Consider the following 235,174-nt stretch of genomic DNA (forward strand, 5'->3'; position numbering starts at 1 on the left):
CCCAGGGCTTCCCCTACCCGGGGGAACAAGGGTCTGAAACATTAAATGTTTTCGGAGCTCTCGCCCCGCTCGGCCAGCAAAAGCGGCCCTTGCCGCCCTCCTGCCGCGGCCCGTCCCGCTGCGTTGCCCCCCGAAAGGCCAGAGCGAACAGAGCCTGCCGCAGCGGCGTTCCCCGGCGGGGAGCCCGGGCGGCAGCGCCCAGGGAGCCCGCTGCCTCTGGTCTCTCCGCTGCGGGGCCAGGGGACTCCTGCGGGACCACCATCCCCCTCGGACAGACCACTGGTCAAAAAGGCTTTTGCTAGATTTTATTTAGTGGGGGAGTATCCAGCGGGTCTGGAATAAATACGTAACGTGTGACAGGTCTGAACAAAATCCTTTCTTGTGTGTGAGTGGTTAATGTCAGTCCATAACTATTTCGACAGGATGTTACAATTCCGTAACTATTTCTGCGAGAGATTGGAAGAGATAGGGGCTGCAGAAATAAGAAAGGCTATTTCCTGTCGGTAGGTCACTTTATTGCTATTATATATATTTTTAGATTATTATTATTAGAGGTGCACCTGTGTATTTGTTAAACAAATGTTTACTGACACGTTAAAATGTTTGCGTTCACCTAAGATCGTACCTGCTGGTTTTGACCCGGTGTATGTAAACGATAATGTACTTGGGGTGTGCTCAGTTTAGCTGGAGCAGAACGCCGTGTATGAATTTGTTAGACCAGCTATTAATTGCATGAATTTTGCTTGAAGTATAATTTGTATTATTATTCTAGGTATGCTTTTAATTTAACTATTGTGTAAAATAAGCTATTCAATTGCCTTTTTTATTTGCTTTATTTGATATAACACAAAATCAAGCTCTGAAAGAGGCGATCCATAGAGAGTAATTCAAAGTTCTTATTGGTAATACTTTCTACAATGTTTTACATTAATACTATATCAAATGTAATACAGTGATTTACACTCTGCAGATTTTGCACAAGTACACTATGCATATTTGATGACACATTGCATATTTTAACAAGGTTTTTAATGACTGATTGAAATGTTTGCTAAGATATTTTTTAAGAGCTGGAGGAGAAATGGTTGTGGGAAATGTGTGTAATAGAATAGTGATAAGGATGGGAGGGTTTTGATTGACAGTATGAGGAAGCAGATGGATGACTAGGTAGGTCAGAGGTAAAGATGCCTTTGACAGCTTTTTAAGTTCCTTTGGCCATTTTGGTCCAATGAATCATGCAAAACATGTGTACATTACCAAACTGATGTCTCTGCATCGTTTACTGTTGGAATCCTCATCTTTTCAAACCCACCCTAACCTTCTTTCATCACCACTTGACGTGCTATGTCTAAACTAGATTGCAAGATCCTAAGAAGGCAAGAATCTGTCTCGTATTACTTGTCAGGGAAAAAAAAAAAAAGAAAAAAGAAAAAAGAAAAAAAAACACATAAACCTATGGAGCTAGAAGAACAACCACGACAGATTGGCAGAATAGGCGTAAGGTGGGACACGTTCTTCTTAATTTTCACTGTCTGGTCATCACTCCCCTCTCCCAGGTAGTGTTCAAGGGAGATGTGTTGAACAATGATTTTTTTTTTTCTCCAAACTGCCATAAATCTGAATTTTTCTAAGTCTGATAAGAGACCTAATTGCATAATTTTCCTTATAACATTATGCAGCGAGTGCTGTTGCTATAGTTAAAACGATTTTCGCAGTTTGTGTTTTTAGGTGCTTTGTATGTCCTTCAGAAATTACTTTGTCAACTGGAAATGCTCTGATTTATCCCTGTAAAAGGTTACTGGCTTTGGAAATTGTATTTAAATTACATAGGACAATTTAAAAATTGCTGTGAAACAAACAAACAAAAAAAGTGTGTGTATTGGGAAAAGCAGAAGAAAGGATTTTGCATGAAAGTATGCTTTTCAGGTACTGTTTCTGTGCTGAATGGACACAAGTTTTTATTTCAAGCATTAAAACATGTCATGAATGTGGTCTCCAGCGGAGAATGTGTCACTTGCTGATATATGGGGGCCAAGTCAAAGAAAACAAATAGAAATAGTGGAGTGATAAGTAGATGGAAGGCAGCAGACTGCGTTCAGTACTCCTGTCTTTCCAGCTAAATAGATGTAATGTATTTGTGGTAGGTCTAGAGAGCCACGCAGCTTAGTGATAACATTGCACGTATTTCTCAGAATGCATATTAATCTGGGAATGCACAAATGAAAGCACCATTTATTTCACACCATAATCACTGCCCGTTTGTTCAAATACGTGTATGTGAAAAAAAATCCGTATTGGTTGAAATGTATACATGTATAACTCTCTTGAATTTTTGAGCATATGTAATATTTTTCTCCTTGCAGATATGGAATAATTATTAATTCATAAAGATCCAGGGCTGCTATTGCTGATTAGATGTAACTTTTCGGCTTATAAAATATACTACATAGTAAAATCTGTGATGTTTTATTCATGCTATCACTGCAGTTTTTCATAGCTACAGTATTTCTAACACTAAGAGGCTGATACAAGTATGAACGATCTTGTTGGTCTTAAGCTGATGTTTTAGGTCTCTCTGTTTGTTTGTTTGTTTTTTTTTTTTTTTTTTAATCTGAAGGCAGAATGGATGAAAAGTTCAGGTACATTTCTTCTGTGTAAAACTATCTATACCATGACATTGGTACTAACGAGCATTTATTTCTTAAGCTTTAAATAAGAAACAGCTGGTAATGACTTTGAATCTGTTTTAAGAGACATTTTAGGTAAAATGTTGATAGCTTGTAAATGTGTATTCCTGCCTTAGTCTCTGATCATGCATGCAAGTTCATATGTGTGAACAACGTAAAGTAAGAGGTCAGTCCTACAAAGACTATTCACTTGTCTAAATATTCACAGACATAAATGTTTTCAGGATCAAGGCCTTTTTCAATAATTGTGATAGTCATGTACCTTGAAGTGACTGACTGATTTAGAATACACTTAATAATTTGAATTTTTTAATAGAGTAGAAACACTGCATTGATGATTTACCAAAGCACATCATACAAGCTCCCATTTCAATAATTTGTAATTTTTTTTCCTCTTATCTTATTTGGGTAATATATATGTGTATATATGTGTATATATATCTGTGTATATGTATTAGTGACAGCACTGACACACTATTTAAACTTTCTAAAAGTCACATCTTAGTTTCTAAGTGCCATGCTATGGAAGTGATTTTTGTAAGTAGGCTTCTTCCTTTCATTCTATTTAGTTATACATTGACTGCTTTTATCTGAGAAATAGATAATATTGGTTGGAGACTGAAAGGTGAGAGAGCAACACTAATATTTTGAAGTGATAGAAATTTTAGATTGCTGAAAGGTGTCCTAGTTTAGATGGAAACACCCACCCACAGAGAATTAAGCTGAAATGGTAAACATAAGCTAACACACTGGTTACAGGTTATTTACCTTTGTGGAAATGTTTCCTGAAGGGGAGGTGTTATTTATTGGGAGTCGACTACAACTAGACTGTCACATCTCTGTCTTCTGTAAACCCACTGCTGGAGACACTGAGCAAATACGGTGGTTGCTCTCTGGCCCTGCAGAAAGTTGGGGCTTGCCCTGTACCTTCTGGGAATCCCACCCGAGGGCCTGGCAGCAGTAACTCTTACCTCACCTGTTCCTCTAGGACTGGTGCCTACACGTCCCTAAATTACATCTGTGGTGCAATAACGTGGAGAAGTAATTGTTCCCCACGCTACATCCACTTTCAGCAAACCCTTAAAACATCCCTCCTTCCCCATGTTGCCTCCACCTTACCACTATACTTCTAAAGCACGATGGTTTTGTACATCAGTATTACTTTAAGCTTGGTGTAAACTCTCTTCTGATAGCTCAGTTTGCTCTTCCACTAAGAGAAGGGAGCATTTCACTTGAATTATGTGCAAGGTAAGATGTAAAAGGTTTTGGTTTCTGTTGACAGTTCCTGTATTTCCTATGGATACCGACATGCATAAATAATGAGTGGTAGAGGCATTTTTCAAAAGTCTCTTTTAGTAGCCCATGTTTAGAAATGATGACAATCTCACTGAAAAATCTCCAGTGCTCACAGTTCTAAATTATTTCCACACTTTTAACAATTTTATTATTGGGAACATTATTAAGCAGTTATGTCAGACAGCTGATGTTTTTGCAGAGTTGGGGTCAGAATAGTGTAGATTAAACCCCCAACTGGTGTACAATTATGTAATTTCATGTGCTTCAGTGGTTCAGTACTGATTTGTGTCATGTGACTGTTTCCTTTTGTGGTTTAGATACTATCCAAAAGCAGATGCTGTTCAATGGAATGAATAGGGCTAGGTATTAATTGGATATATGTATTTGTTTGTCCTGTGTTAGAATAATTACAAAAATGTTAACCAATAGCTTATTGTGCTTAAATTTTTATTCCTTTCTGTTTAGATTACAAGAATAATTGGATCTTCATTTCTGCTTATTGTCAAGGTTGATTTTGATGCTTTAATTGTCTTCACAATTTAATCAAAATTAGTTTGGTTGGTGTGTGTTATACAAGAATTTATCCTTTTCTAGGGGCAATATTTAGACCAACTGTATTCATTTAATATAAAATAAATATTCAGAAGTTGAATAGAAGGAAATTGATCAGATATTTTCAGTCCTTCTTATACATGTCTGAAATTTTGTAATGCCCAAATATTTTTCCACATTCTTTGCAGTCTTATCTAGTGTAGCTCTTTTTCCTGTGTGTTAAATACAATAAAACTCCTGTGATGTCAACATTCAGCATTATATTTTTAAATATTTCAGTGTTTCAGTTGTTGTGTTTCAGTATATTGTTCACTTATAACTTCTCTCTGATCATTGATACAAAAGAAATTTTTTTTTTTTTAATTGTAAACTGATTTATTAGTATAAGTAGATGTAAACTAAAGTAATGTAAAGTGTAAGGACAGAAATGGAAAATATGCCTTTAAAAATCAACATAAAAATTTACTGTAGCAACACGGGGATTGTAAGACCACATCTGGAATATATTTTCTTGTGCACCAGTTAGACAGATGTAACCTAGAATGCCATTAGCAGTATATGCTTATTTTCCAAACATGTTATAACTGGAGAAATGACACAAATAATTGTCCTGTGATGGTGTAAAGTTTAGCATATATGTGCACATAAATCTTTGTAGGATCAGGGCCCAAGTCTGTTTTGATTTAGCAGTGTTATCTGTTGTGAGGTTTGGGGTTTTTTTTTCCCTTGGTAATTAAAATGCAGTTCTGTCACTGTGGTCACATTTCCCATCTACAAAGGGGCAAGGGCAATGCTTGTGCTAAATACACACTGCACTAAACAGTAATTATATTTCATTTTCACTTTATTTTTGTGCCTACAGCTGCCTCAAGATAAGTATCTTGGAGATTTTAAGTGCAGTTTTGTGTACCCAACCCTTTTCACGAGGGTTGGTTTACTGTCAGTTCAGCTCTCTGAAGTCGCTTGGATGGCGATGGTGCTGTTGCACAGGAAAGGCTGCCAGGCTGGTGGGTGTGGAGGCAGGACAGCAGAAGGCTGGTGACCCCTGTCATAGGCAGGTAGGTATGAGATCTGCTCATCTATAACCTGAAACCTGCCCTCAAAAAGTCATGTAGGGTAATGCAAACATTGCTGTATTCCTGAGTGACAAAGCAGCAGAGCTCCAAGTTGATGCAAATGCACCAGTAGTCCCCAGGTAGATCTCCCCTGCTAGATCTCCAAAGCCTCCCATGAGCTCCAGCCTCTGCCTTGCTCTCCTCCAGCCTTCTCTGGACTGGAGGGCACTTCACTGGCTCCTCCACAGCTTGTGTTGTTCAGAGCCTGAGCATGCAGATGAGTGCTCCCTCCTTAACTCCTTCTGTGGAGGATGCTTAAACAAGGAAAACCTTGCTCAGGATCACTGAAGAGGATGAGATCCACGGAAGGCTGCTCTCTTTTGTACCATACTTTTAAATTGGCATTTACATACAGTTTCTTGTGATGGTAAAAGCTTTAACTCACATAAAATATTCAGCATCACACATTTTGTAAGAATTGACAATGTAAATATTTTTAGCATTCGTAGTTGCATAACCAGGGTATCTGTTTCTGAGTTTTTTCTTATGTAGCATGTAACAGGTGAAGTCCTAGTTTTATGGGTGTTGCATTATATAATTTATGGCCTTTTTATTTTTTGTGTGTGTCTTTTACAATTTTAACACCATTTTTAAAGAAGTTTATGAAAGAGCACTGCCCAGAGAATATCTTAATATAACTTGATTAAAATCTATCATTTTATAAAAATATTTAAATTTATAACAAATTCTAATCTATTCTGTAATTGCAAGAATAAGTATTTCATGTCTAGCCAATATAGATTTAATCTATAGGATTAAATGTTGTCTCAAATAATGTTATGTCTGAATAATAGGAGAACATTCTAGAACTAATATGCTTTTTTTGTGGCTTACACACACACCTTGTTTTGCCTGAAAAATACTGAGGTTTATGCTTTTTTTTGGTTGTTGTTTTTTTTGTTGTTTGTTTGTGTGTTTTCACAGAAAAGTAGCCAGTGTAATGCAGCTTTAGTGCATTGTCTGTATTCTCCCACATCTTGGTGTCCTATTTTTCACTAAGATTTAGGAGCAATTCAGCTGGTGCTTTTATTCTACCCCATCACATTTTTCTTCTTTTTTTTTTTTTTTTTTTTTTTGTGGAAGTTTGGATTATTTTTATATTTGCAGTATCCTTTGCAAAGTTTCATCTTGTATTACGGTGTCTGCAATGACAAACCACAGCTCATCTGAGACTGGGAAGATTTTTCTTGAGCATCTCCACCATCAGACTATGGTGTGTGTATGTCAGTTTTACCGAAAGCTTGGATAGGGTATCAGCTGTCGTTGAATCTTGGCTAGATTTATATTCTAGCTGTAAACCACACAACTGTGTGAAGACTAGCCTCTGCAATCTAGGAGATGCATCTTCTAAATTCTTCCTCACGGCTGTTACTGGTGGCTTTGTTTCTGACAGTTTCTAATCTTCTGTACATAATAAAATCAATTATTTTGCACATATATGCTAAAGCTAGAGGCTGTTTTTTGACTGTGCATGCTACAATTAGTTATGTAAATAGCAGCATATGCTACGAGTTTCCAGTGCTCACCCTGTCTTTATAGAAGTGTTGGCTCAGGCTCTGTGTCAAAGTTAGTTGGCAGAGGTGTTTGGTGCTCTGTGCTCAGGCTCTGAAGACAATGCTTTCTTCATCAGTTCCCTCTTGTGTTTAGTGTTTCCGTCTATATAGTACATGTTTGTACACCAAAGCCAAGACGTGACGTGAGTGCACAGTCAGGCTATTAAGCTTCCCCACATTTTTCTTGATTAATATATAGAGGTATGCTGTTAATTGAAGGTGTGCTCTTGGACACCTCCTGTCTGCATATCTTAGTCAATCTTCCCCACGCCTCACTTAGGTTATTTCTTTAAGTCTGAATTTGTGTTTCTGCCTAATGATTTTTAAACCATCCCTTTACAGAGGTTTTTGGGTGTATATAGTTACTTTTTATTCACATATGAAAACTTTATTATTGCAATCTCTTCAATATAATAAAATATTTTGTTGTCTTTTCACAAAATACTTCATCTGCGGAGTGTAATCCAAAAGGCAGTTGGTAGAGCAGCAAATTCCAGTAGTGTTTTAAAACTACTCACATGTGAACTGGTTTGTTTTTCATCTTTTCCTAGAAGATCTCATTGGAGCCCCGATCAAGCACCCAGTGTGGAACAGCTTTTGGCGCTTTAGCGCTTTGTTTTTCAGCAAGACTTCTGAATCTTAAATCACAAGCTTCCATGAGTCAGAGAAACCAGACAGGTTTGTTAAAGCTTATTATCTGTTACTTTTGTGCTTGCTCCCTTTATAGGAGAGATAATAATGATGGTTTTGGTTACAAGTGTTTTATATTGCGCCACCTACTAATACAGGATACTTGTTGGATATGCAAGCTCCTCCAGAATTTACCAATAAAGTTAACTTATCTTTTAAGTTAACTTTGTGCTATTATTTTTGAGAATCATGTATTATTTGTAACTATGTGATAACACCTTACTGCTGAGGGCATGTGATAGTAAAGTCACAATGCGGTACTGAACAGGAGCTTAATGGCTGGCATGATACCAAATTTAGATACTGTGAAAACCCTTTGAAAAAAGAATTAATACAAAAGCTGCAAGAGAATCCAAGACCCTATTGTGGATTGACCAAAAAAGGCCTTGGATATTTTGAAGACTAGCTGATACACTCATTTCTAAGGAGTAATTAGTTCAGAGTCTGCTGGATGCATAAGGCTAAACATAAAATGTGCTGAGCGACTGTATGTCCTCATAGATGAGGAAAGTTCCTAAATATAAGACAGCAAAATAATGATTTTTTTTTTTTTTTTAAAAAAAAAGCTGGCATAGTCTGGAAGATGGGGAAGGAAAATCCTGTAGCACAGTGTACTTGATGTGCTGGGTTGGTGGAAACAGAACTGCAAAAGGAAAGACCAATCATAGGTAGTACAATCAACAGTCTTCCATCAAAATCCATCACCTGTTGTCTTCTACCAGGATCAGTAAAAAATGATTACAGTTATGGGACCTTTTATTTTAGAGAAAGAAAAGGGTTACTTTTTGGGCTGGAAGATTTTGATTCCTGCATGTTGCATTAGGCTTTTCTTTGGATAATGGGGTTTGTTAGCATGCACCTATTTCATCATAAAGTATTAATGTCTTTATACTTCTGAATATGTATGGTGGCTCAAGAAAGAGTAAATTCCAGTGGCAAAGTGACCTGTTGTTATAATAGCAGCTACTTTAGTTAAGATGCCAGTGACTATACTTCTTAAAATCAGGTTTTTAGTGCTTTGTTCAACTTCAAATTCATGTTTTAAAACCCATTCCATTAAAAACGTGTAACATATATGCCTATGCAAAGACTTGGAAACCAACCATAATCATGCTAATAATATTATTGATATGGTAAATGATAAGTGTAGAAGCAAGTAGGTTCATTTGGCTTGATCAATGGTTCAAAATGATGCTTTCATAAGTGTTTTTTTTTTAATTTTAAAGTAAACCTCTTCTCCGAATGTATTTAAAATGTTAATAAACTATTAAATGAACAAGTAACACTATATTCAACATTTTTACACCATTTCTACAGTGGGTAAAATTGTAGTATAAAGTTGGTGTATACTCGATAACAATTTACATGTTTATTTTACCATCTGGTAAATGTGTAAACGATATTTTGAGAAGCACATTTCAAATTCACTTTAACAACTTATCCCCGACAATATGTATCCTATCTCATGTACTGACTGGAAGGATTTTGAAAACCTCTCAGAGAGAAATGCCGTAACAAAACATATTATTTTTTTTTTGTGATGTTTGAGATCAAGCTTAGTTGGAGGTCTTTAATTATTCAGGAAAGATTTTGTTATGTTAGTGGTGTCAAAGAGAGATTTCAGACTATTTTACACACCACAATATAAAGATATCATAACATCTTCCCTAAAGAAACCATAGGGTGCATAGGTAGTAATAACAAAACAGATACAGTGTGCTATGTTGTTGTATGACTGCATTGTATCATTTCCAGGAGGGCTGAGTTTGCTATCTCTTGTGTCTAAATATGGGAAGCTCATTATTAGAAGTGTTACAATGAACCCCAAGTGGATTGCTTTTCTCATGTACTTTAACAGCACTTTGACACTGCAGCCTTCTGCCTTTTTATTTTAGTTTTATGTTTATTGGTCTCTCTGGATTAAATTGCAAGCACTTTCTTAAATATATCTGGAGAATATTCTGTCGTAGCTCAGTTTTTATTCCCCCTTTCCTAGCTGTTACTAATCTTAACTGGAAAAAAAAAAAAGACTTCCGTTTCTCCTCCCCCAACCCCAATAAAATGAAAAAAACCTCTGCCCTGAAAGCAAGTCTGCCTGGAGAACACCTCCACACTAATTACCATCTGGCCAATCTGCAAATGAGGTTTGAGAGCAGATTTCAAATGCAAGCTCCAGCTAGTTTGTGCCTTATATTAGCCCATTAGTATTTACAAGGCTATTTGAAGTCATTTAGGCAACTAGAAAGCAGACAAGTACCTTAACTTTTGGAAATCCAATCACGAATCTATTTGTTCTTTCCAGGGTCTAAACGCCTTTGACCTGGCACTTGCTCAGTTATGTGGCCTTTAGAGTTTGTGGCAGCCAGCTTTGCTTGAGTATATGTTTTGTAATGGGCAACGGTCTTAAAACACCTTTTAAAATGCATCCGTGAAAAAATTGTGTATTTGTACAAATTCTAGTTCACTCCTGTATCAAAGTTAATGAATTACAACATTCATTTATATTTATTTATGTGCTATTATTTCAGCATGTAGGGAGAAAAACTTGCTTCGTACAGAGTCAAATCCAGATCTTGAGTAAATGGAGAAACCTGTGAGCTGCTCTGATTTTATGTGTGCATCTAAAACCAGGTTTTAGCCCAGTAATAATAATATAAAAAAAAAACAGGTTGTCATTAAACAGCAACTTTAAGCTTAAAAAAAATTTTATTTTTGCAAGTTAATTAAGCACAACACATTCAACATTACTCTTTTGTTTCATTTAGATATTAAATGCATTTCACCAATGAATTTCAGGTTTAGAAGCTGTTTTCTCCTCCTCTTCCCCTACAGAGATTAGAAAGAACCTTTCTTGTTTGTAAATCAGTACAATCAAAGATGATAAAATTCTTAGTGGACAGTTAAAGAAATGATTCTGCTTTTCAACTGTCTTCCCTCTGCTGGCTTCTTGATTTGTCTGAGCTCTGTGAGAAGTGCTGTCAACCTTATGTAAACAACAACTTATTATTTTGTTTTTAATGATTAAAAAAACAACCCAGAAACCCTTTCAGCAAAAGAGCAGTAGTTGTTTAGGACACCTGCTGCTGTAAATGATCTTCCTACAGGAGTTAATTAGTTCATAGGTAAAGTCCCAATTGGGAGCACCTGGGAACATGCAAAACTGAATCTGAGTCCTGTAGCGCAAATAACACTTTTAAATATATACTGAAAATGGCTTTCTCTTTAGATTGGCTGCTGATATCTATATTGCAGAAGCAGATTTTCAAGAAATTACTCAGAGGCTTAAAATGGTGTTTAATTGGGATCATCTGGAAAAGTGGGCAACACTTGGAAAATCTACTTGATCGGAATCTGGGGAGGCTTCCTGAAATAAGAGAGATTTGAAGGTAGGTAGTTAATAGATTAAGCCTTGAATACTGGGTAGCATTGCTTTTATTGTTTTGTATTAGAATTTTAACATACCAATTTTTTGATGGAAAATAATTTTGTTCTATAGCTATTTACTGTCAAACATGGTGTTCACAATCAGGAGTGCCAGCACCAGGAAGGAATCTGACCCTTAGCCATGATCACACTTCTCATATCGTGGTGGATTCCAAGAGGAGGTATCTTGGTTTGCAAAATGTAAGCTGTTTTTCTTTAAGGGAAGAGTAGCCCATTTAAGACAGATTAATAAATAATGACCTTTCAAAAAAGTAAGTTCAAATGATATATTTAGTTCTCATATTGTTAATAACTGCTGCTTGCTGGCCTCAGAAGCTTTCTCCCTCCTCATGCTTTTCTGTGTGTCTGCTCATTTCCAAAAACTGTAAATATCAAACTATGTATTCAGTGTTCCAACTTTTAAAATAAAATTTTAAAATTAAATGTGATATTTTAATAGATATTGATATTGACTAAAATGGACCTTTTAAAGTGACATAAATACATAAATGGAGATTGATAAGTTTATTTCAGACTACCATATGGGAAGGCTGAGTACAAGGGCATGTGGAGCACAAAGCAAATTAAAGATATTCTTACTTCTAACTGTGGACCATTGCTGCCTTGCCCATATTCCATGGAAGCTAAACTGACTAGCATTTACAAAAATATTAAGCTAAGGGTATCATAATAAATTCTCTCTTTCTGTAGTCCTGCTCTCTGTTGACAGTCAGATTTGCATCATAGAACATGATACCAGTGACTTGCTGGCAGCTTAAGTAATTGGGGAAAAAGCGGTTATTCATATGGAAACAGGAGTTGGCTCGTTACAGCAAATCACCTGAACAGCAAACAATATGGTTGCCAATAGATGGAGAAAAAGGCAAGTCTAGTGGAAAATAGGAGCATTTAAAGGCCAAGAAAAGACATATGGCCTGTCAATGCTTGTCTTATATGCCTGGAAATTATAAATTAAGGTACAATATAGCCCACCACCTTAATGTGAAAATTCTCCATTTTTTCCCATCTTAAGCTTGAGAAATTTAACAGATTTGGGTAGTAATACTGACTTTGACTTTTGTGTCAGCATTTAAGTTCTATATAAGAATAATGACTGAATTGATTCTTGTCTAATATTTGATTCTGTTGTGGCAATAAAGGATGTACTTTTGAAATAAACTCTTTCATAGTGATTGTAGATGTGGATCTGTTCTGTCCTTTACAGATGTCTGTATTTTCATGAGGGCAGGCAAGAGAAGAAAACAAATTGTTCTTGGCAGCTACTTTTTATAAGGTAGTCCTGTGATGATGGTATGAAATGACTTGTGTCTTCGACAGCAGCAAATACTTCCATGGATATCTCTGTCATTTACTGTTATTTGTACTCATCATTTCAATTTATTGTGCTAATGCTCTCTTTTACTCTTTAAGGTATATTGTATTACTTCTGTAATGAAACAGCGGTCCAAATCCAAATTGGTCTGCAAGTTTCAAAAGCATGTGGCTTATTGAGGAGCTTACCTGACCACTTTTCTGGTAGAGCATTAGTAAAAGTTGATAATACCTTTAAAAAAAAAAAAGTACTTGTATAGACACATTTCACTTGAGAGAACAAGTTCTTGAACATCCAAGGGCAGTCTGAATTTTGAAAAGATTTTAGGTGGCTTCAAGACTATGAAGGCTTATAGCCTTTTTCTTCATGAGCTTTTTCTTTTTTTTTTTTTTTTTTTTTTTAAATAGATTCCTTATTCTAAACCATCCCATGATACGCAGTCATGTGGAGAACAGATGCTGAATTCTGCCCTTTTTAATGTCATGCTCTGAAAGTCAGATGGTTTCTCCTTTTCAGTCAGAAATGCTGATAAAATAACCAACATAGGACCCTGACATAAGCTTCCTGGCCCTTCTCCCTTTTATGTACCTGGAAGAGTTACTAAAGCTATTATTTCTGATTTGCAATCATGTGCTCTGAAAATACGGCATATTTTAGATATTCCAAAATTTATCTGATTTTAGCTGAAAAAAATGAGTCTCTTTTTAGTCTGTAAATGATTTCCAATTTCATTGCAGTGCTATAGGAACAATGAAGCTTAAAACTTTGTTTAGAAGCGAACTTTGGATTTAACGGAGGAACAGCGGATAGCAAAATGGTATATTATAACTAACATGCATTTAAAATTTGACATCTGATAATGTGAAAGCCATGGAATTTTGAACTGCATAAAAATGTATATATGCTTCTCTGAAATAATTACATCTATAGAGTTTCTAATTTGGTGCAGTTCTAACCAATGTTAGGTCCTTTCACAAGTACTTCTGTTCTCTTCTTTCCTACTGTTTCTTTGCGGGTGAGCGACCTGCTGACTTTGTTTCCCTGACTCATTTCATTTTCAGCACAGGCACAACCAAATCATTCCAACTGGTGACCTTTCTGACAAGGAACTGCAGAAATGAAATTACTTTATCCACTTTGAGTCTGATGTGTGTCCCACAGGGTTATTTTGGGATTTCTGAGGTGCAGGGCAGAGAGAAGTAAATGTTTGCACAATTCTGAAAAAAATGCTGCTGAGAAAAGTTCTTATGAAAATATTACTTTATTTTGGGGTCATCCTGTATTTAAAGTAGTACAAACTTCATTTCAAGAAGTTTCATCATAGTGATCTTTTTCATTCAGATCCAAAAATTACCCCATAAGTCTTCAATAAACCCTTGCCAGGTAAGACCAGTTTAGGTAAGAAAAACCTTTCCCCACCAGTTACATGAGCACCACTCATCCACTGTAGCTCCAGTTAATGGCAGTAGAAGTTACTCTTGTATATTCCTCCATGCGTTAATGAGTGAACAGACCCCCTCCATGTAGTTAACCATCTTCCAGTTACCTGTCTCTTTCCCTATCCCTTGTGAAATTTCAAATATTTAATTAAAGCCTTTTAAGATTTTTTTTTCTTTTTTTTTTTTTTTTTTTTTTTCTTTTTTCCACTCCCCCCGCTCTCTTTCATTCAGTTTGTTGAGTTGTAATTCTTGTTGGCCTGATGCCTTGGCAACGTTCAGCACTTCTAATTGCCTGTATAGTCTGGCCTAGTCATGGAGCCTTTTAACTTTCATTCAGGCTTCCAGCAATATCAGCCTCACTGGTCACAAGCTTCCCACTCAGGTTCCGTTCACAGCCCTTTTGCTGATTACTTGTTATGTATTTAAAGAGCGCCATACTGTTTATTTCATTTCCTATTTGAGATAGCCTGTTTGCTTAATTTTTTTTCTATGCTAATTTAATTTTAAACATATAGGGCTGTCTTCCTGGTCAAACAAGCCAGAATTTTGCATCCATATGTTACATTAAATAATAATAATGCAACAAATAATAGTTAATGCTTTCTACTTCTATAATGTCTAACATTCAATGATCTCAAAGCATTCTTATTTTACAAGTGGTAAAATGGTGTCAAGAGACACGAACTACTTGCTAAACATTATGTATGACATCTGTTACAGAGCCAGACATGGGATTGAGTAGCTTGTTTTTCTCTAATAGCAGTTAGTTAAATAGCAGTTAGTTTAATAATTGCAATCTGCTCTAGGAATTATTAGGTTAAAATATACTTTGACTGAATGGGCTGTACCCTTGTAGAAATAGGTATCGTAGAGATTTTTGCTTTCAGAATATCACCTTTATTGGTACAGAATGGACAGTGAAATCCAATGGAAATTCATGTGGACTCTGTAAAGGTTACCAGCCCCTGTAATTATAATTTGTGTTGGCTCTGGAGTCACTATTATTCATTACAAATAGCCTGGTGCATTTTTGTCTCATTTTCTGTGTGAAGACCTGGTATTCCCACTTCCCTAGATTTCAGTGAACCTCTGGCTGGTTAAGGCTATGATAACTCTTTTATGTCTCTGCAGTGATAGCATACTAATGTTCTGACCTATTCTAATACAATCTGAATAGACCCTCTTTCCCTGTCAGACACCATACAGAGACTGATCAAAAATAGTCACCACAGTTTTTGGGTTTTAAGGTTGTCCATACCCAGCAGCTAATTGTGGCTCTATGCTGTGAGGGCTACCAGGACTTCATCCATGGCCAAGGTCACATTCCTTTGTATGACCACTCTGCAGGAGTCAATAGCTGATCTTTAATGCTCACACTTGGCTTTCAGGATGTGAATGCTTATATTTGTTTTTATTACATGTTTCAAGGAAAATATTACATATGTGTGTTCTTCTTCCCAAGGTCAGTCAGCAGAATGCAAGGGCAATGAAAAACCTATGCAATTGTATTGGTAACGTATGTGAGAGGAAGCCAAGCAACTAAAGAGGAGACTTCACTGATGGCTGGGGAAGGTTCCCTAACATGGTGGTAAGCGTTGTGAAATGATCTTTCATTGTTTTCAGCAGTGAAATTAGCTTAATCCCTGTGGTGTTACAAAGATTACTAGGGACTGCATAAGAATAACAAGGTGGACTGGAATGCTAACAGCTTTTGTGGAAGTGCAAGGTTATACAATATCCTTGAAGAAAAATTCTTAAAATGGAATCTGGTTGTTTTCATAAGAACAACTCAAAGTGTGATTGTATCTAAAAAGCAACAATATAAACCCCAGTTAGCTACAGATGGAATTATTTTAATATTTTTCCTTGTTTGACTGGGGTGTATTCTGAGCTCAGTGACATGCATAACTTGGTGCCCATAGATGCATTTGGGCTTCTCTTGGATAAGGATTGTGTGGGCTTTTGAACAATAGTCTGCCAAGCAGTGCAGCATGAATCCTAATTGTTTTAGAAAACAGTTGTTCTTTTTTTCAGCAAATACTGTTATATCCACATTATTAACATAGATATGTATAGGCATTTTGAAAATCATTCTTGGTTTTGAAGAATTCTAATGCTTCAAACAGCAATTATGCAAAAGTCTCATGTATAAGCAATACCGATGTTACTGGAAGCGCCTCATACAGAGTCCAAATATAGCAGATCAAATCAAAACTGTGCTACATCTTAAGCAACTGTTGACCCATTTCCATATCAAATTGGTTTCTGTCATAGGAGATTTTGCATTTTCTTTTAGATATATTTACTTGTGCTGTGCTAGCGCAAGTACAGTAACAGCACATTTTATTCTAAGGTCATTTAATGATCAGTCAATTGTTTTTCAACTTTGTTTATTAATAACTTTCTATTTAAGAGACTGTCATAATGAAAGGTTTATTCCTGCTCTGTAACATGTGAATGTACCACTGGCCCCTATAAAATCAGTCGCCATGATTCAGCACACGCAGAGAGCCAGTGCTGAGTGCCATGCCATGTGCCTACCAGTTGGCTTGACAAGCTCAGTCTTAAATAATCTAACTTAAACCGTGGGGAAGAAAATGCTATTTTAAAGATTTCACTTTGTCCATTGTTTACCCTACCTTTTTTTTTTTTTTTGGGCGGTGGGGGGAACAGCAGAATTAAGAGACTGTGGTATATCAGTAAAATTTCAGAGTTCGCTATAAATACCTAGAGTAGGAAGAAGGTGAGTTGTTAGCAGTGTAACTTGTTGTGTCACTTTGTTAGAACATTAACAGTGTCTTAATATAGATTTTTTTTTTTTGGCTTCTAATGATACATTTGCCAGGGAGGGAATGCTGTGTTTCTGGCAGCAATTGCTGGAGCCTTCCCGGGTGGTGGCCAGAGCACCCTCAGATGGCTGTGGGCACTCTGGTGGGACCCAACCTTGCTCCAGCTGCTGCCAGCTTTGGTAGGGGTGTGCCACTGTGTGCAAACATCGGCATAGGTGACGTAGCTGAATAGTAAATCTCAGACCCATCTAGTATTTTGAAGCAGGATTTATTTATTGCCCAAAAAGTGTATAGCCCAGGCTGTAGGCAGCAGCCCAGCTGGGGCTGCAGTGGGTCTGCCAGTGCTTGTGCTCCAAATAATCCATTGTGTTGCATACTATCAAGCCACACCTACAAAATTAATTACATCATATCAACAATATTTGAACATTTTGATTTCGCAATTTCAAATACTTTTTTTTTCCCAATGGTTGGTATTTGTTTTGCCTTTTGTTGTCTAAAATGTAAGCGTCATTCACAGTATAAATGTTATAGAAAATTATCCTATTTGAAGAATACATATAATAGATTGTTTCGATTATTTAAATACCTTAACAGCAGTTCTGTGCTGAAGTCATACATTTTTTTTTTTGTCATCAGTGACTATACTGATGATTCAAATGTACAGGAATACAGTTTGTAAACTTCGTATATTTGTACTTTCGCAGTCTTTCCTTTGAAAAGTCGGTTCTAGTCACTTGGGAGAGCAGTGCTGTTAACATCAGAGTTCTCACTGAAAGCCAAACCTCTTTTCTGAGGACATGGTTTCACTTGCCACCTCCCAAAAGATTTCTCATCTCTGTTAGCAGAAGCTACTGTTTCCTCCCCAAATTCATGATCGGTATGTCACATATGGAAACAAAAACACGTGGTTTTACGTCTCATGTCAAAGATGATGCCTTGAGAAAGCACAGCCATTTCCATTACGATGTCAAGGCAGGGTTCAATATTAGCTGACAGGCATGGGATCTTACACTCTGCAGGGTGTGTCCTGACAGCAGAACTGGCCTAATTCATTCCCTGCGAGCTGGCAGGTTGCAGCCTGTTCTAGCCACCCTGGAGCTCCTGGTCCTTGGTGGTATTGAGATCTGTGTCCTCCATCTTTGTGTGTAGCAGATGTCCAGGAGCATGGAGCTGTTCAGGGACTGGTGACCCATGAGGCAAGATGCCTGTCCTGACAATAATCTGTAATGGAACATTTTCACATCAGAGAATGCAGATTTTTTGAAAATGGCATTTTTAATGGAGATAGTTTATTTGAAGAAGCAAGAAAAGTCAAGAAACTTCACTGATTCCCAGAGGGTCCCTTGCCAGCCTGGCATTCCAACTTCCACCTTATTGGTAACCTGTGTATCAGGTTGGTCTCACAACTGCCTCCCTGTCTTACTGATAAGCCTCTTAAGGCTGAAGGACACAAGTTTATTGTTGCCTTGCTGCTGTTAGAAGCCCAAGAAGCCTGATGGGAACACAAAAACTGTGAGGCTTTGAAATTACTGTACCAGCCTGGACTTACAATCTCCTAGTTTTTCAGAGTAAGTGACCTATTATAATTCCCTGCGCCATTGATTATCAGGCCTGTTTTAACTATGAACGGCTGTGATTAATTAAATTATTGAAACTGTAGTTCTACGATGCCAGAGAAGAAATACCTGCCTTTGTAGTAGTGTTTGAGGTTGTGTCTGGCTGCAGACTGTGAATGTGCTAGATGTATTTAAGAATTTCATGGCAAATACTGGCTAAGAGAAGCCTGACTCCAGGCTTCACTATCAAGTCTTTCATGTCTGTGAATTAAAAATCTATTGTATTTGAAAGCAGAGAAAGCAAAACAATCCCTTTCTTAAGTCTAAGTGGTATTCTCCAACTGGAATCCTATTACACATCATCAAATACAAATATTGTTTTTAGTGAACTCCTCAAATTAATGTTTTATTTTGCCAAGTGCAGTAGAACATTTCAAAAAGAGAAAAAAACCCACAACATGTAACTGAAATTTCTTTGGAATAAATAAAGCATAGCTGCTATTCGCATTTAGCTTTGGATATGACAAAAATTACTTGTGTTCAGGTTTGGTAGTGATGCAACTTTGAGTTATTCTTAAATCAGAGATATAGATCTGAATCGTAATTAAATAAGTCACTTCTTTTTTTTCCTTCGGGGATCTTCAGCCTGGCTTTGTTCAATGAAACTGAATATGCCACATTAGAGCACAAGCAGATGATTACCAACAATGTTTATTGATGCTACCACTAAGAGAAAATGGCAGACTGATATAAAATAAAGAGACTTAGCAGATGGGATATTGGCATTTGAATTGGTTAAAATAGATTACTGATTTTACCCCAAACCCACCCTTTTATGAACACTACATTATTGTTGCTTGTTGAAGAACTGTAAATTGTATTTGTCCTTACAAAATTATTTATTATTACATATGCAAAGTATATGCTATTGTAAGGGAAGTCTAAAGTAGTGGTGCCTTGTTAGAGCTCCTGTCAGCACTGGCTTTAGACATAAGCTGCTAGCATAGAAAGTTAGAATAAAAGAAACATTTACTGTTTCTAGTCATCCCCTCTTAATATAAAACCAGCAAAACCAGATCTGCAAATATAATTAGGCAATGGGAATTAGGAACAATGTCAAGCAGCCTGCCTTTCACTAAACTCCTGTGCCTGAGCAGTGCTGAGAACTACACGAGCCTAATCAGGGATTCAGAAAGTGCAGCTACGGGATGGAGCTGTCACCTGCCTCAAGTCTGCTGAAAACTAAATACGGGTGTAGAATGGGCCTTAGATATGTGTAAGAACTTAGTGGAGCTTAGGCTGTCTGAATCTGGCTTTAGACCTAAATCATGCTGTAAGGTCTTGGTCGTGGTAACTCCCATAGACTCCAGGCAAGCATGAGGAGGTATGTGATGATTAATCAGTTCTTTGATTTTAATATCTAGTGCTTCATGCTACAATTACCCAGCATGCTCTGCAGGGGCTGTCTTTATTGTTGGTCACCCTTTTTTGTGGGTCAAGGCATGTTCTTCACATGCAGGTCATCAAAACTGCCCTGGCTCACCAATATTTGCTCTTGTGGCTTTTTGCACTGGGTACAGTTCTTGATGCATTTGAATTAACAGTGACCCTTAATATCCAGGATGATTCATCACAATTGCCAATGCATATTTATAGCAGCAAAAATTCATTCAGTGCTAGTCAAGGAAATCATGTGTGAATTTAAGTCCAGTTGGCAAGGTAGTACAGTATCTGAAATGTTGGCTGTGCAGCAGCTGTCATTCTATGCCAATCTATTCTATCATACAGTAAGCAGGTGGCTCACACATATTGTTTTTACTACATATCATTTTAATTTTGCAATGTCTCACTGAAATAGGAAATGTGTGCTACTGCTTTCAATAAGATTTTCTTTATTGAAGCCAGGAGAGCATGTTAATAGCATGCAGCAATTTACAGTGTAGTTGGAGTAATACAGCAGCTGGTGAACCTGTTTATTCCCTATGGCTGTAGTTGCATATCAGTCTTAAGTGTAGCTAATTAACTTCTATTCATTAGAGATCTTACATACAATAAATTCAAGAAGAAAAGAAAATACAAGCCCCAAACAGTTTGTGTTTCTTCAGCACCCTTTTGTGATGCTATAATACAGCAACCCGTCTTCTCTGGAGACATGCGTTGCCCTCAGACCAGCCGAGGAGGACTCTGTGCTCTTCTGTATTTCTGTGATTGGTAATTTTTTGAGGACTTATCTGCTGAAGGACATGTCTTTCTTGCAATGTTGCATGCTGGTTGTTTTGTGCGGTAATGATATCTTGATGGATTATTAATAACAGTTTTCACAATATACCACTTTAGTGTTTTCTGCTCATCAGTTAGTGTTTGTGTAGGTTGGGTGAGCCTGGCAGGATCAGGAGTCACAGCGTCCAGCTATGGACAGTCTTAGCATCCCTGCGCAAATTGTGATCTGCTTCTGGTATTTGATTATCTTGTTGGCTTGCTTGATTCTCTGTATATGTCTTAGCTTTATCTTTTTCTGTCTGGGCAAATAATATTTTCTTTCAGAATAAGCAGTATCTCCTACTCGATTTTTGTTTCCATTTACATTTTTACATTTTCTGACATTCATTGGCATGGGAGGATATTGTTTGGTTTAATTGTAACTTCTACTCATATTATGGAAAGTTCTCCAAAGGTATTTCTGTTTGTGGGAATTATTGTCAATAGAATTGATAACATATTATAGGGTTTTTTGTGTGTGTGCGTGTGGCTTTTTTTTTTCCTCTGCAAGTTGAGATAGCAGAGCCCTTATTTTGGCAAGGTACTTCAAAAGTGTATTCTCTGAGAGAGTTTTTATGTTAAAAAAATATTAACAAAAATAATTAATTGGAATTAGGAAGGAGAAAAAGGGAGAATAAAGGAGTATAGTGTATGGGATTGCCTCTTGTCCTTTAGGCTGTAATGTGTCTGAATTCAACATCTTGCATCTAGGTGATGATGAGTTTTTCTTCAGATGAGCCAAAAGGCCATGACAACCTACATGGCTTAGTTCCTAATTGCTTGTTTCATTGCCCTGTTCTCTTTGGGTTCACTTTGTCCTTCTCCCACTTGCACATATTTGCTGGATGTCTCTTCTTGCTCCGTCTGACTTTGTCTCGTCTTCTGTGTCCTGCAAACTTCTTCCACTGTCCCTCTCAGTTGTTGATTTATTCTTAGAGCTGTGAGAGTTTACCAGTTCATGTATCATTTTATGCTGAACGTCCAGTTCCTCTGAAAATCCCACTGTGGCTCTTATGTTTTACCCGAACCAGAATTATTAAGGCTGAAGATAAGATCAAATGAAAGATCAAAATCATCCTCTCCTCTAAAATTCAGCCATTTTCTACGCTGCCATGCTACTGGATGCTCTGGTACAGCAGCTCCCTGCAGTTGTGTCATTTGAACACTGAGTGGCACTAAAGCCCATGTCACCGACAACACAAGGTATTCCAAAATACGGTCTGTAACTCAGGAGGATGCAGAGTAGTACATAACATGTGAGAGGGTTTTTCCATGGCTGGGAAGAGAGGTGTTATATATGCAAGCTTATAGGAGGCATTACATAGCTTGACATGTTGCCTCTCCAGTTATTTTGAGAAGGAATTTATCTGAAGGACTAGTGGCACAGTTTTGCTTGAGGTCATACTGAAACCACTGAAGAAGTCTGAACATGACATTGACTTTTTTTTTCTTTTTTTTTAAAATTTAATTACTTGACTGTAAGTCTTAGCTTCAAGCAGGTTCAATATATTAAAAGCAAACCATTCTTCCAGAAGTCCTACATCAATATGAAGTTCAAAGAAATTTCTGTTTGTTGCTTCAGAGAAGGTATGGAGAAATGCCCAGTGCTCTAAGTGCTATTGAACAACCTTGATATCATTTCTAAAAATTATTTGCGGGCAGTAATTAATATTTTGCAATACCCTATTGTTCTGGTGAAATTTTGTACAGTTTAAAGTTAGCTGATGCCTACCTCATACTTATTCAAAAGACACAGTTAATCTCCCTCAAAAAAAAAACCCAAAAACCAACCCTCCTGATTTTATTGTAGGAGCACTGTTTTTGTGACTAGTTCTTGACATGAATGTTGCATTCAGTTTTATTTAAGAGTTCAAGATCATCCATACTTTTCTCAAAGAAAACACCTGGGATTTGACCTCAGACAGCTGCACTTTCTTTTACCATTTTTACAGGAGTTCAAGTCTGGGCCAGATATGGCACATTGGCTTCATTCATCGTGCTGAGGACAGGACTATACACCTGGCTCTGACCTGAAATGCTGGAGGAGTAGCTGTACTATGTGCTTAAAAGTGAACCTCTGTGGAAAACCACCGATTTCAGGCATAGCATAGTGGTCCTGTTTCGAAGTGCGACTGACATGCGGCAGACAAGTAGGACAAATGAAGCTAACTGTAAAAATACCTTCCAGTCCTCTCCTTACTTATTTTACATCTTTCCCTATGACAATACAGCCATTGGAAATTCTTTCATCTCAGTGCACTGAATCAATTTCTGAGTTTCCCATAGAACCTGCTTCAGCTTTTAATCCTTTTCAGAGAGTGATAGGACAGAGCATCTTACTGTTTTTCTCACTTGGTCAAAGTTACTTTAGTCACTGAATTGTGAATACAAGTGTCATGCCCGATTTATTTAGTCACTAATCAGGCTGTGCATACTATACTGTATTTCTGTTCACAGCTGGCAGATGGTTGCTAGGTACAGAAGGATTTTAAGTGGGCAGGGGGGACTTTAGTGGCACTTTTTGCCACTTTTCATCTGCACTCTGTGGCACTGCATCACTTATTCACACCACTGTGAGGCAGGTAAGAATTTCTTCCAGTTAGGTGAAACTGAGCTAGATGGACAAGGTGTGGCATCACCTAGAAAAGTTAACAACCTATGCTTAGAGCAGAAAAACCTTAACTTCATGTCTGAGCACAACTTAAGTTGGAATTGTAATGATGAAAGTCTACTGTGTCCTGAACTGATTTTTATCAGAGAAAGGTAAATGATCTTTAATCTACCACAGGGTCGTTCAACTCTGTGGTTTGCATTAAATTTCTCACTGGCTCTGTATTTGAGATATGGGAAGGTGAGACTGCCAGCATTATCATAGTTTAGTAATTCAGGCATGGCTCAGATACGAACCTATGTACTGCAATGATAGAAATATAGTTATATTCTCTGAAATAACACCAAGAAATACAGGATGTTTCAAAAAGATGAACCAAATTTCAAAGCAGTAGTGATTTCAAATTAGGTCTGTCTTTTGAAACACCCTGTATAATAAGTATAAATTATCTCCAATGTTAGGATCATTGACATGCAAAAAAGTGCTCTTTCCCCAAACAGGTTAAACTCTTGACAACCCTGAATACAATTCAAGTGATTTAATGTATTCCAGTTGTGTAGTTGCAGCTTGGCCTGAGGACGTGAGAAAAACCAAAGTCTGTGTGGAAAGGAAATATCTCTCTTAATGTGGTGGGAAAAAATGGATTTACTTCTGACCTTTTTCACTAGATCTAGCAAGAGGCAGCACAATTCAAGCAAAATGTAGGTTTTACAAAGTGATTCAGGTATCATGCCAGATATTTGAGATGTGAATTTTTTGTAGCTGAGACCTGTAGCATTATCCTGTCTTGGGGTAGGGCAGAGCAACTTGTTCTTACGAGAAGGCTCTAGACTCTATGCCTTTTTCAGTCCCTTTGTTTTGAGTGCTTCACAGGGTACCTGGGACAAACCCTGCACTCCTGGTGTCCCCGTTGTCTCGGCTGCAGCCCACTGCAGCTTCCCCATGTCATAGTTTCCTCTTTGTGGGAACCAGAGCACTGGGGAAGAAACAGTGAAATGGTAATGTTTTGATATGGGTATATCAGAGTGGGAACCGCAGCAGATGAGAATCAGTCTTTGATCCTTTCAACAGTTTAGACATTAGTATCACACACTCTAAGTAGTTTGATAACTTGAGCACAGTTTGACATCATTTTGGTCAAGATTTTAATCAGTCTATCATTGTTTTCAAGACATAAAACCTGACATCAATGTCAAATTATGCAGCAGCGCCCCAAGGTACGTTTCCAGCGGTGCAGTTCAGTCAGAGTGATATTTATCTTTGATGTTTCACATGATCCTGATAAGCTCACACTTTCACTCTAGCGTGTTTTCATGTGTGCATTGAGAGTACTAGAGGAATTGTGGAAACTTTGGCAGCTTCTGGTCCTGCCTGCAGATGGTAACATATTTTACCTGTATCAACATGTTGCTTGTGTTTTTTTAGGAACAAGCGACAATTCCTCGGACTAGAGCACTAGTATAGGCATTGCTGGGCATAATGCAATGGCTAGGGAGTGGATTTACATCCCTGGTCTTAGACACACAAATCTACAAATAACGTGGTATTTGCAGAAATGGCGACATTGTACTAAATGGCTTGTGTGTCTTTTTAAAATCTCTTAATGGGCTTAAAGACCCTATAAATAGATGAGATAGAGAAACCCCACACTCACTGTCTTAGAGATTCACAGACACGCAGATAAAATTTTTCGAGAACTCTGGTAAGAGTATGTACAAATAATTTTATCTGTGTGCCTAATGTTACAAAAATAATCCCTGTAATATTGCTGTATTAGTACCTCTCAGTTTTATCTTTATATCTAGAATTTTAATCTTCTGTTTTTTTTTTTTCATCTCAAGGAGGAAAGTACAATTGTGTTTGAGCTTATTTTCTTCTGTTTTTCCCAAGCAAAAATTTCCAGCTCAGTTCTGTGGTTGCTGTGTTTAATTTTGGTCAAAATCAGATAAAAAGTGGATTTCAGACTTTTTGCTGACATTTACTCTGTAAGTGATCTCTCTTCTTTCAAGTGAAATGCAAGACACCTTGGGGTCTAACACTCTGAAAGTGTTAGATGGGTCAAATGTGGCTATTGGTATCTGAGCAATTTGTGTGAAATCCTTTCGAAGTCATTGGAGAGGAGCAGGTACTCTAGATCACAAATCACCTTAGCTGGTTACCTTAAGGTGAGATTAATTATAGCTGAGAAATGCTTTTTTTTCTCTCTATAAACTATAAAATTAGCCTGGATTGCTCATGGAGATTCAGGCTGTCAATGTTGTAAGTATGTAATTTGAACAGACTCCAGTTTGCTGATCTTCCTCTGCGTACAGGGGCCCCACATTGTTTTAGATGTGCCTTTGTGAGCGCCAAGCAGAGGGGAGTAATCACATCTCTGTACATGCTGGCTGTGATCTTGCTAATCCAGTACATAGAGCTGACCCGTCCCACGTAGAGGACTCTGCACTTCTTGTTAAACTTCACGAGCTTTCTGTCAGCCCACTCCTTCAGTTTGCTGAGATCTTATTGAATGGCTGCCAGGTCCTCCAGTGTATCAACCACTTCCCTTATCTGAGTGCCTCTACATGGGCTTTGGGAGGACTTGTTCTGTCCCATTATCTGGGTCATTGATATCAAACACTTAAGGCACTAGACAGGATGAGCCCTAAAATTGACTGCCTGGAGCTACGTTACTGCACTACTGCAGTTACATTTTGAATCATTGACCACTAGCCTTTAGGACAAAAGGCCCATCCAGCTTCTCACTGATTTTATGGTCCACCCATCCAGTGCATATCTCCTCAGTTTCTCTGCGAGGATGCTATGGGGGACTGCACTGAAAGCCTTGCTAATGTCATGGGAGATGATAGTGCTTGCCTTCCACTTGCCCACAAATACAGCCATTTCATTATGGAAGACAAACAGGTTGGTTAGGCCAAACATGCTTGGTTTAGTTTTGAGCTTTAGGAGAAATGCTTTGAAGTATGCTTGCAGCTTATGGAATATAGGACACTAACAGTCCTGTATTGGAATGCCCAATCTATTTTTATACCATTGTTATTACTATCAAATATAATGAAACAGGGCTCTACCACATATTGTGTAGCCTTCCTAAGGGAAATCTGATGTGGTGAAATTATTACAAAACTAAGGAATCCTTATTGACTTCAGTGAGGCCAGAAATTCAGTAAAGGTTTAATTTTCTCTGTCCTATTTACCTTCTTATTGGGAAACATGGATGAATTTGTTCTTTTTGCAGATCTTAAAAGCACAATGTTTCTCTTTAAAGATGCTTTACTTTGCAGTAACTATTGCAGTATATATGAAAGAAAGCAATTACAATTCAGTGGAAAATCTTTCCAAATCCATGTTTTTGACTGGAGTTGGCTATGTCAGTAAGGAACACGCTTTCACCTGACATAGCCCATTTGACTGTACTGGAGCTGTGCCAGTTTATATGATGCTGCTGGTCTTGTGAACATGCAAGCCAGTCAGGATCTTGGATTCTGGATCTCAGGTAAGATATTTTTTGGGGAAATGTAGCAAAGGACATGTATTCCTGTTTCACTAGTAGGTCAGTATTATTATTTTACAGGCAAGAAAACTGAAGCACAACAAATGTTTTTCTTGTAGGTAGTGGATAGAGCAGCAAAACTGACAAAGGTGATATTTTGAAACACAGGAAGCACTTTAATAGCAACACTGTAATCTTTGTCAATAGGGGGTTATAGGTTTTGTGAGAAGCGAGCAGAGAGCTAGAAATTAGGAAGCTAGTAAAACAAGCTTACAATGAACACTACTCATGTTATATTTTTTTAAAGTATTTGTCAGAATAATTTCCTGTATGGCAAGAAGGTTGCTCAGGCTGGAAGGAATGTGTGATTAGCAAATACAGTGAGAGTTCGTGTTTATTCGTTTTTATTTGATCACTCGGAGTATGGTCTCAGAGGAGGAAAAAGTAATTGCATCTGTTAAAAGAACTCCATGATACGAGGGCCAGGTTCCTACCAAAGGTAGGGAGCTAGATTGCCAGCTCCATAAATAATCTGTACCACTGGTTTGATCATCAAGGAACTTCAGTGTTATGAACAATCTAGAGTGGGATTTTTACGGAAATATTTGGAACTTTAGTAGCTTTGTTTTTAGAATTTTAATTAAGAAATGACAATCTCTATGTGTGGGTATTTTTTTTCTCTTTAGATTTGACCTATGTTGAATGAACTTTGTATTCAGAAAACTTGAGGAGGAGGTGGGTGTGCTTTTTCTGCCAAGAGTAATTGATCTAGCCAAAGTGGTGTTGCAAACAAACCCCTGGGTTGCCTGCAAATCAAGACACAGTTGAGAACCCCAGCAGTTGGGATAAGGCTTCTTACCCAAGCTGTAATGAGAAAAATGGATTTTTCATTTGTCCAATAATATTTCCTCCCCTCTTGTAGGGACTGTTCAGTATCTGATAAGGGGAATATGTTGGAAAATTACTTAATGATTTGGGGAAATACCATATTAGTATATGAAGTTCTAAGCTTATCAGTGGCATAATCAGAAAAAAACTCACAAGCTTCCTGAGTTTCAGTTTGATCTTCTCTAGCTGGGTCAAAAGGTACCTTCATTAATATATGACCAGGCTACAAAAGCTGCATGTCTGCAGCCCTTTGATTAAATGTGAGTTTAGCTGGTTCATCAACATTGCAAGGAAAGAAAGAAAAAATTGGACTTTACTTGATTTCTGTACCAAAGCACATATCATACTGTATTTTACAAAATGTAACAGGAAAAACATAACCAGTGCAAACTTCAAAAGATAGAAGGTTTGAGGTGATAAGGTGATATCTTACTGCCACAGAAGCTGATAGTAGAATTTCCATTGACACCATGGAGTCCGGACTTCATCTTTTGTTTGTTATTGTTAGGCTTGTCTGGGTTTACATCAACGTAAGTACATATTACAGAAATATTTTCTTTTATTATTTTCTTGTTTCTGAAAAATTTGCAGTTTTACTTGAAATACAAATACCAGTAAAAGGTTGCAAATAAACCACCTTTTAAAGGTTTCATTTATGAAAGGATTATTTTTCTGATAAATTTGCGCTAAGCCTAGTCCTCTCATTGTCTGGTTTTGAATATTGTGTGAAATTGTTCATTCTGCTGCTAAAATCTGTTGGCAACCTTTTGAGTGCTTTTTTTTTTTTTTTTTTAATTATGAAGGTGGAGAGAGCATCAGAGAGACAAAAATGACTCAATTAGGTAGATCTAAAACATTTCTACTGCGGGGACACTTCAAAATGCATCAGCACTTCTTTTGTTCAGTTTTGTAACTAAGAAAGCTTAGCTCTGAATATCAGACAAATTTTTGAGAATTGGATCTCAACTGGAAGAATTCATTTGGTTACCTTTTTTGCTGAAACTGTGTGGAAATCTAGAGGTTACTCTTGTGCACAGAAGCTACTAACTGTGCCTTTGGTGTGAATCTCATTGTTAATTCCATGCTAAACTGATTTTGGAGCAAAGACTGGAGACTCTGGCCTGGGACCATGCTAAGGTAAAGGATAGGGTAGGAAGGGTGAGAAGAGCCAATGCTTGAGACTCCCTGAAAGGGACTGTGACACCACATTAACTAAATACCATTCTAGTATTCCTTTCCTATGCAGTCTTAACTCTCTAGGTGGCTGCAACAAAGCCAAATATCTCTGTAAATTCTCAGTTCAAATCTAACGGCTCAGATGTGACATCATGCACACTGCACTGCTTCAAGGAGCCATGTGGCTTGGGTGCAGATGAGTCCAGTTCTCATGGCTTTGTCCTTCTGTTTCTGGGTTTAACACAGAGAGCCTTTGGTGCTCTAGACATATGTGCAAAAAAGTACTGTTCATAAACTGTACACATCTCAAGGCATAGTTCTTCTGATAGTGGGATGAGTACCTACGGAGAAGCTTCTGGCTGAAGTTTTGTGTCTTTTGCTCCATCACAGTAAAGGCCATGTGATGAGTGTGCTCTGTTACAGACCCCCTGATGAAGTGCTTAGAGTTGAAGGCAAGTGACAGACGAAGGACGTGATTAGGATTTAAAAGGTGAAAGTAGATACATGCACTTCATGATACTTTCTTTAGTATATATTTACAACTTTTAAATATTGCAAACAAATAAAACCACAGACAGCCTCGTCCATTGTTCCCTGTAGGTGGCCCTATTAGGAACTCTCCTTGAGGTGCAATGCTTACAGGAATGATCATGTTCCATGTTCTGTAAAACAGGGGATGATCCAGAGGTCAAAGGTGTATAGTCTGGCTTCCCAACAATACATTGTTAAGCCAAGTTTCGGAATACTGTAGATTTCTTGTGCAAATTGGAATAGGTCAGAGGAGCTATGACAATAATGCAAAGTCTGATCTTGCAGTAAGGAATGAGAAGCACTATAAAGGAAGAGAAATATTAACACAATACCTGCCTGTATAAAGAAAATGTTCCCGATGTTAGAGGACTTCTTGACCTAGAAATAGGAGATGTAGCAAGATCCAATGACTTGAAGCTCAATGTAGACCAAAGGTTGTCTTACATCTGTAAGACAGATGTTTAGTTACAGTTTGCTGTTAGAGTAACTGAGCAAGAAACAGTGTATTATCCCACCCTAGCAGGTTTTAAATTACGCTAGCCTAATCTTTCTGAAGGAATGTTTAGGTCAGTGACTAATCAGGGCTTGATTCAACATATTTTATGTGAAAAGTCAGATTAAATGGATGACATGTCTGAGGAATGTCTTTCACTTGAAAAATAACCCTAGAAGGGTAGCTATCTTAGTAATTAGCAAGCTGATGTATTGATTCATTTTATGTATTATTTTATTAGTTAGAGAGTCTTTAAAGCCTCTTGATTTTATTTTAGATTTTAAAATATTTTTCTCTAATATTAACTTAGCAAATAGCAAAAATCAAAGGTCCAGGTTAGAATCAGAATACCACAAAAATCATAACCTTTGGTAGATGATCCATTTTGGGCAAAATTAAGAAAGTAACAAATATTTGGTGCTCTTTACCAACACAGATTGTCTCACTGTGTTACAGGAGTTGCAGGATTGGGCTTGTGGACACAGACATATTTCATTGGCATTACATTTTGGCTGAAGAATGTGAGAAGTATTAGTGAGACAATTATTAGAATACTTTTTTTTTTTTTTTTTTCTGTTTCTGATGCTAATAGAAAAAAAGAGATTATGTCGCAATTGAAGAATACATCCCAGTCAGCTCTGAACCTTTTTGGATCATATTTCAAATAAATTAACTTAGAGTCAAATAATTTCAGACAGGGTATATTAGTAAAAGAAAGAACTATTACTGTTTTCCAACGAAATGAGAAACACAACTGAGTACAACCTGTCACAAAGACAGTACAATGATCCAGATGGTTATTTATTTTCAGATAGGGAGGGAGAATGGAGAGAGGACAAACTGATGCCAGAATTATTATTATTTTTTTTCTCTTCTCCTCCCCTCCCATTTGTTACCTTCTTGTCAGAATCGTTTCTCTAATTGCAGGGGAAAGATTTCTTAGGAATAGGTTATATTGATGGGATGTTCCTTTTGCTATCTAAAGGTAGTTCACTTTTTTTTTTATCAGCATGAAATGCAGTTTGAGAGGTCCACCCATTACTATTTCATCTTGTGCAATCTCTAAGACCAAAATAGAAGAAAAAGGATTTTGGCTGCTTGGTAGAGATTTCTTCTCCCCCTGAAGCTTAGAAATTATTTTGCAATTTTACTTGAAATAAAAACACCTGCAGCAAGTTCATTTTGGTTCAATTTCATTAAAGAAATATTTTTATGGTAAATATGCACAGTATGAGAGTTTGAACTAATGAGTATCGTGTGTGTATTTTACTTACCAGTGTATTTGAGGCTTGAGCTTAGGAAGGAATCAAGAGAGGGCAAACTGATCTAACTCTAGTCTTTTCTGATTTTGAATATTGTGTGAAATTGTTCACTGTGCTGCTAAAATCTACTGGCAACCTTGTTAGGTCTGACAGAGTGCAGGTTCTTTTTGGAATGAAGAACATGGTGAGAGTATTGGACATAGATGTAAATGAGTGAATCAGGATTTAAGCATTTCTACCATGGAGACATTTTAGAGCAAGCAGTTCTCATGTTGAGTTTTGTAACTATCAACTATGCGGAAATCAAGAGTTTGCTCTTGCTTAGTAGCAATTCCCACCCTTCCTCCATCCTGGTAGAGTAACATATTTTATGACTAAACTGGGAGAAGATTCAGATAAATGGTTTAAATAAAGCATTTATTTTAAATTATAGCTATATTTTGAATCACAAAATGAAAACTGACAGAAAGGTATGACAGTAAAGATGTGAGTGGTACTGGGCCAATAAGTGATAGCAGGCTTCTGTGACAGCTTTTATGCATATATAAAAATATACATATACAAATAGCATTGCTTATTACATGAGAATACCTTTTTGGGACTTAGGTGGAGGAAGTACCTGTCACTTGATAATTAAGGAGTATTCTTTAGGTAGAAAACCAGAACTTTTATTATGAAGACTTAGTAGGAGAATTCTTGCAAGCCCTCTCATGAGCTTGAATTCTGTGATTTTTAGGTCTTCATTTTGGAGCTGCATCTTATCACACATCTATGTTTGCATATACAGAGCTATGTCACCGATGTACAAGTCAGTGGGAATTATTTACATCCTTGACCACTTCTATGTCAAGCCCAGATAAGTAGGCATATGCCCCCAAAATCTATGCTATATACCTCCAAAGTACTTTGAGAAGGGGCTGAGCCTCCTGAGTGTATTTGCCCTTCTATATACAATACAGCCCTTGTGAACAGTTTTTAAAGAACGAAACCTCTGAGTTACTGGCTGGCTAAAGACCAAAGGGGTGAGAAGCAGTTTTAGGAAAGAGAAGAATAAAAGTCAAATTTCACTGTCTTTATTTCCTTCTGAAAGATGACAGCAGGCAAGGATCAGGTCAGTTTCTGACCTAAATTCAGAATGTTATTGAACAAGAAAAATGTTTCCCCTTTTCCAATTGAAGTCAGCTTTAGGAGCTTTATCATTGTAAAACTATATGTAGAAGCCCTTGCTGTTTCATTTATGTAATGCATTAGAAATGCATATAAAGACAAAATTAGAGTCTGACATAAATATGTCACAAAAGTAGTTATTTCAATAGCATATCTTAGGTATTCTTAAAATCTTAAAACTGAAGTGTATCTGCATCTCGTGATTTCACAACATCTGCTCTTCTTGTGTTCAAGTTTCTCAGATTATTGAAGACTTAGGAACATCCTCTGACATTTTATTCCTTTGCCTTTCTGTACAAAAGCTTGAAAATACCACCCAGTTGTGTTCTAGAAGTTCAAACTTGATATCGAAGCCTGCTCTATCTCATGATTTTAAAGCTAATTTTTTTGGGATGAGAAGTGACATCACTGCTGTCATAAAGTAATACTGCAAAAGAGAAAATTGATGGACCTGCCTGCGAGTATGGCTCATATCACACGCAATAGTGAAAGAAGCCAATTTTGAGAAAGGGAAAACAGAATTCAAATTCTATTATAAAGCAATTAGAGAATAAATATTATTTTCTCTCTTTGGTGTGATGTGCTGCTAGGTTGTTACTAAAAACAAATAGTATCTTAGTTATGTTTGTTTAAAAATAGAACTTTCAGCTTAGTCCTCTATGTTCTACCATTTGTTTGTGGAAAGCCTTTGGCTTCGGAGCTTTTGCATTCAACATTTTGGATCTTCCTATTGAAGCATGTTTGTCACAGCTGTTGAAGGAATGACTTGCACTTTGGCTATTAATTTGTGGCTTTTTAGCTATAGAGGTCTGTCATATTTTCCTGTGAGTGGAGCAGGACGATACAGAATGATTTGGGGAGGTTTGTTATTTAATGGAGTTTTTCCATATTCCATGTATTGTTCATAAAGGTGAACGGTCTGCAAAGTGCTCTGATGAGATCTTAACTCATGATCTTTGCAAAATCTGATTTTCTCTTGCGCTTCGCACTTGCATGTGTGTATTTTGGGGAGTGAAAAGTGTAAATGCCATTGAACTTGATATATTGCAGCACCTTATTAAAAATTCCCTTTACAAGCTTGAGATATTTAGGCAGAGAAGACTAAGAATATTTATACTGATCATTGAAATAGCTACCTGTAGACTGAAAGTTTTTGGTCATCCCAGTTTCACAAGTGGTATATTCACTTCAAATCCTTTTTCTTTAAAGAAGGAAAATCTCTTTTAAACACATTCCTTTCCCAGCTTCATCATGACTTTTATAGCTTAATTATAAGCTCCTACAAATAGGGTTTTACTGCACAACTGCTGACACGGCCTTACCTCCAGTGACCTGAATGGCCTCCTATGTTAATTACTGCAGATCAGTCATTATGTTATAAAAATACGCATCTGGATTCTTTTCTAGAATCTGGACCACAGTGTTGCCTATCTCTACAGTGTTACACGTGTATATCACTTTGTACAAAGACCAAATTTCTCAGTTGTGGCTCAGAAAAATAGCCCCTTTCTTTATATGAACCAGCTTTGACCCTCCCTGTCCTTTATAGTACCCCCTCAGCTCTGTGTCTTGCTTTTGCTGATGTACAAATAAATCAACCTGGAAGATCTTTAGGAGACTTGAAGAACATATCTCATGGCAGCTGAAATTAAATCAGATTTAGTGAAACTCTTTATTGATCTACTTTTAGACTGCAAAGGGTATCCAAAACACAGAGAATGGCCTGCTGCTTTGGCAAGGAAATCAACGTTAACGTTAGCAATAACGTTAACAGCAACAGGGAGACAGAGGTTTACTTGTTAGCTTCTTTTTCCGAGTCTCGTCTCTGTTAATTTTGATTCTTATGCACACAGGTTTAGATGGGCATACTTTTGGGGAGATGTGCTGGGAAGTGATGAATATGAGAACTTCTCCAGCTCAGCTGTTTTAGCAGGCAGCATCACACTCGTGTACTTAATAATACAGGTGTTGTGGGGGCTCAACTATACTTATGCTTACTTGGATATCCAAATTTAGACCTTGACAATTGTTTGTGTAGCTTCCTGGAGTTTTGGTATGGCCAAATGTAACTGTTGAGTTGTAGAGTTACCTAGACTAGAAGCTACATGTGTAGCAGGCTCAAATGCTAAAACTGAGTAAAAAAGGGGTAAGGCTCCTATTAACTGTATTCAGAAGGATATGGTAATCGGATATGTGTTTATAACTTGCGAGTAAAAGGGGATGGTGTGGTTATTTTAGTGGAGAATTGGACAGACCTCAATTTTGAAGATGCTGTGTGGGTCTAAAGGTGAAAGCCTGGTGGGACCGAGCAGAGGATCTCTGTTTTTCAGTGCTCTTCTGATGCTGATGAAATCAAAACGAATCTTGGCCCAAAACTGCACTGAAGCCACAGTCTCGGGGGGCCTGTGTCTCAAGCCTGGTGTAAAGTTGTAACTCGCGGGCCGTGTCTTGATGTTTGCAATAGTGTCACTCGCAGGTCTGTGTTTGCGGTCCGGTCCCTCCCGCCGCTCTTTCCTCTCGGGACACGGAGCGCGCTCCGCTGTTGGCGGCGCGGACTGGACAGCGCCCGCCGAAGGAAAGGGCCGGCGTGAGGAACCGATGCCACCGACATGCTCGGGCGCTGGTTTGCAGGCGCAGCCGTGCAGCGGCGAGGTCCGCCCGCCTTCACCGGCCCGCCGGGGGCTGGCGGCGGCGGTTGGATCCGGCCGCATCCCGCAGGTGGATCCGGCTCCTGTCTCCCCCCGCACTGGGGCTGGCGGTGCGCGGGGCCATGTGACTGGTGCGCGCTTCCTGCCTCCGCGCCACCTGATCCGCGGAGGGAGCGCGGCGGCGCGCGGAGCCCGGCGCAGCCCAGCGGCTCCCGGGGAGCGCGGGCGGGCGGCGGGGAGGGCGCCGCCGCGGCCCCGCCGCCGCATGGAGACCCAGGACCAAGGGGCGCAGATGGAGCCGCTGCTGCCCACGGTACGGCTGCCGCAGCGCGGCCGCGGCGGGTGCGACGCGCCCCGCGGGGAGGCAGCCGGGGAGGGGGGCGTGGGGGACCGTCTTCCTGCCCGCCTGCGCTGGGGTTCGGAGCCGGTTTCTCGGTGCGTGGGGGAATAGGTTGGCTCGCCCTGGTGCCGGGCGATGCAGCAGGGGTGTCTGGGCGCCAGGGCGCTCGGGGATGGAGCAGTGTGTGTTTGTGCGTGTGTGTACGTGTGTTCTGTCGGGACAAGCACCCTGTCCTCCGGCTCCTCCCGCTCCAGGCATCCCTTTTTCTTCGGTACTCCCTCTCTCCGCAGCCCCCTGCCTCCGACATCTGCTTCCTCAGCCTCCGCTTGCCCCTCTGCTTCCCGGCGGTGGAGCAGTGGGGAAGCGAGCACCTGTAAGGTCCTCCGTGGGGATCCCGCTGGGCGCCGGGGCTGGCTCTGCCGGTCCCTGCCCCCGACTCTTTGCAGACCGCCGGGAGATCAGCTGAGGCACTTGCATGGCAGCGTCTGTCTCCCTCCACATCCCGGTCTCTGCTTCGTGCCGCGGTGTCGCAGTTTCTTGTGCTCAGACGCGGAGCTGCTAATCCCTGGAGTTGTTGTCATCTGGGGGAGTATGCGGTGCGCCCTTGCCTCCAAGCACAGGGTGATTACACGGCTATGGCTGGGCAGTGTTTCTTCAGCAAATATGAAAGGAGTCGGTGGGGGACTTTTTACACTGTTAGATCAGTGGGAACCCTCTTTCCTGTCTGGCATTCCCCGAACACAGGGTTTGCAGACACACAAAAGGTGTAAGTGTGGGTGTCAGTCTTGATCTTATACTGAAATGCTGTTTGTGAATGGTGGTTACTGCCTTGTGCTGGAAATCAGACGGTCTGGGGCAGGGAGAAGTCTCTCGTGTGCATACACAAGCATTTGACTGTATGCACACATCCCTGTGAACACACCGCATAAGTCTGCAGAGGCTTCGCTGGCTCCTGAAATGGCTCTGTGTTAGCACAACGTTGACAAAGCTTGAAAGAGACAAGTCTCAGCTGCTGCAGGTTGATGAGATGCACTCGTGGCAGTTCTGTTTTTTGTAGGATCTGTTTTTCCATCATCTGTTGATGTTGCCCATTTTTCAATCAGGTCGCAGGTTGCTACACAGTGTGAGGTTATCTCTGGCATCTCGTTTCTCCTTGTGGCATGGGCAGATTTCCCTGTTGCTCTCTGGATACCTTTTATGAATCCTAATTCGTATTACTTGCTGCTCTTGCAGTTTCTGACACTGGAGCAGAAGAAGGTCCTGTCTTTTACACTGACAGACTGGCTGTCCAGTTCCTTTCCTTAGAGAGACAATTCAGAGTAAATCTGGTTTCCATCTGTAGTTCATGATCACCGATTCTGTGGAAGTCTTAGTCATCAGTGTTTCACACCAGTGCAGTAGTCTGCAGTTGGTAGCAGTCTCACTTTTGCTTGTACCTTGTGAGTCTACATGCTGGTCTTGCTTTGGCAGTTTGTGTTGTCTCTGCTTGTGCAATGGCCGCTGTGCAGGGAGTCTGAGGAGTCAGCTTTCAGAGGGTGCAACGCACAGGATTGCCTTGTGCTGTCTGGTTTTAACTTTGTTCCGCTAGGGCTGTGCACATTAAAAAAAGGCTGTTGCTGTGGTTGAGAGGACCAAAGATTGTATTTCTTGTCTGTGGATGAGAGGAGAATTGTCCCCGCTTCCCTCTGCAGCCCTGCTCTGTTGCAGTACCTGTCTGCAGAGCTGCAGGTCCCCATCAGTGCTGTTGCTTATTAGGCTTGTGGCCTGGTTCCCACCTCCATTTACTACAGCTGACTAGTTCAGCAGCTGTTATGTTTGCTTCAGGTAGGGAAGGGACACTTCTGTATTCCATGTAACATTTATTGTCGCTCATCCTCCTCCTCAATCCTCTCTTGCTGTTTCTGGTAGAGCCTCTGCAGGTCAACAAGGCAATGTTGCTTTCCTGCCACAATGATGGCAAAGGCACAGCTCCTTCAGTCTTCAAGATTTCTCTGTCCTGGTGGCATTTTCTCTGTGCTTCAAGCAATAAAGTGTGTGTGTGCGCGCTCTGGCACTCGGACGCTGGCCAGTGTCTAGAGCCCTACATGCGGTAAGGCAGAAGTGGCTTTTGCATGGTGGGAGTCTTGTTCCTGGAGTCATAGCAGAGTTAAGGAGCAGGAATCGGTGCTAACTCCCGTGCTGTTGGCTTGGGAGGTAACACCATGATATAGAAGTACCTTTGGAGTACTTCTCTTTTCAGGATCAGTCTTCATCTTGACTGGAAACAAACGGAACAGGAATGCAAGCTGTAAAATGGATATAGTTCTCTTCCCAAACATTAACCCAGTTTGATGGACTCTGGGTATGAAGAAAAAGGTTCCTAGCTGAAGGAACTTGTTTCCTTCAAGAGCTTAGTCTAATGGCTGTAGTATATGCAGCAGACTTTTTTTTTTAAATGAAACTGTAACATGTACGTTTTAATTGTTATTTATAGTAAAAAGAGAGCGATTGTAGTCCTTGATTAATTGAATCTTCTAATGGTGCTCAGAAATTGTGAAGCCTCAACGTAATGTCCCACCCAAATCCCACAGTCTGTATGAAGTGGAGTCTATTTTTATTGTAGTATTAGTCGTATATTGTTATTGATTTATTATACAAGCTTTTAATCAAAACTCCCAATCCCTAGCAATTTGCAAAATGATAAAATACATTATTGCTTGTGGTTTTGAGGAGTTAAATACTTCCTTATCAGTCTCTTTTCACAAACACCTTTTGGAAGCAGTTCTTCCACAGCAACAGCACCTTCATTAGCGGTTAGGCTACTGCTTGATATTTTTGCAGTGTGGGCAAATTTCTGTGAAAATTGTTAGAAATCTATTGCAAATTGTCTGTAAGTGCAATATTGGAGAAATAAATGAAAAAGGAAATTGTTTAATTGGAAACAATTTGTTCAAACTGGTCTTTTTATTGTTCAATACATATACTAATATGGTAAAAAAATGCAGACTTGTATGCTTTCTGTATCATCTGATGTTTTATTTAGCAGTCATCAAGTGTATTTTTTTCAGTATGATGGTTCAGTGTGCTTTCAATTACTCACAACTATTTTAAAGATTGCCAAGGAGTCATCATTTGTTTACAGCATGGGACAAACAATCTGCAGATCACGTGTACAAAGATATTTATTGATTTCTAATGAAAGGACCAGATATTGTTAATTTGCCTGTATACATGTATACCTCATTGAATGTAAATTATTTTGCAAATTGTCACTTAAGGCAGTGTATTCATAGCTAAAGTATTTATTCCTGTCTGTTCTGGATCTCTATTGTATTCAAGCAGAAATTGACTTTCAGCGTTGTTATCTGACAGAGGGTTGATGCTGCAGATATACAGAGCATTTATAGACAAAGTGCAGATATTTTTGTTAACTGTATTTATGCTTAGCATGTTGTTTTCCTGTGTTTTCTGAAGGTAACAGTAAAAGTCATGTATGTAAAGCCAAATTGACTCTTCCTTTCTAATTTTATATTCTCTCACCTTCCTCATTTGTCTTACAATTCAAAAGCTGTTTCGTTTTATTTATTTGTTGATTTATTTTAAAAATCTGGTAGATACAAGACCTTGAAGCATGATGTTGCTGATATATGCACTATGGTGTGATATGGTACATATGCACTAGGTAGATACCGTTTTTTATCGAGTACTGTTGTCGCTGCTGCAAATGGCACGCGGTTATTACTACTTAGGCCTGTGTATGTGGGAGAACGGTATAGCGAGATCTTGGATAGTAACTATTTTTAATGTGGCAGGTGAGTGTGGGAAGCTGCTCACAGTAACAGGCCAAATTCTTTTGCTTTTGTTAATGCTGAGTGGGACCTCCGGCAAGGCGTGCAGACGAGATGTATTGCTCATTGTGAGAATGGAGGGCAGAGCCTGACCCCACAGTTTGTATAACAGCACTAATTCCCAGTTCACGTCACCAGAATTTAGTATTAAAGCAACAGTTAAGGCAAGTTTATAGACACTACAGGAATGTTGTGATTCTTTCAGAAAAATACAGAGGCAGTATTACATTTTCAAGATGAGTACTGAGATAATGGCACCACTGAAAATAAACCCCCAAACTTAATTATAAGTATAAATTTAACATTGAATTGCTGCTTTGGGTATTTTCTTTTTCACTGCCTGATTGCAAGTTCTGACTGAAAAGAACAAAACCCCTTCTTCCCCAGGAAAATGCTGGAATGAAATTAAGTAACAACAGAGGTACATATTTCTTTAAAAAAACCCAGCTCCCTCCCTCTTGGATTTGCCAGTGTCATTATTAAAAAAGATTTTCCTGGATCATATTGTATGCTGTGGTGTTACTATTTAAGAATAATTGACAGCCTGATATATATTTGTGCAAAAATAAGAAAAAGTATTAACGCTGTGTAGAAATCATCCCACTTTAATTCATCTATGTCTGGTTTGAGTTCATCCCACTAATTTTAGTTGTTAAATATATGCTTTCAATTTCCTCTGCTAATAATTGCCTCTTCCCTTTCTACTTTTTCCTTTGGCAAAAAATAATAGAGTCAATTCTAAACCAAAATACTTCCACTGACATCTTTTAATGCTTCTTAAATAAGTAATGTTTACAGTCTCAGTGGATGAAAGGATTTAAGCAGGTAAAGAAACACTTAATCCACTGTAAATCGTCTTGAACAATTAGTTGTGTGTCTGATATGAGAAGAGAAAGCCATAGGAACAGCATGTTCCTTTCATTTCTGTAATATGCTGTAACGTATGTGTTCAGGTCTGCCTTTTGAAATACCTGAACTTTTGAAGAACCGTGCCATTGCGACTCCCTTCTCAATAATAATGACATATTCATGTTGTCCAAATTAATGGAGGACTGAATGTGTTCAACACAATTTTCAGCATTGTTGAAGTTGAAAAGTTATTCTCATGAAATGAAAAATAATCTTTGCATATTTAAGTATGATTAAAATCCACTTGACTCCTACACGGTTGTTGACTAGGATAGGCAAGGTAAAAGCTGGAATAGATGATAAAGGAAATTTTTAAAAATAGAAGGAAGGAGGTATCTTGGGGAACGGAAAACAGAAGTTGCAGGGTGAAATGGGGGTAAAATTGAGAGTGTGGAGGGATTGGTGCTAAGTTGGAGAATTGGGGATATGATGGCTGACTGTGGTATACAAGGAAAGAGGGAGCTGATTAAGGTGTGGGGTGAAGAACTGATTTGGTTACAGCACAGGAAAGGAAATGGAGGAACCAAAGCAGAAAATACAGCTCATGCCCTTGTACAGCTTGGGCAAAACAGGATCTTGAATGCTGATTCTTCCATATCTTTGCTGAATTCCCTGCCCAGCTCCTGGAGCCTTTTCACTCTGTTTCATTAGCTGTTTACGAGACATCGAGAAGCTGATGATACATAGGTTTTGGAATTCAGTGGAGATGTGAAAGATATGCCAAGTTTTGCAAGTTCTCCATTTTAATCAAGCAGAGCAGGAACTTGGTGCAAGGAAACAGACACATTAGCGTATTTAGGAGAGATGAGGTCTTCAAGGTACATGAGGTAATATTTGGCATTTGTAAGGTATTAGCTGATTAGTACAGTACTAAGTGCTGGGTTTCAATAAAAGAACAGCAACTGTAGAGCAATTCAGGAAGAAAAACAAAAATCAGCATGGGCCTAAAAAATATGGAAGATTTGAAGAAACGGAGATTCTTTAACCTGACCATGGAGACACACACCTTTAGTGTGTAAAAGGCTGCTGCTGCAAAATAGACCAGTTTCTTACTTATATCCCATCTGAATAGGAAAAGAAGAAAGGGTTATGAGACAAAAGGATGTTAAAAAACCCCATCTAATGCTAAAGACAATACAGCAGTGGAACAAACTATCTAGTGTATTTGTGGAATCTCCATTATCCATCTGCAAGATGAATATGTGACAGGAAAGACACATATACAGTTAGTGCTGCTTTAGGGCGGAGTGATGGACTAGAAGACCTCATGAGATCTGTTGCAATCCTATCATTCTGTGACAAGGGCTCACTCATGTTTTTGCAAAGACTATTTTATAGATGGATGATATATTGTGTGCAAAATGAGGAGAAAGGAGCAGTTTATCTAGATTATAAATGTTGATACCTTCAGATAACTTAAGTCCACCTGAATCTTGAATTTACTGTAAACACATTTACTATAAACACATTACACATTAAAAAGATAGATGCTGACCATTCATCTAACGTTGTGATTGCAAGCAGGTTTTAAAACCACACAAAAATATAAAATGTAATGTTTATGAATTTGTGTCCATGATATGCTAATCCTAAATGTAGAGTTTTAAGCCTTCCTGAAGTCCTGTTGATTTTTACAAGAGTGTGAGAGTCTGTCTGCATCAGTGAGGCTGCAAGACCTTCTAGGATAATTTCACTGGGAGCAATCACTTTGTAGCTGTCACACTCCCAAATGCCAGGAAGTATTGTGACTTGTGTTGCTTTTTGCAGAGATAGTGAGATGTTTTTGCACTTTTTTTTTTTTTTCCTGGAAACTTGTATTAAAAGTTTGAAATGTATTAAAAAGCTTAAATGGTATTAAAATGCTATAAATTGAAAAAAACTGATCTGAAACCACTATTCTGAGGAATTGTTCCAGATATCAGGCACTAACAATTGCACTAGATTCTCTCTAGAGGTATTCATAGTCACTGAAACTATGGAAGGATGGAAAAAAACCCAAACCCTGCTATTAGATTCTGGCAAAAATAGAAAATAGATACTTAAACTGTAATTAGTCTAGCAAACTATGTCATTAAATAGCAAAATGCCATGTCATTTCTGGAGAGGAAGGTCATGTATGCATGTCAACTTCCTTTTCAACATACGAACATGTACAAGGGTTTTATCTTAGAAGTAAGCAGCCATCAGGAAGATTGTGATTTCATGTCAAATGTTGCCCAACAAAACACTGAAAATTCTGTGGTGATTGTGTGGCATTAAAGGTGTTTATGATGTTATAAGCATAAATAGGAAATAAATGTGCAATCAGGGAGATTGTGTATCAAATCATAAGGGCTTTGGATATTTTTATGGGTACTGAGTAGTAGGTTTCATATTTTTTTGTTATAGAATCAAATAATAGAATACACAGGGGAATAAAAATAACTTCAAGGTTGCAGGAGTTTTCTTCTCAAGCATTTTGTTTTTGGGGTTCAGGAACATGCTACTGGTAAATTGGAATAACTGGATTTATGATTGTAGAATACAAATCAGAAATAAAAATGCCTGCATTATATTGATGTGCTCAGTATTTGTAAGATTTAGTAAAATTTTCAACATTGTGTTTTGTTAGTGGACTGAAACATCAAGTTTCTGAACACTAAGATGGAACTATTTCCTTCTGCAAAGCTAAATGTCTGTTGTAAAATGAAGCACAAAAAAAAGAGAATAATTCCAGGATAAGATCCTGTAGTCTCTCCTAGATCTGGCTGGACCAAAGATCTAATCATTAAATCTGTCCTGAGTGTATTTCTAGGAAGAGGATTTTGCTTCTAACATCCATCCATCCATCCATCCATCCATATTTTTGACAGTTTTCCAATAACCAAACAGGAGCCCTATCAGTCATATTGTTAAAATTCAACTGTGAAAAATATTGGTGTCTTTCCTCACAAATTAATATATTGATTTTTTTTTTTTTTTTTTTTTTTTTTTTACTATATACTGAAAACGTACAGAAAAAATATGTAAGCTTTCTATTTGGAATTAAGCCGTGTAATGATGTCTAAAATCAGCTTGAGGAAGTTGCCAAAATTCCCATGTGACAATGAGTAAAGTCTAACTGCAGCTCTAGAAGTGTTCATCTTTTTTTCAACTCCGTAGAGTTGAAGATGTCGTTCTCATTCTTTTTTAATTATTTCATTTACTTGCAAGACAAAGCCTGTTACAACAGCTGTAAAACAAAAGCGAATCTTGAGCTTTTAGCTAAACCCATAATTATATGCTCTGCTAAATGCAGGGAGTTGATATTTTTCATTTGAACTGCAGCTAAGTGAGGATAATGATGAGAATGTGAATGGCAAGTATTAGCCACTCATTTGCTCTGGAGGTTTGTTCAAGGTTGAGCTTATAGATACACTGTTCCCAAGGGCTGCTAAATAGCCAGGCAGCAGTGGCTGAAACACTATTGCTCCCATTCACAAAAAAATTCTCACCCTGTTCTGCCCAAGCGGGAAATAGATGGAGTTTGATGTAGTCTCCTGAGAATGTAGAGCTGTGTGTTGTGAGATTGCACTACCAGCATCTTAAGTATATTGATGCAAAATTGAAAAGATTGGAAGTTTATGATCTGAAAATTCATAAGGAAAAGGATATATTCTGCTAATATGCTCTGTAGTATGAAGAATGTAACAAAATTATAATTTCATGTTGCCTGTGAAGGAGTGGTGGATATTCTTCTATGTCTGATTTATTAAAAATGTGGATAACTTGTACCCTTTCTCAGAAAAAAGAGTATTGCTTTAAGAATTTATTTTAATAATTTTGGTGACCTATTATATTTAGGCAAGTACTGAAATAGAACCAGAGTGTCCCAGAACAGTACATTATTGTGCCGACAGAAGAGATATTATATGTATTGGTGTATTAAATGAACTTACAGAATAAAAATAGTGTTCCCTTCACCCCCAGCAGTTGCTGACAGCCATCTGAATGTTGTCCTCAGAAACAACCTACAGTTCCCAGTTCTTTTGAGGCTACTGCTACCTTGTTTGAGACATGTAAATTCTATAAGGCTGGTTTGTTCTGAGACTCTAAGATACTTTTTCTTAGAAAATTTTATAACTTAGATTGTAATCCATATTATCAATGTCCTTAAATCACTGTAATCCTTTCCCTTTTATTTGAAGAGAAGGTAGAAATGCTCAAACATTAGACTTGACTGACTATATAATTATCTTTTAGAAATCTTCTACTTTATTCTGGTTTTCCTCTTAATTATTTTGTTATACTGAAATACTTAACTATGTCCACTTGTTTTTGTTGCAACTTTATAATAGCTTTTGAAATTAAATATTGCAATGCAATGAGCTGTAAAAGCGGTCATAAAGCTGTGTTTCAAGCTGTGTTTCGTACTCCTCCATGAGTCTTCTCATGTGAAAATCCACCCCCCCTTTTTTTTTTAATTGAGAGAAGTATCTGGATGAATCCAGAATTGGTGAACATGCTCTTAAAATAATATTAAGCTGTAGAAAAGCCTCCATGCTTATCTTCACTAGTTTAATAGAAAGGAGTTTTTTTTATAGCCATCCAGCTGGCTTCATTGAAATCAAATGTGCCTCTTGCTTGTGGAATAACCCTCAACAGTCCTCATCTTCTGGGGCATGGATTGAGAAAACCCCTGCTATGGAGTACCCTCTGAAATCTCATGTAGCTCACAGGACTTTGTTCTAAAATGATGTTAGAAGAAACAGTTAAAGACACTTAAAGTAACTTTTAAAGAAAAAGCCATAATCAGTTTTAGAGAGGATGAAATGTTTTTTAGTGGTTCATAGTTTTGTGTAGTTTGATTGTTTCACTTCATCTTGCTTGAAGGTTTAGTGTTCTGTCCACTGGATCTGAATTTATTTACTTTGTTCAGCCAGCATATACGTGAAAATTTTTTCTATTCAGCCAGCCATAGCTAAGCGTAGATGAGAGGTTTCTAAATGCAAGCCAGTATTGCCCAGAGTGACAGAAAACTGCAGTTACCTTTCGAGTGGAGAAGACCCATTGAAGAGGAACTTGAGAAACAAATGTGCAAAAACCTACTAACTTTCTACTGAATATTTGTGAACTATCATTTTTTCCACTTCTCTGTCCAGTGCTTCTACATTGGCCGCATTTGGGCAAAAATAACGAGCAGCAAAACCTTTTTTGCCTTCCAAAGTACTAAGTCACTAAAGGCTGTGCATGCATTAACAAGGCCTGCAGCTGACAGAGGCAGATTTGTGGAGGAAAAACAGTTGGTTCTGAGAACTGGATACCTCTGCTGCGCCCATGATGGGGGATTTGCTGTGGTCTTGCTTCTGCCGCAGAACCTATGTTCCCATTAACAGTTACAATGAGATGTACATGGTAACAGGATTAGAGCTCGCAAGCCCCAATACATTACAGCCAAAAAACCTAAACCCTAAAGCTACCTTACCCTGCCTCTTTCCCTGAAATTTCTCCATAAACATGAAACTTGTTAGTGTATGTATGTCTAAGAGAAGAATTATGCTAGAGAGAACAGATAGAATGTAAAGGAATCTTTGAAAGAAAGATATAGAAAAAACATTAAAGTGAAGACATCTAGTGAAAGGTACTACCAAAACATGTAAACATATACATGTGTAAAACTTGACTAAATGTGGGGGGTTTTGTGTTTGACTTTTGTTTATTCGTGTGGTAATGACTCAGACCTGTATGATCCAGTCTTGTGCACATTCACACCACTTATGTGTCTTGGGTAGTAGTGGTGGGAAAGTAGTGTTCTTGTCCTGATTTTTTTTTTTTCTTAAATCCTAGATATTGTGATTCCAGAAGTGGTCTGGTATTTAGAGCAACTTGTCACATAAAAATTCTGAGTAGTGTTTCACTAACAATATTAGAAAAAGGTAATCTCTACAAAAGCAGTTCTTGGTGATGGTTAGGCTATTAAAATTGCCAGCTGTGGCACTCATCAGAAGTTATTAGTGATTTCATGTTTGTTTGTTGTGTTTATCTGTTCTCCCTTGACTTGCATACACAGAAAATCTGCTGCGAGGTAGGTAGCATCCAGTCCTTCTCTTCTAATTCCTTAGTTGCATGTGCTGACCTTACATAAATGCAAGGCAGGTTTACCCTTGATAAAATTGGGGTAATCCGCTTTGTGCTTGGCATCACATAAGAATGAACACAGTAGTTTATTACAGTGTGGATAAGGTGCTGTAAATGAGCCAAGTTTAGGTGGTTGTATTTTTTGTTTATGTGTTTAAGCAAAAACTTGTGTGAACTTTTTGGGATGAGGATTGTATATTTGTTCTGGGTGGATACATGGTCCATCACAAAGGCGTCCTGGTTCATGACTTGCCAAATCAGGAGCTAGGACAGTACACATATGAATAATGAACTTATTTATTGTCTTGATTACAAACAAATAGATTTCTGGCAATGCAAAAATAATAGAATCTACTTATTTTCTCTAATTTGTTATTCTCCTCATTGCTCACAGAAATTACTGAGCTATTGCACCATGACCATTATGGCTGTAATCACATAAAGAGCTTGCTGTAAGAGTGCAAATAAGAATAGTTTTAAATTGTGAACGGACAGAATTAAAAATATATATCTTAGTTTGTGCTTTAATTTCTCAATTTTTTTAAGACTAATAAAACTTGATTTTCTTCACACAACAAACAGAAAACTTTAAGGATTAGGGAAGCGCTGTTTTATAGATATGAAGTTAAAAATTCTAGGGGATTTTATTAATCTCGTTCAAATACTGTAATCCAGAGACTGTTATTCTGCTGTCTGCTACACTTCAATCTGAGTCTCAAGATTTTCATTTCACAGTGGTTGCAGAATAACTGCTTGTATAGTACTTCCATTATGAATACTCATTAAAAAGTAAAAAATGTCATTAAAATAAGTCTGGCAAGATTGTCTTGAGGAAAAGCAAGATAATTGATGAACAGTCTGTGTAAACTGGAATATAGTGTTGTTAATGCTTTACAGTTATAGTACAGGTTTTAATAACTCATTACCAAGAGTGGGTTTATGTCTGCTTACTGATATATTTTATACAGGAAAGTAATTTATAATTACCAAGTATCAAATAATTATTGTTAATTTTTGTGGTTTTGCTATAATCTTGCAATCCTGTAGCTTCAACCCTAAGAAAACACCTACATTCTAGAATTTTTTTTTTTTAAGGGTAAAAATAAAATAGTCAGGATTTTAGCTCTATGGTGGAGATGGAAAATGTGAAAACAGTCTTGTTGATAATCCAGAAGGGAAAAAGCGTCCTAGATGCCCTTCTTTTTAAATCTCGTCTTTTGACCCAGACTCTTTATTTTTAGGTGCTACTGCTGGCTTTGAGTGTCCTTTTTCTGTAAAAAATTCCATCTCTCTCTAGGATGGTTTTCCCTCTGCTGTCCAGGATACTCGTCCAGGTTGTGCTCCTTTTCCATGCTATGCTCCACTGGTGCATTTCATCCTGCCCTTGTTGCTTCTGCTTCACACAAGGTTGAAGGGGTGGTAAGAGTTAAATGGCTGCTGCTGTGGACACAGTATAAAAAAACCTTGCATTTTTTTTATTTCTTCAAGAAAAAATGTGGAACACTAAATGTTATCAGACCCATACATAGCTTTCAAGTGGTAGTGACTGTTACTGTCTGGAATGGTCCAAGGTAATGTCATTGTTGATAGCCCTGAGTGCTGGCAACTGGAGACTGGGCTTTTCCTGAGCTTTCATTTTCAGGACTTTAAAGTCCGGATCATATTTTGAGGTTGTGTCATTCCGCATTTCTTGACTAGTGAGGAAATAGTTTCTGTTCAAATCGAAGCCATGTAGATCGGAGCTGTTCTGAAAATGAGGCAACCCAGGACACAAAGGATGTGATACTGGGAAAAATTGAAAATGAATACAGAATAAATCCAAACTATTTCATTAGAACAGAAATAGTGAATTTCAAGAAAATTCTCAATGACTAAGTTAAAAACAAGAGACACTTTTTCCATAAAGTATCAAGTTCAATTGCAAAACTTGGTGTAATGTGGGATATTGTGGAGGCTGTAAGTGTAAATAGATTAAAAAGGAGTTAGGCAATTAAGCACAATGATCCTAATTCAACAGGTGCAATCACCAATTTAGGAAAACTTTAAACTGCTGATTACCAGAGCCTGGGACTGAATACCAGAGGAAAGACTATTTGTTAGTTCCCTTTTTTTCTTGTACTGTAAGAACCAGGTAGTGGGGCAGTTGAGATGAGGGACTGGATTTCAAAGTTTTCTGTAGTTCTGCTTTTGCTTTCCTTCCTGGGGTATATAAAATAGGGCTTGTCATTGTTAGCTTGGCAGTGATGGGTTATGCCTTGGATGTATTTTGTGGAAAGAGAAATAATTCTCTTTGGTCTTACCAATGATTTGTTCATCTGTAGATGAGATGATTTAAAAATAGGAGCTGATCCAAAATGAGTTGGGCTTTCCTGTGCAGTGTCTTTACTTTCTTGTGCCAGAGAGTTCTTTTTCATCGGTTATGTTTTTTGGAGGGGTTGGATGTTTCAGGAGAAAGATTTTCCTGATTGAGGGGTCCCAAATGTAGGAAAATGTAGCACTTGCCAAATGTTTGCTTTTAGCAGTGGGCAACGGTGACCTGAGGGAGAGATCTGTCAGACTATGTTCTTACTGAATTCAGTAGAAAAGAAAAAGAAACCTTGTTCTAATCTGCTCATGCCTTTTCATTTTCTTGCAAGCAAACAAGCTGTCTAACTGTGGACATCTTCACAGGCTTGTGAACTGCTGTCCTTCTTCCCCAAAGCAACTCTCCTGGCTAAATTTTTTGAATTTTTTTTAATGTCATTGCTCTGGCTGTCATCACAGATCTGATTTTTTTAATCCAGATTGCTTTAAAGCAGTTTCAACAATTACTGCAAGTGTGTTACCCAGCAATTTATAAGCTACAACTTGGCAGGACATGCCAAATACTTGCTTTTTACAATGGGCAAATAGTTGTGTGTTCTTTCATAGATTCAATTACGAACTTAAAAGGAGGGCACAAAGCTGCTACTGAGCCAGGGAGAGTCACTAAAGGAGCTGATGACGGATGGCAAGTGCTTTCACTTTAATTGTATTAATGACAGACTATTATGTTGGATTTTGCTTGGTTGATTCGTTTGGTTTCCAGCTGTGTGTAATCCAACTGATGGGCCCTAGATGGCATCTAGTCTGTCTCTTTGTTGCTGCTCTGCACATTCTCTTTGTGTCTTCATTGCATGCTTTACTTAGGCAGGCAAAGAAAGCTTATTGCGTGGATGACGACAACACATCACTGTTGTGACGGGAAAACAACATTGTAGTGTTTCTGGCAGGTACAAAATTTGTTGGTTTCAAAGGTTCCCACTAGTTTTGCTGCTTCAGTCTTTGGATACTGAAATTGAGATAAGTTTTTGGTCTCCATTTACTCTGTAGTTTCACATGAGAGGATCCTGGTCTCTAGAATCAAGCAACATAGGCATGCACACTCTTAGTAAGATCTGTTCTTCAGATGCATAAATGCTCAATATGTTGGAAAATCAGCATTTTTTCTGATTCTTTTGGCAGTACAACTGCATGCAAAAATCATCTTCATTGTTTCACGTGTATCTTCAGATGGATCAGGAGAGACACAAAATCAGGTTTCTAATTTACACCGCTGCAAATATTTAGAAATAACATTTAAAACACTGTGCAGGGGTGCTAGAATAAAAACTGAATGTAAAGATCTGTAGAAAAGCGATGTTTGTGAAACATTTTCCTTGCAGGACTGGGTAAGACTAGAAACATTGTTGTAACATTTGTAAGAAGGAAATCTAAGAAAATATTCTCTGTGTCAGGATTAAGGAATTATGTTCTCAGTTTTGGATTGTATTTTGTTGAGAAACTAAGCTCAGGTTAATGCTCAGGTTTAGAAGTTTGGGCTTAAAAAACTCTCAAGAATTTTTACCTATATTCCAATCTCAATCTTTAGGTTTGGATCTGATCTATAATGAAGAAATATCCAGATACAAAAGCTTTTCCATGCATGGTTTTTGTTTATTTGGATGGTAAGACGTGGCCAAATTTTGTTCAGGAGTTGTCCAAGATTAATATTAGAAGTTGAAAATGGGATTTCCCTCTCAAGATATTTCTATAGTAGTTTTACAGTTTTTCACAAACATGTAATAGCACCCTGTTTTCATATGCTGACATCTTTGTCCTTTTCATTTTGTTTTCTGTTTTTCTCATCTTCTTTGGTTCTGTCTTTGTCCATTGTGCCCCACCATCAGGAGCAGGTTATCACTTGGTGTGATTGTGCATATGGTTCTGTGCAACTTTGGTTTTCTGATCCTGACAGCTGAAAGCTACAACAGCAGTCTGAAATTAACTTAGAAACTCAGCATCCTAATCACTGGGTTTTGTGCTGCTTCAGCTGTCTGCACTTTCAGCCAGCTAAACCAAGACTGTATTATTTGCAGATGTGTAAGTGTGATAGAGCTGATTGATGGGTCAATTCAGGATTTATTCAAAGTTGAAAATCCAGCTGGGAGTTGAAAAAGCAAGAAAGCCTTTGTTCCGCACATATATGTGGAATATATAGGAGAAGATGAGATCTAACTTTTGGAATTTATAGGATGTGTACACAAATTTTCAAAGCTATTTAGGCATAAAAAATACATGAACATTCCTACTGAGGTTTCAAAAAAAACCAAAACAAAACATGTAACTAGATCTGGCCTAGTTTTTTCACTGAATTAGACTCTTGGGCAAATTACCTGATTAAAATAAAACCAACAACAGAAAAACAACTAGCGATGAAATGCTTTAATTTTCTGACAAAATAATGCAAAATTAACACTGGACAAATAACATGTTAATAAATATACAGTGACCTAAGGAATTATGTAAACATACATTGGATCCTCCTGGGCTTTAGAAAATGACCAGATCTAATATATTGTGGTTTCCACTTCAGTATGTTTGCAGTCTTATACTAAGGAATGAGAATAGATTTCTTTTTTGGAATGTATCTAAAGAACATACTGCAAAACAAGATTAAAATAGATTATAAAGTGTCCTACCAGCTCATTTAAATAGTGCTTTTATCGGTTTTCTTTTAAATTGATCTGCTTTGCCCAAGACATACAGTGCTAAGGGGCAGAACCTGGAGAGAGCTACACAGGCAAGATGCCTGTGGCGAAGTCTGCTGTACATTTGGTTAGTCAAATGCTTAAAGATGCTTGTTTCTCTAGGTACCTTTTAGCTTTCAGCCCCTTCAGCAGTGATGAGTCTGTTCTCAGACTGTGCTTTCTTTGTGATCCCTCTAATGGGATACTTTCTGCTGACTGGTTTTTATCTGGGGGAAAAAAAAATACTGTTCTCTCATTTACTTCTTTGTATGTTAAGAAGTATAAGTCAGAGGTAGCAAGATGAGCACAGACTAAAATAGGAGCACATTCTTGAGTGTTCATTTGTTGCTTAAGAACATCTACTGGATCACTATATCCAGAATAGATCCATATGACAGACTTGAAATTCTATATAATTAGTATCTGTATTTCATAATTCTTATTCTTTACAGAGTGTAGGGAAATTTCAGGTCATATTGCTGAAATATAGTATCTGAATTTCTGCTATAATTTGTACTGGTGTTTCTAAAATGTCTTATTTTTGGGACTTCTAAAACAAACAGCAAGAAAGTAGACGGACTCTTTTTTACCTTGCACATGGGTGATCTGGTCGCAGTTTCTTTCCAGCAGCTGTGAGAGCTCTTGAACATGTATCTCTCACTTCCAAGGTGAATAATGGATCCACCTCAGTGAATGGCATCTGGACCCGCTAGTGGACCTTTATGGTACCATGCAGAAGGTGGGGGATTACTGGTGCATTGCAGAGGTTTCATGTTGTTGCATAATGCATTGAAAAAGTTGCATAATGGATTACATGAGAGTTGAGTTTTTTCTGTGTTAATTTGCCTATTTATAATTCACAGAGCTTCATCTAGTTACTATAGTAATTGATCGAATCTTCCCTCACTGAAGCCTTACAGCATAATTGAGTGCTTTCTGTAGGTATCAACCTGTAAGGTTGGTTTGTTGTGTGTGAGGTGTGGTGTTTTTTTTTTTTTTTTAATAATGTTTTAGTATGTTCCTTAGTTGGGTTTTATTACATAAGGGAGGATCATTTTTAGAGAAGAGAGGCTTTAGTTAAACAAGTCCACTTTGCAGAATTTCCTAATGGTGCATGATTTGGCTGATCTACTGTGGGAGTTTATTCTAGTGGTGGATTCTCTCCAGCCACAATTATTTTTCCACCCCTTCCTCAAATACTTTTTGATCAGCATTAGGAGAGCACAGTGAAACCTTTGCACTGTATGCAGACTGCTGTTTAGTCCTTAATCTACACATACTTGATTTGATAAGGAACCCAGTCTTCAGGTAGAGTTGACTGCAAATATTTTGAAGAACTTGATAATGGGCCAGGGATGCACAGGTATCTAAATGAGGATAATCAGAGACAGCTGGCAAAAAAATGGGATCACACCTGTGCATCATCAGTTATGTTAAATTACAGTACAGTCTATAGTACATCTGCGATCTAGATGGAGAAAATTTAATGCTTTGATTGTAGTCAGATTTTGAAATGGAAGGAAGTGGTAGCTTTTCCAGGTTTCTAGTACATAACTCTTTACACGCTTATCGTGTTCATTTTTTTTTTTAAGCTGGTGTAGTTTTTTTGCTGTTCACTATTTGACACCAGTTTATTGACTGTAGCTCCAAAATAGGAACAAAATATTGGGTTAATTATTATTTAGGTGGGAAAAATATGGTCATTTTCCTAGCATAAATGCCAAGGCTTCAAAAGAAAAAAATCTTCACATACCAAAGAATTACGTTCACTTCAGGAGCCACCATCTAGTTATGATTGGAAAATGGATTGAATAGTCTTTGCTTCCTCTGGAAAAGACTTGATAAGGCTGAATGATATAAAGTTTCTGAAAATAAGGCAACTGTTATTAGAATAAATGACAAAAAATGTAGTGAAAGACATAATCTGAATAATGTACTTTTGCTTGGAGGCTTACTTATATTTAGTCTCTATGTTATAAGTATCACAGTTGTAATTTTTTGGTAGAAAAATCACAGCAGTAATTGTTCTGTTACACTAGTGGCAGAGATTTTGGCATACTCCTCAGCACCCCATTATAAAATTTAGATGCTGAAATAAGAAGATGGAGATTTATTTTGAATATTGCCTAAGTGATTTTGATGCTTATTAATTTTTAATGACATCTGAAAATCTCCTGAATATTTAACTTTATGCCCTTATTTTTACATTTTATTTATGACCATTCAAAAATACTTCCCAATTTAATTTTCTTGCTTAAGTTTTAGAGCCTCATATAAATCCTTGCAGACGTCTCTTTTTTATTTCCATTTTCTTGTCTTGCTGACAAGATTAGGTTGATTTTCTAAATTGTGTCACCTATCAGGGAAGGTTTTTCTCTCCTTATGTTATCTCCTGCTAAGGCATAAAAAAAGAAACATCTGCTTGACTATTATTCGATTGAGTCTCTTTACCTGATTCCTTTAGGCCAGAAGTGTTCTTACCCTTTGCAATTAAAAGCTCATTTACCTGTGAGCTATTATCTGGGAAAGGGATAAGATTAGTGAAGATCTTTACTTCTCGACAATGCAGATGATTTCTTTATTATTTCTAGTGATTTTTCTAGGGAAGAGTCAGCTGTTATCTTGTATTTTGTTCAGTCTAGCCCTTCTGGGCGTCTGGAAAGTTGAGTTTTCAATTTAGTTTCATTTGTTGAGTTCCGGAGTCTAATCATCTCATTGTTTGAAAGTTCTTGCTGAAGTTTAACTTGAATTTTACAATGGAAAACTTATGTTGTTTTGAATTATGCCTGCTCAAACCATCCTAAATCATTCTTCTCAACCTTCAGTTTAAATAATACTTGTTGTCTTCTCTCTTTAAACCATTTAAGCTTTATGTTTGTCATCTCTTCTTTTTAAAATGAACACATTTATTGACCACTTAGCTGTCTGGAGTTCGCGAACCTTTTGGGGAGCATTTGAATATAGCTATCTTTGTCTGTTTAGGCTCTTTAAACTAAATTCAAAAGGTGAATTTTAAGAAACCAAATCCTAGCCTACAGCCTTAATTATCCAGATTTGTAAGATGCTTTTAAGAGACTTTAAAAGTTAGCTGTCAGAGCACAGGCATTGGTTAAACATGAACAGAAATAGAACTGGGAATTATCCATCCTTTCCCTAAAAGATCACTTGCTACATTTTTAATTTTTTAAGAAGTATTGTAATGCTTATCATCGTAATACCTGAGCTTCTCTCAAGGATGATGCTATATTACTGTTTGTCGAAATAGAACCATCATTGTTTTAATCTGTTTAACTTATACCAGGAAGAATGCTATGTAATGGTGATGAGAGACTCGTTGGATTTCCTGGGTTCTTGTTGTTAAGATGATTTTAAAAATTTAAACAAAAATATCTTGCAGTTACTTTGCACAGCTGAGCAGTAAGTAATACAGTCACTCATTGCATTTTAGTTTATATATCATGGAAAATGCACTAAGAATATACATCCCATGGAATCGGTTCAAGTTCTACTTTTTGTGTACCTATGTGGCTTCATTAAGTCAATGCCCTTGTTTGAAAATAACTATATGCATAATTGAACTAATTTATAATAAATCTTTTGCAGGTAACTATATTTAGGAGTAGACTGAAGTGCAGAGAGAAAGGACCAGAAAAGGTGAATGTGCTGAAGGAAACGTTCGACCAGTAGAGATACATGAACTCTTGGTAGAATCGTTGATGGTATTTCGTGTGATTCATGTGTTACAGAAATGTGTTACAGGAAATGTTGCAAGTTTCTCTTGACAAAAGCTCTGCAGTTCCAATGCCAGGAATTCTTCTGGATGACAAACCTGAACCAAAAAAAGCTGTTTCTTTAGATACCTCAGGTAATTTTTAGGGTAAGAAACTTTACACAACAGTTGTGGATCTTGTGAATTTGAGTTTAACTCATGTTAATATGGTCTGCCCTGCATACTTTGTGTGTTATCCTAAGTAGGAATTTGTTAGTGCTGGGCAGTGGTGTGGTATATGGAAGGAGATTTACTTGAGACTAAATTTTCTCAGAAAGGTCATAACTAGGGGGACATGAAAGACCTTGCAACTGAGTGCTCAGAAGTCGTCGTTAATAGGCTTACACTTAAGCAGTGAGCATTAGGGATAATAATGTTTGTGAACCTTGCAGCCTGTTGTGAGTTTGAGCTGGTTCCAGCAGTTCTTTTAAGGCCTTGCCTGAAGGACAACTGCCATCTTGGTGTGGAAAAACCCGCTGGGGCAAAATTTGCAAATGTTATTTGCATGTTTTTGACTGTGCATTGATGCCAGTGCAGCAGCTCACCTGAAGTCACTCAGGTGTCTCACATTGACAGGACTAAACCTTTTAAGTTTCCTGGGCATTTATGAAGGTTTTGGCTTTCATTTTCAGGTGCAGACTCCTGAGCTCAGTGTAGGTGTTGGTGCTCAATGGGATGCTCTGGGTTAGGTGCCTCAGCAGCGTGCCCAAGGGGTGGCCTCTTCCCACACCTCCCTGTCCCTCTCTTATGGGAGAATAGTGGCCATGCTTATGGCATTCCTTGTATCAGTGGTTAATATAATTATGCAGGACATAGGGAGACCTGGGTTCAACTCCTTTCCATTTTCTAAAAGGATAAACCCCTGTTTCTGTTGTCCCTGAGAAGTGTTGCAGCCGTGAAACAGCTCTCACCTCCCTCTCCTCTTGGGGCCATTTTCTAGAGGTGTGGGAAGAAAGTGCCTGAATCATTTCAGGCAGAAAAGAGAAGCAGACCTATATCTCCCATATTCAAGTGCAATTTACAAAGGTAGATGGTGTTACAATATTGCTAGAAAACAAAGCAGTGGTCATCTCTGTATTTTAGGTGGCACAGGATGTGTGTTTTTCAGAGAACAACAGAGAAAGGTGAGCGGACGTGAGCAAGAGCAGCACCAGAGCCCAGGCTCTGGTTGGCTTTAGGCTCTGCTTAGGCACTGAGTTGAGTATCTTTGCCCTCTTGAGACCGAGATGTCTCACAGCAGAATTTTAGCCACAAATGCAACTTCAGTTATATGTAAATGTAAAAAAGAGGGCTTCTAGGCCTAGGTAGCTGCCCATCAGTCTGGATTATATTCTTTCTGTTTGTATGTTTGTCTGTGGTGTTTTTATTTTTTTTTATATATATTTTTTAAGCTTAAGACTTGCTTTGAATTAATCTAAATTATATCCAGATTTCATTGTGAATACAAGGTTCCCTTTCTGAATCTTAGTCTTTTATACTAGGATTCACTTTTTAGTGACTGGGTAATAATATAAAAAATGTGTGCTGCTGAGCTTAACAAAGAAATTAAGTCCTTTGCTTTTTTCCTGAGTAGTTTACCACTGCCAACTTCTATTGTCTTTGTTTCTGTAATTATTCCAATTGTCTTCTGAAGAAAGTATAGACCTTTGTTTTACTGAGGACACTAGCTGGATTTTATTTTTTTCTTTCTAATAACAGTATATCAAAATGCTTTCTGGGTTTGGTTATGACCTTTAAAATCAAGGGAAAAACAGGGTTAAGATATGGAATGCAAAAAAAAAAATCCCAAACCCCATGCTTTAACATAAGCCTGGAGTATGTTTTAATTGCATATAGAACAGCACATGGGCTTTATTCCCAGAGCCAGGCATATGTATGTATATTTCCCGCCACCATTTGCCCCGTGTGAGCTGGAGTTTAATTAATAATTTTTTGCTTCTCAGTTGTTTTTCTATCCAAAGCATTTCATATGTAAGCCTTAATCTCAACTTTCATAAAGTAAAGACTGGGAAAAATGTTTTCTAGTGCAGGGAGAACAGATAACTTGCGCAAGTAAAATCAGATTTTTGCCATTTTATTAACAGCAGCAACAATTAAATATTGCTTTCTACAATCTGAATATGTAAAATTCCCAGTGACAGCATGTTGTTTATGGGCTTTGAAATGATACTTTCTTTGTTAGGGTGCCAGTTTCTTTGGTATGTATTTCCTCTGTCACCTGAGGCTATTTTTCCGACACGTAACGTGATTTTTTTTTCTGCTTTGTGAATAATCAGCTTTTTCTTTTGCTCATTAAGCATAAAAATACGGCCAAGGTATTAACAGAATACAAGGTATTAACAGTGACCAGTCCCTACCAAATACCAAGTTCTTTTTGTCTATTACCTAATTAACATACTTTAATTAATTCACTACATTTAATGAACCTGTTATGTAAAACTCAACATTTTCTACCTTCAGGATAACCATGACATTCAGTCTAATGTGTCAGACTGGACTGTATGAATAATTCATATGGTCTATATTTATTATTTTAATATACAAACTAGCTTGACAGGCTGGGTGGCGGGTGGTGCTCAGTGTGGGGTAAGGCAATAGCCTGCTGGGGGGGGGCAGGAGGGGCACCCTGGCAGGGGCTCTGCCTGGAGGAGGAAAGAAAGGATGAACCTGAACAGAAATCGGGATCCCACTGGCACCAGGTGTCTCTGAGCCTACCTGGGGTCCCCCACTGGGAGGGAGCAAAAGAAAACATTGGCTCTGTCCTCTGCTTTTTGTGCCTTTCGCCTCTTTTCATTGCTTCTCTGGTAGCACTGGTTCAAACCAGAAGTGCTTAATAATAATAATACATATAAAATGCAATACATGTATTTATTTAAAAAGAGCCTGCACTTGGGCTATTAAAATCGGAAGATAGTTGTTGAATACTAATTTTTGAAGCTGCTTGAAAAATGAATTTTAAAAAGAACCCGCTATTTTAATAGTTCTGATAGATGCCTGAACTTCAGTATGTCTTGGGTTATGAGAAAGGAAATAACGTACAAGAAAAACTATGAAACTTCAAAACAAGTTGAACTGTGGGGAAACAGGCCTTTCTTTTGTTATGTCAATGTGTTTTCCGTTTTTTCTGACCAGAGTGGCCTGTTGTGCTTGGTAGCATATGAGAATTTTTGGCTTCCTGAACATTTGAGAGGCTGGTGCTCAGTCAGCCTTTGGCATTGCCTTGTGCACCATCTGGGGGGAGTGCTCAATGCTCCATAATATCCCGTAGGAAAAAGTCATCTGAAGATGTCTCTACAAAGCTTGAAGTTGCCTAGACCCAAAGTCTTTGCTTGCCTTACCAGTAGCAAAAGTGATAAACAGTGTTAGTTTCCATGTGGGCATAACACCATCTAGCTATAAACACCGGTGGCTGTAAGGCTTTGCACAAAGGTCAGTCTGATGACCTGGAAAATAGGCTTAGACTCAGGAATGTCAAGGTGGTACAGGAGCTTGAGAGCAGGAGCAAGGGAAAGCAGTGCCTTTTTCTTGAAATAGATTATGATGGTGCTAGAGATGAGAGGCTCAGATTTTTACTTACAATGCATTTTTCAGCATTGTATTCTTGGGAGAGGTAATGAGGTGAGTACGTGGAGGATCTGCTGTAATAGAAAACTCATTTCTTCTAGTCAGACTAATTCTGTTTCTCCTGATGATGAAAGACGTTTTTTGGTTTTCAAGGTAAGAAAGAGGCAACAGGCCTAGATATAAACTCAAGCGCTGATTTGGTTTCCCTAGCCACATTTCTTCCTTGTCAAGTTAATGAGTGGTTTCTGATGAGTTAGAATAGACTATGTGTAAGCCCATGGTCTATCGACTGCTGGAGGCTAAGTGGAGTAAGAAAGTAATTTAAAAAAAAATGAAACATTCATGAGAATTTTCTTGTTATGATATGGTCTGAACTCCTTTTCTTGGCTCATGAAGCAAAGCACTGTTTCCTACATTAGCATGAATTATTTCTGTTGCATTTAGTCTAAATACTTCTGCTATCATTGAGTGAATTTTGTAAGAATTTGTTGCTAATTACTTTCTTGAATGAGTTATTTATAGGGATTCATGTTATAGCTGTGGTATTTAAAATGATTTATGGTAAACTGGCTTTTGCATCAGTTGTGTAAGAACTTCAATAATGAGGAAGAATTTATGAAATAATAGATAGAGGTCTCTCATCACCTTGCTACCAAGTGGGTGCTGGCTGCTGTATTTGTTTTCAAAGTAAGTTTGTTTTCTTTGGAGGGTAAGGAAGAAGCTGCAATTGAGATTTGCGTTGTCTCTGGCCAGCAATTGGAAAATGCTGTAGATAGCGGAAATGATCAAAGCTTTTGCTAGTAGTGCATGTCGGGTACCATATTTGAATGATTCTTTTAATGATTCTCTGTTTACATTACTATTCTCCTTTGAGTTTGCATGCAACACTGAGCATGCTAAACTGTAGAACTTATCCTTAAAAATTGTGTTAGTGACTTGATGAAGAGTCATTATGTAGAACTACTTTATGGGGATTTGCAAATAATCAGACTATTGAAATAACATAGTTGTTCTTGGATTATATCCAAGGTGGAATTAGTGGTGTTGTATGTTGTCTTGAAAGGTAATCAAGGAATTACTTAAAAATAGGTTTGGGAGGAACTAACAAAAATATTATCCCTTACATGTACTTAATGAAGGTAGAATATCAGTTATTTAAAACTAAAGTTTTCATGTGTTTTTTAAAATCTTCTGCTTCACTTCTGAAAAACATAGATTTTAGTAATTTATCTGAAAACTCTTCAAATTTATGAATGTGTCTTTGACATTTCATTACTTTTTGTTTTTACATAACAAAAGTAGAAATAAATCCAAAACTTGGAGGTCATCTGTTAGAATTCAAAGAATTTGTATAAAACAAGCTTCATAATTACAATATTACATGCTACTGTGACTAATGTCTTCATGATGTTATTATGTCATTATAAAATTGCAAACAGCAGGCAATTATAACTTGTATTAGTTTCCCAAAAGTTATTTCATGTATTTCTTATTTTTACCTAAAAGACTTTTTACCTTAAGCCAATCCAAGAACCAAAACAATTTAGAGAGTTACCTGGGTTGGTGGTGTTACAGCGATGCAACCCCATATTGATGTAAGGTATTTAAGTTACCTGATATTTGAGACTTCAGCTACATCATGATGTGGCTAAACAAATGATAAAATGTGATACTATCAACAATTATTTAGTGCATTCATAACAAGAGATTGCTTTATGCAGGAGATTTACAGCATCTTATCTAGCTGAGTTTTGGAAGTCCCGGATAGTAAAGCCAGCACTGTTTCCCATCTGAGACTGCTCTACAGGTGACATAGTTCGAAGTCAGTTTTTAACAATGTACTTTTGTGAATTTCACAGCCTTAAGTGTCAGCATTTCTTCTAACAAAGAAAAATTGCATAATATTTTGGAATCAAATTTGGAAACATTTTTTGGAATGATGAGAGCATTTGTGTCTCAGTGACCTGCATGTTAAAGAGGATATTGGAGAATGAGGGAGAGAAGGGAAATCCTGGCTCTGAATATTTCTCTGACAGTCTGATGTGACATCTTTTGATCAATACAAATTCAGTGTTGCTGTGGGCCTTCATTTAGTTCCTGAGTCTGGTTTGAGAACTCGGTGATCAGGTTTCAGTCCAAGTATCTGTGGTCTTTTGAAACCCTGGAGATAGCACAAGTTGAAGCCGTGTACACTGAGAGGGAGTATAGTGAGGCTGCTAGACAACTGTGTTGTGGTGAAAATGCCCTGGCTTTATAGTTACCCTTTTCTCTGAAATTAGTATGGAAATTGGCTCACGGCTGTAACCCAAGAGGAAGTTTTAATAAGGGTCTTGAGCAGGGGAGATTATGAGGCAGTGTAATAACTGCATGCTCGCAGTTATTGACGTATTATCTTTCTCACTTAGCCTTGGATTTCTTTCCAAATTCATCTGTTTTTTTTTTTTCTTATCAACTTAGAAAACACTAAGTCTTTAAGAGAGCAGGAGGGACTGAAACAGGGCTGTGGATGTATGGTGGTGCTACTGGTGGTCACTGGAGGGAGATGAGAGTAGACAAGAAATTGCCTCATTCAGGAATCTTGGGTCTGGCATTGCCACTCTCTGGAGTGGTGGTCGCACAGTTGTTCTTCACCCTCTCCAAGGGAGAGGAGAAAGAAAAGGTGAAATTTGCTGCTACTGAATTTATCTTGGAGGTCAAAGCGGGGGGTTTATTTTTCTGTGTGTATTTAGTCATGATAGATCTGATCATTTAGATTTTTTTTAGACTGTCAATACAATAACTTCATTTTGTGTGTAATGCATACAAAGGCTGTCAGGCAGGCAAAGCTCATGCAACAGTTTAGAATGAGAGATGGTACACTTTACTCATGTGTCTGTATACGGTAAATATATACCTAGGAGAGAATGACTATGAAGAACCATGGAAATAAAAGCCTTAGCACCTTTGTGAAGAACAAACAAACAAAACCAGAAAAAAACCAAACAAACAAAAAACCCCAAAAACCCAAACCAACCAAACAAAAACAAAACAAAAAACCCCAAACAAACAAAAAGAAACCCAAACAGTTGTCAGTTATACAGCACAGCAGTTAGTATTTTTATTTAAGGGTAAAGAGTCTTTACAGTGGGGTTGTTCCAGAAGACCGGCTATTGCACTCCAGGTTTTATAATTTCACTGTGGTGTCTGCAATATTCTCTTTACTTAGAATGGGAAACAGTGTTAAACAGAACTAGCATTCAAAATAATTGACTAATTTTATTTTATTTTTACTGTTACTTATCATTGTAAGGCAAACATATATAAAGTCACCAACCCCTCCTCAAAATCGGCAATGCCTCTATGACTAGAATGTATCTAAGTATTACATTTTCTTAATTTCAGTGTTCTTTATCTTTGTCCTTTACACTTTTACCTTTTCACAAGTGTCTTGTACTGAAGTAGTTAGCTGGAAGGCAGTTTAGATATAAAAGCAGCAGAGTCTGACTTTTGAAGCTCCTACGGGAGACTCTGTATGTTCCAATGGGCATTTTGTCCTGGTTTTCTATCCTTGAAGCAATCATTGGCTTTTTTTCCTTACTATCTTAACATTTTTATCTATGTCCTTGCATTATTGGGTGTAAAACTGTGTTTTAAATTTTTTTTTTTTTTTTTTAAATATGTGGTCAATTAGATTTTTAAAGTGTTTTGAATTTTCTAGGAAATATCTTCTTCCCAATTTTATACATAAATATCTATTAATTGGTCTTGTTTATGTAGTTTGCAGCTCTAATTTTATAATTTAATCTAGAGTATACCAACATCAGTTTTGGGGCCTGCTGCTAGTTTGGGGGGACTTTTCATTCTTATTCCCTTTCTGTGTTCTTCCTACATCAACCAGAGGGGGGCTGCCCCCTGCCCAGTGCCAGTTTAGCCTGTGGGTGTCTGGCCCTGCACAGTCATGAAGAAGATGTTTAGTTTGCAGTGCAGTGTGTGCTGCTTGTGTAGCTTTTCTAGATCCCCACCCCAGGAATGGATGGCCAGACAAAGCCGGTGCTGTTCATCTTAGCCTGTTTGCTCTCCATGTGCAGCGTTTTGTGAATTTCGGAAGAAAGCAAATGTTTATATCAGAGCTCACATTTGGGAATCAATTCTGGAATAAAGTACTTGCTGATTTTATTTATTTTTTATTTTTTGTAGCTGCAGGAGTGATAAAATTAGGAAGTAATCTCTCTGATATATTGCATATTTATGTGATAAATTGCATTTATAAAGTACTTTTTTCTGTCTTGCCTTCTTCCTGTCATAAGAATTTTGTCAAGACTACTAACCTAATCTGAATCTATACTCTTTTAACAGCTCTTTTTGCCCATTGCCTTCCTTCAAAGCAGTGGCTTTCCCTCCCTACCTTTGAAATTCTCATCCCACATCTTTGAAGACTCCAGAGGGCATTTTGCATAGGACCAATGTTGTGCTCTGATATTTAAGCACACAAACCCACTTGTTTTACATGACTGAAATAAGCATTTAAAACAGCGTGGAAAATTTTGGGTTAACTGATGTATCCAGCAGGTTTTTTTTTTTTTTTATGAGCTTTGACTGTGTAATATTGGCTAAAGTTGGTCTTTATCTATTATCATTCTCATTTAGAATCAGTGTATTTTATAGCACATGAGAAAATTTTAAGTGTATGCCTGGGTAGATGGATTTTATAAATATCTGTATTTATATCTTTCTATCTTGCCTGTCTGTATTTTCTTGATTAAACTTTCAAAGGACTGTGGTGCACAAATGATGTACAGTTACTTAGAAGTCTAGGTAAGCTAACGAGGAGTGCACAGCTGAGTTTGTATTCAAGGTAACAGTACGCTGATTTTTTTATATACAGTGAAGAAACTTGCCTAAACCTGTCATTTGCCTTTTTTCTCCTTTTTTGAACTGAAGCAGGGTTTTATCTGATCTAGAACTAGTTTTGAATATGTTGTAACTGGACAGAATCTTTTTAGAGTTTTTCCTTTAAGAAAAATAACTGGGTTCTATGCTCACAATGGGTGTATCGGTCTCGAAGCTCTGCAGTGTGTCAGGGTAATTCTTTAAAGCTCTACACAGATCGAAAAGATTATTGAAGAGTGTGCAGACACCTTTTTGTGCTGAGTCTGAAATAGAAGAGGCTAAATCCCCGATGGGTAGAAGTTATATAATTTGGTGATGCTATTTTGATTTATGCCTCTTGAGAGTTTGCCTGCAGCAGAAGCTGGAGGTGATGAGAAGAGATTGGATGAGAGAAAGACCATCCAGGAAAAATTCATCAAATTTGACATTCTTGAAAGGACCATCATAACATATGGTAAGGCATATCATTTACCTCAGGCTCAGAGGAAAAAGATTTCTGCTAGGAGAATATTAATTTTATTTCTTACAGAATCATCTGACAGGCTAGGCTTTCTCCTGGCTGGTCTTCCCCTTCTGTTTTCTCTGAAGGGAAGGATGGAAGCTTGGAAATGCCTTATCCGCAGCAGACAAGCAATTTGGCAATTTGCCATCATTTTCTGCTAGCAAAGAAGATAATGGTAATTATATGCCAAAATTTAACATTTCTCTTCTTTGAAAGAGAACTTTTAAATGCAAAATATTTAGAAAAGTCAGATCTATTGAGTCAGATGAGAAGCTAGGATTAGCGAACTGACAATTTTTTCTTAAGAAAAAGGAGTTTTTCTTCCTCTTCAGGGACAAGGGAAAGATGAAAAGGATCAAAAGAAAGAAAAGAATGAGGTGTGCAATATAATTAGGGTGCAACTTCAGTACTGTGTAATATTTGGGAGGTACCCAGAGCAGCAATGCCTGTCATGCTGTTACTTATGTGGAAAGGCTGGTAGCACTTACTTTGCTAACAGGTTCCAGCCTTTTTGATTAAATTGTTATTTCTTCATTTATCGTGAAAATAAATTCCTGTTGTGCTGTACAACGTGGAGTCTGAATTCCATCATAACATTTTTGAGGCGGGGAAAATGTTTTCTTATAATCAGTTCTAGCATCTCCAATGGTTGCAAGTGAAGTCCTTAGTCGATCATGTCCTTAGTTAATAAAAGGAGAAAGGTTTTACCAGGTCTTGGTATAAGTTACAGTTCTTTTGAGATGCTTAAAAAGGTGGAAAGCTTTATTTTCATTAAAGGTAGAAAATGCAGGCATGGTATTTTTAAATAGAACCTCTTCACCTTCTGGACACACATTTAAAATTCATGATTTCAATCTGATTTTACAACTAATTTTCTAGAATGCATGAGTTATGTGAATTTGAATTAGCTAAGAGAATACATGTACAATTGCAAACTTTGAGGAGATTTTGTGCTCTTTCTTTTCTGTATTTTTGCAAGAACAAATATAAGTGGCCATCTCGTATATACACTGTAAGTATAGGATTGCTCCTCAGCGGTCTGAGAGACAGGATGTGTCTGCCTTCTCCTGTGTTACCTTACTGGAAATAGGATGCTGGACATTTAAAATTTGTTTTTGAGGGTAAAACACTGGATAAAAATCTTCCTTTCTTTTCATTGTTTTAAAACTGTTTATTATTCTGAATTGTTGGCAACATGTGGTGCAGTGATCTACATCATCAGGGACGAACCTGAGATATGAGCTTGAGTGTTTGTACTAGGATACAGCCACACTGCCAGTGGGTATCTGGAAAGGTAGGTTTGATAGGACTATATCTGTTAGGCGGAATTGGAACCAAGCAGTTAATTTGCAAATCTTGATTCTGCAGCCGTGGTTCAGGTCTGCCTCTGCTTGTTTCCTGGTTTGTTTTAAGAATGTTTTTAGTTTTCTTTACCCACAGTCATGGTTGTCCAGAGATGAACTGATTAGACTTATGTAACCCTTGTTGAAATAATCACAAAAGGAGAGTCTTTGAATAGTATCTCATTTGAGAGAGCATAGAAAGTATGTCCATAAAATAGTAACAAGCTTTTACTGAGTTAATAAATTTAAACTTGTATTTTCTAAATGATTTTTCTTTTTGTCTAGAGAAGGATATTTACACTTTATAAGAAAAAAAAAACCAATAATTTAATGAGGGAATTAAATAGGAGATATATATGTAAACTAGTGGAAGGTAATAGAAACAGTCCTGTCATTAGGATTAAAGGGGAATGGGCTATCATTAATTACTTTTGAGCTTATTCCACTCAAGTACAAAGTTATTTTTTAATCTATGTTGATCTGAGCAATCAGCAGAAACTTAAGAACTGGTGAATTATTTTGGTTAAGAGAGATTGCTGAGCTATTGTTAATACCATTCTGCATATTGAGACAAAAGCTCAGTGTCTTCAGTACTGGATAAACCAACTGTTACTGAGTAGAGTTTTTTCACTTTTTTTGATTCGGGGATCTAAACTGATTTCCAATCAGTGTTGGGCCCCAGGGCAATCTCCTGTTTTTTCTTAAGTACCAGTTCTGCTGTACCTGAAGTTTCTGCTTTTTTCTTCACCTGTCTGCTTTTTCATGATAGTCTCTTGTAGAAAGATAGGAGTGAAAGGCACACTCTTGGTCTTTGAGTTTGATTTCCTGCTCTTACAGACCTTCAACCTCTGATAGTTAAAAGCCCCCAAACATTAATGAGAACTGTGTATGGCTTTATGCTTATTCCAAAATTATTCTTTCACTCAAATGTGTGTTTTTTTTTTTAACTTGGCACTTCGGTCTTGACACCTGCACGGATCTCCCCCTTAGTCTTTAGTTTAAGCTAAACTAAGCAAGTGTTTTCAGTTTATTCTCAAAATTTCCCTGACCATTGTAGAAGCCTTTATCTCTTGCAGTTTGAGTTTCTTTTTTAGGCATGAATGATCAGAATCAAAGGCAATACAATTTTAATAGAGTTTCATGTTATTGCATTAATGTTGATGTCTATGTACTAGAAATGTCTTCCCTCATAATTGTAAAATTTCATTTTTGTTTCCATAGGGAGATAGTGTTGGTAGCTCTTATTTACTCTGTGATCAGCTTTGTCCCCACAGTTTCATCCACTGTAATTTTCAACTGCCAAGCTCTCAGTTCTTAGCAGAAACTCCATAATCTATTAAGTCCAGATCTTTGCATTTGGCATTATTAAACTTTACCCCAATTTTATTCTTGGGATCTTAAAGGTAATGCATGTCTTCCTGGTGATGTTCCATTCCTCTCATTTTAGCAGTGCTTTCCAGTATCAGAAATTTTTGAACAAACAAAAACTGTGATTTTGCTATCGTCCATATTACTTATGCTCTTCTCATTAATAAAAATATATAGTAAAATTGATCCCCCAAAATGCTGCAGAGCAATATGTGTTAGTATTGTTCTTCCAGCTCTTTTGATACAGTGCTACATCATTTCACCTTACTTTTACAATCAGCAATGCCTTTCATTGACCTCAGATGTTCTCTTCATGATCATTAGTACTAGCAAATGTGATTTAATTTAAAAAGTTGAGTGACAGTGCTTTTATTTGCTCACTGCTTGCATCAGATCTTTTTGACATGAAGCTGATTTGTGATAGATTCAAAGTAACCATTATTTCACCTTGCATAATCCACAGGAACTCTAAATTTGCTTTTTTCTTTTTATATTTTTTTCTCTTTTCCCGTGAAGAAAATGAAATAAAAGCAAACTATATTTGCAAGTAGTGCTTTTGTAGGTATAAAGTGATACTTGTTGAAATTCTAAAGGAAATGGATTGGTAAATTTTTGCTTTAACATGTTTCAGAATAAATATCTATACCAAATAGTATTGTATTTATACCTTTTCTCTGTTACAGCATTGCTAGCAAAATGTTAAAATTTTCACTTTTGCAAAATAGTAATTTTATTGCCATGAGAAAAAGCATGGAATAACTTCTGGGAAAAGATTCACCTAGCTGGGATAATATGCATGAAGAAATAAATGTGTATTTCTCAGTGCATTCATAATTTGTGCTGAGGTCTTAATGTAATTCAGAACTATAGTCTTCTGTCTTTTGCTCTTGAATTCTTCAGATGTCCAGCTGGAGGAGAGGTAATGTACTCCTTGTGAGCAGGAACTCTGAAGTGATGTTTCTGACAGCTGTGGTTACAGCTCCTAGCCTTGTGTTTTTTGCTCTTTGAGTGGAGATCAACTTGCAGTACAAGCTTTGCACAGAGAGACCCTACATAACATTTATGAAAGGTGGCTTGTCAACATACATTTTTTGTTTGGTCACTTCTTACCATCTTCCCGTCCCTTGTATCCTAGTTAGGTGGCTTGTTGGCACTTGGAAGTGGCTGCCAGCAACTTACAGATGGAGGGTTGTACTCACTCACATAGTTGTAAGCCACTACTGATGGGAATGTAGCATTCCAGACTAAGTGTTTTCATAGGAGTAAATAACTTAATATGTAGTGCTGGTGTATTTTTTTTTAATTCGCTTTGGAAATAAAAATATCACCTTGGGAGATATTCACATTTCATACTGATATGGGAAACTATTTTTCCCTTCTTTTACTGCTGAATCACTCTTATCTGTTTTTGAAGAGCCTTTTTCTTCCTTGTGTTTATATCCTGTGCACACAGATTTAGTATTATTTTCTTTGTTGAAAGTGAATTAATCAGTTATTGTGGGAAGACTTTAAAAGTGGCAGCTTTCAAGAACATTCACAATGTTGAAGTAGCACCTTGACTGCTGCTGTCATCAGCAGTAAAAAGACAGTGTCAGATTGTTGGGCCTCAAGATGGACTGTCTTAGAGGATCTAAAAAATGGCATCAAGTCCGGCCTGATCTGGTTCCCTGCTGCATCTCAAAGCCTCTGAGGGCTTCACTGACGAAGCCTCTGCTGGGCTGCTGGACACGGCACTGGAGGCCTGTAGGAATGTGGGGCTGAGTTCCCTTTCCCTGTAGATGTAGCATCCTTATGTTGAGGCAGTTGCACACTATATGAAGCAAATAAATTAAAAACTGATAGCGGATATTTTCTCTCTCTAAAGGGAAATACCTGGTATTCATGGATGAAACCAGTTTGCTTTTATCAGCCGTATAATGTGAATGATTATAAGCCAAATTTGATTAAGTTACTCAAAAGAGCAATTACTGTAACTGTATAATAATAATGTTAAAATAACAGAATAGGATCTAGGTGAATTAATTTGGAACCACTTACTTCTAGTTTCAGCTTCTGCTTATATTTCAAAGTAAAGAAGGACATCAACATTAATTTGAATAACATGCAAACTGTAGTAAAATCAAGGAAGATTTTTTTCCTCCAAGTATTATTTGTCTGTAAAATATGATGAGTAGCAATATATTTCAATATGCGTTGAGAAGATGTTCTGTATGTTTAAGAATATGGACTAAGTACCTCAATGGGACTTTCTGACTGTGTGAATGAGTGATTTTTTCTGTGGGTCTAGAATTCAGAGGAATTATTAATAACTTTTTCTGGTTTGGTGACACCGTTTTGTCTTAGTTCTGTGATTTTTTTTTTTAAATAAGTTTGCCATAATGATAGAAACAATAAATATAAATAATGATTTTTAATATTAACTTTCACTTGCATCAGGTATGTGTTTTCATAAAAAGTCTGATTATTACTTTGTAGTCTTAACAATTTAAAAATGATGGAGGATACTGTACATTTGTTAGCTTGAAAGGTCTCCATATCAGAGAAAACCCATGCATGATTGTTTTGTTTGATGTCAAAACACATTTTTGCTGTCATAATACTGGCACATTTTCAAGGCATGCTGTTTTCTGGCTGCTAGCAGGGAGTAATGGAAACAATGCAGTGATCATGCAATTTATTGAAAATAAACACTAAAAATACTTAGGCAAGCAATGCTTTTAATTTAATAGGGACTAGGATTCGTAAGGCTGCATAAAATAGCTGTTTCAATACCACAGAGGTATTTAAATGCCGTGCTGCCTCTGAATTGTTTGTAATTTATTTCTGATAATTTTCCTTTGGATCGGATTGTGATGCTGCTTCTGAATGGTGATAGTCCTTGTCGAGGAGTGGTCATGCAAACAAAATGTGATAACCTCGATATGTCACTTCATCTGCTGTTTATCCTTTGTTAGTACAAAGCTGGTTGCATAATATCTAATTTCTCCTTTAGCTGACCACAGATGAAAACAAAATCTATAATGGCAGCGCTAGGTTTCATAAAAAACGCAAGTGAGGAATTGAAGGATGTGGCTTGTTCTGTTTGGATGATGCAGGATTGCTTTAAGCAGTAAGCTTACTGTTTTCAGATGGCATTAGCAGCATCAGTGATATAGCTGTGTCAGCCTCCTTGACTACTGCATGTCTGTAGGCACACGGAGGAAACTGTATTTAAGATCTGATATCTTGAGGGTAATGACTCCAGCACTTGCTCATGGACAGAATGGCTGCTAATGCTTTCTCTACTAACCCAGAAGATTTTGAAAGATAAATATGTCTGTGATGTACTTTTGTAAGACAGGAAATGGAATTTTTGGGGGTCTCTGGAAATAGAAAGGTCATGCAGCTTGGAACCGGTGAGACATTACAGTCTCTAAGTCATCAGGTATGACCTCATAGTTTATACTAATATTTCTAACAGAGGGGTTTGTTTTACAGTTTTAGGTCATTTATGATCTCTTTGTCTGTGTAATTGCTTCATGCTGGATTTGTTACGGGATTTATAGGGTAGACTGTTTACATAAGCAGAGCAATGTTTATCTTGGAAATCTACTGTCTTGTTAATTGCTATTTGAACAATGTAAGGTTATTCCATATATTTTTTTCAGCCTGTTTTAGTTGTGAATATGGTTTCTTTTAGCTAATTCATGATAAGAGGTTATACCTTTGCTGCAAAGTAAAATGACAAGATTGTGTTGCATTTTTATTTTGCTTTATCTTTACATAGCGCACAGAGCTATTGTGTGAACGTGTGTGTTTGTCGTATGGAGTGCAGTATAAGGCAACTATTTACCTACAGTGGCAGGTTGTTTAAAACAACGTTTCACATTGTATAACAGGACGGAGCTATTCTGCAGGCACAGATCTTGCTTCATTTTGCAGTAGTAGTTGTTTTTTTTGTTCCCTTCATTTCAAATCAGTTTTAAAAATAGCTCACTGAATGTAAGAGTGAAAGTTTGGCAAGATAACTCCCCTTTTTAATTATTACACTCAGTGACACATACTAATACTAATGGGTTGCAAAAGAGCAGATTAATGACTTAAATATTTAGAGTGTTGTTTAAAACCTAATTCATTTTACTAAAGCATGTCTCATCCTTTTTGTTTTTAATTTGCCAACTTTATTGCAAGGCTGATAATTTTGTATCTGCTACTGTATTGTGGTGATGGGTAGGAAAGTCAGAGTACATAAAAGAAAACAAGTGTACAGGTATTTTACATTGGAAGATAGTGGCCTAATTTAATGTATGGAGCACAAAATGGAATTGGAGATACTGTTATAAATGCTACATAGTAGCCATTGTTTCCCTTGAACACAGCATAGGACAATTATATTGGAAATTGTTGGAGAAGTTTATTTTTAAAAATGATCTTCAGCTCCATCTTAAGAAATTCTAGATGTATTTGCAGAACATTTCCATGGCAACGTGTTTGGCCATGTGTTTTAAAATCTGAGCTGAAGCCTGAAAGTAGTGTGCAATTTTTCTGTCGCTTGCTTTACCCTTGTGAAACAACAATTTCCACATATAGCTGGAGAGCAGATTGGCAGGGGTGAGTGGTATTTCCTGACCCCAAAGCACAGGATTCAGTGATCAAGATTTAAAAATATTTTTGTATTTCCACCTAGAAATGTAGCCATGTAAAACATGGATTTGATTTGCATTTAGAACTGTATTCCAGTTTTACCTTCATTTAATAACATTTTGTTGGAAATGTATGTGTGTGGGAGACCGCAGAAGACCAAACTTAAGAATGCAAAGCAAATTGCTTCAGTAAATAGTCTGTCTTTTCATTTTTTATTAATAACATGTTTGTAAAAAAATGTTGTATTACTTTTACTGGCCATAATTTGTTATTTCCCAGTCTACTTATCCAGCTTACATTCTTATTAATAATGGGGAAAGACTGCCCTGCTTTAAGCTTGATTAGGTTTGGAATGATTTAACTATACCTTTCACTTGCTACAAGATCTTTTTAATCTGTTAGAATTTATTTTCAGTATTTTAATGTATTAGTCACAATGAGTACATTCTGTTTCTTGGCATTGGAATGAAATTCCTGAAAGTATTGGTTTCATGGTATTTTGTTGCTTTGCAGGGTATTCATGGACTTTTTTTAAGAGGACCAACCCTTTCCTCATCTTCTTTGTTTTCCTTATTCAAGTTTAATTTAAAATCTTGACCTACCTGTATTTTGAAGTTATCCCTGAAGTCTCCTTTGCTCATTTAAAATAATTAGATCTCCATGGAATTTTGTGTAACTGGAAGCTGGAGCAGCATGCTGTGTGCTTTTCCTGGACTCTGTTTCATCATTCATGTTAATTCTGCAAACTGTGGTCTGTAGATGTTTTTGAAATGCAACATTAATAATAATCTCCAAATAGTGCAATAGGCATCCATTGTGGCCTTTTAAGGGTAGAAACTGTATCTAAAGAGGAAAATAAATTGATGAGATACGCTTGCCTGAGGAAGTGTCTGTGTAGGTCATTCAGTTTTGAAACAATTATATCACTGACTATTGCAAGTGAGTTTGAATATGGTTTTTCACTTGAAGGACACAGTCCCATTATAGTTTCTTCTTCAACTAGAGTAATTAGAGAATAATACCTCAAAGGAATGTGTTGAGGAAGTGAAGTCCTTTTGTGGGAGGAGGAGTTGCTGCAAGGTAGAGATATACACATGAGGGCAGGGAATTGGACTGAAGTGATCTGAAAACTTTAAACTGCAAACTATTTTACTTGTTTAACCATCCCTGCTCTGCCACTGAGAAAAAAGAGAGATTTAAAATATACTTGCTGATATTTGAACCTGTTACACAAATTTGGAGTAATTGAATCCAGATGCAGGAATTTTTTTAATGCCTTCTTTAAAACTATACCATCCCTCTTCAAACCAAACTGAATGCAAGTGCCAGTATTTGAGGAATGCTGTGTAGAGAAGGATCTCTTTAACTAAAGAATTCTTTCCCCTTGGTTGTGCATAACGAATGCATATCTGTATGTGTTTCCCTATCTTTAAACATTCCTGTTTACAGAACTTGGAGATAAAGATCTTATAAAGAAACAAAAGTCTGTATGGATGTTTTAGGAACAGTGTTAGCTAGCAAGTTGGGCAAGAAGCCAAATATTTGTGTCATTTACCAATTCTAAACATGAGTGCTTGCACTCATGAACATACTGAGTTGTGTAGTTCTTTTACTTATTACTGATTGCTGTTCTGACGCCACACTACTGACTTTTTTCATATGTTTTAGTGCCAGTTTTTAAGGTAATGGCAATACTAGGACAAATAGGAGGTCGTGGCAAAACATTCACAAATAGGAAAATAGCACTAGAAGCAAAACATACTTTCAGTGTGAGTTGAAGGAATTCAAGTCCTTTTGTCCTACATTAGTCTCCCTCCCAAGAAGTGATCCTATTCTCTGGTAAAATTCTTCGTGTTTAGTACTTTAATTCGTATACCAAGTCGTTGGGCCTAATGACCTGAATTAGGGAAGGCTTAGTATAAGCATGGCAGAAAGTCTAAAACATAAAGTAACATAGCATAAATATGTAATAGCTAACTGCAGGGTCACAAAATGTATGGCTAAATGACTAGTGTTCCTAGAATGGTCTATTCCATTTAGTGTTCCAAGAATATCACCATGTGATCATTCTGAATAAAGGAAGGAATTTTGCTAGGATGCAATATGAAATTGTGAATAAATCACAACAATAATACCACAGTAATCTGTTAAAAAAAAAAATAGAGTCATAGTTCATCCCAACTGATGCCTGTAGAGGTGGGACCACCTAAGAGGGGGGAGTAGGGAAGGTGTCCCTATTAATGCAGTGAAAGAAAACAGTTATGCATTACTTAGAATGGCATTTTGGAGAGAAGCAGCAATCTCAGCTGTAGTTCATTCTCTCTCTTGCTCCCCCTCTCTCTCTTGTTATGAGGCTTATAAATAATATGACTTCTTCATATTGTTTCTTGTTTTCTTGCAAGACTCAACTTTTCAATAAAAGTTATTAATAGGAAAAAAATACATTAACATGAGTGATATTACACTACTGTGATGAGGGACTTTGATCTCATGATGATTTCTTTCAGCAGAAGCTAAGTATAAGCTGATCCATAATTCTGGTAAATTCCAATAGATTTCTTCATTAGTAAAATCAATGTAGACTACACAGTAAGCTACATAATGCTTTCCATTGTGCCATACTGATTTCACTGTGACCCTAAAAGGGAGAGCAGCACTTTCTTGAATACCTTTAAAAATATATATACCAGTAAGAGACTGAGATGTGACTGATGAAGTTTTTTTTTTTTTATTATTTTTTATGTTTAAGTGACACTTCCCGTATTTTATTTTGTGCCCATTTCCTTGTGCCCTGTTGCTGGCCAGCCCTGAGGAGCATCTGGCTGAGCCTGTGCTGCTTGCCCCCAGTCAGGCACTTAGACGCTCTGCTAAGGCCCCTCTGAGCCTTCTCTTCTCCAGGCTGAACACTCCACTGCTTTCAGCCACTCCTTCTGGGACATTTGTAGCACTTTGCTGGGCTTACTTCAGTATGTCTATGTCGCTCTTATAAGAAGGGAGCCCAGAGCTGACAGAATGTTCCAGTTCTGTCTCAGCAGTGCTGAGTAGAGGGGCAGAATTACATTCTCTGGGAAGGAAATATGGATTGTCTGTTAACTATCAATCACATATGGGCAACTGTGGACAGGAGTCCATGAAAAATGAGGTCTGAATGCAGCGAAAATTACAAATACTAATGTTTGGTGGTAATCTTACGGAGAAGAAAAGCTTTGAAAAGAGCTTTGCTTAATTCATAGCAGTTGTTTTACTGAGGAAACCTCCTATTGTTTTGGAATGTCTTATGTGGAATCTATGTCCCTCAATGCCAATTGATATAACCAGAGAATAACTCCTAAAGGGAAAGGTTAAGCTTTAATATTTTGAATTAAGTAAATTTTAAAGTAACTGAAAAAAAAATACATATCATCTGGTATGATTTCACTGGTTAAAAAAGAACAAAACAGGTAAACTATGGGCAACATGAACTCCAGGGATTCACAAGTTCTGTGTTTAGTCAACTCACCAAAAAATATTTGTTAATTACTAGTGGAAGCTCAGAGTGTGCTCAGAGCTTTCAGATGCTCCTAGCTGATGCAGCAACCATCAACTGATAGAAAATATTCAGTTTGGTGCATTGAAGGAAAATGCAAAACAGACATTAAGTGACTTGCGGGTGTGTTGAGGTATGTACAAATTGCCTCATTTTTATAATAGCTTTCCCCTTTTCCCCTGGGCTGCTCAAATAAAACAAAAATGTATATAGAAGCCTTCAGTGGTTCAAGATCAATCTGTTTCTCTCCTGGTAACATAATGAGTTCATTTGTTTAAATTTTCTTTATTAAAGATTTTATGAAGGCACACAGAGTCATTAAAATATGTGCAAGAAATCATACCCATATGGTTTGCATCCACATTTAATGCAATTAAAAATATTCTATCAAAAGCAATATCAGGTTTATGTCCCAATCCCACGATTAAAAATTTCCAGGAAAAGCAGTGTCACTTTTATGCCTGAACCCTGCAAATGAAATGACAGAGAAATACCTTATCCTTGCATTAGTGAGTGAAGCTGCAATTGAGCAGTTCCATTCAGGTGTGAAGTGTGTTTGCAGATAGGAATTTGCATGGTGGAGGCCTGATGTCAAGCTTATTAGGTGAGGGGATTAACTATGCTTTAAGGCACAGGTGTCAAACTCATTTTCACTGGAGGCCACATCAGCCTCGCAGTTGCCTTCAAAGCACCAAATGTAATTTTAGGACTGTATAAATGTAGGAGTAGCCTCTGGTGAAAATGAGTTTGACACCCCTGCTTTAGGGGCTTTCTGAGAGTTAGCCATGCAGGTCAGTTGTAGCAGCTGATGTCATCCTTTAGTTCAGTTTTTAAAGGTATTTAAGTGTTTATTTTCTATTTTCGTGCTAAGTTTATCTGAAATACTTCAAACATGGGAAAGTTCCTGTTCCAGAAATAAATTTTGGTCACTATATAAATTTTAGACTTCATGTGTGTATGTGTGTCTTGAATAGGCGTTGTGCAGATAACAACTTAAAACTTAAATTTTGTCAACTCTTAGTATATAAGAAAGTGGAGATTGGTTGGTGTTAGCTGAGTTGTGACTGCCACGTAACGGTTTGAATAGAGTACACTGTATGATCATTAGAAAAGTCTAATACATATGGAAAATACAAAACAATAGGTTTGTAACAATGACAGTACTATAGTGATTTCTTACGGCATTGTATATTCTGTTGAGGATTATTCCTGAGTGCTTAGATTTCAGACGACAAGAATAGGCCTAGTTCTGTGAGCAATCAGAAGGATGAAGCTCAGTGTCTGGTAATTGTGACTGGATCTTCTCTTCAGAACAACAGTTGTGGTAGTTGTGTCAAAAATACCACTTCTTAGATCACCAGGGCACAGGTTTTATTGGAGATGGCTGGATATTGCTGGTAAAGTTTACCTAATACGCAAAATGTGAAACATATGAAAATGAAAAGCTGTCTTGGAATTCTTTTGTTCTGGAAGGAAGTGATGACCTCTTTCTCCAGGAGCTTGGTTGCCTTGTTGCCTTTGCCAGACTTGTCCCCTCTGCCAGATCTCAGTGTTCTGTCACCAGTCCTGCCTGTAGTCAGGAGTGGGTTTCTTATTGCTGCTAGTGAGTGTCTTGTAATGACTCACTGGGCTTGGTTATTGCCCAGTCTGCCTTCTGCTCTCCTCCTCCTCTTTTCTGAGTGCTTTTCTGTTTTGTAGGGTTTAGATATGGCTCTCACCCATCTAACTTAGAATGCAAAGATGCATATTTGCTGTGGATGCCAAGGAGAGATGTAATCTGTGCTGTCAAAAGTATTTACTAGCACTGTGTTTTGTCCTGAACATCTACAGTAGCAGCAACCTCAGCACAGATTGCAGACATGCTCTGGGTCCTTTTCTTGACTGCTTCAACAGATAAGATGTGTTAAATTGTTTCCTTTTTAGTATCCTTTGCAATTGCTAAGACAGGGATTAAGTTTACGTTTTTAGCAACGTCTGTATCATCAGCTATAAACAAATTTCCCTGGTAATCACTTAGACTTTATTTCCCTCGTGGGCCTCTTTTTATGTTCATAAAAATGTCACTAACAATTTCTACTTTAATTTCCTTTTAATTTTCCTGTCTTTGCATGGCTACACTTACACACCTGTAGAGCTCTAGTTTAATATAGGAACGTAAAGAATAGCACCTTTATCTTCCACAGCATAAAATTCATTCAGGTGAACTGAAGAATCTCTTTTGCTGTTAATTCACTCATAGCCAAGACAATACAGGCTCTCTGGCATTGGATACTTTTGGCACCTGCTTCTATACAGAGCTAGGCAGCAGGGATCCTATAAATTCGCTGAGACCTGGAGGTGATGCTGTTCCAATAATGGATTCTGCTGCCTTCCAAGCATGTTCATCACCATATATCTTCCCCTCTGTGTCTGCAGTTTGCCTGTTCGGGATAGGTGCAGTGCTGTACGCTGACGTAGCAAACGATTATGGAACAACACTGATCTCAGAAAACAGCAGGGAGTTATATCATTTCCAAAAGAAGTGCCCCATGCTCAGTGACCCTCACTTTGGGAGGTTGTCTGTGGTAATGAAGGCAGGATTTTCTTTGCTTTATCAGGTTCCTAGTGCAATTCTGCTGTATTTATAGCTTCCTAGTCTCTTGTCAGAGGACCCCTTGATCAATCTCAGCATGGGTCTGCAGATTTCCTTCAGATACCTCAGTTGCCATGTCTTTCCCTGGAACATAGGAACATAAAAACTGTTGGGCTGTGCCAGACTAAAGGTCCATCTAGCTCGGTATCTTGTCTCTCTGATACTGGTCAAAAGCCTAGAAACATGTGTGATAGTGGGGCTGGTGCACAATTATAGATCCCCTGGGTAATCTCTTGAGAACCTCAGTTCATCCCTCTAGGACTTTCTGTCATTTTGGATTTGGTACCTTTGACAGATTTATCTTCCCTGAATATGTCCTCACATTTCTTGAACTCAAGTAAACTTTTAGTATCCACTGGAGTTCCATACCTTGCCAATACGCTGTGTGAAGAACTATGTCTTTTTATTTGTTTTGAACCTGGCTCCAGCTGTCTCCATTTAATACTACTCTCCTCAGTACTATGTTGGGAAACACGGTGAAGAGTAATTTCCCTACTCAGCCTCTGAATACCCATCATGTTTTTATAGACTTCTACTATATGTACTTCATACAGTGGATATTCTTGTTGGCTATCTCTGTATCTTTCCAATTTCAGCTCTATCCTTTTTGGCAAGTAGGAACCAATTACACTTAATATTCAGGCTGCAGGGAAATGTAACATGTGTACAGTGGACATAAGGATATCCTTGTTTTGGTCGCTGTTCATTTTCTAATTTGGAGTTGGTGTTCCACCACCTCCTGCCTCTGCCCCAGGTACTGAACTTTGCTATTTTTAAGCAAAACAGTAACTGTGTTGGGAGGATATGCAAATTTAATACCTCTTTACTTCTAGGCTGGCTGAATCTTCACAGAAAGGTAATGCAGCATAGCAGTAACAAGAAAACTGAGGAAGCAGGAACATACAGAAAGTGTTTAAAATACAGGATAATAGTGTCTCATAGAGTGTCCATTTTTTCATGGACAGATTTAAAAAGTCATTACACCTTTACTAATATTTTACAGTTCTTTGGCATGAGTGTTAATTTTGTGATTCAGGGTGATGAAAAATGAACAAGAATGAGAATAATCATGAATAACATTTTCAAGGAAATAATAGAAGTATCTGTTAATGAAGCTATGCACAGATTTTATTGACTTGATCTTTATGGTACTGAATAGGAGACATTTCTTATTTTTTACTTACTAATTAAATATGTCACTTGCTACTTTCCCCCACCCCTTATTATTTTTTAGCAGATGAATAATCAAGGGGCATAGACAGTGCCAGTTAAGCTAAACTGGCCATTCCCGGGATTGTGAGGTGAATGGGCAGTATCCTGGCTGCCCTGTGCAAGTCAGATCCACTGCTCAAGGGAGAAGTGGGGACATTTGCTTTTTCTGGTTCTCTCTTCTTCTTTCCCCACCCGGAAAAATTCAGTTTAAATGTAAGCTGTACAGGGAGACACAGTTTTAGTCTTCAGTGGTCTTATAAAAGCTTTGGGCATTTTTTGTTTGAAGGATAGACAAAGGTCCAAGGGAGATTTCAGTTCTGTTCTTCTGACTTCCTGTTATTGCTTCTGGTCTTTCATTGACTTTTTCTGTGCTCTGTACCAGTTTAAAATATGTTTATCTGTTTCTAAGCAGAGGAAAGCTCTTCTGAAATGTACTTTGTAAAGTGTCCTGTTGCAGTCCATGACAATGCTATGGTTTAAAATAAAAATTACCTGGAATCTTATCTAGCTCTCATCCTGCTGGGTTCCTGTTGACTACACAGGAGTTTTGAAGGTGGAAGTTAATGTAGGATTTCACATACATTTTGTGGAGTAACATCTTTGTTTGTCATGATCCAGTCTACTGAGAATTCCACCACTTGGAAATGGATTTGTAATCCTGATGTACTACAAACCTGCTTCCTTGAGTTTTGAATTCTGCCATGTTTACATCAGGAGATGAGCTTATACTCAAGCATAAATGTTTCAAAGAAAATAAAATTGTTACAGGTAACCCTTGATCCTTTTCTAACTGTCGGTGCCCCTTTGTTTTTTAAGTGTGTGTATTTGTGACTTTCGTAGAATATCAGTGTGACAGGGAAGGAGTGAATTTCAATTCATTTTTTTTCTTTTTCTTTTTTTTTTTTTTTTTCTTCTGAGGCAGATCAACTCCTAGACCTTTAGTGCGTTAACTGAAATTGGTGGTTCACATATATAACACAGCTGATTGCACCCTTATCTGGGGACTAAAAGCACTCTGTAACTTCCTGGTATAGGTATTGCTGAAAATACATTGGCTAGTCTCATTCTGTTTGCAGGCCTTTGCCTTCAGAAATCTTCAATTTGAAAACAATTGTTGGTGAAGTTAAGTATCAGACATATTAGCGAAGCATCAGATATATTAGCTGTGATATTAAGCTTGGAAAAGAGTAAGTAGGCTTAAAATAACAAAATAAGCTCCTTAAAAAAACCCTGCCATTCTCTCTCCAAGAACCCAGACAGATGCATGTCCAAGGATGCAGAAGAACACTTAACCAGTGATGTTATTTACTCTCTTGTTTACTGTATCTTGAGAAGAACTGAACAATCAGTATGCTATTCTGGGAAACGATCCATAAATATGATTAAAATTCCTGGGAGAATATGGCTCAGATTAGTTCAGTTCTACATTACAAAAGATTTATTAGTGTATGTTGGCATGAACTTCTAATGTACTTACAGAGTTTACAAGTATAAAGCACCCCGAATGGTGCTGATTATATGTGTGGACCTGGCATGCAATAAGCTTCAGTGGATTAAATATTTTCCTAGTACAACTGTGTCATAGCAAATGGTTCTTATCAACTAGTATTTTAGATCACCATGTAATTTGTTAAAACAGCTACTATATGTCAGAGAGAGTATGTGTAACAGCTTCAGATAACAGAAGTTTAAGATGAGATGAAAAGGCAACAATCAGTATGGTCGTTTCCTTTCTCCTGTTATTTTTCATTGCTTTATTGGTGCTTGTTTAGCTCTGTGCTTTCTGATGCTTTTCATGCTCTTATATCTACCCATGTCCAGATTAAGCTTCTTTTGATATCCTCTGTCCTTTCCATCTTCCCTTAAACTATATCCACCTCTGGTTCAGCCTCCTCTCTGTGCCATTCCTGTCACTTCCTTTTTTCCTTCAGGTGCAAGTCTCCTCATTTCCTCCACTATCTGCTCTTCCTTTTATTTTCTTGATCTTTCTGGAATGTTACTGGTCTCAAAGAACTCCTGCTATTCTCTCCAGCTCACAGAAATTTGTTCCCTTGTTTCTTAACATTGCCTCATATACGGTCTTTTCTGCAGGCAGTGTTACCTCCAACAATATTCACTCTGAGTTTGGGTTAAAGAAGTTGATACTTCTGTGCTCTTGTTCCTAAGCTGTCCCTGCTCCTAGTACTTTTTTTTTCCCAGTAGAATTTCCTTCTGCCTGCCTTTCTAACACTTTTATGGTCTGCATGCACACAACTGCCTATTCCCATCTCCCTCTCTGACTTTGACTTGCAACTATCTTCCATTTGTAATTTCTCACCCTTCAGTTTCCATACGGATAACCATCCGACTCTTTAGCTGTCCTGGTGCTCTTTCTCATTTGAATTGTATCCTGTGTGCCAAATCAGCACACACTTGAGTTGGTCTTCTCTGAGCACCGTGTTCTCTAAGTTCCTTTTCTGTGATAACTATTTGAACTTTTTCAACATTTTGATTCTTTCTCCAAGAATGGGACTTCTGTAAAAACTCTGTTTTGTCAATCTTGAGTACTTGTTTTCTACTCTTATTTCCTTTATTCCTCTGTACTTTCCTCCATCAGCTTATCAGTTCCCTTTAGGCTCTATGCTTTTGTTCTTATACAGTTCCAAAACCTTTTGACAATTCATGGTCCTGGCTGACTCTCAGTCTTGCCTTTCTCAGTTCCTTATGCCATCTGCCATGCTTCAGAGATGCTGCTGACTGACTCTGGTGAAAAATCTTTTTATTCTGCTGATTTACTGCAGTTCTGTAATCTCTGGGATTTTTGTCGTCTGAGTATTTTTACTTGCAGTTTTGTCTGTTCTGTATTTTTTATTAATCACATAGCCCTTCATTCAGCTCATCTGTTCCCCCCTTTCTCCATGTGAACTTCTTTAGCTAACTAAGGTCAAAATTCAAGCTTCCTCGTTTTCTGAAACAGATATTAAGATTTTTATTTGTAGTCTCTGAACCTGTTCCAACCAACCTGTCCCTGTCCCATTACACCTTCTGACTTTCTGCTGTTCTTTTTTATTAATTTGTTTCTCTCCTTGAATTCCTTTTCATACACAAGAAATACGTCCAAGTTTCCAACACTAAGAAAAAAACAACACAAACCAACCCTTAACTTCAGAAGTTTCTTTTGACCAGATTCATGTCCTATCCCTAGACCTCTCTCATCTCCCTACCTCCTTGGTATGCTTTGTACAATTGTCTTCATTTCTTGTCTTCCAATGCCTCTCCGGAGCTGTGCACTTCTGGTTTCTGTCTTTTGCTCTGAAATTTAGCTCCCTAATGTTCCACTTCTTCCTGGAGTAATTCCAGGCTAGTTCTTTATTCTCCTCCACTCCATCTGTCATCTCTTTCCAATGCTATGTTATAGCCTTCACTAAATTTTATTGTTCTTAGACATTTGTCATTTTGTCCTTGTTGTTTCTCTTTCTCTTCAGACTCAGTTTCTTATTGGGTGGGTCTTCCTCTCCCCCTCCTCCTCTTTCTGTATGTAGGTGTGTGTTCAGATCTCTGAGGAATCCATCTTCAGCCTTTGCATCCTCCTCCACATCTTGCTTCAGATGATGATCTTTTTGAAGGCATCAATCACTGTTTTATTTTTTCAGTGGTCTTCCCCCATTCCAGTTAAACTCTGCCTATCTCAGAAAATGTTCTTGGTCTTCAGTGGTATCCAGAAAGAGTTTCTGCATTTTTTTTTTTTTTTTCCCCCCTGATGTGCACTTCTTGCTCTATGCAGTCCTGAGGTCTGACAGTTCCTATTTGTCCACGTAGCCATAAATCAGATTGAAGCCCTGCTCATCTCAACACCATGACTTCTATGATCTCACCTGCCTGTCTGACTTTAGTACTTTGAGCTTTGCTTCACTTGATTACTGGTGTTAATATCATCTTGGCTTATCACTCTGCCTATATCACCTGCTGTCTGTTCGCCGATCTTCTCAAATACAAACTCCTAGTCTTTCTTTTAAAAGCTTTACAACTTGTCTTTTCCTTTCCAAGAGAGATATTTTACCACAAAGTTGAATTTTGTGTTTACTTCACTGGCAGTATCGATTTTGATTTGCCAGTTGCTATTTATCATATTGTCAATTGTGCACTTTCTCCTACTGCACCCCATCTTTGTTGAAGCTTCTCCTCAAAACTCCTTCTGTAGTCCATGAACTTAACTATAACCTGTTAATGACTGGGCAGGTGTGTTGTGTGCATCTTCTTATATCTAGGTTGCCAAGTATTCTTAACCTGAGGCTATTTATTGTTTGTATACCTACAAGATATAACATGTCTTTTAAATTATGACTATTGAAATAGTTATACAGTCATAGATTTGAATTAGTGACATATATTGTCATGCATATATTTGCAGCTTGTATGTCAATGGAGTTCACAGGCACTATTTTTCTTTCTCCACACATGCATACACATATGTATTTAATAACAATGCTAGTTGAAAAAAAGGTAGGCAGAATTTGCAGGCATATGAAGGATGCTTATGAGACGCAATACAGATCAGCAAATTATTATGATTTGTTTAGTACACTGCAAGATTGTGCCCAGAAGAGAAGCCTTTTCTACTAAGCCTGCTACAAACTTGTAATAAATGAAAGACTGATCCAAGTGACTAATGGCATAATGTTCAAATGATAGGGTTTTTTTTTTTTAGTGTTCACCACAAAATTTTCCATTCTTTAATAAAAAGAGGTGGTGTTTTGGCAAGGAAGGGTATGAAGACCATCTGCTGGATATTGTTTTTCATCATGGTGTTTGTAATTGTTTTCACTTTAGAGCAGTATAGTGAAATACAGGTAATGATGTGTAATTAAAAAATTTCATTACTTATGTTGTGCCAGTAAAACTTGATATCTGGTAATTTCTGCCATTTTCTTAAAATACTGAACACTGACATTTAGACCAAGGAGATGGAGTTTGAAAGGTGAAATTTAATGTGATACTAGTTATCTAGTAAATACATAAATAAACAGGTAAATCGTATGCTTATGGGAAAGGTTAAAAAAAATTTTGCTTTGGAAAAGTTTCCCTACCAAAATAGGAACACAGTCCTGAAAATGGACAATGAACATGGAACACTCTTTTCTAACAGTAAAATCCTTTCATATAGAAGCGCCAACAAAACACGTATAAACTGGTAATGCTGTGATCACATTTACTTTCTACTTTATAGTAATGCTTGTCCCTTTCCAGAAGTTATGTTCTGTAATTTCAATATAAAGCACACTGTTAAAGGCATGTCAGTTGTTTCTAACTTTTAATTTGTTTCTATTGTCAAGTATCTGGACTAGTCTAGAACAACAAGGTCATGGAAATAATGTTTAAAGCTTCCAGATTACAGCAGACAAGCAGTTTGTAAAAGTCTAGTTCTTAGATCTCTGAGAGGTAGGAAGACCTGTTGAACCACTATTTATATTTCATACTTACCTTAGATTCTTTTCAGTACATTTCAAATTCCTGAATGTGTATCTTGTGCACTTCTGCTCTCTAGACTTTTAAACTATACAAATCCCTTGTTATCTAGTTCATTGTCATGATCACTTTCCCAATATATTTTGAGTGCATCTTTGACAGGAAAATTCTCTTTACAGTGCAGTATCTTATTCCCTGGACAGAAGTGATATAGAAGTAACTGCAAACTTGGAATCTGAAATCTGTTATTTCTCACAATACATTATCAATTTCCTTATCTCACTTATTTCTTATTTCTTTTCTGCTCTTTCTTCCCCCCACACCCCCTGCCAGCTTCTGGACTATTTACTGCTTTTTTTAATCCCTGTGTGAATTAATTAGACTATCTGAACTTTCAAATAGCTGGTCATATCATCAGTGGCTTGCACAACATAATTATTTTTTATCTTTGTGAATAGAGTGGCTCCTAACTCTTTTCTCTGGCATTGCCCTCCCTGGTCACCATGGTTTACTTGGTGACCTGAGACAGATTAAAAGATAAAAATACCATTGTTGGTGACCTGAGACAGATTAAAAGATAAAAATGCCATTGTCTAATTATGAGATGGAGAGTGTTTATTTTCTAATACTGTGACTATATGGACAGTGCAAAAGATCTCTTCATTTCCATTATGATAACTGTTCATTTGCATGCAACAGAACATTTTGAGTGATACAAATCTGTGTTTTTCAATCATGTCTTGTTAAAAAAAATCCCTCATGTCAACAAAATCATGTAGGTCACACAAAATCTTTGGAGGTGAGAAGTACTGGCTCACCTGTTCTGGATTTTCTGTTGAAGTTACTCTCTGAGGATGTAGATGATGTGGGAACTCTTCAGACTAAACTCTACATTTAAAGTTATAAATTTTGGCAAAGAAAGACTTGTCAGTTGTCTTCAAGGAAGTTATTTACAAGTTTCAGTTAAAAAAAACCACAAGCAAATCAAACACAATCTTTTTTTCTCTTCTGGAGGATAATAGATCACATAGAAGACAACTCGCAAGGACTGCAAGGAATCTAATTTAATTTTTGGGCATGCAACAGAATGATTTTTTTAAGGTATTCTAGTGATATTCTAAGTTATTTTTTTCCTGACAATGGATGACAAAAAGGCCATACTATATTATAACTCCTCAGTTAGATTTGGTTCAGTCAGGCTACCTTCACTGCTAGTAAAGCAACAATATTACTCGTGTTGGCAAAATTGTTTGGAAGGTTAGCGATTAGCTTGGCTACATAGGAATGGTCACAATCAAACTAACAGTCCAAGATGTTTACTCTTCTCTCTCTGGATAATCCTAATTTGACTCTCCTAAGTCTCAACAATTTTCAACCCATCTTCAGTGGTGCTCACTCTACCTAAGATCTTGCTTATCCTGTGGAAATGCCCACTTCCTATCTATTATAAAAGTTGATGATGATGTCATCTCTAGTCAAAGCAATTCAGATAGGTGACAAGAGTCTGATGGAGTTAATCAGAGTTTACCTGGAACATCCTTCCTTTTGCCTTGATTAATCCTTGGATTGCGCTTGTAGAGAGTGTTTGTCAAATACAGCTGAAAATTGTGGGTACGTCTGAGACTGAACATTATATTTGTTATTCTGAGTGAGTGAGTTATTGATCATGCTGGCTTGTGATGTCCAAAAAATGGTGATGTTATCAATTATGTTTGGCATACATGTGTACGTAAAAGATGCAGACTCCAGACCACATCATTTTTGTGGCTGTAAAGGAAGAGAGAAACTCCTCTCTCTTGTGTTGTAGCTGCTGTTAAAACAGGTTCTGGTAAGTTGGTCATGACCTCTTCTTTGCACTTGCTACTTCCACATGAGTAGCTGCTGCAAGAAGACTGCCTTGTGTGATTCTTCTCCCTGACTCTGTTTCTAGGTAGAGAAATCTGAAAACATGTCACCTTTTCTGGGCTGAAGCAGATCCTTTGAGATGGCAATTGTATCCACTTTAAACCAAATATATCCTACTGTTAAGAAACTAGCAATTAACATAACTTACTTTTTTCGATTTGCTGCCCAGCAGCTAATATCCTCTTGCATACTGGGATAAATCCAGCTCGTTTAACTTCTAACTACACCTAAATAAAACTGTTATCCTGGATCTATCCTCACCTGGCATTGAGCCAAGAGAGAGCGCAGACAAGCTAAAAGTAAATCTCATTTGGGCTTTGGAAAAAGTCTTCACATCCATCTTCATGCTGTTGGGCTTCTCTGTAGCAGTTGACATAACTATTGCTAGGAGGCAAGAAAAGAGGATTTCAGCTAATGGGGCTGCACTAGCATGACATAAGACATTCAAATAATAACCACAGAAGAAAGTACAACCATGCCTCAGCTTGAAATCTGTGCTGTTCTGATCTCCATAACTTTGAAGTATTTGACACTGTAGTAAAGAAAAATATGAAGGAAAGAGAATAAAATCTCAGACATACAGATGTGACCCAACTTCATCCCTTGATGAGCAGCAAGGAACACTGCCTTTTATTTATTCAGAAGTCTGTCTGAGACAAGCAATTGAATAAATATTAGCTTACAAATCCAGCAGATGTGGTATGGTAGGAAGGAAGGGGAGAAGTTACAAGAATCTCAACATGACTGAAAATGTTCAAAGAAAAACAATGACTTAAGTTCACTGTTCAGGTTTTGTAAGGCACTCACCTTATTTAGGCATTTCTGATAATTTTACTCTGAGGCACTCAGTATATGACAAACACTGCTGCAATTAAATGCAGGTGCTAAAAGAGGTACCAGAAAGAATTTAAAAGTTCATTATTTCATTATTATATCCAATGCTCCAACAGGTTTATCCAGCCTTTGGGTGGGAACTTTCCCTCCTCCCCCATTTTTTTTCTATCTTGTTTAAATAGAAATCTTGTCTTCATTTCGATAGGTGTATGAATAATAGCTAACGTAACGTAGTTTCCTTGCAAATGTGAGTCATGTTTCTACCTAAAATGGCTAGTCTAAGATAGAAGATTATGTATCATATAATAAGGAAATATTTTAGGGTTTATGTATTCATTTATGCATCAGTTCATAGTGACTGTGTTGTACATGATGGTATAGAACCAGCACAGGATGCCTCAGTGTAGATAAACACAGGAATTACATGTATTAGTGAGAATTTACTTGTCTGTAAAACTGCTTTGTTTTATTTGTGTGTGCGTTTTCTCCTTGATTCATCTCATTAAACTTGTAACAGTAGCATGTGTGTAGATTTAATGTCTGCAATGATTGTCTATGTTTATATGTTACAGGCATTGCATTATAACATACAATGTGGGCTCAGTTCCAGGTCAGTAGCAAATCAGTTCTTTGGAGCCAGTGCTGATTAGTACAATTTTTAGCAGCATTGCAGAGAATGGTATTTCTTTATTGAGTCATGCTAAACAGTATCTTGGCTTTTGCTATAAAAAGAGAGAAGGGGAAAAAGAGACAGAGAAGGAGGTTTTATGCATATGACATACAGCCCTGGGGAAGATGCGAATCTGGAATGAAAACTAATTGCTTTCTACTTTGTTGCATAGCCTGAACGATGTGGAGCAGAGCTGACCAAAAGAAAAAAGTGCTTCATGTTAACTAGTAGTGATAACCGCAGAAAGGTGCCACAAAAGCAGTATAGTCAAAGGGACATTTTAAAAAAACAGTTATTCAGACTTTACAGAACAGACTTTATTGCAATATAAATATGTTTTGATGGGTCCTCCTTGACAGGTGGATAGAGGGGAAAAAGATGATACAGTGCAGATAGTAGAATGGAAAAGCAATTATATATCAGAATGATTGCATCAGAAAGATAAAATTTACTGCACTTGTCACCTCAAAAGATTGCTAAATATGACTGTATGTAGCACAAGCAATTAAACACAATAATATTAAAAAAAAAAAAAAAGGTTTTTGTTTTGGTTTTGTTCCCTCCCCCTGTGCTTGCCTTCAGAAAGAGAAAAGAATTCTAGCATCTAACTTGTGCATTAAATCAGTTTCGTGTGACTGTGTCTGCTCAAGGACATTTTAAAGGACAAGGCTGAACATGGCAGTCACCAGTGATTTGCCTCCTGCAACAGGGAGGCATCCTTCTACAGAGAACAGCTTTTTAGCCATTTAGGTTAATTGTCTTTACAAGATATTTCCAGTATGCTCTTGGCAGCTTCTGAGTTCAAATAACTCACTTTTCTATATTTTTAATCATGCCATCTTTATGAAATGTCAAGCTGAACTTAACCAAAATGATCTGAAAAATATAATGTTGTGTAATAGGTCTGTGAAATAAATACTGCACAAAGCAATAATGCTGGAATATCTTTGGACTGAGAAGGTGATCATGGTCTGGATGTGATGTCTGGATAAACATTTAGAATTTCATTACAGACCATTTGAATGGTGAATACACAAGGTTTCTCCCACTAACTTTATGATAAGATCTGTAAACTGAAATGAATATATTACAGAGTTCCATTTTTAAGTATATGTAATTATTGATAATCTAAAATAACTAAAAGAATTCTATAATACACTTTTATATTTTTAAAGGAATGAAGTATTTAATATTTTATGCTGACAAGTGTTCCTTAGTTCCAGATGGCATTTGAGAATTTTGTAGGTTGTCTAATCAAGTGGCTTATATGATGAAGTAATTAATACCATGATTATTTTCCTTATGAGTCAGCAGGTGTGTCATATGCATAATTTCTGGCATGGAAAAAATAAAAATGGCTTCTGCTCTGTTACGTATTTTACAGAAAAGAATATGCTGAAAAAGGATTCTTTTTCATTATGTTGTGATTTATGCTCTGGATGCATTAAGACTGTAATTAAAAAGGGAAAGGATTTTACCTGAAGGTTTAAAAAGCCTGAAAAATTGTTTTGAATATTAATACTCCTTGTAGATTTTTTTTTTGGTTGTATTTCAAAGAAAAGCAATCATCCTCTTTATTGAAAACACTCATAAAATATCTGAGGCAGAAAATAAAAGTAGCCAAATATGAAGAAAATTAGATAGAAAGGATTAAGAAAAGAAATAATTTCTAGTTTTCCTTGTAAAATGAAAATTTTAGTGTTATCCATTTTGACTTGTCTGTTAAAAATATATTAGCACCAAATATCTTACCAGTGGAGCAGAGTACCTACCAAGAGAAGGACAGAGCCATATTAATTGCAACTATTTAATAGTTTCCTATTGTCCTAACAATTTCCTGTTTCCCAATGTAGATTTATTGCTATACTATTATATATTATTCATTTACTGTAGCGATCAGCACAGATGATCTTCAGTAAATGTTTGTGCAGTATTCTGGTAGCTTTTATGATATATGCAAGTGTCTTTTAAGATTATGTATTGGTTTTCCTTTTTTTAGTGAATACCTATAATAAATGTATAGATAACTTCAAATCTGTGTATTGTTACCTAGACTTTAATCCACCTCCTTGTCATCCACTAAATGGGAGTATGTCCTAATTCCAATGAGAAATATACCGAAGTTCTTCAAGTGTATGTGTCTACGTTAGCACATAGTATTTAAAAATATGCGTCATATGCCTTTGTACAGATCTGCCTTTGAAAGGGGTTACTTTTCTCTCCTTTCCACTTTATCATCTACTTATGATGAAAGCATAGGCAGTTTATAAGCACTGTAACTAAAAGCACACCAAAACATCTGTCATAAAATGACATTTCTTAGCTTTTCTAAATGTATAGTTTCTCAGTTAATTAAATTTATCCGAGGTGTGGAAGGGCAGTGCGCAGTTCTGGGAAGTGACAGGTTTAAGGTTCAACATCTTTGCAACAGGTTATGAGTTGAAGTTAGGGATGTATCATAGCTAAAGAGGGTCAATTTGGAAAGCTTTCTACCGTTGGAATATCCTGGGTAGCGAGCTTTAGCAATGAGTAGGTGGAAAGGGCACTTGAGACGCTTGTTTTCAGTTTCTAAACCATGGGCCTTTTTTTTTTTTTTGTTTGAACCTACACAATTACAGTTCCTGGCTACAGCTGCAGCATCACTTTGTACTCTGATAAGCAGGTTGTTGATCTAAGGGTTGAAAATCGGTACCCCTAGAACTCATGGTGACCTTCTTCCTTCTTGACTGCATGCCAAAAAGTAGATACCAAATGTATTTGAAGGCAATTGATTACCTTTTAATTTTGTTCAACTTCAAATACATGTTTCACTGTTACAACCTGTGGTTGCGCCCTAAAGGATGCAGAGGATGACTCTAGTGTCTGCTTTTCTATTGCCATCAATGCGTTTAAACTTCTAGTACGAAGAGACAAAAATAGTAGCAACTGTATTTATAAGACTCTTCCATAAAAATTTATTTTCCTGTGAAATATGTGCAGCAGATGCTGCTGTGTGGTGAAGGTAATTTCACCATTCATTTGGAAAACGTGAGAGGTGAAATCTCGGACTGAGCAGAAGAGTTGCTGAGCCCTAGTCTCTAAGGAGCTTGTGGTTTCCACATGAAAGCCTCAGCTTTTTCTTACTCTTTTATCCCAGATGCATTATTTAGTCTGCTGTGCTTGCTGATACTTTATTGCTTTAGGGAAATAGTTTTGTGCCTACATTTTAGGTAAACCATTGTGTGATAACTATAAAAACCATAAAATATTAACAAATATAATTAAAAAGAGAGCGAAATGTTAGGTTGTTTATAAATATATGGCAAGTTTATTGCACTCCAGTTACAGCTTCACAGAAGTGTAGTTCCACTGACTTCTGTGGCGTTGGTCTTGAATTAGGCCAACAGAAACAAGCCCAGTATAACTATTTTTGTGTAAACTTTGTCAAGTTGTCAAGGCTGTGCACCGTAAAACTATTACAAGGTTTTAATATATGTTGGTTTGATGTCAAAAAAACACATTATGCCTCAGTGTTGTTTTTTATCAATCTGTTGTTTCCTATCATAATCTCTTCACATGGGTAACTGCGCAATTTCTTAAATCAAATGACTTAGTACTTCTGTAGTGCTTTACGCTTCTGAAATGCTGTGTGAATATTAGTTGTGGCACAGAGCAGCCTGGTGAGGAAGGTAGATAAGTAAGTGTTATTATCCCTATTTTACAGATGGGGAAGCTGAGGCACAGAGATTAAGTGACTTTCCCAAGGCCAGACAGCGAGTCAGTGGCAGAGCCAGGATTAGCACTCGGGGACTGCCTGGATCCCTCTCCCATGCTCTGAGCAGTAGAGCACAGTGTTCACTGGACTCAGCGAGCAACTCATTGCAATAATGGACAGTTCCAAGGACTCATACCTGGTCAGTGTGTCCACACATTTGTTTGCAGACTGCTCCGCTATGCCAGTATGATTTGAATACCTCAGTCCTAGCAGATTTATGTACTATGTAACATTTTTGACCTTCTTCATCTTCAGATGGGGTGAAAGGAAGAAGTGGTAGAATTCTGGCATAAGCATGGTGTGGCTTTGAAAAACATTTAGTTTTCATGCCTTATTCTGCTCCTGCTGAAACTGGTGGGCAAAACTGCAGTGGATTCATGGCTTTGAGGATGTTAGTGTGGAGGTTCATGGCTGCTTAGTACATTAAAAGTCATCCAGAGCATTAATTCTGTCTTCCATGACTGTCTTATGGTTAGTCTTGCTTATACTTTCAGTTTCAAACTCTCATTTATTACAACATAGTTTCTGTGATGTGCTAATAAGAATCAGAACATTACCAACTGAAATTAAGTTTCTAGTCTTTAGTCATCACGCGAGAGTGGAGTGAATCTGCCACTATTTTTACTTGTATTGTGATAACGCTTACCTCCAAATTGACCTAATGGCACTGAACTTCTAGTGAGCCCTTCCTTCCCTTCTCCGAGGAGGCAGTACAGGAGTCACTGAAATTACTTCTAGACTAAATGCAGTGTCACTCTTGAACTGCTAAGTGCAAGGTGGCTTTCATACTGCTCCCTGGGAAGTGAGTGTATGGTGCAAAGCCTGTTTAATTGGACTTTGCTCAGAGTTTGACAAGTGAATTGGCAGCAACACAATACTCCCAATTAAGCTGTTTTTCCCTGTAATATTAATGAAATAAGCCCACTTCTGAGAATGAGGCAAGGCTGAGACTTGCTGTGACATTACACGAAGAGGAGGCAGGGAAGAAAAAGATTGCCAGAAGCTGAAAACTGAACACATGGGAAAGGAGAAGTCAAAGTGTATGAGCATATTTTGATAAATATTAATGAATTAATTTGTACTTAGTTTACTTAGATGATCTGTAAAGGCTTTAAACTGTCCAGCAATTTAGTATTTTTCCCATTGTAGAATTTCCCCTAACATTGCTTCCATAAGGCCTTTTCAGGATCAGTAAAATGCTGATGGCTATGCCTAATGCTAGAGTAGCGCTACATCTGATGTGGCTGTAATACTTGGCCTTTGGCATCCTGCCTGACTATGCACCCAGGGCCCTGGCATCACGCCAGCATGACAAACACACTGAGTTACATCCAACTCCTTAAAATAATGGATTCATTTTACTTAAGATGATCAAATGGTTGGTGCGAAATGATACTGCCCTGGTACATCTTAACAGATTATTAGCTAATTCCAAATTATTTAAAAGACAAAAGAGTTTCACATTGTCAGATTTTAGTTACATACTAGTATCTGTGGGAAAGATCTAATAAAGACACTGTAGCACTCTCAGTCTTTCTTTAACAGCCCACATGCTTGGTGCTGGCACGTTCCTAGGATTTTTCTGTGTAAGATAGCTACGGCATAACGGCTATTTTTAAAAAGAGAGGAGCCTGAAACAAAAACTTATGTCCAGAATATACGACATCCAGTTCTAGATGTGAACCTTGTTGCCTGGGGCATCTGCTCTTTAAGAAGAGGTACTCATGTAATATAATTTCCTGTTATATTCTATTGTGTTCTATATCTAGATATATATTTACTGTGTAGCACCAGTATTCAAGTCCCCTTGCTTCAGACTTCCATTAAACAACAATTTTTAATATTGAAATCAAGCAGTTCTAGTTCTAATATCACTCACTAAAACCCTTTCAATAATGACAATATATATTCATGACATCATGATTAATTGATGTTTTTGTACAACTCATCCTTTTTTCTTCATCATCATTTACTGGAAACCACTCTAAATCATGTTGTGAAATATAGGCTGCATTTAACAACTCTTTTTTTACAATTGGTGATGTCAAACTCATAATGAAGCCAATATTTGCTTTAGCCCAACATCCAGTGCCCTGTGGCTGAACTCCCAAAAGATTTCTCTACTTTGGGAAATGTGATTTTTTTTTTTTTTTTCTTGTCAGAAATTACCAAAATCATCAAGTTCCGTAGCTTTTTTAGCCTGACCACAATACACTAATTTGTCACATTTACAGTACAGTAGAATGCAGTTAAAATGCATGTATGACTACAGAATAGAATTAAACATGAACTATATGTTGCTAAGGAAGAATAACTTTTCTGTTTTCTGCTATTACTCTGTACTATCTGCCTCTATTTTAATTACAGCGTGGTGTTTGTAAAGAAACACATAAACTTTGTGATTCAACAGTAGGTGAATCCAATTTTTTTAACAGTATTAAAGTTTTATTTCTTACCATGTTGTCACTGAATATTATTCTCTAGCTCTGCCAAAGTATAAGGATTGTTAGTGCTAATAATTTGGGAATTCTGCATGTAGCTCAGGATCCTGGTCTAAAGACAAAAATACGTGTGCAGCCCCTTTCTTAAAGAGTATGAGAATAAGGCTGCCTCAACCAGACATTTCTTCTGTCATCTCTTTCATTGTCCTATTGACTCATGTTTTCCTCAGTTCCCAGTAACCAGTGCTCACTCATCATCTTGTGGGTTTTAACAGGAGAACGTCTCCATGTCGAAGTTGGCTATAATCATACCTCAATAAAAATGGATGCATAAGAAATAGTTCTAAATAAGGAAAATTAAACTCTTAGAAACTTTTTCATTCCTGAGTAGGAGGAGTAAATAAATAACTATTAAAAGCATGTTTGTTTCATAGTACTATACAATCTTGCCAATAGTTTCCAAATGAGAAGCAGCTTACCTGGCCCTTGTTCTGTTTTGCAGAGAAATGATGAAGAGGCTATTGTGGACAGAGGTGGAACTCGCTCCATTCTCAAAACACATTTTGAAAAGGAAGATCTAGAAGGTGAGAGATTATTTTTCTCTGCATTATGTTCTCTCTTGCTTCTGAAAGTACTGAAATGCAATTCCACTCTGTAAACTTACAGATTTGAGCAGGGATGCAGAAGTGAACAAGACAGTAGAATCTCATAATTTATTTTAAAAAGAGAGATATTACACATTTCTGACAGCCCTGCTCAGATGTAGATGATGGTGGAAAGAGTTTGCCAGTTTTTAGTAATCTAAATTCAAGTCCTGTAAATGTGCATGTATGACTTCAGATAAGTCTTTCTACCTTTATGTTTTCAAATACGTAAATGCAAACAGGACTGATGATTTATTACTTATAATGGCTTCTACGCTTGCTTTACAATCCTCATGTAGTTGCTTAGCCACATCTTCAGCTGAACAAAAACATTCTGGAGTGTCAGACTGGTCAGATACCTGATGATATACACTGCAGGAAACACCTAAAGTCACCATGTAGAAGAAAGTAAGAAGTTTTAAGAACTGTTTCATGATAGTGACCTAATAATTCAGATGGTGTCTAAAAAGAGTAACATTTCGGTTTGTTTGGTAGATCCCAAACTAATTCTGGTTACTACTGTACTTACACTCTTGCATTGAGGTGTGTGACCGCCCACATCACAACTATTGGATAAAACTGAATTTCTGTTGCACATGTGATATGCCATCCCTGACACTGGAAATGCTGATTTTAATTGTTAGCTTCTTGTGGTGGGACACAGAAAGTTCTTCGTCATACAGAGTCACAGGAACGAGCCTTCCCCTCTTCTCTCTGGCTGAATTTTGTATTATGTGCTGTGCGATGGCCATATTGACGATTTAGTGTGAATGTCAACATGATGATACACAGCAACTCCCTGTTACTGCTCCCCTCAGCAGTGCCTCAGAAAGCAGACACGGCTGCATTTTGAGAGGGGCCTGGCTGTCAGTGTGTAAGAGTTACTCTCTCACAGAAGGATGGAAAATGTCATACATTGTAGTATGTGTGAGGTAGGTAGCTCTCCACTCAGTCTGTGGCAAGTCTGAGCACACGCAAGTGTTGATCTCAGGTAAGATGTTTCCAGGGTGGCATTTAGGGTTTCGGTGTCTCCATGGTTAAGTGTCTACCAGTGGATCAGGCTGCCAGACAATTTTGGACTTAGGCACACAACCCTCTTTTTGAATCTTGTACTTGGTCTTCTGTAGTCTTCAGTCCCTTGATCACATCCTCGGACAAAGTGAAAGTATTGTATTTGGTGTCCTTAGAAAAACACCTGAGAGAAGAATGGGAGCTCCCTTCCTTCTGTTCTCCATGATACTGATTCACAGAGATTTTTGTGGGGTTAGCCTGCCCCCAAAAATGGCCTTTTGCTGAGTCATTTTACTGATGATGGCATGGTGACACGTCATTATAAAAACAGACTACGTTCTGGAGAGTGACATCTGCAAGTTCAGTCACATTCAAGTATTAAGGCAGTCAGAATTACTACGATATTCCTAGGATGTTATAAATAGAAATTGGAATGTGACAGTGACCCCCAATCTGTCCATCAATTTAAACTGTTTAGAACACTGAACAGTTCTGTAGCTAGCCAATGAGCCTGCTTTTCTTTAAAATAAAATCACACTGCTTCATAATGTTCTGACAAAACAATTATTCAATGTAGAATCCTTCATAATGCAGTTAGCTTTCTCAGATAAATTTCATGTCCACTCCAAGATCAGATCAGTGTGTCTTTAAATATATAATCACTGCATCCAGAAATACCAAGTGACATAAAAAGATTTGAAGAGATTGTAAATTTTAATATCCTGTTGCTGTTAATAGCTTTTCCATTTGTTTCACAGCACATCCAGGCACTTTTCCATCTGGAAACAGTGCATATGACTCACAAATGTCACTGTCTTATTCTTATCCGGTGTTGAGTTTTGCTGAAAACTTACCTTTTTCCTAATGACATAACTATAAAATATGAAATTATCTAATCAAGTGTTAATTGCGTAGCTTAGTAAAAACCATATCAGATAATTAATATGTATTATATAACTAGCTTTGACAGACATTTAATAGGGTTTATGTTTAAAAAATATTAATAGCTAGCTACTGAATATTTTAGCAAAACCTAGTTTTGACAGGGCTTGAGTTTCAATAGGACCATATCAGCAACATTTCAAAAATTGCAATTCATACAAAGAAATAAAAGTTGTTTAAGTCTGAAAATCAGTATTCATTTTTTTTCTGATGAAATCTTAAAATCATAAGTATTTTGCTATTTTTTAATTTTAGGCTCTCAGCATTCAAATATCAGAAATGCTGATTTAAATGTGTACCAGAATTTCCATCTGAAATTTCTTGGTCCAGCAAATACTTGTATTTGCATATTTTGGGGCAGCAATTGTGCAAATATATAGCAAGTACATATCGTGTTGAAAGCACGAAAATATCATGGTGATTAATGCTGCCTGGAACAACATCCACAAGACCAGAGTTTGCCTCAGTCTCTCTAGATTAGTGTTTTCTTTCCCTGAGCAGTGTAATAAAAATCTGTGGAGACAGGACAGGAACTGCAGTATGTACAGGAACAGAAGCGATGTGGTGCTCATCTTAGTGCCAGTAGTGATACTTGAAGTGTGTACTTCAAATTGTATCCTTTTGCTTAAGCTTTGTAGTGCCTCAGAGGTGAATTGTTTGCAGACCTTTGGGATTCAGATTTTCAGCACGAATGATTTTTCCACATAATTAATTTTTCCTGAGTGGTAAGGACCAGATCAGTCACTGATACAAAACAGGTCATTTGTCCAACTGTTGCATTAATGAAAGGACAGAGAAAGCATTTCGAAAAGCAAAACAAGAAGCCTGTCTCCCATGATTATAGTCATATATATTGTGTGTTATCTTTCAATGTATGTACAGACAAAATTCCTACTGAAATAAATGTGCTCTTACTTTTATCAGTGCTGGAATTCCTAAGTGAGAATTGGGCACTGATTCTGGATACTAAAGTACCTAATTGCAAAAGGACAGGTTGTACCTGTACTGGGAGAAGGTAGACACCTTCTTATAAACAGACATGCACATCAACAAACAGTAGCACTCAGCTTACTCCCTGGTGTCATGTCTGGCTGTCTACAATTGCTTCAATGTGTGTTCAATAGTAACGCTTTCCTGACAAAATGGGTATATACCTACTTTTTCTCTCATAGATTAAAAGCATTTGAATTGATCTGTATGTGTTTGGAGATCTCTGGTTCTCTCAGATCATGTGCTGGGACCTTTGGACTACACAGATGATGCAAAAGGTTTGGCACTGAGTACGCTCTAAGGTCATTCGCTTATTCCCATCATATCAGCTGAGAGTGAAATGACTGTTCTGGGCTGTTCTTGGTAGAGATGGTCAGCTGCAGATCCTGGATTCTTGCGGCAGGATTTCAGAGCTGCTGTGACCAGGTTTGAGAAGCAGCTTCAGTAGGAAGATGGCTGGAGAGAGGATCAATAGGTGGAGGTCCAGGCGTGAATCAGGGATGAATTGTGGGTCTTTTGGAGGAAATTGCAAAATGATCCTTGATTCAGAGAAGCCAAGATTTTGCTTAAGCTTTTTATGTTTCATGCATTTTATCTGCCTAAGTGGTGTGGGAAAAATTTGCCTTGTTGGAAATCAAGTTTACCATCTTTAATGTCTCTCAGGACACATAAAACACCATATCCAATAGAGAAATCATTGCACCTCAGAATATGCATTCTGATGCCTTTGACAGAGTTTACATTGCATGGACTGATTACTGAAAGTCACAAAAGACTTCAAGCTAAATTAGGAAGTGAACATCACTAGTACAACACTGAATATGATGCAGAAGCTGGTCATTTAAACTTACTAAACCAAAAATAATTTGAAATGTGTTTGTAGAGATGTTTTGTGTTTAACAACCTGCAAGAAGATTAATTTTGCTAGTAGATGTCCTGCTGACCCAAAAAGGATAAATCCTAGAGTATTTAATTATTCTCTTTTACAAATGATTATTTTAGTTATTATTTCTTTTTAGAATTGTTCTAGCTTGTGACAATAATATAAAAATTATTTTAATGGAATTTTGATTATATAGAGTTAGCATTAATATAGGAAAAACTCATTGTGATTGAACTCTTACCTCCATTTTTATTTATTAAAAGTCTGATTATCTCCAGATACTGAAGTAGGCTTTTATTCTGAGACGTGACATTTTTAATGGAAATAACATAAAAGTGAATCTGTCTGCCACTGACATTATTTACCTGAAGATTAATAGGATCTAGCAGCTCACAGGACGGAAAAAGCATAAATCTTATTAACCTGCTGGCCTTGATTCAGCCTTTCCCTCATGTGGAAGCAAGTCAGGTACTAATTCTGCTTGGTCAGACAGGAGCACCAATCAAGATCTCCCCTCCCTTTGGCTGCCAGGATGCTACAGCTGATTGCAAATAATTTTTTACCTCATCAGTACGGATCTCCTGCTCCAAGCTTCCTTGCCTTGCTTTCCCTTGGGGGCCCCATTTTTCCTGATGTTCACTGTGACCTGCCTCATGCTCCTTGTGGCAATGTTCATTAGATTTAGAGCGGTGGAATATCAGCTGTGGAAGTAAAGAGTTGGAGAGAAATTCGGGTTAGTCTATGGCTGTAATATTGGGTGTGGTTGTATAAATGAGGTCTCTCCAAAAAGTTCTCTTAAAAAGAACCATTTTTGCTTTACAAGAACAGAATTCTTCCATTTTATTGCCTACCAAGTATTACATACTCTAGCTTGTTCCATTTCTCATTTCTACACCACATCTTTCTGTAGTGCCTCTAATTTAGTTTTGTCTCCTTTTTTCCCGTATCTCTCAATATTCCTTTGGATCTCACTTTTCTCCTGAGCTGCACTTGCACTCTTGGTTGGCAGTTGCCTGGTTCATCCCTTCGCATGGGTCTCTTGTCCCTTCCCAGGTGTTCCCATGTTTATGGGAAGGTGGTTCACCTTGAAGATTCATGAATAACTCTACAGGTCATTTTTACAAAAATCTCTCTGAAAGTTCACATGAAGAATAATGAAATAATGAAAGCAAACAAGTTATCACCTAGTGTTGGCTGAACACGTTCTTACGTTTATCATAAGCTTTGGGTTTTGATGTTTGACTTTGCTCTGAGCTTCACTGACAGGAAACCTTTTCATTATTTGTGGGGACTAGTATTTCCAAATAGTTCACTTTGTGAAATTCTGATTAATCAAATTGGCATAAACTAACTTGCCATAATTGGTGAAAGCTGCAAAATTACAGCATCAGAAGATGGAAACATTCAGTTTTTCATATACAGTTGTGCTAGTACTGAGTTGGCAATTTTTTTGCTTGTTGCTAATTTAGAAATATAGGTCAAATTCTTCCCTTCAATAACCACAGCTTCACTTTCCATCAGTGGAAAGTGTATGTGTGTCTGAGAGAGTCCTTTTGCATTCTGTGTCTGCTAACTCTTTTTTTCTGTTGTCTGGCAAGGCCTGAGACCGTACACACGATCCCTCTGGACTCCTCAGGAGCATTTTAGGAAAATTGGGAATGAACAAAAGTGCAAATAAAAAAACTTTTCAGCCCAAACACAACCTGGAAAAATGTTTTCTTAAGAGGAGAGATTTGTTGGGAGGGCTCTTTAAAAGGTCCTTAACTTTAATGACTTCAGTGAGATGCTCTTATCCTCCATCTTCAATATGTCCTTAAAGCTTTCTTGGGCCAGAATTTTGTTTTAATCTTTTCCGTATAATTTCTGTTGTATTTTAACCTAGGACATAAGTTACATGTATGATCTGAAAAATTTGTGGAGGCTTTCCTGTCAGTTCCTCCAAATTATAGCATGTCAAAAAGATGAGAAATGTCACTTGAGCAAACCATAACCACAAACAGCAATGTAAACTGTTGTTTTAGGGAGCATTGCTTTTGTCCTTTCTGCTTTCTGTTCAGCTCTGCATCCCTGCTGCACCACAATGACGGATCATGAGTCATGTACTCTCTACTCCTACACAATTCACCATAAGCCCTTTTTCTCCTATAAGGAAAAAGGCAATTTTTTTAACTCTACGTGGACTGCTGGTTTTCTGTTTCTACCTCACTGTTCATTTGTGAGAGGATGGAAAATTGCATTTGGTTCAGCTGTAGCTGGCAATACATAAAAGAGGCTTCAGGACACTCTCTGTTTTCCAGAGGAAGGAGAAACCCCTCCAGTCCTGCTGAGATCAGCGGTCATTTGAGAATTGGTTCAAACCACTGGCTCTCAAGATGTCTTGACTTTGCAGTGTGTTTCCTTAGTAGGTCAAAGAAGCCTGTCTTTGCTCCTTCAGGAGATGTTTCAAGACCCATCTGTTCCTGTATCTGCTCCTTCCCGTCCTGCCAGTGAGCCTTGTCCAAGAGCCTTGCTCTCAGCAGGTGCCCAAGGCAGATTCAGCTCATTCCATGTGGATGGCAGCACAGGCAGAGGCACCACCGGCATCTGGCGCTCAGGGACGTTCAGACCTTATTGCCATCTACAGCTACCTGAAAGAAGGTTGTAGCATGGAGGGTGTTGGTCTCTTCTCTCAAGTAGCAAGTGATAGGACAAGAGGAAATGGCCTCAAGTTGTGTCAGGGGAGGTTTAGATTGGATATTAGGAAAAAATTCTTCATGGAAAAGGTTGTCAGGCATTGGAACAGGCTGCCAAAGGAGGAGGTGGTGGATTCACCATCCCTGGAGGTGTTTAAAAGGCATTTAGATGAAGTTCTTAGGGAGATGGTTTAGTGCTAGAGTTAGGTTAGGCTGTGGTTGGACTCGATCCTGAGGTCTCTTCCAACCGAAATGATTCTGTGATCCAGGAGAGTCAGCTTTTATACATAAGGCAACTTGGCTGGTTTACTCAAGAGCTCTTAAAATACCCGCTTGAGTCCCACACTGGGGTAACATCAGGGCCCATGGAGCGGATGGGGAGGTGAACGTGCATATGTGTGTTCTTCCTACCAAATAAGTGTGTTTTCTCTACTAAAATTGTGTTTGGAAGGAGAATGGGAGTCACTGGGGCAAAAATATCTGTACTCTTAGTGTTCTATTAAAAGGTTCTTTATTCCTCTAAATTAAGGGAAACATTTACAATTCCTTTTCCTCCATCTCCATTTTCCCTTGCAATGTCACATCAATTCAGACCATTCTAATGGGATTTTCAGAAGTTCCTAAGTTAAGTTGTCAAGCACCATAAATTATACTGGAATGCATGTTTTGAAAGCTTTAGAAATCCCACTACATTTGTCTTCCTTTCCATTTATTTAATAAATAAGATAGGGCTAGGACAAGCTTCTGTTTTAAAGACCCACAGTGCCAGGTTCTGAAAACCATTTTTAGATGTTACATCTGTCATTTTCAAGGGCTATGCAGAACATATTTGCTTTTCTGAGGTTGCCTTTTTAGATGGTTAATTTGCTATTAGGTTCTTAAAATAAAATTTAGGTGTAAGGAAGAATTTCTTCTTTGGAATGCAGTAACCCCAAACAACCCTTCTACTTAGATATTATTCTGAGAAATGTCTCTGCAAGATGTATTCACATTAATAATGTATATTTCATATCTGTCTTTTCTAGGGCAAAGAATTCATACCACAGACTCTGTCTGTATAGGGAGAATTGTTGTGGTGTTCAGACATACATGAATATTGTGGTGTTTTAGAGCCTCTTTCCCAGTCTGTTGAATAAAGAACAGTCTGGACTCAGGTCCTGGATTCAGCCCTGGACATTAATTGAAGTGTGAACCTGAATCTTCATTTCCTGATGCAGGTACAACCTGAACATTGAAGTGGCACAAAACTAAGATAAGCATGCCCACTTCTATTACAAAGCAACAGGAATGTGTTAAATTACTAAATTAAAAAAGCAATCTATTTGTACCTCTGGAAATGATTGAAATCTTATGGAAATTATTGAAATCTTAGGAAGGGTAAGCCCCCCCCCCCCCCCCCCCTTATTTTTCCTACCCAAGGGAAGGGACAAGGAAGTGCTGAGTGCTACATTAATGCTGTCTTTCAGTATCTTTTTAATGAATTCTTTTAATGGAATATATTTTTCATTGTTTCATGCACCAGTGGTTGCAAAATATCTCATGACTCTGTAAGAACAGTCTCCCAAAACCCGATGCTCGGCTTTCCAGTCTCTTCTGAATCAAAGCTGGGGAAGTAACTCGTGTGGTGTCCAGAGCCTTTTCTCCAGCTTTTTAGCCCTGCCTCTGCAGATAATTCCTGTCAGCCTTGAATTGCTTTGATGTATTGTGACAATTGCTGCCTTGCTGTGTTTTCTGCCCCTGCTGGAGTCTCCGTGGGATTAGAGATCACGTGCTACCTTAGCTTAATATTCTTGACCTTTTTCAGATGATTGACGCTGCTGAATGATTACAGCAAGCAGCAATTATCCACTAGCTGTGTTATGCTCATTTCAAGGAGAAAATAGATGTTATTTGAGATGAGTAATCTGGACTGTGTCTTTCTGCTGAGTAAATGCAGCAGACCTACATGTAGTGAGTCATGATTCCTTTCTCATTTGTTCTATTTTGTGGTATTTTCTGTGCATTTACCCTGTGCCCTCCCCCTTCTAAATTATTTACTGTGCCCTGATCCTGTTAGCACACATAGCTAAGAGAGCTAAATCTTTTGGGCTTGATCAGCAAGATAAAATTCCTCAGGCTCAAAGATGGTGGCAGGCATGGCAATGTGTGCCTTCTTATGTATTTAAACAAAATAAACTGGAAGAAATGAAAGCACCCTAAGCTACCAGTGATGTGTTTATGATGTGAAGTTGTGTAGGGATTTTGCAGTCCAGCTTCTGTCGTGTTCTGTTGTTTTATCAATCTCTCTCTCTCTTTTTTTTTCTTTCCTCTCTCCCTTCAGTGAATTTCCCACAAGCATTCTGTCAAGTTTTTGCCCATAAATAGCAATGAGTTTTGTAAAGTTCCCGTACACACAAAGCAAACAGCAACTTTACCAAATGTTCAATGCAAAGAGGTCCATGTGTCTCTTCATGTTAGTGTTTTGGAAGACATTTTACAGAACACCTGTCTGGCTTTAACGAAAGTTCACACACAGAGATGCAAATTGGAAGAAAAAAAATACAAATCTGGCACTACATCATAAGGACTTCAATACTGCAGTTTTGTCCTTTATCAAGAAGTTGTACATCTGTGATGATACATCATCATTATTGTAATCAATAATTTTACAACTATTAGCATTAGAATAACCAATATTATATAATGACACAATTATAATAATTATTATACAATTAATGTGATTATGTTTAATACTATGTTGCCACAGCCTCTTTTTAAAAGGTAATTTTTTTTACCTATAGGCCATCGAACTTTGTTCATTGGAGTTCACGTGCCACTAGGTGGAAGAAAAAGTCACCGACGCCATAGGCACCGTGGACATAAACACAGAAAGAGAGACAGAGAGCGAGATTCAGGATTAGAAGATGGGAGAGAGTCTCCTCCTTTTGGTAAGCTGAATATTATTTTTGCATAAATCTTTTAATAATAAACAACAGTATGATTATGCATGCTCTGTCTTGTTATAGTTCAGACACAATTACCAGCAGGGTTTTGGAGAACCCACCAGAGTCTCTCCAGTCTCTGCTGGAGAGCCAGGATTTGTTCCTCTGGAGAAGGGCAGCAGCAAGTGGCAGTCAGTACATGAGAAACCTCAGTAATTTCTGCCGCTGCAGGAGCCTGTCCATGTGTGTTCTAATAACGGCAGACTGCACCACCACTGAGAGGGGGCGAGTGCTTTATGGCACCAGCAGAGACTGGAGAGGCCCTGGAGTATTTGCCCCTAAAACGTTAACATAGAGGAATTGTGGTTCTTTACAATTAGTTTTGTAACAACGTTGATGTTACTGAAGCTGCGGTGTTTGATCAGATATGAACTGTGACCCAGATTGTGCTTGTCTTTGTCCTTACATGGCACTGTAATGTGCCATTGTGAGATGAGTCTTTGAGGACTCGGGAGCAAACAGAAACAAGTACCTTTCAGTAAATGAATGTGATACAAACTCCCTGAAACTCCCAAAATTTTAAATTAAATAACGTTACAGCGAACAGAAAAAGGTAGTAATGAATAAATTAGTCAAGCTTTGTCTCAAAACACGAGACTATTATTTGCTGTTCAAAACTAAAAAGCACATGTGCTGGAATGTCCAAGGCTCTAGTAAGTGTTGAAAATATATTGGAAGCATGTATAGAAAACAGTCAGTGTGCAACAGAAGAATGTTTTTAAATCAGTAGAGAAATGTGCCAATGTGATTTCAGGTTACACAATAGTAATTATAAGACTTCCTTTTAATCCAAAGTTTGTATTATGTATGTAGAAATCTTTGAAGCAAGCAGATTTTAAGTGTTGATGGTTAAGTATATTGTAAAGAGTTTGAAACACTCATTTTTTCACAATGAATTATACTGAGAATGAAACAAAGTCAAGACTTTTTCAAACTTAGATATGAGTTATGTTTTGAACACTGAACAGTGAAGAAAAAATTGGCTGTGGTGGTTCTGTCTGTAATGTATTTCAAATGTACAAAGACCCAATACGATATTGAAACCAGTTTCTTGGAAAACAACAAAGTTCATAAATTATTAAAATATTTTTCAAAAAGAATATGCATATATACATATAATGTCAGATTAAAAAGAAACAATTGAAAGTTACATCAGCCAAGAAGTGAGATATCTTAAACTATGAAGCAATGTCTTCTGTTGAGTCATCTGGTTTTATTTAAGTGCCAGTACGTGACACATTTTGGCTGAGAACTTAGCTCTGTTCTTTGAACTTCTGGAGATCTAGGCTTGTGTCCTTCCTAATGTCAAAAGTAAAGGAAAAAAAAAAAAAAGAAGAAATTAGCTGGCTGAATGTGTCCTTAATAGTCTTTGACAGTTGTGCATACAATACAATGTTCAATGCAATTCTGTGTTAAATGAAAACCAGTCTATGTTCAAGAGAGCTCCAAGAGTGGAATAGCAGTAATATTAAAAAGATGGCTTTGAAGTGCATTTGTAAGTTGCATTTGTAAGTTGGTGTTCAAAGCACCTGTCTACAGGTGTACTTGTTTGAAATAAGTACAGGATTGCACTTTTGTGAATCACATTATCACATGTAAAGGTATTATACCTACCACTGAAAGGATTTGTAGGTCACATCACATAATTTATTACTTTTGTAAAGTCCAGGACAGACAAGATGTGGGCCAGAAACACACAAGTCTTCTCTGGATCCAAAATCCTGAAGATCCTCTTCAAAATGCTTCAGTGATAACAATTCAGAAGGAGCCAAAGATAGAACTACCACACATTCAGAAAAATCTGGAAATATCTGATTTTTCTACCCTGAAATAATATCAAAGTAGTAAAATGTGAGGATTCTTCCCCTTGGCTATCTGATTCCTGGAAGTTTGGTGAGAGAACCAGAGTTTGACTGAGCTTTGACATCTGTCCATCCAGGCAGAAATGTGGTATCACATAGATAACAGTGAAAGGGATTTTCCTTGTAAAGGTGGATCTGAGAATTATACAGTGATGGAGAGGTTAAGTACAGTCAGAGCAGTCAGGCAAAAGTATACAGGGATTAATTGTAGTCCATATCCACATCCTTGCTTTTATTATGCATTTTCCTCATAGGAGTTTCAGACAGGTTGTTGTGCTGCTGGGAGAAAAGCATTGCCTTTAGAGAGAATGTAAGCATAGCTTTTCTATGCTTTATTTACGCAGAGGGAGCAACAGATACTTCTCACATTAAATCTGAATCCACTCAACCACAACAACACCTCATAGCTCCCATTCCCCATGACCGCAGGCTTGTAACAGCACCCAGAGACTGAAGGAGGTTGCAAAGAAGACAGATGCGCTTCCTGCTCTGGATGTGTAACTTGGTGTGAGGGACTCTGCTACCTAAGAAAGCAGATGCAAAATGGTCCCTTAATTTATGAATCATTCTGATTTAATTGAACACTCAGAAATGCTTAACTCCCTCTCTTCATAGACACCTTTTAATGCATTTCTGCTGAATAGGAGGAGACTGTATTCTTGGGAACTGGGGGGGAGGAGGGGAAATAAAAAACATTTCAACAAGCAGGTGCAAGAATAAAGATAGAGAAAATAAGCACTGTGAGACCAGCTGACAGAAAAAAGTGCTTTGATGTAAGTAAGAAAAATACATTAGGATTTTTGTGATACAAGAGAATAAATTAGCAGTGCTTTGAAGCAGTGAAGTATGAAAGGAGGTATAATAAAACCCAAAGATGCAACAACTGAATAACAGAGATGCTGGAAGTAAAGGCCTGAAATACTCAGACATGAAGTGCTACAGACTGCTCAGTTAACCAAGCATGGGATGAAGCATTATTTTTTGTCCTAATTTATGACTGTATGATTTATAACTTCATCTGTGAAGTTCCTTTAGGTGCAGATCTTGTTCTGCTATCACTGCATTCAAGGAGCTGCATGATGCACGTAGTACTGTGGGGGCTCTGCAGGTGCCACCTGGTTCCTATCCAGTGAAAAACAATTATTTCTTAAACTGTTTTCGTTGTATCAACATGGCTGGAAAACACCTGTATTAAACTGTAATACCCATGGGCATAAGCTTCCTGGTAATCCCTTTGAACCCTGGCTGGGAAAGCTGTACCAACTACTTTCTGAGGCGAAGTTTCTGCAGATAATAGATTTTTTTAGAACATTCCGATGGCAGCTCATGAGCTTTTTTTTTTTTTGATCTCCTACTGTCACTTTTCAAAAATAAACCAAGTGTTCTCAGTATGCAGATTCAGAGTTTGTAGACAAATAACATGTAGAATACGTAGTTAGTAGTCCTGTCATTTTGGGGGCACAGATCAGTTACTCATGTTTCATTTTTGTTTTACCACACCTCATTCTCGCTGTCTTTCTGTTGCCTCTTCATGAGATGGAGTTGTACAAGATGTTTCCATTTTGCCATAATGATGTGCCTGTGAATTGCATAATTTGCAGATTACTTGGCTTGCTCATGGAGAGGCTTTTTTTGGGTAGTAAAAATTGTGAGCTAAATGATTTCAAGATCTAGTTTTCCACCATCTTGCCTCATATTTTTGTGGAAGAAAAGGAGAAATCCAGTGAAATTATCCACTCTAGTTAAAAATGCAGTAATACTATTTGCTTTATTGAAGAGGTTTACTGTTCTCAGCTGAAATGCTGTTGTAATTAAGACCTTAGTTTCATGCCCCCTTTAAACTCCTCTTCTCCACAGCTTTCCTTGTGGGCAAGTATTGTGGCTGGTCTGTGAATTAAATTAGGGAACTGATGCAAGTTAAAACTAGTTTGGCAAGTTAAAACTAGCCTTGAGCAGCTCCCTGGTACTGTTTGCTGGGAGGGCAATGGGTGCCAGTCCCAGAGGGCTGCAGGGCCATAACCTGGCTGGGTCAGCTCCATCAGTGCTGTGGGTCCATGGGGGCACCTTGGCTGACCAGATTGCACTTGCTTGGTATGTACATGGATTTTAGTGGCAATTTTCAGGGTTTTTTTGATGTCTGTTTTTTGCCTGTAACTAGTGAAAAAGCTCTCTTGTACTTGGACTTATGAGTTAAAAATGTTTATGTTTCTATTTTAAAATGGGGTGGAATAGGAAGACTTCTGCTCTCAGCAGAGTCTCGTTAAGGACAGGTATTATGATGGTGAAGTGAACACAGCTGTGAGGACTGAGGTTTGACTTCAGCCTCCTGTGGCATCTTCTAGGACTAGACACTGTTGGGGCTTGTGCAAGGTTTGATTAGTTCTTTTAAGAAATCTGTCTTTAATAATGTCTAGATTTAAAGAGGCTTAAATTTGTGATTCATGATATTGGATGTGGCAAGGAAAGCTGAGCAGCCCTGGAGGTGAACCTAACAGAGGACTGTATTCTCAGTTCAGAAAAGGCTGTCTGAAGGTAGTGCAAGCAAAAAAGGGAATTGCAAAGGGGAGTTCTCTTGAACAAAGTATAATGAAAGGACTCATCTGACTATATTTGATAGCTAACCTCAGACCTTAAAGGGGTATTAATGGGGCAAATTTAATTATTTTAAATTCTCCTTCCCAAAACCCAGCAGCTTTGTCTGTTGAAGGATGAACTTGGAAATTTGAATCTCTGAGCAGCTGTGGAACAGATTACAGCAAATCTGGATTAAAATAATGTATCACAACTGCGGTTTTAAGAGTCTAGCAAAAAGAAGAGAATTGAAGCTTGGAAATTGTCCATATTGTCAGATCCAAAAGATAAGATTACTTGTCATAGCCTTGAGGTGATGGAAACAATTAATGTGTAGAAAATGCAGAGAGAGCTTCCTGAAAACAAGATTATACATATAGGGTTAAAGTGCTGGAGGAGCAAACTGAACACATGGTTTCTAAGGTCTGTGAAGAGATTTTCAGAAGTGTGCTGTGTAGCTGTTTACTATTTTATGTGTACTTTAGTAATGTACATTTTGTTTCCTTTAGTAATGTAAATTGTGTTTTAATTTTTATGATGCTTTCTAATGAAAATAGAGTAGTTTATGATCCTTACCTTTACCGATTCCTGAGCTGAAGGGCAAAGTCCTTGGTGAACACAAACAGGAGGATGATGAATGTTTGTGTGTGAAACGATCCTTTGTTTTCTGTGATCCCTTGCATTTTTCACACCATTTCCCCTTTGTTTGAAAGGATGTCAACTGTATTAAACCAGTTCACTCCCTGTCTGTAGCCTGTCCTGTGCCGTGAGCAATCAAAACAAAAAAAAAAGAGTAAAAAGGTCTGTATATTTAATATCATTTTAATGTGAATGTACAAGGGCACGAGGCATGGATTAAATCTTGTCTATGATGTTTACTATCTTATGTGAGCTTTTGTAATGTAAATTTCATTTTAATGTTTAGCATGTTTTCTAATGTAGAAAACAGTAATTTTTCATCCTTACCTCTCCTGACCCCAATAAGAAGTATTAGCCTGCTAATACTAAACTTAGATGCAGGTTCTCAACAGGCTTAGGAACATATAAACCTGTTCTAACAATTGAGCTAACATAGTGTTACCAGAAATATGTTATTGCACCCTTTCTAGAGTTTATGTACTGCAGAAGACAAAATTTGGAATATGTTTTATATGTATTCAAGGCTGTGTTTCTGCTTGCGGTGTGGTATGGCTTGGACAGATTGCGTGCAGTTCTGCCTGGCGACGGGGCAGGTTTTCTCAGGAGAGATCCTGGCATGCACTGAGCAGGAGATGTGGATCACTCTGAATGGCGCAGTGAAGCAGGTTATTTGCTGGGCTGAATTTATGTGGAGGGACTGAGAATGATCCTGCTTTCTTACCTCCCACCCCAACTCTTGATTTCACCTTGTTCGCTTAGACAGGAGGGACCAGTCCTGACCCAGAATTGTAGTTGCACTTGGGGATGGTTTAAATGAGGAAATGCCAGTTACAGTTTTTTTCCTACATGTGTTTTACAAGGCGGGATGGTGATGTTGGCCACCGTTCCCGCTGCCTGCACTCAGTGCTGTTCCAGGGAGCAGCTTTCCCCGTAGCCATCAGGGAATTAGGTTATTAGCAGTTCTGGCTTTCAGTTTGCCTGTTTTGGCATGTTTTTGCCCATACCCTGCTTTTGTTTTAGGGATGTTAATGACTTAAGAGTCATAGTGAGCAGTATGTCAGGTTGCTGCAGGGTTGCTTCCTTTCAGCAGCACTGAATCCCAGGGTGAATTTGTGCTTCTGACAATAAGGTGTCCACCAGGTCCTCATTTTTACTCTTTTAGCAGTGCAGTGGTGTCATACAGATTTTAAAACCTGGAATACTCAGGTTTTCCATGTATACAATGAATTTGAGGTATCAGAGGTAGTTTGGATGTCTGTGTGAGTGCTGCATGGATGATGTGAACACAAATCCAGAGATCAGGTATAACACAGAGCTTGGCAGGAGGCTCCTATGGGCTGGTGGAGCCACAGCGATCAGAAAGCTGCTTCATCTTGCCCTGGCTGAGATGGCTCATTAGCCAAGCACGGGTGGTTGTTCATGGTGCTCCTGCTCCTGTCATGTACCAGACTTTGCCCAGTCCCAGCTGATCCTGGAGGATTTGCTGAACTGGTTGGTGAGGAGCCACTTACTTGGGAGATTCATCAGCTGCTTATTGTGAAATTTTAAATTCACGTTGCTTCTAATATCTCTGTGCTCTGATATAAAACAATTGCAGTGATAGAAATACTAAAGTAACAAATTAGTCCCACTTGTTGTTTTTTTTTTTAGCTTAATCTAGATTACTTTCAACTCTTTTTAGAAATAGCAATATGAAGGATTTTTTTTTTATGCTGGCCATACTACTTGAAGTAGGGATAGACACATAATATTCAAGCCAATTTCTGTTTTCCTAGACTTCAAAAAACATTGAGTGTCCGAGTTTGCAAACATTATGCTTCTACACTGAGAATTAAGTTATCACAGTTTGACAGTCAGCAATTGAAGTATTCTTTCATACTGTTTTTGAATCACATATTACTCATTTTCCATATAACACATTAATGACATATTTGGTATTTATTACTCCTATGAATAATAGCAAAATCCATCTGGCATTGCTCACATGAGTAATTCTGTTAACTCAGTTTCAGAAGCAGAACCAACAGAGCTGGTGTGTGTGGGGTGGTATTGCTTCTTTGGTTTTGTTTGTGGTTTTGTTTGTTTGATTGTTTGTTTTTTAATGTGTTACTATTTAATTCTCATAGGGTTTTGTCCTTGAAGTAAAACAATAACTTCTTTTTTTTTTTTCTACTTTCCAGCTTGGTGTGGATTGCAGGTCTCGGACAGCAATAAAAATTATTGCAGCAAACAAAGATGGCCAGAATCTGGCAGCTAGTTTTACGGGAGTGTTAATAAGGAAGAAGAGAATTTAGTGCATATTTTGTCACTTACATAGATTCTTCACATTTGTCAGTCAAGTAGCTATATGTTACACAGAAGACCCAGGAAAAGCAAATCACAGCCATAAGGTGTTTCCTTGTTACTACTCACCTGACTTCAACAGGTTTCTGATCCTTCCTGACTTCAAGAGGTTTCTGATCCTCCCCGCTTTCCTTCCCATGCTGAACACATGCATTTGCATGGCTATCAGAACTGTCATAGAACTGCAGCTTTGCTGTGCAACACTACTCATTTATTACTTGACTGTAGCTGTTGCTGTAAATCAGTTCTAGTGCTGATTTTATCAAGAGTACAGGATGTTCCTGGCAATGCTTATTCTCAGATTCTCACTGCAGTCCAGCTCTCTACCAAAGTAGCTTGTTTTCCATATTCTGTTACTAGTCATAATGCACTTGTTCTTTGCAAGTTCATATCTGGCTGAATTTTGTCCTTCTGGGAAATAGTCTTAACAAGTTGAACACTTCTTGACCAGAATGTACTTTCTAGTCTCAGATCAAATCTTGTTTGTGTTTACTTTGTCTTTCTCTAGAATATACCAACATGTGGAAATGAGGAACATAAAGAGTTAAAAAAAAAAAAAAAAAAAGAAAAGGCTGGAAGGGGTTGAAATGGTCTTAAAGAAAAAAGAGGGCTATACAGTGAGAGAGAAGAGTAATGAAAGAAAGGATAAAGTGGAGGAGGTTGTTGCTGTTCTTTAATGAATCACCAAAAGTAATTTCTCTTCCCTTAGCAGTCCCCTTACATTTCCATTTTCTAGTAGGGGTGTCAAACTCATTTTCATTGACTATAAGAGCAGGAGCAGTTACTTTTATACGGTCCTAAAATTACATTTGGCCCTTTCAAGGCAACTGCGAGGCTGATGTGGCCCCCGGTGAAAATGAGTTTGACACCCCTGCTTTTAGAGCTTAGCAGTACCAGAGCTCATCTCTTTCTCCCCCCTCCCATATTTATTCCTGGGTTTCAGTTCCTTTGTGCAGGAGGGTGTAGGCTTCGCTGTACCATATCTTTACAAAGCAAATAAGCAAATAGACCTCAGGTGAAAACTGTGCCCTATTGTTTGTGTTTCGTTGCTATAGCAAGTTACTACTACTACTACCAAAAAAAGATATCTCTGCTGCTCAATTTAATCTCTTGTATCAGTGGCCCATTTAATGATCTTTGATCAGTGCTGTATTTGCTCTTTAACTAGCATCCGATGTGTGCAATCCTCTCAGTTTTTTCAAAATTCAGAGAGCTGGAGGATCTTGTGCAGTGATGCTCTTCACTTGCTAGATGGAAAATACTGTAGCTTGTCTTACAAATATGGTTGTGGAACAGAACTTCATTTCGACAATGTTCAAGGAATCACTGAGTCGTTCTACTGGATAATCAATTTTTCAGTTGACTGGCAGCCTGGTCCTCATCAGTTCTCAGAAAGGACTTTTGGTTCTCCTCAGAAATCTAAAATACATTAGCAGAAAAAATAACTATATGTTTCCAGAGAGAGTGGGTTTCATCTAGAGTTTGTTCATTTGAGGTTTGCATTTAAATAAGAAAATAAGATATTTCCCTTTCCCCCTTTCCCCCTTTCCCCCTTTCCCCCTTTCCCCCTTTCCCCCTTTCCCCCTTTCCCCCTTTCCCCCTTTCCCCCTTTCCCCCTTTCCCCCTTTCCCCCTTTCCCCCTTTCCCCCTTTCCCCCTTTCCTTCTCCCTTTCCCCCTTTCTCCTTCTTCTCCTCTCTTCTTGCCCTTGCCCTTCTTTTTTTCTTCTCTGCTCTCCTTTTCTCTTTTCAACTTACAACATTTGAGCTATGAACACTGAATGTTAAAGTGTTCTATGAGTTCTGGAAATTTTCTGAGTGATATGAGAAAATAATAGTATGCCACCAAAATATATCTAGTGGTCTGCACTGAAAGGTTATGAAGAAAAATAACTGGTGATAGGAATGTAAAGAGAAGACACAACCAGGATGAAGAAAATGGGGGAGTTGGGACAGATAAAAACTTTGTTCCTCTGGAACAGCCCAACCGTGTAGAAATGGTTGACAAAGGGGCATGGGTTAGTAGATACTGTTGTATTATTTTTGAAGTTTCCAGTTGTATATTGACATTAGAGAGGTTTTTTCTGGTTTCCTTCTTCTGCTATGTGAAGCAGAGAATGCGGATTTGGTATATGAGCTTTGTGAGCTGAGCTGGATCTGTAGGTTTAGACTTATAATGTGGCAATGTAGTTTTTGTAACACTGGAGTAAAAGAATGCATCAGCTCTATCTGTGCTATTATCTGCACTGCCTTTTTTCTGTGGTACCATTCCAGCTTCCAGTAGTTACTACTTCTGTACATCCCATTCTATCTTTAGATGAGCTTGTTTAATTAGCAGACTAGACAACTACAGTAAATAGAGAGGTCTCAATCTGAAGGTGTTTGTATATAAGTGTTCTTACAGCACAACTATAATAATGTTTTCTGTGTGACAGCAAGTGATATGGATGAAAGAGTCTGGATAATCTCATGAAATTTAGATATCTGCTTGCTCAGGGCAAAAAAAAATGGTGTTCTGGACTTAAATTTTTTATTTTTCCCAGATACCCCATCACAACGGGTGCAGTTTATTCTTGGAACAGAAGATGATGATGAAGAACACATTCCTCATGATCTCTTTACTGAGCTGGATGAAATTTGTTGGCGTGAAGGAGAGGATGCGGAGTGGAGGGAGACAGCAAGGTGAGTGTTTTCATGCATTTCAAAAATTATCTCTAGCTGTTGGTTGCTGGTGTATTGAGGAATGATTTTAAAGCTGCAGGAAGCTCAGGAACAGATTTTGGACATAAAGCTTAAGTAAAACCATAATTTTAATCCTTAGACTGCTAGTATTACAAGAGCATTTGTCATTTCCCAGAGCCAAATGTTTTCATCTGGATTTATGAAATATAGGTCAGAATGAATATCAAGGGAAAAAAAATCAAAGCAAACATAATATATATGAATTAAAAATTGCTGGGTTTATTAATACTTTAGCTCATCATTTTAAGAAAATTTCAAACTTTATGTTCTGTTTGAATCCTCATGAAATTGATAAAATTACCATTATAAAAAGATTAAAGCAAGGAATGAGGTTACTTTTGGAGCAATAAAACTTCTACGTATTCTATCAATGAACAGTTGATTTTGAGGCTTCAAATATTCAGTGTTGGATTATTTTGTTTCTGCAAAATTAGTGTGAAAAGACTGTTTAGATGGCATTTCTACTGAAAAAAGTCATTATTGGAACAGAACTTTTTTTTTTTTTTTTAATATTTATTGCTTAAGCACCAAAATAGGAGATGACTTGTTTAGTCTCATTAAGACTTCACATTTCCCAACAATCCTTGCTTCATTCTTCTTCTTAGAACCTTAATTCTCTCTTTCCCTGCCAGTGTTTGTTGACAGTGTTCCTCAATGGTGCTTGGAAGTCCGTGGACCATGTCTTTGGTGTCAGTAGGATAAAATCTCTGGAACTTCTGAAAGGATTTTGTGGGGTTTTTGGCATGAATGTGTCTGTTAGCTTTCCCTTTAATTTTGCTGCAAATTCCTGCTTTCCCAGAGGGCCACAGAATTTTCTATGACCTTCCCTTCCTTTATGTGTCCATAGGAGGCATAGACAGATGCTAAATATAGATCTTTACATGTAGAAAATTCTCACATGGGGATTGTGCTGCAAAATGAGTGTAGTGGTGTTCCTAAATAATCTTGTTAATATTCATAGAGAGAAAATCTAATCAAGTTAATCATCTGCAGTGTTCTCATACTGATTAGGAATATATAGGACCTCTTCTAGGAAGGGTATCAGCTTCTAGCATCTATTGTGATTTAAAATCTGTGGCTTATGAGATTTTTAAGCAGGGAAACAGCAGCTTCAACTAAAAAAGCCCTTTGCAAATCATTTAAGAACTTGCTTACTGAAAAATTATAACATTTTAGTAACATTTTTACTTAATCAAGATAGAATTTGAAAATAATAGGTGAAATAAAGAAATTTCTATTCAGACTGAGCTTGTCTGTATGTACAGACTTTTCAGTTGTCATTTGGGAACTAAAGAATCAAAAGCATTTAACAGAAACAAAATGAGACTGTTGAAAAAGGGCAGGAAAAATCAGCCAAGATAACTATATGTTTGGAGCTCAGAAAATACAAGAGTGACGTATAATTGCTAATAGTAAAAGTTTCTTTAGCTTTAGAAATCAGATGCAAAGAAAGAGTGGGGCTGCCATGCAGAAAGACCTAGTCAAGATAAATGATCCTTTTTAGTTTGCATCCAAAAATTTCATACAGCATTTGACATGGGGGGGCTGACTCTCAGAAAAGAAGGAGGTGGCAGTGAAAGCACTGAATTAAAAATGAAGGCAGGAGTGGAAGTGCTTTATCTGTGTAAGACGGTATGATAATTTCCATCCTAGAAAGCTGAAAGAACCTGCATTTCATGGGTATGGTAAATTCTGTCTTTCTGTAAATCTGTCAGGAACGTTGTTGTATTATAGCAAACACAGCAACACTATTCAAGAAATGATAAAAATGGTCAGAACAAACAGGGGCCTGATAGATTTCAGAGCTGTTCAAGGTTTAGAACAGTATTTGAAAGAAAGAATAATTGTAGACTTGGAGCTAAGTGGAAAATTGGATAAAATGCAATACAATAATATATCATGTCAGGCTAACTTAATAATGCTATTTAATCAGATAATAGATTTTTGTTTTTCTGAGAAAGAAAAACTAGTGGATCTATTTTTTTTTTTTTTAAAATTGAGGCATTTTATATGATACAGCAGTGGGAATTTATTAAACTGTTCTAGTGTAAAAATTGTATTAGTGGGTAAGAAACTAATTGAAGAGGTGCAGCAGGTCAGACTGAAAGATTAAACTACTAGTGTCAAAGGTGCTGACAACTAACTTGTGAAGAACTAGACTTAGTAAATAGCTTTATCATTGAATGAAAAAAATAGGATTATAGTAATAAAACTTGTTGATAAAAAAATCAGGAGGTATTGTTACTCAGAAATAGATAAGGATAGCATACACAAAGAATAAGATGACTTTGAGTAGAGTGAGAGAAATGGGATGGCATTTAATATGCAAGATCATATACTCACAAACTAATACAATGGATCATTTTTGATACCAGTGGTTGATTCAGGACTTCAAAGATACTGATTTGATTAAAAGCTTAATAAGGAGAGGATATACCCTGAGTTTGTTGCTGTTCCAGGCTTACTATATGTTTTCCATGTGTGTGGAAAATGCCACTGGAATTATTTGTAAATCTTATTGTCTGGCTTTGGACGTAGTTCCAGGTAGATAATTTTCAATGCAAATGACACAGAGGAGGACTTGGTCATTAATGGAATTTAATGAAAGTGATGGCACTAAGTGGTTCTGTGTTCATTTTGTCAAGCTCTGTGTGGACTGAAGGCTTGGGTTGACTCTGATGCAGTAAATCTATATCTTCATATTTTCATTTTGATTGAAAGTGCACACACAATGCACAGTTCAGCCTTATTTTTTTTTTTTTTTTTGTAATCTCTTGAGCAAACTGCGTAAAACTATTTGAGACATTTTGTTCTTGGTTGATCAAAAGAGTAATATATCAAAGGGAGCCATGGATAAGATTTGACTGAAGCTTGATGTTCTTCAAATAAATCTCCTCTATTCCTGTTTCATTTGTTTGGAAGAGGACTGTTCCAGAGGTTTTTGTTTGTTTTTTCTTAGCAGTTATGAGACTCCAAGGATTGCCATTCTTCCTTTTCCATAACACTTCTCATGAGCAAAAGCATTTCTGCAGATTCATCAGGAGGAGCAGGAAAGTGCACTGCTGTTACAGCCTATCCCATACCAGGATCTCATTTAGGCTCTCGCATCCATGGAATTACTTAGCAAACAGAATGAAATAACTTAATTAGATTGATATAGGGATAAAATTAATTATTTTTTCTCTATTAATTGATTTCAAACCAGAAGAAACACAGACCTTTTAAAATCAATAATCAGTCTTATTATTTTTGTATGTGGCCCAGCTTTACAGTTGTGTAGAGAATGCATGATGTATAGTTTCTATTAAAAAAAATTTGGAATAAATTTGTGAAGAAACACACTGAGACGTAACAGTTGGGCTTGTTTTATATGCACAATAGTATAGTTGCAAATTGCAGCTATTAGGAAAGCAATTCATGTCCAAATCTATCCTAATAGCCTCTTGTGGTCATTGCTGGAAAGTAGTGCCTGATTTGTAGCAAGTTTTACCCAAACTGTTGGGACTCATTTATCTGCTAATATCAAATGAAAATCTTGAGAGAATATCACTACATTTCTGGAACAGAAATGGGTATGTAGTAAGGAGGAAGATAGATGCTTTGGAACCAGCTTTCCTTCTCCTAACCTGTACTGGTGGCTGGGGTTGTTCCTCCCTAGGTGTGGGACCCTACACTTGCACTTATTGAACTTCATTAGGTTCTTCTCTGCCCAGTCTGCCAGCCTGTCCAGGTCTTGCTGAATGGCAGCACAGCCTTCAGGTGTGTCAGCCCTTCCTCCCAGTTTGGTATCATCAGCAAACTTGCTGAGGGTGCACTCAGTCTCTTCATCCCGATTATTTATGAACAGGTTGGACAGGACTGGACCTGATACTGACCCCTGGGGAACCCCACTAACTACAGACCTTCAACCAGCCTCTGCACAACCCTCTGAGCTCTGCCATCCAGCCAGTTCATGATCCATCTCACCATGCATTCATCCAGCCCGCACTTCCTGAGCTTGCCCTCGAGGAGGTTGTGAGAGACAGTGTCAAAAGCCTTGCTGATAATAATCAATTAATAATTGATTCTTGAGCAGGTTATGAGTGTCTACTCCACCTCTCTGCTGCAGACATAATAGACTATAAAACGGATCATGTTCAACTCACTTCGTGTTGTGCACCAGAATGTTGTAACTGAATCTACAATGGAGTGTGCACACTCTTGCATTGGCTCCTGAAAAATCGATGATTTTACAAGATGCAGCATATGTATGTGTGTGTATGTACACACACACACATCTGAGTAATATTTGCACTCTAGTAACATATCTTGCTGAAACTTTGTTGGCATGTTTTGTTCCAGCAAGTATTCTATCAGAGGAACTAAACTGCATGATTGCCAATACCTGTGCTAGTCTTGACCAGTAAAAGAAAACCATATGAATGAAGCTGCTCTTCTCTGTGATCAGACACAACTAATATAGCTCTCAATGTATTCCAAGCCCATGGGGTGTGTGTGACACGTGAACTCAATATACAAATGGAGTTGTTGATGTTTTCTGGGAAATTGTGAAATGCTTATGAAATGCTTTTATTTATCAGCCATATCAATTTAAGGGATTACACTGCAAAAGTAAACATATTAAATTTTTTCTTTCTATGAGAAACTAGAAAGAGTAGAAAATTGGGAATCCATGCCTGAATTTGGATTTCAAAACCATTTCTGTCCTTCAGTCTTGTAAACGAATACAGAGGGTTTTTAAAATGGTATTATCATTTTTAAAACCACTTGAACACTTAGAATTAGCTGACTGTGCCTAAGATTAGAGAATTGTTTGTTTTGTTTTCTGCTGCTGTTTCTCATTTGATATGTTAAATACGGGTTATTTGACATAACAGAGGAATGTTTCTGAAAAGATAAAAGGTGATAAACATGATTTTCCTTTGATGAGATGGGCAAACTCATGTAATGCTTATTAAAATCTAAATAGATTTTTATTCTGAATGCAGAATTATCTCAGCTGGGTACGATTTACATTTATGTACTAACCTGTTGGTTAATTAAGTAACAATGTCTGATAATGTGTTTAAACACAGAAGTTTTAGTAACAGTAGGAAATTGGATGCAATCCATAGACTTATAGTATTCAAATTGTTCGAAACTCAGATGGAGATAATCACAATGGCAAGTATGATTATTTGAGCACTAGCAATAGTTTCCTATGGATTTTTATGTTGTCTGTAAGTTTTGATGTCTGATTGACGTCATAAACTCTAATTAATGCTGTTTTCATGATCTAGACTTTCTTTATCCATGTCCCTAGTAAGTTAGGAGCTCTGGTTGTGAGCCTGCCTCTGTCCAGTCACTTGTCTTAATGAAACTTCTAAGAATGTGTTTGGCTTTTATCACTCATTTAAAATCTCTTTAGAATTGGTCAGTATGTCCAAAACAGGTAATATCAAAGACAGACTGCAGCAGTATAATCAGATGAGTAACATTGAAGATTATTTACGTGTACAGAAGGTAATGACAGTATAAGGTTTCTGATGATGTTCTGTAAGAATCTATGCTTGGATCATTGTTTTTAGGATACATGTAGCATGATTTTTCATCTTTTCTTGAATCAGCAAGAGGATGGTACATCAGAAATAATTGAAATACCCAACTGCAAAGATTGTAATCTTGTAAAACTCCTAAAGAGATTAGAAACATGCACAAACAGAAATATGAGAAGATAAAAATGTAGATATTTTGTAGTCTCAGGAGGCAATAGTTTAAGCTTGGAAATGTGAGTGCCATGAGTAAGCTCAGAGCAGCCTCTTCTCATGGAGTTCAAGTGCAGCTGCAAAATGAAAAAAGAAAAAGAAATTTTTTTCCTTCGCACATGCTTCTTGGTAACTCACCTGATTTCTTGCAGCTCATCCCTTTCAAACCAGGGGTTTGAATTTGGTGGGGGTGTGGTGTGTTAATTTGTTTTTTGATGTCCATTTGGACATAATTTTGAAAATCCATTTTGGAAAACTTCATTTGTATATGCAAATTCAATTTCATGGTTCAGCTCTGTGGCAGCAAATTTTTTGTGTGCTGGGTCTTTCTTGCTGCATCACTTGAAACATGGAAAGATAAAGGAGGTAGCCTGGCTAGGGTAGGAAGAGAGGTTTCAATGAAGGGAGTGGAGAACAAATCTGATGGAGAGGAGGTCTGCTGGGCAAAGATGAGATAAAGAAACTGGCCAGCACAGAGGAAATGGAGGGATAAATGTTTAAATTCAAACAGGAGGAGATGGCTAGCCACAGGAGAATGGAGATTCTGGAGGAGCCAAAGAGTTGTGGGCAAACTGTGTATGCAATTAATGGGCGAGTGATTGGGAGGCAGCTGCTATGGTTAGAAGAAATGGAATGCATCAGGAAGGGAGCAGATATGCTGGGGATGAGTGGGTCACTGAAGTGGCAGCTGCTCACAGAATGGCATCAGCAGAGGAAGAATCTGGTACACAGGGACTGAAAAGAGGAAACTGTCTAAACTATGGGGTATATAGGCATATTTTACAGGTGGGAGCAGAGCTAGGCAGGTGGGCCAGGAACAGAAGAGGACAACTGTGTTTGCTGTGTTGCTGAGCTGTGGGGCTTGGTAAAACTGGAGACTGCTGAGCTTTAGAGGTCTTAAGGCTCTATGCTTCCCTGCTGTCTGTAAATAAATGTGAATGTGTTGTCAAGGTGTGAGGCTCTGCTTGACCACTCTGCTGCCTGGGCCATGGGAAACAGCTGAGGGCTGTGGTGTCGGGGAGAGGCTTGTGCTGTGCCTTGCCCAGCCAGCAGGCTACTCACAGCTACATCTGCATGGGCTTGAAAAATGTCATAACTTTAATTTAAAACACTTTTCATATGTCAACAGACTTTTTCCATTTTTTCTTTGCTTAGTATTCTTTTAACATTTTTAGTGTGATTTTTATTAGCAAACAATTAAAAGACAAGCAAGAACATTCATCCAGCTGGCTAGTGACAAAAGACTTGATCCTCTCATGACAGTTTCATGTATCCTTTTACTTTGCTGAAATCTCCCCAGATTTACACTGAACCTGAGAACAGGCAAATGAGACTCAATGGAGTGAGATGTGATGTAACTGGATTCTGAAGTGCCATTTTGTGTCATTCATGTGGTTGTTTTGTCTGAGTAAGGCCCACATTTTGGGGCTTGAAAGACTGTTCACAAATGTTTACACATTGCTCGTGTGTGCATGTATGTGCCTGTGAGGTTTTTCATGTTAATTGATCAAGTTTTAAGTCACAGAATCGCAGAATGGTTGAATGGTTGGGGTTGGAAGGGACGTCTGGAGATCATCTAGTCCAAACCACCTGCTAAAACAGGTTCACCTGGAGTAGATTACACAAGTGGGTTTTGAATGTCTCCAGAGGAGGAGACTCCACAACCTCTCTGGGCAGCCTGTTCCAGTGCTGTGGCACCCTCAAAGTGAAGAAGTTTTTCCTCATACTCAGATGGAACCTCCTGTGCTTCAGCCTGTGTCTGTTGCCCCTCATCCTATTATTGGGCACCACTGAAAGGAGTCTGGTCCCATCCTCTTAACTCCCACCTTTGAGATACTTAAAAACATCGATGAGAAATGAAAAATCGGCTAGATTTTGCAAAACATTTTACTGCCTTTATGAGTAGCTTAGTACAGTTAAGTAACTAACAACTTTAACAAAGCTTGTAAAACTGTGTTTTGTGAGAAGACTATGCTGGTGATAATGGATGAAGATTCTGTGAAGTGTTACTAGGTCAGTATACTTACTTTAAATAAAAAATGTCTCTTTTTTGTTATGTTTAGTCTGAAATTAAGACTACATGGAGAAAGTTCTCACCTGTGTTCTTATTATGTGTAGCTTCCAAACCACAAATTCTTGTTCTCTGTCCTTTTCGTACAACTTGTTGTTCTATCACAGAAATAGCATTGTACAACAAAGAATTACTCAAAGTTTTTGCGAAGTACAATAAGTGTCTCTTTTCATCTCCATGGTCAGAATTTATCTTCAAAAATTGTCTAATATAGCATATGGGAAGAAGCAAGCAAGGGAATTTTCTGATCTTTCCTACAAAGAAAGAATAAAGTGAAATCCGAATACATGTTTAACAGTGATCTTTCAATATCCATCGACATGATTTATTTTTCATTCTCATGCACAATGGAGTTATAAAATTGGTTGTTTGTACAGGTGGTTGAAGTTTGAGGAAGATGTAGAGGATGGTGGAGAGAGGTGGAGCAAGCCATATGTTGCCACACTGTCACTTCATAGCTTGTTTGAGCTGAGAAGCTGTATCCTGAATGGCACAGTTCTTTTGGACATGAGAGCTAACTCCATAGAAGAAATTGCAGGTATGTATTCTTGTTGCATTTATTAGTTAGGAATATTAATAATAAAATCAAGTACTTACAAAATTTCGTACAAGAAAGATGTTGCGTAATAATCAGTTTGGTTTAGAAACTCCTAGGCAATATTTTACTCCATGTATGACAAAGAAACTAATGTCTGACACAGCTGGTAAGTATTTTATTTATATTTTTCATATAGACTTTGCTAGTTTCAGAATCAATTTTTATGTAAAGGAGAAAATTAAAATGGAGGAGAGAGGACAGTTTGTATATGTATATCTCATTAGAACTGGCATGTTCTCTGCTCCTCTGTGCCACCTCACATTGTGATTGATGCGTGTGCTAACTTCCACAAACTGAATCTACTGCTAAGCTAATTACAGACAATCTAGCTTTAAAAAAAAAAAAAAAAGTTATGGGGAAGTATTCATCAGAATTATGTAACATGAAAACAGAGCAGTTTAAAAAACATGTTTCTAAGTTGAGAATGAAATCAAGAGCAATAATACTGAGTGTAAGTTTTTCAAAAATTTTGAGATGGGTTACCTTCCTTAACTAAAGTTGAGTGCATATTCTCCAATAAAGGCGTATTTAGTAGTTCCAATTCTAGAGCTTTTGAGAACAGCAGAAACAGAAATCAAGAAACAATGTAATGGATGAGTCTTGTCTCCTAAAAGTATAAGTGAGATTGAGACTGACTGCCATGTTCTGCATTCCTGTTGTTTCCCGTAAAGGCTGTGACTAATTACTGCGGCGGAATTCTTGGTAGTGCATTACTGTAATAAAGCAGATTGTTAAGGCACTGAATAGTACAGACCTGTAATGCATGGTCTTAAGGAGTCCTAAAACTACAAAGGTTGCTTGGCTATGCTAGAACCATACAGTACAATCTGCTATGTTTATTTCCTGTCCTAAAGATAGATGGTAATTTGAATATGATAATTTATAAATTTCTTAGTAGACAAGAATTGAAGATAAAGTAATTTTTCCTGTCTAGCAAGAGAGGATAATGTATGTATTATAAATGTATTTACACTGGACTTTTAAACTTGCCATTAAAATGTTAACATCTGGTTCAAGGGCTCACGTGCCCTAGAGAATTTCTAGTGCTGTGTCCTTTCTCCTGTTGTTTAAAAATATCTCTCCCTTCCAGCAGAGAAGACACAGAGCAAAAAGATATACTAATTTATAATCTGGGGTCCCTGATTTTCTTTTTATTAACCCTTAGTAAGGTCTGGTCTCATGCTCATGATGGTTATTGACCTGGTATCTTTGCATATCTCACGTTGCCCTGCTTTTACCTTACCTTACTTTTGCCTTACCTCACAACATCTCTGAACATGGTGCTGTGTCTGTAAATAATACAAATTATACAACTATTGCTATTTTATAGAAATATTGTATTAGATTTTTTGAATTCTCCACATTCCAAACTTTGCTTGAAGATCAAGTGTGATGCAACAGGTGTAAATTTGGGAAAAGAGCACATGCACAGGGAGATGGTGCCATGAGTGGTTGTTGGGGCCTTTTTGTTGCTTAGTGACAGGCACAAAGTAGTGTGTTAACAGAAAATGTAAAATACACAAATAAAAATAGAAAACTTGTGTTTATGTAAAGGTACAGAACACAGAGCAAGAAAATTTTCTAACACTCAAGATTATAAAGAAAAGTGCATTATAGGTGACATGTAAGTCTGTGTAAGGGCCGGTTAAATTTCATTTTAGTTGTTATTTACATTATCAGGTAAGGGAGATATTGTTCAGTGGGGTGCATTTAACAGTGGAATTAAAATTGGCTCAGACAGTAGCAGCTTTTTGCATTTACCTTTTCCAAATTATGTCGAACTGATGCAAGATATTATTAATCCAAATCTGCAGAAATGTGTGTGGGTTCTTACTGTGTGCCAAGATCTGGTTCTCCCATGAATCATGGTCTGAATCAGAGCTTCAAAATTTGTCTCGATAATGATAAAAGATAATAATGAAGAATAAAAAGCACCTGTTTTGAAAGAACAAAGATGTTTATCAGTATGCTACTTCATTATTTATTTATTTAGTGATTTTTTTAATCATCAAGGATTACTTAGAACAACTGCTTTATGTTCTTTTATTGCTCTTTTGCTTAAATAGTACACTGGAATTTTCAATCTTGAGCTTTACATTTTTAATCCAAAAATCCCTCAATTCTTCTGTTCTGTAGTCAGCTAAAAGTTCCCTTCCAGAATTGTTTTTGTTTGGGTAGGTAAAATGTAAGGAGTAACACAATAAAAATGACTTCAGTAAACTCCTTTTTTCCTGTTTTTGGAAGATATTGTATAGCGAGACCACAATGAATTCCTGTTTCTAATCTCCTTAATCCCTAATTAATTGTAGTCATTTATTTTGTTTGTTTAGTTAACACGTCCAAAGATTCGAGCATTCACAATTCTGATTTTGTTTTGAAACTCATCACACATGTAAGTTGTTTGTCAGTAGAGAATTTGATGAGTTACTGTAATGCTATTCTGAATCAATCCTGCTTCTGGGATACCTTGATTTGTTGATTAGGGAAACTTGTTTTTTCTGAGAAGAGGCTTTAGAATGACTTTCATGAACTGGTATGTACCACTTTCACTTTAAAAGTACCTGTTGTGGCAGATGTGGGTGAATTTCATTTGTGAGATTATTTGTTTGAACTGGAAGGCATCTCTTTCTAATGAGGCAACCTGGCATGTGATAAGGTTTGCATGGGTCTTGCTTTGTCTTTGAGAGAGGGTTTTTGTTTTCCTCTTTTCCATCTGCAGATTCAAGAAGCCTTTTTTTGTTTTGTTTTGGCTTGGTTTTTTTAAACAACTTTGGACCAGAAGAACCCTTCTGGCAAATGAATCATTCTATAAATCACCCATGTTCTGTGTCAAGTATCTTCAAAGAGGCTTTTTTCCCCTAGAAAAAAAATTGCTATTCCATTTGCTTATCTCTATTGTTATTGTTATTATGATTATTATTGTTATTATTAGTGTTGTAGTAATGCTGTTTCCTCTTCCTTGGTTAAGTTCCTTTGTAATTTGTTACTCTAATACTACATGTGTTGTTTCTGCTGTCTGGTGCCTACAAAATGTTATGAAGAGTGTGGCACACATTAGTAGTGGTGAAAAGCACACCACCAAGATAAGTGTACTAGATATGTTAGAAATTTGGTAATATGACAGGCTGCTCTTTTTTTCATATAAACAACTGCTGGACCTGAACATGAGACAGAACTTGAATCTTTTGAGAAAATCCTTTCTTGTCAGTTCTACTCAGCTGCTGTTCACTGTCAGTGGTTACAATCCTACTTACTGTGTGCGATACAATGCAAACATTGTTTTCACCCTGGAGTCAGTATGTATTCCAGTTGTGTCTGACAGTCCTGACACTTTAGAATTTAAAGAAATGGTTGTTCTCACCTATTGGCTTTAAATTTTTTCAACATGTAACTCTCTTCTTATTTTGCTGGCTGGCTGTTCTGCTGGGCTAGGCCAGTGATCCTGATGGTCACTTTTGGTTGCTACCGTGTATATTTAATGTAGGAGAATTTGCAAAAACATAATATATGCCATGGTCTTAAGTGGTACTCCTAAATTTAGCTTTTGTTCTTGTACTTCTGATTGGTAGTTTTTTACTGTGGGTTTTGTTTTCTAATGAAATCTGTTGATAATTTTACTGCGTTACTATGGTGCATCATATCTTTGGAGAGGAAATAAACTAAATGTGCACATTTACTTCCTTTTTATGTGCCTAACGCTTTGCTAGGGAGAAATGTGTGTTGTGTATTTGTTGGTAATATCTTGCTATCTGGGCTATATTCCAATATCAAATTATATTTCTGTAAACACAGTGCCAGTCTTTGTATCCTTGAAAGAGAGGTATACTTAATCTTCGTTGCTAAATTGAGACAATTCCTATTTGGTTTAGTCAAAGCTTTTACTCCATAAACACTCACTAAGGCATTAAATTCTCAGCACTCAGCTCTTGAAAATTTATTTTATTAAAGTCTGTGTTTTAAGACTTTAATGGGCTTGTGGTAAAATCTACAGATGAAAACCATCTTTTTTACTGTTTGCATGGCTTTCAGAACATTTTGTATTTCATCCCTGGAAACTCTGATAGTTCTGCATAAAAAATATTTTGGCACCAGTGATGTCGTGAGAATTTTTAAATCATCCTGTCTTCCAGCATGTCCGTTCTCTATTAGATGCTTTTTCATTCCAACTGTGTTATTAAAAAATGACTTCATCTAGAAGACTGTACATTTCTTTTGACAGGCACCCAATCCTCTTGGTTGATAAAGAGCTTATTCGTACCTATGATGCTGAATTCACAGGCAATATCTTACTATAATAGAGACTTCTGAGATGAATTTCAAACATTGTCATCATGCAGTGAAACAGCATATTCATTCCTGAAATTTCTTGAATTGTTCTTAAATTTTGTAAGATGGATTTTACGTTTCCCTTGAAAGGTGCTCAATACCTCTGCCGAACTTCATGCTGTTTACAAATGCGTTTTTTGATTAAACACATTTTAGTTTTTGGTTTGGCTTTTTTTACTGTTTTTAACATATGCATTCTTTTTTTCACGTCTTTGCAGTGGCTCCTGTATCAGTAAGCTAGCACTCCATGCACAAGGAATTCCTTGGAACATTTGATGTAGTAATATTTTATCGATCACTTCTGTATAGAACATATGCTAAAAGGAAGTCTGAAAAATCTATGTAATCACAACAATTTATTTTGGAACTTGTCTCTTGAGGAGATATTTGCCAGAATCTGGCTGCACCATTAGAGAGCAGCTTCACTGTGTTGTTCAAGTTGGCAAATGAAAATGTTCTCTTTTGATATTTTCATTTAGTTCCTTTGAAACCATGTAGATTCTCAGATTACCATCTGTTTTTTTGATTCTAACCACTGAATGGGACCCAGAAGGTTCTTCTGCTTAATATATGATGCCATTTTCTGTTGTTTCGTTGAAAAACTGTTCAGTCCAGCCTTTAATGGCAATACTTTCTTTACAACATGAGTCACAGATCTTGCATTTTATTGTACTTGTGCAGAGTGTACTATGAACAAATGTCAAACCTTGTCAAATATGAACTGTGGCCTCAGCGTTGCACTGTGGTGCTTTGGTGATGTGCACATTTGAAATATTTGATAGTCCCATTTATTTTAAATAGCTTAAATGTAGTAATGGTTTATTTTTTTTAAATTCAATTTTAAATATTTCCATGCTTTCCAACCCAGAGATGTGAGTCCTTTTTTTTTCCCAAACAGTTTCGTATGTTGCTCACGATCGATCTTTCAATCTGTGTAACAGCTTAATCTTGTGATTGAGGTCACTGGACTCTGTGCTCAACAGCTCAGGGCATTACATCCCAAGTGTGCAATTTTATTGATTTCAGTAATATCATGTTAAGCTTTCAATCTGAACAAGTCTTCTGTTGCCTTTGTATGCTTTAAGTTATATGAGTCCATAATAATGATATATTTAAACTGGCTCCAGTTTAGATTTTATTTCACTAGAGCATTTTATTTTGGCTGTGACACTCACATTGTATCATGTTTCTGACAGTGCTTTTTATGGTAAATTTAACTTTTATTACAAACACTATAACAGAGAATGGGATTGCCTGTGAGCAATCTTCTTCTCTGTTTGACCCTATACCTGTCTTTTGTTCAGCTTCTACACCCAGGTCTTTGCTTTGCTTTGCTTTATTTAGAGCTTATCATGTGGTGATTACCTCTACAGGGAAACCTTTATCAAGTTTTGTTCATTTGTCTGTGAGTAAATTGTGAATCTCATTCCAACTTCTAAGTAGTTTGGTGTTTTGTTTTGGTTTGCATTTTCCCATGTTAACCGTGAATGTGGGAATTTTTTAAATTGCACAAGTCAATTGCAGCTTTCATTTTGTGTGTAGGCACAGAACCAATGTCCCTCATGGCTCTTCTTCTGCTTAGAGATGCAAAATGTATTGGTTTATGATGTCTCTATTCTTTTGATAGCATCCACTGTGGCGCGTTAGCATAGCTCTGACTTACAACTGTGCTTGCTCTCTGAGCTGCAACCTGGGAATTTTAGCCTAATCTCTACTATTTACAGTTTTGTGAAATTCTTGCTCTTGTTTTTCAGCAAAATTGCGTGGTGTTACTTTAAAAAGCAGGCATTTTTCACTCTCCGTCTTTCCTTTTCAAGTAATTCAACTGAGAAGTTGAACAAAATTATTTCAGGTAGATCTGGAAATAGAATCCATCTCTCAGTGCAGTGGAACACTCTGCCTCCTTGGATCAGTGGGCCAAATCCACTGGCTTAGATAGCTTGTTTATAATCAGTGTTGTAAACGGGTCTTGGTTCACAAATGCAGCCCAAGAATCCTAGTTGCTAGTTTGCTGTTGCTCCTCATGCCTCGCTCACTGCAGAAGTGTATATTCGGATTCCTGTTAGAGCCAGGTTGAGATGAAGAACAGCATTTCAGCCGAGTGTCTTCCATAAGGCACTGCTTTAGAGTTGCTTCTGTGTTCTTCTGTTTTTAAGGGAAAAAAATCAACCACAAACCAAACAAACCTTATCTTTTAAATTAGGTTTTGTAGTCAGCTGTCACTGCAGGTGTGATGCACGCAAAAGCCCATGTGTTCTATTTTTTGTCATTAATCTTTCATTTTGTCCTGTAATTGCACAGTTATAAAATTTGGAAGATTGAGAGATGTAAATACCAGCAACTTTGCTGATATCTACTGAGTTGGATCTTGGTTCTTTACTTACCACTGCAGAAGTAAGGCCCAGTTTAGCTTGTTTACCTCTTAGTAATTTCTCTTTGGAGTTTGACAGGTATTTTGATGTAAATACAGTGTATCTTCTATAAATTTATTCTGTGCTTCACCTGAGAGTTTCCTGTAGTATTGTATGTGGAGTTACATTTGAGTTACTACAATAGCTTTTTAAAGTATTCACATTGTGCATTTTCTTTTAGAATGAATTTTATGTACATTATGTATTGTAACTGAGTCTGAATGAAGAAAACATCACTGAAATTGTATGAAACCCCAAGTTTCTTTGAATCTTTTAAAATTACCAGGGCATGAAGTATGTCTGTCTTTAACACCTTGAAAAAATGATTTCGTGGTTCCAGTATGAATCAAGATTCATTTCTGAAGAAACATTCTACTTCAGTATTCCTTATGTCAGCAGAAGTGGTATGGTGTGAGCAATTAATAGAATGGGTAACCCTGTGCTGGTGGATATTCCACACATTGCATCTTGCTGAAAGCTCCATATGGTTGTGAAGCATCCTTGAAAAATGTAATGATAAGCAGTGTCTCTGGCTACAAGGGGGCTTTTCAGGATTTTAAAAGTCATTCAAGAGGAAAATTCTTTAAAACAAACAAACAAAAATATCCTCAGACCTTTGTTGCTGAGCATAAAAACTCTGGGGAGTCTCTGTTGTTACACAGGAATGTAGCTGATATACAGTGCTGTGAAGTTTCAGGTCTGTATTCTTTACTCTGTTTTGTCATATGGAGTTTGGAGAAATGGCCACGTGCTCTAGATACAAAAGTGAGAAACAGGGCTTTGGAAAGTAGGTGCAGCTTCAGCTGGATCATCTTCTCACAGGATTATTTGGAAAACGAGATGTTTAAAACAGTCCTTTTTGCCATTGGACCTTAAACCATGTTGCTCTTGGTTTTAAGCTTATCTTTGCAATCAAGAGTGCTATCACTGCTGTTGCAGAGGTTTGGGCTTTTAAAAGGTATGTTGAAAAACTTGGGAAGAAACTGAAGTGGAATACCATTATGATAGGTGCTGATGGAGACAGTCTTTCTTACTGCTCTTCAAATCTGTTCACCTTTTGAGAAAATGGTCAAAATAGAGCAATCTGTCGGTATTTTGGTTGCTACAGCTGCTACTGCAAGTGAGTCTGTATTAAAGGAATGACAACTGGAAGGGAGCATCAAAGCAAGAAAGCACATCTTCACTCTTTCCAAATCTGAATGTATCTTCCGTTTTTACGTAGGGTAGAGGTGCAAGGGAGGTTGTTGTAAAAAAAACCCTCCAGGTAAGCCAACCCTTCTCAGTTTGGCAGGAGACAGAAATTGTTCATAACTGCGCTGGCACTAACTTCATGGCTTGTGTGACTGTTCTAGCAGAGCATCTAGGCTAGGAAGAGGATAAGAATATGATTTTTTTTTTTCTTGACATTTTTCTCTCCTCAAGTGGATCATCTTAAATATTAACACCATCCTCAGTAGTTAATATATTTTAATGTTTATTATGGAACATACTGTAATTCCAGGAGTGACACCATAAAAGTGAAGTTCCGCTGATCTGTAAGCAAGGTGGTGACCACAACCCTAAATTTGCCTGTTCTAGAAGAGTCCTTTTTTTCAGCTCTTCCTTTTGATTTCTTAGAACAACTCAAATAAGGTAATCTTTGTTTTTGCGTCTTCTACAGTTTGTCGTTTGGTCAGCAGAATTAAAAAGCATGGAGGGGGGGCAGAGGATCAGTTCAGTTGTGCTATAGCACAGATGCCCTGAGTTATATATTTATTATGTATTGTTTTCCTTTGAAGATCTCTTGTTATGTTACAGAAGATCTCATGTTTCTTGAAGCCGGAGCTTTCTTTTCTTCTTCTTGTGTGTTGCAAATTCTTGGCTCCTTATGTAAACATTCTACTAAAGGCTTTCTCTTGAACTTGTATTACCTTCTCTTTTGCCTATCACTCATCTTGCTGCTATGCTTCTCTATCTCTTCCATGAGAGTGTGGAGTTATAGAAAACTCTGTTCATCTAGGCTGGAAGTGCAGAGATAACTGACCTGGTGGTGTTTGAGTCAACCCTGGAGATCAGTTCTTTTCAGAGTCAGATGAAGCACGCCAAAGACAGGTTTTATGAACTTAGGCACAACAACAGGCAACATGAGTCTTTGGTGTGAGCTCTTCAGTCAAAGACAATGTTGAAATCCGCTGCATCACTCTTCATTGCGAGATGTGGATGCATTTCTCATGTTTGAAGCTGTTGGCGGCTGTGTTTATTTGTGGACCTAGCTTTATCTTTTTGTGTGTCATCATGTTTGTTGGTAGCCTCTTCACAGTAAGAGAAACATGCAGATAATTTGTTGTTCAGCTCTTCAAGCAGCTATGTATGTGATACGCTGGCTTGTTATGTGGATATTGAGAAATTCAGAAAACCTGTTGTGTTTTTAAAATGTATATACTATGTGTAGTTGACTGTTAGCAATTAAACTCTGCATTTAACCAGCATAATTATTTAATGCCTTTTATTATCTCCTCTTGCTCTTGGCAGTTATTGAAGACCTGACAAACTATGTCTCTACTCACGATGCATCTGCTTTTTATTTTTTCTGCTCTGCTTGCTTTTCCACTAAGTTTACTGGTAGATGTGAATCTGATGCCAGCACAGAATCATGAGCTGTCTGAATTTTCAGTACAAGGAGTTTTTGAGTCAGCTTGTTGTATCACTGCTTTTGTGCAGTACAGTTTCTCCTAGTGGATGTATGAAGACAATGTGTACTGAAATGGTGTTTTACTTGCTTCAATACACAATTTCTTTTGTTCCTTTCTTTTTCTGTTAAGTGTTATTACTGTTGCTAGCAGGATTTCCCAAAATAATAATTAAAAAATCCCCAGAATTCTCAATAGATCTTTCCCATTTGAAATACACAATGCACATATTTACAAACAGTTTTGAGTATGAATATGTAAGAGTATTTTTGGCCAGTGGACTGCAAAAATGGTCGTAATTTCTTAGCAGGGCATCAGTTTCACTCACACCTCCATGTAATGATTCCCTTGCAGGAATATGTACACTGGGCAGCAGAATGAGATCAAGTATTTGCAAATAATGCAGCAAATTTTCCTGTATTGTCTTATCTGGAATTTCTTTATATTGTACTGAAAGTATTGTAATTCTAGTTATAAGAAATAAAGACCTAGGCAGTGATCTCCTGTGGTAAGTATAAAGGGAATAAAAAAGTTGTTTCATCACATCATGCTGATCCTTTGTAGCAAATAGGGTAGCGGTTATTTGGGGAAAAAAAAAAAGACAACTTTTATACATCATAATCCTGGGTTTAAATGTATTATGTATGGGAGTGCTTAGGGTCTGACTTCAAAGTTACATAGATGACCTTAATTTGGGAACTGCATATTATTTTAGGGATTGACTTTGTTACATTAATAGCATCCTTTTTGATTTATTTTTTTTTTACCTGAGAGTGAAGCACTTTTAAATAAAACATACAATTTAATTCTATTACATTAAAGGAACTGATACCTTTCATTTGTAATCCTGTAGGGTAGTAATTCTTATTACTGCAATTTAAAAGATAAAGTAATTCTTCTTTCCCTTATTTTAATATGTTTATGTATATATTTTCAGATATGATTCTGGACCAGCAGGTGGGTTCTGGGCAGCTCAGTGAGGATGTTCGTCACAGAGTGCATGAGGCCTTACTGAAACAGCATCACCATCAGAACCAGAAAAAGCTGAGCAACAGGATCCCAATTGTGAGATCCTTCGCTGATATTGGAAAGAAGCAGTCTGAGCCCCACTCCATGGATAAAAATGGTAATGTGTTACTTTATTTTGCATTTTGAGCTTTCAATAACATCTGCCTGTTCAGTACCACATGTGCTTGAAACCACAGCTTAAACTCAGTGTGACTGTGCTCTGAGAAGGCACTGTGTAAAAGTGGTACCTTTTACATGAGTGGTTCCTCTTATGCATTCTGTTTAAATTTGGAATTCAGGTGTCCCGCACAGTTCAGGGCTGTGCTATTCAAGGGGAGGCGCTCAGGTGTTGGAAGCAGGGTAACTGTGTTCGTGCGGTACTCTGCCCTGATTAACTGCCATGGCACATTATCCCTGGCACAGCACAGCTCAAGGACACTTGTGGTGCTTTAGGCACCCTGGGCCAGCCTTTAGACGGAGCTTGAGCATCTTTGCGCAGTGTTGTTCTGAACTGCTGACATGCTCCATTAGTGCCAGAAATGTGATTTGACTATTTTTTACTTCTGTTGACTATCCAGGGCCTATTTGGTTAAAATGTAATGGAATCTTACTGTAGTTTCTAAGTCTATGATACTGTATGCATTAGCTAGTGTTCAGCTGGTGCTTCAGATTTCATAGCTCAGTTCAAGAAGTTGGAAAATGAGAACAACATTTTCAAGATGACACTGTTGGAGACATGCCACAAGAACTATACCTTATTCTTTCAGAAAACCACTTTTTGAAAAATAATATTCATGAAAATAAGAGAGCATATTTTCAGAGTTGTTCTGCAGTAAAATAGTGGCTTAATTTTTTTTTTTTTTATTGGTTTCACAGAAGTCTTTATAAGCTGTACTGTTGTTATAGGTTAATAATAATGGAAGATCATTTCTTATTGCCTCTTCCTTATTTACATAGACGCAGGCCTGTGTTATGAAAAATGCAGCCAGATTTTGCAGATATTTACAATTAATTCACTAGATTTGTACGTTGCAGAATTACCAAGCCTCTGTATGCGGTATCATCACTATACCCACAACATTTTTGTCTGGACACCACTGCACTGTAGTGACTCTTACTCCCCAACTCACCTCAGCTTTAGAGAAATCTCAGTCCCTTCTGTTGCTGTGTCTGTTTAAGGGCCCTGCTGAGCTCCCCTGTCACCCTGGGACGTGTGGCATGAGGGAACACCCGTGGCACAGGGAAGGTGCAAGGGGCAGCTGGTTGATGGTGAGGGAAGAGAGTAGTGGTGCAGCTGATCTGCCAAGATAGGCATGTTGGTATAAAAACTGGCTTTGGTTTCAAGGAAGGAACCTTTGTTTTGATTATTGCCATATAAACTTTTAATAAGTACTTCTAAATCTAACTGCTTCCCTGGGAGAGTCTCTCAGACCTAGAAGTCAACATCAAATTTAATCTGAAGAGGATAGTAAAAAGAAACATATAAATTATGCCAAAATAGCATTTTAAGAGTAAGGAAAACATAGTATTGACTAAGATGTGTGTGAGTACACATATGGATGCACAAGAGCAAAAGTAGGATGATTGTTCATCCTTTTTAAGGCAACTTTCCTGTTGATATGTGCAACTCTTGCTAAAGACTTTAAACAAATATTCAGGAAGCACTTAAGAAAGTCAGTGCTATAGTGTCTATATTCCTGAGTTTCCACAAAACACAAGATGGCCACTTGCATTCCATAAGCTTTTTTCACTCAGTCTTATATAACAAGTAAGCAGTAGGTCTACTTAAAAAGACCCCTCAGGGCAAGCTGTGAAAAGTATCATCAGCTCAATTTCAGTAACTTTCTCTAGCTGTTAGTGGAAATGATGCAGCAATTCACTCCAGAAATATCTCACTTTTGCCGAAGTTTCTTGTGGGAACCTTCATATCTCTAATTTCCTCCAAAATAGATTCTGATCAGGACAGCATCTAAGTCTATATTAAACACACTGATGTTATATACTCAGTGGTTAAGTGATTCTGGGAGTAGGGAGACACATTCTTAGAGGTTTTCCTTTGTCTGTGCTTATTTTTCAAGATGAAAAACTACTGAATTCCAGTTCATGTCTTTATGTAGAGATGCATCAGAGCCCTCTAACACCTGGTAAAAAAATCACTGGCACTTTCACTGTGTTAGTTTAAATGTACCATAAACAATACAAATCTAAATAATTATAGGAACATTTATACAAAAGTAAATCAACTTTTTATTTAAATTACAATGAAGAGTTCCAATCCAAATCTTTTTGGACACGTGTCTTCTAATCAGTTTGAAGCATTGTTCTTGTACTTGCATCCTTCAAGTGCTAGTGCACATTTGGCAGACTCCTGTACTGACCTCTTCAAAATAGATGATGGCCCTGTGATAAAGCAAAGAGGGGTTGGTTTGTTTTAAATTTCTCTCTTACCATCCATTACACTGTTACATTAAAAAGTCCAAATGTATATATTTATATTTTTTTATTGCATGAATTGTACTAAAATTAGTGTTAGTTTTGGAAGAGGAAAATTCTGTCGTAAGTTTTTGGTTTTCAAAGGAATCACAACTTTTTCCCTTTTCAAGGCAACAGTAAATAAACAGTTCACAGCCTTGAGTGGCAACTGTTGCCCCAGTACTCTGGGATTAATGGAGTGGGGAAAGAGGTGATTCTGGAGAGCTGCCTAATTTTAGACATACTGACTGCTACCTATGTTGGCATACTCTTAGTTATTTTTTTACTGTGGGTAACTTGCAATAGTATGCGGGGTGTAAATTATACAGGAATCTATGCTGAAAGGCTCAGCTTTCAGGAAATGAGGAGCCCTTGGAAGCTTGACCAGGGGTAGCAGCGAGGTTTCTAATCATTATCTGCTGCCATTGCCTCATGACCCAAATGCTAGAGTTCAGCTACAGTCTTATGCTCGCTGCAGCTCTATATTTCTTTTTAGAATGCAATGGAGTATCTGTACAAGCTTCTCATAATAAGACAAAAATGAGTGTTAAAATATAACTTTGGATATCAGGTGAAAGCAAAAGAATAGGCAGATAAATATTTGTAAAAGAAAGGAAAATTAAGAGACATAAGCACCTTGAGTTATTGTCAAAAGTGTCTTGTGAGACACATCTTTGTTTCCTGAGAGCAAACTGGTAAAATGCAGTCAAGGCATCATTTTAGGCTGATTATTCTCATGATGCACAAACATTGTGTAGAATGTATGAACGCAGAATGTTTCATATATAGCAAATTGTAGCAGTATTTTTCTCTCTTTAATAGAAAAATGCATTAAAATAGTAAAACATTTTATTATTGCTTTTACATTCTGGATGAGAAGCTGAATTCATAGAAGAGTGCAGGGAGAAAAACAGATCATCTCAGGTAATACTGATGAGTTTACAGCTCAGATCAGACTTTTCAGTAACAGCAATTACCAGGAGCTTTAGAAGGGCCACTTATTTGCCCCTGTTGAAATGAGGCAGAGGAAACTGGATGCTTTTTCTGCACAAAAGGGAATTCTTAGTTTGGTTGAATTTGGGTTTAATCTATACAGTTTAACTGATAACAATCCTTAGCAGTCTGTAATTTGTAAAATAAGTGATTCATAGCCGTAAGTCCTTGCCTTCTGGGTTACATGGTACAGCTGAGGATGCAGAACTCCTTTGACCAAGTTCTTGACTACACTAGCTTATCAATGTGTCCATTTCCAGATATTCCAGAGCTAAGTGTGAAAATGAAGACAGAAACTTAAGTTCAATGTATGGCTATGCAGCTTACAGACCACTGTGATATCTTTGCTGGAAGATGTACATATGTTCTCCCTCCATTTTTTCTTTGTTTAAGAGTCTGTCAGACCATCTAATTAATTTGCTTTGTATTTAGTAGTATTATCTTTTGTTTACAATGGCTTTTCTTCACATCCTCTGCAGGGCTAAGATGTCAGGGTGCTATGGATTTACCATGCATTTTTAATGCTGCCATGCTGTGTTTAAATCTCACTTTTCATTAACCATCAAAACTGTGAGAATTAAAAGCCTGCTTTTGATGTTCCAATAAAAACGGCAGTCAAATTTGGCATAAGAGCAGGAAAAATGACTTTTTTTTCTTAAGTCCAATTTGACACCAAATACCCCAAATAGAAGGTTTTAGCATAAATAATGTAAAGGCAGGTAAAAATATGAGTCTTTGTCATTAGTAAACAATTTTTAGAAAGTTTGATTTGTAAAGCAATTTTACTTATTTTTATTGAGATCAATAGGTTTTTCACTCTACCTGAAAACTGTCTGTAAATTTCTATAGCGTGGTCTAAAAAGCCACAGACATTGCAACTACACAACACCGTTCTATTGTTACAGGAATGCTAAAATAAATTCATAAGCCTCTCCTCTTTTAAAGGGTTCTCCAAGTCAGAATTTGAGCATGCGTGGCACGGGAAGGTAGAGAATTTGACAAATATATAATTAGGAAAAGAAGTTTTTATCACATCATTTTAACTTTTTTTGACTGGCTATTTCACTTTTAGTCTCAACTTCAAATTACATGTGTGTGTGTGTATGTAATGAGTTCTAACAGACCTTTTACTGATTAAAATCAAAGAGGAAGGAACTAGAGGAGAGGAGCATGGCAGGATAAGTGACTTGTAAACTGTATTTCCAAGCACCTTGCTGAAGTGTTCTTTATCCATAACAATGTTATCTTATGCCTGTTTTCTGTTCCATAGCTATGACATTTATAGCTGCTTCTTCTCCCTTGATGTCAGAATAGACACTTTATTAGCGTAAAAATTGCATTATGCCACACATTATGTCTTATTTTGAGAAATTCTGAAGTTCCAAGGAGAAGCTTACCAATATGCCAAAGAGCTTGAAGAAGGCGATGGCACATTAAATTGTGGATCTTCAGAACTAACAGCATGAGCTGCTGGAGCAGTTAATTTTGACGTGTTCTTTTTCAAGCCTTTTTCAGTTAGTTAGTGTGATGGACTGGTTTGGGCTTCATTATTTTACGGCAGTCTGAGCACAGACAGAGGTGTTTTAAGTCTATGCTTGGGTGTCTAAAGACAGTATGCTTTAACATCCCAGTAAGTCTAAATTACCAGTTACGTGATGGTGTTTGTTACTTTCCTTGGTTTCCTGAACTCTCCTAAGCATCAGTTCAAGCATTTATGCTGTAACTCAGAGCTAGCTTACAACATCTGATGTCAGTACTGCCACGTGGAGAGCAACAGATGTTACTTGGAAGCCCAATGAAAATGATAGGGAGGAATGCCTAGGTATGTGGCCATGTTCCTTCATTTTGGAAATAAGTCACAACAAATGTCATATACATACCCAAGTTTTCTGGCAGTATTGGATCTAGATCAGATGGATTGCTCCTGCTTTCCTCAAAGAGAAGGCAAACCCACAAGATAGTTAATTCTGGCTTAAAATTAAATTAAATTAGCTAATGCGCTATTTATTGTTTTATATTCTTCTCAAATGTACATATTTAGATCAAGTTGTATTATCCACAGGTTTTTATATTATTAAAATATAACTTATATTTATGAAAATTTTCCTCTGATATTTATTCTTTCTTCTTCCACTTTTCCTTGTACCCATGATAAAATGTGTAATCTATATGTATAAAGCGATATCATTCATCTGTGTATTTCTTTATTTTGCTCTTTGTTGTGTCTGTCTCTAACAGGCTCATCTCATCTCTGTATCTTCCTCATCTCCTATCCTTTGGGTTCTGTAAACTCCCTGAAGGTTCAGAGGTAGTATAAATACCTGTTCTTGCTTGGGCTTCAAATAATTTCAAATGTACACCCGTGTCTTCATCTCAATTTCTTGACAGCATGCAACTTCTTGCTATAGTGATTAAAAAATACCTCAGGCCTTTGTCAGCAGTTCTGACACACTTATGAGAAGCTTGTGTGGAATTATGTTTTTTTTGGGAAAAAAACCCCAACAACAGTGATTTCTTTATACGTTCATTTCCTTACGTCAATTTGTAAAACTGCAAATCATAGCATTTTAGTTAAAATTGCATGACTTTGTGTGAATTATGCTTGTGATTCAGGCCTAGCGTTAGAAAAACAGGTAAAGTATCTTTGTCCTCATCCTTTAAATAATGTATCATTAGTGAGCACCAAATCTGCATACAGTCACGCAGGTACAATGGGAGTGACATGGTTCTCCACCAGCTGAAAATATTATGCATCAAGAGGTCTAAGAGCACATATATGATTCTGTCTGCAAAGTTGGTATCACTGCTCTGTTATATTAGAATTTTACTGCATGCTAAAGAAAACCTTTTATGTTTGAAAAATTGGTGACTAGATGCAGTGGAAAGCCTGTAGATTGTTATATCTGGCTTCCAACTCAGATTTTTTTTTTTTTTTTTTCTGAATGGGTAGAAATCTGTATTGACTAGAAAAATAAGCAGTTTACTTTCTGATTCAGTTTCCTTTGATGTGTCAGTTACATCCAGTTTGTTTCCATTAACTGTGATTTGTATCTGTAGACATTTTTCTTGGTTTTTGTCATTCGTATTTTAGAGACCTCTTTGATTTTGATTAATAAATGCAATACACATAGTTAAATGTCTCAAGCTTTAAATTTTAAGGAGTAAGAATATGTTGCATGAGACATTTATTTACTGGGATATTTTTTTTTTTAATTTGGCAGGACTGAGTCTTAAAATGCTGAGTTCTATATGCAAATGCAAACATCTGTTAATGTAACAAATATGGATTTAAACGTTTTGATGGATTTTGATTTTTAAGATGCTTGGCTTTTGCATGACATAATATGTTTTGTGTGAATTCTTGCTCTATCCAAAGCTCTGGCAATTTCACATTATCTGAAAAACCACATTTTTTATGTATGCCAACTTAAAATATAATTTTGAAAACTGTGTTGATATTGGCTTTTTAATACATAGGTAAGCCTTAATACTCATTTTAGTGTGGTTTTGTCTGTTAGGTATTAAGTTCCTTTGTATGTAGGCTGGATATTTCAATGATAACACATTGTGGATTTGTTTGATACTTTAAAAAATCCGAATGGCACTCTGAGTTCTTAAAGAATGCAACTTTTCAGGTGCTTTATGTAGATGGACTGCAGGATAAATCGAAGCTTTTAAACTTCAGATTTATAAGGACTCAAAGTACTACATTGCACTCTTAAAAAATAAATATTTACCCCATATGATGTGTAAATAAACATTTTACTTGAGAGAGCTGAAGCGGAACTGGTAAGAACAGGTCATGGAAGAGCTGAATAAATGGCAAGTCTGTTGCTGCTTTTATTCCCTGTTATTGATGTTTTATGCCTTCACCATTCTTACCAGCCTAAACCTCACACTGCCAACTCAGAGAAGTAATAAACCATTACAAGTGTTTTTCTCGGCCGTTAAAAGCCTGGCTAGAGTTTGGTGCCTTTTTATTTTTTCTTTTTCTTTTGCACATAGTAACTTTGAAAGATCCCATATTATAAAGATAAAATTTGGAGAACACTTGGATTTAGTGTAACTGTATTCCAGAGACAATATGATCCAGTGGTGACTGTTGACGATTTGGTGGAAATCAGAGAAGAAATGCATTTGTTTGTTTGTTTGTTTTCTTTTAGTCTAGGTATGGTGTGACAGCTCCTCTCTTCATTCATATAGCTCTTTAATTGCTTTTTGCTTCATGGGACCATCATGGTGCCAGTAACTATTTCCTTCATTGAAGGAAAACAATCAGTTTCTGCAATTAAGTGACTTGAGGATAAAGCACTTATGTAGCAGTGAACAGGCTTCAACAAACTGAATATTTGTAATGACTTTGGAAAACCAGTGTAACATGGTGATACAAATGTTCACTAGGTGGCCATCAGTATGTTTTTGGTCCTACCTCATTGGGAATTACTCATGTATTAAACAGTATTTCCCCAAAAGACACCTCCTTTAAGTCAACATGAACGTATACACTAAATTAATTTAATATTTGCATTTTTTTGTGGTTTCATATCTCAGAAGTAGAAAAAGCTACCGAATATAAAAATAACCATGTAGCATTGCAGTCCTGCTCTAAGAGGGCCACCATAGCATTGCATCTACCCATTATTTAGTACAAAATATACAGGCATTTAACAAACTAATCGTGCATAGGAGCAAAAATCTATCCAAACCCCAGTACACAGAGACCAAGTTAGAGACTTTACCAACTGCATCGTTGCCTAACAAACATGCATTCCTGTAGTGTGTTTAAAAAACTCTCCTCATGACTATAATGTGAAAAGTGGAATTATCTACCTTTTCTACCTTGTTATCTTCAATTGTTATTCAGTACAGTAAACTCCCCCCCTGTTTCTTGTTCCAAGATCCAGCAAGCTGTAGTAAATTGCAGAGCTATTTAAATGTCCCTTACTGCCTCAAGGTAAAACTTGTGTTCTTTCAGCATATGGGTAAATCAAAGTTTGAGGTGTTCCATTGGCACAGAAAAAGAACATATGCTATTCTTATAAACTTCACATACTTAGTTGTTGTGGCTTTTATTTCCTACTGTGTACGTTTTTACATGTTTTTCTCCTAAAAGAAAAATAGAGAAATATGTAAAAGTTAGTTTTTGGACTGTAATGCTAATTGCTTGGAGGCTTTTGACATCTCCCATTATAATGTTAAAACTTCAGTATTTTTATTATTTTATAATGTATTATTCAGTATATTTAACGGGTGGCCCATGCTCTGACTCCTTTGTTGGTCAATATTTTTATCTCCCTGGCAGATATCCCTGCTCTTATTTTGTTGAATTTTTGGGTACAGAAAAAAAGAAGTGTAACTGCAAATCTCTAATTAGCAACAGAAAGATAATGAAGTAATATTTCTGTTGCTTTCCTGTAACATCTTTGTAATATGGTATGCATATTGATATAAGTAATTATTACAAGTATTTCCCTTTATATAGATCCTAGAATACAGAGGAGTGTCTAAAATAAAGAAATTTGAGTTAAAAAGGTCTACTATTACTAGACTTAAAGTTTTCTGGCAGTAAGTTAGGGCAGAAATTTCCCCTGAGCATTTTATGGTTTCTCTGTTAGAATTAGTGGAAGCTTTTAAAATTATGCTATTAAAATCTCAAAAAGAGTAGAGAAATCAAATTTATATATTAATTGTTTTTAATAGTTATAATACTATAGGATGATTCCTTGAAAAATAATTCTAAGACTGCTAAATAAACAATACAGAAACATTTGCCCTGTGAAGTAGTGTGTGGGTAGTAGTGTACATAGTGTCAAGGTGGTGGTTTGATGAAGATGGAACTCAGAGTTTTTTCCTTTAAATTCTAATTAAAACAAACAAAAATTGAATAGCTGTTTATAAGCATGTTGCATATTTAATATCTGGCTTCTGATTTGCAAAAGTTGTCTCTTGTGACATTTAGGAATTAATAATACTTTTTGATGCGAATTCCTTTAAGTTACATTAGTATGTTGCTTTCTGAAATCAACCCTTTATTCTTGTCATATGCGATTTCTAATCTAGACTTATTTTTACTCACTTGGTTAGGTTAACATGCTTGTCATGTCTGTTTTTTTGCTACTCTCTGTTTATTTCACTGTAGTGCTGAGTAAAAGCCCTAATTTCTATTTGTGTTTTGATCTGTCCTTGTCCTGAATCAGAGAGAAAACGGAAATATTTATGTATTTAAGACTGATACACTTAATAAGAAGATTTATAGCAATACATATTAAAACATTTAGTTCCTGTACTTTCTAATCAGAGTGAAATCTCTCTGGCTATGCTACCAGGACCCAGTGCAGGAGTCTAAAAACTGTTTTGGTCATGGGAGATTTGCCTAGTGGAAAATGAGTAGTTGATTTTCATGAAAACAAACCTTTTCCTTGAGCAAGTGTTTCAACTGGGAATTCATGACCCAAGTTAGCCAGGGATACCGTGATGCTCAGCTGTGACAGAAGCTGGATATTTCAGTATTTTGGCAATGGCTGAGATACTCTTGCAAGTCCCCTGTCCTGGTCAGCTGGACGCTGTGAAGCACTCTGTTTCCTGGCTGTGACTGAGGACATGCTGGGACTGCAAGTGTGTGTAACAGCGGCACGAGGGAACACATTGTGGCTTTTGGAATTGCCCAGAACATGTACCTAGCGTAGGGCTTTCTGTCTTAATCTTCAAGTATTGTGAACATATGGTCCTTGTTACTGTGTAAATTTAGGTTGATTTTCACCAGAACCAATGTTTTCACATTATCATTTCTCAGTCATATGAGAGACTTTATTTGCTATGGAAACAAATATATGCTGGGCACGAGATGCTGACTCTGGGCCAGCTGGACTCTGTAGTTATTCCTGGGTATGTGTTAGGGCAGTAAGAGATAGTTGGCTCATACATTTGGTACTTTTTCCTGTACTTTGTTGTGTTGTTCAGGGCTGTGTGTGGCTCGTGCTGTGCTAGGGAGGGAGGAGGAGGGAGGGCAGGTGGGAACGACCCGTCCCCCCGGGGCGCGGGTGTGCTGCCGCGCTGCCAGCCCTGCTCCCTCGCACTGTGCACGCTGGCTTCTGGCTGTGCACAGGGGCAATGTTGGCATTAAGTAGAAATACACTTTATGGGGCATATACTTGTTACTTAATCCTGGTTTTGTTTTGTTTTTGAGCTTTTGTTGGCAAAATTTTGTTGGTCACAAGGCTTATTGTTTGCTTACATGAGACTGAGGCATGTTTAAATGCTGCTTCTCATCTTGAGATACTTTAAAAACTTCTATAAAATACTTTACTAAATCTTCACTGGAATTTTTTGAAAATGTGTTTGCTGAAACATGTGTTTTACACATGTCAACCATCACATTGTTCAAAACCGAGTTGTTAAATCATCTTAATTTCCAATACATCTATTTTTATAGCAGTCTACTTTTGTGCTGGGTTTTGTAGTAGTTATAATCAGAACATTCTTATAGACATGAGTACATTTATGGAAATTAGTAATCCTGTTTTATTCAGTGAGGAGTATTCTTGTAGACAGATATTGCCCAAAATTGGCAGCTTCTCAATTTACTTACAAAATCTATATGAATACAGGACTTTCCTCAACTGTAATATCTTTAAAATCTTATTGGCATATAAAGTTTGTCTTCCAACATTCGATAATATCTTTTACATTTTCTAAATTATGTTCTCCCATTCCTAACTGCACATGATAAATGTTCTGTCTTTTGAGAATGTTATTCTAAATAAGTCTTTAATTAAAATGCCATGTTTAGATGCTTCACATACATATGAAATGAGATGTGTGTAGTTATTTAACAACTATTTCGTTAGATGTTGCTTTATTTATAGAAGTAATTGTTAGTATTCTGTAATAATGGTACTTTTTTTAGCAGGTCAGATTGTTTCCCCACAGTCTGCTCCAGCCTGTATTGAAAACAAGAACGATGTGAGCAGAGAAAACAGCACTGTTGACTTTAGCAAGGTGAGTATTCACTGATGGTGAAGAGAGTTTCCTTACTGCCAAATAGATCTTTTAAATTAAATGCAATGAATTCATGTGAGTCAGGAAAAGCTATGAAGTGCAATTTTTACTTCAGCATTAAAATCTAGTGTGCACTGCAACACAGTTTGTTTATTAGAAAAAAAAAGCATTTTTTGTTTTCTTGATAAATTACTAGTAAGAGGAAATCACAGTTCAGGAACATAGATAAAATTATTGCATGTCAATATCATAGGTGTATATATAGGGGGACTTTTTACAAATTAACAGAAATTTATCTAAGTAGGAAAGTAATTCAGAATTCTTATAATTCAGATTTACCTCTCAGATTTTTACTTTTTGTAGAAGTAATGCAGGAATGCAAACTATGTTTTTTATAACCTGAACTTGTGGATTCCAGATGTCTTAAACAGAATGTGTTTCTGTAAACCTATAACTTACTTCTCCTGGCAAGCCAAGATATTTCAGTACACTTCACAAAAGTTGTTAACTGTTCAGTAGTGGAGATTGCAATGACAGTTCAATGTTAGATAGCAAAGAAAAGCAAACAGCTTCTCAGCTTTAATGTAAAGAAGAATCCTAATTTGTTTAAGAAGTTGGTATGTACCTAAAACAAACTGTCACATTAGATACAGATGACAGACCTGACAGGGATAGATGACTTCAGCTGACACGTTAATACAACCAAGGTTGAGTAAGTGAAAAAAGGTGATTTAAACCAAAATTCTGAAGAACAGCGCTTTGAGTCTGTTGAATCTTAATGTAAGTGCAGCTGAGCTAAATGTAGAGTTATGTGATTGCTCCATCTGGTGCCAGACTTATTTCCTAGCAGCAGTAGCTATGTGCATCATTTGAATTCATGATTGAACATGCCAGACTAGGAATGGTGTATAGCTGAAATAAAGGTGGGAAACAGATCTTTTTGTCAAAGACAGCAAGAAGAAAGGAGGCTCACTGGAGATGTATTGTGGGCCATGTTTCTGCAGAGGTAGCAAGGAGATCTATAAACAGTGGCAAGTTGTTAAAAATTTAATGCTAATACTTTAAAATTAAGATTACAATGCTTTAAAAAGTCATGTATGGTTTTGGTTTCCTGAAATTTTTTATTAGAAGTTTTAACTAAAACTAATTGCTTTGGCAAGTCTTCTAATATCAAGATGTAAAATTTTGTAAAGGATATAAAATATAAATAAAGCTATAAATTAAGCTGTGCAGAAGTGAAGCACATAACAACCCAAAGAGAATGACATGACTTCTAGTAGTGTTTTTCTTGCATGTTTCCTCGTTTGCTCTGAGTGCAGGATCAAAATCCCAGTCTGTTATCTAGCTGCATGGTGTCCGTACTGAACAAGAATGGAGGCTGCGTTATTTGATCCTTCAGTCACTCTTTTTTGGTGATGCTGCAGCTTTGCTGATCAAAAGAGCTCTTCCTTTTTAAACTGGCCTGAGAAGAGATCAAGGTGTCATCTTTTGACTAGCCTCAGCAGTGTTAGATACAAACAAGGGAATATGAAAGGAATAGCTTTTGTTTGCAGTAAAAGATCATAATTTAAATACCTATTTTGGGTGCCTTTAAATAGATCTATTTATCCTTTTGAAGATGCGTAAGTAAAGCAGAATATCCCCTTAAAATGTGCTATTGCAATAGCTCCCAATGGTTATAATTGGAATTGTATACACAGACTGAGGGAAAGTAGAACAGTGCACTAATTTTCTCTTGAGTACTGTGATTTCTTGCTCTATTTTTGTTCCACATATTAATTTCATTTATCTTCTACAGAAAAGCACCTTTGACTACCTCACATATTCTCCCCTTGCTAATCCATCTCCCTTGGGCTGCTTCTAATATTTCGAATTTTGGAGTTGATTCAAAAAGCTGACAATCTGAACACAACACTGAGACTGTTGATTGTATTGGTACCTGTTTGTGAATAGTGTGAGATACAGCACTAAAAGCTGTCTTAAGTGTTACTTCAGCAACAGAGAAGGAGACATGGTTTCTGATGTTTGTACTTGTAAATGTGTCACTCCTCTTCCTTTGGGGACACCACAAGGACTTTGTATTCCCAGGGCAATGTGAGGTGATATGTCACAGCACCACTTTATCCCATGTCTGAGCAGGGTGGGGATGGCAGTTTAACAACTGCATCTGGCTGATTTCCACTTCTTATGCCAGAGGCTGAAGGGAACCCTGGTTGTCCTGAAATATGAAATTAATGAAGAGACTGCACCTGTGTTCCTTCTCATGGCAACCTTCCTGTGTTCCACATGGAAGCAGTATTTCTGAATCAAACTCCTGTTCCATACTGACAGAGTTTGGTCTTTCAAATACCATGTGAAATAATTGACTTGTTTTTGAATATTCGTTGGCCCTGCTTATAAATAAATTGGATTAATATGTGTGAGGGCTTTCCTGAGAAGTGATATTGGCTGTTTTCTGTTTGCCTTGATGTCAGTTTATGTTTGGTTCTGTGGGAGGCCCTCAGCACTGTTTTCAGTCCTTGAGTTGCCCTGGAGGGGAGCAGCCTCCACATTAGTTTAGTTTTATGTTTAATTTGAGCTTGCTGTGACTGTTTAGTGCCAGGTCAGAAATGTGGCTCTGGTTAGGGTGAAGACGAAGATGCACATGAGGTCTATCAGACTGAATAACTCTTGGGATAAGAGAGGTATGATGGATAGGTTAGATGAAGCATTTGAATGTTGTAGCTTCTGCCATTGCCCAGAACACTCTAGGGCCACCTCTGCTCTTGTTATGTGGTTGAAGAAACACCTAGGGCTCGGGTGTATTTGCCCAGTTTGATGCTTCTCTGCCAGCTACTTTCCTTTTAACCAGGGCTCTGTTCACTACCTAAAGGATTTTGGAATGTCAAGCTGATAAGTAGTACAGGAAACACATCTGGAATAGTTTGTGGTAGATGGGAGACTGAATGTTTATTTCAGATTTGAATCTTGATCCTGTGATGTGTGTGTTAGTGGAACCATAAGGTGGCAACTGTACCATGTTTTATATGAGACGCTAGTTATTAAATCCATTCACAAAGTGAAAACATCACAGAATGCACATTGCTGTGTGCCTGAAGGACTGCTTCCTTTCTCTCACCTATAAATGACTTATGACACCAAAATTAGGTGCAAAGTGAATCTGTTTGTTTTTTGTATTTTACCCTAAGGAGTTTTTTTAGTGATTTGAGTGGGGAATAGATTTTACCTTCCTGATACTTTACCTTGAAAAAGTACTTAGACTCCAACCTTCCAGGTAGATTTCATGCTTGTTTAACTTTGTGAGGTGTTTGATCATCATTCTAGATTAGTTTAGGCTTAGACATCTCTTTGTGATCTCAGGGAAATAAGATTTCATTACACATGCAACTGTGTGATATCTGAATTCTGATTTAATGCCAGAGCCATTTGCAAGAAAACAATTTTCTAAATATTACCAAAAGCTATGCAAACTAGTACTGACAGATGGCTGTAAGATAGACATTGAAATGGTCCACTTTAACAGTTTATATTGGATTTGGTTGCTGTTGTTGTGTTTAGATTAATAAAAGGAAAGCAAATGAAAAAATTCATGCATTTTGAAATGTAGACAATACTGGTGCATAATGAAATCAAACATACATTATATACTCTATTACTCCATGTCGATCTTGTTACAGAGTAAACTCTAGACTGATACTGAGGATATAAATACGAATGAACACATTTTTAGGCAAATACCTTGAGTTTATATAGCAGTGTCATGATGAAGCTGTTTCTGTCTTTTCTGACCTTCCCTGTAAAAGTCAACATCACTGCCTTAAAACTCTAAAGTTTTTATTCTGCTTTGCTCTTTCTATTTACTCTTGAGACAGTCATGGTCATGGCTTATTTTCTGTCACTTTCAGTGGAAAAGCAACTGTCTTCCATTAAATCTGAAAACCAAAATACATCTGACTTAGAGTAGTAGAAGGAAAATTATGTGTAGTGGAACCTGTTCTTCTCATAGAGATTGTGATACAGCAACTATAAACTATGAATTCATGATTTCCAGAATTGTTATGAGGGAAAAATAAGGTGTCTTCATTTCTTCTACTATTATGAATTATTGATTCTGTTATGAGTTATTGATGCTGTTATGTTTATTGATAAAATGTAGTAGTAGTAAGTTAGTAGTATATTCTTAACAAGATTTTGAATGTTTTATTGTCTTTATAAATTAATTCTGCAGTACTTTAACTGTGTTTCCAAGAAAAATAAGTCAAATAATCAAAGACCAGTTGTTTGTTTTTGAGAAATATTTTTATTAAAAAAAAAAATATTCAGCAGACAAGAATAGTAGAAACCATATAATTGAAATGACTAACATTATAGTATAGGGCCCAGAAAGTCTCTGTCAACAAATCAGGGAAAAAAAAATCCCTGCTAATACATTTTAGATTGTAATTTGATATACATTTCCCAGGTTGACCTACACTTCATGAAAAAAATACCACCTGGAGCTGAAGCGTCAAACATCTTAGTAGGTGAACTGGAGTTCCTGGACCGTGCAGTTGTTGCTTTTGTCAGGTTATCTCCTGCAGTGCTGCTTACGGGACTGGCAGAAGTTCCGATTCCAACAAGGTATGGTTGGATTTGTTTCTTTTAATGTTTTTCTGACTACCTTGTGGAGAGAGAGTAATGCAACTTTCAATTTTGTCATATATTGAGTTACAAATTTGGTCCTTCCTTCAACAAAGACGTCTTTTTACCCATTCATCCTTTAAATAATACAGGGGTATATTCAGAACTATACTGTTTGTGTGTACAGATAATCATTCTTTGCAGAAGTAGAAATGATAGCTTGTTAGGGTACAACACAGTTTTTTCTGTGCAAACTGATAATACTGCAGATGAAATACTAAGGTGAAATATGCAGCTTCATAGAATCATAGAATGTTCTGTGTTGGAAGGGACCCACAAGGATCATCGAGTCCAGCTCCTGTCCCTGCATATGACAACCCCACAGTTCACACCATGTGTCTGAGGGCGTTGTCCAGTCTCTTCTTGAACACTGTCAGGCTTGGAGACATGATACCTCCCTGGGGAGCCTGTTCCAGTGTTCCACCACCCTCTGGGTGAAGAACCTTTTCCAACCTAAACCTCCCCTGGCACATCTTCCTGCCATTCCTTCGGGTTTTGTCATTGGTCACCAGAGAGATGAGTTTGGTGCCTGCCCCTCCCTCTCCCCTTGTGAAGAAACTGTAGACCACGATGGGGTCTCTTCCTAATCTCCTCTTCTCCAGGATGAACAAACCAAGTGACTTTAGCCACTCCTCATACGGCTTCCCCTCCAAACCCTTCACCAACTTCATAGTCCTCTTCTGGACACTCTATAGCAGCTTCATATCTTTTTTTTATCCTGTGGTGCCCAGAACTACACACAGTGCTCCAGGTGAGGCTGCACCAGTGCAGAGCAGAGCGGGACAATCACCTGAATGATCGTCTGGAACTGAAACTACTTATGTGATACTGCATAATTATGTCCAGAAGAAAAAAAATAAGAAGGAATTGAGTAAAGGGAAAAAACAAACTATGTGATTTGATTGATTAGGCAAAGTGAGTAGGTGATGTACATGCTGTAAATATCATGCTTCTCTAAAAGTTACTTTGGAGATTCTTCCTTGGTAGTGAATGTGACTTTTAATCACAAATTTTCAATAGGTTCATTTTTTCTAAGTTGAAACTTTTTCTAATGAAGAACTTTGGTTCTGAGAACAAATTAGGAGGAATTTACCAGACCAAAAAGTCAAAACCAGACTTTTTAGTCAAATAGAAAGCATTTAAGTAGATCTGCAGATATATTGTTTCCAGCTAGGGTTGATTCAGGTCAAAACTCCAGACTGATTCTCTCATATCAGAATTCACTGACTTAAGTATTACTGCAGTGTCTCGCCTTTTTTTTTTTTTTTTTTTTTTTTTTTTTTGCATTTGTGCATATGTTTGTAGACAGATTCTGTCCCTCTTTCCCCTTTCCTCTTGTAGTTTCTATAAAAGTAGAACTCTGATAGAAGGCAGTCGTTTGTGACACTCAGGATGGAGTGTTATGCTATGAAATGTTGAGACTCAGGTCTTTGCTACTGATCAGATAAACAGTACAACATTAAGTTGTAGTTACTTTTTTGTCTTTTCTAGTTTTTACATGCCTATAAGGGACACTGAGGGACTGGGCAGGCTTTGAAAAAACCTCTTGAGGCCTTTCCTCATAACCTCCCCCAGTTTTCCCCAAACAAACAAACAAACTACCAAAAGGAAAACAACAGATTTATTGACTTTTTGGCCAAAAGAAAATGTTTAAAAATTAGAATAAATAAGAATTTCTGAAAAAAAAAAAGTTAGTAAAAAATTTGTATTTTGCATTTTAGCAAAACTGAGAATTTCAATTATTTCATTTGAACCTGTCCTCTGCATTTTATAGAACCTTACTAGCCCCAAGCCTAAAGTAGAGGCTGTCTAAAGCCTTAATGGCAGAAGGAACGATTTAAAAATGATCTTTATTCAAGGGTAATTTAACTTCCCCAATATTGCAATAATACTGCTACCATAAAGTAGTTGATTCTGTTGAATTAACAGAATTAAATAAATTAATGTAGATGTGAAATAAATGAATGTAAATGTGTTCTGTACCTAGACTATACTTGCATATATTTATTATGTAAGATAAGGTTTGTTATGTAAGGAGGTTTTGATGTTCTCCAAGTCTGGCTGTGAAGCTTATAATATATTTTTGGAAGTTATTTCAACATCTTTTCTAACCAGAGCTTCATATTTAAATGCATGTGTGAAGATCTTGAAGGAGTTTATATATAATATTTGTCTTAGAGGTTCTTTTAGTCCAATTTTAAAATAAGTATTTCTGTGGTATGTATAGCTACTTTCAATCATCTATCCTTTACAATTTTTTAAGTTATCTTCTATTTGCAGATTTTTGTTTATTCTCCTTGGACCGCTGGGTAAAGGGCAACAATACCATGAGATTGGAAGATCAATTGCAACACTAATGACAGATGAGGTATTTTTATTTGTGGCTTTGCTGTTGTCATTTTGTACTGACTGAAGATGTGTGGTACGGAATCTCCAATGTGGTGTCATCCATATGAAACGTGGCTAATCATTCCGATGATGCACAAATAGCATTGTAGTTTATTTCATGATCCTGTAACAGCCCAGATTTTGCTGCCATAAGGAGATAACAAAATGAGAAACAATATTCACATGCAAGGATATCTTAACTGAGAAGATTCCATTTTATGCAGTTACATTCCAGTGTAACTAATAGTGTTTTAGACTGTAAAATATCTAGAACATTTAGCACCCATAAGAATGTCTTTCCATAGCAGCTGGAACTTCAATTAAAGCTATGTACCAGAAAATCTAGTCAGTTGAAGCTGCGATTATTTATTTGGTGGGAACGGCATGAAGTGCATTCTATTTCAGAGAAAAGGGGCTGTCATGGAAAATATCATGAGAGAGTTCCTTTCCTCATCTCCTTTCCTTACCACAAACTCTTCTCCATTTTTCACAGGTGTTCCATGATGTTGCTTACAAAGCAAAAGACCGCAATGACTTGGTGTCTGGAATTGATGAGTTTCTCGATCAGGTTACTGTTCTCCCTCCTGGGGAGTGGGACCCAACAATTAGAATAGAACCACCTAAAAATGTTCCCTCTCAGGTTTGTACACTGTAAAACTCAGACCCTTTTAAACATTGTGATGAAATTTTGCTAGGTAGAATTAAGTCTCAATTTAGCATTGAGCAGAGTCACTGTATAGACATGTTGCATACTCTGTTGTTGTTGTTGTTAGTTTACTTTAAGACAACCTGTGTCTTGCCAACATACAGTATAGTGGTGACATTTTTTGTAGTTCAATACTAGTTCTCTCCTGAATAAGAAATGGTCATACCTAAAGATGTTAAATTCTGGTGTAATTGGTCATGAGAATCTTTATTCCAAACATTATTATTCCAAACAGCCATGGTTTGCTTTTGTTTTATGCTTGTTACAAGAATTGATCAAAGCAACCTGGCTTGCTACTCATTAAAATGTTTTCTGATACAGGATTTTCTGTGATAAATTCTTTAAATTCCTTCTGAAGCTGGGCTTGTCCCAGTGGGGCAGCATTCTAGAACTGATGAGGACCAGGTCACCAGATCAGGCTGAGGAAGTTGATGAGGCCTTCTATGGGCAGCTGAGAGTGGCCTCGCAGTCTCAGGCCCTGGTTGTTGTGGGGGATTTTAACTTCCCTGATGTTTGTTGGAAGGACCGTTCAGCCAGCCAGCCACAGTCCAGGAGGTTCCTCCAGTGCATTGATGATAACTTTCTTATGCAAATGGTGGAGGAGCTGACCAGGAGAGGAGTGCTGCTCAATCTCATCCTCACTAACAAGGAGGGTCTGGTCGAAACAGTAAAGGTTGAGGGCTGCCTGGGTTACAGTGACCATGAGATGGTGGAGTTCAGCATCTTGTGTGGTAGGACCAGGGCAATAAGTAGAATTGCAACCCTGGACTTCAGCAGGGCTAACTTTGGCCTTTTCAAGCAATTGCTGGGGGAAATCCCATGGGCAAGACTGCTTGAAGGTAAAGGGGCCCAAGACAGCTGGATTGCATTCAGAGATTGCTTCTTCCACACTCAGGATCAGAGCATCCCCACACACAGGAAGTCAAGGAAGGGAGCCAGGAGACCTGTGTGGTTAAATAGGGATCTGTTGGGTATGCTCAAGCAGAAGAGGCGAGTTTACAGGTCATGGAAGCAGGGGCTGGCCACTTGGGAGGAATAAAAGGCTCCTGTTAGAGGATGTAGGAAGGCAGCTAGGATAGCCAAGGCCTCCTTAGAATTAAACCTGGCGAAAGGGTTCAAGGACAACAAAAAGGGCTTTTTCAAATACATAGCAGATAAAACTAACACCAGAGGCAATGTAGGGCCACTGATGAATGGGGTGGGTGCCCTGGTGACAGAAGATACAGAGAAGGCAGAATTACTGAATGCCGTCTCAGTCTACTCTGCCGGAGGCTGTCCTGGGGAGCCCTGTACCCCTGAGACCCCGGATGAAGCCAGATCAATGGAGGAGTTTGCTTTAGTCAATGAGGACTGGGTTAGGGAGCAGTTAAGTAGTCTGGACATCCATAAATCCATGGGTCCAGATGAGATGCACCCGCGGGTGCTGGGGGAGCTGGCTGAAGTAATTGCTAGACCGCTCTCCATCATCTTTGCCAAGTCTTGGGAAACAGGAGAGGTGCCCGAGGATTGGAGGAAAGCAAATGTCACTCCAGTCTTCAAAAAGGGCAAGAGGGAGGACCCAGGTTAATTATAGACCGGTCAGCCTCACCTCCGTCCCTGGGAAAGTAATGGAACGGCTTGTCCTTGGTGCCATCTCAAGGTATATCAAGGATAAGAGGGTTATTAGGGGCAGTCAGCATGGCTTTACTGAGGGTAAGTCATGCTTGACCAACCTCATAGCCTCTTATGAGAATGTAACAAGGTGGATGGATGGTGGCAGAGCGGTGGATGTGGTCTACCTTGAATTCAGCAAAGCATTTGACACAGTCTCCCACAGCGTCCTAGTTGCTAAGTTGAAGAGGTGTGGTCTGGACAATAGAGTAGTGAGGTGGGTTGCAAACTGGCTTAAGGAGAGAAGCCAGAGAGTGGTAGTCAATGGTGCGGAGTCTAGTTGGAGGCCAGTATCTAGTGGAGTGCCTCAGGGGTCAGTACTGGGGCCAATATTATTCATTAATGATTTAGACGAGGGAATTGAGTGTACTATCAGCAAGTTTGCTGATGACACTAAGCTGGGAGGAGTGGCTGACACGCCAGAAGGCTGTGCTGCCATCCAGTGAGACCTGGACAGGCTGGAGAGTTGGGTGGGGAATAACCTGATGAAATTTAACAAGGGAAAGTGTAGAGTCCTGCATCTGGGCAGGAACAGCCCCAGGTTCCAGTATAGGCTGGGGAATGACCTATTAGAAAGTAGTGTAGGGGAAAAGGACCTGGATGTCCTAGTGGACAACAGGGTGACGATGAGCCAGCACTGTGCCCTTGTGGCCAGGAAGGCCAATGGCAAACTGGGGTGTATTAGAAGGAGGGTGGTTAGTAGATTGAGAGAGGTTCTCCTTCCCTTCTACTCTGCCCTGGTGAGACCCCATCTGGAGTATTGTGTCCAGTTCTGGGCCCCTGAGTTCAAGAAGGACAGGGAACTGCTGGAGAGGGTCCAGCGTAGGGCAACAAAGATGATTAAGGGAGTGGAGCATCTCCCTTATGAGGAAAGGCTGAAGGAACTTGGTCTCTTTAGTTTGGAGAAGAGGAGACTAAGGGGGGGACCTTATTAATGTCTATAAGTATAAAAAGGTGAGTGCCATGAGGATGGAGCCAGGCTCTTCTCGGTGGCAAACAATGATAGGACAAGGGGTAATGGGATCAAGCTGGAACACAAGAGGTTCCACTTAAATTTGAGAAGAAACTTCTCAGTGAGGGTGACAGACACTGGAACAGGCTGCCCAGGGGGGTTGTGGAGTGTCCTTCCCTGAAGACATTCAGAACCCACCTGGACATGTTCCTGTGTGACCTCATCTAGGCGTTCCTGCTCTGGCAGGGCGATTGGGCTAGATGATCTTCTGGGGTCCCTTCCAATCCCAAACATACTGTGATACTGTGGTATTTCCTCTTATAGAACTCATGTACAGCTTATGAAGAAGTTGTGTTGATGAATCTTACCATGAAATTTGCATGTTTAGTCTTTCAACACTCAAAGCCTGTTTCCTCTGCTAAAATTATGTTTTGCTTGCTAAGACCCATGAGAAGTATCTTTTCCTTTTGGTAGGAGAAGCGTAAGATCCCAGGAGTGCCAAATGGGACTGCAGCCCATGGGGACGCAGAACAACCTGGAGGACACTCTGGCCCAGAACTGCAACGCACTGGAAAGTTAGTGAAAACATACACAAAATCTGAAGTGTTCTAAGTGCTGTACTTGCAAGGGAATCATAATGGTTTGGTTCTCTCTCAAATGACTGGCTTGACATATGATTTTTTTCAGGCATTTTTCCTGATTTGTAACACATAGCTGAAAAGGACAATGCGTGCTAATTTGCAGAGAGGGGGAGAGGGCAAGAGGATTTGAGTTTTCACATTGTATTTGTTGCAAGCTCCTTTCTCTATTGTTTATAAAGGTCAGACCTCTGTTAAACTTGATTAATGTTTCTTGGTTTTGGGTAGCACAAAGGAAAAGTTGGGAGTGGTCTTGTGCCATTTATTATGTGTGTGTGCAACTATTCTCTAGTTGAAGTTTCTGAGTTGTGCAGCTCTAGCTTTTTTTTTTTTGAATCTCAGCAAGCCATGGTAAGTGCTGGTACATGAGGCTATGATTAGCACCGTGGCAACAATACACACACACCAGAAAGAAGAATTGCCCCGAGGAATACTTATGCTCTCTCATCTAATGTGGTGTGGTGCAAGTGCATCAGCTGTCAGTGGTTGCCTTACTGCAGTGTAGTTGTGCAATGGACTTTTACCTTGCTGTCTCTTGATATTTCAGCGTCGTTCATACCTGCATAAGGCTAAAGATTCAGCTAGAGTGTTAGGGTAGACAGTGGGGCAGAGGAGATGATGGCCAGGCTGGCTGTAAGCCATTCTTTCACTGGTGAACCTGGTAATTGACAGCTCAAAGGGTTGTCCTAATATTTAGCATTTCATCCTCTGATACTTTGGGTGCCTGTGAGAAAAAGAGCATCGTGGGGATATTTACTTTAACTGTAGAGTATATTGTATGGAAGCATCTGTTCCTAAATATTTTATTATATTTAGCATAGTGTAAATGACAGAAGATGACAGTTCTTTTCCTTGGAGAATGGTGGCCTATATTCAGTTCTATCACCAAGTGTATTGAGAAACAGGTTCTCAAATAAAGAAGGTGAAGCTCTATATGTAGACGTGTGGGAAAATGGGCACTGTGGTAGCTCTCTGATCAAACAAAAGCAAAGAATTATTTCATGTAATAAATAATAATGTTTTATGCATGGGAGCTAACAACTGTTCAGAAGTTTTGCGTCTGGATGATAAGATGAAGATTTTATAAAAGAAACATGCAAATTAGTTTTTTTTAAAAATACAGTTTCCTAACTGAAGTTATCAAGACAGGGTTCCCAGAAACTTTTTTCTGGGAAGAATGAATTATAAGAGTACGTATCATTTGATAAAGTAACAATACCTTCTCTGCAGTATATTTAAAGCAATACTGTGGAATAAAGTTTGGTATGCCTTTTTAATTAATTTGATCTCTTCTATTTTTGTTTAGATTTTTTGGAGGATTGATTTTAGATATAAAAAGAAAAGCTCCTTTCTTCTGGAGTGACTTCAGGGATGCTCTCAGTCTGCAGTGTCTGGCATCATTTTTGTTTCTCTACTGTGCTTGCATGTCTCCTGTCATCACATTTGGTGGTCTGCTGGGAGAAGCAACTGAAGGTCGTATAGTATGTGTTAAATCTGAACTTTTAAAACAAACTTACATTCCTAGGTTTGTGTTTAGTATTTTCTTACTGCTGCATGAATCACCTTTAAATATTGGTGTTTCAATGTTTAGAAGTCTACAGACTAAGATATTACAAAAAGAACCTGTGTGAAAATTCATGGACACTTTTCTCTGTATCACATTCAGAGTGCAATAGAATCGCTGTTTGGAGCATCCATGACTGGGATTGCCTACTCTCTCTTTGGTGGACAGCCTCTCACTATACTTGGCAGCACAGGACCAGTTTTAGTGTTTGAGAAGATCTTATTCAAATTTTGCAAGTAAGTGAAGGTCAGAATATGCATCATGCCTCAGGTGTTGTTAGGTAAAAGTAGACACTGATCCCAAAGTGTGTGTGGTTTGTTTGTTTTTTTTTTAAAGCTGTTTTGAAGGGGATGCGAGCTTCAGGATTTTTTTTTTTTTTTTTCCTTTTTCTTGTAATTGTATCATTTTCTACTCTGAAATAATAAATTTAGATCAGTGGTTTATCTCATCCCTAAATCATGCAAAAGGTGTTACATCTCACCCAGGAAGTGCATGCAATGGCAGGGGTGCCATCTTTCAATAAGTGCTAATATAGACTCTGCCCTTCCTCCACCCGAACAGAGAAGGGGTGAAGCATCTTGCCAGAACAGCATATCCCCACTTTTATGTGAATGCGCTATGCATGACATGTCTCTGCCACAGGGTGGGTAAAAATTATGTCTGCATCTTGGCAACCATAGTGTGCTTCTCTGCGAACATCTCTGCTTTCCTGCTGTGATGGGAACTTCGGCACCAAGATCTCCTGAACAATATAGAGTAGGTGCCTCTGCTTAGCTGCTCTAAAAGCTTTTATCACTTTCATGTAGACCTTCCAGTTCTCTGTGATAATGTCACCGAGCGTGTTTGGAGCTCTATCATCATATACAACAGGCATACAGGATTTTCATGAAAGTCTTTAATATAGCTATTCTTGCAGCTTAAGAAGAAATTGGTAGGTGTTGACTGTTCACAAGGCAGGATATGGGATAAAAAGTGGGTGGAGCATATACACTTCATGTGTGTGACTAATCTCAAAGCTGCTCACTCACTGCAGTAGAGATAGAGCTCCTTGTGTCCTGTTAGTTGGGAGGAGAGCTCAGGTCAAGAGGTGATTTGACAGTATCTTGAGTTCACAATAGGTAAATAATTTCTGATTCACACTGTCCCCAGAATCGCACATCCCTAGGCAAAGGAAGTTTTGGAGCTTCCTCTCTTCTCCATTTACTATAGCTGGACAAAAGATAAACTCTGTTGTTTTTTTGTTTTTTGTTTTTTGTTTTTTTTTTTTTTCAGAGAGTATGGGTTGTCATACCTTTCTCTGAGAGCCAGCATTGGACTGTGGACTGCAATCCTGTGCATCATCCTTGTTGCAACTGATGCAAGCTCCCTAGTCTGCTACATTACCCGATTTACTGAAGAAGCTTTTGCTTCTCTTATCTGCATCATTTTCATTTATGAGGCCTTAGAGAAGCTCTTTCATCTCAGTGAGACATATCCAATCAACATGCATAACGATTTGGATCTGCTGACAAAGTACTCGTAAGTAAGATTTCTTCTGTTAACACTGCAGTTTCTTTTCATAGGTTGTGTTTCCTCTGTGAGGAAGGCAAACCAGTGTGCAGCAGGAAAAGTTTGCAGTAGTTGCAATCTTAACTTGTGGAAGCTATTGAGTTAAGCATGATGCTTGCATGTCGAAGTAGTAGTTACTGGAGATATGTGTACAAGAAGTACACGTTTACTTAAGATAGGTAAAAAATATCTTGACTTGGAGTTTGGAAAAGCTTACACACATGCAACTTAAAATTCCTAGAATAAAAATTATGACTTGAAGGGAACTCAACTTTAGGTCTTTGTTCACATTTTTATTTAAAGAAGTGTAACTCAATGATCTTTTACTATAACCTTGTACTGGTGATAAAAAGGACATAATTTGATGTGCCTCCTGTCTTTTAACCTCTCTGGCAGTTAAGGTTCAAGCTCCAAGAACTGAAGTAGATTTGGAAATACTAGGTGCTGCTCAGCAGTGATAGATTTTGTCATAATCAATTTGTTCTTAATAACAAGATTTTTAATATGGCTTCATTTAGGTAGCTTTACTTTATTGTGGAATTTTGACAGGTAGTATTCTACTTGGAGAATAAAGAAGTGAATTATTTTAATCAATACGTAAAGGACAAGATCCTAGTCTGTCAATCTAAGCCTGGTCACCTCAGAAACTAAAATGTCATCAAAAAGCATTTTCAGAGAAGATCCCCCTCCAGAAATGTCTGTTTTATTTCACTGAACCCATTTGAACCCTTTCCATGAGCAGGGTGGGGCCCAAATGGAACAATGCTTGAACAGAGCCACATCTTCTGTTCACTGGAAAAACAGGACTGTTTCATCCAAATGTCTCATTTGCATTTTAAGCTCGGAAAAACAAAATGCAGCAACAGAGAAAACATTTGAGCTTTGTGTATGTTATCGCTAGAAAAATAGTTAGCAAATCCTGAATGTGAATGCATATTATCTACCTTAATACACAGAACAAGATAAATTATAGGCACTGTCATTCTTCTGTGACATACTCTCTCATCATGGTGGGAAAAAAAAAATGTCTCTAGTAGTTTAATCAGTAGACAAAGGAATATTAATTTTAAGAAAAAGCAATAAAGAATAGACTATGCATGCAGCTGAAGTTATATCCTGGTCTTATTCAACTTCTGTTAATCAGTGTTTTCCTCTAAAGAGCCTTGTATTGTGCAGTCTTTGTGGATTTTTTTTTCCTTTACCACTTTGAAGTAGTTGTCTTGAAGGGAAAGAAAATATTATGTTCTCATATGGTTTTGAAAAATAGATGTTGAAATCCAGGCAAATACAAAAGAATTATTCAGAAACCATTTAGCAGGTGAAGCTGAGCTGTTAAAATATTTAATGAATAGCGTAAACACAAATAGAAATACAGCCTCCTGGGTAGCTAGCTTTATTCACGGGTAGTTGAATCCTGTGATATTGCTTGAGATTTCAGAGAAATAAGATTAATAGTCTTGCATGTATAGGGCTACAGTGATAGGTATTTCTATTTTATTATAGTTTATTAATATCATAGTCCCTATGTTTAGAAATAAATGTTCCTCATTTTACTTAAAATTCCATTCATTAATCAGAATCCCCAACTGATTTTTGAAGGGTGTCGCTTGCTCGCTGCCTGCCCTTAGTAACTGTCTTTGTTGAATGTAGAATGTGCAGAGCATGCAGAATGGTAAAAGCAGCACCTGCATCCTCCAGTTACAGCTGTTGACCTCTCCTGTCCCGTTGGAATACCAACATGAAAGTTTTAGATTTTTCCAAACACAATTCCTGAAGGACAAGTGTCTTCCAGATGTTTGGAAGAAAAATTTGACTGCTGCATGGTGATTTCCAACACATATATAGCTATCAAAATTATTTTATGTAATGGTTTTGTAGTTACTTATGAGGTCATAATTTCATACATATATTCTCAGTTATTCTCGATCTGTGTAGATAGTACAATAAATAGTGTGTAGAAAGCACAAATAAAAAGACTTATAAACTCTTGCATTACATTTAACTTTCAGCATTTATGTTGTATCTTCTATTTGCTGTGATATCCTATTTATTATCAATATCATGTCCGTGGCAACTGACCCTACTAATACCAAAATGACTAACTGTAGACATAGGCAACATAGTTCTTATGGGACGTAGCTTATATTTTTTTAACCTTAAAACTGAAAGCACCAGTATGCATATTTATTATCTTGCAAGAGCACATCTGCCGATTCCAAGGATCTGTGCTCTGGACACAACAGAGCGGTAATTCCAGCCTCCTCTGTTCTCTCCGCTCCTTTCTACTTTATCTGAGTTTTTCTTAGTTCTTCAGAACCTGCCACAACTAATTGGGACAACAGAAAGATGTGCTCTGTTGGAGCAACTCCACATCAGCTGCCCAGATGACCAGTGCTTTCAGAGCACGCTTGTGCTACCTCAGCTCCGTGGGTTTGCTGTGCAGATATGCACATACTACCCTGTCCAGACAGAGTGGCCATGTGCCCAGAACATGAAGGTATCACAATTATCATCCCCACAGGATCATCACAAGACATTTCAAATAACCTTCACTCCCTTCTCAAATAGCTGCATGTGTCTCAGTTCCAGAAAGATCAGACACTAGAAGGTGAATAAACATAACAGCTACTTGAAGTAAAAATCTCATTTTTGTGTACTTGAAGTTATGGTATTTTGCTTTCACAAGGAATTAGAAGCATCTGACCCCAGTCCTTCTACATCTAGTTTAAGTGGGTAATAAACTTGGGCTGAAACTGGTCCTGTCCTTAAAGGACCAGCATACTCTGTTACAGAAGCTAATTAGTATCTGCTGTTTTGCTAATTAAAACAGCTGTTTGCATTTTCCTCTTTGGGGATTTTAAAGACAAGTTTTTAATTGTTAGTAAAGCCTTGGCAGTTCTTTAATTAGCAATGGGTGAACTTCAAAAGGTTGAGCAACTCATTTCTCTTTGAATGCTCAGCCAAAGCTTATGTAAAACTTTATTTTGGATCTGCAATTTTATTCTAGAAAACTCAGGTTATACTGTAAAATTTCTGTGTTTTCTGTATTCTGCCTGTTGCCCACTCAAAAAGTTCATGATAAATAGGTCGGGACTCTGTACACAGCTGTCAGTGTGCGCTGTGGCCCAGCCCTCTTCGCTTCTTTTCTCCCACGGGCTGTCCAAGGATGCTCTAATGTCTGCTCGAATGTCCGCTCTAATGTCTACATCCCAGTGCTCTTGCCTTTGCCCTGGTGCAGGAGTTTGGCTTGGGAAAAGTCATTTGCATGTGGCTAGTACTGTCTTTTGGAGTACTAGAAAGATGTAGAAAATAGTAATTTAAAATGGGTGATATTTCAACCAGATTGGAACCATATTTAGAGTGAGAAAGAAAACCCATTCTGTATTTTGGGTGGGTTTGAATTCTGTCATAAACAGTCTCTGTTGCAGGAGTTTGATGTAAAAGACTGTACTGCATGCATCTCTTCTTATATTTAAGTATCTGCCGTAACAAACCTTAAAAGACTATAGAAAGAATGATTAGAAATCAAGAAGACTCAAATATTTGAAAATCAGCTGAATGTGTCTCTAAAAGATTTCTTAAAAATTTGTGTATACCATTTTACCATTTAGGTAGAGGATAGGAGTTTGAGCTTGTTACAAAATTCTGTCTCAGAAAGACAAAAGTATCATTTGTTGCGTGTTCTAATTAATGCAGAACTAGTCTTAATGCACTTTTAGCTCATTTTCTTTATTGTACTTGTTCGTTACTCTGTGTTGAAATATTAGCCCTAATTGTCAGGTGAAGTACTTGCAGGCAAATCCTTTCAGCATTTATGTGTAGCTTTTTCTTGAAACACCATCTTTATGATATGAATGATAAAGAGTAAGGAATTTAAGAGCTAAATCATAGGAAGGACAAAGACAACCTGATTTTCAGTGTGCTACTGTACTGCATTTTTTTCTTTTTAAACAGCATTGTTTTGAAGGAAGTTAAATACAGTAGCTGCATTGTTTATTAAATCAAATACACATACTTTTTGATCTGGGATTTTCTTTCTTGCCTTTTTTTTGTTTTACTGTGACCTTTTTGTATTTCTCATGCCATTAGCATTTGTAGGTTGGCATAGCAACTCTCTTATTTCTGCACTCTCCTCCTCCTGCTTTTTCCTACCCCTGTAGCAAATATATCTTCAGTTAGCGAATTCTGCCTGAAACACTGGTGCACATCAGTTTTAATGTGTATATTAAATACTAGGATATAATTTTTGCTAGGAAAGGAGAACCTTACAACTGGGTGGATTAAAAACAGAGGTTCTCAAAAGGAAAACAAGTATTGTGGATGAAAGGAAGATGATTTAGAAAGCAATCCAGTATTCTTTAAAACACAAGCATTTTAAGATAGTTATCTTAGAATACAGAAGATAAATTATTTCTCAGCGTGAGGTTGCTTAGATCTTGGGGCCTTATATACCTTTTGTTTTTTATGGATTCTTTTTTCAGAGTGATGAATTAATGTTGTTTTTAATAATTCTTTACCAGAAGTTACTCAATTATTAACAGATTACATTGAATAATTTTAAAGTGATTTCTTGGCATGGTAATATGCATATTGCAATCTGTCTTGGTATTGACATGCACTTAAGCATTAGGAGTAGAAAATCCCACTCTGATGTAATTAAGGAGCCAAGATCATGTCAATCTCAGTATCTTTTGCAGGCTATAGAAACCATTACTTCTAGGCAGCATTCTGAGAATTGGTTTTGTACACACCACTATTTGCACAAGCAAGTTTTAAATCTTTCATTATCTACATAACTTAATCTAAATGCATTATTATTGGATTCAAATTATATTTTATGCCCTGTATTCCTTAACCTGCAAGAGGAATGAGAAGAGCCAGTGATGATGAGCACAGAATTTCTCACTGGGATCCGAGGCATGTAATTGAATTCCAGATTCTGTAATGATTTATTTGAATGGAGATATGAATATAGATTTTCTTTTCCTCTTCTTTATAGATTTTTTTTTTTCCCCCAGCAGTTAAGTAACTGTGCCAAATCCTGTGTGTCTTTCCTTAAGAATGTCCCTCTTCTTCCCAAAACCATGCAATGGCCATCATTGAGTTTAACTGCTGGTTCCATTTTGCTTTGTGGCAAACCCAGGAATCTATAAATTATTTTTCTATATTTCATTTATTCTAGGACTCCCCTATGTCTGCCTAACCCAACTGACTCTTTTCTCTTTCTCCCTCTTTTGAGCCCAGGCAGTGCCCACGTTGCTTCATTCTTTCCTATTACTCATCTGCTCCACTTTGGAAACAGATCTCCTTGTTAAGCAATTCTCCACAGCATTCAGTTCGTAGTTGACACCTAGTCTACACAGTGCCTTCAAATCTAGAAATGCTTACATATAATCCTTGGGTGGTTTTGTTACAGTATATATGAGTGTATTGATATACTACACCTAAACAATCTAAACTTAAGCTGACCATATAGCATTATAGTGTATTACAGTATATTATTTCTGAATGAGCATCGTACTGAAGCTCTTCTCAAGTGTATGCTTTTTTAACTTTGGAAGCATGGTGAAGTGACATCCTAAAGCTATTTCTCAGTGAAAGCTTTCAGATGAATTGTCAATATCCCACGTAATTACACTACTTTTCAGCAAATTAGCTTCTGTGTATCACAGTCTCGCAGTATGTTTGGGATTGGAAGGGACCCCAGAAGATCATCTAGCCCAATCCCCCTGCCAGAGCAGGAACGCCTAGATGAGATCACACAGGAACATGTCCAGGTGGGTTCTGAATGTCTTCAGGGAAGGAGACTCCACAAGCCCCCTGGGCAGCCTGTTCCAGTGCTCTGTCACCCTCACTGAGAAGTTTCTTCTCAAATTTAAGTGGAACCTCTTGTGTTCCAGCTTGATCCCATTACCCCTTGTCCTACCATTGTTTGCCACCGAGAAGAGCCTGGCTCCATCCTCATAGCACTCACCCTTTATATATTTATAAACATTAATAAGGTCCCCCCTTAGTCTCCTCTTCTCCAAACTAAAGAGACCCAGCTCCCTCAGCCTTTCTTCATAAGGGAGATGCTCCACTCCATTAATCATCTTTGTTGCCCTACGCTGGACCCTCTCCAGCAGTTCCCTGTCCTTCTTGAACTGAGGGGCCCAGAACTGGACACAATATTCCAGATGTGGTCTCACCAGGGTGGAGTAGAGGGGAAGGAGGACCTCTCTCGATCTACTAACCACCCCCCTTGTAATACACCCCAGGATGCCTGGCCACAAGGGCACAGTGCTGGCTCATGGCCATCCTGTTGTCCACCAGGACCCCCAGGTCCCTTTCCCCTACACTGTTCTCTAATATGTAATTTCCCAGCCTATACTGGAACCTGGGGTTGTTCCTGCCCAGATGCAGGACAGATGTATGGCAGTTACAAACTGTAGTACTGCTAAGAACGCACAGAATGCATTAGTGGCACCAGGCAGCCCATAAAGGTCAACATTTATGAGTGACAGTCAAGGTTAACAAAACTACAATATGATTATAGATCTATTTTCTAGACTTTCCCCTTGACAGAACAGCGTTTTCCTCCTGATGTGCTCTCCAAAGAAACCTGATTCTTTGAGATTTCTTCATTGTAGCGTCAGTTCCACCACTCCCACCTTGATTTATCTCTCTGTTTCTATGTGGGTGTGAAATTCTTGTGCTGCTGAGTGCATTGTCTAGGTACTTCTACAGGCTTTTCTGTTTTCTCTCTCAGCTTCACCGACTAAACTATGTAGACTTCCAACTTTAGAGAATATACATGGATGCCTACTGATGTTCGTGATTGTCAGAGATGGGCTACTTAACTTAATGACTCAATGGTCTAATTCAGGCTGACAGATCTCATGAATAAATGAAGAAAAAGTCTTGTCTTGCCATGGCAGCTGTACTTTGAAAGGGTTTCATGATACTGAGAATAGAACTTAACTGACAAATCCATTTCTCATCAGTATTAATTATTTGGTTTCCAGTCTCTTCTCCATTGAGACTTTGATTTTGTCATTATGAATGTTGACATGGGAAGGAATATGGTAAATATAATGCCAGGCATATACAGACGTTGTAGGTATGGGACAGCAGAGAAGACATCTATGCTATTGTCGTTATCCCCTTCTTATAGCAGTTAGACAAACAGAAGAACTATGCAAGTGCCCATAATTCACATGAAAATGGTATATTTGGAGACAACCTAAACATGCATAGCATTCTGCTATTCATGTGTGTTCCTTCAACCTTGTAAATGCAACATAAAGAAGACATGCATATATTCTAATACTTTTAAAACAAAATTAATGATCTTCCATTTCATATCATCTTCTTATTCTCTGTTATTTGATGGCAACTTACTCCTTATACTACCAAATATGTACTCTGAAATTCAGTGAGACATATTGTTTAAATGAGAACATTTTGTAACTTATCTGTCATACTTGCCTGTTGTATTTTTTAAATAATAATACAAATATTCATATTGAGCAAATCTCATTTGTCTTAAGTGAGCCAGAAAGAGATTTTGTCCTTCTAGGAAGAGGAAATGGTATGTTGGCTAATCATTAAGAAGCTGTGGTTGCATCTTGTATAGATCAGATCCTTAGCTAGTATAAATAGGTGTAGCTTGCAATATGTACATGCTGAAAGATAGGAGCTACAAAAGAGTTCCTTCAGAGTTGGTTAACACATCAATAGTAAGTGCCTCCTAGTTTTGCAAACAATATACTGAAAAATCCCAAACATACTGTGATACTGTGAAAAATGGCAACTGCCTTGGGATGAATGGCCATGATGCTTTCAAAGAATCTGCACCATTTAAGTGTTTTATTTGCTCACAGAAAACACTGTGCAAGCTCTTGTTTGAAGATTTTATACTGGCTGTAACGGGGATCATATGAACAGTCTTTTTTGGTGCTGTTAAGGACAGTAATGACTATTCCTTTTGGGGAACAAAGACTATTTCTAGTTGCCTGAGGTGGCCTGAAGCTGCAGTTGTCAAATCCTACATCTGTTCTTTGAGAACAAGTTGTAGGAAATGTTGCATGCAGTGAAGTTATGAGGGCTGCCTCAAGTTAATGAAATTGAGACTACGAAACAGAGGCAAAAAGAGCTAGGAAAAATGTGGGGAGCTGGGAGGACAAAGAAGGGAAGGGCGGGCCAGCAGTGACCGATACCACCTGTACCATTATAGTGAGATTGGCGGTGAAGATTTTAGCTGAAGTCTTGATCCTTCTCTACAAAGGAAAGAGGTACAGGCTCCAGGAGATACTGGTTAACCAGTCCTAAAATTTATTATTTCTAATCTACCTTTGTTGCCCATCCTGATTTGCCAGAGATTTCTTGAGCACCTTGGAAGATGTAAATGCAATAAAGACTCCTTGGTCTGGTTATTTTTCTAGCTAGCAGGGGCCATTATTTTTCTGTTACTCTCTCCTTTTGTCAGTTCCTATCTTACATTAGTTTTCCTGCAGTTTCTTGAAAACTGTCTTTTCTGAAACAGTTTATTATTCTGTCTCAGATTTATAAGCCACTTCATAATAGGCTGTGTTAGATGTTTAAACACCCTAGAAAAAAGCGAACTCCACTGATTCTGCCTAGTTGCAAAATATGGACCTTTTAAATACAGAAGGGAGTGACCTGTGACTGAGGATCTAGTGCCATTTTAGATCTCTTAGCCTCCAGCTGCTGCGGAAACCAAGGCGTGAGTCACCGTAGACCCTCTCACATATGTGCCAACCTATCATGGATGTCACAGGTACCATGGGGTACATAGGCACCCATGTTTAGACATCTGAATTGCTCCCAGGAGATCAGAACATCTTGCAGTAGCCAAATGTGTAAAGACTCAGGAAGACTTGTTCTGTTATCAGTGTGATGAAATTGGTATATTGTGAGATTGGCAGCAGAGATTTTTTTAATTTTCCTTATAGTGACACCTATGCATTTGCCCCCACAAACCAGTGCCATGAAAAAAAGCAGTTTCTTCCAAGCTATGATAAAAGAGGATCAAATGAATCATCCTGTATCTTTTAGCATAAGAAAGATGATTGCGGTCTCCTTATCACTGAAAGACATGAGAGTATGTTGCTAAGTTAGTACTGTATTTGGAGAAGAATATGTTGCTTGGAAGATATAGGTGTATGTATAGTCTATTGCTCAGTGGTAATGGCATAAACTCCACAGAGATCTCTTGTAGTGGGCTCAGCAATTGAAACAATTTTACAGGAACGTTAGAGTATTATTTGAACCTCCAAGAGGTGATAACATTTTTACTATTCCAGCCTTCTGAGTAATATTTCATCAAGAGAAGAGAAAGATGAGTTAGTGGTTAACAATCCAGAGTGTTCTACTTTTTCTCCTGAGAGCTGACCTCTCAGAGTAAAAAATGACAATGAAAGAGACTAAAAGTTTTAAAATATTAAAGTAGAAAGCCTTATTTCACTCATGTGAGTTTCTCCTTGCAGTTCAGTTGTTTTGGGAAATAGTCATCATTGAAGTAACTACATCTGTAATGAACTGTCATGTTTTGGTAGATAATCCTTTATGTTCTGGCACCGAATGGTACCTCCAATCGTCTTCTGTGCTGGTCAGGCTGTTTCTTACTATCTCACATTTCTCTAATGTTAAGTGATTAGTGGGATATTGGAAGACAGTTATGCTGTGATACAATCTCACAACAAAATGTCAGTGTTGCCAAAAGGCATAAAATATTAAAACCAATATAATGTTATAATAATGATCTTCTCAGTAGAAAGCAGGATCTGATCTTTGCAGTTAGGGCCTAATTCTGCACCCATTCAGTGACAAATGCTGGGTGCATGGTGATTTTGGTCAGCATGAGTGCGGTTTGCACAAGTGACTTGCTTGCTGATGGACAATTGATAAATTTACATTTACGCTGATAAATGCCTATGAAACTTGGTAAAGGCCAGACTGGAATGCTCTAAGGGAAGTGGTATTGATAGAGAAATAAAGAGGGTGATGATCTCATCTGAAGGTGAATTACCTGAGCTGTATTAAGCTATAGCTTCAAATGTTGCGTTTCTGGCTATGGAAACAGAAATTTTGGCTTCTCTAACTTTTAAATGTAATTTTGCAGTTTGCAGCAAGTGTAGCTGTGCCACGTAGTGTTGGTGACATGCACAGTCTTCCCTTCTAGTGAGAAAGTGACTGTGATTGAACAACTGTAATCAAACCCCAATGGGCCATCGCCCAGCGTCTGGCCAGTCTGCGATCAGCGATGGACATCAGGGGCTGGGAGCTCCTGTGCTCACAGGAAACACTCGTAACCTGAAATAGCCACCTCTGTATTGTTGCATGAACATCAAATACTCCCTTGCAATAACATAGACATACTGTTGTTTGACTTTATTATGCTGCTGTAGCTCACTAGTAGTGATGCGCTTCATTTAACCCATTTTATAATACTTTAAACTACACATTGAACACGCATTCATTCTGCACTTGGGGCCTGATCCAAATCATATTAAATGCGTTTGAAAGATCTAGTCTACTTCAATGACTTTTGGCTCAGGCCCTCTATTTCTCTGAATGCTGTTGCGCCTTTTTTTTTTTTTTTAATTTATTTTTGTTCATGAGCTGTAAGGGCTTTTTTATTTCTTTTATAAATAGATGCATTTCAAGTAAAAACAAGGAGTTGCACAAAGACAACCTGCATCTCTATGTACGTATAAAATGCAGCTGTTGTCACATGTATAGTATTGTAATCAAAATATAGTGGCACTATTCTGTACTCATAATGTAGATGGTAGAATGTCTTGTATAGAAGATACTACAAATCTAGATGAGAATTGTCATTTTGTGGAAAGATAAACAGTCGTGGAGAAAATAGATGGCATAGCTAAGTGAATAAACTGATACTCTTCTAGAAACGGAGTGCAAATGTATGCTCTCCACTCTATTCTCAGACATTATCCTGTTCCCAGTTACTCCTGAAAACTTTATCAGAAAGGAGAGTACAGAATTTATTTTCAGCCATCATAAGCACATTAAAATACTAGCAGGATAGATAGTACTATAGATTTTTAAAAGTAGAATTAATTTAAAGAGAACTGCAAAGCACACTTGCCATCTTGGAACCTACAGAGTATCCTGCACATTTTGAAGGCTTTGTCAAAGAAAAAGCCCCCCACTGTTGCTTCAGAGGCTTTAAAGACTTAATTTTGATTTCAAATTTCCTATTTGCAGTATTGCCCTCCCACAGTGGCTCGTCATATTTTGTATGTTAAAAATCCACAACTGAAAATGAAAAGGATGCTTTTAAAGCAGCTGTGGGGAAAGGAAAAACAATGGACGCAGAAGTTCCCTGAGCCTGTGGTGCTGGGGATCTTGCAGAGCCCTGACAGTTGACCGGGCAGTTTGTCTGCTTAGCCCACGAAGGCCTCTGGTAGAGAGGAAGAAAGAGGATACAGACAATTTGCATTTGGGAAGTGGATCAGCCTGGAACTGTGCATGGCATCTAATACCTGTGTAGGCAAGCGTTAGGTGTAAGGGGGTGGGACAGGACTGGCATGTTCTCAGTATTACAAACTGTGCTTAGAAGTATCAATAGAATAGGACAAAACAGGTGGAAAAACTTTCTGTGGACAGTCATTTAAATATGTCACATTACGTACTATATATGCACATGCACCTCACGGCAAATTATACTCTAGTAATAGCACTAGCTACTGAACTATGAACTGCTTCAAAGCATGAATTCATTTGAAGTAAAATTATCTGGCAAAGTAGATCACAATTTCAATATGTCATGAAGTTGATAATTTGGATTAATATGTGATACTTCTTTTGTTACTAAGGAAAAAGTATTATTTTGTCTTTTCAGATGCAATTGTGTGGAACCAGAACATCCTAGCAATAAAACCTTACGATACTGGCAGGACTACAATATATCTGCATCTGATGTGCCATGGGGGAACCTAACTGTGTCAGTAAGTGAAATATTGGAACTTAAAAAATAAAGGCATAGGCATAAATAATTTTTTCTCTCCTACTGCAGCAAATATATTGAAAAAAATACCGTGTTTTTTTTCTGATCATATTAGTTCAAATAAAGCATAAAATATACTTAACTGAACAAAGGTTAACATAGACTTTGAAGCATTATCTCCTTTTGTAAGCATTTTGCAGCCTTTGATAGTACGCATTAAAGCAAGTATGTGCATTTTGTGCCCTGCTTTGGAAACCTGACACACTAGCACAAGAGTTTGACTGAGATCAAGTCTAAACATGTCAAATGACAACGGATTTGTCCTAAATTCTGCCAGATGGCAAAACCAAAGTTTCCCTGTGTAGAAAGACTCTGCAAGCATTTATTTCCTCTAAAACAATCTTATGGCTCTTCAGGCTATAAAGGAGAGGAAGGGGAGAAATTCTCTAACAGTTACTGCTCAGTGACCAAATTTTTCTTATGTGTAATTTTTTTTCTTTTCTTTTTTCTTTTTTTTTCTTTTCTTTTTTTTCCTGGGGGGTGGGGGAGCAACAAACAGTTTGGGGAGTTTGCGTGGGTGCACTTGTCTAGGTTTAAAGGATTTATTACTTCAGGTTTGCCTTCTTTAAAGCAGCATTTACGATGATTAAAATGCCATACTGAGATCAGACCACCACTTTCTCACAAATGGATCATTTCATTACACAGTCAAAGAGAAGGGAGTGCAAAAGACACAAAACTGAAGGGTTCTCTCAAAAATATAACTGAATTAACTCCATCATAGACATAACTAAATGAAATGCTTAAAAGCTGATCCAGTGGACCGTCTGCAGCACAGTTTTTTCTTTCAAAGGCAGAAATGTAGAACTGGTGTCCTCCCATCATGTGTTGAGCAAGAGCTGCCTTCCATGGCTGCTCTGTCTTGATAGCAGGGACTGCTCCTCAACTCTGTTGGTGTGGCAACAGCAGAGAAAAAGTTGAGAACTGCTGGCCTGAGGGATTCCAGCAATCCAGAATGAATATTCTCAAAATTGCAGCACACTCTATGAGCATCTGTGCAGGGGCAGACTCCTCCTCTCACTTTCTCAGATCCCTGACAGTGTTTTTCAGAGTACATTTGCAGCTGAGGAGATTTAAAATAACAGATTTTGTTTTAACTATAAATGTAAAAGACAGGCTGCATTATATAAAACCCTTTAAAACTTCTGTAAAAGCTTGTTACCGAAACTTGAGTTTACATGGGTGGCAGTAAAACTGATGGACTTTTCCCATTAGCCCCTATATTTGTGAAAGAAATAACTAAAATTTTTTCACACTGTCATGTATTTGTATCTTGAAAGCATCATCAGAAACCTTCAGTTCTCCTGTTCTGGAGAAATAGAGTAAAAGACTAGACCTAGTTTCCTATAAATATTTGGTCAGTCTCACACCACTGTCATCTTCACTGCTCGTTTCTTCCTGTTGTTTCTTGTGTATGATCTAGAAGTTTCAGGTTTCTGAAGATCTAGGCTGGCACTCTCTAAAAACCAACGGTAGGACCAACAAGTTGTTTTGCTATCTGGGACTAAACAAATGTGAGCAAAGTGTTTATTGTGATGGTAACAAAATCCTTTTCAGTAGGTGTATGATGAAATTCATCCCTGTTCTGTGCCAACATCAAGGTCTAGCTCAGGCCAGGACAAGTTTTCTATGTGATGTCCCAGAATCTTGCCAATTTCTTCTGTATTTCCTGATTTTTTTTTTTTTTTTTTTTTTTTTTATTCCCCCCCTCCATTTCGTCAGTCAGAATTGCATCATAGTTATCCCAGGTTTACTGCTATACCACTATAAAAAGTTTTGCACTCTTTTGTCTCACAGTTAATAAAATAGCAACTGTGTTTTTTTTCAAGCCAGCCATTGTTTAAGGCCAAAGTTTCTCATAACATGTCAAGCCACAGTGTTGTGATGGGAGTCTGATGAGCCAGTGACCCAGTTCATTCGATACTAAAAGATTCTGATCTGGCAGGACATCGCTGGCTGGAATCTCTGATTCTGGGTGCTGTGTTTCTTTTTGCTTAATATCTGTGGAGGAATTTGGGAAGGAGAAGGAAAGGGTTGCAAGTCTGGAGCTTGTAGCTCACATTTTGAGAGCTACTCATTATTTCTCTGCCTGGAACAATTATGATTTTAAACAACTGAGGATGGTATTGCAGAATTACTAGATACATTTTCTAGTGTGTCTTAGTATTTGATCATATTTTATATTGGATAGAATGAATGTTATGGATTTTGAATTTTGCTGCATTTTATCAGATCGTTTTACGAAAAAGATACTTTGTGGGATGTGCTGCCCCCATGTGGTATTAAATGTATTGGTCTGCTTTTAGGCTAATACTGTACCTGCTAAGTAGCTTTTTCTTGAATTGGTTGGCCTGTGAAATTAAAACAAAACAATGAGTATTTGAGAGTGCACTAGGAGAAGCCTTTCTCTTCGTAGCTTTTGAACTTCACTTGCCTGTCTTGAAAGGAATTAGGAAGTGCAAATCTCTGTTTGTAAACAGAAAACAAATAAGTGTATTTGTTCAGTTTGAAATAAATCTGGGTATATATTAATGACTTTATTTATGGTCTTAATCTCTCTTAGGAGTTTATTTTGAGGGTTTGAGAGTTTTCCATGCAGACAAACATTAGTGAGTTTTAATTTTTACAATAATAAATATTTAAAAATTATTTTAACTATTTCTAGTAGTACAGTCTGCTTGCAATTTAGGAAAGTAATTGGAAAGAAAATACCAGCGTAAGCACGGATATCTTTCAGAACAATAATGCTTTGCTCTCTCTGCTAGGAATGTAAGAAATTTCATGGAGAGTTTGTTGGACGAGCCTGTGGTCATCATGGCCCTTATGTTCCAGATGTCCTCTTCTGGTCTGTCATCTTATTCTTTTCTACAGTAACACTGTCATCCACACTGAAGCAGTTCAAAACTAGCCGATACTTCCCAACAAAGGTATGTGCTATTTTTTTAATTCAAAAGTTGTCAGTGGTCATGTGTAAGCATGAATTTCGTCTGCATTGCAAATTCAATTAACTGCTGGTGAAGCGGACACTGCATCTTTTCTCTGTTGGAACATTATGTCAGAATAAGCACAGTTTTAGCTTTAAGCACAAAATTGCTTAAAAAATGAAGAAAATAAATCCTAAATCACACATTAATGTTTCAGTTAAAATTGTTGTTTCTCTCAATACTCATAGGTACGATCTGTTGTCAGCGATTTTGCTGTCTTTCTTACTATTTTGTCCATGGTTTTAATTGACTATGCCATTGGGATTCCATCACCGAAACTTCAGGTTCCAAATGCTTTCAAGGTAAATTGTTAATAAATTGCACTGCCCTATATTTTTGACCAAGTAGTGTGCTATATTGGGTTTATTATACTTTTTTAATCATCAGGGAGTAGTGACACTATTTTGAATTTTTCATGTTCACCAAGTACTGTGCAACCTCTCTGACTAGTGGCCCATGTAAGTGAGCCTCTGCTATCCAGCCCCTTCATGTTTCCTGATGTCTTCTGTGTGGGAACTCAGCTGGCTCAAATTGCCCAAATCCTACACTACTGTAATGTTCTGGGGCTCCTTGCTAGGCTCATTTTATCAAATTTTATCAAATACAACCAAGCCTGTAATATCCCAGATGATTTTATTATATGTAACTTCTCTTTTTGGTATCATAGGAAGTTTAGCATTTTTCTGTGCTCATACATAGATTGATTATAAAGGAAATCATATCCTAGTAATGTTTTTGTATGTATTCTTGTGAAGTTAAAATGTAAATAATCCTTAGAGTTCTGACTGGTCATGCATGACTGTTTTTATAGCCCACCAGAGATGATCGTGGCTGGTTTATTTCTCCTTTGGGGCCTAATCCTTGGTGGACAGTGATAGCTGCTGTAATTCCAGCCCTGCTTTGTACTATCCTTATCTTTATGGACCAGCAGATCACAGCTGTCATTATCAATAGAAAAGAACACAAACTAAAGGTATTCAGTCAAATAGTTATATTTTCACTGTTGTTTTCTGCTTCAGGCTATGTAATGTGCCTTCATCTACTTGAGTATGCTAATTCATTTTATGTTAAATAGTGCCCCTTTAAATTGTTATGCTTTTTCTCTGTTGGTCTCTGTAGTACCTGTGCCCTGTGTCAGTGATTTGCTGCTTTGCAGAAGTCTTTATGGATGTGATTTGGAACAGAGATTCTGAATCAAGAAAATGCTGTCCTCTATGATTTATTAGAAGTATGATACCTATTCACCTAAAAAACCAAACTGGACATTAACAATTTCCTTAAGTACCGTAATTTTAATTGTATCTTCAGATACTCTTCAGATACTGTTCTACTGGATTGGATTTTGAAAAAAACTATTTAGGGGTTGTTTTGTAATATAGGATTTTTTTTCCTCTCTTCATCCTTCTCTATGGTTCTACCCATCCAGTTTTTTTATGCCCTTCCTATCTTAAAAAAGAAGAAGAATAAAACTGAGCTTTGGAGGCACAATGGGTTCTTAAAACAACATAGGACAACTTCCTGCTCTGTTCTCTAACACTTTAGTTGCCTACAGATGGAGAGAGAAAAAGGGACATCACCCTTCTGAAAAACTGTTGGGCAAAATGTAGCAGCAGGTTTCTGTACATGTATATGCAGCAAGCTTAGGCTTTTTTTGACATACTTTTAATAAGCAGCAATCCAATCCTAAGTTGCTTTAGCAAATGCATTTGCAACCTTCACTTTGCACTGCCTCTTCTTGGATGATTGTGACATTTGATATGTTCTTTTTTTGCCCTCTTTGTCAGCCTGGCTCTTCATGTCAATCCATAGCATTGCATGTGGTTAACTTGACAGATGCAGGAATTTGCTGCCAAGCTTTGGAATGTGTTTTTTCAGCACTGGCATCTGGGAGTCAGATGGTCCTCCTGGCTGCCCCCTTGTCTTGCTGCATTTTAGTTTTGCTGGGGTCTGGTGTAGCATCACCTGTTGCTACGCTTCCTTTTCTTCCCATATGTCAGGTTCCTCAGATCATGTATGAATGTGAGGAAATGCTCTCGGATTCTGTATGCATTAGCAGATACGTTCCTCATAAATGTGTCAGAAGGTAAAAAAAGGTGTCTCTGTTAGGATTTAGAATTAAACTCTTTCTTTGAGTGTCTTGTGCGTGTAACTAATAGCTGTATTTAACACATCTCTGAATTTGTCAAGATGTGTCTTGGAGATAAGACTCCTAAGCACTTTTGGGGAGTGAGGGAAGCTTGCTAGAGTTGATTCTTTTCATTTTCTTTACTTTATATGAATCCCCCTTTTTAAATAATGTAAGCAAATAAGATGGCATTTTCACTTCGATATGTGGCTTACATTTTCATAAACCCAGACGCTTCCCATTTTAGAAGTAAAAGTTGTCTTCAGAAAGAAATGATTTGTTTGCTTCCAGCTCATTTTCCCCTCTTTTTTTATACTTCCCATAGCAAATTCTGAATAGTGCACATTTCAGCTTTTGGCAGTCTCTGTAGCAAACCCTTCCAAGTTTAGTTTAGTTACTTTTTTTATGTCAAAAGACATTTGCATGGGTTTACAGGCAAAATTATGGTTCAACATATTCACACTGTTTGCATGAACATCACTGTTTCATCAGACCATGACACTGGATTTGTTGCCATATTGCAAAATTTTGTGGAGATAACTACCTACCTGACTTTCTAAAGGGATGTAGCTTGAGCTCCTGCTTGCAGCTGCGTGGTCGTCCTGGGTGCTTGGTAAAATTGAAAAGAAATATCCCTCTCAGCTATGGTAACAGATATCTGTACAACCAAGCTTGATGCAGACCATTGGGCATTTTCAAGTGAAGGTTGTATTTGCAGGTTTTTAAATCTACCTCAGATTTGCCCAAAGATTTTTATCCACTACTGCCCAAACAAAACAACATGTTCCTGTTGGTAAATTTAGAGAGTGTTTCACTACTACAGAGATGATTCAAAATCAAAGGTTTTGTACAGACGTCTCACATCAATGTTTATGACGCTATTTTAAGTATTGAATAGGGAAACAAGTAAAACAGTACCTGATGATGAATATCGTGTTATAGTTTAATTTAATGTATAGCGTAATGATAGTTCATCTTGATGTACAGGCTCTTGGATAAGATAAAAGTATGTTAGTGAAAACTTCTTACTATCACATGCTTACCATCTATAAAAACTTTATATTATGTGGTTTTATGGCCCTTTATAGCATAAGCTTACTTTGCAAATGTTAATCTAAGAATTTTTGTGTAGGAAAGAATCAAACTACATATTTTCCTGCCTCCTATGTAAAGATGGCTGGGGGGTGTATTAAGATTAGTGAAGTTGAAAGCTGGCAGTGGAGCTTGATGTTCTGCTCACTGTTCTCCACAGCAGAGATTGAGTTTAAACCCAAATGTATCTATTTTCCATTGTCCTATTAGTATCTCTTTTATAACCAGGAAAGGTGTTTGCCCATTGTAAAGTGGATTTATGACATGTACACTTAATTCATAACTGAAATGAGTGTAATAACAGCATTTCTTGTGAACTAGTAGCAGTTCCCCTTAGATAACCAGTTTTCCATCACCACTGACCCAACCTGGGTAACACATAGAGGAAAACTATTCTTTCCCACAAGTCACAAATTTTTTAATTGTCTCTAACTGTTCATTAGAAATGCCTGCCAGGAGTGTTCTCCTTAATTCAGATGTTGTTTTACATCTTCTTGCTGTCACTACTTTCTTTCCACAGAAAGGATGTGGATACCATCTCGACCTACTCATGGTGGCAGTCATGCTTGGAGTTTGCTCTATTATGGGATTGCCGTGGTTTGTTGCAGCCACTGTCCTCTCTATTTCCCATGTGAATAGCTTAAAACTGGAATCAGAGTGCTCTGCTCCCGGGGAGCAGCCAAAATTTCTTGGAATCCGTGAGCAAAGAGTCACAGGGCTCATGATTTTTGTCCTTATGGGCTCATCTGTCTTCTTGACAAGCATCCTGAAGGTAATTTGGGGAAGTAAGGAAAAGCTAAAGAATACTGCACTGAACTGAACATTTCACTGTTGTGTTCCAGGCACATTACTAACATAATGTTACACAATGATGATCTAAAGTGGAATTCTAATTTTGCATAATAAAAAGGCTAGGGACATCTAATATCTAACAAAAACCTTGTAATGAAAATCTGGCCTGACTGAAGTCAGAGGGAATTCTACCATTGAACTGTAGTATATGAAGATTCACCCTTTGTCTCTGCTTCGGGCCTGTGGCAAATTATCATTAAACAGTCTTGCTAAATTATACCAATAAGTGCATTTATTTAGAAACTTTATAAACATTTTGTGATTTCTGGTTAATTTAAAAATATTTTCGCAGTTGCAAGAGAAGTTGTATGGTTCATTTATTGGAAATGAACGTGAAAATTCTCTCATGCTGCCTGCATACTCAGCTCAGCTCACAGGTGTCCTGAAACTGGTGTCTAGTTATATGCATATATAATATCATCAACATACAGAATACTTACTGTTTTTAAGAATTATTGGGCCTCTGTGAAATCAGTGAGACTTTTGCCATTGACTTCAGTAAGACCAGAATTTAGATTTGCGTGTTGTCACAGCCCTTAGAACTTGTACTTTCCACTGATATTTTATTAAGTATATCATAAAGCCTTCACTTTGAATACATAGAGAACGTGAGTTTTGTGTATTTAGTATTTAAAATGGACACTTATCTATGGAAATAGCCCTTCACCTACACAGTGTATACTGAAAGCCTGAATATTTAAAATATTAAAAATCATCCCACGAGAGTCATTCACCCATTTTTAAGTGTTCACAGCACAGAACATTTCTTTTTTTTTTTTCTTGAACATTTTTCTGAGGATTATAGCTTTACTATCCAGATGCTCCCCTGAACAGTATTTTAAGTAAATAATTTAAGTATCTATCACTTTCATTTTTTGTGTAGTTCTGTTAATTTTATTAATAATGAATTTTGTAATGACTGGCTGTGAGAGGAAAATAAAACTGTAGAGACAGATTCTTCTTTTGCTTTATACTCTGAGAAACATTATTAATTTGTAATTGAGTGACTCTGATTTACAACTTGTCTGATTAATGCAGGCATATGGCACTTTGAATTTCAACTGTTTCAGATGTCTTTCTAGGAGCATTAAAAGTTGTTAAATGGTATTTAATATGCTCTTCCTCTTCTCTGCTTGTTTGTCTAGTTTATTCCTATGCCAGTACTTTATGGAGTATTTCTTTACATGGGTGCCTCATCTCTAAAGGGAATTCAGGTAAAATGGATTTATGAAGAGTGTGTTACTGATGATATTTTCTATAAAATGTGTAGCTATTCTTATTATATTATTTTATTATCATTTGTGTACAATCTTAAAGGAGTGTTGCGAACCTTGAAAGTGACTCAATTAAAAAGGAAAGTGGATTCTTTCTACATAGAGTGTTCCCTCTAAGTAATGTGCCCCACTTATTTTATTTTTTTAGGCGCGGGTTTTTCTGTTCACCCTTGTTAACTGAGTAACAACTATCAGGATCTCTTCCTCTCCCCTGCCTCTCATTCACCTGCTTGCCTGCTGCCTTTTCAGCCTCCACACTAGTGCCTTCCTAGTGGTACGCTTCATCTTGAACTTTGTCTGTATGAGGCTTTTGGCAAAGTCACCCTAAAACTAACACAGGTGACATTTTGAAGATATTTCCTGTGCAAATAAATTTCCCAGGCCAGGAAGTGGAACTGTGGCAAGTCCCATGCTACTTAATTTTTGGCCTCACAGGTGAAGGGCAAGTCTAGTGGACGGGCAGCATTACTCCTGGATGACTGCAGCATTCAGTGCCATGGTGTCACGTCTTTTAACCCATCTGACACAAACACTCGAATTCTCAAGTGTGCCTTTGTTATTGAAAGTTGAGGCACTGATACACATTTTGAGACAACTGAGAGAGAACAGTCACATATGAAAACATGAATTATTCTGTGCAAAAGTTTGTCAAATACATAATTGTTTCTTTCATTATATTTAAATTTTTTGATTGTGAGTTAAAAGTTTCTTGCTTTTTTATCTACTAGTTATGAGCAAAGCCGGCTCTTGTTTTTGAGTGGTGTTTTCTATTCAGAGTCTTTTCTTTTATACCTTTGCCTAGTCCTTATCATTTGGGTTGGTATTCTAAGAAGTGTAGTTTGGCTTTCACTGAGGTTTAGATAATTTCAACTTCATATGGTTCAGCTGTTTCCCAGAACAAGGGTATGAGAAAGTACACTATTGAGAAGTGGTTTTTAAGGCGTGCTAAAATCTGGCTATCTTTTCTTGGAAAAGTGGTGGCATCACCCTACTTTACTCCCTCCCCCAAGCTGGGTCAAGGAATTGAGATTTGATACGATGTTTATTGTGGGAGGATGTGCTTTTTGCTGTTTCTGTGAAAAAGAAAAATGCTCAAATCTGGCCAAATTATAAGCCTTTAAAAAATGCAGTTTACACATGCTCAATGAAAGTTTCTGAAACTTGAAATTCCTGAAGACTGTGTGAATATAGGATGGCTCATCCATGCAGGGAAGGGTGCATCACCATCATCACTTCGCCATAGCAGCAGACACAAGTCTCGAGGCAGTTTGGGGCCTAATAGGTCTGAGAAACAAGACCCTCCAACGTGCATTCCTAATGTCGTGGCAGTTGGCTTTTGGCCTGGCCTTTTTTTTTTTTTTCTTTTATTTCTTTTCCCATTTGCTGTTGTTCCTGGTCTTGTGAAGAGAGTGCAACAGGAAAAATAAAGCAGCCTGGGATAAAGTGTCTGGTGCAGTAAACTGGGTGAAGAAAAAAAAAAGGGAGTTTCATCCACATGAGATAAAAGACTGAGGGAGATCCCTCCATGATCAGATTTTTGTGTGCTAAAGGAAGCAGAGCTCAGTTGTTGAAAAACAACTTCCAATCAGTTTGATTTGCAGTTGATTCACATCTACTTTGTAGTTTGGCTTTGGCTAACTTTAAGAGTTCTTGACTTGAAATCTTTGCAGTACTGTTTTAAAGTAACTATTTTACTTGTGTGGAACACATTATGCAGTTATGAGCAGGATGGTTCCTGGAGTATGACTGTGCAGAATGTCTTTCAGCAGAATCCAATATCTCAGCACATCTGCAATAGAAATACCTAGGGAGACAATTCTGTATGAAAACTGAAATGAACTTAAGAAGTATGACTAATGAAATAATTAAACTTTACTTAAATAATACAATTCTCATTCTTACTCTGGTGACTCAACTGGAGAGAAGATGAGTCCTTTACCACCATTGGACTGGTGTAGATTGTAAACCGAGGTAGTCCTTTTTCATGCCCCTAAACTTCCACACAGTTTTTGCCTTTAGAATAACAAGCCAGATTCTTAGGATATTCAGGGTCCCTTAGGCAGTGTGTAAATGTCCACATTAATAATCCTATAGCTCATTTTGATCCAAACTTTAAAAAATTTCTTTCAGCTTTTTGACAGGATAAAGTTATTCTGGATGCCTGCAAAACATCAGCCAGATTTTATTTATCTGAGGCATGTTCCTCTTAGAAAGGTCCATCTCTTCACTGTAATTCAGCTGAGTTGTCTTGTGCTTCTGTGGATTATAAAGGTCTCAAGAGCTGCCATTGTCTTTCCTATGATGGTATGAAATATTTTTTATTTCTCCTAAAAATCCCTTGTCTTTTCACTTGTCGATAATTGTTATTGAAGAAAAATAATAATTTGGGGGCTGGTAATTACAATATTGCTTTGATTCAGTATTCAAGGACAATTCACACTGTATTAAGTAAGAAAAACTTCTGCATATAACCTCTAGTTTGAGTCCAGGTTGCACTCTATTTATATGTGTGGATAGCCCAGCTCTCTATTCGTCTATGCAAAATTATTCACTTAAAAATTTTTAAAATGTATTTTATGTTTTTATTTAAGGAGTGGTAATTATTGATTTTACAGAAAGAACATTCACTCATTAAGAAAGATTATTGATTGTGCTGAGGAGCTTTACTGTGTCTTGCTGGGAATAAAAGAAAAATCTATTCTGCTGCTTAAGTGAGCTCTCTCTGGTTATTTCACTAGTTGAAAATAAAAGATGTCTACTGACCACAGTGATTGTTATATGCTTCATGCCATACTTCTTCTGAACAAAGTAAGACCAGTTGTTGGCGTATCCAAATTAAAGAATAAAATTCTAGATGTAAACTGTGGTCACTTTTGAAAGTATCCCTCTACAAGTGTGTTTGTCAGTTTTACTTGCTTAATTTCCTGATTCTTTAAACTAATACCTTTACAGGTCCTAGCCTTGGTATTTGTCCGAAAACTCATGGATTTCTTTTTTACTAAACGGGAGCTCAGTTGGTTAGATGATTTGATGCCTGAGAGCAAAAAAAAGAAACTGGAGGATGCTGAGAAAGAGGTGGGTTGTGATTTCAGGTTCTTTTGGTGTGTAGTCATAACCCTACACAGTGTCCCTCTTACTTTCTGGGCCAGCCAGCAGTTTCCTCCTGCTACTGCAGAAACAGTTTACTTCCACTTGCTAATGCAAAGGTCGGTGATGCTGCTTTCCCCTCTTAATCAGCCCCCCCGACTTTTCCTTATAGCCTTAGGCACTACCACCCAGTTCACTGTTTCAGATCTGGACTCCTTGTCTCCTTTCAAAGAACACACATTTCAGACAATTTCTTACAAATACAGGAGAGATTCTTACACATTTCCACTTAGAACGTTCCTATATTTTGACAGCAAAATGCTGATCTTTCTCATGTAGCTTTCTAACCAGTTTTGCATCTATTTTATAGAATTTCATCCAGCTGCTTCTTCAAGAATGACTTGTTTGAATATCATACAAAACTGTGGGAGTAGGAAGTCACTTTATGTGTAGGGGATAGAGGTCTTTGTCCTTTGTCCCTGGTATCAGCCACATGATCAATGTCAACTGTTACGGGACATCAATACTGGGCCCAAATAAATGAGGAACAAGTCTCAATGAGAAACACTACCTGCAGGAGCACTAGGTAGGATAGATTAGTGCTGGATTATTTTAAGTGGTAGTCTCCAGCACATTTTAATAACGTGGTGTGAGGCTCTGGTGGCAGTGGCAGGTGAAGGTGCAGACGATGCCATGTGGTTTTGGCAGGCTGTGGTCACTTCTAGGCAGGAGTGCACATATGGCCTCTAAGGTGCCCTGAAGACCTTTGCAAAGCCCGGGACCCGTGAGACAGCCTTTTGGTGGTAAAAGGGTGCTGCACAAACTAGACAATGTGCATGGGTAAGCCAGGAATTTATCCTTAGGGATGCCCTGACATGTGATCTGAGATCAGTGAAATGGTGTGTGTGTTTAAGGATTCCCATTGGTAAGTCTATTTGTAGAAGTAGGACGAGCTAATAATTGGAACATATAACTCTGAAAACTAGATTTCTCTGCCTTTAGGATTCTTCTGTGACCTTTGACAACTCACTGCTTCAGCTGAAACCTGGAGAACTCTAACTTTGCTTTCTTTGGCACGTTCAACATACTTTCATAGGATATGTCTGGGGGGAGAAGTTTTACCTAAGTAATAAACATTATCATGATTATTTACTATGCGCCTGTAAAGCTACCAGTCTGAAATTAAAATATGTGAGTCATTGTTTTCCCCCTTGAATCAAAGCAGACCAGAGAGTTGTTTCATCACAGTATCTGTTTCCGTCTGAATTGAGAGTAACGAAAAGTAACCAAGGTAGCTCCCTCTCTTCTTGTGGGTCTGCTTGTTGGAAACAATTCCTTGTTATCCTTATGTTTTGGTTATATGTCACTTTCCTTCCCATGCTTGATAGGATGGCATTAGAAAACAAAACTGGGAACATCTACTGGTGTTACTTTATTTCATTCACCGTCTATTTTGAGAGGTTATTTTTACATATTTTGGCATTTCTAAATATTTGGAGCTATTATTAAAACTGTTCAACTGTCAAAAACTTAGGAAGCTGTGAAGCCTGGAAATGACAAAATTAACTAGTAATAAAACTTCTGACATGTAGCCTAAGGAATTAATTGGAGAGTTGCTATCACACGGCTTTTAAAAATAGAAATATTCTACCCACAAGAATATTCAGAAATACAGTTGACAAGATCTGAAACGTATTTGATTGGATACTAATTTCATCACTTGTTTTTTATATTTTTAGGCCATGTTTTTCTAAGGCTTTGTACATTTATAGTGGATATTATAGATGCCTTTCTCTCACAGACCCCCCTTTGGAAGCCACTTTGATGTTAATCAATTAAGTCTTTCTGAGACAGGAATGAACAAAGTGACTTCTTTGGAGAAAAAAAAATGTTGTGACTTTTAAAATGGTTGTAACAGTAAAACATAGAAGAAACAAACTTCTCTGCAGAGAGGACTTAAATTCTACTAGTTTGGAAAATTGTACTGGCTCTTCCAGCTAATACCAGCTCACCAGTGTGTGTGATGTATGTGGGGTTTTGGGTGATCTGCCAAAGAATGGTAAGCTGCTCTTTTTGGGAGAGCCAACTCACACTTCCTAACAGGCACCAGGGTAAACTGTTACAAAGGGAAGAAACATGTGGAGGTCCGTGGGTGTCTGTTATGCTCATACACACACAGTGCAGCAGTTGGGGGCAGGATTTGATGGTTACATTCATGTGAAGGCACCTCAACCTCCTGGCTGCCGATTTCCTGACCTAACAGGGGTGGGAGCCTTGAGAATCCTCCCGTGGAGCCTTGAGCTGATGACTGAGAGACACAGACTTGTTTTGCTTTGTGCTTGCAGGCAGGACATGGTGCTAGAGGGGTGTTGTTTTGTTCTTCTCTCCCCTTAAGACAGGTCTTCTAAATTAGTAAATAACTGACAAAAAGATCTTTGGTACACATGTATCCTAGTTCGCATCACTTCCTGTTACAGAAGTTTTTTCCCTTTTCAAGTGAAAACTAGTTTTGGTGTCTTATTTCACTACTTTTCACTGCAGTAAAACTATCAGTGTTATAACTGTGAGTGAAAATTTAACTTGTGGCTTCCTTAATTTTTGAATGTTAACATTGCAATGTATATATCTTGTTATGCATGATATTTAAACTTCACTGTACAGTTGCTTACTCATTGTTACTAATTTTTCTCTTCCTTTATTGTTAAAAAGTGTCTCCTCTATTTGACATTGAAGAATAAAATTAAGTTAAGATACATATTTAAAAATAGAGGGTTTGTAACGTCAAATATTTAAATTAAGAGTCGAAAAGTATCTAAGAACTTCAAATAAATACTTAATATTTAAGAAAAGGGGGAAAAGGATTAAAGTATATACATTTCACTTTTCACAACGCATCCTGTCTCACAACTAAATTCCTTCCTTCTAGGAAGAACAAAGTATGTTAGCAATGGAAGAGGAAGGGACTGTTCAGTTACCACTAGAAGGACATTACAGGTAAAATATACCTTTCCTCTTTTAGGTGAGTTGCAATTAAATAAAATAAACATGCCACAATATTTATCCTTAATGTGTACTGAATGTTGGGAGGATGTTTGTCTGGTAGCAGAGTACAGACAGGTGAACTGAACCACATACTGCAGCATTTAACAAGCTCAGCCATCTTCTAGTCTTTCCAGGTGATCCCACAGTCCCCAGGAAAAGGACACAGTAGCTCAAGTTTTCCTTGGGCAGGATGGCAGGATCAGGTCATTCATAATGAACCTTGGCTTCTGACACGCGCAGTGTGAAAAAGAAGATGTAGAGCAGGTTAAACTCTTTACCCTGATGCTAGCAAGGAGCCAGGAGAAGTTTTGAACACACTCCAGAAAAACAAGATTCTTACAACATTTTAATTGATGTCCTATCTATGTGAGGTACTAAGTGATTCAAAAGCTGTGCAGGGTAGGTAAAGCATAATGAAGGGTTGACACAACTTAAAAAGCATGAAAACCTGTGTTGTAGATAGTAATACATGTGGCCAGCCCACAAGGACTCATTCACAGTTTTCAGGAAGTTTATTGTTAATAAAGATTTTAAATATCTACTGATAGTAGCCTCTGCATTAATGCTGAGTTCTGGGAATACATCTCAGTGGCCTCCTCTTATATTTCAGCACAAAGTTACCCTACTGTCTCCTACAGCAAATACCTGTGTCTCTGAAAAATCCCAGGCTGTTTCTTACTTTCAATTCATCAGGCTTCTAAGAGTCTATTTATTTGGGTTTTTTCCTTCTTTTCTTATTTTGTCCATCCCTTTTTGTTCTATTTTGTATTAGCAATACTTAGCTTAATTTATCTTGCGGTGTGTTCTGTATTGATCTGTGGCATGTTTACTTGGGTAGAGTTGCCTAGATAATAACTGACTTTCTGTACTGTAAGGGTCACAGTCCTACAGCTTAAAAGAAGACTCAAGACATTGGTTGATAAAGTGGTTCCCCAGAACACTGTGAAAACAAGTTTACTGAGGGTTTACTGGATGTCAAGACAGACGTAAACCATGAAGTCAGGAATAATGTACAGGCAGGCCCTTAAAATATTTGGAGCAGTCTGGGTAAAGCTAAGGGCATAATGGCTACAAAGTGCTGCTTAAAGTTACTGATTAGCTTGTTTAATTGGGCCATTTTTATTAAATCTCTTGAATATTTGACTTTGTCAAGGTTTTTGATTGCTTTTAAAACAGTTGGAAAAGCAGGTGGAGTTTCAGAGCATAAGTATTTGGAGAACTCTTAGGAGCTCTTAGGATTATCGTTTAACCCAACTATGCCACTGCAATGCTGTGGTATCTTGGGCAATATTTAATTTCACAGTTCCTTATTTTTCTCTGTGTGTTAGTTGGAAGTGTCAATGTATTTTATTGATGTTACTGTGATTAATGCTGTTGGAGAAGGAAAATACTAGAAAAGTGCTAAGATGTTTTAAGAGAACATGTAAATCACTGTTCAAGATTTTTGAAGTTTAACATAATTTCTTAACTTACATTGCACTTATTGCTATCAGTTTTCAAGGACATTTGCAGTGTTAATAAGTAACAAAGATTGGTTGCTCATTGTTTTATTGTGTATTTACTTTGCTCTTCCCTAGAGATGACCCATCTGTGATAAACATTTCTGATGAAATGGCAAAAACTGCTGTGTGGAAGACATTATTGATATCATCAGAGAATGCAAAAGATAAGGAGTCAAGCTTTCCTTCTAAAAGGTTTTGATTTTTTTAATTGCATTATACTTTATATATTGGTGTCAAATGAATATCAGAATATTTTGCTAGGTATTTGAAAGATTTCTAGCATCTTGCAGTTTTATTTCTTGAGGTTTCCTTTTATTCATGTCCAGTCACAATATTCTGAGCTCTAAACAAAAATTCACTATGTATGTTTATTAAAAAAAAAGAAACAATCAGAAATATTTGCATGCTACTTAGTTACGCTACAGTGGAAAACGAAGTTGAGCATGCCTGATGCTTGTGTAATGAACCACCAGCCTACACCTGGATATTGCACAACAGCTGTTTGTGTTCTGCTTGCTTTTGTTCTTTCCTTTTGGAAAAGAAGTGGTCATCACTGCTCTGGAAAAATCTGTATGAAGAGCCCAGTACTCTGAATGCAATCTACTAATAATTGGAGTGAAAATAATTTTAAGATTGCATCACTTCTTTTCATTTTTCTGCCTACTGCACTTGTACTCAAAACAGTTAAACATGTAAATTTTGGTCCAGACAAATGTAAAATGAAACAATGATGTTTTATCTGTGCTACAAAGTTGTTTGGGAAATAAGAAAATATTAAATACAAGCACAGTGTGATTGTAAGAGAAATTTTCCTGTGTTTCCACACATTTTTAATTTAACTATTTTCTACTTAATTGTTTCATATCGCATTTTTGTCATAAACTCCCCTTCCTAATCACTGTAGAAGCTGATTCCCCAAAGGTAAGGCCCTGTACCCTAGTATTTTCTTGGACTGTGTCTTCCAATTCAAAATGGTGTCACTTAGGAACCGGAACGACTTAGAAACGTAGCATGGTTTAGATTTGAAGTGACCTTAAAGATCATCTAGTCCCAACTCCCCTGCTATGGAGAAGGACTTCTTCCAGTAGACCAGGTTACTCAAAGCCCCATCCAGACTGGCCTTGAACACTTTCAGGGATGGGGAATCCACAGCTTCTCTGGGCAGCCTGTTCCAATGCCTCACCACCCTCATGGGGAAGAGTTTCTTCCTTTCATCTGATCTAAATCTACCCTCTTTCAGTTTAAAGCCATTACCCCTTGTCCTAGCACTACATGCCCTTGTAAAAAGTCCCTCTCCAGGTTTCTTGTATGCCCCCTTTAGGTACTGGAAGGCTGCTGTAATGTCTACCCAGAGCCTTTTCTAGGCTACAACAATCCCAACTCTCTCAGCTTGTCTCCATAGGAGAGTTGCTCCAGCCCTCTGATCATCTTTGTGGCCCTCCTCTGGAGTCACTCCAGCAGGTCCATGTCCTCCTTATCCTGGGAGTCCCAGAGCTGCATGCAGTACCACAGGTGTCACAAGAGTGGAGCAGAGGGGTAGAATTACCTCCCTTGACCTGCTGGTGATGCTTCTTTTGATGCAGTCTGGGTTACAGTTGGCTTTCTGGGCTGCACGTGCACATTGTTGGGTCACGTTAAACTTCTCATCAACCCACAACCCCAAGTCCTTCTCCTCAGGGCTGCTCTCTAATCCATTCTTCATCCATCCTGTTATTTGTGCTTGGGATTGCCCTGATCCATGCACAGGACCTTTCACTTGGCCTTGTTGAAATTCATGAGGTTTGCACAGGCCCACCTGTCAAGACTTGACTTGTTTTTGGGAAGACAGAATGAAAAGACATTTCAAATAGGAATGTAAAATGTCTTAATTAGAAATTTGAAATTTCTGTGTTTAAATACCTGAAATTTTCAAAGATCCTTTGAGCAAAGAGCATCCATGTAGGCTGCGGCTCAGACAGCATTGACAAAATATGATTTGACCTTTCCACTGCAGGGAAATAGAAACTAATTTTCTAATGTATCTTTGCTCATGAAAACAAAGACTCAGGTGAAAAGGAACTGAGGGATCACAAGTTTCATGGTTTTGAGTGCGAGTGTCATGTTCTAAAGGAACAACCTCTTAAACAATCTGAAATCCTGCTTTTTCATGTGCTGTAGCTTCTCTCAGGTGCCCAGACAGAAGTAGATTCAAAGAACTTTAAACCTGGAAGGCTTGCTTTCTCATAAGCAAAACCATAGACGATGTTAATCTTAAATTATATTAGAGACAGAGCTAAAGAAACATTATATTCTTAAATGCATGTATCATTCATGAAGATTTAATTCAATCCTAGGTAAGTACTGAGAAAATACAAAGCTTGGAATGGTTGCAGATATAAGGCTAATTTTTGCAAATGATCAGCAATATCACATTACACAATTCTTTTCAGTGAAGGGTATCTTACCATAGGGGAAAAAAAAATCAGGTTGTTTTGAAATTAATTTTACTGATGCCTTTTGAAGTTCAACTACAAAAGTGTTTAGTACTCCTTTTCCTGTGTCCGGTCTACTTTCTTGTACTAATGTCCCAAAATATTATTAAATGGGGATAATGAAATTGTTATACTGTACTATGATTTCATGTAATGATTTTTATGTAAGGCACTGATCAATTAACAACACAGGGTGATTTCTGGAACACATAAAATCTGGAAGTTCTTCATACTAATTAAATACTGAGTTGATTTGACTGATGAAAGACTGACCAATAATAAACTAAGATCATCTCCCAAGAGAGATCTTAGGCAGGAAGGGTTTATACAAGTGACTTCTCAGCCTTATGCATGGATAATACCTATCGTATGCTCTGCCCTGCCCCTGGATCTGTGAATATAGTGTGTGATAGTTCATACATTCCAGACTCGTAAGGGTATTTAAGTGTTTAAAGAGGGGACTTAAATGAGATTTACTTCATCAACTGCTGCCTAACCATAGAGGCACCTGAACGTTACAATTTTCCAACCTTAATTTTTTGTTACTAAAATTCCTAGGGACCTAAAGGTCTCCTTTTGAGCCTGTCTAGTAGAATGGAACACCATGGCACCTCTCTGAAACACAGCCCTCCATGTCTTTGCTTGAAATATTAAGTGCTTCAGATAGCAATCTCAAAATCTATGCAGATGATCTGACCATGTATAGAAAGTAGTCCTAGCTGGTCTTTTTAAGTATGGGAGAAAGAGGCATCTATCAATTTGCAGATGGCGTGAATTCCCTTCTCTACCTGAATATATGTGAATCCTGCATCCCAAGCCTTTCTTCTCAGGCTTGTTAGACTACTACTCCCTTGGTAGGGAGGAAGAGAGTTCCAAGTCCCTTACAGATCCACCAGTTACGTGTTTTACTGGAAAAAAACTGCACTTGTCCTCCCCCCCGCCCCAATTTCTCAAGGCATTAAAGCCCACATCTGCAGGAGATGCTCAGAGATGTGGATCCTAAATAGAAAGAAGAATTTCCTGGTATCACAGAGGCACCTAAAACGTGGAAATATTATAGACTGTAAGGCATACAACATATCCTCAGTGTCTGCTTTTACTAAGAACAGGTAACTCTCTGCCTGCTGTACTGCTGCACTTTAAATTCACCCCCCAGGAATTTGTTTGCATACCCTTTGTGTGCAGAAACTGTAACATACCCAATTCTATCACTTCTACAGAAGGTGACGGATTTGGCAGTTGAAGTGGCAGAAGTTGGTATTCTTTAGCTATTTCCATTAACACCTCTGGAAACTGCCATAGGCATGGAAGTCAGATTTGGCTGAACTGAATTGTATCCTTAAAGCAATTTTTATGTGAAGAAAAATGTCAGTTGATTATAAAATTGTGCATGAATCACCTTAAGAATTTGAGAATTGCTCTTGCTTTCTTTAAGTGTTATGTAACTCAGCCTATTTCTCATTCATTCTAGTTAAGGAATTACTCCCATGAAACCTGGTAGGTTATGTGCTTGATACAGGTTTGTTCTCGGAACCATCTTTTTTTAGATACCCTGCCACTCTTTGTTGAAGGCTTGATTTGCCCGTGTTGTGGAAGCCTCTGCATTTTCATAGTGTGATTGAAACTCATTGCAAGAACATGGCTTTTTATTTATTTACGCTGTTGTAAATTAGAACATTCCTCACAAAAAAAAAATCATCTGCTTTGCACATGTATTGCTTTCTGTAGGCAAACCAACAGTGTTTTAACTGGAAAAAAGCTGAATCCAAATTTGACCTCTGCTTCAGAGTTCTTAGAGATATGGCTTTTGTGTGATCTTTCAGGCTTTTTTTTCTTTCTTTTTTTTTTAAGTTAGCTCCTTATAACGTATGCATGAGGAAGTATGTATTAAGCTCCAAATGGGGAATATTGTCACTCCCCATCCCCCCAGCCTCCACCTGCTCTCCCCATACAAGACTGAAGGCCAAACAATAGTTGGAAACTGGCTTCAGAAACATTCCTTCTAAATGTACAACGAGCAACAGAATGCATTTTAAAGATAAGAAATACTTATTGTGACCTCATTTGTCTCATTAAGAAAATGCTGGTATTGTCCGAGAACTGTCCCAGTACCATTATTTAATCAATTAACAGTTGTATTTGCCAAAAAAAAAATTGGCTATCTTTGCTTGCATGCTGGCTGACTTGTCTGTCTGTGTATCTTCAGTTCTTTACCTACCTCGTCACTAAAATGCTGGCTGCTGTCTTCTGCATCATGCAGCACAGAAACTTTCACTTGCTTCCCAGTGTGTGCTATGCAGCATGAAAAATTAAGTAAAGTATCAGTGCAATGTTGGGTTTTCAGGCAAGTCATTAATATATAAGATAGTTCTGCTGTAACTCTTTTTTTTTTTTCCTTCTTTTCCTAGTGCTGAAATCAGAAAAGAGAAGAAAGCTGACTCAGGGAAAGGTGTTGACCGGGAGACTTGTCTATGACTTGTTCTTCAATTGATTTTTTTACAAAAGAATGACAGGAGTGCCACAACCACTAAATATAAATGATTTGACATTGTAACTTTTGTCTTTCATCTCAAACTAGCACAGGTAATGTAGTGCAATATTTGTCTCATTTCACCTTGTCTAAATGTCTACATTGTCTAGTGTCTGTGTAAAAGTCTGCAGTAGCCAATGCAAAAACCTTCATATTCTTTGCTGATATTGGCCATTTATCAGTATTTATATAATAAATTTAGCAAGCAGTTTCTTTCAAATTCAACTTTCCTGTTAATAGGTTTGTACTGTATTTTGCTACTTTTTCTGTGTGAGAATAATCTTCATTCAAGATGAACTTGAAAAACGTGTTCCAATTTTTTTTTTTTTTTTAAATATGATCTAACTCGAGTAAATTATTTCAGGAGACCCAAACTGACAAGCAAACATTAAAGAAGTTTTTAAAGTAACAACTGATCTGACCCTGTGAACAAACTAACAAGGATAATCCTTTCCTCCACAAGCTGTCCTTTTGAAGTCATGGATTACGCTTGCAATGAGGATTGCAGGGTCAGATTCTGTATTTGTGAAGTTTCCCTTGATTTAATACAGTGTATTTATTATTCAAATTTTTATGTAACTGGAGCAGTCAAATATATATATATATACACAAATATATGTTAAAAATATATATTAAAACATTCTCTCAACTTAGTTGAAAAAACACCACCACGTCCTTTGATGTGAAACATGGGTATGGTATTTCTTAAAATGTAATCTTTGATTACAGTACCTTGTCTGGTATTGTATGAATGTTGCTGTGGTAGGCCAAACAACTGCATTGTGCCCTTAATTTTATGATAGGGAAAATGTGTAGATACAAACTCTGTCCCACGTGCAGTTATATCACCTGCCCAGCGATTTTCCTCTTTATTGCCTAAAATACAGCTACATAAAGGGCATATTTATATTGTCCTCTCTCTACTACCAACTGTAAACCTGCTTTCAGAGATCAATTGTGTATAATACTTAAATGGCTATCCTGCTGTTGCTTTTGTTACAGCTCTTCACTATTCCATCAAGTACATATTGATCAAAAGATAAAAACAATATTGCAAAGTAAAATGTGGCTCTAAATCCATTACAAAGAAATTTTTCATAATGGATTTTGTTACTGCCTGATCCCTCAAGCTGGTCTTTTGTGTAAAACAAGGACTGCAAGACTAGGTATTGAAATGGAGATGCAGAGCAAAAGTTTTATTGCATTTTTTGAAATTCATGGATTTTAAGATTTTTTTTTTCAAGATAAAGTTTTAAATGAGAACTCTCATTATTACACTATTACTTAGAATCCTACAAAGTCTTGTAATCTTTGTAACAACTTATCTACAGGGCTCTAACATTCCCCAGTTTTCCAGAATATTATAATCTTTCCATAGACCTCATGCGAACAACTTTTCATTTCCAGTGCATTTAAAGTATTCCTTCTAATGTTTTTGTGCGTGTGCATATGTTTTACTACTTTAGCCATAAATTATAAGTGTATTTTGCTGCAAACTTATAGGGCCACTGTTCTAAATTTGACTTGGCATTATCAAAGCCATTGAAGGCCATTTTAATGAAAGAAAAATAATCTAATGGACACAAAGAAGGATTTACATTTAATTCAATGTTTGTATTTGTAAATTTAGGAAAAAATTGCTGATGCATTAAGGTTAAATGCTTTGTTTTGTGTACTTGATGATAAATTGTAAGATTCCAATTGTTTTAAGGTTAGTATAGAAATTCAATACTGGTTTGTCCTGAAAGCAGCCTGGTGGTGTTTTAATATGTTGCTGACTTTGTTACAGATCATGTATACAATCAAAATGTATTAGTTTCACTTGACCAACTCTTAGAATATTAAGAAATCAGTGTATTCAATGGCATTCTGTATTTCCGTTCAGTATTTCAGAGTGGTTTTATTTTAAAACAGTCACTCTGTTCTTGTGTGAATTTAAATGCTATTCCAACGTTAATCTTAACATTCTGAAATCACACACAATATAAAGCAAATGTAGTGCTATATTTACTTCTAATTTCATATTCCTAGTCAAAATTACTCAATTTCTTGGATGTAATTTATTACAAAAGTTTATGTGTACATGTGAATAGACTATTGTGTTTTTCACAATTAAGAAATGTTATGTGAAAATAAATATTTATCCTAACTAATTTTTCAATGTTATTTTTGCACTGCAAAACCCAGAACAAACTTGTACTATGGTACAGATTTTAAATGTCTACCTGACACTTGAATATATTGCACAAATTAATTGTAGAGCCCTGTCCTGCTCTATTTTCAATGAGAATCTCATGGAAACGTGCAATGCTACTGGTGTGTGCTCCCTGTGGTTGATGGTGGTGCCAACAGCACACCAGTGACCTGTGCCCGGAAGAGAGTGGGAAATAAATTCTGCTTTACTGGTCCCGAGTTGGTTCCCCTCGCTCCTAGAAGAGATGATGCAGGCCAGGCAGCAGTAGTTGGACCTTTTTACAGATCGATAGGTAAGGTCATACAATTTAAACTTCCTCAATGCTACAGTTGTTTTAAATGTCTAAGAGTTGAACAGCAGCTCAGCCTTCTGCTGTCATGGGAGCTTCTGCTAATTCTCAGGACCCTAGATTTCTGCTACTGAAAAACTTTTAGGCTTTAAAGCCTAGTACTAGTGCCAAAATGCAATATTTAAAGTATTGACTCCATCTTACTAAATCCCTTTGAGCTTTTTCACCACGTTTTAGACCAAAGACTGGAAGCCTCCCAGCCAGAGAACTGCAACAGTTGCACCTCAGGCTTCATCTGTCACATGAAGTGTATTTTACAACAAACTTAAGTATCCATTTCACATGGAAAAAGATTCAGAAAGGTAATGGGTAAATGCCTAACTCTAGCACATGGCACTACTTCAGCACATCCAGTTCCTAGTGCTGCCTTTGCACACTCACAAGAGGAGCTGGATTTCTTCTGTGGCAGCTGTTTCAGGCATTTACCTGTGCTCATGCCTTTCAAGTAAGTTGTCAGTTCCCTGAGGCAGCTCTATTGTCTGCATTACTTTTGGAGCTGAGATCTACCAGAGAGAAAATAAGACACTAAATATGTTTGTTTATATTACTATAGCAATCATTTTTTTACAGTTGCATCATGTTCTGTTAGCAAAATATCTTAGAAGCTGCTTTTCAGACAAAGAACTATAATTGTACTTTGTTATGCCTCAGATAAGATAGTTAAAACATGACTATCTATTGAGAGTACAGAAGAGTTTCCCAGTGAGATGCCACCATTAGTAAGGTAGGTCAGACACAAAGAACTGCATCCTTAAAGACTTACTTATCCATACTATATAACCTTTAGTTTTATTTAGCATGTTACTCTGATTACATTGAAGGAATACTTGCAGTTCTTCAATGAGAGCCTAGTTAATGTAGCTTTTGGATTATAGAAATACTTTTTTGTCTTTATGACAGTGTGAGTGATAACATTTAAAAAAACAGCCAAACAAAACACAAACACGCTTTTAGACTGAAATATCAGAAGGTACTGATTTAAGCGAGTACTATGCTTTCTAGAAGTCTGCAACATACCTACATTCTGGTGATATGAAGACCTGATTAAACACAATCAATAAAAATGCAACCATTGCTTAGCAACAGAAATAATTTCAAAGATTGGTGTTTCATGGTGTACACAGGTATCCCAAGAGCCAACCCTTATCTTGATTTGTAAAAGTTTATACTAGCTCAGTGTACATTAGCTGGAGCGGTTTGTGGAGAAGTACTATCACTAACAATGAAATGCTGGTGCTAAGGGAGTGAGAAACACTGCTTTATGAAATGGCTCATATGGGTATATATATGCTTATGTGCTTGACCGCTGATGCTGTGGTCTTTGTCAGTATACCACTGTGGGAAAGAAAAATACAGAGAATGTTATTTCTAGCTACATCTAAATTATATAAATCAAACATGACAGTCATAAAAACATTTGCAGCCATTTAAAATTATCCCAGCATGAGGCTAATTCAGCGTGGGGGCAAAGACATGATGGTGGTAGTACACTGCTATGATGCTGTTGTCCCTGCTTTGTGTGTGGGATACACCATCTCTTCCTGCTGAAGTACAAAATGAATATGTGGCGTGTCCACATGGAGGGCAGATGCAGCTCCTCATTTTAGAGTGGTGCCTGGTCTCTGCACCCTGTAAGGCCTGCAAGTTTGGTTGAAGGACAAACATGCAGTGGTGCATTTAGCTTCCTTTGATGGGGCTGGGAGAAGGTAAAAAAGGAAGAGCTTGCACCTTAGTCTGAGATTTTCCATGTACAGCATAAGCATGGGCAAATAACTACTTGTCTTACAAGTACAATAAAGAAACACCAAATGTGATGGGCAGGTTATTTTGGACTTGGGTGAAGTTAACTTTTCCTTATATCCTATCTGTAAGATACTATTCATTGGACTTTGGATATATGCAAAGACTGGGATTGGCTTAGCTGTGTAGCTGAGAACACCAAAAATTAACAAAGTGAAATATTAGGTAAACAGTGTCAAATAGGAGAAGGAGTTGCTTTACATTTTTTTCTTGTACAGAAGATACATGGGTGTGTTAAAATTTCAGTAAGTGAACATGAAATGCAAGTATGTGAACTCTGATTTAAGGTGGCAATTGATTTATACCTAACAACAGGGAGCTTTTGCTATTATTCTCATAATACAAACCCATTTGTATGATAATAAACAAAACAAAACCCTACCATTGCCTGAAAATCCACTTCAGCATCAACAAGAGCTTTGGAAATTTGTGCTGCTTGCTGAAAGTGAACATTATCTGAAAAGTGGAAGAAAAAGAGAAAAAAGGTAAACAAAATTGCTTCTGTACTACTCTGGGGGAAAAGCAAAACAAGGAACACAGAAGACTCACCAGTACTGCTAACTGAAACACAAATTAGTTGCAGAAAGCAGTATTATTTTATTGACGGAAATGTAACAGCCTTGCCCCTTTGTGCTTTTGTTTTGTTATTAGTAGAATTGCGAACCTGCCTGTAATACTAAAACGTCTAATTAACTGCAACTCACCATCTGCTGTTCCATGAATAAGGAGATATTCAACTTCCTTGAATTTTTTAGCTCTGGCCATTACTGTTGAACTCTGAAATTAAAGAGAAGGAAAAAAAAATAGAAAAAAAGGTGCTAGTTATTAAAAGATTATTTGCTACCAACTGACTTTGATTCCTGCTGACAGAGTCTGGGTCCTTCAGCTAAAAACTGCTACTGCTCCCCCATCATCCCTGCACCCCCCAGTAGCATGTTCACATGTCCAACAGCACCGTGCTCGCACTCAAACCCTTCTGAACCAGTCTGCCATTACGACCGAGGGTTACGTCTGCAAAGTAACACACAATTCCAGAGGGGAAGAGTTTTGTGAGTGAGATACACATTTAATGCGTTGCTAACATGTTGTTAGCCTGCAGCACACCACTTGCCACAGGTTTCCTGTGCGACAGCAGACAAGTTAAAAAATGTTGCCATGGCAACAGTGCACCCTACAATAGCAAAGAGCAGATATTGCAGAGACTACATGTGTTATCTTCCCCACCAAAATGTATGCTGGTTTACCTGTAGGGAAGTCAACAGAGCTACCATTTCATCAGTCTCAAGTGAAAATGGCTGACAAGTTTAAAACAATTCTCTCCCCCACATATGACAGAGAAATACCTAAAGGGAAAAATCCATAAACCAAATCTACAAGTAGAGGTCCAGCTACCTTTTGGGAATTGAAACACAATATCGTAATAAAAAAAAAAAGTAATCAGCAACTACGATTAATCAAGAAACTTAAAAACCAGCAACAAAATATTCCCTAGAACATACAAACCACCTGACTTGCTACTGTGACTAGGTACTAAAGAACGAGGCAAGTAAAGATTGCATGTAAGCCCTTCAATGTGGGCAAGGAACTGGTACAGGACAGTGCTCTGCCAGGAGAGCGGGAAGAAGGGACAAGAAACAAGATGTTTTAGGCCTGAAAAGACAGTGAGTATAATGGGGCAAAAATACATTGGGTTAAATTTCCTTCTTTAGCAACATTACAGGGGTTCTCTGCTGAATCCCTGCAGAAGTATTCTCAGTATTAAAGCAACTTAAAAACTACTATGGCAAGGAAAAAACAGTAAAATTAGAAACAAAATAATGTGGTGTTTTTCTTCCCCACATTGTATTAAGGCTGGATCCTTGCACAGTGATTTCCATTTAGTACCCCCAAACAGTCCAATACATGGTATTACCAAGACACAGAAATGTTCTAATTTCCTTACGTCTCTTGTACACTCATGAATCTTTAAAGCAAGAATAAATATTAAATTCCTTTTGTCATGGCAGAATAGTGTACCACAAGCCTCTCATAGGTGACATGAGTTATTTGTAGTTATTGAACCAAATTTACAAAACGAGTTCAGCAGAGAGAAAAACACAACCTCCAATCCATAACATTGCAATTACCCTGCCTTTCATAGTGAAAAGCTGGAGAGCACCAGAAATCCCATCTAATATACAAAACCCCATGCACACGGGAAAAATCAACTCTATCCATTGAAACAAGTTTGTCATGGAGTGAGAACAGATAGTTATGAGTGCCAAAATCTGGAGAGAGGACTTTGATTCAGTGAGGAGCACTGGTTTAGCAGCCAATAGGAGAGCGGGGAGAAAAGAAAAAAGGAACCAAGCAATATTGTTTGAGTGCACCATTTGCTACATGTACAGAGGGAAACTTGACAGGTGGGCACCATAAGCTTTCTTCCAGCAAATCAGTGTTGGTTTAAGGGACAGAAAACTTTGTTTGAGTTGAAGCCTGACCTGAGCTACACTTCTGAGAACTTGACTTTCCAAAAGCAGTTTTAGACAAACGGTGTCACTATTCTGTCCCTCCAAGCATTAAACAAAGTAGTGCTATTTGTAAAATACTTCAGAAAGAAGGAACACACAAACGAGATACTTTCTCAATTTTTTTTTTTTTTTATACTTGCAAGTCACATCTCACTTGCTGTACCCATACTCAAGATGAAAAGACTCTTCCCTACAACAGGCTTTAGGGACACTGTACTTCTGCCAAAAAAAAAAAAAGAAGGTTGCAAGATAAGGAGCAGTCTCAAGATAGGCACAGTGAAAGCACAAAGCAACAGCTTTATTAGCTCAACAAACCTCAAGTGGACACCAAATAAATACAACTTAATTTCCCCCTTCTGTTTCATAGTTATACCACCAGGACAAAGGTTCTGAATAGGCAACGTGCGCAAGGACTGAGAATTAGACCCTGCTGAGTGTAACTGGCTTTTCTAAAGATCACACAGCAGTCAACATTTTATCAGCACTCCACAAACAAGTTAAAGTTTGGCTGAAACTGAAGGTCTCTCTCCCTTTAGCATATTCTCAGATAATAGAACAAATGTCAAATCAGTACAAGATGGCATATTTACAAAATTGTACCCTGTTTTGCATAACCTAATGATGCAGCAGTTCTTAAGGACTGAACATTTCAAATCTGCTAGAAAAAGATTGCCAAATCTATGACTGTTTCAAACACTTGCCAAAGGCATATCAAATTCAGAGTGAACTGCAAAATAATCTTCTCAACAAGTTGAACAGTCTCTTCAGTCTGCTTTACATGGCTACTGCATCTGACCTCTAGAGCTCTGCTCTGATTTAGTCTCAAGTCTTTTACATCAGAGACATTTCTTTGCGGGCAGCTTCTCTGTCATTCAAGCCTAGGATCGCCACACAATTACTTATATTAGGAGCTCCACCCATGCTTGCTCCTTTCTTTTAAAGCTCTAATTTTTAATAGTTCACAACTACCTTAAAAGGCACTTATCACACCTAATCAGCCTAACTTTGGTGAGTGTGATTCATCCCTCAGATTTGACTCTTGAGAAAGAGTATTTAATGTCACAGTAATAACAAGATAGGGTGTACCCCACTTGCCAAAATATATAGTTTCTTGAGACTATATATTCAGTTGTTAAGAATATTCTGGACATTAGGAAGGGACCAGGCAGCATATATCTTCTCTAAGCAGGTGTGTGCGCAGCACCATTTCTTTTAAATTAGGGCACACAGTACAGAATTTATGCAACCTTTCACTTTTTAAGCCAGCATTATAGCGGATGCAGTAGGACAGAGAATATATTATGTAGCATACAAACCTGACAGTACAAAGTTAACCATTCAAAAATGCTTTAACAGCTTCAGTTAGGAGAGCTTTCAGTACATGCTTTGCATCTGCTTGCTAAAAAACATTTAGTTCAGAAAACAGCTCTTACCAGCAGAGAGGGGCCAGGAGGCTGACTATTGGGACTGGGACACTGAAGAAAGGGGCTGTAAGCCAGGAACATGCTGGGCTGAAGTCAGTATGGGTCTTCAGCAACAACAAAATCCCACAACCCTTCCACTGATGCTACATGAAAAGCAACAAACTCCATTCTCGAGCTGCCCTGCCCCTCCAGGTTTATGCAGAAAAGTGATTTCAGAGTAATACATTATTTGGGGCTTCTAACTACAAATGACGAATTAAATTGCATTTTCCAATCTCTAGAAGCAGCAGTGAAGTGTGACAATCTGATCTGTGTAATTACCCCTCCTCCATCTAGCTACCATTCTCCCCAATTAGTCCGCCGAGTAACACATTTGAAACCTTTAGCTCTTTGGTACTGGCAGTTTCAACGTGGCCATTGCCAGCAATGGATACTATGCCAAGAAAATACGACTCCTGGCTTGAAAGGATTAAACAGTCCTCTGTTGCCATCTGTGCCGTGAAGCTGGTGAATGACTTTGTGCACCCAGAGCGTTAACGTTCGTTCTGCACGACGACAGTAACTTCTATTTACACTGCTACCTCACAGACCTCCTACTGTTCCCACTGCCTTAAAGAAACACATTGGGAAAGAGGCAGGCGGGTGGCTGCTGGTCAGTCCCTGCTGGGCCCAAGCAGCTCACTGGGTAGAACAGGCAGGCACTCTACCAAGTCTGCCAGCAGTCACTCTCATTGTCCTCAATTTTGACCAGAACATCTGATACAGCAGTTGACAAAACTAGATAGTGACATGTCAAAACAGATGTTTCAGTACATATATGTATGTATTTATGTTTTACCATTCTTCTAAATCAATGCAAAAACCCTCACTCCGTTTTCAACCCCATGAAACTTAGTTTAATACTGATTGTGTCTTGATGCATTAAAAAATGTCTTCTAGCCCGCTTACCAACCCAAACATAGAGAATGTCCCATCTCTTTTCCTCTGACACCCGTGTTTGGTTCTGGCATCACCACGGCTGAACATCCCAATAACCAGGGCACAAAGCACCCCTCAGATCCCTCACAGTTCTCCAGCCGCCACTGTATTTCCTCCCAGATCTGAAATTTATCAAAACCTTACAGAAGGCCTGGGCTGCTCTGCCCTACCCTGATACCTGTGACTTCAAACAGCCCTTGAGGAAACCAAAAGCAGCTGATACGCAGAAGAGTAAGTCCAACAATTCAACATGTTGTAATGAGGACAAACAATCTACAGGTATTTTGCTCCCATTAGAACACCTGGAAATCTCCTCACTTTAGTCATTTTAGACCAAACCTTGGACACACTGTGTTTGTGGAGACGAGGCTAGAACTCCAGCCCTGACACTGCTGGTTCTCAGTCACTCTGCAATTTGTTTGGTATGATCACAGTACAGACAGACTTATTAGGAAACCCTAACAGGACAGTATTTAGGAGATTTTGCCTTCCCTGAAAAAAGCTTGCAGATTCCTAAAGCAAGAAGGTTCACAAAATATTAATTTTGTTAAATTACATTTCAGAAAGAACTGGAATACATTTGTTTTGGTGGAAATGCTGTTTGAGATGAAGCCTAGTTTGCCCACGAGTGTATTAAATTTTAAAACAAATTTGTTTCTTGGTGATTAAAATACAACAGTTTTTACAGCTTGTTTTACAGTCTGCAAAGTAGCCAAATGGAGCTCAATGTAAAAAAAAAAAAAAAACAACAAACCAAAAAACAACACAACAAACCAAAAAAAACCCAACACACCCAACAAACAACAGAAAACCCACACCATACAGCAAGGAGTGACTGCCTCAGGCAAATCCAAATCCAAACACATGAGACTACAGCCTCTAAAAGCACAATGCAACAGTCATGGCTGGAAAGAAGAAATAAACTTCTTTCTTCCCATGGGGAAGGAACTAGACTGCATAAAGAAACAGAGTGGCGTAGAAAAGAAAAAACACACTTCAAAAAAATAAAAGTTATTTCTTTCTTACATTATAGTTTTCCAGATTATCAGTTGCTACAGGAAGGCCCATGTATCGCTCTGTGTATATTGAATCTGTAATTAAAAAAAAAAAAACAAAACCAGAATATGCTACTTAATTTTCAGTCTGTCTGTCTACCAGAAATCTCTCACCCAGTGATACAAACAATAAGAATGCATACTGGAAATTGAAAAGACAAAAAAAGATGAAAGCAAGTTTTCCACAATGAGGCATGTAGGTAACCATCATTATTCAGAGTATTTAATATTCTTGTTGCCATGGCCACCTGAATGCTGAATATTAATAAAGTTCTTTGTGTCAATGTTACCTTATTGTTATGCTTTCAGTAATCCTAAGAAAATTACTGAAAACCTTGCAGTAAATGACTAGCATTTGAGAAAAATCTTATCTGTATTATCTAAGTATTTACTGCTAAACAAATCTATAACATGAAAATGTAAGAGTAGATTAGGATTCAGCTTGGCTCTGTTATATTTAGTCAAAATTAAGTACCTCTGATTTTCCACTGATTTTTCAGGAAATTACTTTATTTTTTAAGGTTTACTGCTTTATTTTAAGCCATACAAATCAATGCTCTGTTGCCATATTCTAATGTCCATTTGACTCTTCTTCAGCACTATTGCACTGCCTTTTTTTTTTTTTTTTAATGTTGAGTATGCATGCCTTTATGCCTTTATAGCCCTTTCCTTTCTCTAATCAAATGAAAGTGGAATTTTTAGGGATCCTGATCTTAATTTAAAAATATTTTCTGCCATATTGTAATATTAACGTCCAAAATATTATGAAAACATCCCTGTATCCTCAAAGGACTATTGCTAATACCTGGCAGTATGATTTGATCTGTTGAATTAGCCAGAGCACATAATTGCTATTATACAGCTTCTGTGCTAAACACAGAATGGTAAATTATGCTTATTTAGCAGAAGTTTGTCAGGGAAAGCTTTCCTTTGAATGTTTTTGGACAAATCCAAACCAGAAAAATGTCAAAATGTGGTCACGTTGTACCAGTACTTATATAATGTTTTTAATCTGGGAGGAGGGCTTCTATAAACTGTATTTATAGCATCATGCAACTACAATTTTACACACTATAAGCTTGAAGCACGTACAGACTTGTTCACTTGTTCAGGTTTTCCTCACATCAAGCTATTCTTAACATTAATTAGATTTATCAAAATTTTACACTCTAAAAGGAAAAAAAAAAAATTAAGGCAATTCAAATTCTATTCTGTTACTTTGAGAGAGTATATTACAATGCAAGTTCCATGTAAGCCTTACAGTTCATTCTTGTAAGTGAAGCAGCATGAAGAAGCAAAATCTAACAGCAATTAATTTCTGACACAATACTGGTCTCAGAATATGTGGCAGCTTTGAAAAGCAAACACAGACACGTTACAGTAATAATACAAGTATTACAATAATTTAACCTTCAGCAAAGCTTAAAGAGATACCTGGAGTTGTGAATCTGGCTTTTTAAAATGGGAAATAAGATTTAGGGAATTGGTTTAATTCTGAAATGCAATACTCATGAGTTCACAAAAACAGACCAAGTGGCATTTACATGGCATAAAGTTCTACACTATGAATCAACACTTTGCAGCATGTGCACTGCAAGACATATGGGAATCCTTGTAACGAGGAAGCCATCACATACCATAATATTGCCAACGTGACACGGGGGCAACCGCTATTCCACACTTGAACACGCCGCTTCCAGAGCCAAGCACCATGGAGGTCACATATCCCCCATAAGACTGAGAAGAAAACATTGCTGTTATTTTAGTCGGAAAGAAAAGGATGGGGCCCATCTGCTAAATGGTTCATCAGACGTTTATAGGCTCAACGTTTTTCATATTAATGAACTGAATTCTGAATTTGGGTCAGATCTCTCCCAGCCTGCTCAGTGGGGGAAACAGGCACCAAACAGTGTGCATGGCAGCTGTGGTGCTGATGAATGAGAACTTGCTGGGGAAAAGGGGTGCGAGTGCCGCTGAACTGTGACTCAGCTGAGGATGACGGCGTTTGGTGGCACCGTGGGCAGCAGCGAAAGACAGGAAGCAAGACACTGCCGAACCGCCGGGGCCCCTCTGCATGCGGGAGTGGGTGGAAGCAGAGCTCAGGCCCACGACGCGCCTGATGAGCAGTGCACCAGGGCATGTGAAAACTTACGGCTCCCTGCGAGCAGGCCTACAGCAGCTCACTTGCTAACTCCCCTCCAAAGTGTCAAGACTGACTAGGGAGCAAAGAATCTTCTGCTTAGTCTGTGGGAGGGACTGTGCATAACACACTCCTTACAATGCACAGAAAATTCACTTGCAAGTCTAGTCTGATACACAGCAAGTAAATATCTGACACACTTGAGCATCCAGGCAGCAAGATACCTAAACAATATCAACGACCGCCCAAATGGCTGCCCTCACTATAGTTTGAAGGGGTTACATAGGAAAATGTGCCCACCCACATTCAAAGAGAAGAGCAATTTTTGGATCTCATTCCTGTTGTAAAACCAGATTACAGGCAAATGGAACCGTATGTTAGTTCAAAGCCCTTAAACGTTTTATGCAACTTCAATACTTGGGTCCTTCCAATGAGATCTGCAAAGTAATGCATGTACTTATAAATACATGGGTTTAATTACTATGTTGCCTAACCTGGTCACAGTAAAGACATTTTACTGCCGAACCTACGGCAAAAAAAAATTAACTTATGCAGTGACAGGCTGACAATGAGACACTGACAGTCTGAAAATTCAAGAGATAAAGAAAATCTGTTTGCCCACAGGTTCAGTATACACAGCCTAGTGTTCTTCAACTATTCATCCAGAGGCTCATAAGGTGTAAGGTGGGAATGCATTAAGTTCTCTATTTCTGCAGAAAGAACTCCCTTCCACTAAAGTTAATATTACTACACTTGACTTCATACAACACAGAGATGTAGACCATCAGAAGAAAAGCTACTGAAGGCACTACCATCTTCATCTTGCCATCAAGCAATTTATTCACTGGTACCTGTCACCAGTAGTGATCAAATTTCAGCTAGCAACTTAATTCAAGACCGTGCATACAATCCTGCATATACTTAATCAGAGTATGCTTAAACAGAGTACACAAGAATAGTCCCCATGACACCAGGACAAGCAATATAGCAGCCCGGGACAGAGAAATGTTTGGAGTGAATCAAATAGTTATCGCTAACACCATATACGCACTTAGCCTTGCAGCTGAGGGGGTGTGTACATGCTATGGAACACTCCCTTCTACTGTCACAGGTTTTAAAGGCACATCAAAGTCACAGAAATCTGGCCTCCGGTTGGATGTAATGCTGAAATAAAATATAGCCAAGCACAACAATATAGCAGATTGAGATATTTTCAAGCTACTAGTAAAAACACAACAACCATGCCACACAGCTGGTTCATATGTAATTTTATATCTTTTTAAAACAAATCAGAGCAATCCAACTAATATAAAAATATATCAGTAAATGCATACTTGGATTTTTAAAAAAAATCTTGGTTCATCTTGTACACAGGAACTTGGCAGTATCCCTTTAAATTGTTTTAAATCCATTTAGTAATCCTTATTTCTGTTTCGAAAGCTCCTGAGTGCTTGCAAAGGGACAATATATATGGGCACTTATAAAACGTGCTTCAGTTCAGTTACTGGACTGTGCCATGACACCAGAGATGCCTCCTTATTAAGCACCCCGGCACCTCACGCACACACTGCAGCACAAAAAATACTTGTTACATTAAAATAATAAGCCAGCCAAACTTAAATATTTGAGTACTTACCCAACCCCAAATAGCTATTCTGTCTTTATCAACAAAGCTCATTTCAGAAAATTTTCTAAAAGCAAACAGAATAATTAGATGTTTAATGGATCACATTGTACAGACATGCCTATTTTTCCATCAAGTCTGCCTCTTTCTATTGTACAAACATTTCCTATGTCATCACAGTGACTGTATAGGAAAACTTCAGGCACATGTATCTCTAAGAAATTCAGAAAAACATCTGCATATGTGAAAAAAAAAGAATGCTCTGTAAAAGCCCTTGAACCACACTCACTGACATTTGTACTGTATTTGGATCGATTTCACCACTTGCCTTGCCTGGTTTTTCTTCATTAAAAAAGAAAAAACAAACACAAACAAACAGCAAAAAAACCCAACCACCACACAACAAAAACACCCCAACAACAACAAAACAAACATCCCCCTAACAAACAAACAAACACACACAGACACACAACCAATAAAAGAAGAGAAGCAACACTCAAATTGCCACAGTAAAGGACAGGACCCGTAAATCCAGTCAGCATTATTAAAAAAAAAAAAAAAAAAAAAAGACTACTCTAAAACGCTATTTGTTTTGACTCCTGAATATTTTAAAATCCAAAAAAAAAATCCCCTCCGTAAGATCACTTTGTTGTGATTCTGAGGCATTCATACTGACATCTGACATCACTTGGTTTAGGGAGATTCTACAACCATAAACCAACTGATGAACACAAACTATGACATAATGGTTGAGGAAATCATGCAAATAACTCAGCCACAACAGAAACTCTCATAAAAAGCTTGGAGTAAAACTTCCAGCTCCGAGTTCCTTAGTCATATGCTCTTCTACCAATGTGACACTATCATCTCTACAAAAACAGAGGTATGGTAAATTTGTATTACAGAATTAACTTTTCTCTTTTTAAGCATAAAATGATGACTTGCCCATAAATGACACATTTCAGCATACAAGATTAATGTAGAATTTAATTACGTTTTTCACAGTAATTTCAAGATGACTATTCATAACCTTCACCTTTTTTTCCCTAAGCACAACAAAGGAGCAGTTGCTGACTACTTCACTGTAGCTCACCTGGCTGCTTCTATCTGGTCTTCCACTTCGTATGTTCCCAGTCTTCGGTTTATTGCATGCATAATCTCATCCCCTTGGTAGCCGCTTCCTCTGCCATCGAAGCTGGCCACAATGATCTGCTCGGTGCTTGCAAGGTATGTAGCCCAGTTGATCCGGAAGATGTAATCTACTTTCTGACTACAGGGTCCTGCATAGCTGGGAGAAAAGTGCCACAGAATTCAGGCATTCACTCTTCATGTATTCTCAAGCATTTGAAATACAAGTATTGATGCCTATTTCCAGCCACTAAAGAAAAGTAAAGTTTATGTAAAACTGAGCAAACAAGAACAGCATCACTCACTGACTCCAAACTGCTGCTTTGCCTGGACACTAAAAGCAATATGCTTTGTAAAATGCCAGCTGTTAATCAAGAAAGCAGACTGGAATTTATTTGTTTTATTGCTTTCTGCTCTAATAAGAAACTTTGAATATTTTGGCTTGAAGTGGCTTATCAGAAATGCAAACCAAATTTTTTTTTGTGTTGGCATATCTAGTCATCTGAGTTTCAAATCGATGTTCTTTTAACTATCTCATCCCATTTACCCATGATTTATTTTAGAGCCTGAAATCAAAAAATAGCCTTCATTTAGGAAAATGAAAAAGGTATTTTTCTGCATTTTTAGTGCCTCGGTGTTCCCTGTAGTCCAAACAATTTCTTACGAAGGCTGAGGAACAGCAAGCAGAACTGTAATTATAACTTTTTATTTTAAAATATTTGGAAGCACTTGAGCACTATGAAATCACACTCAGTGAGTGCCTGAATGGTAAAATTCTGTTTGCAGTGCACTTCTCTAGTCACTGTTCAACAGAGCAAGAAATGGAAGAGTGGCTCTTACCACTCTATAACCCAGTTTTCAAAGCAAAGAAAAAATGACTAGGAATTCTCTATATCAAGCTTTGTTTCTATACGCTATGGATCCTGACACTTCCAAAGGAATTTCTAATATCAGGATCACCATGAAGCAGAGGTGATCCTGACAAAGGCCCAGGTAACTCAATAAAAATAGAATCAAAGCCAAAATAAGTCTTAAGAAGTACAGAACACTGACTGCTTATTAAAACATTCAACAGGCATACTAAAAAGTATGACAGTACTACCAAATTACATTATTTGAGGACGTATCTAACAATTAACAGTCAGTTAAGCATTACATCATTTTATACACAGGAATCTATCATTAATTGGGATACATCTCATTTTCTTAGTCCATCTTAAAACTACTTCAAGAAGTAATTAGAAAACATGACAGTTATGTGTTTCCTGATCTTATTAAGAGCATTTGAAGTAGATGAAAGTGATTATTAACACAACATTGCCATATAACTTGAAGACTCACACATCAAGGAGCAGAGGGTACTTCTTTGATGAATCGAAATGGGGAGGCAATATCATTTGATACCATAGGTCTAAAAGTGAAAAGAGTTCAACTTAGGTCAGTTTTCCAGTGAAATAATTGCAATTAATACAAGAGCACATTTGAGTCACCCCCTAAAAATAAAGAAGTAGTTTCACCTGAACTGTCCTAATATATACAGGTAAAAGTTCCCAGCTAATTTGATTTTTTTTTTCTAATCTTCTAGAGCTATGTTAGCAGAAAGTCTGGAACTGGAATGCCTATAGTAATTATAATAGTAATAATAATAAAAAAAATTGGGGACTCGCCATGCTTTCTTGCAACATTACATTATAAGCTTACATGTAAGACTTGATGAGTCTCTACAGTGCTAAATCTAACACTAGCTCAAAAGTGTTTCTCTACTCAAATTTCTCCCCCAACACTAAAAAGAAATTTTAAATGTTTTGAACCTGCCAGATAGGCTTTGCATGGCAGTTTGTAAAGAAGCCCAGAAACATATGCAAATATCTATTATTTCTCAAGCAACATTGAATACAGTTCCATCCACGTCACTCCTTCCACCCAAGCTGGCTGAGAGCTGAACATTTTAAATGCACACCATGTAAGTTCTGCAAACCAATTATCTTGACTGTTCACTCATGAACTTCAAAAGACCTGATGCTGCAAAGGAAGCATGAAGCAATGCTGATGGACTGCACTGCAGTAACAGCCAGAGTGCAAGTCTTACAGAAATTTGTCCAGGTATGAACATGCAAGACATTCAAACACTGAGAAAATTAACAATGTAAATTGAACACATGAAAATTCTAATTTTAATTTTTTTTGCATTATCTGTGCACTCTGTGGTCACACGAGCAGATTTCTTCTTTGATAACATACATAGAATTGTGACCCAACTTGGAACTTGAAGCAGGGCTACATAAATGGATTTATTTCTCGTATTTGTGACATTAAAAATAGATTCCCCTTACCCAAAAGCTTTTACCCTGAAGAGATGAAGGTGTAAGAACAAAGAGGAATAAAAAGATGAATATACAACTGATAGCATAAAGAACATCTTTAAACCTTCTCTTTTCTGGAAGATTTCATCTTTAGCCCTAGTAAAAATGTGACAGAAATAAGACAGAAAACACAAAGATAAAGAGAGTTATTATACAAATAAGGTAACAGTGGAAGGAGGGAGGCATCAAAAAGATCAGTTAACAATGACTGACAGAACTCAATACAGTTTGTAAAATAAAATTCAGTTAAGAATATTCATTCATTTTATGAAGAGGAAGTTTGTCATAAAGAGAAAAGCTAGTAGCAAAGGCTGGAGCAAGAACAGTTTAGATGAGTACCAGGCTGACCACAGCCAGTCTATCTGATGTTCCATGCCAAGAAGGCCTCTGTACCCAGATGTGCAAATTCAGAGCAGCACCACTAGCCAAGAGGTTTAGGTAGTCTTGGAGCGTGAACGTACTTTTAAGAATGTGACTATTCCATCAAAATACTCCCTTACACAAAGTCAAAGGTGAGCTTGTCAAAATGTAGCTTCAATGATTTCACAAGCTTTTCCATTCAGATTGTGTCCATATTTTGATAATTACTGAACAACCACTCCACTGTCCCAATCTACTAACACAAACAAAAGGGACTTGTATCTGTAAATTAAAACCTACTTGAATTTATAACTTAATTTAAATTCAACAATGCTTATGAGTTTTGTGCCCCACCCTCAATTTATCTTATTTATTTATTTAACATGGTGTTAGGGACTTCTGTTTTTTAGGTCGTTATCAAGGAAAAACAGAGTTAAGCCACTTCATCGTGAAAACATCAAGATACCACACTTTGGAAAAAGCGTATTTTAGATAAGAATATTTTGAGATTTCAGGAATAAACAGAATGTTTGTCGATGTAAAAAAAAAAAAAATCTTGTCTTGCTTCTAAGTGCTGAATAACTGCAACAAACCCAACTACACCCAACTTTTCTGTCACGTTTTTCAGCACAAGACCTTGAAGCACTTGGTAAAAAGGGGAGAGAAAGGTAAAACATGTTTTTGAACTTACCATATTTACCAATAGTAATGGAGCCAAATTTTTTTGAAGGCATCTGAATATCTTTCAATGAATTTTCCAGTTCAGTGTTATTTTCTAAGTATCTGAGGACTAAATAACAGAGTTAGAGTCAAAGATTACATACATTATTTTCAAATGCATTACTCTTTAATGATGAACAATTCAATCTGAGTTTCCACATTTTTAATCTAAATATAATTTCAGAAAAACTATACAATTATCCAGAAAATAAGTCAGACATTACTAATTGTTTTTTTTAGCACAACGTAAAATAATGTTAAATAAACTATGAATAAACGTATGCCAAGCTATATAGTTTGTTCTTCTGGTTAACTACTAATTACAAAAGCAATTATCTGAAATTAAACTTTCCCTTTATAACTGACATTTTCATTATTATACTCAGCAATGAGAACAAAATTTAAAGAAATTTGCAGTGCAATTTTCTGGCTCAACACAAATTAAATTTTAAGACAATCCTGTACCTTGATCATCACTGCTTCTGTGCAGAGTAGATACAGGCAGGCCAGGACCTGTTAACAGAGCATGAAACCTTCATTTTTGCACGCTGTCTCAAAATACAACCCTCAAAGTAATTGGAAGTGAGTGACTCGTAGAAGCTCAAAACTCCTTTCCGTCTAGTTTGCACAAGCTGGATTTTAAGTTGGTAGGGCCCAAACTTAAGTCACAGGATCCCGTAAAATATTCAGACTGCCTTGCAGGCAAACCACATGATTGAGAGGTACTGAAGAATTAAACTTCTACTCTTCAGCAAATTCTACATGCTGACTGTGGACCATGGTTTGGAAATCGGTAAGCCTTGTCACACAGACCACAGCAGCCTCTTCAACCAATCATTTTTATGACGTAACAGAACAAATCCCCCTCTGCTGTCTGTATGTCCTTCTAGCCCATAGATCAAGTAAGATCTTGGCATCTTAAAAAACAACATACATTTCAATTTAAGGGAAATCTTAGAGAAGATTTTATCTTTTCCATTCTCTGATTAATTTATGCCTTGTACTATCTAGCACAAGCACTTATAGGTCAGAGACAGACTACAGTCCCACTGCATAACTGATGTTAATTGGATTTTTTTTTTTTTTTATTTTTTTAACAGCACTACCTACCTTAATCTTATTTCCACACATAGAGCACTTCTCTTGACCCAACCGACTACTTGTCTTGCTCCCTGAGCCTCCAAATTACAATTCTTCTATAGACAGAGCTCCCCGTGCAGCTCTTGGGGAGATGCACAGCAGACAGGAATGTTTTGCACCTCTTTTGGGTCCACCAACAGAACCATCAAATTTCATCCTGTAATTTTTGTCAGGGAGCTTTTAAGCCTAGGAGGGAACATGTTTTTTCCTCTGCCAATGCATTTATCAAACTATATCACCACACATTGTTACGCAGTGCATATCAAGATCTTGATGAAACGAACTTCGCCACCCAACTAATCAGTGAGTCATGTTTATGTCAGTTAATTCCAGATATACTCACCACGACAATGTAGCTGATAATACTGTGAGTCTTTGCTGAAGGACACAGAATAATACTGGCATCTTTCTTGATTCAGATCACAGCTAACACATTTAGTAGATTTTGGACTGTTTTCCAAGAGCACTCTGCAACGTAGATGAGCTTCATTTCAGAGATGAAAGACTTTTAAGACTTTTTTTTTTTTTTTTTTTTTTTAATACTATGCTAAACAAATGTATGCTTTTTAATAAGATGACCAAATGATATATGATAAAATTCAGGAGTAAAGTCCCTATTGATTTAAAAAGTAGAGAAAGCAGACTTTAAACTTTTGAGTTCATTTAATACTGGAATTACAATCATAGCAAAAAAACCCACAGATGTTTTCTTTAGGGGTTTGCTGCTACAAGATTGGTTGTTTTTTGTCACAATTTCCCTTTATTACCTAAATTTACAGAAAATTATTTTAGCTTTTTTTACAGTTTATACTCCTACATAGATTTTAATTAAGTATCTTACATAGAATCCCACATTAGACTATAAACATCTAATATTTTTATTTTGCAATGCTTTTTTTTTAACATTTCTTCTTCATTATTTTACTCATATGGCAGAAAAAAAAAAAATCTTACTTATAAAGATTTCTTCCTCCTGGCATTCCACCATTTTCATTACTAATGTAGTATCTATAAAAGCAAAACATACTGGTTTTGGTAAAATGTTTACAGTACCTTACAATATTAAAAGGATTCTCTTACATGCTTAGATCGGATTTTGAATTAATTAAATGACACCACCTTCCTCTTCTTCCCTGCTTGCTTAAAGCAACTGTTACAAGTCCTCCTGATAGGAATCAATATCTTAATTACAGTACTTACAAAGAGTTATTGGTGACAGCTTCTATGCTGATTACTTCCCATTCTCCTTCAGTGATAGGTACTGGAGCCTGGAGGTGGAGGAAAAAAGGAAGGCAAAAAAGTAGAATGTGAAATTCCTCAACTACCAGGAGAAACGCAAGTCAGCAGGGACTGTCCTAAACCTCATTACTTACCTGTGAGCTATTTATGTAATGGATGTGTTTGTAACCAAACGTATTGCTGATGACTCTGTAGTAGGTAGCGTTGTCAGGTGCAAAGTGAGGGTCAGATGGCTGAAACTTGAACACAAGAGAGAAATGTCTATTAAAGCAAATAACAAAACTCCAAACCTAAAACGATAAGTATTGAAACTTCTGTTTAGACATATCAAAACCTAAATTTAAAACAATCCATCACTGAACATACTGTAAAGTTTTGCCTGCTGACTTAATAGCTAGAACCTGTAGCCACTACCCTACAAATAAACACACTTAAAATACTTTCTTGCTCTTTAAGCAGAAGAGCTTTTTGTGCATTCTCCCTGGAAATGACTGATATCACCCCCCGCCACCCTCCCTGAATTTGAAATCCTATAGGTCTTCCTAGTTTCCTACCATTTTAGGAAAAAATACGTGCATCTGCTTTTAAAGTCACTGCTTTTAAAGTCACTGCTTTGTTCTGTCCAATACCAACATGCAGCTGTAAACACTGCATTACACTCTAACCAGTGTAAACATTGCTAATACATGTTTTCCCATTTAAAACATGTATTTGTAAACAAATTCTTTCAACTCTTATCTTTTTAGCTTGACAGTGAAAAATGTCTGCCTTTATTCACAGAAAATAAGCTGCTTTCCAAGAGGAAATTTTGCTACTAAGTAGGTGATTATAGAATGCCAGAGAACCCAAACCAGGATGATATTTTCATGAAAGAACTATCCATTTATCAATTGAGAGTTATGGAAATGAATGGATTCCTTCTACTGACTTTTGATGCGCTCCACGTGGTACAGAGAAAAACAGAGTAATGAAACGGAGCAAAATGAAATAAAAGTTATTTCTGTGACACCTGCCGAAAACATCTAAATCTCCATTCAACAACTGACACAACACAATTACCTCTGAAATATTATACCCATTTTTGAAATGGAAAGTGAAACAGAAAGATGTACTGACTCACCTCTGGTCACTCAGTAAGCAATGACAGAACTTGAGTCTCCCTAACCCATGTGCTCCAGATATTCTTTCCTTCTTCCCTACCAATATTTTTGAAAAAAATAACCTGGCAAATACTTTCTTAGCTTCCCCTTATCGCAGTCTTGCTTTTTCAAAGTGTGACTTTCCTTGAACTCAACTGGCAAGTTCTAACTCAGCTCATGACCTGGAAGCCTTATGCAGTAACACAGGCTGTTCTGAGCATTCTTAGATTAAGTATAATTTCATCTCTGTTCTTGAAAAACAAAACCAACCCAACCCAACCCAAAACCACTATTGATATATACAAAAAGAGAAGTATATGCCTATATTTTACACACATACGTAATTTACATAAGTTTGTAAATGCACTTACATGAACTGTATATACATAGATGTGTGTATACATATATGTCATATATAAAAAATATCCCTTATCAGTCAAGTGCCATTTTATCATCCCTAAGTAGATAAGAATGAAAGGAATAAATATATCTTTCCTATCCCCTCTTCAATCCTCCCTACTTTCCACTCCCTTCTCAAATCCAAGAATTAAACAGTGAGATTCTCTTTTTCTTCCAACAGCTCCTAAGATGTGGGTTGTCTCTTTAAAAGAAACAAAAAACCAACAACCTAGTTTAATGGCACAGACTCACATTGTGCCCTCTCATTTTGCACAACTGTTTACAAAGTCTGCAGTTTGATCATCACATTGTCTAATCGTGAAGCCTTTGCTGCAGAGAAGCAAAATGTGTCAGCGTTAAGGCCTTCCTTTCCATATCAAATTTGACAGCAGGTGGGTTGATCTCTCATCTTCATACTGCGGATGATTTCATCCCTGCTGTTGCCTCCCTCTTTGCATTTCTTTAAACTTTCATTTTTTACTTCAGAAGTGAATTAGTGACTAAAGCATAACCAGTGTGTGGAAAATGCGGGAGTGGAAAGTGTACTCTGTGTTCTCATCAAAAACTCTGAAACTCATTTCTCCCTCCAAGTCTGAACTTTGCATCTCTGCTTCACTTCCCCCAGATCTTCTGTGTAGTTCATTAGGTGCCTACTCTCTACCATATACAAAAGGACTGAGAGGCAGCTTGGAAAGCATCATCCAGACAATAATGGTTGGTTTGGCAGAAGTCTATGAAAATGTTAATCTGGTCAGTTATATGCATCTTGTCCCTAGTTGTCTCCAATGGACATTTTGGGTGGGGGAAAAAGAAAAACATTTTTAAAACTCCAAGGAGAACCTGAAATACTAAAAATGACTTTTGTCCTCTATGGTTTTCTTCCCATACAATCCAAAGGTCACGGGACACATTTCTTAATAGATTTTATCCCCTAGATCATTCTGGAGCTGGTAGGAATAGCTGACAACTCCCCTAGAACAGAGGCAATTCTGAATACCATGCTTCCCCCCCTATTGCTACCAAAGCAGTAGGTCAAAATTAAAAAGGGGGCTGGAAGGAGCACTCTGGCTTTTGCAAGGTGAACACAATGCACGGGTCACAGCAGACGCAGTTGCAGCCCCAGCCCATGCTGCACTGTCAGCCTGCCTGAGTCCAGAAAGCCACACCCACAACAGCTCAAAACCACCAGCAGGGTGGCACAGCAGCTCCACTGGAGACCACTTGTTCCTCTACATGTGTAATGTGAAAAATGAATGGGTCAGACCTGCACAAAAGAGGCAGTGTGACTGGCAAGAGGCTCATGTGAAATTGTCTTAATTATCAGTGTTACTTAGCATGTGGCAGTTTTAGAAATTGAACACTCACTCTGCCAATCCAGCCAGTTGTACTTTCTTCGGTATGTTGTTTTTCCTAAGAAAGAAAAAACAAACAATCCCACAACAATTATGTTTATTTTACATCAGGCTATGTTTTTACAAAGATAAACATGCAGAGATACTCTACTGCTTCCTAGTCTCATTTATGAAGCATTGCAGCTCTCCCGCCTCATTTTTCTTACCTGTGGACACAACCAATTTTGAGTAGCGTTTTCAAAGTCACAGATTGTGAGGACTGAAAAATTCTGAATTCTTCTCAGCCACTGCAGACAGATCCTTTCATCTGTCACCCATGTTACAACACTCAAATAATGATCCCTGAAAAAAGCAATAACATTAGATATTTAAAATCCTCTCTGTAATATTATACTATACAACAGCATTCAGCAATTAACTGAACGAGACTCATCTGGCTATTTCAATTTCAATTTACTCTTCAACAACAAACAGTGATGCAAACCTAATTGTGCCATATTTTTGCAATTGTTTTTGCTGCTAGTAGATGCCTTGGTTATATTCATTCATACAGTAAAGAATTAGATAGTTTGTACATACTGACTTCCAGAAAGACCGCAATAAAATTCTAAAAGCCAAATCACTATCCTCTAATACATAAAATGATAGCTACTCCAGACTGCTCGTAAATCTTGTATTAAGTGCATCTACAGAAAATTCTTCTGAATATTAAGTTGTATGGGCCTTATCTTTTGGAATTTTATCTTCAGCTGCATGGAACTGGTTGCTTGTATGCACTTTCTGAGTGATACATGTTTGTTCAATTTAGTATCTATTTCCATTAGTTATAATAAAAGGAGCGATCATACCAAGAACAGATATTTTAGTATTTGCATTTTTTTGCTTTCATCTTCAGAATACCAACTAGTGGACATGAAGAATTGGAGTATCTGAAAAAATATCATTTTCATGAATATTCCTGGATATTAATTTTAAAAAGGCACCACACAAAATTTAGTGGTTTTGTTTACCATTACAATCTGTTGAGATGTACTTATCTTCTTACTTTAGATCTCTCCTATCTCCTAGAAGCCTTACGAACTAAAATATAACAACCCTCCCCTCCAAGGCAAGTATGCATTTTAAATGGAATTTGCACATTTGACTTAGTTCCAAGTTCATGTTCCCTTTTCCCCGAATTTAGTTAACAAAAAAAGTGTGGGAAGTTTTGTGATGAGAATGAATACTTTGTGATCACTGGGGGGTGGGGAGACAGAAAAAAAGAAAAAGAAAACACTACAATGAGTGTGGATGGATTAAAAATATATGCCAACTGATTACTGACCACTTTCAGGTTTATTTCTAAACTGCAGTTTAAAATCCATATTTAAAAAAGGACCATTTCCACATTCATACTTGAATGGGAAGCTGGTAGGTCATTAATGGCTACTGTCACTGGCTTCAAGCAGTATCTTTTAGACCAATAATATTACAAAAGCACTCTGCAGGAGCTTGTTTGGAAAAAAAGAAATGAAACTGCCATTCTTCATGTACCTGTAATAGTAGTTTCCCTTGTTTTCTAAAAGGGGAATTAGTCCCAAAATTTTTGTTCCTTCAAAGTGAGAGAAGTTAACAATTCTGGAGACTATAAATCACCATGAAACAAGACAGACAGTAAAAGAAAAAAACAAAATATTATTTATTATGCTATTTTTATAACATAATAAATATTTTATTATTATAGAGATTAGGAATACACATCAGTTTTCAACAACTCATGAAATGTTAACTAAGCTGCAATTAACTCAGGTATAGAGTACAGTAGTTTTGCATTGCCCTTCTGCATTTGCTGCTGAGAAATTATATTCCTGCAATCACCATTCAGAGCTCTTTACTCAGCAGAGAACTTAATTTTAGGACAGATCATTTCAGACAAGCAGCATCCATTGCCTTCATCCTCCTGTTAGCCAGCTGGAGCCCCCTGGACCCACGATGCTAGAAGTGGTATTCAAACACTGTATGGATCTCATGTTGCTCACTTGTGCAAAAAGTGTCAGGTTCCACCTACCATCTTAGGTGGTAAAGCACTGCCATGCCAGATTTTGGCAGCTTTCATTGACAAATAATATAACTTTCCCTCTGAAACAGAAGTGTGCTGTGTCCTCTTCAAATGTGGGGGTACAACTGCTGCACATACAACAATACGCAACAGGCAACAATTTGCAGGGGCACTGCTCCTCAAAACTGCCATCCAGGTGAGTGGGGTGAGGTTAGTTGAGGACTTACTTCTAATCAGAAGGAAGTAAAAATATAACTTCCACCACAAAAAAGATAACCCTTCCTGTCATGTAGCAGTATGAACATACATACTGTGGAAATATTCATTACTTTATGCCTCCAGGAGCAAAACTGCCTGACAGTAACATTGCACATCACTTGCATTTTTCCTGCTCTTGCAAAATTCCCCAAGACTTGTTCTGGTCACCTCAATGTCTGCAAGATGCACATGCTGAGGCTTAACCACTATTTGGATTGGCCACTGGGAGAAGAGTAAGTTTTGATCCTTGTACTCATAATTTAAGACTTGATTTATCTTTGTATTAATCCTGATTTACAGAGGGTTACATTCATTTAAAAATGGATTAAGTCCATATAACTCAAGCCTGCGTTAGCCAGAGGGACACAAGGCTGGAAGTAAGACCACGGTTATTCTCCCCAGGTCACACAGCAGCGTTATTCAGCTTTCATTAAGTGTTAACAAAGCATGAAACATAACACTTAAGACAGCAGAGATCTTGACTAAAACATAAAAGGCTCATTATGTCAAGTCACCAAAATTCTGGAGAAAATCAGCACACAACAGCTATGTAACATCTGGCTACTGCAGTGTTACTGTAGAGAAGGAAAATACAACAACATATTCATAAAAACTTGCATATCTCTCTTAACACAGATGTTAGTTACACCATGATGAGGACAGACACAGTAACACTGGTATTTCAGTTATTGTTTTTAGGCCACCACGTAATAAATTCTAGGTTCAAACATGAGCTAACAGACCTCTTTTGGTTGTGGTGGGTTTTTTTGTTTTTGTTTTTTCCCCTGAAGTTTATCAGTATAACCTGTGCTTCCGCATCCATCATGCTTTAAAGTGCAAACCTCTAAAAATTTCCACAACACTGTTAAAGAGAAAAAACATAATCCAAAATCCTCAAAATCTGGGATACCAAATCATGTGTGCATGCATCTTAACTCAATTTAGCTGCTCTTCACAAAATACATTTATATCATGTTGTACATTTCCATTGACATTTTGAGAAATACAATTTTCCATTCACTGTGAGAGGTGCTGATTTTCACCATGGTTCCAAAGAAAACAAACATTTTAAGTATAAATCTGAAGGCAACCGGGATACCTTGCCTTAGCAAGGAGTTTGCTTGAAGTGAAATCACATCTTCATTTACCATTAAGGTTTTGTTTTGTGTGTGTGTGGGTTTTTTCTTTCCCCAGTGAACTAGAATACATATTATAATTTGATTATACCAAAACTTGCTCATATTAAAGTTGTACTGTGAAATGACTTCACCGTAGTTAGACTCCACTGAATGTGATGAGCCAAGAACTTGTCACATTCTGAATATAACATACATGGAATATGCCATCTATATATAATCACTAGGAGGATAATCTCTGTGCAGATTTTCTCTGATAAATCTTGTTGCTACCAGAGCCACCTAACTGGGAAAAACTGCTATATTCACTGACTATAGTGTGGTCACACATAAAAGCTCCTCCTCTCCCACCAAAAGAAACAAGCAAATATTTAACCAAAATTTCTTACCTTGATTTTATTTCTGCAGGTGGAGAAATTTCGGCAGAGTGGAAACTAGGAAGCGATCTGGTATCCACAACAAAGAATTGCACAGTTGGATTTGTAGCTCCAGCCTAAAAATAACATTTTTTTAATTGTACTTTTGAGGAGAGAATATTCTTGGTGAAATAAATGTTTGAAACTATAGACATAGAAATTACTACAGACAGGAAGAACCAGTCAACTTCAGACATATGAAAAGTTCCTAAAAGCAGTTCTTAAGACTGATACCTAACTTACCCTTTGTATTTTTTTAATATGAAAGTTTTAGTTACGCTTTTCTAGATAAGAAAGACTACTGCATTTGGAAATGTTCTTAAGTACATAGCAGTATTTGGCCACATGCTACATACAGTATGTAACTGAATTAAATTAATTCCTAACAGACAGAAAATTACTTCTTCATGGAAACTGATACCTTACATTAAGTGACCATATAATAGCTGTCTATACCACAATCAAATCTGTGACTGCAGCATGTACCTCACTATTTTTAATGTAGTGCTACTGACAGCAATACAAGTGGGGGGAGGGGGAGCTTGTTCTCCAGAAGTTAACTAGCCAAGTCCATATCATAACGGTTCGGTAGCTGACCCATATCCAGAAGTCAGCGATATTCCAAACAAAAGGGGTTTGTCATAAAAGGCACAATTTAAATTGGCAGTTCATTCCACACCTACATCTTTGCACAGGTGGCACACCCAGGGCAGAGCACCTGCAACTGCCTGAGAGCCCACTGGTCACCATCAGTATCCGTGACCCCTCCAGGGGAGGCTCCAAGGGGACAGACAAAGGCCACATGCTCCTGAAGCCTTGGGAAGGGTAGGGAGTCACCGACCCTGGCTGCTGCAGAGGAAGCTGCACTTGGTGCAGAGGACGAGAGGGCAGTTTTTACATCAAACATCTCTCTCAGTTGAGCAATCAGCTGGCTGTATCAGCTGTTACACCCCAGTTAATCAAAAGAGCAAAAGTATCTTTCTGAGCTAGCCAGATCACCATGGGGTGGATATATGGGTGCCTCAGCCCAACAGAGTATAAAAAACAAATGATGAACAAAAAGAATCAAAGGAAGTGATGGGCTTGAGGTGGTTTCAACCCATGTACTCTTCCCCAGCAATGGGGATGTCCAGCATTTTGGCGGTGAGCATAGGATGGAGACGAGCAATGAGAACAAGGTCTGTATTGTGATTCAGCAGTATAGTGCAATTATTGTACTCCAAATCTAATTTGTACTTGTATTTTGTTTTAAGTGCGTTGATGTATTGCTCTGCTACATCAAAATCCCATGTAATGTCAGGTAACTTCACACAGGTAAATCTTGCATTAAACATTAAACCCTCAATGTGTGCAGTATTTGAAAGAACCTGTGTTAGTGTATTGGGCTCTGACTCTCACACAATTTAGTCCAGTGCCAACTGTGCAATGAGCAATAGGCACAAAGCCATGCGGAGAAGAAGGGAGAGGAGAAGGAGCCGCATGCACTAAAATCTTCACTTTCACAGTTAAAACTGAAAGGCCATTAACTGCAGGCAAAGAAACTCCATCAGCAAATTCCTCCCCTTCATCCCAATGAAGGAAGCATCCAACAACTAAAGATGCAGCATCAGTTGAAGAAGATTCCATTATCAATACCATGCACAACCCTAACATAATGTACATCTGTCAAATGCTTTGTACCAACTTTAGTCTCCCAAGAGCTTTTTTATCTCAAGACCTACTCACTCCCTCAAAATTTTCTGGTGAAAACAAACCCTTAAATCATACCCCCCCCCCCCCCTTTTTGCTTTCCCCTGGAGATAATAAAATACTTTAACATTGCCAGATGCTGTTGACTTCAGAAAGAGTAATCACAGCAAGCTGTTGAGGAGAGACAGACAATATTTTCATTATCAGAAACTGATTAAATGAGACTACTCTCTTAATGAAACTGCAGAACAACCATGTTTAATAAATAACACAGACCTTGGGATATGGGATTCTAATGGTCTTTGGGTACTGCAAGGTGTCCTCAGAATAAAAGGAATACTCTATAACAGAAACTTCTGTATCATTAAATGCTGCATATGCCACAAAATTGCCATTTGGAGACCACCACAGAGCATAATGGGCGCCAAACATTTCCTCTGAAAGAGATGCAAATGCATTTAAGTTATAATTGGCTCTTTTATCTTAGGTACTCTTATCATTTGTTTTTAAGGGGATTTTTTTTTCAAATTGAAGTTCAGATACCAAAGTGCAGACTGTTTATCAGGTTCTGAAATAAGACATTAGATCAATGCTCATAAACTATCGTACGAAGTTAATTCACACACTATAATTTCCAGTGATGCATTGCAAGTTAGGAAAACTCATTTCCATTCTTAGATCCTCATGCTTGCCAGGTATTAAGCTTGGATAAAGATGCATGCTTCTGTTAAAATTGAGACTTACAATTATTTTAAACTTTTGAATGACAGGAAATGAGACAACGGTAATAATAAAATAATTACAATAAAACAAAATTTTTACATCATCATGCAAAATAAAATATGCTTGATATAGTTACCTTCATAAACCCAATCTGGTATTCCATTGAAAATTTTATTTTCTTCTCCATTTTTAGTGATTTGCACAGCTTCTGCTGTTGGTGAAGCTTTTATATAAACATTATTATTCCAAACATATGCCTGGAAAACATCATTGTGGTTACAATTACTGTTACAGTGAAAGCTACTTCTTTCCTTCACCACACCTAGTGGGAAACTTACATCAGATGACAAAAACTGTCTTTGAACGTTGCATTTCACCAAACATCACTGAAACTTCACAAACCTCAACTGCTAACACAGATCAGGTATAGCAACCTAACTTCAGGCCTAGATGCAAAAAATGATCAAGTATGATAAACGACACAATTACCATATCAAGCTTTGGAAACCCAGGGAGGTTGTGGAGTCTCCTTCTCTGGAGACATTCAAAACCTGCCTGGACATGTTCCTGTGCGACCTCACCTAGGCGTTCCTGCTCCGGCAGGGGGACTGGACTAGATGATCTTTTGAGGTCCCTTCCAACCCCTAACATTCTGTGATACTGTGAAACCTTGCTAGGCATTTTCTGCTGAGATACAAGCTTATTTTCCTTCATTAGGGGCTGTTTTTCATGAATTTGTCCTTCAAAGAAAACTCTTAGTACTTGGGTAAAACATTGCTGGGGGGTCTCAGCATTGCTAATAGATCTGCATTTCTTCAGCAGAGCTCAGAACTCCTTTAACTTTTGGCATCTGCCTGCTTCTCTAATCACCCTCGTTCTTCCTCTCCTACAACTGAACAACGTAGTTTTATGCCAGAGCTTTGCTCTGCAATGCAGAAAGGTCTTGCTTCTGCGTTTGGGATTTATAATCCCTATGGTACAAGCAATAAGAATAAATAAACATCACATTTTCCTGTGCAAGATCTTCCGTCAGATCCAACACTCACCATGGGGAATGCATGAGCCTTGCAAACACAGTGGCTGTCACATTTGCCATGGACTAGGTGGGGAGACGAGGAAGAAAAGGACAGTGGGAATGAGTGCAAGAGATATTTTTGTTCCTCCTTTCCTTGTTACATGCATTCATCAACATTCATTGTTTATGGTGTAATTAGGAGATAAAAATCACAGTGATGAGTAAGTAGACAATTGTAATGCTGTTGCCTTTGAAAGGGATGAACTACCGTCTGTGACTAGTAAAAACACAAAATTCCTGTGCATTTGTGCATTATATGACTACTAGGGTCACTATTACTGTCAGGAATGCCTTTTCATTAAAGAACAAAACAAAACATGCAGAGAGATTTTGGAGTCTTTCCAGCAACAGTATTCAATTTGGAAACTAGATCTACTACTTCACCTAGCAGCAGGAAAGTCCCAAAACCTCAGGGGTACATACAATGTCAGTTTCCATGACATGTGTATGAAAAAGACTGTTTATATAAATTTCACTTTTCTTTACTAACCAGTTTGTGACCAACAGGTGACCAGGATATATATTGTGTATCATTAGGTAGTAGGCTTCCATCCAGGATAGAACTAGAAAAACAAAACCAAAATGCAGCTAAGAGAAATCAGTGAAACTTCATTTCATTGCAAAATAATGTTAAAACTACATCTCATATGCAAAAATTACTGACCTGCTATTAAAGTCATAGATGTGATATGAAGCTGTGTAGGAGTGCCTCCACAACTGCAAAAGAATTATTTTAATATTCAAAAAAAAGTCACCAGGATTCATGTCTCTTTAGAGTTCAAATTACCTCTTAAATGGTTTTGTGTGACAGACATAACACAACAATCATACAAAGGTAACAAATTTCTGCAAGGTTTAAGAAAAGACTAATGAAATTGCCAATCCTCTGGGCTCATCACTTAAATACTATGACAGAGGCCACTGACTGATTGAGGCCAGAACTGCTGCAGATTTTCAGAAATCCTTGTAGCTACATGGCAGATTATTGTAGTTATGCAGTTAATCTTCCTCCTTCTGTCTTACTGGCACACTTGCTATTTTCTGTCTCATCTTCCATACTGCATTATTTAACTTGACATCGTACTGTTTAGTAGCCCTCATAAGTCCCAGCAGTATTTCTGTAGCAGGTCCTCTAGATCCAGGGTGACCTATTGCCATTCATATTGTCACAAACTCTTTCCCTCAGAAACTCGCTCCTTAAACTACATATCGCTCTGCGGGCATTTACAGAGAGAAAGATGATGATGCTAATGAAGACATGTTCAAATGTCTTCACTACACGGGCCTGAAGAGGTTTGATTCAGCCCATAGTGTTGACATGCTACAGTAATGCTACCTTCTATGATGCTTCTTGAAGATTTGTATGAAGATACAAAACAATAACAGTAATACACAACCAGATGGCTATTACATAAGAAGTGTCTACATCCTCATGATTCACTTTGTTACTCTGTTTTTGTGCAATAAAGATTAATAATAACATAACTTTCAATCACACTATTATATAAAGGTTAAAAGATGTTGCTTCAGCATTAAACTAACATTAACTCTTATGACTGCAATAAATAAAATACTGTAGAGCAATAAATCACAAGTAGAGGGGATGTCTGGGGTGGCTGGAAAAACAGAAGGCATTTTGTGGCTGCCAATGATGCTATGCAAAGCCAAACAGTTCTGAACAATTCAGAAAGACAAAAGGCAACTGGCTTAGTAGTACCTAGCAAGGAATCTAAAACTGCAACCAAGTGATGACTGAGTGCATGGATTGTGGCTAGTGCAGTGGAAAAGGCACTCTTGGACTGCAAAGCCAGAACATGTAGACAGAGCTCAGTGACATAGTGCTCAAGTATTCATGCACTGCACAAGTCAGCACTGAGCTTCTTACAAAGAAAACAAGCAGCTCTTTAGAGGAGGGGAAAAAAAAGGAAACAACAACAAAGTTACTGGCTTCTCAGTGCACACACTGTAGGGCAAATTAGCACCTTCATTAGGTTTCTGTAACTGTCCTCAAGTGGCACACATGGCCAGGTTTTCATGCCAGCTGGCACAAACTTACATTGACCTTCGTTGCATGGTTCAGCACCAAGCCAGGATGAGGCATCATGCTGCAAGTTTTTTGTGTGCTTGCTGACAGTAGGGAACAAAGACACCAAGGTTCAGTCCAAGCACAAGAGAACAGCATTCCTTTGTAAACACATGATGCTTTTCATTCATCTCCGTTTTAAATTCTTATGTCCTAACACCACAATGTAATAATTATATGTATACATGGCATATATGTAGAAGTATATCTCCTCATCACTTCTTACCCACACAATTCCTTGGACAGTCAGGCCTATCTACTCTTCTAGCTTGTCTCCCCAAATAAACCATCCAGCCTCACTCTCCTTGTGACATGGCTCCATCCACTTTTTATCCAGCTTCTTTTCTCAGGCAGCCATCTCTCTTCTGGCAAGCTCACAGACACCACCAGCCTCTGTTCTCCTCCTGCTGCCTGCTCAGCTTCACTGTTCCCGTGCAGACATCTCATTCATGGATCCTCCTGCATTTACCTCACATGCTCTCAGCCTCTGCCAACCATACTTTCAGGACCACCTTCTTGCTCAGTTGTACCCAAACCTTTATTTCCCAGCTTCATCCTCAAAGAACCAAAGTGTACTTGTACCTTTGTATAGCTGTACTGCAGAAGAGCAAACTTTTGGTCAGGAGACAATAGAACCGTGGTTGCCTTGTATTTATCCTGCAAACAAAGGATGAAAGGGACACATAAAGCACTGATTCCAAAGAAACGTGCAGAACAAAACATTGAATTTAATTCCTTTCCCAACATATGCATATATTATACAGAAGTCAACATACTAATGTCGTATTCGCCAAGATCACTGAGGGTGTTCCGGTGTCAGCATTGATACATAGGATGTCCCCATTATCTGTCTTGTGAAGATACTGATTTCCTAGAAGAACAAGAGAACTGCTATAATAATAAACAATAGGTAAGATGCTCATCAGACTCTTTTCTTTTTCTCTTTTTAAGCAGGAAATAAAATTTAAGATCTGGTCAATGTTGTGTTTCCCGCTTCTGCAATGAAAGGATGCTTATAGCACAAGAATATTCACAAAATGTAGTCCTGAGGCTCACAGCTTCCACCTTCTGGCATCTCTTTTCCTTGGGGCACTAGAAATATTCAAAAGGAAAAGCACCCTATAGAAGCTAACATACTTCCGAATAAAAACATGCTTCTACAAAAAAAAAAAAAAAAATTAAAATAACTATGCTGTTTTAGCAGTAGGAGAATATAGCTTGCCATGAACACAAACATGTATCTAAGGGGAAAAAGAAAATAAAAATCACAACTCTTTGAGCTACGTGCCTTTCTATAATGGTGCAAATAAATAATTAAATGTGGAGGTTTTTTTGCAGGACACAGTAGTCACCTCAGCATGAAGATACGAGTTTACTGAAGGTAGTACCATTTCTTGACGTTCATGCTTTACACAGAAATGAATTACCTGAAATCCACTCCAAATTATATGTTCTGTAGTTATAGTCATCGTTCAAGTAATTCTGTAGAGTATATGTTCTTCGTGAATCAGGCTCAGAGATACTTTCTGAAAGAAAGAGGCAGAAGCGATACTGATATATTTTAGCTAACCAGCTCATAAACGCTAGTAGTGAGAAGGCGCTAAAGCTTTACTGGAAGAGAAATTCAGCAAACATAAAATAAAGGAGTATCAGTGAGATCACTCAACAAACTGATGTAAAAATCACAGATGCCTTTTCTCTGCTGGTTTTTTACTTTAAGATACACAAGAGCTGTTATCTTTTGAGTAAATGAAAATACCTTTTTGCAGACACAAAAATAAACAGAAGACCTCCAGCCCATTTACCTCATGAAACGTTTACTTGTACTCCTCAAAAACTGAAGTGATCTTAGTGCCTTTCCCTCCTATGCTCACTGTGAACTTCACTGCAGAACCCTGACTGCTAATATTTGCAGAAGACATCAGTTACGGCGTCGATCGTGCAAAGCAGAGACATATATGCTCATGTTTGAGAGTGGTGGATGGACAAGGCTGTCCAGATGAATGAAATGTGGCACCCACGTGAGTAGATGTATGGACCTTGAAAGATACCTTAAAGCAGCTGCTGTGATTGATCACATATTCCTTAATACTGCTGTTTTTCTTCATGAACCCTTCAACTGTGAATCATCTGATTATTACTCACATTTCAGAAATGTCTCAAAAAATATCTGAAGAGCAGTAAAATTCCCAGGGTAGCTCTAATTTAAAAAACAAACAAACAAATCACAAATGCTTACTGATAAACTTATGATGAAATAACTGGTTAAATATTTATTCCTCTCTTTATGTGTTTTTCACCAAGGTATCTTAATGTTTACTGCAACATTATTATTTTGACTGCAAAATTAAAGCCAAATAACTGGGTTTCAGTGAAAAGACTAAGTGAAACTTTAAACCCCGTTACACTAATGAGTTTGGTCATCAGCTCCAATGCACTACAATCAACTTCTATGAAAAATACTTCTTTCTGACTGGCTACAGTGCACAAGCTACTCTTCCCAAATCTGAAAGGTTCAAATAATAATAATAAATACAATTTAAAAGCTGGTTTGTGAGTCTTTGTGATCTTTTTACCCTGAAAACAAAGACTACGATTTTTGAATTCAGGTGTGCAATTTCCTCCCTGCTTTCTCCCCTGCCTTCTCTTTTTCTAACGGAAACCTACACAGTCCAGAGGCAAAGTAATTTTTATTTCAACTGGCTAAGTCATTCCCTTTTTATTACTACCAGTACAAATCAAAAGACCGAGGATACAAAGAATTGATAAAAATGCTCAAGTACAGATGCCGTGACTGATCAGCCAAGGCAATAACCTGCCCCATCAATCCTCAGAGTCCCAGTCTTTGAGATACTCTTAAACAAACAGCCTTCTCTTTCATTATAGTGAAAAAAAGTGCAAAGTCCTTGGGGACACACGCAGAGTAAAAAGCACCACACAATAATTTTTGCAGGCTATCTTTCTGCAGGTTATTACATGTAACATCAGGAACATGACAGGAAGATAGATATATTAGCTATTACTATTTTACTCTTATTTCCAAAGCATAGGCACATTGGATATATACAGCACAAACTGTACAGCCATTGCTGCTATAAAAGTCAAGAGCCATAGCAAACAATGATTTTAGTCTAAGATGCTCGGCAAGGGTTTAAAAAATTTCTTCCTCAATTCCATCTGAAATTTTACTGTTCTAAAACATTACCAGTCTAGATTTCTTGCTCACGAAGTTTCTGTGAGAATATTAATTTCTCAGGTTAATTATTCTACATTAACTGAGTATTTAATTTGATGGATTAGGAACAAGAGTGCATTTGATATTCATGCACAGTCGTCTAGTTGGGAATATCACTTCTCCCCTTCCTAATCGAGTAAATGTCATTTTCAATTAAAGGGCTTCAGAAAGCAACAGAATTCTCTCTTGGAAAAGCAGGAACAATTTAAGACAGGTGGCTGATGAACAGGTTTAGGGATTTTTCCAAACTGATGAATGTTTTTTCCCCTGGTGACATACATATTTTGCTGAGGTCTCATTACTAAAAATCAGGCCACTATTAAGATTTGTTGGCTGTGTATAAAATTAAAATTTCATTTTCTGTCAACACCTTCCACATAGTAACTGAATATGAAAACATAAGCCAAGCTGTAAGGGTACAGTCATGAAAGTTGTAGTTGAAGTATTTTCTTAATTTGCAAGATGGGCTACTTCCAGTAAATGCTTATTTATCCACATTGTGCCACTGACCAAAGATACTCGACATACACTGAATTCTGCATTTGAGTTCTTTTGTTCAGATTTGATTTGAAAAATGTATCAAACATGTTTATTTTGACAAAATAAAGTAGGTATTTACATTCAAGAGCACTTTACTGGCTTTGAAGATTGGATACAGGTCAATGTATGTTCATATTTTAGCAAAAGAGCTTCTTTCACTCTTTGGCTCCTCAGAGAGGCTGTGAATGCTGAATTTTCTTGATATTTTTATTTTCTGACTATTCCAGATACAGACTTATTTTTCTAAATTCAAAATGACTAGCTCTTCATCTCTACCCTATTCTCACCCCCAGCAGCACATAGATATTTCCATGATCATAATGATATACTGGAAACATTTACATCATAATACCCCTGTTACAACAGCAAAAACTTAAGTAAGTCTGCCTGGGAAGAAGGCTCTTAATCTTTTATGTAAGTACCACTCATATGAAGCTGATAAACAGATTTGTTTCAAATTTGGATTTTTTTTTTTAATATATCACACCTTCTCAAGAAAAATTGAGTTGGTTTCTGTAGGTGTGAGGTGTAAAGTAAACAAGAAGTTAACTATTGTGTAAGGTTTATGGTATGACACATCACCATACCAAAATCTAAAGTTGTTGACAAATTACTTTTGATATAGGTATTGTTTATTACCCAGTGTCAAGGCACATTTTACTAATTTCCATATGTCATAAAAAAGAGCAAGAAATTTTGAAGCCAATTTAAAAGAGACAGTAAACTATAAAGCCTGTAATAACAGAAGCTATACTGCATGTTCACCACAAGAGAAAGACAAGTACAAGCATGATGCTCAGCAATAATGAGAATGAAAGGGATAGAGAAACTACAAAACCCAAGAAAGGTGAAGGAGTATTACCACTTTTAAATGACAGCAGAACAAGTGTGAGAATCATCTGCAATCTAAGAGTGTAATTTAGGAGCAGCATGAGAGATGCAAGAAGGGAAACCTGACTGATTCAGTATAGTCAGAAAAACAAGTGACATTTCAGGCTCTTTTTCCAAACCTTCCTTCTTCCCTGTTCCTCTTCCAATGTGTGTAAAAAAGCACTCAAAAACCTCCTCCCCTATACTCGAGCCCCCAGTAACTGCCTGAGGTAAGGTAACAGAGTACAGAAATGAATTTCCAGCAAAGAAGAAAGTAAATCTGACTTTGCTGGGTCAGGCCAAAGGTTCGCTGAGCCCAGAACACCATTTGATGCCCAGTGACTGCAATGTGACAGCCAGGAGAGACCATAAACAACAGATGAGCGCATGACACCACCTGGGGCAGCTCACCCAGGCATCACTTTCTGGGGCTGCAGAAACATCACCAGAGGGAGGTAATCATTAACCTTGTAATCAACAGCTCTGGAGTCCCTATCAAATTTGCTCCATCTCATGCAAAACAAGGAAATAAAAATAGCAGAAGTGTTCTACAGATACCAATCCACTGCTGGTATATTTTTTTTTTTTTTTTTTTTTTATATATATTACTCAACATTTGAATTGTGGTAGATAACTGAGTTAAATGACAGTTACAGATGTCAAGGACATACAGCAGGAAAACATTTCCATCCTCCACCTTTTCCTTCACTAGCTAGAAATGTAATATATCCACACACAACACAGAAACTACAAGGATCCTTTAATGGAGTGCAAGGTGCATGAATGCACAGGGAAAAGAGAATAGTTAGCACAATCGGATTCAAGCCAAAGGACTCTTTGGTCAGACAAGTCTACAGCATACTCACAACATAGTAATTAACCTGCTGGATCTCCCATATAACTTTGGAGAGAATAACAACCATGACTTTTATGAAAGTCCTCTGAAGCTAGGTTACTGGAATTAATTACTGCCCACTGTTCATATAAATGTTCTTTAAAAATACTACACAGAGTCAAGATTCTTATCTAAACCTTCATTTTTGAGTCTAGATTAAAGGGATTCTACTAAAAAGATCAATTTCTAATCCATATATTTAAATTCCCTTACAAATTTTCTAGCTTTCTCCCTAAACATTCTTAAACCTAATGCCTTTGAGAAACTGGAATAATACAGGACCCCTTATTCCCAAGAAAACTGTGACAAATAACAGCTGCCAGATTCATTCATCTTGTGGCACAGGTCATCAAATGCAAGCATTGTATATCAGCCAGAAGCCTCTCAGTATTTTAAACATACTGTTGAGTTGCAAGCAGGGTGTTGACATCAGTAATAGATACTCCTCCGCACCACCCAGTCACAAATTTGCTTAGCTCAGGACACAATGCAGATACAATAAACAGGGGAAGATTGTAGATAGACCATCCCCAACAGAACAATAACGAGAGCTATTTGGAGACTTCTTTTTCCTTTTCTTATCAGTTATACATTAACAAGGCTGTGGGGAAGATCTGCAACCTCACCTCTCTCGAGTCCTTGGAGCACTAAGCTGTCTCAGCATTCTTCAACTTCAAATCCAGGATGACAACATGAACTTACTGGACTCCTGCTGCCAGTAATCCTTATGTATGGTAGCTTTCTACCTGCCACACATCAGTCAGGCATCAGGCTCACAAAGTACCCTCAGGCACCTGAAGGTCATTAACTCCCCAGTACCTGCTGTGCTTTTCCAGCCTCTTTTAGGCATGTTTTTATCACAAGACCACAGAAGCCCATGCACAGTATCATCTAACCATTACATTGATGAGCCTTCTCATTTAGTGAGTATCTCATCCTTAGAGAATAAGACCTCTGGGTGAAGCAACAGGATTCATAACCAGGTGGTTGTATAGGAACCCCTACTATAAAGCTATTCATGACTTGCTCATGGCAGCCAAAGGATAGTAGATATCACAGTGTCTCCTTTCTGCTCTCAGCACAGGTTACTTTTGCTCTCACTCCTGGCCTTCTGCCCAGCTGGCCATAACAAGAACTGATGTTAAAGAAATAATGGTGTATGACCACTGCGTGTTTCTATCTGCCTTCTGCATGGAAAGTTATAGGAGACAAAAAAAAACCAAACAACAATGGAAGAAGCGTAAGTGGATAAGTGAATCATGAGCAGACAAACCATAAAGTTTTAGAAAATACTCATGCTTACAGGATAAATACTTGCTCCTGTAGTCACCTCTTGAATAGCTCCTCAAAGCACAACAATGCTTTCATTGACAGACTCCAAATACTCCAGGGCTATTTTGAGATTGAACTGTTTCATGCAAGTAGCCTCATGTGATTATTAAATATAAAATATGGTGGCAAAATAGGTAGTGGGTATAAACAAAATGTATAGACTTTAGTACACAGATCTGGCTGAAGACCCTCAAAGTAAATACTGAAAGGCTGCACTCAAAATTGGGCAACCCTTTTGCAAATTTAAGTCTGCAGTTTTTGCCCATGCTAAATAGCTGCAAGAAAAGCAGCTCTAGTTCCACTTGCTAAGCCCACAAGCCAGAACTCCTCCAAAGTTTCAAAATTTCACAACCTTTCACAGCGCTGGAGCCCATTTATCAAATTAGTTCTGTGCTGCATGACTACTAAGCTTATGAAATGAAAGTACATTGCAGTGTGGCAGAGAGAAGAGTAGCAAGCCAAAGGTAAGAAATCCAAACTCAAAATTATCTGTTTATATCAATAATAATAATTTTCCCTCCCTGCATAATGCTTGGACCATTGGGATGGAATAAAAACTTCATTGCTATTACAAAGAACTTTACCAGAACAGACTTTGAGTTCACATAGTCACATGAGTTGCTCCTCCTGTGCACCACCCCTCGATTTTGCCACCTTTCATTTTGTACTCAGTCCAGCACCTGCATTGCCCCTGGAGGCAACCTCAGCTGACTCACATGCCCTGAGGTCGTTCACAAAAGCCATATAATCAAACTGTCTGTGATCAAGTGTTTTAACCTATAATGAGATAATTATATGTGTACCACCTGTACATCCTCAGCTAACAGAAAACATTTGTTTAGCACCTTTCAGTCAAAAATTCAAAATCACCCTGCAGTTCCTGAGCTATAAGGGTCACAGATGTTATTCAGACATTATTGCTGGCCTGATTTGGGAAAAAACAGAAGCTCAAGTTTTTGAACTAGGATGTCTCCACCTCTATCCTTATTTTATCCAGAGGAACCTAGTGAACTACCAGGGTATGCTAGATAATTTCCCATATGTTAATTTGTAAACAGTAAAAAACTAGATACGTTGTCGTACTCTTTTACAAACAAAATGACACAAGTCAAGGCTGAAAACATGGTGATATTCTATATCATCCAACAGAAGTGTTTCTTTAAAGCAAAATCTTTTTACTCTATACTTAATGACTGAATCTAAATTGCAGTCACTTCTACAGCAAAAGGATTCCTATACTTTGATTTATGAAAGAAGAAAACCAATTTGATTTCCACTACGACATAGCACTGGCATTATGCTAGACAAGCACCAACTCTTCAGCAGAATTCAGGCCAGTATCCTGAATTCTTTCAATAGGTGTTATGTGCACGCACATGTATCTGATAGGCTATTAAGACCCTTTCTCTTGCTCTTCCCAGCTTCTGAAACTAAGAGTATTTTCGGTCACCTCAAAAATCTGCTTTTTTGAGATAAATGGCAAAAAGTTGTCCAAAAATAACAGAAAGGAGAGTCAGTATCCACTGATGCAAGTTTTTGCCCAGAAGAATATAATTATGAGATATGGAATTTGAAAATCTAGTTTTGAATGACTATTAATGACAGAGCTGAATTTCAAAATTTTAATGTAAATTATGCCTTATGAACACTAATGATACAAGCTTGCCTCTTTAACTGATACATCAAAAAAACCCCATATCTATCTGTGCAAATAAGCAATTGATGTGTTCATTTCTGAACACATTGTCAAGATCAATATGCACATTTTCACACTTCTCGTGGTGCACCTCACAAACAGAAGTCCTACAAAGGTGTGATCTAGAAAATACTTTGCTTCCTTAGAGTCTGCAGTACTGCACAGCTGTTAATCCTAAGAATCCCAGAAGACCTGTAGCTCTGTCCTACCAGCTGGAAGCAATGCATTGCTTGATGAGGATTTAATATTGTTTTACATTAACATCCAGAGCTACAAGGACAACCTGGAAAGTACAGACTGATCAGAGTCCAAAAATGCATTCCAGATCTTTTCTGACGTCTGTAACTGTGCTGTGTATATAATTTTACTCACTGACATTAACAAAAGTTGTGCAAACAAAGCAAGTTAGAGGGATTATGATTTTAGCTTTCAATACACCCTAGAAAACTGACCAAGTGGCATTTTACTACTGGTTCTACAGCCTTTAGCTGCAATAGGAAAGGGAAATATTGAGAATGATAATGCTTACTAGTATTTTCTCAGGTCACATGGGACTCAAGGGACTTTTCAACTCCCCACCTGCCACATCCCCCATCCTCCCAGGTAAGACACCTTCTTGAGAAAGTACATCCCAGTGTCCCAAGACCTCCAGCTCTTTCAACCTTGTTCCCTAACACACAAACTTGCAGCAAAACTTTCCCCCGCTGCAGTGGGCGTCGCAGCTGCGGATCTCCCGAGCCCCGTTGGCCGCAGGAAGCCCCCGCCGCCCCTCTCCCCTCTCGGCCCCGCTGCGGACTTACTGCCGGTGAGCAGAGCAAGGGGCACGGCGATGGCCGTCACGACGACAGCGACCCCCAAGATCCCCAGCAACCACTTCAGGACAGTCTGCAAGGAGAAGTGCCGTCAGACGGCATCCGCGGCCACGCAAGGCCCGCGGGCGCTACCGCCCGCCCACCCACCCACCCACCGTCCCTCTCCCCGACCCACCTTCATGGTGCGGAGCGGAGCAGCGCGGCGGCGGAGCGGCTGCCCGCGGCGCAGAAAGCGAGCGGGGCGCAGCGCAGCCTAGCTCAGCCGGCGGCGGGTGCCGCTGTGATCCCGCCGCTGCCCGCGGGGACGTTCCCTGGGAGCGGCACTGGACGACTGGGCGGGGGGCTGGGGGCGGCTGCCGCTTGCAGGAGGCAAGGAGTGCCCGGCACCCGGGTTTTTGAGAGATGGCGGTTTTACTGCTGGCTTTGGAGCTTCGCGTGTTGCTTTTTTTGAGCTGCGGTTTCTCTTTCAGTTCAAACACTTGGAGCGCGGTGACAATGCTGTACATTAAAGAGGAGGGACCTTTGACACCGAAAGGATTTATGTAGGAAATCAGATAACGGCCACACAGACGTCCCAGAAGGGAAGTGCCTTCAAACGCTAATGGCAAAGCTCCTGATTCGTTGATAACACAAACATTTCTTGTAAAGTTTCTGCTCTTTGAACTTCTTTCTCTGGCAATCAAGGAATAGAAAGATGGATAAAATTGCAGGAAGGGCTTATATTTATTTCTTTGGCACTGGTTCTTGGAATAAAAGAGAGATGGATATGTTAAGTCTGCAAAGTGGATTTTTAAATCAAGATAAGAAAATGGAAGTATAGGATACAAGCTTAAAATTTCGCTCTGAAGATGGTTTATCACATCAGACAATTCAATTTCCAAAGGGAATTTTGAGTATGTGCTGAGGTAGTAGGACTAATTGGTGCAGAAGACTGAGAATAACCTCTAAATCAAAACTATAAAGCATTTGATTGTTTAAAAAGCTGAGCATTACCCAATAGTCAGAAAGCTGTGGGAGTTTCTGGAATTATTTTAAGAAATCTAGCCTCAAAAAATTAGTTATTTACTGGTGTGGTTTGTGCTTTTGATTTTGTTCACCTTAGCTTTTTTCCCGCTCTATTTGCTGAGCACTAGCAGTTATCATAGAGAGACACAGT

General features: G+C 37.7%; 2 protein-coding genes across 9 annotated transcripts; one reads left to right on the forward strand and one right to left on the reverse strand.

The window, feature by feature from the left end:
• The first annotated feature begins 35,083 nt into the window (after positions 1-35,083).
• SLC4A10 (solute carrier family 4 member 10) lies at positions 35,084-193,459 on the forward strand. 8 transcript variants are annotated; one of them, XM_065069652.1, is made up of 26 exons: positions 35,084-35,277; positions 91,129-91,318; positions 94,123-94,204; positions 103,543-103,689; positions 113,699-113,837; positions 122,090-122,250; positions 132,654-132,842; positions 144,096-144,187; positions 148,650-148,807; positions 151,148-151,235; positions 151,749-151,895; positions 155,038-155,138; positions 156,508-156,682; positions 156,868-157,001; positions 158,038-158,283; positions 170,183-170,288; positions 173,113-173,274; positions 173,520-173,633; positions 174,143-174,304; positions 177,069-177,320; positions 178,546-178,614; positions 180,805-180,978; positions 181,627-181,749; positions 184,688-184,755; positions 186,381-186,497; positions 191,185-193,459. In XM_065069652.1, exons 2-26 carry the CDS (start codon positions 91,292-91,294, stop codon positions 191,249-191,251), a joined length of 3,300 nt encoding a protein of 1,099 aa, XP_064925724.1. In that variant the 5' UTR covers positions 35,084-35,277; positions 91,129-91,291; the 3' UTR covers positions 191,252-193,459. The 8 variants fall into 8 exon arrangements, with proteins under 8 accessions (XP_064925724.1, XP_064925717.1, XP_064925718.1 ...); XM_065069647.1 differs by lacking the exon at positions 91,129-91,318 and adding an exon at positions 190,248-190,273 and having other exon boundaries at positions 35,099-35,277; XM_065069650.1 differs by lacking the exon at positions 35,084-35,277 and adding an exon at positions 69,669-70,002.
• On the reverse strand, positions 192,739-234,516 carry LOC102089035 (dipeptidyl peptidase 4). The gene is made up of 26 exons (XM_065069654.1): positions 234,194-234,516; positions 234,007-234,091; positions 226,066-226,164; positions 225,415-225,509; positions 225,221-225,295; positions 223,220-223,272; positions 223,046-223,118; positions 221,617-221,737; positions 221,034-221,194; positions 219,042-219,145; positions 215,427-215,562; positions 215,234-215,278; positions 212,465-212,569; positions 212,292-212,359; positions 212,046-212,099; positions 211,435-211,559; positions 210,417-210,464; positions 209,923-210,021; positions 207,850-207,919; positions 206,474-206,668; positions 205,393-205,447; positions 203,254-203,353; positions 201,588-201,652; positions 196,354-196,426; positions 196,032-196,105; positions 192,739-195,184 (listed from the first exon to the last, which is right to left on the reverse strand). Exons 1-26 carry the CDS (start codon positions 234,197-234,199, stop codon positions 195,086-195,088), a joined length of 2,283 nt encoding a protein of 760 aa, XP_064925726.1. The 5' UTR covers positions 234,200-234,516; the 3' UTR covers positions 192,739-195,085.
• Between the last annotated feature and the right edge of the window lie 658 nt (positions 234,517-235,174).

This window comes from Columba livia, chromosome 7 (genome assembly GCF_036013475.1).
Source record: "Columba livia isolate bColLiv1 breed racing homer chromosome 7, bColLiv1.pat.W.v2, whole genome shotgun sequence".
Lineage (NCBI taxonomy): Eukaryota > Metazoa > Chordata > Aves > Columbiformes > Columbidae > Columba > Columba livia.

Bases quoted from the DNA above. Each gene is read 5' to 3' on its own strand.
- SLC4A10 (XM_065069648.1), top strand. From the start codon at position 69,922: ATGGAATTTTTGGGGGTCTCTGGAAATAGAAAGGTCATGCAGCTTGGA. The intron at 157,002-158,037 runs GTAAGTGAAGGT...TTTTTTTTTCAG, and splicing joins ATCTTATTCAAATTTTGCAA to AGAGTATGGGTTGTCATACC. The intron at 178,615-180,804 runs GTAAAATGGATT...AATTTCTTTCAG, and splicing joins CATCTCTAAAGGGAATTCAG to CTTTTTGACAGGATAAAGTT.
- LOC102089035 (XM_065069654.1), bottom strand. The intron at 205,448-206,473 runs GTGAGCTACAGT...GTTTGCTTTTAG, and splicing joins GACCAGATAGAAGCAGCCAG to AAAATTTTCTGAAATGAGCT. The intron at 196,106-196,353 runs GTGAGTTGCAGT...TCCACTTTTCAG, and splicing joins TATTCATGGAACAGCAGATG to ATAATGTTCACTTTCAGCAA.